Source organism: Plecotus auritus (assembly GCF_963455305.1).
Source record: "Plecotus auritus genome assembly, chromosome: 6".
NCBI lineage: Eukaryota > Metazoa > Chordata > Mammalia > Chiroptera > Vespertilionidae > Plecotus > Plecotus auritus.
In genome coordinates, this window is record NC_137773.1 from 105,300,195 (window position 1) to 105,558,845 (window position 258,651).

The window sequence follows — 258,651 nt, forward strand, 5'->3', positions numbered from 1 at the left end:
ACGCCTTACGTGCAGGCGCACCATTTCTCTCCACTAATACCAGCAACGAATATTTCAGCAGCCGACTGCCACGTCATTAGTCTTGTACTGACTTGTTTGGTGTGCACAACAGGAAATATTTCGCTTTCATAGAACAAGAGAAATAGGTTTATTTGTGTTACGCTTATCAATTTGTGCAGGTATTCAGTGTCTGGTAAGTTAATGTTCAAGAAAAAATATGAATTTTTATTAAAATGTTCTATTATTTTATGTTAACGATGACTCATTTATTTCAGCCCTTTGTATTCAGCATGTCTCTATCAAAATAAACCTACGTTTCTATGAAAATTGAAACTTTTGGTTGTTTGCGGCCCACATAAACTTAAACCATGTTTATTTGGCCCGTGTTAGCCTTTGAGTTTGACATGCTTGTTCTAGACAAGAGAGCAGTGATTCTAATTTCCTCTCCTATTGTGCAGCCTCTGGCATCACGTGGAATCAGTCAGGGCTCCTTTGGGTATAAATGACAGAAGCAGGAGGCCAGCTTTCCTGGCTCAGCCTACCCCAGCTGTGTGGACATGGGCAGATTGCTTTACCTCTCCGTTTCCTCATCTGTGCAATGAGGATAATAATAATACCTCAGACAGTTGTTGGGATAATTAAATAGGCAGGTGATAAGGGCTACATAGTCACAATAAATATGGGCTCACATTGCATGGTTTGATCCAGGTTCTCACATGATATCACCAAGGCTTGGGTGCCTTCCCTCTGCCCTCACAGGCTGCCAGCTCCATACAGCAGGTCGAGCCCCAATACCAATCCTGTGGTCCACAAAATGACCCCTGCCATTTCTCCCAGCCCCAAACCACAGAATCTAGGGCCAATTGGCGGGGGGGGGGGGGGGGGGGGGCGGGGGGAAGTCCTCTTCAGTTGCCCCAGAGGGGGAAAAACCTCTCATTGACTCTGAGTGGGTTACATGCTCACTCCTGAGCCAATCATTGTGGCCATAAAGGTAGTGGCTGGGAGCTGGGGCTGGAGTCAATCACAACCGAGGATGGGGGAGCACGGTCGGAAAAGAAATGCAGCACTGTTGGGTTCTGTGCAGGAGTCAGAGAGTCACCCACCTTGCCTCAGTTTCTCCACTCTTCCACAGCCCCTACACTCCACATCAAGTTGATCTCAAAGTGGAGAAACCAACCTCACCCTCCCAGTCGGGGCACTCTGGAGGCAATCAATGGATGTGTCTCTCCAACATCGATGTTTCTCTTTCTGTCTCTCCCCCTCCCTTCCACTCTGAAAACCAATGGGAAAATCCTCGGGTGAGGATTAACAAAAAATAAAGGTAGTGCAGAGAGAACCTGTGCCCCGGGCCAAAACACACACATGGGGGTCATCTTAGAGCGAAACGCTTGCACACTCACACCCCACAGTGAAACCAGCTGACATCTCCCACAACATAGCTCTGTTTGGAGCCATTGGTGCAAAGGTCAAGTCTAGGGTCAAGCCCTGGCCGGTTTGGCTCAGTGGATAGAGCGTTGGTCAGCGGACTGAAGGGTCCCAGGTTTGATTCCAGTCAAGAGCATGTACCTTGGTTGCGGGCACATCCCCAGGAGGGGGTGTGCAGGAGGCAGCTGATCAATGTTTCTCTCTCATCGATGTTTCTAGCTCTCATCCCTCTCCCTTCCCTCTCTGTAAAAAAATCAATAAAATATATTTTTTTTTAAGTCTAGGGTCAAGTGCAGATTTCCAATGGTGAGCAGAGGACAGCTGACCAACAGTCACTAAGGGATTACACTCAGAGCTACAGAAAGACTGGAGTACGGTGGACAATAGGAAATAAGCACTAGGGTGGTACATGAGTGAGCACCCTCGGAGGTGTAAATGCTTAGAGCAGGCTTGGGTCCTGCCCATGGACATTCATTCACTGGACAAATATTTACTGAGTGTCAGCCACGCACCAGGCACTCTTCTAAGGCAATAAGACAGATGTGAGCCCACCTTGCCAGCGGGCTTTTCTTAAGTCAAAGAACAGAGAGGCGTTCCCTAAACTGCTATAGCAGGGACAAGCAGGTGGCTGTACATCCATTCTTTTTTTCTTTTCTTTTTTCCATTATAGAGGATCTTTATTTATAAAGCAAAAACATTTATAAATCACTTTTGAACTGTTTTGATATCTGTAAAACACCTTGTAAAACATGTAGCCACCCCTTTGCAAGAAGCTCTTGTGTGTGTTGATCTCCTGGTTACCATGTGGATGGCCCAGGATCCTGCAAGTGTGTTTGTCCAAAAGAAAGCCTCTCCCTGGCACAGGTTCAGTCCACTCAGTGGGGCCAGGAAAACAGCATTCTGGAGGTGTGCGGGGCTGATTCCTTGCTCATCTTGCTACACTTCTGGTCGAACATTCTTTTTTTTTTTTTCTTTTTTTTTTAATATATTTTATTGATCTTTTACAGAGAGGAAGGGAGAAGGATAGAGAGTCAGAAACATCGATGAGAGAGAAACATCAGTCAGCTGCCTTGGTTGAACATTCTTGAACAGCAGGTTCCACTGAGAATAATACAGGGAAGGACTATAGAGTCCTCAGGCTAGCCCACAATAATCTGTTTAGCCCATAAGGCAGTGAAAAGTGGCAAGGTAGACAATGGGCAAGGAGTAATGGGAGCAGTGCAGATGGATGAGAAAGAGAACTCCACAACAAAGAAATGCAAATGTCCCATAGAGAGGAAGTGTTGGTGAGCTAACCTGGAGGTTACAGTCTCTCATTATAAATTCTCTTATTTTGAGAAGAGAAAGCACCCCTTGCAGGGGTGGGCAAACGTTTTGACTAGAGGGCCACAATGGGTTCTTAAACTGGACCGGAAGGCCGGAACAAAAGCATGGATGGAGTGTTTGTGTGAACTAATATAAATTCAAAGTAAACGAGCAGAGGGGAGAGCAAGAGAACCCTCCGCTCTTTCGGCTCCGTGGGCCGGATAGAACAGCCGAACGGGCCAGATCCAGCCCGCGGGCCGTAGTTTGCCCACGGCTGCCTTAGGGTCAAAACCCTTTAAGAGTTGAATGGGAAATACCCAACTACTCATCAGCAAACGTGTGTGGAAGAGTGAGAGGGAAAAGAATACACACAATATTTAGCAGATATGAATTCTATTTCTCTTCCTCCTGGATCTGGATTTGCCCATGTGCCTTGTTTTGGCCAATGAAACACTAGCAAAATGACACAAGTAGAAGCTTGCACATTGAGGCTTGCCCTCTCTGCTTTTCCTGGCAACCACTGAGGGAATGAGTTTGAGCTACCCTGCAGGAGAAGCCACGTGGAGGAGACCAAGGCACCCCAACCAACAGCCTGCAACTGACAAACATGTGTGTAAAGCTGTCCAAGTTCATCCAGCCCAGCCAACCCACCAGCTAACTGCAATCCCATGAGTGATCCCAAACAAGACCAATGGAAGAACCACCAAGCTGAACTCAGCCCAATGGCTAACCAACAGAATCAAGTGTTAACATATGACCATTGTTTTAAGCCACTAACATTTTAGGGTACTTTGTTACATGGCCAAGGCTAAGTGATAGAATTTTCAAATATACTCTCTTTGGAAGAAGAAACCCACGCTCATAAAAGAGCAGCCACGAATTCCCTGACAATAACACAAAGACATTGGTGTGAACACCATGTTTCAGTGCCATGAATTCGCCTTTATTCCCCAATGAGCCACTAGGTGGCAGGAATTCTTTGTCTGGTTCAGATTGCCACTTAAGTTAGAAGTTCAGGCTAAGGAATCAACTATTATTGTCTTGCTTTTGTAGATGAGGGAACTGAGGCACAGGGAGATTACATCTTTCTGTAAGAATCTGCATCCAGTTCTGAGTCTACAGTTCATTGCAGCAATGGGCTGACACCCAGTTCTGTCACTGATTATATGTGTGACCCTGAGCAAGGTGCTATGCTCTGATGACTCTGTTTTCTCTCATGTAAAATGAGAGAAATGAACTGAAGTCAGGGGCTTTTAACCTAGGTTGGACAACCACAAAAAATATTTTGGGATGGAAGGGGGAGGCAGTGGGTCAGAGGTGGTCTTTAGATTGGGTTAGAATTCCCAATGAGTTTGTGAAATGTTAGAAGTGCCAGACAATGTGCTTTCAAAGGTTCATGCTAAGGGTCAAGTTTCTAGTCAAGTTTACACCAAATGGTACAATTACAATTGTGCAGAAAACCAAGTGCGCCTTACAGAGAACAGTCCTGAGCACAATTCAGTCTATATGACAGCCACTCTGACCTGTGGTCAAGGCTAAGCATGACCTTGGTCTTCACTGTAGGCTTGAGTAGAATGCATCTTTCTAACACACCCTGCACTCTTGTCTTGGAACTAGGCAGTTCTGGACTGTCCCCCATGTCCTGCCCTGCCCATGGCACAAGGTTCTGTTGCTACAGCTTCGATCTCTAAGCCCCGACTATCCACACCCTGAGAAAGCAGTTAGTTAACTGCCTGAAAACACGCACTGCCAAGAGAATGGACAACAGATTTCTGTCTGAAGCAGCCCTTGCCTAATTTTCCGGGAGTCTGGCTCTTTGCAGCTGTAACTAGTCTCTTGATGTTTCCCCAGAATGGGTTGCTGTCCTGCTCACTGCCAGCCTCGCTCTCAGTTCTGTGCCAGCTCCCATCTCCTCAGGCCTTGACATCCCACAGCCAACTCTGCTCCTCCTACCTGCCTCCACATCAAAAGCATTGACAGCTGTTCACAGCCATTGGCCTTGAGCATCCTGAGTGACAGCCCAGTTAACTCTAAGCAGGTCATAAACTTTGTCAGGTTGTGCAAGAATGTGCAAACTTTGCTTTTGGGCGCTGGAATGTTTGTCAAGCAACATCTTACAGAAGCTCAACCCATGTTAAAACCATCAGAATGGCAGGGTGTTAGTAGAGTGCCCACATCTTGTGGGCAACCTGTGGGCAATCGGTAGTGTGCCAAGATCACATGTGGTGGTCGGGGGTGGAGGGGGAATGAAGGGTTGGCCCAGGAAGGTGGTGAGAGAGAGGGTTCAGTGGGCAGGAACTCAGGCCAAGAAACAACATGAGAACACGGGCCCTGGGAACGCAGGCTTCTCAGGGAGGACCCTGGGCTTCCTGTGTTTGTGGGAGAGAGGCAAGCGCCAAAATTCTGAGGCCCAAGTGACCCCAGCTGACATCTGGATAACATCTGTTACACAAAAGGGCCTGTCCCAGCAAGAAAGCAGTAACCTCAGCAGAGCTTTCAAACACCCAGCAGGGAGTTTTTTTAAATAGCTTTAGAGAGATTTTTTTTCACAACTACAAACTCAACAAGCCACCCAGCTCAGCTATGGCTTAGACAGACCCCAAGATACACATGGCCACCACACTTAATCATAACCTAATATTCAATGCCATGTTTAATATGTGCCAGTCACTACATTGTGATTTTACACAGTCATTCATCTAATTCTCATAACGACTCCTTGGGGCAAATACCATTATCATTCACACAGCAGCCAGAGGAAGTTGCTCCAATACCCTCCCAGGGTAAACCCCAACCTCCGCCCCCCAGGCCCACAAGGCCCCGCACACCTGCCCCCCTCCCGCCCCTCCTTGCCCTCATGTCCTCCCGCTCTCCCCCTTGCTTACTTTGTTGCAGTCACATGGGCCTCTGGCCTCCTCACTGGACCTTTGCATGTGCTCTTCCTCTGCCAGAGAGGCTCTTCCCCCTGAAACACTGCCCAGCTCACTCCTCACCTTCTTCCAGTCTTTATCCAAATGTCAACTTTTGAGGGAGGCTTCTCAGTCTAAAATGGTGACTCCCTCCCCACATGCACACACATTAAACTTACCACCCTCTGACATACTGTATGCGTTATTTCCTCATCTTTAATGTTGGCCTAGCTCACTAGAGCAGGGATTTGTGTCTGGTTGGTTCATTGCTGTGAGCCTCAGTGTCTAGAACAGTGCCTGGTACACAGTAGGTGCTCAGTAAATGTTTGCAGAATGAATGAATCCACAACAAAAGAAGAGGCAGGGGGAAGTTGGGCAAAAGGACAAGCCCACCGACCTTAACTGGCAGGAGCCAGATTCTAACCCAGGCAGCCCAACTTCCCAGGCTTCCTCAGTGCTGAGCTCCTTTTCCCTAGCACCTTCTGCACACTCACAAAGGCACACAACAGCTAACACACGAGCATGTCATAAACACATAGGAGCCTCCATTTGGACTGACACAGGCACACCCCACACACAGGCCCATCTTTGCACCTAGGCTCCAGGTCCCAAGCCATTACCTCCTCAAGGGCCCAGGCCCAACACCCCAGGCAGGAACCAGCCCTTGGTTTGCATTCTGTGGTAACTTGCATTCTGCTTCCTGGGGCAGTCAGGCTGCTGTGGCACCAGGACAGCTGCTAGGAGTCCACACAACTATTGGCCACCCACCTGGGGTCCAGGTTGGTGATGGCCAGGTCCAGCGCTTAGCACTGGGAAGGGAAGGCTCGGGACAGTTGCTGGTGGGACCAAGGGCACAGTCACACAAACCCTCTTGTCCCTCCTGGTCCCTCTCAATGGCCGGCATCTCCATAGCACCCCAAACCTGGCGCACCTGGGGAGCGTGGTGCAGGCTGTTGAGGACAGTCCCCACCGTCTCTGTGACCCTCCCAACGCAGCCGGGCCCGCACCCCAGCCTGCCCCCCCACCCCCCACCCCCCACCCACCCCCCCTCGCGCTCCTCCAGCTTCCAGATCTGATGCAGGTCGCTGCGCACCTTGGCACAGCACAGGCTGCAGAAGAACAGATTTCCCTCACCACCCTCCCCGCTCTTTACTTCACATCCTCTCCTTGGAGCCCCACTCCACTCAGGCTCTTTCCACAGCCCACCTTCCCCGTCCCTCCTGACCCCCGACTGCACCAAGGTGGGTGCACAATCAGGGCCAAGACAGCGCCCAGGAAGTGGGACCAGAGCCTCACTTTGGAGACCACGCCCCCTAGGCCTCCTCTCAGGCCTCTCCCTCCTCCAAAAAGGACAGGCCACACCCACTATGCCCAAGGTCCTCACCACCCCAGCCCGGGCCGCAGTGTTCTGGCCCCGCCCCTTCACCTCCAGTTTCCAAGTGCAAAGCACCTGAACGTGCACTGCAGCGTGGTGCGGGCTGGCGAAGACCCCCAAGTCCCCCAGCCATCATGGTCCCTTCAGGTCCCATGAGTCTCTTCTGTCCCTCAGCCACTTCCCGACTCTCCGAGGCCCCGCCCCACCAAGCTCCCGCGCTCTCCCCTGCTGCTTCCACCTATAGAGCACGCCTTGCACCCACCCACCTACCGTTTGCTGGACGCGCAGGCACCCAGCCTGTGGTGAAAGTAGAAGTCGGCGGCACCCAGCCTGTGGTGAAAGTAGAAGTCGGTGCTCAATGGGAAGAGTGGTAGCGCAGGTCGTGCCCTTGCGAGAGCACCTCCCGCCCCAGCACAGGGCCTGGCGCAGCGCGAAGGGTGCACAAGTCTTGCCCACCAGCTCAGGTGCTCCGGGACCTCTCGCATGAGATACTGGCCAGGAAGAAGCATGCGAGTCCCGCATACCCGCCGCCTTCAGAGCCTCAAAGGAACCTGCGGGGTAAGAGGAATAGGAAAGCCAATAGGATTTGGAGTTGAGCACCAGCCTGCTGGGCCCAGATATGGGACCCCCAAACCCACCTCTGGCCTTGCACGAAAGCACAGACACCTGCTTGGTCACCGGGCCTCAGCACCTAGGACCATGCGTTCCTTGCACAGACACATGTTGAATTCTTATTGTGTCTTAGCGCTGGTGTTGGGGATACAGGGTGAGGCCATCATAATCCCTGCCCTCTTGAAGCTGACACTCAGGAGGAAGGAGGGAGTGTGAACAAGGAGGAGCCAAAATTAATAACAGATTGAGGTAAGTGCTGCAAAGGAAACAAGCAGAGAATAGTGAAAGACAGGCATGTTTAGCTGGGATGGTCACCTTCTCTGAGGAGATGGCATTTGAGCTCAGATCTGAAAGACGGTGCAGATTGCCACTCGAAATTCCAGGGGAGATCACACTAGGCAAGGGCCACTGCGAGTGCACAGGCCCTGAGGCTGGAACAAGCTTTGCACACAGCCTTCCCTCCTTCCTCTCCACTGACTCTTCCCCTTCAGCCTTCGAAATTCTCCACCATCATCCTGAAAATCCCTGCCCTGCCTGGCCCCGACCATGGACAAGTTTCCAGAAAGCACCTGAAAGTCTATCAACAGAGGATGAGAAGGAGATGCATGATTGAGGATTGGAATGGAAACAAGTCCACATCTATTTGTAGGGGAAAAATAGGACATTTGTATGATCCTTTTTGAGGGTGGGTTATTAAAGGTACTTTGATCTCTAAATAGATATGTAGCAAGACAGATAACTTCAAACTATCTACACTTCACTTCCTGGGATAATGGTAATCTATACTAATAAAAGGGTAATATGTTCATTAGACTGGACATCTTCCAGACATCCTTCCGGACAAAGCCACGGTGGCGGGGGCCGAGACAGAGGCAGTTAGGGGCAATCAGGACAGCAGGGGAGCAGTTAGGGGCATCAGGACAGCAGGCATAGGTGGTTAGGGGCAATCAGGCAGGCAGGCAGGCAAGCAGTTAGGAGCCAGCAGTCCTGGATTGCGAGTGGGATGTCTGACTGCCAGTTGCGGGATTGGGCCTAAACCAGCAGTCAGACATCCCCCAAGGGGTCCCGGATTGGAGAGGGTGCAGGCCAGGCTGAGGGGACCCCCACCCGTGCACAAATATCGTGCACCGGGCCTCTAGTTCTATATAATAAGTAAAAGGGTAATACGCAAATCTACTGAATGGCAAAATGACCAGTCACTATGATGCACACTGACCACCAGGGGGCAGACGCTCAATGCAGGAGCTGCCCCCTGGTGGTCAGTGGGCTCCCACAAGGGGGCATGCCACTCAGCCAGAAGCTGGGCTCATGGCTGGTAAGCACAGTGGTGGTGGCAGGAGTCTCTCCCACCTCCGTGGCAGTGCTAAGGATGTCCAACTGATGGCTTAGGCCCGCTCCCCAGCCAGTTGTACATCCCCCGAGGGCTCCCGGACTGCGAGAGGACACAGGCCGGGCTGAGGGACTCCTAAGTGCACGAATGTCGTGTACCAGGCCTCTAGTGTCCTATATCTTGATCTAGGTTGTTACACACGTGTCTGCATTTCTCAAAATTCAGACAATATATACATAAGACATGTCCATTTCTTGCATATAAATTTTACCCCCTTCCCAATGAGCAAGAAACATAAAATATTGAACTCTAGATTATAATGTGCATGCTTAAGTGTTTAGGGGGGATGGGTTCTAGTGATGCACCCAAAAAATAACAAGGATTGATGGAGAGAGGGAGGGAGGAAAGGAGGAAGGGAAGGAGGGAGGGAGGGAGGGAGGGAGGGAGGGGCAGGAGGGGTGGAAGGGATGGACAGTTAGGTGATAAAGTGAATATAGCAACATATTAATTGTAGAATCTAAGTATGGGCAGGCCAATGTACAATTCTTTCAATTTTTCTGTATATTTGAAAGGTTTATAATGGAGAAAATTGGCCTCCCCACAGCAGCTACCAGTTGTTTTTCTATTAAAGTGAAACCAGCAAGACCTGTGTTGGGGAAGTTCAGCAAGTATTAGAAGAATGTGAGTATTTTCATATTGAGATGGGCTGCTGGTCCCCTGGATGATGGGAAACATTCAGGGATGGAGCTGGGGCCAAGGATAATTTACAGGAGTGGGAATTAGGTGAGATCGGGGTCAGGGTGACCAAAGGGGAAGCCAAAATCTTCATTCTAACCAGATACACCAATTTTAAAAATGGTCAAAAGATCTGAATAGACATTTCTCCAAAGAAGATGTACAAACAGCCAATTGAAATGATGTTCAACATCACTAGCCATTAGGGAAATGAAAATTGAAACCACAATAAGACATTATTTCATGCACAGTAGGATGGTCAGAATCAAAAAGTCAGATGATAGTAAGTGTTGGAGAGGATGTGGAGAAATTAGAACCCTCCCACACTGCTGATGGGAATGTAAAATGGTACAGTCACCATTGAAAACAGCTTGGCAGTTCTTCAAAATGTTAAACATAGAGTTTCCACATGAATTGGAAATTCTATTCATTGATATATACTAAAAAAAAATTTAAACATGTATTAAAACAAATACCCGGAAAAAGACAGAGAGGAGGAACCAAGATGGTGGTGTAGGTAAATGCAGGTACTCACCACCTCCCACAACAACATCAAAATTAAAACTAAAATACAGAACAACCATCATTCAGAAACACCTGAAATCTGGTTAACTTCTCTACAACTAGAAAAGTAAAGAATAAGGCAGATTAAGACTGGTAGAAGGGGCAGAGGTGAGGAATAGGCTGTGTAGGCCTCCTGTGAAAAGCAAGGGGTCTCAGCCCCACCCCAAACTACTCAGCACAGAATTCCAGTGCTGGGAAGAGAAGTCCCGGTAACTTCAGGCTGTAAAAACCAGTGGGGATTGTGGCTGAGTGACACAGGGATCTGCCAGAGTCCCAGCAGTTCCTCTTAAAGGGCCGGCACATGGGCTTACTCAGATGTGTTCCCTCTTAGATCCAGCTTGGGAAGATGCAGGGACATACCAGGAGGAACTGGATTGTCTGGCATCTGGGCAAGAACGCAGGGGCGGCTTTATCCCAGATAAAAGTTCTGGCAGAAGTCATTGTTCCTGTGCTGAAATCCTCCCCTGTTGCAGAGCTTACTGGCAGGTGCCATATCTGATTCTCTATCAACCTGGTTCACACTGTTCACTCCACCCTTGTGATTCCCTGAGACCTTACCCAATTTGCAGCCCCACCCAAGTTGTTTGCAGTGACTTTTCCATATGAATGGCCTGTTCTGGCTCAAGCTTCAGACTTTCCTAAAATCTCTCAAACAAGCAGCAGCAGTCATCAGTATGCCCCATTCCTCTCAATAAGAGGCACCAGGCCCAGCACTAGCCGCAGCCTGACTTGTTGCACAGCTTGGCCTCTCCTGAACACTTCTAAGCCCAAAACAAGTAACAGCCATCTGCAGCTTGCTCTGTAGCTCCTGATGGGTGATCCCAGACAGGGCACAGGCAGTGGCTGATTTTGCACATCCAAGGGGGCCCCAGAGCTATCACAGCCAGTGGACAGCTTCAGGCCATACCAGATACAGCCCTACACATCCAAGAGGAACACACTAAAGAGGCAGACTCAGTGAGCACCAAAGCCCCACTGAAGCAAGACCTACTCCACAGGGATGTCTCCTGCACAGCAGCTCTTCCACTGTAGTTGCAGCTGGTCCTCAACACCAATTGGCCTGGGATCAATTCCTCCCCGTGGTGCCAAAAGCAATCAAGGCTCAACTACATCAAGACTGTAAATACAAGAGGAGGATCCAAGATGGCGGCGTAGGTAAACACCTAAACTGCTGCCTCGCACAACAATTTCAAAACTACAACTAAAAGACAAAACGTCTATCACCCAGAACCACGGGAAAGCTGGCTGAGTGGAAGTTCTACAACTAGAAGGAAAGAGCAAACAGCATTGAGAGGTGCACAAGCGCTGAAAAGCTGAGGTACGGAGACTTGCGAATCGGGCTGGCGGCGGGTGACTGGGAGCGCTGCTGTTTTCAACCTGAAGGGAGATAAACTCCCGATTACTCCAAACTCCAGTTTCTGAGGAGACGTGGGGGACCCAAACTCCTATGGGGAGAAGCTGGACTGTCTGCCGTGGGGTCGGAAAGTGAGGGAGGCTTGCTTGCAGGGCTGCACGCAGGAATAATTGTATATTGTGCTGGGGCGCGGGATACGGGGACACGGTCGGAGACGCAGAGCTGGCTTACTGGCAGCCATCGCTGTTTGCTATACCCTAGCCTGGTCACGCCCTGAGACCCCGCCCAGCACAATCTACAACCCACCCAAGCTCCAAGCAGCGGCTTTAGCATATGAATGACCTGCCCTATCGCAGCTTAACCTAGCAAACTTGCAGCCCAGGTCAGACAGCTCCAAAACCTCCAAACCCCAAGCAAAGAGGAGAAAACTGTAGTTCTTGCTGTAGCTCCTGCTGGGTGGCCCCAGACAGTAGCTGACCTGCACCCCATTGGTGATCCAGAAGCCAGTGTACCTAGTGGTCAGTGTGAGACACCAGATTTCAACTCCTCACATCCATAAGTGACACATTCAAGAGGCAGACTCAGTGAGCACCAAAGCCCCACTGAAACAAGTTCTACACCATAAGCGTGTCTCCAGCGCAGCAGTTCTTCCATTATAGACACAGCAGGTCCTCACAGCCAATTGGCCTGGAGGTCAATTCCTCCCAGTGTACCAACAGCAATCAAGGCTTAACTACACCAAGACTTTGCACTCAGCCCACAAAGGGGTGTACCAAAGGCGTCCACCTCAAGTGATTGGGGAGGCTGAGCTACTGGCCCCTATAGGTCACCTACCACACAAAGCCACTCCATCAACACAAGGAAGCAGCAAAATGCAGAGACAAAGAAACATGTCACGAATGAAAGAAATGGAGGAAAGCAAACTACTGGACGACATAGAGTTCAGAACCACATTTATAAGGTTACTCAAGAATCTTCTAAAAACCGCTGAGGAACTTAGTGAGACCTTTAAGGATCTTAATGAGAATGCCAAAAAAATGGAAAAGGACCAGTCAGAAATTAAGCATACACTGTCTGAAATAAAGAATATACAGAAACTCAACTGTAGATCAAAGGACCCCAAGAATCAAACCAAAGATTTGAAACATGAGGAAACAAAAAGCACCCAACCAGAAAAACAAAAAGAAAAAAGAATCCAAAAATATGAAGATAGTGTAAGGAGCCTCTGGGACAACTTTAAGCGTACCAACATCCGAATTTTTGGGGTGCCAGAAGAAGAGAGAGAGCAAAATATTGAAAACCTATTAGAAGAAATAATGACAGAAAACTTTCCCTACCTGGTGAAAGAAATAGACTTACAAGTCCAGGAAGCACACAGAACCCCATACAAGAGGAATCCAAAGAGGACCACACCAAGACACATCATAATTAAAATGCCAAGGGCAAAAGACAAAGAGAGAATCTTGAAAGCAGCAAGAGAAAAACGGTTAGTTACCTACAATGGAGCACCCATACGTCTGTCAGCTGATTTCTCGGCAGAAACTATGCAGGCCAGAAGGGAGTGGCAAGAAATATTCAAAGTGATGAACAGCAAGAACCTACAACCAAGATTACTCTACCCAGCAAAGCTATCATTCAGAGTTGAAGGTCAGATAAAGAGCTTCACAGACAAGAAAAAGCTAAAGGAGTTCATCACCACCAAACCAGGATTACATGAAATGCTGAAGGGTGTTCTTTAAGAAGAGGAAGAAGAAGAAAAAAGTAAAGATAAAAATTATGAACAACAAAATGACATCAAATACATACCTACCAACAAGTGAATCTAAAAATCAAGTGAATAAAAAAAATCTGAAGAACAGAATGGACTGGTGAATATAATAGAATCAGGGACATAGAAAGGGAGTGGACTGACAATTCTCATGGGGGAGGGGGTGTGAGGGGTGCGGGAAGAGATTGGACAAAAAGCTTACACCTATGGATGAAGACAGTGGCGGGGGGTAAGGGCATGGGGTGGGGTGGGGAATCAGGTGGAAGGGAGCTATGGGGGGAAAAAAAGAGGAACACCTGTAATAATCTGAACAATAAAGATTTATTTTAAAAAAAAACTGTAAATACACCCCACACAGGGGCACATCTAGAGTGCCCAGCTCAGGTGACTGGGGAGGCTGAGCCACTGCACCCTACAAGACACCTACTACACAAGGCCACTCTACCAATTCCAAAAGACATAGCAGCTCTACCTAATACATAGAAACAAACACAGGGAAGCAGCCAATATGTGGCAATAAAGAAACATCTATACTAATAAAAGCCCAGGTGGTCCTTGCGCATGATGTCATCACAAGATGACTGCCACAAGATGGCCACCACAAATATGGCCACCACAAGATGGCTGCATGCACAGCAGAGCCGGGGCCCAGCAGCCGCTCCGCACAGTGAGGCCTGGGGGTCCCACAGCTCTGCGTGGCACCGAGGAGGCCAGGTGTCTCTGCTGCCTCACACGGAGGAGGCAGGTCCTGGTGGAAGAGGCGACTTGCAGCAGGGTAGGGCAGTTGTGGGCGATCAGGCCAGCACAGGAGGGCAGTTGGTGGCCATCGGGCCAGCAGGGGAGGACAGTTGGGGGTGATCAGGCTGGCAGGCAGAAGCAATTAGGGGCAATCAGGCAGGCAGGCAAGTGGTTAGGTAGGAGCCAGCGGTCCCGGACTGTGAGAGGGATGTCCCAGATTGGAGAGGGTGCAGGCCAGGCTGATGAACACCCCCCCCATGTGCACGAATTTCATGCACCAGGCCTCTAGTGTCATAAATAAAATAACAGAAGAAATCTCCAGAAAAAGAACCAAATATAATGGAAGCAAGCAAACTACTGGATACAGAATTGTAAACAATGGTTATAAAGATACACAAGGATTTTAATGAGAGCTTCAAGGGACTTAGTGAGAATTTTAAGGATCTTAGTGAGAATTTCAAGGAAATTAGTGAGAACATCAAAGACATGAAAAAAGACCAGTCAGAAATACAGGATACACTAGCTGAAATGAATTATAATTTACAGGGAATCAACAGTAGAGGAGAGGATGCTGAGAATCAAATCAGTGATTTGGAATATGAGGAAGCAAAAAACACCCAATCGGAACAAGCAAAAAGAAAAAAAAGAATCCAAAAATATGAAAATAGTGTAAGAAGCTTCTGGGACAATTTCAAGCATACCAGCATTCAAATCAAGGGGATGCCAGAAGGAGAAGAGAGAGAGCAAGATATTGAAAACCTATCCTATATAATAAAAGGCTAATGTGCAAATAGACCGAATGGCAGAACATCCGAAACAACCGAACAACTGAACAATTGGTCACCATAAAGTGCGCTGACCACGCGAGGGCGTGTACAGAACATGGTGGGCATTGGCTGCGGCAGGATGGTGGAGCAGGTGAGCAGGGGCATGAGACCAATGTGGGGCGCTGGTCACTGTCATCACCGCAAGCCTCTGGTGGTTACTAAAAATTCTTTGCTCCCGGTCTTGGGAGAAACCAAGATGGCGGCATAGGTAAACACCTGAAATTGCTGCCTCGCACAACCACTTCAAAACTACAACTAAAAGACAAAACTGACATTATCCAGAACCACAGAAAGGCTGGCTAAGTGAAAATTCAACAACTAGAAGGAAAGAGAAAAGCACACTGAGACTCAGAGGAGGTGCGGAAGTAAAGTGCAGAGGTACGGAGGCGCGCGCAGAAAGGGCTGGCAACTGAGGATGCAGTTGTTTTTTTCAATCCAGAGGGAGACACAAGCTCCCGACTGCTCTGAACTCCAGTTCTGGGCAAGACTCTGAGGACCCAGAATCATACAGGGAGAAACTGGACTGTCTGTCATCGGGCGGAACTCGAAGGAGGCTTTCTCTCAGAGGTGCTTGCAGCGATTACCGAGGGACACTGAGAACCTGGGGCCTCTTAAGGCAGGGCTGAGGGTCAGCCATTGCTGTTTGCTCCACCTGTTAATTCCCTGAGACCACCCCCCCAGCCAAGCTGTGTGCAGAGGCTTTTGCATATGAATGGCCTGGTCCTTTGCAATCTAAAATTACCTAATAAACTGCAGCTGAGTCAGTGAGACCCAGAACATCCAAAAGAAGGCCCAAGGCCCCACAGCAGCTTGCATTGTTTCACAGCTGGGCCTCATCTGGGGACCTCCAAACCCCAAAGAAGAGGAATCTGAAGATCTCTCCATAGCTCCTGCTGGGTGGCCTCAGGAAGAGGCTAAATTAGCACCTCCTTGGAGATCCAAGAGCCAGTATACCCAGTGGTCAGAGTGGGACCATCCAGATTACAACTCCTCAGATCCATAAGGAACACACTCAGGGGGCAGACTCAGTTAGCACCAAAGCCCCACTGAAGCAAGTCTTGCCCCATAAGGCTGTCTCCAGCACAGAAGTTCTCCCAGCATAGACACAGCTGATCCTCACAGCCAATTGGCCTGGAGGTCAATTCCTCCCAGTGATACCAACAATAATCAAGGCTTAACTACAACAAGACTGTGCACACAGCCCACAAAGGGGTGCACCAAGAGTGTCCACCTCAGGTAACTGGGGAGGCTGAGCCACTGGGCCCTATAGGACACCTAGCACACAAAGCCACTCTATCAACAAAGGGAAGCAACCAAAATGCGGAGACAAAGAAACAGGTCACAAATGACAGAAATGGAGGAAAGCAAACTACTGGATATAGAGTTCAAAACCACAGTTATAAGGTTACTCAAGAATCTACTAGAAACCACTGATAAATTTAGTGAGACCCTCGAGGATATGAAAAAGGACCAACTAGAAATTAAGCATACACTGACTGAAATAAAAAATAATATACAGAGACCCAACAGCAGACTAGAGGATCACAAGAATCAAGTCCAAGATCGGAAATACAAAAAAGCAAAAAACAAGCAACTGGAAAAGCAAAAAGAAAAAAGAATCCAAAAATATGAAGATAGTGTAAGGAGCCTCTGGAACAACTTCAAGTGTACCAACATCCAAATTATGGGGGTGCCAGAAGAAGACAGAGAGCAAGATACTGAAAACCTATTTGAAGAAATAATGACTGAAAACTTCCCCTACCTAGTAAAACAAATAGACTTACAAGTCCAGGAAGCACACAGAACCCCAAACAAAAGAAACCCAAAGAGGACCACACCAAGACACATCATAATTAAAATGCCAAGAGCAAAAGACAGAGAATATTAAAAGCAGCAAGAGAAAACCAGTTACCTACAAGGGAGTACCCATACGATTGTCAGCTGATTTCTCAACAGACACTATGCAGGCCAGAAGGGAGTGGCAAGAAATATTCAAAGTGATGAACAGCAAGAATCTACAACCAAGATTACTTTACCCAGCAAAGCTATCATTCAGAATTGAAGGGCAGATAAAGAGCTTCACAGATAAGAAAAAGCTAAAGGAGTTCATCACCGCCAAACCAGGATTATATGAAATGCTGAAAGGTATTCTTTAAGAAGAGGAAGAAGAAGAAAAGGGTAAAGATAAAAATTATGAACAACAAATACATATCTATCAACAAGTGAATCTAAAAATCAAGTGAATAAGAAATCTGATGAACAGAATAAACTGGTGAATATAATAGAATCAGGGGCATAGAAAGGGAGTGGACTGACAATTCTCGAGGGGAAAAGGGGTGTGGGGGTGCGGGAAGAGACTGGACAAAAATTGTACACCTATGGATGAGGACAGTGTGGGGGGTAAGGGCAGAGGGGTGGGGTGGGAATCAGGTGGAGGGGAGCTATGGGGGGAAAAAAGATGAACTGTAATAATCTGAACAATAAAGATTTATTTTTTAAAAAATTCTTTGCTCCCATGTGCCGCGGTCCCACCTGGCGCTCACACCTGCTGCCAGCGCCAGCCCCACTCGCACCTGCAGCTGGCACCAGAGCCACTGTTCATACCCGCTGCTGGTGCCTGACACCAGTCCCGATCACTCGGTGCCATTAGCAGGTGCGAGCAGCGGCTGCCAGCCTGATCGCCCCTGAGGGCTTTTCCACCTCCCCCTGCTCCTGAGGGGCAATTAGGGCAGCAGCTGCCACTCACACCCACTGCTGGCACTCTCAGTGAGTGTGATTGGGACCTGCATGGTCAGCATGTGGGAGTTGTGGGAGCAGGGCTGCTGGCAGACAGGGGACTGGGGACCATGGCTGGAGGGGCTGGGCGGGGGCACAGAGGATGAGCCGAAATCCACCCCTGTGCCCACTGCAGCCTCACAGCCCACAGTTCCTTTCTAGGTGCACAAATTTGTGCACTGGACCCCTAGTTTGAAGAAATAATGACAGAAAACTTCCCCTACCTGTTGAAATCCTATATAATAAAAGCCTAATATGCTAAGTGTCCGGTCATCTGATGACCTGTCGACTGTTCAACCAATCAAAGTGTAATATGCTAATAATATGATAAGGCTGCTCACTATGATATGAACTGACCATCAGGGGGCAGACAGTCAACCAGTCGCTATGACGTGCAGTGACCACAAGCGGGCAGATGCTCCGACCGGTAGGTTAGCTTGCTGCTGGGGTCCGGCCGATCAGGACTGGGCAAGATAGGACAGGACATGCCCTGGAGCCCTCCTGTGGTCCCTCCCCAGCCCGGCCGATCGTGCACCAGTGGGGTCCCTCGGGCTGGCCTGTGCCTTCTCACAATCTGGGACCCCTTGGTGGATGTTGAAGAACCAGTTTCAGCCTAATCCCACAGGCCACTTTCCTTAGGAGGGTTCCAGACGCAGGGCTCATGGCTGGCTAGTGCTGCTGCAGCAGCGTGAGCCTCTCCCGATCAGAACTGATTTGGTGCAAGCCCACGGCAGGCACAGTGGAGCCGAGATGAGTGGGAGCAGCAGGTAGGAGCTGTAGGCAGCATTGGACTGCGGGTTTCAGCCTGATCCCTGCAGGCCACCCAGAGGGACCCCACCCATGCACAAATTCATGCACTGGGCCTCTAGTAGACTTATAAGTCCAAGAAGCACAGAGAGTCCCAAATAAGAGGCCTAAACCAAGACACATCATAATTAAAATGCGAAAAGTTAAAGACAATGGGAGAATCTTTAAAGCAGCAAGAAAGAAGGGTCTGAATCCAAGAATACTGTACCCAGCAAGGCTATCAATCAAAATTGAAGGTGAAATCAGGAGCTTCACAGACAAAAAAGGACTAAGGGAATTTATTACCACCAAACCAGCAATGTAAGAAATCCTAAATGGTCTGCTGTAAGAAGAAGAAATAGGAAACGAAGAAGGAACACATAGGTAAAGAATAAAAATGGTGACAAATAAGCACCTATCAATAATAACTTTAAATGTAAATGGATTAAATGCCCCAATCAAAAGACATAGGGTAATGCATTGGATAAGAAAACACGACCCATATATCTTCTGTCTACAAGAAACCCACCTCAAAAAAAAAAAAGACACACACAGACTGAGGGTGAAGGGATGGAAAAAGGTTTTTCAGGCGAATGGAAATGGAAAAAAAAAAAAAGCTAGGGTAGCAATACTTATATCTGGGGAGAGAAAAAGATGGTGGCTGGCAGAATGGAGGTGAGGAAGAGGAAGTGAGAGAGTGGGGGTATGAAAGGAGAGTGTGTGGATGTGCGTGGTGTGTGTGTGAGTGAGTGAGGGAAAGTTAAATCTCGCAGGAGCAGCAGGGGCTGGCAGACAGGCTCTCCTTGACAAGAAGAGACTACCACTGCTGAGGGCACTCCCCGGACGGCGGGACTCCAGCACGGAGCCCACGCCATCTTGAAGGGGAGAATGGCCTTTTTTAGGAACTCATCAACACCACCAACCAGACAGGCCTTGGAACTGCCCTGCGACCCAGCAGCCACTCCAGACAAAATCCTGCTACCCCAGCAGCAGACCCACGGACCCTGGGACCTCCATCTCCAAAGGTGCACTGCTCGGCAGCAGTAAGTGCAACCTCCCCCTCGCCAGCGGCAGAACTCCGGATTTGCGAGTACCCAGCCTCTCAGGGCACTCCACTCCTTAGGCAGCGCTTAGGAGCCGCTGAGAGCCCCTGAGGGTGTGATTCTGCACAGACAAGGGCACACAGCCCTGCAGTAGAAATTCTGAATTCCCTCTTCCTGGATAACTGCCCACATTCACCCCAGCAGCTCAACAGCGGTGCCAGGACCCCTCAGAGTGCATCAGAACTCTGCGCCCGGCAAGCGCACCTCCACAGAGGCGAAGTTCCACCAGGCAGGCACCCTGAGCCCATCTACCCACAGGGCACTAGTGGGAGCCACTGTGAGCTCTCCCCGGGTGCAATCTTGAACAAGCGGGGGTGCACTTCCCCCCAGCAGTAGAAGTTTTGAATTCACTCATCCTGGATACCGGCCCACAGGCACCTCAATTGTGCGGCTACACTGCCAGGGCCCTTCAGAGTCCTTCAGTGTGCCTCACTGGCAAACGTACCACAAGTGCTCCTGTGAGTCGCCACTGGGAGTAAGGCCCTATCCACCACAGGTGCAACAGCAAAAGCTGGGTCTGCCCACCCCAATATTGCAGAACTCTGGGCACCACAGTCTCTGCTTTCCAGCAGGCCCCCTGAGCCCCATCACCCCAACAGACGGTTCCTGGGTGCCAATGTGAGTCCCTGCTGGGCACGCATGATTTCAATTAAGGGTGCAAGACAGCAAAAAATGGGACACTCCCCTCCACAGTGGCTGACGTCTAGACACTGCAGTTGTGCCTCTCAAGCTCACAGGCCTACATCAAGAGAACCCAAATAGCTCAAGTAGGGAGCTACACTAGATTACCAAGCCAAGGAGAACAGAGAGATTACACCAGTAGCACCATCCCCAAAAGAACCTGGGTAGCAAAGCAATTGGATCTACAATTAAAACATTACAGGAAAACATGGGAAGACAAAAAAGCAATCCCCAAAGGAAAGAAAAAGAGGAACCACCAGAAAGGGAGTTAAATGAATTCGAGGCTAGCAGCTTATCAGAGATAGAATTCAAAGTAATGGTTATAAGGATGTTTAAACGGATGGATGACAAATACACAACTCAATGACAAATACACACAACTCAATGAGAACTATAAGGAGCTGAATGAGAATGTCATCAACATGAAAAGAAACCAAGAGGAGATGAAGAACAACATAGCTGCAATAAAGAACACAATGGAAGGCCTAAACAGTAGACTAGAAGTGGCTGAGGACCGCATTAGCGAATTAGAAGACAAGGTAGGAAAAAACACACAAACACAGCAGCAACTGGAAAAAAGACTTAAAAAGCAAGAGGAGAGCCTAAGGGAGCTTTGGGACAACACAAAATGAAACAACATTCGCTTAATAAGGATACTAGAAGGAGAGGAAGAGAAGGAAGGAATAGAAAACCTGTTTGAGGAAATAATGACAGAAAACTTCCCTGATATTGGCAAGAAAAAAACTATGCAAGTCCGAGAAGTACTTAGAGTCCCAAACAAGTTGATCCCCAAAAGACCGACACCAAGACACATCATAATTAGATTGGCGAAGACCAACGACAAAGTAAGAATCTTAAAGGCTGCCAGAGAGAGACAGAAAGTTACTTACAAGGGATCTCTTATCAGAATATCAACTGATTTCTCAACAGAAACACACCAGGCCAGAAGGGAATGAAATGAAATATACAAAGTGATGCAAAGCAAGGGACTGAATCCAAGAATACTATACCCGGCAAGGCTATCATTCAAAATTGAAGGTGGAATAAGGAGCTTCACAGACAAAAAAGGGCTAAGAGAGTTTATCACTACCAAGCCAGCAATGCATGAAATGCTAAAGGGACTGCTGTAAAAATAAGAAAGAGAAAGGCAAGAAGAAACACAAACACTAAGGAAAAATATGACAACAAACATGTACTTGTCAATAATAACATTAAACGTAAATGGATTAAATTCACCAATCAAAACGCATAGGGTAGCTGAATGGATAAGAAAACATGACCCATATATTTGCTGTCTACAAGAGACCCACCTCAGAGCAAAGCATTCACACAGACTGAGAGCAAAGGGATGGAAAAACATTTTTCAGGCAAATGGAAATGAGAAAAAAGCTGGGGTTGCAATACTTATATCTGATAAAATAGACCTCAAAGTAAAGGCCATAATAAGAGATAAGGAAGGCCACTACATAATCCTAAAGGGAGCAATTCAACAAGAAGATATAAATCTGGTAAACATATATGCACCCAATGCAGGAGCACCCAAATACAAAAAAAAAAAAAATCTCCTGGAAGATATCAAGGGAGAGATCGACAACAATACCATCATAGTAGGAGACTTTACTACACCACTGACATCACTGGATAAATCCTCTAGACAAAAAATCAGCAGAGAAACAGCAATTCTAAATGACACACTAGATCAGATGGACCTAATTTACATCTTCTGAACATTTCACCCCAAAGCCACAGAATATACGTTCTTCTCAAGTGCACATGGGACATTTTCAAAAACAGACCACATATTGGGTCACAAGCAAAGTCTCCCCAAATTCAAAAAGATTGAAATCATATCAAGCATTTTCTCAGACCACAATGGTATAATATTAGAAATAAACTACAATAAAAACATTCCAAAAAAATTCAAAAACTTGGAAGCTGAATAGCATGCTACTAAACAATGATTGGGTTATCAATGAGATCAAAGAAGAAATTAAAAACATCCTGGAGACTAATGACAATAAAAAAACAACATTGCAAATCCTATGGGACACGATGAAAGCAGTCCTGAGAGGGAAGTTTATAGCTCTACAGGCCTACCTCAAAAAAACAAGAAAAAATGGTAATAAATCATCTAACTCAACAACTCAAAGAATTAGAAAGAGAGCAACAAGAAAAGCCCACAGTGAGCAGAAGGAAGGAAATAATAAAGATCAGAGCAGAAATGAATGACATAGAGACCAAAAAAAAACAATACAAAAGATCAATGAAACCAAGAGCTGGTTCTTTGAAAGGATAAACAAGATTGATGAACCTCTAGCCAGGCTCACCAAGAAGCAAAAAGAGAGGACCCAAATAAACAAAATCAGAAATGAAAGAGGTGAAATAACAACAGACCCCACCGAAATACAAAGGATTGTTAAAAAATACTATGAACAAGTCTATTCTAACAAACTAGACAACCTGGAGGAAATGGACATATTCCTAGAAAAATACAAGCTTCCAAAACTTACTCAGGAAGATTCTAAAAATCTCAATAGGCTGATAACTATGGAAGAAATTGAAGCAGTCATCAAAAAGCTTCCAGCAAACAAAATCCCGGGGCCAGACGGCTTCACAGGGGAATTTTACCAAACATTCAAGGAAGAACTAAGACCTATCCTCCTCAGACTATTCCAAAAAATTCAAGCGGAAGGAACACTTCCAAGCTCCTTCTATGAAGCCAGCATCACCCTAATACCAAAACCAGATAAAGATAACACAATGAAAGAGAATTACAGGCCAATATCCCTCATGAACGTAGATGCCAAAATCCTCAACAAAATTCTAGCAAATCGGATCCAGCAGTACATCAGAAAGATCATACACCATGACCAAGTAAGATTTATCCCAGGGATGCAAAGATGGTACAATATTCACAGATCAATAAACGTGATACATCACATAAACAAACTGAGATATAAAAATCACATAGTCATATCAATTGATGCAGAAAAGGCATTTGACAAAATCCAACACCCTTTCTTGATAAAAACTCTCAGCAAGGTGGGAATGGAAGGATCATACCTCAACATAATAAAAGCCATATATGACAAACCCACAGCTAACACCATACTCAATGGGCAAAAATGAAAACCATTTCCCCTAAGAACAGGAACAAGACAGGGATGCCCACTCTCACCACTCATGTTCAACATAGTGCTGAAAGTACTAGCCATTGCAATCAGACAAGAAGAAGAAATAAAAGGCATCCAAATTGGAAAAGAAGAAGTAAAACTGTCCTTATTTGCAGATGACATGATACTGTTCATAGAAAACCCTAAAGACTCCATCAAAAAATTATTAGACTTAATAAATGAATTCGGCAAGGTAGCGGGATACAAAATTAATGCCAAGAAATCTATGGCATTTCTATACACCAATAGTGAACTTACAAAAAGAGAGACTAAAAAAGCAATCCCATTTACCATCGCACCAAAAAAATTAAGATACCTAGGAATAAACTTAACTAAGGAGGTAAAAGACCTATATGCGGAAAACTACAAGACACTGAAAAAAGAGATAGAGGAAGACATAAACAGATGGAAGAACATACCGTGTTCATGGATTGGTAGAATCAACATCATCAAAATATCCATACTACCCAAAGCAATCTATAAATTCAATGCACTTCCCATGAAAATACCAACAGCATATTTCACAGACCTAGAACAAACCTTCAAAAAATTCATCTGGAATAAAAAAAGACCCCGAATAGCTGCAGCAATCCTGAGAAAGAAGAACAAAGTAGGGGGGATCTCAATACCAGATAACAAGCTGTATTACAATGCCACTGTTCTTAAAACAGCCTGGTACTGGCACAAGAACAGACATATAGATCAATGGAATAGAATAGAGAACCCAGAAATTGACCCAAACCACTATGCCCAATTAATATTTGCCAAAGGAGGCATGAACATACAATGGAGTCAAGACAGTCTCTTCAACAAATGGTGTTGGGAAAATTGGACAGATACATGCAAAAAAATGAAACTAGATCACCAACTTTCACCATACACAAAAATAAACTCAAAATGGATAAAGGACTTAAACATACGACGGGAAACCATAAAAATACTAGAGTAATCCATAGGCAGAAAAATCTCAGACATATGCCGAAGGAACTAATTCACCTATACCGCACCTAGGGCAATGGAAGCTCAAGAGAAAATAAACAAATAGGACTACATCAAAATAAAAAGCTTTTTTGCACAGCAAAAGAAACCATCAACAAAACAATAAGAAAGCCCACTGTATGGGAGAATATATTTGCAAATGTTATCACTGATAAAGGTTTAATCTCCAACATCTACAGGGAATTTATACAACTTAATAAAAGGAAGATAAGTGATCCAATAAAAAAAAATGGGCAACGGACCTAAATAGAAACTTTTTGAAAGAAGACAGAAGGAAGGCCAAGAGGCATATGAAAACATGCTCAAAGTCACTAATTATCCAAGATACAAATCAAAACGACAATGCGGGACCATCTCACACCTGTCAGAATGGCAACCATCAGCAAATCAACAAACAACAAGTGCTGGCGAGGATGTGGAGAAAAAGGAACCCTCGTGCACTGCTGGTGGGAAAGCAGACTGGTGCAGCCACTGAGGAGAACAGTATGGCGCTTCCTCAAAAAACTAAAAATGGAGCTCCCATTTGACCCATTAATCCCACTTCTAGGAATATATCCCAAGAAACTAGAAACACGAATCAGAAAGGATATATGCACCCCTATGTTCATAGCAGCACAATTCACCATAGCTAAGATTTGGAAACAGCCTAAATGCCCATCAGCAGATGAGTGGATTAGAAAACTATGGTACATCTACACAATGGAATACTATGCTGCTATAAAAAAGAAGGAATTCTTACCATTTGCAGCAGCATGGATGGACCTGGAGAGCATTATGTTAAGTGAAATAAGCCAGGCAATGAAAGAAAAATACCACATGATCTCACTCATTTATGGAAAATAAAGAACATTATAACCTGATGAATAAAAAGATAGATACAGAGGCAGTAAAGCACCGAACAGACTGTCAAATTACAGCGGGAAGGCTGGGGAGTGTTGGGGAGGGAGGGAAATAGATCAACCAAAGGACTTGTATGCATGCATATAAGCACACCGATGGACACAAGACACTGGGGGGGTTGGATGAGGGCATGCGACAGAGGGTAGGGGAGGCTGGGGGAAGGTCAATGGGGGGGGGAAGGAGATATATGTACTAATATATGTAATATTTTAAACAATAAAAAAATAAAATAAAATAAAATAATAATTTTTAAAAAGCAGCAAGAGAAAAGAAGTTAGTTACCTACAAGGGAGCACCCATACTAGTTTAAGCTGATTTCTCAACAGAAACTTTGCAGGCCAGAAGGGAGTGGGAAGAAATATTCAAAGTGATAGATAGCAGGGACCTACAACCAAGATTACTCTACCCAGCAAAGCTATCATTTAGATCAGCAGTGGCCAACCAGTGGTCCATGAACCACTGGTGGTCCGTGAGATCCAAAAGGTTGGTGACCGCTGATTTAGATTGATGGTCAAATAAAGAGCTTCACAGACAAGAAAAAGCTAAAGGAGTTCATCAGCACCAAACCAGTATTATATTAAATGTTGAAGGGTATCTATAATTACAAAAGTGTAATATGCTAATTAGACCAGACAGCCAAACGACCCTCCGGATGTCATTCCAGACATCTTTCTGGACAAAGCCACAGTGGTGGAGGCAGAGGCAGAGGCAGTTAGGGGTGATCAGGCAGGCAGGGGAGTGGTTAGGGGCAATCAGGCAGGCAGGTGAATGGTTAGGGGTAATGAGGCAGGCAGGCAGAGTGGTTAGGGGTGATCAGGCAGGCAGGTCAGCAGTTAGGAGCCAGTGGTCCCGGATTGCAAGGGGGATGTCCGACTGCCTATTTAGGCCCAATCCCACAGGGACATCACCCAAGGGGTCCCAGATTGTGAGAGGGTGCAGGCTGGACCTAGGGGACCCCCCCATGTGCGAATTTCATGCACCAGGCCTCTAGTTCTTTAATAATAATAAAAAAGAAGAAGATCAAAAGTACGAATAAAATGGCAATCAATATATAGAAAAGCTTAAGCAACCGAACGACCAGAACGACTCATTGACCAGTCACTATGACACGCACTGACCACCAGGGGGCAGATGCTCAATGCAGGAACTGCCCCCTAGTGGTCAGTGCACTCCCACAGTCAACCCCCTGCAGCCGGCCAACTTCCCATGGTCCCTCCCCACAGCCGGCCAACCTCCCATGGCCCCTCTCCCTGGCCAGCCAGCCCCGATGGCCCCAATTGGGGCGGCCAACCTCCCACGACCCCCACTGCTCCTCGCAGGCCAACCTCCCACTGCCCCAGATCAGCCCAATTGCCGGCCAGGTCAAAGGACCTCACCTTTGCACAAATTTGTGCACCGGGCCTCTAGTAAATACATATCTATCAACAATGTAATCTAAAAATCAAAATGAATGAACAAGGAATCTAATGAACAAAATAAACTGATGAATAAAATAGAACCAGATGCATGGAAACAATCTCAGAGGAAGTAGGGGTGGGAGGCGAGAAGGATTAACCAAAGAACATATGCATATATGCATTACCTATGGACACAAACAATAGGGTGGTGAAGGCCTGGGACAGGGTGGGGACATCTGTAATAGTCTCAACAGTAAATATTTTAAAAGTATATACCTGTACAGGAATTTTCATAGCAACACAATTCTACAATAGCCAAAGATAAACAACCCAGTGCCCATCAATAGATGGACAGGTAAACAAAATGTGGTCCATCCATACAATGAAATATTATTCAACCACAAAGAGAAATAAAATACTGATTTACACTACCACACGTGAATGAATATCTAAAACATGATGCTAAGTGAAACATACCGCTCACAAAAGACCACATATGATGTGACTCCATTTATGTGAAATACCCAGAATAGGCAGAACTATAGAGACAGAAAGCAAAGGTGTAGGGCAGTGATCGGCAAACTCATTAGTCAACAGAGCCAAATATCAACAGTACAACAATTGAAATTTATTTTGAGAGCCGAAAACCGACTTCTGCGCATGGGCCATGAAGTTTCAATTGCACTGTATGTGCGCACCTGCACGTGGTATTTTGTGGAAGAGCCACACTCAAGGGGCCAAAGAGCCGCATGTGGCTTGCGAGCCACAGTTTGCTAACCACTGGTGTAGGGGGTCAGGGAATAGGGCATGATTCTAATGGGTACAAAGTTTCCTTTCAGGCAGATGAAAATGTTCTAAAATTAGATCATGGTGATGCTTGTAAATTGTATACTTAAAATGAATGAATTGCATGGTATGTGAACTGTGTCCGAAACTGTTTTAAAAAGTGGAAGAGAGAGTCAAGACTCCTAAATATTCATCAAGAGAAATGAAAACGTACCTTCATACAAAAGCTTGCACATGCTTATAGCAGCTCTAGGCATAATTTCCAAAAACTGGAAAGAACTCCAATGTACCTCAATAGATGAATGGGTAAAAGGTGTCACATTCTTACTACAGAATACTCCTCAACAATAAAAAAGAATGAGGTACTGATGCACCAACAATATCATGGTTGAATCTCCAGTGCATTCTGCTGAGTGAAAGAAGCCACACTCAAAAGGCCGCAGAGTGTATACTAGTAATTCCAGTTGCCCCTGTTCTGGAAAAGACAGCGTATAGTAACAGAGCAGATCAGTGGTTGCCAGAGCCTGGGGACAGGGGACTATCTGTTATGTTGATTGAGATGGTGGTTCTATGGCTATAGTTGTCAAATTTTGTGCACTAAAATGGATAAACTTTACTGTATGTAAGTTATACCTTAATCTATAATAAATGTGTAATATGCAAATCGACCGAATGGCCGAATAGCGAAACAATCGTCCAGACAACCACTCACTGGTGCCAGGCCAGTCAAGGCAGGTGCAGTGTGATTGGTCAGGGGGCCCCACCATCGCCCCATGATCACCCCACAGAGGGAAGCCCAGGCTACCAGCAGGTGGGGTGATCAATCGGGGGGGCACCATGATCCCCCCAAAGAAGAAGGCCCAGACCACCCTCTGTGGGGTGATCAATCAGGGGACTCCATGGAACTGGGGAACCGGGGGGAGAGACCTTGTGGTGGCGGATGTGGGCAGTGCCAGGCCAAGGCGGGTGCAGGCAGGGGATGGGGCCAAGAGGTAGCCAGGGCCGTGAGGCAGTTGGGCTGGGAGGCAGCGGGGCTGTGAAGGCCTACCCTTGCAAGATTTTCATGCATCGGGCCTCTAGTCCTATCTAATAAAAGAGAAACATGCAAATTGACCGTACCTCTACTACGCCCACAAGCCACACCCACCAGCCAATCAGGAGCAAGTATGCAAATTAACCCAACAAATATGGTGTCAGCCACAGAACTGGAGAGAGCAGGAGGCTTGGGTTGCCCCCGGCGATGGTGGAAGCCAAGCTTTCTGCCAGCCCTGGCCTGCCCTGGCCTCTGCTCAAGGCTACAAAGTTTCAATTATAGAAGATAAATAAACCCCAGATACCAGGGCCTCCACTTGGGTCACCGGGGGGGGGGCGTGGCCAGCCTGCAAACCACCACAGGCCCCTCGCCCAGGCTGCCCCACATCCCAAGGGAACCCCAACCCTGATCCAAGACACCCTTCAGGGCAAACCAGCCAGCCCCCACCCATGCACCAGGCCTCTATCCTATCTAATAAAAGAGTAATATGCAAATTGACCGTCACTCCAACACACAAGATGGCTGCCCCCATGTGGTCAAAGATGGATGCCCCCATGTGGACACAAGATGGCTGCCACAAGATGGCCAGCAGGGGAGAGCAGTTGGGGGGGACCAGGCCTGCAAGGGAGGGCAGTTGGGGGCAATCAGGCTGGCAGGGGAGCAGTTAGGCATCAATCAGGCTAGCAGGGGAGTGGTTAGAGGGTGATCAGGCTGGCAGGCAGAAGCAATTAGGGGCAATCGGGAAGGCAGGCAGGCGAGCAGTTGGGAGCCAGCAGTCCTGGATTGTGAGAGGGATGTCCGACTACCCCTTTAGGCCCAATCCTACTAACGGGTAGTCGGACATCCCTTGAGGGGTTCCAGATTGGAGAGGGTGCAGGCTGGGCTGAGGGACACCCCCTCCCCCGTGCACGAATTTCATGCACTGGGCCTCTAGTTTTTTAAATAAAAGGATAAAATCCAGGAGGAAAAGGCACACTGTGCAGTAAAAATCATAGCTGAACTGGAAAGAAAGGGCTGTCTATCCTCTCCCATCCTCTAGTCCAGTGTCAAAGTCTGTTTTTACTGACCTTACTCCATTGACTGGATGAGTACCAGGCAGGTGGCTAGGACCCCCTCACCCCATTCATTCCCTTTGTGTTCCTTGTCTCTAAGTCCCATGAGCAGTGGACACTGGTGAGCCCTCTCTCCTCTCTCTCAGATCCATATGCCACACCCCCAGCTTGCCTCCTCTGTGTCTGATGACTCCTGCTCTGTCTCCTTCCCAAACTCCTCAACTCTCTACTTGGGCCAGCCTGTCAGTGACTTCATGGGCTGCCAACATCTCCACCCACCCACTCAGGTCTCTCTCTAGAGGCCAATTTGTGCTGCTATCACCTCCTTGGATCTCCAAAAGCTATTTCTATTAACAAGACCTGTAATCCAGATCTGGCTCACAATGTCCCTGTGGTTGGCTGAACCCCCATCTGTTTCCCACATGACTTGTGCTCTGGGGTCTCAAGATACCGCTTGGAAAGTCTTCCTTGATCTTTCCTTGCTCAAGAACCTACCATGGTATTAAAGACCTAAACTTAAGAGCTAAAATTATAAAGCTCTTAGAAGAAAGCATTGGGGGAAATCTTCATGACATTGAATTTGGCAGTGATTCCATGTATATGATATCAAAAGCACATGCAATAAAAGACAAAATAGAGAAATTGAACTTCATCTAAATTAAGAACTTTTGTGCATCAAAAGATATTTATTAAGAAAGCAAAAAGTCCTGGCCAATGTGGTTGGAGCTTCATCCAGTACACCAAAAGGCAGTGGGTTTTATTCCATCAGGGCACATACCCAGGTTGCATGTTTGATCCCAGTCAGGGCTCTTGTGGGAAGCAACTGATCTGATCCATGTTTCGCTCTCATTCTCCCTTCCTTCCTGTCTCTAAAAATCAATAATTTTTTTTAAATTTTTTAAAGGCATAGGAAAAGACACTAAAGGAACTGCATTTTCAGAGAGACACATCCAGCAGCTTGAAAATGGGCACTCCAGGGGGATTTGGGACTGACCTACCAATGCAGCCCTCTGGTGCCCAGATGAACAGAGGAGCCCCTGGAATTTCTCAACCCTCCTCTTTTGTCCACACAAGTGATTGCAGCATTAATATGCTACAAGACATAGTTGTACAATATCAGGTACCTCTGATGAACAGCATGGCCCCAGAGAATCCCCAGCCAGACCTTTTTAACCACATGGCTGATTCCAGCATGAACTTGATACCACAGAATCCAGCTGGTCCCATAACAAGGAAGAAGTACTGAAAACATGCCTCATCCATGTGTCTGCAGCATGAACAGTTGGAGGTTCAATTTAATGGCAACAGGTTTCCAAAAAAAAAAAAATCTCCAGAGGGAACTTGCCACTGGCATCAACAATAAAGACTTGAGTCAAATCAAGGAAGCAGAGGCAGCAACTGCAGCTATCAATAAAGCAACCAAATCAGATTCTTCCAGCCAAGAATGTGCCCACCCCACCCACAACATCAACCGGTCCTTATTATTTTCCCCCTGTAGCTCCCTCCCTCCTCAGCCTGTAGGCCCTTCCAATTTGACATGGGACTCTGTCATCACCGAGAGTCCCACAGGTGATGTCCAAGTGCAAGATCCTCAGTTGGAGAGGCTGGAGCCCTCAGCTCCTGCTTTGTTTCTTGATGCCTATACCATAGAACAAATCATGGAACTACACAGTTTTCCTGATGAGGAGGAAACGTCCGACTGTTCTTTCCACTCCCTATATCAGTATCTCACCCACAGGCCCCAGTGAGAAGAAAAGGGTTCTTAGCATCTTTGCTGATGCAGCTTTTGTTGTTTGGGCAAACCTCATCCAGGATGACAAGCTAAGGCCATTCAGCCTACAGTCTCAGAAACAGCCTGGGATTCCAGAATCCCTCCAGGATAGTGAACTTTGGATTTCTCTGACCAAAATATTAAAAAATGCCATATTGTATAGAAAAACGATCTATTTGTTTCTTGTACATACTTTTTTTCTTTCCTTTGTTTGCTTCTTAACCCAAATATCTGGGTCGGTATCACTGATTTAATGAAAATGTAAAAATGAGTTTTTTCTGATATTTTGCTGCCTATGGATTTTTCTTAGATTTTTATGATTTCCCATCTTACATTTAAGTCCTTTAGCCATTTTGAGTTTATTTTTGTGTATGGCATAAGATGGTGGTCTAGTTTCTTTTTTTTTTTTTTTTTTTTTTTTTTTTTTTGCATGTATCTGTCCAATTTTCCCAGCACCATTTATTGAAGAGACTGTCTTGACTCCATTGTATGCTCTTGCCTCCTTTGTCAAATATTAATTGAGCATAATGGCTTGGGTTGATTTCTGAGTTCTCTGTTCTGTTCCATTAGTCTATATGTCTGTTCTTGTGCCAGTACCAGGCCATTTTGAGAACATGACTTTGTAATATAGCTTGATATCTGGTGTTGAGATCCCTCCAACTTAGTTCTTCTTTCTCAGGATTGCTGTGGCTATTCAGGATCTATTTTTATTCCATATAAATTTTTGGAGTGTTTTTCCAAGTCTGTGAAATATGTTGTTGATATTTTAATGGGGATTGCATTGAATCTATAGGTTGCTTTGGGTAGTATGGACATTTTAATGATGTTGATTCTACCAATCCATGAATTCATAAACACAGTATATTCTTCCACTTATTTATATCTTCCTCTATCTATTTTTTCAATGTCCTATAGTTTTCCGAGTACAGGTCTTTTACCTCCTGAGTTAAATTTATTCCTAGATATTTTAATTTTTTGTTGCAATGGTAATGGGATTTTTTTTAGTTTCTCTTTCTGTGAGTTCATTATTGGTGTATAAAAATGCCATAGATTTCTGGGTGTTAATTTTGTATCCTGCTACGTTGCCAAATTCATTTATTAAATTAGTAATTTTGTGATGAATTCTTTAGGGTTTTTTATGTACAATATCATGTCATCTGTGAATAATGACAGTTTTACTTCTTCTTTTCCAATTTGGATGCCTTGTATTTCTTCTTCTTGTCTGATCGCTATGGCTAGCACTTCCAATACTATATATCTCATAGCAATATGTTTACCAACACATCTCCTAAGACAATGGAAACTAAGGCGAAAATAAACAAATGGGACTACATAAAAATAAAAAGCTTTGCACTGCAAAAGAAATCATCAACAAAATAACAAGAAAGCCCACTGCATGGGAGAACATATTTGCCAATGTTATATCTGACAAGGGCTTAATCTCTAAAATTTATAGGGAACTCATACAACTTAACAAAAGAAAGATAAACAATCCAATCAAAAAATGGGCAAAGGACCTAAATAGACACTTCTCAAAAGTGGACACCCAGAAGGCCAAGAGACATATGAAAACATGCTCAAAGTCACTATTCATCCAAGAGATGCAAATCAAAATGACAATGAGGTACCATCTCACACATGTCAGAATAGCTGTCATCAACAAATCAACAAACGACAAGTGCTGGTGAGGATGTGGAGAAAAAAGAACCCTTGTGCACTGCTGGTGGGAAGGCAGACTGGTGCAGCCACTGTGGAAAACAGTATGCAGTATGGACTTTTCTCAAAAAATTAAAAATGAAACTCCCTTTTGACCCAGTGATCACGCTTTTAGGAATATATCCCAAAAACTCAGAAACACCCATCAGAAAGAATATATGCACCCCTACATTCATAGCAGCACAATTTACAATAGCTAAGATTTAGAAACAGCCTAAGTGGTCATCAGCAGATGAGTGGATTAAAAAACTATGGTACATCTACACAATCTACATTTATACTGCTGTAAAAAAGAAAGAACTCGGAGAAACCAAGATGGCAGCATAGGTAAACACCTAAACTGCTGCCTCGCACAACATTTTCAAAACTACAACTAAAAGACAAAATGGACATCATCCAGAACCACAGGAAGGCTGGCTGAGTGGAAATTCTACAACTAGAAGGAAAGAGAAAAGCACACTGAGACTTACAGGAGCTGCAGAAGGCAGAGGTACGGAGGCACGCACGCAGAGAGGGCTGGCAACTGAGTACGCAGCTGGCTTTCTCAATTGGGAGGGAGACAAAAGCTCCCGACTGCTCTGAACTCCAGTTCCGGGAGAGACTCTGGGGACCCAGACTCATACGGGGAGAAACTGGACTGTCTAGCAGCGGGCAAAATCAAAGGCGGCTTTCCCTCAGAGGTGCTTGCAGTGATTACCACAGGACACTGAGAACCAGGGGTCTCTTAGGGCAGGGCTGACAGGAAGCCATCGCTGTTTGCTCCGCACTGAGATCCTGACACATGAAGCCATTGCTGATTGCTCCACCCTGAGACTCAGCCCTATCCAAGCTGAGTGCAGAGGCTTTTGCATATGAATGGCCTGGTCCTTTGAATTTTAACTTACCTAAAAAACTGCAGCTGAGTCAGTGAGATCCAGAATATCCAAAAGAAGGCCCAAGGCTCCACAACAGCTTGCATTGCTTCACAGCTGGGCCTCATCTGAGCACCTCCAAACCCCAAAGAAGAGGAATCTGCAGATCTCTCCGTAGCTCCTGCTGGGTGGCCTCAGGCAGAGGCTAAATTAGCACCTCCTTGGAGATCCAAGAGCCAGTATACCCAGGGGTCAGAGTGGGACCATCCAGATTACAACTCCTCAGATCCATAAGGGACACACTCAGGGGGAAGACTCAGTTAGCACCAAAGCCCCACTAAAGCAAGTCTTGTCTCATAAGGGTGTCTCCAGCACAGAAGTTCTCCTGGCGTAGACACAGCTGATCCTCACAGCCAATTGGCCTGGAGGTCAATTCCTCCCAGTGATACCAACAACAATCAAGGCTTAACTACAAGACTGTGCACACAGGGGGAGGATCCAAGATGGCAGCGTAGGTAAACACCTAAACTGCTGCCTCGCACAACAATTTCAAAACTACAACTAAAAGACAAAACGTCTATCACCCAGAACCACGGGAAAGCTGGCTGAGTGGAAGTTCTACAACTAGAAGGAAAGAGCAAACAGCATTGAGGGGTGCACAAGTGCAGAAAAGCTGAGGTACGGAGACGCGTGAATCGGGAGCACTGCTGTTTTCAACCCGAAGGGAGATAAGCTCCCGACTCCGAACTCCAGTTTCTGGGGAGACGCGGGGGACCCAAACTCCTATGGGGAGAAGCTGGACTGTCTGCCGTGGGGTCGGAAAGTGAGGGAGGCTTGCTTGCAGGGCTGCGCGCAGGAATAATTGTTTACTGTGCTGGGGCACGGGTCGCGAAAACAGGGCCGGAGACGCAGAGCCGGCTTTTGGCAGCCATCGCTGTTTGCCACGCCCTAACCTAGTGACGCCCTGAGACCCCGCCCCGCACAACCTACAAACCCACCCAAGCTCCAAGCAGCGGCTTTAGCATATGAATGGTCTGCCCTATTGCAGCTTAACCTAGCAAACCTGCAGCCCAGGTCAGACAGCTCCAAAACCTCCAAACCCCAAGCAAAGAGGAGAAAACTGCAGTTCTCGCTATAGCTCTTGCTGGGTGGCCTCAGACAGTAGCTGACCTGCACCCCATTGGAAATCCAGAAGCCAGTGTACCTAGTGGTCAGAGTGAGACACCAGATTTCAACTCCTCACATCCATAAGTGACACATTCAAGAGGCAGACTCAGTGAGCACCAAAGCCCCACTGAAACAAGTCCTGACCCATAAGTGTGTCTCCTGCACAGCAGTTCTTCCATTATAGACACAGCGGGTCCTCACAGCCAATTGGCCTGGAGGTCAATTCCTCCCAGTGTACCAACAGCAATCAAGGCTTAACTACACCAAGACTTTGCACTCAGCCCACAAAGGGGTGTACCAAAGGCGTCCACCTCAAGTGATTGGGGAGGCTAAGCTACTGGCCCCTATAGGTCACCTACCACACAAAGCCACTCCATCAACACAAGGAAGCAGCAAAATGCAGAGACAAAGAAACATGTCACGAATGAAAGAAATGGAGGAAAGCAAACTACTGGACGACATAGAGTTCAGAACCACATTTATAAGGTTACTCAAGAATCTTCTAAAAACCGCTGAGGAACTTAGTGAGACCTTTAAGGATCTTAATGAGAATGCCAAAAAAATGGAAAAGGACCAGTCAGAAATTAAGCATACACTGTCTGAAATAAAGAATATACAGACACTCAACTGTAGATCAACGTACCCCAAGAATCAAACCAAAGATCTGAAATATGAGGAAACAAAAAACACCCAACCAGAAAAACAAAAAGAAAAAAGAATCCAAAAAAATGAAGATAGTGTAAGGAGCCTCTGGGACAACTTTAAGCATACCAACATCCAAATTTTTGGGGTGCCAGAAGAAGAGAGAGAGCAAAATATTGAAAACCTATTAGAAGAAATAATGACAGAAAACTTTCCCTACCTGGTGAAAGAAATAGACTTACAAGTTCAGGAAGCACACAGAACCCCATACAAGAGGAATCCAAAGAGGACCACACCAAGACACATCATAATTAAAATGCCAAGGGCAAAAGACAAAGAGAGAATCTTGAAAGCAGCAAGAGAAAAATGGTTAGTTACCTACAAGGGAGCACCCATACGACTGTCAGCTGATTTCTCGGCAGAAACTATGCAGGCCAGAAGGGAGTGGCAAGAAATATTCAAAGTGATGAACAGCAAGAACCTACAACCAAGATTACTCTACCCAGCAAAGCTATCATTCAGAGTTGAAGGTCAGATAAAGAGCTTCATAGACAAGAAAAAGCTAAAGGAGTTCATCACCACCAAACCAGGATTACATGAAATGCTGAAGGGTGTTCTTTAAGAAGAGGAAGAAGAAGAAAAAAGTAAAGATAAAAATTATGAACAACAAAATGACATCAAATACATACCTACCAACAAGTGAATCTAAAAATCAAGTGAATAAAAAAAATCTGAAGAACAGAATGGACTGGTGAATATAATAGAATCAGGGACATAGAAAGGGAGTGGACTGACAATTCTGAGGGGGGAGGAGGTGTGAGGGGTGCGGGAAGAGATTGGACAAAAAGTTTACACCTATGGGAGAAACCAAGATGGCGGCATAGGTAAACACCTAAACTGCTGCCTCGCACAACAATTTCAAAACTACAACTAAAAGACAGAACGGACACCATCCAGAACCGCAGGAAAGCTGACTGAGTGAAAATTCTACAACTAGAAGGATAGAGAAAAGCTCACAGAGAATTGGAGGTACGGCAAAGGGTCTTTGTGCGCACAGAGAGGAAGGGCGGCTGAGAGCCTGGCTGACTTTCTCTGGCGGAAGGGGGAAGGGAGCCCCCGACCGCACTGAACCCCAGTTCTGACTGCACTGAACCCCTGTTCCGGGCGAGCCCCTGGGGACCCACGCTCTTGTGGGGGGAGTCTGGACTCTCAGGCGGAGACTAGGGAGCCGGGGAAGGCGGAGAACTGAAAGTCCGCTCCCGCCAGTGCGCACAAAGGCTGCGGAGGTTGCCACAGGCTTTCCCTAGCGGAAGGGAGTGAGAGGCTCCTGACGGCACTGAACCCCAGTTCTGACTGAAGTGAGCCCCAGTTCTGACTGCAGTGAACCCCAGGTCCAGGCGAGCCCATGGGGACCCACGCTTTTGTGGGGGGAGTCTGGACTCTCAGGCGGAGACTCGGGAGCCGGGGAAGGCGGAGGACTGAAAGTCCGCGCGCACCAGTGCGCACAAAGGCTGCGGAGGTTGCCACAGGCTTTCCCTAGCGGAAGGGAGTGAGAGGCTCCTGACGGCACTGAACCCCAGTTCTGACTGAAGTGAGCCCCAGTTCTGACTGCAGTGAACCCCAGGTCCAGGCGAGCCCCTGGGGACCCACGCTCTTGTGGGGGGAGTCTGGACTCTCAGGCGGAGACTCGGGAGCCGGGGAAGGCGGAGGACTGAAAGTCCGCGCGCACCAGTGCGCACAAAGGCTGCGGAGGTTGCCACAGGCTTTCCCTAGTGGAAGGGAGTCAGAGGCTCTTGACGGCACTGAGCCCCAGTTCTGACTGAAGTGAGCCCCAGTTCTGACTGCAGTGAACCCCAGTCCCAGGCGAGCCCCTGGGGACCCACGCTCTTGTGGGGGGAGTCTGGACTCTCGGGCGGAGACTCGGGAGCCGGGAAGGCAGAGGACTGAAGGCACACACGTGCGTGCAAGGGCAAGGCTGACGGGAAGCCAAGGCTGAGACTCCACCCCATCCAAGCTGAGCTCAGAGGCTATTGCAATTTGGCAAGTCTAATCCTATAAGGCTGTCTCCAGCACCGAACTTCTCCCAGCATAGACACAGCTGATCCTTACAGCCAACTGGCCTGGAGGTCAATTCTTCCCAGTGATACCAACAACAATCAAGACTTAATTACAACAAGGCTGAACACACAGTCCACAAAGGGGTGCACCAAGAGTGTCCACCTCAGGTTAACTGGGGAGGCAGACCCACTGGGCCAAATTGGAAACCTAGCACACAAATCTACCAACTCAGGGAATCAGTGAAAATGCGGCGTCTAAGAATCAGATCACAAACGAAAGAAATGGAGGAAAACAAACGACTGGATATAGAATTCAAAACCACGGTTATAAGGCTTTTTAAGAATATCCTAGAAAAGGCCGATAAATATAACGAGACCCTCGAAGAGATGAAAAAGGACCAACTAGAAATTAAACATACACTGACTGAAATAAAAAATATTATACAGAGACCCAAAAACAGACAAGAGGAACACAAAAATCAAGTCAAAGAATTGAAATACAAAGAAGCAAAAAACACTCAACCGAAAAAGCAAAAAGAAAAAAAAAAAATCCAAAAAGTTGAAGATAATGTAAGAAGACTCTGGGACAACTTCAAGCGTACCAACATCAGAATTATGGGGGTGCCAGAAGAAGAGAGAGAGCAAGATACTGAAAACCTATTTGAAGAAATAATGACCGAAAACTTCCCCCACCTGGTGAAAGAAATAGACTTACAAGTCCAGGAAGCGCACAGAACCCCAAACAAAAGGAATCCAAAGAGGACCACACCAAGACACATCATAATTAAAATGCCAAGAGCAAAAGACAAAGAGAGAATATTAAAAGCAGCAAGAGAAAAACAGTTAGTTACCTACAAGGGAGCACCCATACGACTGTCAGCTGACTTTTCAACAGAAACTATGCAGGCCAGACGGGAGTGGCAAGAAATTTTCAATGTGATGAATAGCAAGAACCTACAACCAAGATTACTCTACCCAGCAAAGCTATCATTCAGAATTGAAGGGCAGATAAAGAGTTTCACAGACAAGAAAAAGCTAAAGGAGTTCATCACCACCAAACCAGTACTATATGAAATGCTGAAAGGTATTCTTAAAGAAGAGGAAGAAGAAAAAAGGAAAGATAAAAATTATGAACAACAAATACATATCTATCAACAAGTGAACCAAAAAATCAAGTGAATTAAAAACCTGAGGAACAGAATAATCTGGTGAATATAATAGAATCAGGGGCATAGAAAGGGAGTGGACTGATAATTCTCAGGGGGAAAGGGGTATGGGGGGTTCATGAAGAGACTGGACAAAAATCATACACCTATGGATGAGGACAGTGGGGGGTAGGTAAGGGCAGAAGGTGGGGTGGGAAATGGGTGGAGGGGAGCTATGTGGGAAAAAGGGAGAAATAATTGTAATAATCTGAATAAAGATTTATTTAAAAAAAAGAAAGAAAATAAAAGACTAAAAACTATCAAAAAAAAAAAAGTTTACACCTATGGATGAAGACAGTGGCGGGGGTTAAGGGCATGGGGTGGGGTGGGAAATCAGGTGGAGGGAAGCTATGGGGGGGAAAAAAGAGGAACACCTGTAATAATCTGAACAATAAAGATTTATTTAAAAAAAAAAAAAAGACTGTGCACACAGCCCACAAAGGGGTGCACCAAGAGTGTCCATCTCAAGTAATTGGGGAGGCTGAGCCACTGGGCCCTATAGGATACCTAGCACACAAAGCCACTCTATCAACACAGGGAAGCAGCCAAAATGCGGAGACAAAGAAACAGGTCACAAATGAAAGAAATGGAGGAAAGCAAACTATAGAGTTCAAAACCACGATTATAAGGTTTTTCAAGAAAAGGCCGATAAATTTAATGAGACCCTTGAGGATATGAAAAAGGACCAACTAGAAATTAAACATACACTGACTGAAATAAAAAATAATATACAGAGATCCAACAGACTAGAGGATCGCAAGAATCAAGTCAAAGATTTGAAATACAAAGAAGCAAAAAACACCCAACTGGAAAAGCAAAAAGAAAAAAGAATCCAAAAATATGAAGATAGTGTAAGGAGCCTCTGGGACAACTTCAAGCGTACCAACATCAGAATTATGGGGGTGCCAGAAGAAGACAGAGAGCAAGATACTGAAAACCTATTTCAAGAAATAATGACAGAAAACTTCCCCCACCTGATGACAGAAATAGACTTACAAGTCTAGGAAGCGCAGAGAACCCCAAACAAAAGGAATCCAAAGAGGACCACACCAAGACACATCATAATTAAAATGCCAAGAGCAAAAGACAGAGAATATTAAAAGCAGCAAGAGAAAACCAGTTAGTTACCTACAAGGGAGCACCCATACGACTGTCAGTGGATTTCTCAACAGAAACTATGCAGGCCAGACTGGAGTGGCAAGAAATATTCAAAGTGATGAATAGCAAGAACCTACAACCAAGATTACTCTACCCAGCAAAACTATCATTCAGAAATGGATGATAAAATGGAAGGACAGATAAAGAGCTTCACAGATAAGAAAAAGCTAAAGGAGTTCATCACCGCCAAACCAGGATTATATGAAATGCTGAAAGGTATTCTTTAAGAAGAGGAAGAAGAAGAAAAAGGTAAAGATAAAAATTATGAACAACAAATACATATCTATCAACAAGTGAATCTAAAAATCAAGTGAATAAAAAATCTGATGAACAGAATAAACTGGTGAATATAATAGAATCAGGGGCATAGAAAGGGAGTGGACTGACAATTCTTGGGGGGAAAGGGGTGTAGGGGTATGGGAAGAAACTGGACAAAAATCGTACACCTATGGATGAGGACGCGGGGGGTGGGGGGGGCGGGCCGGGAACCGGGTGGAGGGGAGCTACGGGGGGAAAAAAGAGGAACAATTGTAATAATCTGAACAATAAAGATTTTTTTAATATATTTTATTGATTTTTTAATAGAGAGGAAGGGAGAGGGAGAGAGAGTTAGAAACATCGATGAGAGAGAAACATCAATCAGCTGCCTCCTGCACACCCCCTACTGGGGATGTGCCCGCAACCAAGGTACATGCCCTTGACCGGAATCGAACCTGGGACCCTTGAGTCCGCAGGCCGACGCTCTATCCACTGAGCCAAACCGGTTAGGGCTGAACAATAAAGATTTATTAAAAAAAAAAAAAAAAAAGAGCTCTTACCATTCGCAAAAGCATGGACGAACCTGGAGAGCATTATACCAAGCAAAATAAGCCAGTCAGAGAAGGATAAGTATCACATGATCTCACTTATTTGTGCAATAAAATGAACAACGTAAACTGATGAACAAAAATAGATCCAGAGACAGAGAAACATCGGACAGACCGTCAAACCTCAGAGGGAAGGCAAGGCAGGGTGGAAGGGGAGGGAGGGGTAATAGATCAACCAAAAGACTTTTATGCATGTACATAAGCATAACCAATGGACACAGATAGTAGGGGGGGTAGGGGCATGTGCGGAGGGGTGGGAGAGGCCGGAGAGGGTACAATGGAAGAAAAAAGGAGACATATATAATACTTTCAACAGTAAAGAATTTAAATTTTTTTTCACAAAAGCATGGGAAAAAATATTTGCAAATCACATATCTGATAAGGGGTTGATATCCAGTACATTCCATGAACTCCTACAACTCAACAACAACAACAAAAACAACACAATTCAAAACTGAGTAGACATTTCTCCAAAGACAGCATACAAATGGCCAATAAACACATGAAAAGGTGAGTATCATCATTAGTCATTAGGGATATGCAAGTCAAAACCACAATGAGATACTAATTCACAACTACTAGATGACTATAAAAAAAAAACCACAGAAAATAATGAGTGTTGGTGAGAATATGGAGAAATTGGAACCCTCGTGCAATGCTGGTGGGAATGGAAAATAGAGTGGTCACTGCGGAAAACAGTTTGGCGGTTCTTCAAAAAATTAAGCCAAGAGTTACCATATGACCCAGCAATTCTACTCCAAGGTGTATACTCAGAGGAATTGAAAGTGGGGACTTGAACAGATACTTGTACACTGTTTATAGCAGCGTGATTCACAATAGCTTAAATGTGCAAGCAACCCAGTGTCCATCAACAGATGAATGATTAAACACAATGTGGTCCATCCAGACAATGGAATATTATTCAGCCTTTGAAAGAATGAAGTTCTGCCAGCCGGTGTGGCTCAGTGGTTGAGCATCACCTCATGCATGAAGAGGTCACTGGTTGATTCCTGATCAGGGCACATGCCTGCGTGGCAGGCTCAATCCCCAGTAGGGTGCATGCAGGAGGTAGCCAATAAATGTTTCTCTCTCATCAATGTTTCTATCTCTCTCTCTCTCTCCTTCTCTAACATAAAATAATAAAAAAATAATGAAGTTATGATACATGCTACAACATGGATAAACCTTGAAAACATCCTATATAATAAAAGAGAAACATGTAAATTGACCATACCTCCATTACGCTCACCAGCCAATCAGGAGTGAGTATGCAGATTAACCCAACTAAGATGGAGGGTTAATTTGCATATGCAGGCGCCAAGTGGTCTGGGTTCCAGGAACATCCTCGGGACCCAGGCCGCTCCTAGCCTGTAGGCCTATGCATAGGCCCTGAGCGGCCGGGGTCCCAGAACGCCCCTGGCCACTCCGGGCCTACAGGCACCACACCAAGCAACGTGGGGCTGGCTGCCAGCCTCGGGGGCGTGCGGACCCGGCCGCTGCCACATGGCCTGGGGTCCGCATGTGCCCACAACACAGGGCTGGCTGCCAGCCTTGGGAGCGTACCCCCCTGGGCCGCGGGGACACGCCCCTAGCCCAGTGGACACAACGCAGGGGGTCTTCTGCACATGAGCTGCAGAGGAAACACCTTTTCTTTTCTTTTTTTTAAATATATTTTATTGATTTTTTACAGAGAAGAAGGGAGAGGGATAGACAGTCGGAAACATCAATGAGAGAGAAACATTGATCAGCTGCCTCCTGCACCCTCCCCACTGGGGATGTTCCCCCAACCAAGGTACATGCCCTTAACAGGAATCAAACCTGGGACCCTTCAGTCTGCAGGCCGACTCTCTATCCACTGAGCCAAACCAGTTTGAGCGTGAACACCTTTTCTGACCGCTCATTGGCTAAGCTTCCTGTACGCCGCCACTTGCAGTGTTCTTGGTAACTTGGGTTATAAGAATCCAAGAAGGTGATCTAGGGTTTTTCCACCACACCCTTGGAGGAAAAAACGAAGGTCCATTGCTGGAGGGGCTAAGAAATGTCATATCCTGCCCTAGCCAGTTTGGCTCAGTGGATAGAGCCTCAGCCTTCTGACCGCAGGGTCCGGGTTCGATTCTGATCAAGGCATGTACCTAGGTTGCAGGATCCTCCCTGGCCGGGGCCCAGGTCAGGGCTCATACAGGAGGCAACCAATCAAAGTGTCCCTCTCACAATGATGTTTCTCTCTGTCTCTTCCTCTCTCTTCCACACCCTCTAAAAATCAATGGAAACGTATCCTCAGGTGAGGATAAAAAGAAAAAGAAAGAAATGTCATATCCTATGAAAGACACATCTTGAAAATGCCTAAAGAAAGTTGTCATTTTTTCATGGTGAAGGGACTGGAGTCCATGTTGATGTAAACACCTTGGCGGCTGCAGTGGCTGGCAGTGGCTGCAGCAGTGGGGTGATGCGGCTGGCGCCTTCCCCTGATCAGCCCGGTCACCTCCCGCAGAGGGAGGCCAGACTGCGGCTTAGGCCCGCTCCCTAAGCTGTCAGTAGGACATCCCCTGAGGGCTCCCAGTCTGTGAGAGGGGGCAGGCTGGGCTGAGGGACACCACCCCCCCAGGGCACGAGTGCCCCGGGCCCCTAGTGTAAAGTATAATAAACCAGACACAAAGGGACAATTACTGTGTTATTCCATTCACAAGAGGTCCCTAGAGACAGAAAGTAGATGGTGGGTGCCAGGGGATGGAGGAGGGGGAGGGGGACTTGGTGATAATGGGGACAGAGTGTCAGTTTGAGAAGATGAGAAAGTTCTGGAGATGGATGGTGGGGAGGTTGCACAACATTGCAAATGTGCCTAATACCACTGAACTGGACACTTAAAATGGTTTAGAAGGTAAATTTTATGTTATGCAATTTACCACAACTAGAAAAAAAAAAAGCAAGAACCCGCTATTGGCTCCCTCTTGCCTGCCTCACTGGATGTAAACTCCTCAGCCCTCTGTTCCAGCTGACCCAGGCTCTCGCCTTCCTTCTAATACACCTCCAGACTTTTGTCCATGCCAGGGCCTCCACTGGGTGCACTGTCTCCTCCCCTCTCCGTCCTCCCAAGTCCACCTTGTGGACTCACAGAGCTGCTCCACACCTCCACACCCCCATCCCCCAACACCCACTCTCTATCCATTCCTCTACCCCCCAGCCTCACCCCACTCACCCCACCCCGCCCCCAGCAGAGAATCAGAGCCAGGCATTGAGGTGAGGGCTTGTCCCAGGACAAGAGAAGAGGTGGGAATAGCCAAGCTGTTTTTGGATGAGGAAGCTGAGGCAGGAACCCATCCTCAGTGCAGCCAGGCAGCTGCACACTGTGGTGGCGCAGGTGCAGCTCCAGCAGCCAGAGGTGGATGAGGCAGAGAGCAGCAGGGGGCTGACCCCCTCCACCCCACAGCCCTGTGAAAGGCTCAAGGTCAAGGTCAAGTTGTCCTAGAGACGTGCACTTCCTCTGCATTCTCAGCTCCATCCCAGCTTCCCTATCTCACTGACAGTAACAGTGACAACAGTCATCACAACAACCACCCGGCAGGGTGGCCGGCCCAAGGCTGCCCCACTTCCCTGTGCCTTTCTAGACCGTACCCCCCAGGGAACACAGGGACAAGGCCTGGAGTGACCAAGTCCCCAGGCCCCCACAGTCAGAGATGCTGGGAGAGGCCAGAGGGGTGAACAAAAGGAGATAGAGTATGAAGGGGGTGGGGGCTGACATGCTGGAGCCTCCATGGAAGGGGCTGGGCAAAGCCCTGGCCGCTGGACAGGGGAAGCCAGGCCAGCATTTCTTTCGTGTTTACTTTCCAAAGAGCAGGGCCAATCTGTGGCCTCCCTCTGTGACCCTGGACTGGACCCTGCCAGGGATTAGATGTTTCTCTTCTGAGCTAATCCCTGGGCTTTGTCCCAGGGGACTCCACAGCCTTCCCAGAAGACATGCCCCTCCCCCCTGGAAAACCCTCAGAGGTCAAGAGATACTACGGATTCAGGAATTGTGCCTCCCATCCCCCCTTAGCCCCTTCATCCCCACAAGCCCAGCCCCAGCTCCGCCTGGGCTGACCCCATCCAGCCTCGTTCTGAGCTCCTAATTTGGCTGCCCAGAGCTTGCAACCCCACTGGGCCACCCCAGAGAGAGCTGTGGGACACCCGCCTTGTTCTCAGTGCCCAGGTCCTGGGAAGAGGAGGCGGGAAGAAAGCTTTGATGCTTAGCCAGAAGTCTGTGCCTGAAATTCCACCACTCAAGTTTCCCCTTTGGGTTAATGCAGTGTTTCCTTTATCTGTTCCAGAAACCCCTAGTGCCCCACACATGCTTCAGGGAAAAACCATCAAGGGGGCAGATAAATTCTGGAAAGACACACTGTTAGAAATAAGGCAGGCCCCTAAATTCAGGGGTCCTGGTAGAACACAAAACATACTTGGGAGCCAGGCAGCAAGGCAAACATCTTTACTTCTACGTAGAAGGGTGCACACACATGGTCTGGAAGCACACACACACCAAGCAGGTGGTCTGCTCGGCTTTATAATCCTTGACGCACGTGACCTGTCCCTTGCTCTTGATTGGAGCGCAGGTGCACAGTTTTTTGTGATTGGCTAATTCAAAGGGAGGGGTTGGCCTTTGCCGTTTCAAGATGGCGGCCCCCAGGGGAGCTGCAAGCCATGCAGCCAACATGGCGGCTGCCAAGTTACGCAGTCCAAAATGGCAGCTGTCTAAACTGTTCTTTGACAGAAAAGATGACTTGTTTCTTCTCACAGCACAAAGCACGTGAGCATATGAAAGGCTCTAAGAAGACCTGCACTGAGCACTGCCATTCATCTTTGCTTAACCCCACACTTGGCCATGATTCCAGGGAACACACTGTAAGAATCCAAGGCCACAAGTAAATGCCCATCGCCAGAGCCCAGAGGCGCAGGGGCAGTCACCTCAATTTGACTGGCCCTGGGGGGAGGAGATGAGGGGGACACAAAGCCAGGCCTGGGGGCCCTGCATGCCACCCTTACTCGAAGACCAGAATGTCCCCAAGACACAGGAAAGGGGCCCAGCCCCACGACTACCGTCCTGGTCCTCAGTCCAGCTCTTGGCTCTTAGACCAAACCCCTTGTCCTCTGCTAAGCCCTCAAATTCCCACGGTGCCTGTCTCCTGTTCCTCAGCCCTGGCCATCTGGAAGGCCACAAGAGTTATCATAGATGCATCGTGAGCCCACAAAATACCATGTGGTTACTTTATAAAGACAATACCAGCAGTTAGCCTTTCATGTATGTTCTCACACCAGGAGGGCAGAAGGGTGTGAATGCGAATCAGGAATCACCACTCAGCAATGCTGTGATCTGGAAAACAGGGCGGACGGAGGCATCCATCGCTGGGTGACTGTGTGGATTATGTGAGATACAGAACTCAGGGCTTGGCTTGCTCTTGTTGCTCCTCTGCTCACAGCCCTCCAGGGCTCCCACCTTCCCTAGGGTAAAATCCCAAGTCCTCCCCTTGCCCACAAGGTCTGCATGCCCTGCCCTAGCCCCTTTCTGTCTGCACGACCCTTTCCCTCCCTTGCTCACTCCCTGCCAGCTACTTAGGCCTCTGTATGATGTTAGAACAAATCAGGCGCAGAGAACCTCAGGCTCTTGGCACTTGTTCCCTCTGCTTAGAATGCTCTTTGCCCAGATCCCCCTCACCTCAGTCAAGTCTATGCTCAAATGTTACTTCCTCCAAGAGCCTTTTCATAACCTTCCTCTTTGTTTTGTTTTTTATGTTTTTATTGATTTTAGAGAGAGAATCATTAGTGTGAGAGAGAAACATCAGTGTGAGAGAGAAACATCAATCAGCTGCTTCCCGTATGTACCCTGACTGGGGACTGAACCCGTAACCTGGGCATGTTCCCTGACCGGTAATAGAACCAGTGACCTTTTGGAGCACAGGACGATGGTCAACAAACTGAGCCACACCAGCCAGGGCAATGATCTTCCTCTTTAAAATAACCCCCTGGACGGGGTTCAATAAGGTCTTCCCAAAATTCATGTCCACCTGGCACTTTACATGAGACCTTATTTGGAAATCGGGTCTTTGCAGATGTAAGCATGTCAAGATGAAGTTATACTGGATTGAAGTGGGCCTGAAACCCAACATGACCAGTGTCTTCATAACAAGAGGGTACAGGGACACAGACACACAGGAAGAAGGCCAAGTGACAACAGAGGCAGAGAATGGAATGGTGCATCTATGAACCAAGGAACCAAATTGATTGCTGGCCACCACCAGAGGCGAGAAAGAGGCCAGGAAGAGTTCTTCCCTGGAGCCCGCGGCGGGAACACGGCCCTGTGCAACCTCAAATTTGGACTTCTTCCTCTGGAACTGAGAGAGAATGTGATTCTGTTGCTTTAAGTCACCCAGTTTGTGGTATTCCATATGATAGCCTTGAGAAACTAATGTACCCCATCTTGTCTCTATCCCCAGCCCAGCTTTCCCATTTCGTCTCAGCACTCGTTACCACCTGAAATGTATGCACATGATCCTCATTATTTATGGATCCCATAAATGTAAATTTCCTTACTCACTAAAATGTATCTGCAACCCCAAAATCAATACTGTTGGGACTGCCCTACCTGGTTTGGCTCAGTGGAGAGAGCATCGGCCTGTGGACTAAAGGATCTCTGGTTCAATTCCAGTCAAGGGCACATGCCTGGGTTTCGGGCTCGATCCCCAGTGAGGGGCATGCAGGAGGCAGCCAATCAATGATTCTCTCTCATCACTGATATTTTTATCTCTCTCTCTCCCTCTCTGAAATCAATAAAAATATATTTTAAAAAAAATAGTGGTGGGACTTGCACGGTCATTCACAGACATGCACAGAGCGCACTGAGGCAGGTTCCCAGCTAAGGTCAGCACTGTGAACCGTGTCCCTTTCACAGTCTGCACGGCCACAGTTTTCACCATTTTGTGCTTTTTGTTGGTGATTTCATTGTTGTAAATGGCCCTGAGCACAGTACTGAAGCTCTGTCTAGCACTCCTGATCACAGGAAGGCTGGGGGCATCTTGCAAAGAAAACACTTGTGTTAGACAAGCTTTGTTCAGGCCTCAGTTATCCTGCTGTTGGCCATCAGTTCAGTGTTAATGAATCAACAATATATATTAAATGAAGCATCTTTCAACCAAAAAACATGATCCTCATTATTTATGGATCCCAATACAAGGTGCTGTATTGACCAGTTGATAAAAGTGTTGTGACCAGAGGCTCATAGGAACCTAACCCTGGATTCCTCCTAGGAGCAGTGACTCAGTGTTCACTAATTCAGTGTTCACAGTGACTTTAAAGAAGGTGAGGACCTCAAATAACAAAAATCAACTGCAACCCTAGCCAGTTTGGCTGAGTGGATACAGCGTCAGCCTGCAAATTGAAAAGTCCTCGGTTTGATTCCGGTCAAGGGTATGTACAACAGTTGCAGGCTCAATCCCCAGCCCTGGTTGGGGTGCATGTGGGAGGAAACCAATCAATGTGTCTCTCTCACATCAATGTTTCTCTCTCTGTCTTTCCCCCTTCTTTCCACTTTCTAAATATCAATGGAAAATACCCTTGGGTGAGGATTAACAACAAAAAAGAATCAACTGCATTTGCATAAAAAAAACAGGGGAGCCCTGGCTGGTGTGGGTCAGTTGGTTGGAGTGTCATCCCATACACTGAAAGGTTGCAGGTTCCATTCCCGGTCAGGGCACGTGCCCAGGTGGTGGGTTCAATTCCCAGTCTGGGTGCATATGGGAGGCAACTGATGGATGTTTCTCTCTCACATAGATGATTTCTTCTCTCTCCCTCTCCCTTCCTTTCTCTCTAAAATCAATAAAAACATGTCCTCCAGTGAGAATCTATATATATAAAAGCCTAATATGCAAATTGTCCCCACAGGAGTTCAACCAGGAGTTTGATTGCTCGCTATGACATGTGCTGACCACCAGGGGGTGGCACGGAATGAAGGAAGGCCCCGGTCAGCAGCCAGAAGGCCCTGATAGGCCCTGGTCGCTGGCCAGGCCTAGGGACCCTACCCATGCATGAATTTCATGCACCAGGCTTCTAGTTAAAAAATAAAAATTAAGAAGACATATCTAGTCCAGAAGCCAAAGGCACCAGAGAGGCCACCACGTTCATGGCCTCAAATTCAGACATAAGGAGGCCAGACCACAAGGAGGTGGCAGGGTGGCCAGGCTGGCCGGATGGGGAGATACAAGCCAAGGGATGGTCAAGCATATGGTTCTAGGGCAGGGGTGGGCAAACTTTTTGACTCGAGGGCCACAATGGGTTCTTAAACTGGACCGGAGGGCCGGAACAAAAGCATGGATGGAGTGTTTGTGTGAACTAATATAAATTCAAAGTAAAGGAGCGGAGGGGAGAGCAAGAGAACCAGATAGAACAGCCGGATCCAGCCCGCGGGCCGTAGTTTGCCCACGGCTGTTCTAGGGGGTATGTCCAGCTTGAGGGGGAAGGCCCACACGATGTCACATGCTATTGTGACCTCGGACAGTGCACTCGCCTATCTGAGCTTCTGGGTCCCTGGCTGCTAATGGCTGTCACCAGGAGCACCAGGGGATAGGATTTAAAACATTCATTGACGCTGGTCTCACCCAGGGGTTTTCCAGTTATGGAGCCCCTTCCTTCATCTGAGCAAGAGCTGATGCATCGGCTTCCACTGTCTTAGAGAGGCTATCTCAGGCCCAGCCGATGTAGCTCAGTTGGTTGAGTGTTGACCCAGGAACCAAGAGGTTACTGGTTCGATTCCCGGTCAGGGCACATGCCAGGGTTGCAGGCTTGGTCCCCAGTATGGGGTGTGCAGGAGGCAGCTGACCAATGATGTTTCTCTCATCATTGATGTTTCTGTCTCTCTCTCTCTCTCTCTCTCTCTCTCTCTCTCTCTCTCTCTCTCCCTTCCTCTCGCTCTAAAAAATCAATAAAAGAATTAACTTTAAAAAAAAAAAAAAAAAAAAAAGAGGGGCTGTTTCAGGAAAAAAAAAAAAAAAAAGAAAATTGGGCCCTAACCAATTTGGCTCAGTGGATAGAGCCTCGGCCTGTGGACTGAAGGGTCCCAGGTTCTATTCCAGTCAAGGGCATGTACCTTGGTTGCGGGCACATCCCCAGTAGGGGGTGTGCAGGAAGCAGCTGATCGATGTTTCTCTCTCATCGATGTTTCTAACTCTATCCCTCTCCCTTCCTCTCTGTAAAAATCAATAAAATATATTTTTTTTAAAAATGGGATGCTGAAAAAATTAACACCACAGGCTGAAAGGAACACAACTCATTCCAGTAGATGCCAGTGTGGACTGAAGATGACCTGAGAGAGATCAGTGCTCTCACCCAGCCAGTTCTGCCTCCACCCCACGGGACACTGGGCAGTGTCAGCAGACAACTTTGATTGACAGAATTAGAATTAGGGGTTGCTGCTGGCATCTGGTGGGTAGCGGCTAGAGATGCTGCTCATTCTAATGCTCAGGACAATCCCCCACAACTGAGAACTATCCAACCCAAAATGTCAGTGGTGCTAAGGGTGAAAAACCCTGGACCAGCCACCCACCACACTGGTTTTGTGTGGTCAACCACAGGCACCACCACAGCCATCACCATCGTCACCGTCATCAATTACATTTGCTGTGCTTACTGGGTACCGGATCCTGTTCTAAGTGCTTGATGCACATTGACCATTTTTTCCTCATAGAGATGCCTTTGTAAAGAGGTTACTATTATTGTCCCCGTTTTCAGGGGTTAAGTCACTGTCCCAAAATCACACAGCTGATAAATGGCAAAGCCAGATTCCAGCCCAGGCTGCCTGGTTACTAATCCTTCTCTCTTCTTTTAACCCACCTCCGGGCGGGGGCACCTGAATTCATGGGGATTCAGGTTTCCCTCCCACCCCCTGCAGCTGACTGTGGGCTCTGAATAGAGGTTAAGATGGATTATAATATATCGAATTCTGTTTCTCGTGTGATCCACAAGTCTCCCTGAGGGAGTGTCCAGCCCCAGCCTAGGTGCTCACAGGACCTTCTCAAGCCGTGGATAAGCTGAGCACTGCCGGTTCTGGTGTCAGCAGTGGCCCATGATCCTACGTGGCTATGGGCTCTGGGGCCTGAGTGGAGGTCAAACATGGGCTGAGTTCTGAAATGAGGGGACAGTTCAGCAGGAGACACATACTGTCTCCACATCCTTGTCACTAATAATAATGACAACAGTCCACCCTAACTCAGATCCTGTCCTAAATCCCTTACATTCTCAACCGAAGGACTTGTATGCATGCACATAAGCATAACCAATGGACTCAAGACACTGGGGTGGGGGGGCGGTGAGGGCATGTGCTGGGGGGTAGGGGAGGCCAAGGGAAGGTCAATGGGGATAAAAAGGAGATATATGTACTACTATTTGTAATACTTTAAACAATAAAATAAAATTTTTTTAAATCCCTTACATTCTTTTTTTCTTTTTTTTTTTAAATATATTTTATTGATTTTTTTATAGAGAGAAAGGGACAGGGATAGAGAGTTAGAAACATCGATGAGAGAGAAACATCGACCAGCTGCCTCCTGCACACTCCCTACTGGGGATGTGCCCGCAACCAAGGTACATGCCCTTGACCGGAATCGAACCCGGGACCCTTCAGTCCGCAGGCCGACGCTCTATCCGCTGAGCCAAACCAGTCAGAGCCATTCTTTTTTTCTTGAAGAACTTATTTCATTTAATCATCAAATAATTGAGCATTCATTATGTGCCAGACTTTCTTCATGGTGCTAGGAAGATGGCAGTGAACAAAACAGATAAAAATGGCTGCCCTCACGCCTTTGAGGTATTAGTGGGGGAGGCAGTCAGTAAAGAAGATAAAATATATAGCATGTTGGGTCAAAGCTAAGGAGAAACTATAAAGCAAAATAGGGAGATATGAAGTGTTGACGTGAGTTGAAGTTTTGGAACGGGTGGAAAGGAAGATCTTATTGAGAAGTCGACTTAAGTAAAATGTGAAGGAAGTGGGGGAATGAGCCATGCAGCTATTTAGGAGAGGATCATTCCAGAAAAGGAAAACAGCACGTGCAAAGGTCCTGAGGGGGAGTACCTGATATGCCTGAGAAACAGTGAGGAGGCCAGTGTGGCAGGAGCAGAGTCGGGGGAGAGGGAGGCAGAGAGGAAATGCAGGGCTGGATCTTGGGGGACACTTGGCTTTTACTCTGAGTGAGATGGAGCCACCACAGGGTTTTGAATGACATAATGTAACACAGATTCAAACAGATCCCCCACCCTGCTCCCCTCAGCTGTTTGTGGAGGATACACTGTGGGGCAAAAATAGCAATAGTCCAGATGAGAGAACTGGGTGGTCTGGACCAGGCTGGAAGCTTGTGAATACATTCTTGTTAATATATCTTTATTGTTGAAAGTATTACAGATATCCCCCTTTTCCCCCCACTGGCCCCTCCTCCCCATTTCCATCCCCTCACCAGGCCTTCACTACACTATTGTCTGTGTCCATGGGTCATGCATATCCTATATAATAAAAGAGTAATATGCAAATTAACCATCACTCCGCTACACCCACCAGCCAATCAGGAGCGAATATGCAAATAACCCCAACCAAGATGGCTACGGCTACGGCCACAGAGAGCAGGAGAGAGGCTTGGGTTTCCCTGGCAATGGAGGAAGCCAAGCTTTCCACACACCCTGGCCAGCCCAGGCCTCCGCTTAAGGCTACAAAGTTTCAATTTTAGAAGATACATAAATCCCCAAAAAAATGGCTGCCGCCATGGAGCAAGCAGAAGTCTTGGCTCTGCTCCAGGCTACAAAGTTTCAATTGTAGAAGATAAATAAACCCCAGATACCAGGGCCTCCACTTGGGTCTCCAGGGGGAGTGGCTGGCCTGCAAACCACCACAGGCCCCTCGCCCAGGCCGCCCCACGCACCAAGGGAACCCCCACCCTGATCCAGGACACCCTTCAGGGCAAACCAGCTGGCCCCCACCCATGCACCAGGCCTCTATCCTATCTAATAAAAGAGTAATATGCAGATTGACCATCACTCCAACACACAAGATGGCTGCCCCCATGTGGTCAAAGATCCTGCCCCCATGTGGACACAAGATGGCCACCACAAGATGGCCAGCAAGGGAGGGCAGTTGGGAGGGACCAGGCCTGCAAGGGAGGGCAGTTGGGGGCGATCAGGCCAGCAGGGGAGGGCAGTTGGGAGGGACCAGGCCTGCAAGGGAGGGCAGTTGGGGGCCATTAAGCCTGCAGGGGAGGGCAGTTAGGGGTGACCAAGCCGGCAGAGGAGGGAAGTTGGGGGCGACCAGGCCTGCAGGGAAAGGCAGTTGGGAGGGACCCAGGCCTGAAGGGGAGAGCAGTTGGGGGGACCAGGCCTGCAGGGGAGGGCAGTTAGGGGTGACCACCCCTGCAGGGGAGGGAAGTTGGGGGGGACCCAGGCCTGCAGGGGAGAGCAGTTGGGGGGGACCAGGCCTGCAGGGGAGGGCAGTTAGGGGTGACCACCCCTGCAGGGGAGGGCAGTTAGGGGAAAACAGGCTGGCAGGGGAGCAGTTAGGCATCAATCAGGCTGGCAGGGGAGTGGTTAGGGGGTTATTAGGCTGGCAGGAAGAAGCAGTTAGGGGCAATCAGGAAGGCAGCAGAAGTGGTTAGGGGCAATCAGGAAGGCAGGCAGGCAAGCAGTTGGGAGCCAGCAGTCCTGGATTGTGAGAGGGATGTCCGACTGCCCGTTTAGGCCCGATCCCAATGGGCAGTCGGACATCCCTCAAGGGGTCCCAGATTGGAGAGGGTGCAGGCTGGGCTGAGGGACACCCCCCTCCCCTATGCATGAATTTCGTGCACCAGGCCTCTAGTATGCATATAAGTTTTTTGGTTAATCTCTTCCCACACCCCCTCTTTCATGCCTGTGTCTCTGCATCTCTTTTGTTTATCAGTTTATTTTGTTCATTAAATTCCACATACAAGTGAGATCATGTGATATTTGTCTTTCTCTGACTGGCTTATTTCACTTAGCATGATACTCTCCAGGTCCCTCCATGTTGTCTCAAAGGGTAAGAGATCCTTCTTTTTTACTGCTGCATAGTATTCCATGGTGTAAATGTACCACAGCTTTTTTATCCACTTGTCTACTGATGGTCACTTGGGCTGTTTCCAGATCTTGGCTATTGTAAATAATACTGCTATGAACATAGGGGTGCATATAATTTTTCTGATTGGTGTTTCAGGCTTCTTTGGGTATATTCCTAGAAGGGGGAGCACTGGGTCAAATGGCAGTTCCACTTTTAATTTTTTGAGGAAACTCCACACTGTTTTCCACAGTGGTTGTACCAGCCTGCATTCCCACCAGCAGTGCACTAAGTTCCTTTGTCTGAACATCCTCACCAACACTTGTCATTTGTTGATTTATGAATGGGAGCCATTCTGGCAGGTGTGAGGTGGTACCTCATTATCGTTTTAATTTGCATCTCTCTGATGATTAATGATGTTGAGCATTTTTTCATGTCTCTTGGCCATTTTTATGTCCTCTTAGGAGGAGTGTCTATTTAGGTCCTCTGCCCATTTTTTAATTAGATTATTTGTCTTTCTTTTGTTGAGTTATATGAGTTCTTTATATTTTTTGGAAATTAACCCTTATCTGATGTATCAAATATGTTGGCAAATATGTTCTCCCATTCAGTGGTCTCCCTTTTCATTTTGATGCTGCTTTATTTGGCTGTGCAGAAGCTTTTCATTTTGATGTAGTCACACTTGTTTATTTTTTCTTTTGTTTCTCTTGCCCTAGGTGGTGTAACAGTGAAAATTCTGCTACGTGAGATGTCTGATATTTTGCTGCCTACATTTTCTTCAGTGCTAAATCCCTTACATTCTGAACTCTCTTAATCCTCCCAAGAGCCCTTTGTCATTGATACTACCGGTTATCCCCATTTTGCAGATGAGGAAAGTGAGGCTCAGCGAGGCCAAGAGGTAGAGGGTGTGACTCTGGGCCCCTACTCTCACTTACCTCCGGGTTTGTCCACCTCCATATAGTCTGCATTTGGGGCCAGGACATTCTTTATAACGGGGGAGATCCTGTGCGTTGTAGGATATTGAGCAGCATCCACTAGGTGCCAGCAGCACCCTCCCCCAGTTGTAAGACCCCAAAATGTCTCCAGACATTGCCAGATGTCCCCCTGTGGGGGAGACCACTACCTTCATTCTACCTTTTGGGATGGAATCAGAAGTAATCAGCATGGAGAGGTCTGTCACCTGCAGCCCCCAAAAGAGTCTGGAGCTAAAACATGGGCCAGGAGTAGTAATCAGTGGTATGCAATATGGGTTCATAGCACCTACTACGTGCCAGGCACCCCAGATCTAATCCTTCATTTTATTCTCACAAGGACCCCATGATGAGAGAGTGTGATTAAACCCAGTTGCAAATGCAGACCTGGAAGCACAGAGAGGTGAAGTGACCTGCCCAAGGTCACGCAGCTAATAAGTGGCAGAGCCAGGATTCAAACCCAGGCTGCCTGACCCCAGAGTGTACACTTCGACATCATGTGTGCCTGCCTGACCAGTGGGACAGGTGAGACATGGAGAAAGAAGCTCAAGATTTAAAGAGGAGCCTTCAGCTCTAGTCGGTTTGGCTCAGTGGATAGAGCGTCGGCAATCAATAAAAATATTGAAGAAGGAGAAGGAGGAGAAGGAGGAGAAGAGCCTTCTCAGGTGGCACCTACTGTGTTCTGGATGTCCTGGGCCGACAAGAGAATAATGAAGCTGGTCTGGAGCTGTCTGGTTTCCTGCCATGACTGCCTGAGACACAACTTCCAGCCTCTCATCCAAAAGACAAGAGCTGAGCCCCCACTGAGAGTCAATATTGCCATTTGCATTTCACAGGTGCACAGAATGAGGCTCCAAGAGGTGGAGCAACTTTCCAGGGACACACAGCAGTTAAGCCAGAGTCACGGTTCCCCCTCCATCTCTCCAGGGCCCCCTTTAACCTCCGGAGCCCCACGCCTAGGGCCCCTCCTGGGGACCATCGCATTTTGTCTTCCAAGTTCACAGTCCCACTGAACCATCCCTGCATGCACAGAGCTAAGGACCACATCACACATTGGCTTCTCTGGAGGTTTTTCTGCCACCTGGGGCCAAGGTCACAGCCCTGATGGGGCCCAGCTGAAGGCCAGGGATTGGGTGTCCACTGGGGTCTTGGTTTGCCCTGGACAATGCCCCTCAGCTGATCCTCTGGAGTGGAAACTGAAACTCTCGTGGTATTCCCCACATGTGTTTCCTTCTCAAGCTGGACCTCCCATCCCAGGCCCCCTCGTCCCTCCTGGTCTTCGCCAGCTCCCACTTAGCACTCTGGCCCCCTCAGCGAGACCAGCACCCCCCTGGAGAAGGGAGCACACCTGCATGAGTGCTCCATTGGGTGCAACCTCCCTGGGGGCGGTGAGATGGCTGTCCAGACAAACAGGCCACTGGAGGAGGCGGGGGGCGCGTCTCGGGTCCCCAAAGCTGGTGGACAGCCGCTTAAGGATGAAGAATTGGAATCCAACAGGCCAACTCGGTCTCGCTGAAGCCAGACCCCCCGCCTGAGAGTCCCACTCACTGACCTCTGCCACACAGGCACACAGGCAAGATGCAAGGAGGTCACACCACCCTAGCTCCCATTCAGGCACGAGGGGGATTACTCACACTCTCCCAAGTGCCGGACGCCTCTGGGTGGAACAGGAGCAGAAAGCCCGAGGACCACCATGCCCCTGGGTATGCCAAGTGCAGTACAGAGGGCCCAGGGGAGGCAGGACAAGGAAGCAGCCAAGCTTGAGGTTTATATCAAGGTCACAGCTTGTTGAGCTCCAGAATAATCACCGGCCACATACACTGGGGATGGCACAGCGAGCCAGCTGAGCCATCTCTGCCCCCAGCAGCGGAGGGGCCAGCCCTCAGACCAGCACTCTGAGCTCAAGAGCGATTATCCCTCCCTGGCCAGTTTGGCTCAGGGGATAGAGCATCACCCTGAAGACTGAAGGTCCTGGGTTCCATTCTGGCCAAGGGCACGTACCTCAGTTGCAGGCTCGATACCAGGCTCTGGTCAGGGTGTGTGTGGGAGGTAACCAGTTGAAGTGTCTCTCTCACATCGATGTCTCTCTGTCTCTCTCTCTGCCTCTCCCCCTCCCTTCCACTCTCTCTAAAATTCAATGGAAAAAATATCCTTGGGTGAGAATTAACAAAACAAAAACAAAACAAAAAAAAGAGTGATGTTCCCAACAGCAGGTCCCAAAGCTGGGGAGGATGAAAGGGGGGACCTGTGGATGCCAGGATGGGGGTGAGGGTGGGAGGTAGGAGGGGAAATTTAGGACTCACTGGAAACTGGTGGAAGGTTTGTGGTACATTGGCCAAGCGGAGCTTGGCTTTTTGCTGTGTTTTCTTTTGCCCCAGCTTTACTGGGATATGATTGGCCTCTAACATTCTTTAAGTTTAAGGCCTATAACATAGTGATTTTATATACAGGGTGTCCCAAAAACATGTACACACACTTTCACAGCTGATAGCTCAGTTGATGTTTCTTTCTTTTCAGCCAGACTACACTTTCAACAAAGGAAATTCATCCTAAAATGCTCCTGGAAGTTTGAGAACGCAGTTTAAGTACAAACACTGCCTTTATAATTATTCAAAGTGTGTATACATTTTTTTGGGACACAGAGTATCCCAAAAAATGTATACACACTTTAACAGCTAATAACTCACTTAACTTTTAAAATGTGCTTTTATTGATTTCAGAGAGAGGAAGAGAGAGGGAGAGAGAGAAACATCAATGATGAGAGAGAATCATTGATTGGCTGCCTCCTGCACGTCTCCTACTGGGGATCAAGCCCGCAATCCAGGCTTGTGCCCTGACTGGGAATCTAATCGTGACCTCCTAAGTCATAGGTCGATGCTCAACCACTGAGCCACACCAACTGGGCTCACTTAATTTTCACTTCTTTTCAGGTTTAACTGATTTGAAATAATGCGTGAAACAAGACTAAGCTTTGAATAAAGAAAATGTATCCACTAGACTTTTTATGGAGATACATAAAAGATAAAGCTTATGGTACTAAACCGGCAACAGTTGACGAATTGAGGCGCACAAACAGTGAACAAAATGATTCTTGATGTTTGCGATTCCATTGCTCTGCGTTATCAGCAGTGCCTGGACCAGAACGGTCATCAGTTTGAAAACAGGTGTTGGCAAAATAAATTATTCATTTCTGGAGAGTCTTTTAAATTTTGAAATGAACTGTATCTTAATAAACAACTGACTTTATAATCATTCAAAGTGTGTATACATTTTGGGGACACCCTGTATGTATACACTGTATTGTGAGATGATTACCACTGTAGCATCAGCTAAAACCTCCATCATCTCATATAATTACCAGTTCTTTTTTGTGGTGAGAACATTTAAGATCTAGTCTCTTAGCAACTTTCAAGTACACAGTACAGTATTATTAACTACTAGAGGCCGGAGGCACAAAATTGGTGCAAGAGTAGGTCTTCCTTCCCCCGGCTGCACCCGGGCTTCCCTCGCAGCCCCGCTTCGTCTGGAAGGTTGTCCGGTCTAATTAGCATATTATGCTTTTTATTATTATAGATAATCGCTGTGTTGTACATTAGGTGCCAGGAATTATTCATCTCATAACTGGAAGTTTGGACCCTTTGAACAACATCTCCCTATTTCGCCCTCCCCCAGCCCCTGGCAACCATCAATCTACTTAGATTCCACATATAAGTGACATCATACAGTATTTGTCTTTCTCTGTCTGACTTGCTGGCGGGGTGGAGTCTGAATAAATACTCGCTCCAGACACAGGAGGAATCCCAAAGGGAACTGACCACATGCCCTTCACTCTCCCACCTCCCTGCCTATGCTATGCCCTTTGCCTGATTCGCCCTTCCTCACCTCTGGCCAACTCTTATTCACCCTTCAGAGCCCCTATTAAATGAGACTTCCTCTAGGAAGCATTCCCTGACTCCCAAACTGGGAGAGGTGGGGCTTTATGTCAGTTTCACTTAACCTTAAGTGGGTGTAATTCATTTCAACATTTAAAGAGGCACCAATTTGCCCAGCTGGTGTGGCTCCGTGGTTGAATGTCAACCTATGAACCAGGAGGTCACAGTTCAATTCCTAGTCAGGGCACATACCCGGGTCTCAGGCTTGATCCCAGAAGGGGGCATGCAGGAGGCAGCCAATCGATGATTCTTTCTCATCATTGATGTTTCTATGTCTCTCCCTCTCTCTTCCTCTCTGAAATCAATAAAAATATATATATTTTTTAAATTTAGAGGCACCTCCCTAGCTGATTTGGCTCAGTGGATAAGAGCATCGGCCTGTGGACTGAAGGGTCCTGGGTTCGATTCTGGACAAGGGCACATGCCTGGGTTGCAGACTCGATCCCCAGTAGGAGCGTGCAGGAGGCAGCCAATCAATGATTCCCTCATCATTGATGTTTCTATCTCTCGTTCTCCTTTCCTCTCTGAAATCAATAAAAATATTTTTTTTAAAAAATAATTAGAATCAAATGACCTTAAAAAAAATTTAGAGGCACCAATTCCACGGCTTAGAGATGGGGCTGCGGCTCTAAGGAAGCCCTACCCTCAGTGCAATGATCCCAGAGCCCCTAGAGTAGAGGTGGGGAACGCCAAGCCCACAGGCCGTATAAGGCCCGCTAAGGCATTTGGTCTGGCCTTCCCAAGGCATTAGAGGTGAGTTAATTAAATGTTTGACCAAATATAAAAACTAATTTTTGTTGTTGTTCAACCTCGTCCAGGATATTTTTCCATTGATTTTCAGAGAGAGTGGAAGGGTGGGGGAGAAACAGAGAGGAACATGGATGTGAGAGAGACACATGGCTTGGTTGCCTCCCGCAGGTGCCCAGACCAGGGTCGGGATCGAGCCTGCCACCAAGGTACATGCCATTGATCAGAATCGAACCTGGGCCTGACTGGTTTGGCTCAGTGGATAGAGCGTCAGGCCGTGGACTGAAAGGTCCCGGGTTCGATTCCGGTCAAGGGCATGTATCTTGGTTGCAGGCTTGATCCCCAGTAGGGCGCGTGCAGGAGGCAGCTGATAGATGTTTCTAACTCTCTATCCTTCTCCCTTCCTCTCTGTAAAAAGTCAATAAAAATATATTAAAAAAAAAAAAAAAAGAATCGAACCTGGGACCCTTTAGTACACGGGCCGACACTCTATCCACTGAGCCAAACCAGCTAGGGCAGCAGGCTAATTTTAAGTTGATAATTTTGTATGGCCAGCGAATGATGTTATAAATATCCAAATAGCCCTTGGCAGAAAAAAGGTTTCCACCCCTGCCCTCCCACTCTGGGGGATCTCCAGCACACTAGCTCACCTGTGCTTACCCTAGTAGTCCAATAACATGTGACTTTAATCTAGGTTGTTGTTCTTTTCTGATTCTGCCGCTCCTAGCTGAACAACCTTGAGCAAGTGACTCAGCCTATGCCTCAGTTTTCTCATTTGAGAAATGGGTAGGGTACCTACTTCATAGGGCTGATGTATATGTAAAACAGGACTCAAGCCCTGGCCAGTGTTTGCAGTGGTTAGAGCGTCGGCCTACGCACTGAAGGCTGGCAGGTTCGATTCCCTGGCCCCTGTCCGGGCACATGCAGGTGGCAACCAATTAATATGTCTCTCTCACATCTCTCTCTCTCTCTCTCTCCCACACCTCCCTCCCTTCTACTCTCTCTAAAAAAAAAAAATCAATGGGAAAATATCCTCAGGTGAGGATTAACAACAATAAAAAAGAATAAATAAAACAGGGCTCAAAGCAAGTACTCCATCACCTTCATCATCATGGTTATATCCTCTTATTTTCCCACTAGAGGCCCGGTGCATGAAAATCCGTGCACTGGGCGGGGAGGGTCCCTTGGCCCGGCCTGCACCCTCTCACAATCCGGGACCCCTCAGGTAGGGTCCCTAGGCCTGGCCTGAGATCAGGGCCTATCGGGGCTTTCCTTCCCTGGGCTGCAGGCAGCTGGCCCCACCCCCACCACTGCCACTGCTTGTCATCTGTGCAGCGCTGCCCCCCCTCCCCTGCCACTGGTGGCCTCCCTCTGCAGGCGATAGGCTGGAGTGCAATGGCTTGGCTGGCCTGGGCCTCCCTCTTTCTTTGCTGGGGGGCGGGGCCAGCCCTGCGAGGGGCCATCTACCTACCTAATCACCCCTAACTGCTCACCCACCTACCTAATCACCCCTAACCGCTGGTCTGCCTACCTGATCACCCCTAACCACTCTGCTTGCCTACCTGATCACCCCTAGCCGCTTGCTTGGGGGTGGGGACAGCACTGACTTCCGGTTGATCGGCCTCCGGTCGTTACTGGTTGTTATGACCCAGGGTTTCTATATATTAGGATATTCTACAGTCCAAGAGCAACAATGGGATTCCGTTGCGCCCTCCTGTGGCAGCGCCCAGTACTGCATCCCTCCAGACGCAACTCATTACATCACTCCAGGTTGAAAGGTTAAGTTACAAAAAAAAAAAAAAAAATTAAGTCAGTCCAAATTTATTTAAGTCAAAAGAGAACCTACTGGCCACAGTTGCCTTTGAACTTGCTGTGCCCTCACCCTTCCCCCTTCCTCTCTCCCCTCCCCCATCTCCTTCTTGACATTCAAACCCCAATGTCAATGCCACACAGGGAGCCTTTCCAGATTCTCTATTTATTCAATACTGAGCACCAACTGTGTGCCAGACCATGTCTTACGCACTAGAGATACTGAGGTAAAGACCTCTTCCCTCAAAGCTGGCATTCGGCGAGGGAGACAGAGAATTACAAACATAAATGTTCCACAGAGCATGTCAGGTGGTGGTTCATGCTAAGATTAAAGTAAACCAGGGAATAAAAGAGAAGGCTTGTGGGGTGTCATCTTAAAGTGTGAGATGGGTGGGAAGGCCTCATTGAGGGGGTGATGTTTGAGTTGAGACTTGGAAGAATGAGATGGAGTAGGCCATGGGGATATCAGAGGGAAGAGCATTCCAAACAGAGGGAACAGCAAGCACAAAGGCCCTGAGGCAGACCCTTGACCTTGGGGGGTGAGGGGTAAGGGAGGGAGGGTGTTATTGTTCTTGGCTGTGACCCCAGTACCTAAATCTGAGTGTTCAATAAAGATTGCATGAATGAAAGCCCAGCTATGGATGAAATGATGCCCTTGGGACTATTAACCTCCTCCACCTGATGGCTTCATTCCTTCAAGAGGTTGTCTAAGAGGAGGACAGCTTCAAATGCCACTCAAGATCCAAAAGTCTGTTTCCCAGGATTCCCTGCAAAAGTCCTACCTGCCCATCCCCCAATCAGTAGCGAGCCCAAGACTGGAAGGTAGACGTGGTTTAGCGCGCTAAGTCTCACACCCCACCCAGACCATATCCAGAGGGGAGAGGGAGAGCCCAAGGGACCCCTGGGACTGTGGCATGCGGGGAGGGCCAGCTTAGAAGAGGTTTCCAGTCGTGGCAGAGTGTGGAACTCCCCGCTCAAAGCATCTCTGAAATTCCTAGAGCTGAAGTGGCCACCCCATCACGGGAGCAGCCACTGGGCTGAAGGGCAGACAGAATGCAAAGGCAGCCACCTCTGGGTGGAGAAAGAGGTCCACGGAAGGCGGCTCAGGGCAGGCTCCCAGCAGTCCCTGGGTAATGGAGGGCCCTCTGGCCACAGCCAGAGCTGTTCCTCTTGGAGGCTCAAGAAGCCCCGGGAGCCGAAACCGGTTTGGCTCAGTGGATAGAGCGTCGGCCTGCGGACTGAAGGGTCCCGGGTTCGATTCCGGTCAAGGGCATGTACCTTGGTTGCGGGCACATCCCCAGTGGGAGGTGTGCAGGAGGCAGCTGATCGATGTTTCTCTCTCATCGATGTTTCTAGCTCTCTATCCCTCTCCCTTCCTCTCTGTAAAATATCAATAAAATATATTAAAAAAAAAAAAAAAAAAAAAAGAAGAAGCAGCCCCGGGAGCAGTGGGTAGAGAACATCCTGCCCCTCTAGGCTGGCCTGGGATGATGATGGGGTGCAGGGGGAACTCCAGGAGACTGGTATTTGTGTGGTACCTGCTGTATGCACGAGCCCTGGCCTGTCATTCCAAGTTGAGGACAAACAAAACAAACGTTTACTGATTGAACCCCACCCCAGCGGCCCTTTAAAGGCACCACTACCACCATGGATGAGGCAACAGACTCAGAGAAGGCCAAGGGCAAGGCCAGGCTCTGCCTAGCTCCCTAGGGGCCAGGCCTGGGAAATGCCCGGAACTGTGAACTTTGCGAGTCACCCCCTTCACCCCTCCTGGAGGACCAGCTCCTGGCAAGGCACCTGGAAGCCTGTGGAGCAAGTGGCCACGAAGGTTCCTTTCTCACCCCTTCCAACTGCCCAGGTCACCCCCATTCACGCATCAGCTCCACCTCTTTTTAGTACTGAGCCAGGGTTTCCCCCCACCTCTGCCCTCCCCCTCAGCTTTCACCCAACACCCCTCCCCCATCTTTTACTCTCTCCCTCTCTGTCCTCAGTTTCTTCTTCCGAAAAATGGGACTGGCCTGGTGGCCCAGAGCAGGTCCAACCCCAGAGGGGAACTCAGAGAGGGCAGGGAAAATTGAGGTGGATTCAGCCGCCCTGGGCACAGCGCCGGGCACACGGGAGGCGCCCAATAAGTGCTTGTTTGAAGGAGGACTAGCTCTCAATAAATAACAGCTGTTGTCGAGGCTGTTGATGCTGGCCAGGCAGCGGGCTCTACCCTCCCCCACCCGGCCACCCCTCCTCCCATTTCTTTCGCACCCCATTCCTTCCCCTAACCCCCGACCCGATCGGCCTCCACCTCCAAGCCCTCACCTCCTCCCCCATTTCCATGCAATCTCCCCCTCCCCCAACCATCCGGTTCCCCTTTCCCTCCAGGTGCCCCTTACCCCCACCCAATTACTCCTCCCTCCCACTCCCCCTCTAGTCTTCCTCCCCTCCCCCGCCCTCCCACCTTCTTCTCCCTTCCACCCCCCGCCCGCCCTTTTCACCCCTCCCGGCCCATCCTTTCCCTCCCCCACCCTCACCCTCCCCATACTCCCATCCCCACGGCGGGGCGCCAGGCCCAGCGGGGGCCCGAGCTCCCGGGTCCCTGGCTCGGGTCCAGCCCGCGGCCCAGGACGGGCGGCGGCGGCGGCGGCGGCGGCGGGCGGGGTTCTGGCGGCGCGCGGTTTGGGGTTTTTTTTATAACCCTGGCCGGCGGCTCAGGAAGTGCCGTCCTCGCGCCCCCTCCCCCGGCCACGCCGCCGCGCTCGCTCCCTCCCTCGCTCCCTCCTCCCTCGCTCCCTCCTCCCTTCTCCCTCTTGCCTCCTCCCTCCTCCCTCCTGCCTCCTCCCTCCTCCCTCCTCCCTCCTGCCTCCTCCCTCCTCCCTCCTCCCTCCTCCCTTCTCCCTCCTCCCTCCTCCCTGGCCCAGCCGGCGAGACTGCGGCGGAGACGCGACTGAGGCCCGGCGGGCGGGCGGCCGGCCGCGGGTAAAGGCGCTGGGGCTCGCGGGCCGGGCGGGGGTGCCTAACTTGGGGGACTTTGTGTGTCTGTGTCGGATGGGGACGGCCATGGCCATCGTCCCGCCGCGGGGTAGTGTTGGTGTGCTATGTCCCTAAGCGTGTGCGACGCTGAGTTCAAGCGGCGGGTTGTGGGGTGGGTGTGTGTGTGTGTGTGGACATCCACGTATGTGTAAATGAATGTGCTTCTGCATGTGTGCGTCTGCATGAAAACATGTGTGTGGTTATGTGGGGGTGTTGTTTGTCTGCCTAAGTGTGAGTGTAAGCCAGCGTGTGTGCATAAATTGTGTGCTGTGTGTGTCAATGTCTAGTTGAGTGTGTGTCTCCAAACATCTGTCTCAGATGTGTCTGAGTGTAACTGCAAATGCCTGAATGTAAGTGGGTCTGGGGTGTGTGTCAAGGTTTGTGGGACTTGGTTACTTTGTCCCTGGTCTGGTTGTGTGAATGAGCATACATGTCTATGTGTGCAAGCCCGGTGTGTGTTTGTGTGTCTGTGTTTGTCTCTAGGTTGTCTGTGTATTTCTGTGTGTGCACATAGGGCTGGGGAGTGTGTAGTTGTGTCTCAGGGGTGTATGTACTGAGTGTGTGTGGGGGGGTCCTTTGTGGGTCTCTGGTGTCCAATTGTTGGTCCGCAGCTGCGCAGGTGGGGTTGCCCCAAGTGTGTGTCGCTGCCAGTGTGCATTTGTGTGTCTGGGTGTGAGAGTGGCACCGCCCACTTCCCCCGAGTTGGTCAGCGAGGCCACTCTGTCTCAGGGTGTCTCCAGCCCATCCGGCTCCAGGCCTTTAATTAGCGGCTGGTTAGGGGGACCCACTGGGCTGTGGGTAGGGTGGGGTGGGCGGCCAGCCTTTGTCTGCTGGCCTCACGGGGTCTGCCTGGCCAAATGCACAGCGCCCGGAGGCAGCTGGCAGCCTGGGCTGGCGAGGCCTCTGCCTGGGCAGCTGAGGTCTTGGCCTCCACAGGGAGGCCCAGCAGCCCTGTCCTGCTAGCTGGCCCAGGAGGTCTGGGTGTGGAGCCACGGGTCCCTCCAGGATCCCGGGGAGGGGATGGAGCCTCTGTTTCCGGGCCTTTTCCGCGGCATTTCCTCCTCCAGCTGCTGGCAGCCTCCCCCAGACTGCCTGCCTCCCTCCTGCCTTCTGGGAGGAGGGGCTGGGGGTTTGGCCTGGCCTGGGTACACACACACACACACACACACACACACAGCCACACACACACACAGCCACACAGGCACACACAGCCTTACACAGGGTCACATGGGCACACACCCGCACACAGTCACATAACAGTTCCACCCATACACAGTCACGCCCTTGCAGCCACACACACACCACAGAAATCCCCTGCTGACATCTGTTGTCCCAGCCAAGCTCAAGCCCTGGAATCCCCTCTCCGGGTACAGCCTCCTATCCCCTCCCGACCCACTGACTCTAGTGGCCCCACCAATGCCCGGGGCAAGTCACACTTCCCAGCCATCCCACAGACTGGGCCACTGTCCCAGGTGTTCTCCCCTGCCTTGCCCTACAGACACCTGTGTGCCCTCCCCCTCCAGGCCCCTGTCTCCCCTTCCTCCACCCCTGATGCTGGATCCTTCAGCACTGTCCCCCACATCCCACCTGAACTGGAAGCACAAAGAGGGTGTGAAGTTGTTGGGAGGAGGGGGTCAGCCTCAGAGCAGGGATGAGGATTTGAGGCTGGAGCAGGAAGAGAGGCAAAAAGAGCAGCCAGGATGAGAGCCACCGAGCCACTTAGGGAAGAAGATTCTGCACCGCAGGGGGAGGAGGAGGGACAGGAGTGGGCGAGGGTTCCAGCCTCACTTGCAATGAAAATGCTGTCACCTTAGCATGGGGGAAGGGCCTTAAGCCAGCGGGGACCCAGGGGAGTCCACCAGGAAGGGCTTTGATCCCAGAGCTGGTCCTCTCAGGGTGGAATAGGGGAGAGGAGGCAATCGGAAATGAGGGAGGGGCTGGCAGAAGTGGAGAGGAGGGAGACTAGAGGGGTGGTGTGCTTCGGAAAAAGGAAGGATGAAATCCAAGAGGAGGTTCACCAGGGCCAGAGAGAAGGGCAGAGTTTTCTCAATGACCCCTGAACTCCACGCCCAGCCCAGCTCCTCTTCCCTGCCCTCTCCCTGTCCAGGCTCTGAAGAAGAAACAGGCCCAGAGAGGCTGGCGCACAGGGATCTGACACCGTGGCACTAACTGAAGCCCCCGGAGGTAAAAAAAAAAAAAAGCAAACCAAGCGGTAAACCTCAGCCCAGCTGAAGGGAGCAGCTGGGTCACAGAGTGCCAGAGAGTGAGCTCCCCATCACTGGAGGAGTCCAAGCAGAAGCGGGAAGTGTTGGCTTCTATGTTGGTATCTTAGAGAAAACTGGCTCTATCCCTCTGGAGCTGAACTGCCCTGTTTGGGGATCAGCTCCCAGACTTGGCCAGGCTGCAAAGAAAACAAGACAGTGTGTGATTAAGAGGGAGGAGGGTGGAGACAGAAGGGACAGGAGGGTTTGGCACAGAGTGGTGGCCCAAAGTGGTGTCTGTGTAGGCTGGCCTAAGGCAGATAGCAGCGGAATCCTGGAGCTCCCAGGAAGTATCTGAAGGGAGAGGAAGCAGGACGGGGGCTAGCTGGATATGCAAGATTGAAGAGACATCGCAGGGACCCAGATCATGCTGCAAGGGATTCCAGCTCTGCTGGCGTGGTAAATAGTGTCTATGGCAGAGCATCCAAAGGCAAAGCCTGGGAAATGGGATGGGGAGGGAGGAGCCAAGCCCTAGCCTCAGGTTTAATCTGGGCCGAAACTTGACATTGACCTGCCTTCAAGAGTATCTGTGCCAGTTTCCCGTGCTGGCCTCCTGCCCCCTGTATTCAAGCCTTGTGGTCCAAGATCCACATGCTCCTCCCTGCCTCCAGGCCTTTGATCCTGCTGTTCTCTGCCTGGTGCACCGTCTCCTGTCTCTTCACATGATTGGTTTCTTCTCATCCTTCGCACCTCTGCTTCTGAGCCTCCTCATTATTTCTTCTAGATAACGTGTCACATCTGAACTCTTTATTTACTTGTCTGTCATCTGTCACTCCCAGGAGACAGAGCCCAAAAAGGGAGAGCAGGCATTGTGTCCCTACCATGCTCAGTCATTACCCAGTGAATGGATCCTCCCAGGGTTATTGCAGAAATGAAGTGAAATGCTGTGAAATTGCTCAGGCCTGTAGCAGGCACATAGTAGGTGCTCATAGAGCCAAGAGTGTAGGGAGGATTTGGGGTGGGAACAGGGAGCTGCTTGGTAAGGAAATGCATTTGGAATCTTCCAACCAGGGGAAATGCCTTGGCCATCCTCCAGGCTGAGAGTAAGGAGCTGCAGGTCCCCCTGTCAGCCCAGTGAGGGGACTGACCCAGCTCCTCCCCCGCTCAGGAGCCCAGTGATGCTGCCCAGGCTGTGAACAGGGAAGGCGGCACTGTGGGGGCTGCCGGCAGCCGGGGCAGGGGAGAGACATGTGGACACGTGGTCTCTATGGCTCCCGCCTGCCAGATCCTCCGCTGGGCCCTCGCCCTGGGGCTGGGCCTCACATTCGAGGTCACACACGCCTTCCGGTCTCAAGGTAGGGGTGGTCCAGGGGCGTCGGTGGGGAGGGAGCAAGAAGCTAAGGAGGGATCAGTGAGACTGGGACTGCAGTTGTCGGGGGAGGAGAGTGGGAGGCCCCGGGGTCAGGAAGTCCAGAGTCTTGCAGCTGGTGGCCTAGATTCAGGAACCAGTGAGGCTAGCATCACTTGCCCTACAGACAAGCAGCCAGGACACAGGGGTCCTTCCCAGGGCCCACCCCAGGCCTCTGATCCTCGCCTACAGATGAGTTCCTGTCCAGCCTGGAGAACTATGAGATCGCCTTCCCCACCCGAGTGGATGACAATGGGGCACTGCTGGCCTTCTCGCCCCCTGCCCCCCGGAGGCAGCGTCGGGGCACAGGGCCTGCAGCAGAGTCCCGTCTCTTCTACAAGGTGGCTGCACCCAGCACCCACTTCCTGCTGAACCTGACCCACAGCTCGCGCCTTCTAGCAGGACATGTCTCTGTGGAGTACTGGACACGGGAGGGCCTGGCTTGGCAGAGGGCTGCCCGGCCCCACTGCCTCTATGCCGGCCACCTGCAGGGCCAGGCTGACAGCTCTCGTGTGGCCATCAGCACCTGTGGGGGCCTGGTGAGCAGAGGATTCTGGGAGGCAGGGAGGAAATGGCCATGAATTTGGGAGTTAAAAAAAATACTTCTAAATATAAGTCAGAGAGGAAATCATAGTGGAAATATTCAATGCATTTTGAGCTAATCAAAAGGATTAGCTAATTTAGGGTGCAGCCAAAGTAGTACTTAAAGGAAAATGAATAGCATTAGGTCAGGCTGAAATGTAATCAGCTAAATATCATTCTCAAGAGATTATAAAAGGAATAGCAACCTAAACCCAGGAAGATAAAAGGAACAAAATAAAGAGCTATGACCCCAGGGATCCTGGGGACCAGGAACTGATCCATGCCCTCTGTCCCACTTCCCCCACCCACAGCATGGCCTGATTGTGGCAGATGAGGAAGAATACTTGATTGAGCCTCTACAAAGTGGAGCCAAAAGGGGCCGGGGCCCAGAGGAGAGTGGCCCCCATGTGGTATACAAGCGTTCCTCCCTGCGTCACCCCCATCTGGACACAGCCTGTGGAGTGAGAGGTACATCTGTCTCTGGGGATGGGCAAAGGGGCCGCACAACATCTTTACCGTAAGGCAGAGGTAGGCAGCAGTGTCTCTTATCCAGAAGGTCGGCAGGCAGCTACGTGAGGGGAGGATTGGCATCAGTCAGACACCGGAACAGTGGGGAATAGCCCATCCATCACTGCCATAGTCCAGTGGTCCAGCAGAAGACAGGCAGCTGGATAGCCATACAGGTGCTTGGGTATAAAACCATCTCCAGGATTACTGTCTGGCTGGAAAACTATGGCTGTCTGGTGGATTGCAGAGCTCTGGGACATTCAGTGGTTGTGTAACTGGAGAGGCTGAGAGTAGGATACTATGGCAGACAGACAACCACAGTCAGTTGTACAAACAGAAAGCTGGATGGGGTCACAGGCTAAGGCATAGTCAGTCGGGCAGTAAGGCCATCAAAGCAGCAAACAGTTGTGCGGTGTGTTGATTAGGAAGCTCCATATTTGGAAGGCCAAGAAAACATAGACTCACACAGTTTCAGCAGTGAGTCCAGCCGCCAGTCATGGTAGTTGTTGTGGTGTACCCAGCAGCGGTTCAGCCAACCAGTTTGGCAGTAGGGTAGCCACATCGTGTAGAACCAGATATCCACTTAATGGAGCATTTCTAGAACCAGACATTGGACAACTGGGATAGCCACTAGCAAAAGAACAAGGTATTTGACGGCCCATTTGGGCAGGTGGATCAGCATACAGGGAATTGGACCAAAAGAGCAAGCAGCCTAATGACCAGAAATTATCCATCCAGACGAGAAACCATGGAAGGGACGGCCATGGTGGCTGCGCACCCTGAAGCCGCCACCTGCCAGGCCCCTGGGCAATGAAACAGAGCGCAGCCAGCTGGGTCTGAAGCGTTCCGTCAGCCGAGAGCGCTACGTGGAGACCCTGGTCGTGGCTGACAAGATGATGGTGGCCTACCACGGGCGCCGAGATGTGGAACAGTACGTGCTAGCCATTATGAACATTGTAAGTGCCTCCCCCTCCCAGGGAATGAAGCCCCGAGAACCTGGAGCCAGCCTCCAGAGGTCAGGAAAAGGGTGTCACCATCCCACCCCCACCTGCTACCTGAGGCCAGAGAAACAGAAGGGGAAGAGAAGGGAAGACTGCAGAGGCCAGTGCCTAGGAGCATGGACTCTGAAGCCAGCTAGCCTGAGCTGAAATCCCAGCTCTGCCACTTTTTAGTTGTATGCCCTTGGACCAACAACTGCAACTCTGCCTTGGTTCGCTCATATGTAAAATCTATATATATATATAAAAGCCTAATCAACCAATCAACCAAATGATGAATGACCGGTCGACCGGTTGCTATGACACGCACTGACCACCAGGGGGCAGATGCTCAATGCCAACATCCTGCAGCCCCTCCCCCGCACCAGCCAGACCCCTCAATTAGCCCCGATCGCTGGCCAGGCCGAGGGACCCACCCATGCATGAATTCGTGCTCAATGCCAACATCCTGCAGCCCCTCCCCCCTGCCGGCCAGCCCCCTCAATTAGCCCCGATCGCTGGCCAGGCCGAGAGACCCACCCATGCATGAATTCGTGCACTGGCCCTCTAGTGAGGATAATCATAGTATTCGCTTCATAAAACGAAGGTGGCTGCAATGACTAGATAAAGCACTGGGTACACAGTAAGGGTTGCATAATTGTTAACTATATAAAAATCAGCATGCAGCTCGCAGGTACGTGTTGAGGTTACCAGTACACACATGGGCACACATCTGTATGCATGTGGAGTTCTCAGTCATACACTTGCCTGTGGATTCATACAGCTGACCCACATTCAGTAGCCATATTAGATCTCAAGACTCTGGGCCCCTCTAAGTCTCAGTTTCCCCCTCTGTAAAATGGGGTTGTAACAGTATCTACAGCAGAGCATGAGAGTTGGCGGGAGGGAAGCCAGATAGAGCAGTTGGCACATAAGAAGGGCTTGATGAGTGGTGCTCTTTGTGTCACTGAAGCAAAAAGGGAAAGAAAAAGTTCATCAGACAGATGGCTCCATGTACACATGACAACATATCTGATTCCACCACTTTCTTCCTCAGTCCTGCCTCTCTCCCTTAGGTTTTCAAAGTTACCTAACACCTGCTAGGGTTTCTGTGGGTTTCCACTTTGGGGCATTGATATCCTAGGGCTCCGGGATCACTGCATGGTGTGACCTGCATCATTTGTGCCCTCTCAGCCCTGGGCTACATCCTCCTTCCTGCTGACCACTATCTCTAGAGCTTCCTGCCCCCACACTTCCACCTTTTTGTAGTGATGCTCAAATTGGTGTCTTTAGATGGCCATGGAATGAGGCACATCCCTCAGGCCATCGCTGGGCAGAGGTGCTCAAGGCAGCCAGGGGGTTGGCAGGGGAGGAATGAAGGGCAAAAAAAAACCAAAAACTGACTAGCTGAGCAAGGGTGAGTCAGAAAGAAATGTACTGGCAAGCAACCAGTACTTTGCAGGCAGGCTTACCAGACTTGAACCCCACTTATGACACCTACCAGCTGTGTTTTCTCATCTCTCTGTGCATCAGTTTGCTCATCAGCAAAATGGGAATAATAGTACCTACTCATGCAAAGACATATGGACAGATTTAGCCGGAGGCTGGGCATACAGTAGGAATTTGATTAAGTGAGCTTATTGTCACTGTTTTTTCATTGTTTGCTACTCTGGGCCCCTCTTAAGACTCCGTTTCTCTTGTTTCTTGGAGGTCAGGTTGCCAAACTTTTCCAAGACTCGAGTCTGGGAAACATCGTTAATATCCTGGTAACACGGCTCATCCTGCTCACAGAGGACCAGGTGCGGGGGGCCCCACCCCTTTCCCCGCACACCAGTGCCGCCTGCCCTCTCTGGGGTGGCTGGCGCCCATGCACCTCACTCTGTCCATCCTCAGCCCACTTTGGAGATCACCCACCATGCCGGGAAGTCACTGGACAGCTTCTGTAAGTGGCAGAAATCCATTGTGAACCATAGCGGCCATGGCAACGCCATTCCGGAGAACGGTGTGGCCAACCATGACACAGCGGTGCTCATCACGCGGTGAGGGTTGGGGAGGCCTCCAAGATGTGGGCCAGGGGAACGGGTAGTTCAGGGGACCATGCAGGTCCAAGCAGGGGATCACCTGCTGGATGGAGAGGCTGGGACTATTCAGCTGCCCCCTTGGGGAGCCAGAGATGGGAGGGGCAGCTGGGAGCCTAAGAATCTGGGAAGGTGGGTATTGGGCCATTTGAGTACTAATGCACTCCTTCACTCATTCTCTCAGTCAGTCGTCACTCATGTACCCCATTATCCCCAAGGCAAGCTGGAGCCAGAGCATGGGGCTTCGGGTGAGAGGCAGGTAGCACTCCCAAGCAGAACTTAACCCCCAGAGACAGGCATGGTGGCATCATCGGGGCTTAGGGAGGCAGCCCAGCTTCCTCATCGCCCCCCTCTCCTTCCACAGCTATGACATCTGCATCTACAAGAACAAACCCTGCGGCACACTAGGTACCCATGCCCCTAGGTCTCTGGCACCTAGGAAGGCAGTGGGCTGGGTGGCCCTGGCCCTGGTGAGGGTGGGGACCTGGCAGGGTGGATGGGGCCAGCCAACACAGCCCTGAGCCCCAGCCCCACCCCACATGCCCATTTCCCAGGTCTGGCCCCTGTGGGAGGGATGTGTGAGCGCGAGAGAAGCTGCAGCATCAATGAGGATATTGGCCTGGCCACAGCGTTCACCATTGCCCACGAGATCGGACACACGTGAGGCCAGGGAACACAGGAAGGGAGGACAGGAGGGTCCGAGCGGGTTCATCAGCACCCAGCAGAGCCAATACTCCTCTCCACAGGTTTGGCATGAACCACGACGGCGTAGGGAACAGCTGCGGAGCCCGGGGCCAGGACCCAGCGAAGCTCATGGCTGCCCACATTACCATGAAGACCAACCCATTCGTGTGGTCATCCTGCAGCCGCGACTACATCACCAGCTTCCTGGAGTGAGGATGGACCTGCCTTTCCTGCCTAGAGGCTCACACTCGTGTTGCGGGGCGGGGGTCCCCTGCATATCAGGGCTGCCTCTGAGAAGGGTTGTATCGCCTGCAGGGGCTGCTCCCCGGGACCCCACCCAGCCGGACCCCCTGAGCTCTTGGCCTGCAGCCCCCCAGCATGACAGCTGCTTTCCTCTTGCCACAGCTCAGGTCTGGGGCTCTGCCTGAACAACCGGCCCCCCAGACAGGACTTCGTGTACCCAACCGTGGCGCCCGGCCAGGCCTACGATGCCGATGAGCAGTGCCGCTTCCAGCATGGAGTCAAATCGCGTCAGTGTAAATACGGGGTAGAGAGAGCCTTCCTGCTTTCCTTCCTGGGAGGGGAGGGGGTTGCAGGGGTAGGTGACTCTACATGGGCACCCCCACCCCAGGCAGTGGGTTTGGGAGAGCCAGGAAGAGGAGTGAGCCCCATGGGGCCCGGGGGCACAGAGCAGTCTTGGGTTATACAAATGGCACAATCAGACAAGATTGGGGACATGAGTGGGATCTCCTGGCTCTCCAGACCCCTGATTTGGAAACTGGGCTGGGGAGACTGGGAGGCCACCCTCTGTGAAGCATATCAGGCTGCGGCAGGACTAGAGTCCCAAGAGCCCTAACCGGCCATTTTTAACCAAACATTTAGACATGGTGGAAATGGTTTCCCTGGGGAAGAACCATTTTCCCCACCTGACAAAGAACTGGACACCCTGTCTGCACTCCCCACATCCCCTACCGGCCGGTACACAGATCTGCTGGCCCCAGTCCTTTGCTGGATGAGCTCTGAACCTCATTACTATTCCCCAACTCTTTCCTGAGATTTAGACTCAGCTCCCAAAGCCCCAGCTATGCATAAAGAAGTCAGCTAGGGTCCTTCTCCCGGCTTCCCCCAGGGAGCTGGAGCCTGCTGGCCTCCTGCTTCGGCCACCAGGCCACCAGCTCAGCTGGAGCCTGCCCCTCTACTGCCCACCTCCCCTAATTCCCAAAACATGCTCCCCGTCTCCTCACAGCCTCGGCCCTAGTAGCCTGACCCAGTCCTAATACTTCACACCCTCCAAACTCAAAAAAGGTCAGAGTTTGCAAGGCCATGTCCAACCTAAGGCCATGTTAACTCAAAACAGGGAGTAGGCAGCTGTTAACATGCCCTCACTTCATTTCAGTGCAAGACAAGGAGATAAACCCTGGATCAATTTATATGTAATTGACATTCCTCTCTTGCCCCAACACCCTGACTTGACTGGTGACTATAGCACTCTCTAATGAATTCCAAAAGAATTCTGAAACTCCCTGGAGCATCTGCTGCGCCCCGGGTATCCTAACAATGATAACAGCGGTTGGCATTTACTGAGCATTCACTAGATGCTAAGTATGTGATATATATCATCTCATTTAAGCTCCTCATGGTCCTATTATCCCCACATTACAGATGGAGACACTGAGGAATGGGGAGAGTGCTTTCCCAGAGTTGGTATTTAAATCCAGGTCTCTCTAGGACCAAATCTTATAGAGGTGGGGGAGGGGAGGAAGTGCCAGATCGCAAACAGGGATTAGTGCTAGCTGTAAGTTAAGTTGATTCTCCCTTTTATTTTTCCAAAGAATGTGTTCCTAGCCCTCCTGGCAAAGGGGAGTTGTTGACTACATGTAAATTGGATAATATGTCTAAGGAGCTGGGCTTACCTAGTGTCTGGTCCAGAGTTAGCTATGGTCATGGTTACTCTGTAGCAGGGCATCTGTGCAAGCCCTTTCATATCTACTCTGTCACATGCCTCTCAACCTTTTACGTGGGCAAGGCCCATCTGGTACATCAGGAAACTGTAGCCCCGAGGGGGCAAATGTGTTGCAAGTGAGTGGTGGGATGGAAGCATCCATATAGTCCACCGTGTGTCCTTGTGAGGAGGAGGGAAACCCGGGCTGGGATAGGCACTCTCTCCAGGAGGCATCAGAGCACGTGATATTTTTACAAATGGCCAGGAAGACACAGCCATGTGAAGCCAGAAGACCAGGCTGGGTTTTTAGCTGAGAAGTATCCTCTGAAGTGGCAAAAGGCAGGGACCCTGGAGGGTGTTTGAGGGAGATCTCAGGACAACCCTCCAAATGTTTCATGTACGTACAGGTTTCTCACAGAAGCTGACCCAGAAAAGGTCCCTTCCTGTGGCCACTGAGTGGTCCAATGCCAAACCTTCGAGGTTGGAAGGATTACTTTCTCAGAGGGGATTACATGTGATTACAAACAGGAGACTGAAGGAACTCCACTTCACAGCGGGAAGACCCTGGGGCCTGGGGCAGGATGTGAGTGAGAGAAGCTACCTACGATTTGGCCACACCTAAACCCAATGGGGCTTGTCCAGTGATATTAACCTGGACCTAAAAAATTAGAGTGACTTCCTGGGACTGGTATAGGACTTGCTGCTAGGTCCTGGCCCAGCTCAAGCAGGATTCCGAGGAAAATTCCACACAGATCCAGCCTGGCCTTGTCCTCTCCCAACCCTCCATAGATTAAAACCTTTGAGAACGTCCCCAGTTTAAGTGAAGGGAACAAGGAGAACCACCCACTGGAGAGAAGTTAGAGATGGGGCCCCTGGCTTGAGCCATCTTCCAGGCCTGATCTTTCTGAACTACTGCTCCTCCGTGGGCTGCTTTGCCCATCCCAGAAAGGAATCCAAAATCCTTCCTCTACATTCCTCAGCAATCCCACGTTTCCTTCTAGAAACTCAGGAGATGTCAGGGACTGAACTGATAAGGGGTTACATCATAGATCCTTCAGTCAAAGGTCTGGGTTGATAACCAGGCTGCCCTTCAGTAGCTGTGTAACCTTTAGCAAGCGACCTGGCCTGGCCTCGATTTTCTCGCAGTAAAATTGGGAGAAGGATGTCTACGGGAATGTATGCCACACATAGGTGTTCAGTAAGTGCAGTGCATATATAGGCAGAGAGGAGGGCCCAGGCCATACCCTGCTACAGTGTCCAAGAAGACTCCTTGAGACCCAGGGCCCCACTGCCCACCCGGCAGTGAGCCTGGGTCCTGCTGAGGGAGAAGGGCGAGCTTGAGCGGGCATCTCGGCCGCAGGAGGTCTGCAGCGAGCTGTGGTGTCTGAGCAAGAGCAACCGCTGCATCACCAACAGCATCCCGGCCGCAGAGGGCACGCTGTGCCAGACACACACCATCGACAAGGGGGTGAGACGCAGGCCAAGGCCCGCCCCCTGTCCTCCGGCCGCTCCCATCCCAAGCCTTGCCTCTAGGGTCACGTGGTCTCTGGCCACGCCTGCTTCCTGCAGGTCCCGCCCCTAACCTGAGTTCACACCCCCACACCGTCTCCAGCCCCGCCCGCACCATTGTCCCAGTACTAGCTTCACGCCCCTTGAACGTTGTGTCTGGCTCCCTGGCCACACCCTTATGCCATCTGTTTGCACCCTGGTCCTCGAACCCCACCTCTGTCCCACTTCAGCCCCATTCCAGGGGAGCTGAGACCTCTGGCTGGGTGGGAGGGGAGCACCAATCCCCTGAGGGTTTCTGAGCTGGACTCACCCCTCCCCATCCCACCCACAGTGGTGCTACAAGCGGGTGTGCGTCCCCTTCGGGTCGCGACCTGAGGGCGTGGATGGGGCTTGGGGCCCGTGGACCCCGTGGGGAGACTGCAGCCGGACTTGCGGCGGTGGCGTGTCCTCCTCCAGCCGTCACTGCGACAGCCCCAGGTCAGTCCTCAGGGCCCCCTACGAGGAAATGGAGGGGGCCGCCCCTGCTTCCCCTGCCCCATCCCTCTCCTGTTCTCCCACCCTTTCCAGGCCAACCATCGGGGGCAAGTACTGCCTGGGCGAGAGACGGCGGCATCGCTCTTGCAACACTGATGTGAGTTCCCCCAAGCCGGTCCCTGGCGCGGGGGGGGGGGGGGGGGGGAGCGGAGGGGGGAGCCATAAATCAACTTCCAGGGAGCCGCCGCAGGCCTTCTCCCTTCCCTGCCCCTCTGCACCTGCCCCCACCCACCCAGTCCCAGTCTACCCCTGGCACCTCCGAGGGGGATCTGGCTCCTTCCCATTTTTTTTTTTTTGTATATTTTTATTGATTTCAGAGAGGAAGGGAGAGAGAAATAGAAATATCAATGATGAGAGAGAATCATTGATTGGCTGCCTCCTGCACGTCCCCTACTGGAGATCAAGCCCGCAACCCAGGCATGTGCCCTTGACAGGGATCAAACCAGGGACCATTCAGTCCACAGGCTGACGCTCTATCCACTGAGCCAAACCAACTAGGGCTCTTTTTTGCATATATATGTATATTTATATTGATTTTGGAGAAGGAGAGAAAGATAAAAACATCAATAATGAGAGAGAATCATTGATTGGCTGCCTCCTGCACACCCCTACTGGGCATCCAGCCAGCAACCCCAGCATGTGCCCTGCCCTGGAATCGAATCTCGACCTCCTGGTTATAGGTCGATGCTCAACCACTGAGCCACGCCGGCCGGGCTCCTTCCGATTCTTTCGTAGATGAGTCTTCCACAACCCCTCCCTGCGTGGCCCAGTTTCCCCAGAGCCCTGCCCCAAAGCTGTCTCTGAATTCCCTGGCACCAGCCCAGTAGCCCTCTTCTGACCAGGGCTGTGCCTCGTGTCTAAAACTCCCGCTTCGCCTGCATCACCCAGCCCTGCACTCACAGCCCCCCCCCCTAAGCTGCACCCCTTTTCTCGGCTTCTCTGCTGCCCCTGGGATCTCCCTGGCTCGTCCTGGTGTCAACGCATCTCGTGTGCACACACCCAATAAGCACAAGACTGGCTGCAGCATGGAGTGCTAGGAGGGTGGAGAGCCACTGATGAGGGGTAGGCTCGTGTCTCTGAGGGGTCCACATGCCCCTCACATTCTCAAAGAGTTGGGCACCTTCCCCACTTTGCCTCGCTCCTTTATAGGTCTGCTTTCTCAAGAAAGGCCCCAGGTCTGAAACTAGAAACCCAGGCATCATCCCCAGCTTGCATCTGCCGTCTAATGTGTCACCTAGTCCCTCTCAAAGGCACCTGTCCCTCCAGCACCACTGCCTGCACCTAGCCCAGGCCACCATCCAACCCTTCACAGCCTCCTCCCTGGCCTCCCGGCCTCCCTGCCTCCAGCCTCACTCCTCCAACTCATCTCTGCTCTGAGCATTAGTTCTTCGCCCTAGGCCTCTGCCCTGACTCCATCCCTGGACACCTGGCCTCCCTCCCTCTCCCATCTCGTGCCCCCAGGACTGTCCCCCTGGCTCTCAGGACTTTAGGGAAATGCAGTGCTCTGAATTTGACAGCGTCCCCTTCCGTGGAAAATTCTACACGTGGAAAACATACCGAGGAGGTGAGTCGGGGGCTGAGGAAGCCGTGCGAGCATCCAACAGCAGGTGGATACAGCATCTGGGGGTCTGCCCTGAGCCCTCCCCTCACTCAAGGAGCCAGAAAGCCAGGCTGAATGCTGGGAGCCCCCATTCCATCTACCTAGCCCGCCTAGTCTTCATGGACCTGGGGTCTGTCCCTCTTGGCCTCACCTCCCCCAGGGAACAAGCAGGGAGCCCCAGGGCCTCCTGGCCCTTGGTCTGATGGGACCATGCCCCCCAGGGGGCGTGAAGGCCTGCTCGCTCACCTGCCTAGCAGAAGGTTTCAACTTCTACACGGAGAGAGCAGCAGCCGTGGTGGACGGGACACCCTGCCGCCCAGACACGGTGGACATTTGTGTCAGCGGCGAGTGCAAGGTGGAAGGGACTTCCAGAGAGAGGGAAGGGATGGGGATGGAGGAATGGGCACCTCACTGACACCCCCACCACCGCTGCCCTCCCCAGCACGTGGGCTGTGACCGGGTCCTGGGCTCTGACCTGCGGGAGGACAAGTGCCGAGTGTGTGGGGGTGATGGCAGTGCCTGTGAAACCATTGAGGGGGTCTTCAGCCCGGCCTTGCCTGGAGCTGGTAAGATACCCCTACTTCCTTGTCACACTCCCTCCTGGGCTGAGGGGGGGCGCGGGGAGGCTGGCCCCACCTCAGTAGTCAAGATGAGCAAATTCTCAGACCCAGGGACCCAGTGGACTTGAGACCTCAAGAAGTCTTGAGGACTCAGCGATGCCCCAGATCAGGGTCAGGGACTGGCTTGGGCTCTGGAGCCAAAATCTTGGCAATTAATATATCCCAGGGGGTGGGGACCTAAATCTCTCCCCTGCCCCATCCAGGGGGCCTCCTGCCCACGTGTGGTTCAGGAGCTAGGTCAGAGGTCAGGCAGTTTGACCAGGACTTGGGACACATATGGGCAGGGACAAGGGCTTTTAGGGGCCCATAAGCCATGAAGCCCACTGCAAACCCAACTCAGTGCTAAGCCCACTACGTCACCTGTGTGGGTTGGGGCCTCCACAGTGGCCTCCTCTCTGCCCAGGCCTATACCTGCTGCCTACTGGGGTAGGGGGTGGAGGCGGGGCAGAGCAGGCCACATTGGTGGTTAGAGAGGCAGGTTCAAATCCCAGCCCAGCTACCTCCTATCTGTCAAAACTGGGCAAGTCGCGTTGCTTCTTCTTTTTTTCGCTTTGCTTCTTTGAGCCTCAGTTTTGTTAAGTGTGAAATGGGCATGATGACATCTACTTCATAGGACTGGAGCTGGGGGTGCAGAGTGATGCCCTTGGAAGCACTTAACCCAGTAATGGCTAGCGGCTCTCATCCAGGGCTGCAGGCAGGCAGGTGTGGGGGGTGGGCCAAGTGGGTGACACCTCGCTTCCCTGTCCAGGGTACGAGGAAGTCGTCTGGATCCCCAAAGGCTCCATCCACATTTTCATCCAGGACCTGAACCTCTCCCTCAGTCATCTGGGTGAGATGGAGGTGAGGGGATGAGGACTGGGGGTAAACTTAGCTGGAATTCTGACTCCTACACTCTCCCTCAGCCCTGAAGGGGGACCAGGAGTCCCTGCTGCTGGAGGGGATGCCCAGGACCCCTCAGCCCCACCGCCTGTCCCTGGCTGGGACCACCTTTCAGCTGCGACCTGGGCCAAATCAGACACAGAGTCTAGAAGCCCTGGGACCCATCAATGCATCTCTCATCATCATGGTAATGGTGGAGCAAGGTGCAGGAGGACGCTGGCACCCTTGTGGGGACTCCAAGCTTGACTTCCTTTTGATGCACCCTCCACCCCAGGTGCTGGCCAGGACAGAGCTGCCTGCCCTTCGCTACCGATTCAACGCACCCATCATCCGTGATGCACTGCCCCCCTACTCCTGGCACTACTCGCCTTGGACCAAGTGCTCTGCCCAATGTGCCGGTGGTGAGGGCAGGGGTGGGGCCAGGGGGGCACTAGGCACCTGACCTTCTGGAGAGGGCAGGGCTGAGTGGGCCTCTCACCTGCCCCCAGGCAGCCAGGTGCAGGCGGTGGAATGCCGCAATCAGCTGGACAGCTCAGCCGTGGCCCCCCACCATTGCAGTGCCCAGAGCAAGCTTCCCAAGAGGCAGCGGGCCTGCAACACGGAGCCCTGCCCACCCGAGTGAGTACCTGTCAGGGTGCAGGGGCAGGTGACAAGTGCTGCTGCGATCAGAGAAGCACGTGGTCCCAGGAATGGGGGGACTGCTCCCCAAGGCAGAGCCAGGGCTCTCCTGGAGTTGGAGTGGGTGCTCCCTAGCCAAGTGCAGACAGTCCTTTTCCCTTGGGCTGCTGGGCCTCCCTGCCCCAGGTCGGGGCTTGGGCTGCTCCGTTTCCATGACGATGCTGGTTGCTGGGGAGGAGGCTATGCTGGTGCGCAGGGTCAGGGTGCCCTGCCGGCACGCTGTTAGCCCCCGTGTCCCCACAGCTGGGTTGTGGGGAACTGGTCCCGCTGCAGCCGCAGCTGTGATGCGGGCGTGCGCAGCCGCTCTGTGGTGTGTCTGCGCCGCGTGTCAGCTGCGGAGGAGAAGATACTGGATGACAACTCCTGCCCGCAGCCGCGCCCACCCGTCCTGGAGGCCTGCCATGGCCCCACCTGTCCGCCGGAGTGGGCCGCCCTCGACTGGTCGGAGGTCAGCCGCCCCTTCCCACTTCGCCCACCCACTCCCTGTGCAGCAGGGGTAGGGCCTGAGTGCTGGGTGCCCCCTGAGGTACCCTCTGTAGTCACAAGTCCCTCCCGCTAGCCCTAGTGGACCACCCTCGACTGGTCCGAGATTAGCCGGCCCCTCCTCACCATCCACTGGACCAGCAGCACCCTCTCGGCTCCCTGTGCACATGGGGAAGGAGGGGGACCGCCTACTAAGCATGAAACGCCCCCTCCAACTGCAGTGCACCCCCAGCTGCGGGCCGGGCCTCCGCCACCGAGTAGTCCTTTGCAAGAGCGCAGACCACCGTGCCACGCTGCCCCCCGCGCACTGCCCACCCGCAGCCAAGCCGCCAGCCACCATGCGCTGCAACTTGCGCCGCTGTCCCCCTGCCCGCTGGGTGGCAGGGGAGTGGGGCGAGGTAGGTGGCCACCCTGGGGGCTGGAGGCCAGGACAGGGCGGCTGGGGAGTGGCTCATCCGAGGTGCCCCACAGTGCTCTGTGCAGTGCGGCCTCGGACAGCAACAGCGCGCCGTGCGCTGCTCCAGCCACACAGGCCAGCCGTCGCGCGAGTGTGCTGAGGCCCTGCGCCCACCAGCCACGCAGCAGTGCGAGGCCAAGTGCGACAGCACGCCCGCCGGGGACAGCCCGGAAGGTAGGTGGGGCCGGAGGCCAAGGGATGCCAGGAGGGCCCTGTCCAGAGGAAGCCGCTGGAGAGGGTGGGGTCCTGACCCTTAGCCGGAGACCTTCCCCAACCACTGAATGCCCTTTATCTCCTCCAGGCCAGCCTCACTATCCCCTCGCTACAGACATTTACTAAGTGCCACTGTGTGCCAAGGGTTTTAGGCACCGGATCCTTTGTGGGAGCCCAAACTGGGGTTACTCCCCCAGCCACCTCCATGACCTTCGACCTACTCATCTCCACCGATAACGCATTATTTGCCTAATATTCTTTCTTTAAATCAGAGTTTCTTAACCTCAGGTACTACTGATGTGTTGGGCCACATGATTCTTTGTCATGGGTCTGCACTGTGCATTGTAGGATATTTAGCAGCTTCCCTGACCTCTACCTGCCTGATGCCAATAGGACCCCTCCCCCCAGTGGTGATAACCAAAAATGTCTCCAGACATCGCCAAATGCACCCCTCCCCCGGAGGGGGGAGGGTGAAGTCACATCCCCTTGAGAACCACTTTAAATATACCCTTTTTTCCCCCTATCAAAGTAAAAATTTTTGTACTTATTCCTGATACAGGAACCAAACTACCCGAGTTCACCTTCCACCTCTTGCCTTCCTTTCTCAACTGTGAGGGGGTGAAAAATAGATCCACTTGAGAGGATGCCACATTAGAGGGGTGGCATGAAATAATGCACGAGACCTGATTCCCAACCCCCTCCCGCCCTCTGCAGAGTGCAAGGATGTGAACAAGGTCGCCTACTGCCCCCTAGTGCTCAAATTTCAGTTCTGCAGCCGAGCCTACTTCCGCCAGATGTGCTGCAAAACCTGCCATGGCCGCTAGGGGACAAGCAGCCCCTGAGCCACAGCTGAGCGCCAGCTTGGGGGTGGAGGGGACCGGCTGCAGCTGGCCAGTCTGAAGGAGCCCGCCAGGGCAGGAGCTGGGAGTGAAGGGTGAGATGGAGCGGAAATTATTTATTGGAAACCCATGCAGGGCCCTGGCTGGGAGATGGAGAGAGGCTGGCCATCCCCAGGGCCCCTCCTCTCAGCTCCTTTCCCAGTTCACAGTGAGACCCCCTCCAGGGTGGGTCGGAGAAGGGAACGACTGTTAGACTTAGCGCTCTTTTCACCCACCCCTAGGGAGCCCCCTAAGATCCCCCACCTTTGGTTGGAATACATACTGTGAAGAGTGGGGGTGGGGAAGGGGTCAGCCAGTGCCCTGATCCCCAACACTACCCTTTCCCTCCACTCTGGGCTGGAGGGGGTCTATGTCCACCATGGGGAAAGGGAATTAGCAGGACTTCCTAACAGCCTCCCCTTGACAACACCAGCTACAGGGGTGGGTAAGAGGTGGGAAGATCCACCCCAACCTCTGCCCGGTTGCTCACCCCCATCATGGTGCTACAGGCCCTGCCCTGGGGCCCACACACCCCTTGCCAAGGAAGTGCTACATCAATAAAGTTCTGTCTTGTGTAGATTTGTGCACCTGGTGTGTGTGTGTCCCTAACCCAGACTGGAAGCAGCCCAGCAGCCTGGAAGGGGGCTTTTGCCAACACAAACTAGAGCCCAGTGACCTTAGGGCAGTGGTCGGCAAACGCGGCTCGCGAGCCACATGCGGCTCTTTGGCCCCTTGAGTGTGGCTCTTCCACAAAATACCATGGCCTGGGCGAGTCTATTTTGAAGAAGTGGCGTTAGAAGAAGTTTAAGTTTAAAAAATTTGGCTCTCAAAAGAAATTTCAATCGTTGTACTGTTGATATTTGGCTCTGTTGACTAATGAGTTTGCCCACCACTACCCTAGGGCAAATGCATAGCTTCTTGCAGAATCTCTCACAGCCTCAGGGTCTGACACCTGCCATCCCAGCCACCAACACTTTTGGTCACTCTGAAAGCTCCAGGCGCACCTGCCTTTGCTTGAGCTGTTTCCTCAGCCAGGTGTGCCTTCCCCTTCCCTCTTCATCTGGTTAGTTCCAACTTACCTGCCCTCTGCACAAGGTTGCCTTCCCTCATGCCCAACAAAGTGGAGGTCCTCCTGCCGAAGTATTCACCCTTAATGCCTGGAGGCATTAGCTGAGGTCTGCAGGTGCCAAACCAATCCCGTGAGCAAAGGTGCACAAGCAACTCGGAGAGAAAAGGGTGCCTCCTCATATGTGGCCATGAGGGGAAGACCCCTCTTGGCAACCTCTAGGTAGGATGCTGTGCAACCCTGGGCCACAGGCATTTCCCCTCCCCCTCCCTGCTGGGCTTCCCAGCAGCTAGGCTTCCGCTTCCCCGCCTCCTGGCTGTGTGGCACGGGGAGGAGATGACCTCTCAGAACTGCCGTTTCCCCAGTTATCAAGAGGAGACCAGTACATGGCCTGCTGGTTTCCCAACGATCAGGACATGGGCCCACATTTTATGGATCCCATTTCTGCCAGATGCTGCTGGAGAGGCCTGCACCCCTGTTTTATGATGTGGAAATAGGGGAACCCCAGAAGTAGCAGAGCTAGGGTTTGTTAACTCCAGATCTGACCTCCAAAGTTGGACCTTCCAAGTGCACCTGGCTCCTGGCACCTGCCACTCCGTTGCCCTTCCCCTGACACATGGGCATGTGCAAAGACTCCTAAAGGACCATCTGAGGCCACTCTGGAAGCAGGTGTTCGTTCAGGGATGCCCAGAGAAGACCGGTGTCTGAAGCGGTTTTGTAGAGACCTGGGCAGCCCAAATGCTTCCTGGGGGCCACCTTGAACAGAGCAGTCAGTATTGCAGCCAACTGACCTGTGTGCTCCTTCCTGCAACCCCTGTCCCCAGGGAGTTGCAGAAGGGGCCTTCTGGGGTCTGGCAGCTGCTTCCACCAACCCTTGACTCTCCCTTCAGGCTCAGAGCCCCAAGCAGCCAGCTCTCAGCCCTGCCAGATGCTGGAGCTCTCTCCCCGCCCCCTGGGCCTAGCTTCCCTCCCCAGTAGCCACGGGCCCCTCCCGCCAAAGGAAGTGAAAGGGGGGGGGGGGCTGTTGTAAGAGGAACTAGGGCTGGGAGCCTGGTGAAGGAGAAGCAGGGCCATGCCTGAACCACCCCCTGGAACCCCCTGAGCCTGCACCCCTACCACAACCCATTCAAGCACCCCCTGGAACCCAGATACCACCCCCACCATGGTAAGTCCTTCAAGGAAGTGGGCCCTGAAGTGCAGGGGTTGGGGGGTCCCAATCAGGTGGAGGTGCCCTGGAGTCCACCATCAGAAAGTACAGCCATGTGAATGGGGCATGGCAGGCCCTTTAGGGGGTCCCTCCATGCAGCTCATGTGCTCCCAGCATCCCTCACCAGGACCAAACTCCCATCTAATGGTGGACAGGATGCCAGAATAATGGTGGGGGGAGGGGGGGTAAGAAATGGAGGATGGAAGGTGGCCCTGAGGGATCACACAGTGTCTGCAAGGACAGGGACATACCCATTTCTTGGGGCTTAGGAAACCCGGTTTCCAGCTCAGCTTGGTGCCTTATCTCCCCGTATGGTCCTGGGAAAGCCAAGTCCCCTCTCTGGGCCTTAGTTCCCATATAGGTCATATTTGGAAGTCGATCGAGAACCTCTCAGTTGGAACTTCAGAGGGTCTGTGGGTTTGACACAGGGGGAAGCTGTGTCAATGGGTGGTGGGGTACAGTGATGGTGTAGTGACAGCATGCCTGTGTGGGTAACGGGGGAGCTGGCTGTAGCAATCCCAGAAGCAGATGTGAGATGCAGCGTATCTGCACCACCACTGGTACCCTTCCATGTGAGGATGGCAAGGGAGGCACTGCAGCCAAAGGTGTCCTGCCTGTGAGGGTGAGGTCTAATAATGACTGTGGATTTTAGATGCAACGGCATCAAGCATACACATTAAGGGAGAGCCTGAGCTGGTGGTAAAAGTCACCCCCACAGCTCCAAGCATCTGCAACCACTTCAACTTTCATTGTTTGTCATTCTGTCAATGAGGGCGCGTGGTTGGAACAGTCACAAAGCCAGTGGTGACAACTGCAGGACTTCTGGCAGTTGCAGCAAGCAGCTGGCCAAGGTGGAGGCAGGGAGGTAGACCAAGAGGCAGCATCTGTGTTAGTCTGAGAGAGGACATCTTACTTCAGAAAGCTGATGACAAGTTGGGCATCTTTGGCCAAAGATCCACCTGGGTAATTTACAACTAAGCCATCAGCTAGAGCTCTGGGCTTGGGACAGAAATTCATCCAAGAAGGAGCCAAGCCAGGAAGACTCAGGAGCTTAGGTGGCAGGCTTTGATCAAAAGAACACAGGAAATTATCTGCTACTTGAGAGAAAAGCAACCCCTCCCAAGGAAGCTGTGTGAAAAATGCTTAGTCAATGTTTCCTTGGTAAAAGGGTCTGGGAAGGGCGAAACTCACCCCAGAGGACCACAGCCGAAAAAAAGAGTGGAACCCACCCATGAGGCCAGTACCTCTGACATCTGCCTGGAGGAGTAATATGTGCAGGGAGTGTTGAAAGGTTCAGTGAAACAATGTTCATAGCTTATTCATGGCTGGAGTTAGTGATCACAGTGTGTGGAGGTGACTCATTCTTAGTGATTGAAGAGGAGTGTCTGTTGAAAGATAACTGTTGAGCTGTTGGGTTGTTGGTGCCATTGGTTGTGATGATGTTGCCCTTGGTTGTTGCACATTGGTGGTCACAATGGTTCTCGTGGGTGGGTTGGCAGTGGTGATGGTTGCTTTGGGTGCCAGCTGGTGATGAACATTGACGGATGGTGGTTGGTTGCTTTGATCTGGAGGGTAGATCCGTGGAATCATGGCAGTTTGTGGTCACTGTTATTCAGAGTTGGGTGACTGAAGATGATGCTTGTTTGCTGTTGGTAGTTCATTTTTCTTTTTTGGTGACAACATCAGCAGTAGTGGTGCTATACTGGTGGTTTTTTGAAAGGGGTATTGTTGGTTGCTGCTTCAGTGGTAGTTGGCTGTGTGGTTGCGGATGGCTAGCACTGTGATCTTGATGGTGGTTAGTTATTATGGGTTGCTGGTGTTAGTGAGGACAGGTGGATGATGGTGGTGGTGGGTGATGGTAGGGACATTGGTAGCAGAATCAATCGTCACTTCATTTGATGTTGGTTGATGGTACTGCCATTGGGGTTATCAGCAGTTTGTTTGACTTTGGTCGGGGTGGGGTAGGGTAAAAGATGCAATTTGTTGTCCATGGGTGGTGATGGTGGAGACGTGAGGGTAATAATGGTTGTTTTTAAAGTACAGACATGAAATAGAGAGACCAGTGAAGCTGCTTGATCCAGGGGCAGTGGCCATGGAAAGGCTGGGAGCCGAGAGAGAATTAGGGGGAAGTACTCTGGAAGGACAAGGGTTCCCACGTGTTGGAGAATGGCCTCTGGCTAGGATAAAAAGAAACTGAAGGCTCTCCCCAAAAGGAGGGGGAGACCCTGGGAACCTTTGGAGGAGAGAATGTTATTTGCACAATTGTAGGAACACAGGGTGTGACCCCAGAACCCCACTGAGTTGGGGGAGGGCAGGACACCAAGGCACCAGGGGGCACAGTAGGGGCCAAGGCAGGGCCTGGGCTGGGGCTGTCTCAGCAGCCACAGCAGCTTCACACCTCCTCCTGGTTGGCAACCACAGCTTGCAGGACCCCAGCAAGGAAGGAAGTGGCTGTTTTGTTGCTCTCTCCAGTCTGGGGCTCTGCTCATCACCACCCAGGGAAGCCAGAGCAGTTGGGGCAATTGCAAAAGCTCCCTCATCCAGCCCTTCCTCCTGGCCCTGTGCCCTGTGCCTGTGGGACTGACCAACTTGAGGCAGCTGCTGCTGTTGTTGGCAATGGTGAGGAAAGCCATCAGCAACCACACATAGCCAACTCCCATTGAAGCAGCAGTCAACAATACTCCTTTCACAAACCATTTCCTCTTCACATACTTTGCCTCATTGGATCTGCACAACTGCCCTGGAAGGTCTATGGCCCTCAAAGATCCCATTTTCCAAGTGAGGAAACTGAGGCCGGGGGGTTAGGCAAGCTGTCGTATAACCCAAAAGTGCAGAGGATTTCAACTCAGTGACTCCCAAGGTCATATTTTTAACAACCACTTTGACCTACAACCTCCTCCTATAAACTGGGGTGGGGGGGGGGGGGTTGTGCAGACCCCACATGCCCCAGGCTGCCCATCCCTACCTCATTTGGACCTGGATTCTCTTCCAATGAAACTAGGATCCTGGTGTCCCACACATACCCAAGGCCTTCCTGGCCCCTGGCTCCTGTGCCACCACCTATTCTGCCTGGGAAGTTCATGTTGCAAGAACTGCCTCCTATAGGAAGCCCTTACTGATCGCCCCATCTCTCCTTATTATCAGCTGATGTGCACCCACAGTCTCCCTTGGGCAACTCACTTCACCCGCTCAGGATACACTGAGTTCCCCGAGGCCTGGTGCCACCTACCTATATGCACAGCAGGGGCTCAGGAAGGGTGTTTACTATAGGGCTCCTATGCCATCACCTTGGTCATAAACAGCCTACCCTCTTCTGGCACCAGGGAAGCCCCACCCCCATGCCCTCTGCCTTCGGTTGGGGGGACCTCTCTGAAGAGCTGAAGTAAGAAGCTACCTTCCCCTTCCCACCCCAGCCACCTCAGGCCCCTGACTGTCTTTCACAAGAACCCCAGCAGGTTGAGTCATATTTGGCCTGTGGTCAACTGCAACCACAATCTCTTCATTGCACCCCACAACCCAAGGAAGAGACTCAGGAACAAACAGTTTCAACTTGAACCATGGAGGCCACAGAGAGAGAGATACCCATGACACAGGGCGAGGGGCAGTCTCATTCTTATGGTACTTCATTCATCCATTCATTCATTCAACAAGTATATGTTGACCAGCTCCTATATTGGTTGTCAAAGACTGATCATTTCCACTCAATGCTCTCGAGGCTGCCAGCTGCCCTTCCTGAGGCACCCCAATGCATCTGTTCTCTGTGTTAGCTCATTTACTCCTCTTATAAACCCCATGCAGGAAGTATATTATTTTACCAATGAGGCTTGGAGAAGTAAAGTGGCTTCCTGGAGTCACATAGTCAGTCGACTATCAGGCCAGGCCTCACACCCAACAGGCCCCATGCCAAAAGTCTTGAGTGTCCTTCCACAAATTGTACCCACTTGAGCAAAACCTTCTCTTCATCTACTGCTAACAACCCATAGATTTGGAGATTACATGGAATGAGGAATGGATCTGGGGGTCCAGGTTTCTGGGGCAGGACAGAGGGAAAGATGGCAAGGGCTAAAAGAGGCAGAGGGCCACTCATCCAGGTGGGGAAGTGGGGAGGGACAGGAAGAGGAACCAAGTCGTCAGAGCCAGGAAAGCCAGCCAGACACAACCAGCCTTTTGGACTCTGACCTCAGAGAAAGGAAGTAGCTCTGAGTGTCATCTGTGCCTGAGGGGTCCAGGATCATGGAGACCGGGCTGACCCCAAAGGGGAAACCCTGGACAGGACCATTCTTGCCCCTGCCCCATCCTCATCTGACCCAAAGCACCAACCCAGCCACCTCTGACCCAGACTAGGCTCAGGGACAAACAGCCTTGCTCATCTCATCCAGGTCCTCTCTCTCTCTGCTATAGTTTTCTCCTCTGCAAAGAGGACCTAATCATAGTACTGACCTCAGCGTATGTTGAGAGAATTAAATGAGGTAATTCACAGAAAAGGCTTAGACCAGAGTCTAGCACAGAATAAGTGCTCCATAGGTTGTTAACTATTGTTGCTATTCTTTTTTTTAAAAATATAGTTTTATTAATTTCAGAGAGGAAGGGAGGGGGAGAGAGAGATAGAAACATCAATGATGAGAGAGAATCATTGATCAGCTGCTTCTTGCACGCATCGCAACTCGAGCATGTGCCCTGACTGAGATTCAAACCGTGACCTCCTGGTTCATAGGTCAATGCTCAACCGCTGAGCCACGCCAGCTGGGCTATTGCTATTCTTGTAGTCAGTTACCACCCAAGATCCCTCTGAGAGAGAATCCACTTCCTGTTTCCCCTGTAGTCCCCACCCACCCACATCCCTACCCGCTGCCACTCCTGCCCCACCAGGACCAACACACTCTGGTCTTCCCATCTTGCAAACAGGAAACATGCTCACCTGACCCCATCTCTCCCCACAACCTCTCTTCCTTTTCCCCTTCTCAGCCAGACTGTCCCAAAGCATCCTTGATCCCTTTCTACAGCTCCTGACCTCCCAATCTGAATTCTGACCCTGAGGTCACCAACATGCTCCATGGGGTCCCTCTCAGTCTCTAGTGAGCAAGAATGCTGCTCTTCAGTAGCTTGGGGTGGCATCAATGGCTCCCAGCTTCTCCCAACCCCCTAGTCCTGACAGGTCCCTTGAAGCCCTGAAATAAAATTCACAGTGAAACATACCAAGTACCATGTTTCAAAAATAATTAACCAGTTAACTGCCATGATATCTTGAATTTAATTAAAAAGGTCCGCCTGGCGTACAAATTGGAGGAGAAAGTAATTCATAATGAAACGTGTGCATGAATATGAAAGTGCATGCCCTAGCTGGCTTGGCTCAGTGGATAGAGCATCAGCCTGAGGACTGAAGGGTCCCAGGTTCGATTCCGGACAAGGGCACATGCCTGGGTTGTGGGCTCGATCTCCAGTAGGGGGCATGCAGCCAATCAATGATTCTCTCTCATCATTGATGTTTCTATCTCTCTCTCCCTCTCCCTTCCTCTCTGAAATCAATAAAGAAATATATCTTTTTTTAAAAAAGAAAGAAAGTGCTCAGGCCAGTGCACCAACAAAGCTCACTGGAGCCACCAGGTGCTCCACCTGACACAGGCGTGTCTCAATATGCTGACAGCCCACCACGTGCAGCATGAGCTTCCAAATGCTGGACAATTCTTAGTAAAGTCTGAACAAATTCTGAAAAAAATTCATCTGAACAAAATAAAATCTGGAAGGGAATCCTGAAAAATGAAAAAAAAAAATCCTGAAAAATGCAGTAGTTATCAAACCATGTAAAAATATATAGATTTTCTGTTTATAGATAAAATCAAATTTGGTCCTAGGTTTCAATGATTGATTATAAACAGGTTTGTCAGTTACATGAACACCTGCTGGGTGGGCGGGGGGGGGGGGGGGGCGCTGCAGGCAGGATGATTATTTGAATGTAAATCTGGCACCTGTGACCCCTTAAAATGCCTCCATCCCTGTGACAACTAAAAATGCTCCCAGGATTCATAAAGTGTCTCCAGAGGCAACATGGCCCTGCTGAGAACTCTCCAAGCCACAGACATTCAAGTTCAAATTCCTTTGCTTGGCATTAAAGGCTCTTCAGGACCTTGCTCCCCTCCGTTCATTCATGCACGCCCTCATTGCTTCCGCAGTCATTCAAATAAGCCCTGATGCCTTGTTGAGCCAGGCATGGCATGAGCCCCTCAGCTCAGGAGTTCACACACCAGAAGATTAGGTTCATGTGTGGGATGTCCAAAACGTGTATGGGGCTATGGTGAGGGAAGCCCAGTGGGCTGTGGGCTCCAGAGGGAGCACCTGACCTGACCTGGGTTCAGAGAGGTCTTCTCGGAGGAGGCATCCCCTGAGCCAAATCTTAAAGGATGATTGGCATTCACCAGACAGGAAGAGTGTCTGAGCAGAGGGCTCAGCATCTGCAAAGGCTTAGAGCAACTCAGTAAAGAACTGAAAGGGTTCTTCCTGAAGGCCTAAATTACTAGCACATAGTAGGTGCTCAAGAATGCTTTGTAGAATGGATGAATGGGGCAGTGATGGGAAGCCACAAACAGGAGAAAAACCAGAGAGGAGAGATCAGATTTGCCATATGAGAAACCCACTCTGACTACTCAGACTGGAAGCAGGTTGAGGAGCTCGAACCCTGATCCCCACACTCCCTCCTCTGTGGTCTGTCCCAGCCTCAGTCACACATCTGCACCTTTGCCTGGGTAGTTCACTCTGCCTGGTACACCCTCTTCCTGCTCATGATCAAAACCCTTCTCAATGCTCAAGTCCCAGCCCAAACACCCTGTAGGTCCGGGTATAGACGCCAAAGCCTGCTGGATCTAGACTCAAACCGCACAACCTTGGAAACAATTTAGCTGTGTCCTGAGTCAAGTGCCAAGCCCCACACTCCCCAAGCCTCCGTTCCCACCCCACCTACACCCCACTGAGTTGCTATAAAATTGCTGGTAATGCTGGTGACACCCCTGCCCAGAGTCAGGCACATCGTAGGTGCTTAGTGAATGCTAACTCTGTCGTGTGCCTCTCTGTCCCGGCCCATCCTCACAGCACTCAGGCTGGGGAAGAGCATCAGCCCCACTCTGCTCTCCAGAGCAGGTCATACTCACATCAACCCTTGGGAATGAGCCGTTTCTCCCATTTCATGGATGAGGCCACAGCGGCTCACAGCAGGGTTAGGCCACCCAGCCAGGACCGGAACCTAGATCTGCCCACACAAAAAGCTGGACATGTTTAATGTCTGTGGGCATTCCCTGACAAACTCCTCTCTGGCTGTTAGTGTGTCCAGATTCTGAACGTGCACCTTCCCCCTGCTCAGGAACTTTCTGTGGCTCCCTAGTGCCCCTGGGAGGGGCCGGCTTCTCATTCACCTCTGCCCTATCGTTGTCACCTCTGACCCTCCTGTGTGACCCCTGCCAGAGTCCCCTCTACCCACCACGCCTGTCTCCATTCCCTGGAATCTGTCCGACAAGTGCTGGTCATCTTTGAAGTCTTGACTTGGCTTCTCAGCATCCTTTGCTCTTGGGGTCTTCCTCTGAAATTGGGTTTCTTTCTTTGTCTCATCCCTTGTATATTCAATAGGGCCTCCTTGCTGGGGTTGAGAAAGGCCTCAGTCCCAGTTTCAGCCCTCCAGGAGCCCTGGTCTGGGAGAAGGGCTTCCGGAGGAGGGACATGTTACCAGAGCATGAGTGTACCAAACAGGGGACCACCATGCCAGCTTCGCTCCTCTGTCTCCCAGACTTTCCCATGGCAGGGGGTACTGAGCAGAGGCAGAGTGGGCCTGAGAGAGCCCGTGTGTCTAAGTGTCTAAGGCACTGATGAACTCAATAGGGCTAAAAGTAGAAAACATTCCCGGAAGGCTTCCTGGAGGAGGGTTTTTGAGGGAAGCCTGTATCTGAGTCTCCTCCTTGGGCCCTAAAGACGGTGTCAACTGTTGAAAACCTGAGGGAGGAAATGAGAAAGGAAAGTGGGGGCCTGGGAAGGTGGGAGACTTACTAAGGATGGAGAAGATGGTGGTGGGGCAGCAGGAAGGCTGTGGGAGCTGAGGGGCAGGGTCACAGCTTGGAACAGAGGGTAGAGGTCACAGCTGAGCACAATCTCAGAGGAACGGACTGGTATGCATGACCACGAGAGAGGAGGAGTGGAGTGGAAGGAAGAAGGCCATCTCAAGGTGGAAGGGGTGGGAGCGGGTCAAATGTCACAGAGAAAATAGGACGGGGCTTGAGGAAGGGGTGAGAGGGAGGCTGAGAGGGATGTGGGAAGGAGGAGTTGTCATTCTTCCTGGCCTCCTCCTGGGGCGGCAGGGAGCCTGGACTGGACCTTGCCCACCTCTCCTGGTGTGAGATGGGGAAGGAGGTGAGGCACGAGGTGAGCCAGGCGGGGGCACTGAGGCACCAGCCCTACCTTCCCACACGCCCCGCCTTGCCGTAGCTCATAGCCACCCCACTGCCTCCACCCCTAGGGCAGCAAGGAGCGCTTCCACTGGCAGAGCCACAATGTGAAACAGAGCGGCGTGGATGACATGGTGCTGCTGCCTCAGATCACCGAGGATGCCATCGTGGGCAACCTCCGAAAGCGCTTCATGGACGACTACATCTTTGTACCCTGGGCCATGGGCGGGGCAGGCAAATAAGGGACAGAGGAACGGGAGGATGACTGGGCAAAGGATGTGGGATGGTGGTAGCTGGATGCAGGGAAGGATGGCAGAGGGAATTCAGCACAGAAGGGACATATAGATGCCTGAGCAAATGAATGGAGGGAGGGGTGGGCAGCGAGAGCATTGGGTGATAAGACACGGGACAGATGGAGTGACAGCGGGGCTCTGCTTGGGCGGGGAGGGCTGTGTCCCCTACTTCTCCTCTGTCTTGGGGTAGCTCAGCTACAACATATCCCATTTCTCCCATCCTGGACCCAGCTCTGTTTTTTCCTAAGAAACCACGGACCCATCTGAGTATCTCCATCTCTTCCTCTGAGCAGTGGGGCCCTAGGCGGCCCTGGGGGGAGGGGGAGGTTGAGGGGACAGGGTCCATGAGAGACAAAGCATGCCAGGACACTGCATGGCCCTTAACCACCCCACAGACCTACATTGGCTCCGTGCTCATCTCTGTAAATCCCTTCAAGCAGATGCCCTACTTCACTGACCGTGAGATCGACCTCTACCAGGGCGCGGTGAGACCATGGCTGGGTGGGAGGCACAGTCCCCGGGACCCTGGCTCCTAGCCCCGGGCTGAGACCTGCCTCCCCTGGCAGGCCCAGTACGAGAATCCCCCGCATATCTATGCCCTCACCGACAACATGTATCGGAACATGCTCATCGACTGTGAAAACCAGTGTGTCATCATCAGGTAAGGAAAGGGGTCCCCAGACTCTCCTGCCCAGGCCCCACCCAAACAGCATCACCACCAGAGGGAGATTTACTGGGAACCCTGATCCAAACAGAACCTTGCTGTCCCTCTCTGTCCCCCGCCTGCTTTCCTTTCCTTGTCACCTCTGACCTATGATATATTTTATTTATCCATTCTGTCACTGCCCATCTTTCCTCTCTATATGTCAGCTCCAGCAGGGCAGGGATTTGTATCTGTCTTGCTCATTATTGTATCCCTAGTGCCTGGATTAGTCCCTTGAGCACAGTCGGGGATGGATGGATAGATGGGTGGATGGATGGATGGATGGATGGATGGATGGATGGATGGATGGATGGATAGATGGATGGATGGATGGATGGATGGATGGATGGATGGATGGATGGATGGATGAACCATCAGGCACTAAAAAGGGCACCTCCCCCACCTCTACCCCTACCCCTACCCCTGGCCACTGACCATTGCTTGCCTCACCCATTCCCAGTGGAGAAAGTGGAGCTGGGAAGACGGTGGCAGCCAAATACATCATGGGCTACATCTCCAAAGTGTCTGGCGGGGGTGAGAAGGTCCAGGTGAGGCAAAGACAGAAAGAAGGGACAGGCTCCCTCCCGCCCCACAGCATGTTATCCCTCCGCACCTGCCTCAGCCTGACCTCGCCCCCACCTGCCTCTGCCCTCAGCATGTGAAGGACATCATCCTGCAGTCCAACCCGCTGCTCGAGGCCTTCGGCAATGCCAAGACCATGCGCAACAACAATTCCAGTCGTTTTGTGAGTCCACAGCCCTGCTTTTGGAGCAGCCATGCCCTCCACACTGACACACACACACACACACACACACACACACACACACACACACACCTCTACCTGTATTCCCAAGATCACAGGAAATACCTCTACTCCTGGATGGGACACTCACCACCTGCTTATTGTCCATTGGAAAAGAGTCCCCCGTGGACAGAACATGACATGTCTGTGTTGCATTCTTAAATGCTCCCCTGGCTACAACCATGCCACGTCTGTTCCTAGTCCCATTTCAGGTCCAACTTATTCCTTCCTTCATCCTTCTTTCAAGAAATGGTCCTTAGGCTCCTTCTTTGCGTCAGGTGCTATGCTAGGCCTAATGGAAGACAGACTAGGTCAACAGCTCTGGCTTATGATCCTGGTTCTGTCACTGTTTAGAGATGTGGCTTGGACAAAAAAAGAACCAATGTAGCCTCCTGAGTCTCCTCTGTTTTCTCACCCACAATGTGGGAATGATATTGAAATCCATATCATAGACCTCAACAATTTCATTACAATGCCTGCTTACACGTGGGAATGACTTAATAAATTCCATACACTAATGAGATTATTATTTCCCAAAATATTATTAGTTATGTTTTTATTTTCTAATATATATATAATGTAGTTATAGTTTAAGTATTTTCCCAATGTTTTATTGTTAAAATTTCAAGTACACAGGAAAGTAGGAAGAATAATAAAGTGAACACCTGTATGCCCATCTCCTGTATCATTAACATTTCACTATATTTGCTTCATTGTATCTCCGTCCATCTTTTCTTTTTGATGCACTATAAAGCAAGCTGCTGACACCATGCCTCTCCCCCCAAACACTGCGGCATGCAGATCATTAAGTATAGTGCATTATAAATGTGCAGCTCTCTTTTATTTCTTTTAAAGTAAAATTTGCAGCAAAACACATAAATCTAAATTTGGAAAAATGCATACACTGTGCAACCCCAACCCCTACCAACATACAGAGCATCATGTGGCTCCAGAAGTTCCCTCTTGTCCCTTTCTAGTCAATTTCTACTCCACCCTGCTCCAGAAGCAGCCAATGCCTGGATTTTTTTCACCATAGATCAATCTTAGCTGTTCTAGAAATTCATTTAAATGGAATCACACAGTATTGTTTTCAAATTACTGATACACCACAAAACATGGACAAATCTCAAAATGTATAAATACATTTTATTTTATACTAGAGGCCTAGCGCAGGAATTTGTGCATGGGTGGGGTCCGGCCAGCCCACCCTGATGGGGGCCCATTGGGCCTGACCAGCGAGGGGAGGGGCCATAGGAGGTTGGCGGGGTGAGGGGGGGCGGCAGTGATCAGGGCCCAGATCAGGCTGGTTGGCTGCTGCAGTGCGTGTCATAACCACCAGTCGTCTGGTCATTCTGATCGTTCTGCCGTTCTGGTCGCTGGGTTTTATATATGTAGATACTTTTATTGTACAATAGAATAAGTACAAGTCATATACTACAGGTGTTTGAGCAGTATGATGCTGTAATTTGTATTGCTATCAGGTAGCAGAAAGGACAAGTAATGGAGCTTGTCTGCCCTCCAACCTCTGGCCAGAGAAGAACCCAGATGGTGTCAGAGACCAAAAAAGGGTCGTGTGGGGTCCTTGCTCTGGGTTCAGGGACAACATGTGGGAGACATTCGGGATCATTGGGACCTGTAGTGTCCCACAGAGACATTGAGGCCTCTGTGCTGTGGAATTGGGAACTGGTCAGTAAATGTGATACTTCTGTGTGCCAGGCACAGGGCAAATGCCCTGAGTGGTGGCTTGAATCATCAGAGAGGGAGTGAAGGGCGTTCCTGGCCCAGGAAGGGCTTCAGCAAAGGCTGGAGAGGAGCTGGTGGAAAAAACAAGCCGTGCATACGTGGGAGGTGGGGAGAGGAAAGCAAGTTGAAGCCACATGGGTAAGAGGAGGAAAGAGGCCAGGCTCAGTAAGACCCATGCCTCGTTCTCCCCGCACCTGTACCTCCAGGCCAGGGCGGGGGCCGGGGGGGGGGGGGGGGGCTGACATCGTTCTCTCACATTCAGGGCAAGTACTTTGAGATTCAGTTCAGCCGTGGTGGGGAGCCAGATGGGGGCAAGATTTCCAACTTCCTGCTGGAGAAATCCCGTGTGGTCACCCAGAATGAAAATGAGAGGAACTTCCACATCTACTACCAGGTGCAAGAAGAGGAAGCCCCACTTGGAGCCTGGGGGTGACAGAGGGAGGGCAGTGAGGCCTGGGGGACCACACGGCCTGTGCAGGTCCTGTGCGTGAGCATCACTCACCCTCCAGCTGCTGGAAGGAGCCTCCCAGGAGCAGCGGCAGAACCTGGGGCTCATGACCCCCGACTACTATTACTACCTCAGCCAATCAGACACCTACAAGGTGGACGGCACGGATGACAGGAGCGACTTCAGTGAGACTGTGGTGAGCACCAACGGCCACTCCAGCCCTGCCAACCTCTGATGTTACAAGTCAGGAAACTGAGACCCAGAGGTGGGTAGGGACTTGCTCAAGGGCACACAGCGAGCAGGTGAAAGAGGTAAAACAGGGATCCAGGTGTCCTGACTGAGTCCGGGGACAGGGACAGGGTGGAGGTTGGGATTGGTGGCACAGGCTCTGTGTTCGTGATGCCCACAGAGCGCCATGCAGGTCATTGGGATCCCACCCAACGTCCAGCAGCTGGTCCTGCAGCTCGTGGCAGGGATCTTGCACTTGGGAAACATCAGCTTCTGTGAAGATGGAAATTACGCCAGGGTAGAGAGTGTGGACCGTGAGTTTGGGTGCTGGGGAGGGTGGAGAGCCTGTGTGTGTGTGTGTGTGTGTTTGTGTGTGTGTGTGTGTGTGTGTGTGTGTGTGTGTGTGTGTGTGTGTGTGTGTGTGTGTATACTTACTTCCTCCTACGTAGGCCCCCAGGGGGGTGGGAACCCCTGAGGACAATTTCAGTGTCACTGGGCAAAACAGGGAGAGACAGAAGTATTGAAAGAGACAGAGCCTGACCAGCTGTCCCCTTCCCCCCGCCCGGCAGTCCTGGCCTTTCCTGCCTACCTGCTGGGCATCGACAGTGGGCGGCTACAAGAGAAGCTGACCAGCCGCAAGATGGACAGCCGCTGGGGTGGGCGCAGCGAGTCCATCGATGTGACCCTGAATGTGGAACAAGCAACTTACACCCGCGATGCTCTAGCCAAGGGGCTGTACTCCCGTCTCTTTGACTTCCTCGTGGAGGCAAGTGTCAGGGGGTCCAGGGGTGGGAGAAGCACTCTGGGACCAGCCAAGTGGGAGAGGCAGGCCTGACCATCACAACTCCACCCATTCCCTGCCGTGGGACACAGAAGCAGGGCCAGGTGGTGGCCATCTGGAAGACTGAGGGGCTCCCTCTGGCTGTGGCATGGAGCTTAGGCCTGGGCTGGGAGGGGCTGCGGTGATGAAGACAGGTAGGTGCATTCAAGAGCCAAGAGGAGGCCAAAACCAGTTTGGCTTGGTGAATAGAGCGTCGGCCTGCGGACTGAAGGGTCCCGAGTTCGATTCCGGTCAAGGGCATGTACATTGGTTGCGGGCACATCCCCAGTGGGAGGTGTGCAAGAGGCAGCTGATCGATGTTTCTCTCTCATCGATGTTTCTAGCTCTCTATCCCTCTTCCTTCCTCTCTGTAAAATATCAATAAAATATATTTAAAATAAAAAAAAAAAAAAAAAAAAAAAAGAGCCAAGAGGAGGACTGTCTGGAGGACCAAGTGGTGGACTGGTGGGGACAACGGGGACGGATGTGTCAAAGTAACGAACGATGACAGCAGTAACTAACATTACGTAACACCTAGTGTGTGCCCTTTACTTTTGTAACTGTTTTACATGTAGTTTATTTGTCTTAGGGAAAAAAACCCTATAAAATAGTTATTATTCACCCATTTTAAAGATGAGAAAATAGAGAGGCAGAGTTTTTAAGGGGCAGAGCCAGCTCCCAAGGCAGGAACCCGATGCACTAACACCTGGGTTCCTCATAGGGGTGACTGATGGGGGCATGCACAGAGCTGGGGGAGGCAGGAGAAAAATTGGTGACGTGACTAAGAGCATAACAAGAGAGCGGCAGGCTGGCACTTACCTCCTGTCCCTCTCCGCATCACAGGCCATCAACCGTGCTATGCAGAAGCCCCAGGAAGAGTACAGTATTGGTGTGCTTGACATCTACGGCTTCGAGATCTTCCAGGTATGGTCTCTGCTCCCAGTCGCATACCCTGGATGTCCAGCGCTGGCCCACTGAAGCAAGCGCTCTTTTCCTCCCTCACAGAAAAACGGCTTTGAGCAATTCTGCATCAACTTTGTCAATGAGAAGCTACAACAGATCTTTATCGAACTCACCCTGAAGGCTGAGCAGGTGAGCAGGAGCAGCCAACTGGCCAGGAATAAGGGACATTGGCTGGAGGCGGGACCATGAAAGTCACTGAACACCCAGGAGACACCCCAGCCCTCTGTTTCCATCTCTCTCTACTGACCCCTCTAGGCTCCACCTTGAGATTCCCTTCGGGAGAGGTTTTCCACCTCTAAAGCTTTGAGAAGTGCTGGGAAATAACCTCTTTGTTCATTCCTTCAACAATTATTTATTGCGCACCTACTGCATGCCGGGCTCTGTCTACAGTACCAGGGAGGCCACCATGAACAAGACAAACAAAAACCCCTGATGTTTTCATTCTACCCATCGCAGAAGCAGAGCCTCACACAAGCATTCAGGGCAAAGACCAGGAAAGGAGTGAGGCAGTGAGAGATTTTTTTTTTTAATTGATTTCAGAGGGGGAAGAAGGGAAAAAGAGAGAAACATCCATGTGAGAGAGATGCATCGATTGGTAGCCTCCCACATGCCCAGACCGGGGATCAAACCCACAACCTAGGTATGTGCCCTGACTGGGAATCAAACCCGCAACCTTCCAATGCCCAGGATGACGCTCCAACCAACTGAGCCACCCTGGCCAGGGCAAGAGAGTGTTTTTGTAAGCCCCAGTGAGGTGTGTTAATGAGCAGGTTACACTAGGGCAGTGGTTGGCAAACTGCAGCTCGCGAGCCGCGGTTTGCCGCTCTGTTGACTAATGAGTTTACCGACCACTGGCCTAGACTCTCGATTCCAATAATTACAGGCTGTTGTTGTTCCTTGTGATTAAGCCCCTATCCCAGTGGTCGGCAAACTCATTAGTCAACAGAGCGGCAAACCACAGTTTGCCAACCACTGTCCTAGGGCAACTGGGCTCAGTTCTCCTGGACCCCAGAGCAGACCTCAGGCTTGGCACTCTAAAGGGCCAGGGAGCTGGGTGTTTCTCCACCAGCTCCTGTCTCTGATTAAGGGCTGACACTTCCGGCCTGCCCCACGCAAGGGCAATGGGCTTGGTTATGGGAGACAGTCCTAACTGATGAGAGTGTAGGGGAAATTTGGAGGGAGTACCTGCCCCATTTTCTTTTCTTTCTTTTTTTCAACAAAAGGGAAACTTTATTGAGGCCCAATGGCCACAGAGTTCAGGGAAGAGGTTGCCCTGTGGGCAAGGAGATGGCGGAGGGGCCCTATTTGACCTCCTTCTTGGGGCCCCACTTCCTGCAGCAGTTGACAGCGAGGGATACAGGTGGGCGGAACGCTTTCACAGATCATCTTGTCACAGGGGGTCGTAGTTCTGGACGAGCCCGCAGAGGGAGGGCTCCGTGATGCAGCCCTGCAGAGGAAGCACCAATGGCAGGGTGGACTCTGCCTGGATACTGTAGTCCGAGAGAGTGTGGCCATCCTCTAGCCCTTTGGCCACAAAAATCAGATGCTGCTAGTCAGGCAGGATGCCCTTCTTATCTTGGATTTTTGCTTTGAGATTCTAAATGGTGTCACGGGGCGAGAAGTCAAGGGTAATGGTCTTGCTATCCAGGGTCTTCACAAAGACCTGCATTTCTGCATCTGTTGGGGAGGCTGCTCAGCCACCTTGTTGAAGAGAAAGAGGGTGGCAGAGCACCCATTTTCTTCACCCATCCTTGAGCATACATTCTAGAAATACACACAGCTTTGTCCAGGCACTCAACCCCATCCCTGCCCCCTTTGCCACCACCAGGAGGAATATGTCCAGGAGGGCATCCGCTGGACCCCCATCCAGTACTTCAACAACAAAATCGTCTGTGACCTCATTGAAAACAAGCTGGTGAGAGCCAGGCCAGCTTTAGGGGGTCTCAATGAGCCCCAGAGCTGAGCCTAGGAGACCTGGGAGAGCTGGGAGGGGGTAATGGTCCCCACAGGCCCCTCTTTATCCAGGAGCACAACTGACACATCCCACCAGCCACCTCACCCATTCATCCTGCCCACCTGCTTCCCTTTGACTTATTCACTCAACAAACATTCCCCCAGGCAGCCTGCCCAGGGATAGAGGGGTCAGTGTGCTCAGGGACAGGTCTCCCACCAGACACCCCCGTCTGGGAAAGGTGAAGAGGCATGGATCTCTTATGGGGTCCCTCACCCCCTCCTGCACCCCAGGGAGCTTCCACAGTAGCCCTCACACACAGATTTGTGCCCCACCATCACCTTTTGCTCTTATATTTGGAAGGCCTCCCCTATTCTCATCCCAGTGAAGGTCCCTGTAGTGGGATTTGGGCAGAGTAGGGCGAGGCTGAGCGACTGCCACTTCCCCATGACCGCAGAGCCCCCCGGGCATTATGAGTGTCCTGGACGACGTGTGTGCCACCATGCACGCCACAGGCGGTGGCGCCGACCAGACGCTGCTGCAGAAGCTGCAGGCGGCTGTGGGTACCCACGAGCACTTCAACAGCTGGAGTGCCGGCTTTGTCATCCACCACTACGCTGGCAAGGTGCGACCTGCCTCCCCCTGCCTCCCCCCACCCCACCGCCCCAGTGGCCCCCAGTGGCACCTCCTCAGACCCTGGGTGTCCAGGCTGCAGCCTCTCAACCTGCTAACAAGAGCTCCTGGGTTCCCCCATCCAGGGCTACCCACCCCCTTCTCCAGCCCTACCAACGAACCAGTAACACAGATGCCCATTCACTGACTCTCAGAAATTGGCCTGAGCCCCCACCATGCCTTCAGTCAGAACTGCAGAAACTCACTGGCCCCTGATCAAGGCCACAGCCCCCCTATAACAGGACAGCTCTCCCTTACAAGACAGAAACTCCCTCAAATGACCCTAAATTGGGCAGCAGACCCCCAAACCCCAATCTAAGCAATAAGACCCACTAACCCCCTGATCCAGGACACAGCCTACAATCTTCTGACCCCAACCTGGAGACCCCAGGCCCACGATGCAAGCCACCACCCTCCACAATGGGCTTGAGCCCCCTGCAGGCCCCTCCCCAAGGCCATAGAAATCCACTGGCCTCCCACCCTGGCCACGCTGTCCCTCCCCAATTGACAGGACTGCAGACTCTCCTGCTGACCTTAGCATGGGCAGAGACAGCCTCCATTCTGTGGTCAGCTTGCTACAGCCCACCAGTCCCTGAAATGGGCTGGAGTTCCTGTGTCCCCTGAGCCAGGGAATACCCACAACCAGCACGGAGAGCCCGCACCTTGGATGGCAGCCCACGAGCCTGGCTGAAATCCCCCAGGATTTCCAGCCATGCCTGTAACTTGCCCTTGACACAGCCGCCCATACCCTCAATTGGCCACGACACAGATGCTCTGACCTTTTAACTCTAAATTAAGGAGCAGCACCCCAGCCCAGGGACCTTCTGCCCAGGCTGCAGTCTACCCATCCCCAAATCTGGCCTACACCATCACCTCCCCTCACCTCTAACCCAGACTGCAGCTCCCACCCTCCCATTTCAACTTGAACATCAGATGCCCAGAGACCCCAGGCCCATGCTGCTGCCTCCACCCCCTCTTCTGAACCATAGCTACTACCCCCATTCTCTCATCCCATGACCACCTGTGCTGTAGCTCCCCTACTACCCTGGCTTCAGCCCCTCACTCGCTCCATGCCACCTCCCTCCAGGTCTCCTATGACGTCAGCGGCTTTTGTGAGAGGAACCGAGATGTTCTCTTCTCTGACCTCATAGAGCTGATGCAGACCAGTGAGCAGTAAGTGGGGACATCTGGGCAGAACTGACCCTGGGAATGGGGGAGGCCCGGGGATCACCCCATCTTCCCCAGAGCTTCCATCATGCCACAGACTTTGTCGGGGGCGTTGTGTGGCAGGATAGTATTTCTGGTGGCTGGTTCCAACTCAACAGTAACCCTTCCAGCGCTCCCTCTACAAACTCAAGCATTGGTACAGACAGCTTCCCTTCCCATGCAGTGAGAACATACCACACCCTGCGTTCTTCTGTACTAACTCATGGACCTGTCTCCCTGACCACAGTCGCATGCCGGGTACCATCTTTTGGCTTTTCATACCTCAAAATTGTGTTCAGCTCTGCTGTGGACCAGGCACCATTTGCACTTGCAAGGATGGATGACACAAGTCAGAGAACACAGCTGCTATCATTGAGCCAAGACTGAACTAGGAAAAAAGGCAAATGGAATCTAGCACAGACAGTGGTTCTGAAAGGGCTGAAAGTGGTTCCTGCCAGCCACCTGGGCCTCGTCGGAGCTGGCTACAAACGCAGAATCCCAGGCTCCACCCCAGGCAGACGGAGCCAAAATCTGGATTTTTATTATTAAGACTCTTACCCTAACCCGCCACCCCGGACCCATTTACAAGTCAGAGTTTGAGATTCATTGGTCTAGAGCAGTTGTCGGCAAACTGCAGCTCGCAAGCCACATGCGGCTCGCGAGCCGCGGTTTGCCGCTCTGTTGACTTATGAGTTTGCCAACCACTGGTCTAGAGCAGCCACTTTTCAACCTTTCCACCTCATAGCACACATAAACTGATTACTAAAATTCTGTGGCACACCAAAAAAATATTTTTTTTTGGCAATCTGACCAAAAAAAAAAAGTATAATTTTGATTCATTCACACTGGACAGCTATTGCTGTATTGATGGTTGTCATTTTTTTTAAAATATATTTTTATTGATTTCAGAGAGGGAGAGAGAGAGTTAGAAACATCACTGAGTGAGAGAGGATCATTGATCGGCTGCCTCCTGCAGGCTCCCTACTGGGGATAGAGCCCGCAACCCTGGCATGTGCCTTTGGGCGGAATCGAACACAGGACCCTTCAGTCCACAGGCCAATGCTTTATCCACTGAGCCAAACCGGCCAGGGCAAGTGGTTGTCATTTTTTAATTTGACAATCTAAGGGAAAAGAGATCAGTGCCCCTGACTAGTCAGGTAGTGCATGTTTTAACATTTCTTGCAGCACACCAGTTGAAAATTGCTGCTCTAGCCCTGGCCGGTTTTGCTCAGTGGATAGAGCATCAGTCTGCAGACTGAAGGGTCCTGGGTTTGATTCCGGTCAAGGGCACATACCCAGGTTGCAGGTTCGATCCCCAGTCCAGGGCATGCAGGAGGCAGCCGATCAATGATTCTCTCTCATTCATTGATGCTTCTAATTCTCTCTCTCCTTTTTCCTTCCTCTCTGAAATCAATAAAAATTAAATTAAATTAAAAAAAGAAAACCGCTGCTCTAGAGCAGTGCTGTTCAATACATTCCACATCTAATAGAATTCAAGCTACATATGCAATTTTTAAAATATATATATATTTTTATTGATTTCAGAGAGGAAGGGAGAGGTAGAGATACTCGGTATTTATTAAGCAGTCCACTTATTCTGTGGTCGGAGAAGATCTCGCTGAGAAGATGAGAGAGGGAGCCTGATGTTCCAAAATGTATTTAACTGACCCCTGCTGATGGACACTCAGATTGTGTCCATCTCTGACAATCACAAACAGGGCTACCTCCTACATGCAATCCTGTGTGTGTAAAACGATTCCTACGAGGGGTCCTCCCCCTGCTGCCCAAGATGCTGCATCACTGGATATCTTTTCCTACTTCATTTAACTTTTTCTACTTTACTTGCTACACCAAGTCATGCGTGGTCATGGAAGAAGTAACAGAGCAAATAATCAAGGAACAAAAAAAAAACAACAACAACCTGATTCTCAACATCTCACCCCCCACATTCAGAAAGAACTATACTTTTCAGCATGTCCTCTGGGTCTCAGGCACCTAAACAGCCCCACTTCTGGGAAATGGCAACCCAAGGTCCAGCTGCACCTCCAGCCCCTTCTCTCTCCTTGCCCAGAGACTTCCTCCGGATGCTCTTCCCCGAGAAGCTGGATGTAGACAAGAAGGGACGCCCCAGCACTGCTGGCTCCAAGATCAAGGTGAGCCTTAAGGCAGGCCAGGAGGAGCTGGGCATGCGGACGTCTGTGTCCGTCTCTCCTGCATCCAGGCCCTTTGCCCCTGTCTCTGGCACTCTCTGTCCAGCAGAGTCTTCTTCCAGCTCTGAGGTTAGGGGGCTTGGGCCATCGTCCTCAATGGCCCCTCCTTAACTCCCTAAATCCAGAAGTAAACCATCACTTAAACATTTTTTTTAATCTTTTGGTCATTTGCCACTTTTAAAAAAGTGTGATAAAACATACATAACATAAATATAACATCTTAACCATTAAGTGAACATACAGTTCAGTGGCATCAAGTACATTCACATTGTTGTGCAACCACCACCACCACCATCTCCAGAACTTCCTCATCTTCTCAAACTGAAACTCGGTCCCCATTAAACACTTACTCCTCTCCCCCCGTCCCAGTCCCTGGCACCCACCATCTACTTCTGTCTCTATAGGTCTGACTCCTCTAGGGACCTCCTATGAGTGGAATCACACAGTATTCATCCTCTTGTGATTGGCTTATTTCACTGAGCATAATGTCCTTAAGGTTCATCCATGTTGTAGGTGTCAGAATTTCCTGCCTTTTTAAAGCAGAATAATATTCCATTGTGTAGATATACTGCTTTTTCTTATCCATTCCTCTGTTGATGGACACTTGGATTGTTTCTACCTTTTAGCTATTGTGAACAGTGCTGCTATGGACATGGGTGTGTCAGCCTAGTAATATTTTTTAATATATTTTTATTGATTTCAGAGAGGAAGGGGAGGTAGAGAGAAATAGAAACATCAATGATGAGAGATAATCATTGATTGGCTGCCTCCTGCACACCCCCTACTGGGGATCAAGCCCGCAACCCAGGCATGTACCCTTGACTGGAATCAGTGGCTGACGCTCTATCCACTGAGCCAAACCAGCTAGGGCAGCCTAGTAATATTTAATAACCATGTATTGAGCACTTGTCAGTGCTGGTAGCAAATACAGGATACTTTACACATGTGGGACTAGTCCCACCTGGCAGATGGGGAGATCAAGGCTCAGAGAGGTACAATCACTGGCCCAGATCACACAGCAGAGCCATGATCAACACCAGGGTCTCCTGCTGCTCCCGCCAGTCCCCACACCTGCAATTTCCTTTGTAGTCTCCACGGAGGGACTAAAATGCACAACCCAAGGCTGATGTCTCAGGCACACACACACAGGATTCCCTACCTCCAAAGTACTGGTCTCCGAAGGATAGGCAGGGATGTTCTGCGGGACATATTTTCCCCGAGGACTTAGCACTCCATCAACAAATGCTTGCCAGTCCCTGTCCACACACAGTGTGTCTCTGTCTCTTGGGTCTATATCCAGGGTGGGAGGAGAAAGGGCCCATAGGGGCCTATCTGTGCACCACTCCCTGCCTTCTCCTCTGCCTCAGAAACAAGCCAATGACCTGGTGGCCACATTGAAGAAGTGCACACCCCACTATATCCGCTGCATCAAACCCAACGAGACCAAGAGGCCTCATGACTGGGAGGAGAGCAGGTGAGCCCCAGCCTGGTCTGGCTACCATCTTGATCAATCCACACTGCCTATCCCCAAGAATGACCCTTCCTCCAGAACCCTCCTGGGGTCACATGACATCGCAGGATTAACCCAGGCTGACCTCTGGGACCAGTGCCAAGTCTCTCAGAGCCTAGATCCCCACCGACCCCAGGGACAGCCCCAGACTGACTGGAGGATGACCCAGAGACTAGCACAGTCCCCAGACCCCAGACCCCACTCTAGAAGTGACTGGCCACAGAACCAACACAGATCCCTCATCCCAGAACCCAGGCTCCCACTCCACGGAACTGATTTGCTGGGACCAGCAGTGAACTCCCCACCCCATACCTCAGCCCCCATACTGCCTCCAGCAGAGACACACACCCCCTCCTAGGACTGATGAGGCCCCCACCATGGGACTTAGGCTGCCTTCCCTCCAGGGTCAAGCACCAGGTTGAGTACCTGGGCCTGAAGGAGAACATCAGGGTACGCAGGGCAGGCTTTGCCTATCGCCGCCAGTTCGCCAAGTTCCTGCAGAGGTGAGGTGCCCTGCCATTCCCAGCCCTAACCGCCATCTGCAGAATAACCACCAGCTGAGCCATCTGCTCAAACTCTCCCAAACCTTCTGCCACCAGGTACGCCATTCTGACCCCCCAGACATGGCCACGGTGGCGCGGGGACGAGCGTCAGGGAGTCCAACACCTGCTGCGTGCAGTTAACATGGAACAGGACCAGTACCAGATGGGGAGCACCAAGGTCTTTGTCAAGAACCCTGAGTCAGTAAGTGTGAGCGTGAGAGAGACAGACAGACAGACACCTGGATCACTTGCATAGGCTCAGGTCCTGCTCTACAGGCCACTGTATGATCTTGAACATGTTTCCTCACCCTTCCAAGCCTCAGTTTCTCCATCTGGAAAGTGGGGAGAGTAAAAGCTCTCCTGCAAGACAGGGGTGAGGATTAGACAGAACAGGAAATCCAATGCACAGTACCTGGTATGTAGTAGGTGATCAGAAAAACCTAAATTAGCTGGACAGTCCTTGGTGGCCAGGAAGCAGGTAGAGAAACACATGGGTGCCTGAAAAGAATAAGGATGCATGGCTTATCCAGAATGTCCTTTTGTCTCTTGTTTCCTTTCTTCTTTCTTTTTTTCCCCTTCCTCCATCTCCTTTTCTTCCTTCACTCCTTCATTCATGAACACATCGGGTCCCTGAGCCTGAGATTCATGTCAAAGTGGCAATTTTCTTATCCAAGACTAGCCTCGGGTCCTGATATATCAAAAACAAACCTCATTGCACATTCTCCAACATAGGAACAATCTCTCCAGTGAGCTATCATCAGCTCTTAGCCTTTTATCAAAAGGCTGGAAGCACCACCCACTTTATGCTGCCTCTGCTTTCAGGGAAAAGCAAACAAAGCAATGATGAGGAATAGTCCTGGGGAGTCATGTACAGCACAGGGGCAATAGTGAACCATGCTGTATTTTATAGTTGACAGGTGCTAAGAGAGATCTTCAATGTTCTCACCACACAAAAGAAATGGTAGCTATTGGAGGTGATGGATATGTTAGCTGACCTATATGGTCAACATTTTGCAATATAGAAGTGTATCAAATCAACTTGTGTACAGTCTTAAACTTTCAGAGTGTAATATGACAATTATATCTCAATAACGCTGGGGTAAGTTTTTGGGTGTTTTCTTTTTAATCCTCACCTGAGGATATTTTTTCCATTGATTTCTATGGGAGGGAGGAAGGAGGGGAGAGAGAAACATCAATGCGATGTCAGAGACAAGTGGATTGGTTGCCTCTGGCATGAACTCCTACTGGGGCCGGGAACCTGCAACTGAGGTGACTAGAAATCGAACCCGTGACCCTTCAATCCATGGGCTGGTGCTCTAACCACTGAGAAAGCCAGTCAGGGCAAGGGGGAAGTTTTTGTTTTGTTTTTTTAATCCTTACCTGAGGATATTTTCCCATTGATTTTTAAGGAGAGTAAAAGAGAGAGGGAAAGACAGAGAAACATCCATGTGTTTTGGTTGTCTCCTGCACACGACCCAACCATGGCCCAGGCTGGGGAGGAGCCTGCAACCAAAGGTACACGCCCTTGACCGGAATCAAACCTGGGACCCTTTGGACCACAGGCCAACACTCCATTCACTGAGCCAAACCGGTTAGGGCAGCAGGAAGTGTTTTTTAAAAAACAACCACATCAACAAAAACAGGGCAAGGAATCCCCAAAGGGCTTGTCTGGGCCCTGCTTCTATGTGAAGTTGGAAAGCAAACAGGGAGATGACCATCTCAATGAGCTTAACTAGTTCACCAGATTCTCAGGCAAATCCTAGGTTCCCCAGTCTGGGATGAGCTGGAACAGCAAGGAAAGGTTTGCTGGGTACAGGGCCAGCCAGGTGCCTCATTGCACCTGCTCTGCTGGCACCTGGAGACAACCAGGAGACTGTTGAAATAATTCCCTTGAAGTTACTATACTTAAAGGTAACTGTTCTCTCACCAATCCAAAAACAACACAGAGGGGTGGACACTCGGAGACTTCACAGCTCCAAAAATAGTCTGTCTTGGGAGGTTGGGAAACTTTGTCCCCAAATTTGTCCACATCTACCTCCTAGAGCTTTTCCCTATGGATGCACTATGCTCAAAAAAAAAAAAAAAAAAGTCTGGAATCTCATTCAAAGTCAGTATTGTTACTAATAGAAACTTACCACAAACCAAAATCGTTCATGGCTAAAACTATACCTGAAACAATTCAATTTGTAACCGATAAGAAAAAAATTGAGAGAGGGAGGGGAATGGGTGGGAGAGAAAGAGAATCTATCTTGCCTATTGCTGGCAGATTGTAAAACCTGACTCTGAAACATAATATAGAAACTGCAAAAGATAGACAAAATAAAGCTAGCACTAAGACTATAGAAGGTAAAATCAAATTTTGACAAAAATTGTGGCCTGCACATTTTGAGACTGCAAGTTGAATGATAAAATTTACAAAGGTAAAAGTTTGGTGGGAATTTTTTATAATGGAAAAAAAAGATTGGTAATTTGCACAGGAAATAAAAATGATCCTAATGAGAATAATTTTAGTGAAATGGAAATGGGGGGGGGGGGGCCGCAAGAAAACAATTTGACAAAAACTGATCAAGGGCCCAGCCGACATGGCTCAGTGGTTGAGCGTGAACCTATGAACCTGAAGGTCAGTTTGATTCTGGGTCAGGGCACCTGCCTGGGTTGCAGACTCAATCCCCAGTGTGTGGCCCTAGCTGGTTTGGCTCAGTGGATAGAGCGTTGGCCTGCGGACTAAAAGGTCCCAGGTTTGATTCTGGCCAAGGGCACATGCCCTGGCTTCGGGCTTGATTCTCCTCCAGTAGGGGGCCTGCAGGAGGCAGCCAATCAATGATTCTCTCCCATCATTGACATTTCTATCTCTCCCTCTCCCTCTCTGAAATCAATACCAGGTGTACCGGTTAATAATGCGGATTTTTTTCAATAGATGGAGTTACACATATGTTGATATATATGCGATTTGATATGTATGCTGTTTTGTTGTATTGACAGCAAGCTTCAAAACTTCTGAAGGTGTTAACATCATAGATATTTTTATGCTTAAAAATGTCAGATTTCGTGCCAAAAAAAAGAGCATTTGCGGGAAGTTTTAATTCTTATTTTGGAAAAATAGTTATCCCATACTTCGGGAAGCTTATGGTGAACATGCTCCATCTCAAAATACTTGCGAACGCTGGTTTAAATGCTTTAAAAGTGATGATTTCGATGTGAAAGACAAAGAATGTCAAGGTCAACCAAAAAAGTTTGAAGACCAACAATTACAAGTATTATTGGATGAAGATGCATGTCAAACTCAAAAACAACTTGCAGAAAGATTAAACGTTGCTCAACAAACAATTTCCGATTGTTTACAAGCAATGGGAAAGATTTTAAAGGAAGAAAAATGGGTGCCTCATCAACTGAACGAAAGACAAATGGGAAACCAAAAAGTCATCAGTAAAATGTTGCTTCAGTGGCACAAAAGAAAGTCTTTTTGGCCCTAGCCTGTTTGGCTCAGTGGATAGAGCGTTGGCCTGCAGACCGAAGGGTCCCAGGTTCGATTCCGGCCAAGGGCACATGTCCGGGTTGTGGGCTTGATCCCCAGTAGGGGGCATGCAGGAGGCAGCCAATCAATGATTCTCTCTCATCATTGATGTTTCTATCTCTCTCTCCCTCTCCCTTCTTCTCTGAAATCAATAAAGAAATATATTAAAGAAAACTTTTTTGGCATCGAATTGTGACTGGCGATGAAAAGTGGATTTATTTTGAGAATCCCAGACGCACAAAATCATGGGTTGATCCAGATCAACCATCAACATCGACTGCAAGGCCAACTCGCTTCGGAAAGAAGACAATGCTCTGCGTTTGGTGGGAACAGGAAGGTGTGGTATATGATGAGCTTCTAAAACCAGGTGAAACCGTTAATACTGATCGCTACTGACAACAAATAATTAATTTGAACCACTCTTTGATCGTAAAACAACCAGAATGGGCCAGAAGACACGGCAAAGTAATTTTGCTTCATGATGACGCACCATCACACACTTCAAAACCAGTTAAAGACACTTTAAAAGATGTTGCCTGGGAAGTATTAACCCACCCGCTGTATTCTCCAGACCTTGCTCCTTCAGATTACCACTTATTCTGCTCGATGGCACACGCACTTTCTGAGCAGCACTTCAAAACAACTTGCAGAAAGATTAAACGTTGCTCAACAAACAATTTCCGATAGTTCGGAAAATTGGGTCTCTGAATGGTTTGCCTCAAAACAAGAAAAGTTCTATTGGGACGGTATCCACAAATTACCTGAAAGATGGGGAAATGTGTAGCTAGCGATGGACATTACTTTGAGTAAAGCACTTTTGATGTTTCTCTTGAAATTATCGTGTTTTCTTTGATTACAAGATCCACCATTATTAACTGGTACACCTGGTAAAAATATATACTTTTTTAAAAAGCTGATCAAGGAATTAAGTGAACTAAATGGAGTTGGAGCTTCTCTCAACCACAAATGCACTCAAGTGAGATGATTCTGAATTGGATTGTTTCTTGTAAACATGGACACAAATTATCCTTGGACATGTTATACACCTGCTGGCCTTCGCTCTCCATCATCCCAGGTATATTAGTTTCCCGTGGCTGCTGTAACCAAGTACCACAAACTGGATGACTTAACGGTTAAGTCAACCCAACAGAAATTTATTTTCTCACATTTCTGGAGGCTAGAAATCCAAAATCAAGGTGCCACAGGGCCACGCTTCCTCTGAAGATTCCAGGGAAGAATCCTTCCTTGCCTCTCCCTAACTTTTGGTGACTGACAGAGATCCTTGGCATTCCTAGGTTTATAGATGCATCTGCCATCTCTGCCTGTCATCACATGGCCTTCCCTGTGTGTCTGGGTCCAAATTTCCTTCCTTATAAGGACACCAGTCATTTTGGATTTAGGGCCCACCCTAAATTTAGCATAATCTCATTTTAACATGATTACATCTGCAAAGACCCTCTTTCCAGATGAGATCACAGTCTCAGGTTCTGGGTGGACATGAATTTCGGGGAAGACCCTATTCAACCCAGCCCATCAGGATAAGCTTCGACTTGAGTCCTGTCTCAGCCCCCTTTGCACACCTATACTTGCCCTCCTCAGCATAAAGGAGATACATTTTGAACTCTGTAGAAAGGAAGGCTCATTTCCCAAATTGAAAAAAAGAAAACAAATTCTCTAACCTGGGCAGAAATCACTTGTCCCATCTTCCTAAACAGCTAAAGGGAAGAGGGTTCCTGTTTGACTGGCTCACTCCCAGTTCTACAGGCTGGTCTCCCATTATTCATACCTGTCCCCCTCAGCAAACCAGAGAAGGCACCTTCATGCTCTCCAGACAACCTATACGAGGCATTACTCAAACACACTTTGCACACAGACCCACCAACCATAGAATATTAGAGAAACAAAAGAATACACAAAACTGCAATGTTGGTTTTTCTTCCTCGTGAGAAGACTCCAAACCTTATATGAAGTTATAAACACCCACGGCTATAAAAATCCTCCAAGTTATATTTTTTAAGTGCATTTGAACCAGGTATCTGTAGAATCATCCTTTTAGTCCTTGCAGGAAATCCTGGAGTTTCTGGGAGACATCAACCACCTTGGTCAGCAAAGTGGGTAGCCAGGCTTTGAGCAGTGATGGATATTTGTGTATTTGAGAAATCTTTCTGCATGAAGCGTTATTTTTATAAGGCCCAATTTCATTTTCAGTATTTCCTATCTTCACTGATGTCAATGCTATCTCTTTTATCACTAAATGTATGTTTGAATTAGGATGTTTCCCAACCATCTGTCCTATTCCAATTGATTGTTCTAGTCCTTGACCAGCACCCCACTGTTCTTATTACTATAGATTCATAACTCTTCATATCCAGGGGGTTCCTCTCCTTGATATGCTTACCTGTTATTATTATTCAAAAAAAAGATATCTTTCATGGCATTTCCACTATGCTTTGGTCAAATATAGTTTATTTTCTAAGTACTCTCTGGACCAAGACCCTTAAAATTCAAAAGTCTGGCCCCGACCAGGTGGTTCAATTGGTTGAAGGCCAGGGTGCATACAGGAGGCAACCAATCGATGTTTCTCTCTCACATCGACGTTTCTCTTTCTCTGTCCCTTCTTCTCTCTCTAAAAATCAATAAACATAGCCTCAGATGAGGATGGAAAAAAAAAACCACCTCGAAAGTCTGCTTTCTGCAAAAGATTTCTATCCCAGACCACCATGTATGGCTGTGCAGGTTGTACACTACATAACCACATAGTCGCCTGTCATTAGATGTTCATGTTTACAGTATCTTGTTTTTCTAAAATGCACGTTGATTCACATTTCTAACATCTCTGAAGTTGGGGTGCACCTCACATGAAAGGCATAACAGAGCTTAATTAGCAGTGTGCGATAACATGATGTTATACCATTTCTGGCAAAACCACATAGCTATAGTAGGCAGAGCTGGGATTTGAACCCAACCAGGCAAGCCAGTTATAATTTAATGAAGGGGCTTGTGCCACATAATGGGAGGGAATGTTGGGTCACATCATTTGGAGGAAGAAAATTTTGACCATAATGTGAGAGCAGGTGCCCCTGAGCAAGAGCATGTGGGTGGGGTGGGCTCAAGAGAAACTGGAGATTGTGGCCCTGGGGAGACACTAGGACCCACCACCCCTCCATCCCGCCCAGCTCTTTCTTCTAGAAGAGATGCGAGAGCGCAAGTTTGATGGCTTTGCCCGCACCATCCAGAAGGCCTGGCGGCGCCATGTGGCAATCCGGAAGTATGAGGAGATGCGAGAGGAAGGTAAGAGGCTGCAGGTTGGAGGCAGAGGGTACAAACAGGTGGACCTGGAAGAGCCAAGCCACAACCTGTGCCCCCACACCCTGTGTCCCCACAGCTTCCAACATCCTGCTGAACAAGAAGGAGCGGAGACGAAATAGCATCAATCGGAACTTTGTTGGAGACTACTTGGGGCTGGAGGAGCGGCCAGAGCTGCGCCAGTTCCTGGGCAAGAGGGAGCGTGTGGACTTCGCTGACTCAGTCACCAAGTACGACCGCCGCTTCAAGGTGAGGCACTAGCAAGTGGGTATGTCCAGAACCCTGGCTCCAGCCTGGCACCCCCATCAGAGGTACAACCTCACCTGGCCGGGACACACCTGCCCACTGCTCAACTAACATAGATACATCTATCCATCAAATATGCCCTTATGTAGCCCAAACACACCTATCCATCAGATATGAAGGTGACACGTAGGGCCTTCACCTTCACCTGGCCAGATACATCTGTCCACAATTACACACTCACCTTACCCAGAACCCCTGACCACAGGACCATTCTCACCTATCCTGGAAACATCTATCCATTAGGTACACACACTCAGTCTAAATAGGCCTGTCAATTAGATACACCTTCACCTAGCCTAGACACCTGTGCACAGCTACTCTTACCTGACCTGGGTACACATGTCCAGCAAGTACACCTTTACCTATCCTGTACCTTTTCAGACACCCCCTTCTAGCCAATATAGCCTTACTTAACCTCTTATCTATACTAATAAAAGGGTAATATGCTAATTAGACTGGGAGACCTTCTGGATGTCCTTCCGGACAAAGCCATGGTGGCAGGGCCCAGGCAGAGGCGGTTGGGGTGATCAGGCCAGGAGGGGAGGGCAGTTGGGGGTGATCAGGCTGGCGGGGGGGAGGTAGTTGGGGGCAAGCAGGCCAGCAGTGGGGAGCAGTTGGGGGCGAGCAGACCAATGGGGGGGACAGTTGGGGGCGAGCAGGCCAACAGGGGGGGCAGTTGGGGGTGAGCAGGCAGGCAGGCAGGTGAGTGGTTAGGAGCCAGCGGTCCCAGATTGCGAGAGGGATGTCCAACTGCCAATTTAGGCCCTATCCCTGTGGGGTCCCAGATTGGAGAGGGTGTAGGCCAGGCTGAGGGACACCCCCTCCCACAAGAATTTCATGCACCGGGCCACCAGTTTATTAACCACTCATATACCATCACATGAAGGGACACCTTTACCTGACCTACCAGCACCACCCCTCTGCCTGGAATCGATCCCCATGCCCCAGGCTCCTGCCATCAGCCTCTTTGGTACTGCATCCTCACAGCCCATCAAGAGGGACTTGATCCTGACGCCCAGATGTGTGTATGTGATTGGGCGGGAGAAGGTGAAGAAGGGACCCGAGAAGGGTCAGGTGCGTGAGGTCCTGAAGAAGAAGCTGGAGATCCAGGCCCTGCGGGGAGTTTCCCTCAGGTGAGGCCAGGAGCCCACCTGCCCCACAGTCACTCTCTTGTCATCCTCAGCTGTCCTCATACTTGTTACCCCATCTGTAACCCTGGCCGTTTTACCTGCTGCTATACATATATATACATGTCACCTTCACCAGCCCCCACATTCATGATCCTTATTTGCCCATTGCACCTGTCCCCTCACCTGACTCCTTACCTGGCCCTTCTCTATTACCACCTTCTCCCGCTTCCTGCCACTTCTCCCGTTTTCCCCCACCTGTGAACTCCTCACTTGTCTCTTACCTACCCTCCCCGGTTGCATCTCACATGTCACTCCTCTACCATCCTCACCCATCACTATCACCTGCCTTTCCTCCTGCCCCTCCCCAGCACGCGTCAAGACGACTTCTTCATCCTCCAAGAAGAAGCGGCCGACAGCTTCCTGGAAAGCATCTTCAAGACGGAGTTTGTCAGCCTCCTGTGCAAGCGCTTCGAGGAGGCTGCACGGAGACCCCTGCCCCTCACCTTCAGCGACACGTATGGCCCTCCCCATCACCACCACCACCCTCACGCTAGTCTAGGCACAGCACCCCTCTCCCATCCACGGACCAACTGAACTGCTCCGCCACCCACCGGTGCCCGGCCGGGCAAGGATGGGGTGGGGAGGTCCTCCTACTTGGGAGGCGGTGCCCATACAGCTTCCTCCTCTCCCCACAGACTACAGTTCCGGGTGAAGAAGGAGGGCTGGGGCGGAGGTGGCACCCGCAGCGTCACTTTCTCGCGTGGCTCCAGCGACGTGGCGGTGCTCAAAGCTAGCAGCCGAACCCTCACAGTCACCGTGGGTGATGGGCTACCCAAAAGCTCCAGTGAGTCTGCGCAGAAGTGGGGGCGTGGCCAAAATGGCGAGGCCAGCAAGGGACCAATCAAAGCTGAAAGGGCGGAGCCAGTGAGGCTGCCAAGTATGAGGGAAGGCCATGGAGGAGAGGGTCTAAAGGAGACCAATGATTGGGCGAGAGATGAGGAGGGGGCGTGGCCAAAGAGGAAGCCTGTGAGCGCGCTAAAGGTTGGGGGCGAGCCCTGGGATGGGTGGATACTGGAGAAGAGAGGCCAATCACTGTGCGGAGCTCTGAAGTGGGCTCTGGGCAGAGCCAGAATAGACGGAACTTGTGGGCGGGGCCAGGAGCCTGGTCTAGTCTGGCCACCACTCAAATCCCTACACCCTTTCCCCTGTCCTTTTCAGAACCTACACGTAAAGGAATGGCCCAGGGAAAACCTCGAAGATCGGCCCAGGCCCATTCTCGGGCAGCCCCCGGCCCCCTCAGGGGTGAGGAGATGCCCCCCATTAAGTGTCTTCCCTTGCTTCTTGTGGGCTCCATAACCTTAACCATATTTCCTGTCAGCGATGATAACTCTCTAGTTCTCTATCCAGAACTCTCCATAGCTCCCCATCTCCCATATAATAAAGGCTAAGCTTAGTTTGGTATTCAAAGCCCTTCAGAATAGGACACCTGCTATAGCCACTGACCTCTTCTCTCCTCTCATCTTACACTCCTGTCATGCAAGCTACATCTTATTTTTACCAACTTACCAAATTTGCTCTTACCTCCAGGCCTTTGCTGGAGCTGTTTGCTCTACCTGTCTCTCAAATTCCCACTACACTTGAGTTCTTATTCATCTTCCAAGACCCACCCCAAAAAGCCCTATCTGGTTTGGCTCAGTGGACTGAAGGGTCCCAGGTTTGATTCCAGTCAAGGACGTGTACCTTGGTTGCAGGCACATCCCCGGGAGGGGGGGGGGGTGCAGGAGGCAGCTGATCGATCTTTCTCGCTCATCGATGTTTCTAACTCTATCCCTTTCCCTTTCTCTCTGTAAAAAATCAATAAAATATATATATTTTTAAAAAAGCCCTCCTACAAGAGGGGGGCGGGCAGAGTCTTACCCCTGCAGAACCTCTCTCTGGTCCCACCTGGCCCCTGGGTCCCTCCCTCTGGCCCAGGCACCTTACCGGATTGAGTGTGGCTGTCTCCTCCTCAGACTGGGAAGTTGGAGTCAAATCCTCCCCAAATACTCCTAGCAGCATCCTAATAAATGCCTTCATCCTTGTTCCCACCACAGGTCTGGACCGAAACGGGGTACCCCCCTCTGCCAGAGGAGGCCCTCTGCCCCTGGAGATCACATCTAGAGGGGGCTCTCAGCGGCCTCCCCGAGGCCCTCCACCCTCAGCCCAGAGGGCCAGCAGACGCCCCCGGGAACGGCCCCCCTCTGAGCACAACACAGAATTCCTCAATGTGCCTGATGAGGGTGTGGCCGGGTAGGTGGGGTGGGAGGGCAGCCCCAAGACATAAGTAAGCAGGGGAGTATCTAGGGCTGTGATGGACACCCCTTGTGCCCACAGCATGCAGAGGAAGCGCAGCGTGGGGCAGCGACCGGTGCCTGGTGTGGGCCGACCCAAGCCCCAGCCACGGACACATGGCCCGCGGTGCCGGGCACTGTATCAGTATGTGGGCCAAGACGTGGATGAGCTGAGCTTCAACGTGAATGAGGTCATCGAGATCCTCATGGAAGGTATGTGTGCTGGGACAGAGGTGGAGGGGGTCAGAACCCTGACACAGCCAGGCAACCCCCATTACTTCATATCCATCCAATGGGAGAACAGAGGGGGCCAGATAGCTCCCAGGCCAAGCTAGATTTACCCTCTTCTGAGCCAGTGGCTGCATAAGCTAGAGACCTTGGGTGGAGGTCACCTCCTAAGCCACCTGGGAGCCTGGTCTCACTGCATCACATGTAGTAGTATCCCAGCCTCATTTTGTTACCCATCAAACATAGGGCTAGCAGAACCTCAGAGACCCCTTGTGAGTAGGAAATGGGCCATGTCTGGATGGCCCAGGCCACCTCCTAACTCACTAGTAAGCCCCTGGGCTGCTCCCCAGAGGGGCCTGGGACTCAACAGTACCCTCTGTAAGTGGGTGGTGAAGCCCCATTGAGGTCATTCTTGGGTCCACCCATAGAGACTATGGGGAGGGGCCTGTGGGAAGAGTACAAGTGAATGTTCTAGAAAATGATGAAATGTGAGCCAGTGACAAGGGAAAATCATGTATGTGTCCCTCCCTCCCTTCCTTCCATCACTCTCTTTTCAGCCTCTGCCTTTTGCCAGGCCAGTGGAAATGAGTAAGACAGACTGAGCCAAAATGAAGGTTTCCTCTGGAGTGGGCTGGGTAGTACCTCATCTTTCTTCTATCCCACAGATTCCTCAGGCTGGTGGAAAGGCCGGCTGCATGGCCAGGAGGGCCTCTTCCCTGGAAACTATGTGGAGAAGATCTGAGTGGGGGGCCCAGGATTCTGTCCTTCTGCCTGCCAGGGAGTCAGGCCCTACTGGCAGGGGGTCTCATGTCTCTTAGCTGCATTAGCCAGAAGGTCCAGTCCTGTGGCCTCCAGCCCAGCCCAGGATCTGGGTGGGTCTGAGGGTCATCACTGCAGCCACCTCTGGGCCCTGGCCTCCCCTGTGTCACACCTGTTTCCTAGTATGTCACATAGGACTAACAGTAGAGCCTACCTCCCAGCTGCCTTATGAGTATGAAATGAGTCGTATCCTAGCAGCAAAGCATGGGGAAAAGTGGGGAGGCCTTCACAAGTGTGACCTCCCTCTTTCTCCACTGAGGCAATAAATGTTTGCCGGATAGAAGTATAAACAGACTGAGCACCAAACTTCTTAGAAACCTGTGACATAGGAGCAGCAAATGCACCATTTTACAGGTGTAAACATGAAGGCTCAGAGGTTAAGTCACTTGCCCAAGATTCCACAGAGCCAAGCCTTAAAAAGTTTGAACTTGTCCACTTGCCAGCTGCCAAAAGTTGTATCCCAGCTTTCCTTCAAAAAATGGTCTGGTTGGTTCTGTCAGATCTGAATCTGCAGTCCCCAAACCCATCTAGGACCTGACTGGATCCTGAGGAAGGAAAGAGGCCCCACACAGCCCTACACAGCCCTCCACAGTCCACCCTGGGCCACCCCTGGTCCCTACCCCCTACCCCATGTTTGTGCCTTCTTATTCCTCATTTGCCTGGGGTCTGGAAGGTTCTGACATTCCGGCCCTGACTTTCTGCACTTATGGTCACAGGTGAAGGGTTCATCTGGCAACTGGTCTCCCCAGCTGTCTGCAAACCCATGCTGAAATCTGAGCCTTTGAGATCCTTACAGGGGCAGCTGGAACCAGCTGGGAGTTCTGCTATGGTCTCAGCATCCTGGCTTTCTAGACAGATACCTCCTCTGTGCTCAGCCCCTCAATGAGCAGCCAGTCTGGGAGACTGGTGGGGTCAGGACTGAGCCAGAGAAGGGACAGGGGCTGACTGCCAGCTGAGCCTTTTGCAGGGTCTGCACCCTCTCTCTTCTGCACCTACCTGGGGAAGCTGAGTGTGGCTGGGGAAAAAAAAATTCCGAGGTTGCCCCCAACTGCCCTCCCCTGCTGGCCCAGTCACCCCTAACTTCCCTCCCTTGCCAGCCTGGTTGCCCCTAACTGCCCTCCCCTGCTGGCCCAATTGCCCCTAACTGCTCTCCCCTGCTGGCCTGGTCACTCCTAACTGACCTCCCTTGCCAGCCTGGTCACCCCTAACTGCCTTCCTTTGCAAGTCTAGTCACCCCTAACTGCCCTCCCCTGCAGGCCTGGTTGCCCCTAACTGCCCTCCCCTGTAGGCCTGGTTGCCCCTAACTGCCCTCCCCTGCAGGCCTGGTCACCCCTAACTGTCCTTCCCTGCAGGCTCAGTTGCCCCCAACTGCCCTCCCCTGCTGGCCTGGTCACCCCTAACTTCCCTCCCTTGCCAGCCTGGTCGCCCCTAACTGCCCTCCCCTGCAGGCCTGGTCCCTCCCAACTAACCTCCCCTGCTGGCCTGGTCCCCCCTAACTTCCCTCCCTTGCCAGCCTGGTTGCCCCTAACTGCCCTCCCCTGCAGGCCTGGTCCCTCCCAACTACCCTCCTCTGCAGGCCTGGTCCCCCCCAACTGCCCTCCCCTGCCAGCCTGGTCCCCAACTGCCCTCCCCTGCTGGCCTGGTCCCTCCCAACTGCCCTCCCCTGCAGGCCTGATCCCTCCCAACTGCCCTCCCCTGCTGGCCATCTTGTGGCAGCCATCTTGTGTCCACATGGGGGTGGCCATCTTGTGTGTTGGAGTGATGGTCAATTTGCATATTACTTCCTTATTATTGAGGATTGTTATACAAAAGCTTTCAGTCAGTCCCTTGAAAGTCCCTGGTTCCTTCCATCTCTGATGTTCTCACTCTGCCCAACCACTACGTGTGCGTCTCTTGCTGCAAGACTTACATATGAGAACAGAAAGAGGGGAGGACAACCCACATGAGCCACCAACTTGATCAGCTGGGCATTTCCTGGTGGAGGAAATCAGGGCTTCCTTTCCCTTCTCTGCCCTCAAATTCACCCTGTGGCCTGCCTCCCAACACTTTTGGAGTACAGCCCTGTGGCCCCACTACCATTGTGGCAGGCACCACATAGGTAGGAAGTAGGGTCTTCTGGATAGGATGGGTGAATGAGGTTTGGGTGTGGAGCTGAGTATGGAAAAGGGAGTGGATTTAATGTATTGTAATAGACAGCTTCTCACATCTAGGTTACAGTATCTGCAAACCTGTCAGTTTGACCCCACCCACACAGCCCACATCCTGTTGACTTTTTTTTTTTTTTTTAATAAAACTTCTTAAGTTCAGGCCCTCCCTTCCCTCCTTAGATCCCTGTCCTTTCTGAGGCCTCACCCCACCCTTCCCCATATTGCACCAATCTTCCCTGCTCACACACACCTCTCCACCCTGCATCAAAATGACCTGATTTTAAGTTTTTAACTGATTAAAGATAATCAAAAGATAATTTTTTAAATTCAAACTGCACAAAGGTGTGAAAAATCTGTCTCTCCCTCAAAAATCCCTGTTCCCCTCCCCAATTTTTAATGTCTCCTTCTAATGATATTCTCTGTATATAAGAGCACACAGGTGCCAGTGTGGGTCAGGTGGTTGGAGAGTCGTCCACTACACCGAAAGGTCTTGGGTTCAGTTCCCAGTCCAGGCACATATTAGGTTTTGGGTTCAGCCCTCAGCCCCATCGTTGGGGCATGTGTGGGAGACAACCAATCGATGTTTCTCTCTCTCTCCCTCCCCCTCTCTCTAAAAAAATCAGTGAACATGGCCTTGGGTGAGGATGAAAAAAAAGCACACAGGTACATCTTATGTACACAGATGGGATTACATTGCACACAGTCCTCACTTGCCTTGAACTCAGACACCTCATGAATGGTTAAATAATGTATTAAAGAGCTTTGATATCAAAAACACTTCACTGTCCCCCAATAGCCCATCTTCCAAAGGACAGGCAGGGATTATGGTGTACCTTTCCCTGCTGAAAATTCATCAATATCTAGAATAGAAACCAGTTCACAAAGCCCTGCATGACCCTCTCTGCACCAAGTTCATTTTCTGTCTTCCACATCCCACCTACACTCTGCTGGAGCGCACTGATGTCGCTGCTCCCTTATAAAGACAAGTCTGTCCCTCCCCATCTCAGGACATTTGTACCAGCTACCTACCCACTTTTCCCAGCGTGCTCTGGCCCCATGACCTTCCACTGGCTCACTCCTTCCTATCAGGCAACAGCTCAGAAGTCCCCTCACAGAAAGGCTTCCCTGACCCATCACTGTCACATCCTTCTGTTTGTTTGTTTGTTTGTTTTTGGTAGCACTTAATATAACCTAAGATAATTTTCTGCATTTGTTGTTGTCTGTTTTCCCATTTAAAAATGTGAGCGGGCCCTAACTGGTTTGGCTCAGCGGATAGAGCGTCAGCCTAGGACTGAGGATCTGGTCAAGGGCATGTACCTTGGTTTCGGGCACATCCCCAGTGGGAGGTGTGCAGGAGGCATCTGATCGATGTTTCTCTCTCATCGATGTTTCTAGCTCTCTATCCCTCTCCCTTCCTTTCTGTAAAAAATTAATAAAATATATATATATTTTAAAAAAAATGTGAGCGGCTTCTGAGGTCAGGGATGTTTGTCAGCACTGTTCATTTCTGAGTCCCCAGAACCTAGCACACAGTAGGTTGGACAGGTGACTCATTCTATGCTGGTACACTCAGTGCCATCCTCCTGGAAACACGCCTCTCCTGACAATTAGCTTGCTTCCCACCCTTAGCTATCACAACGGACCCACTCCAACTTCAGAACTAAGTGCATTGAAAATTTTTACTACTGCCCTGGCCAGGTAACTCAGTTGGTTGGGGTATGGAACCTATACTTCCAGGTTGAGGGTTCCATCCTAGGGGCACATTCAAGGGTCAACCAATGAATCATGGATTGGTGGAACAACGGATGGATGTCTCTCTCTCCTTTCCTCTAAAATCAATCAATAAAATTTTTTAAAATGTTTTTATTGATTTGCTAGAGAGGAAAGGAGAGGAGGAGAGAGAGATACCAATATGAGAGAAACTTTGATTGATTGCCTCCTGTAGGCACCCCCACAGGGGATCAAACCTACAACCTAGGCATGTGCCCTGACCCGGCATCAAACCAGTGTGACTTTCCGTGCATGGGACGACGCTCAACCGAGCACACCGGCCAGGGCAATAAATAAAAATTTAAAAAAATGTTGACGACTATTGCCAACTTCCTTCAAAGAGAGTGCCCAGTCAATACAACCTCTTCAAAAAGGAGAAGCGTTGTTTATCGCCTTTCCAGGGCTGGTGATGATACGGAATGGGATGAAGATACCCATTTTACAGACGAGTACACAGGCCAGGAAAGATTTTTTTAAAATATATTTTATTGATTTTTTACAGAGAGGAAGGGAAAGGGATAGTTAGAAACATCCATCAGCTGCCTCTTGCACACCCCCTACTGGGGATGTGACCGCAACCAAGGTACATGCCCTTGACTGGAATCGAACCTCGGACCCTTCAGTCTGCAGGCTGACGCTCTATCCACTGAGCCAAACCGGTCAGGGCCAGGAAAGATTTTAATCCTGGATTTCAGCGCACTGACTGTTAACATTGCCCTCAGTTTGCAAATCCGCTCCGGGGGCTGTGGTCCAAGAGGTCCCTGATCGCAGGCCCCGCCCCTTCACGGAGCGCCCTGCCCAGGTCCCGCCCATGCTCTCGCGAGAGCTGGGAGGCGGATAATGGCGCCGACGTTAGCGTGAGCTCGCGGCCGCCCAGGAGTCGCCGTAGCCTCAGCTGGAGCCGCAGGAGCTGCGGGAACAAAAGGCCTAGCCGGGCCAAGGATGGTGAGCGCGGCGCCGGGGACGCGGGTGCGGCCAGCAGCGGGGACTGAAGGGGAGTGGTCCTGTCGCGCACACACCCTCCGGCCAATCCCGCCCCCACATCCGGGTACTCACCCCGTCACTAGTTGTCATTTGGCTATCACCCTACCCCCTACTTCCGGGCCTGGTTTCGACTGGGCCACCCCCACTGAGCTCGGGCTCCACCCCCGGTTTTTATGCAACCGGCCCCCAACACCTCCAAGTTCACCTGCACAGCTCCAGTGCGGAGGGTTTATATATATCCTCAATCCACGTGGCCACTTCCGGCCTCACCAGCATCTTCCTAACTCCACTCTGTTCAGAGCCTCGCCTTCATAGCCTTTGTCCCGCCTACTCCCTCTAGGCCACGTAGGGGGCCTCCCATCTTCCTAAGTTGGGGAGGAGGGGATGCTGTTTTATATGAGCAATTCCTGACAGATGCCCACTTCTGCTTTTGGAACACTTCCCAGCTAGCTCCCTGCCCTCCCTTGTGGTAACTCCTTAGGATGGAGCTGACTGGCTCTTGTTTCGGGAGCATTCGCTGCTTCAGGAATGCACAACGGTCTTTGTGGGGAGGGAGGGTTCCCCTGGCTGACCCCAGCAGACCCTGGGCCCAGAGGGGTTCTCCCCACTTCTTTTTTCCACCAGGAGGAGGAACCCTCTGTGCCCAGCCCGGACATGCTGATCAATGCAGAGCCCAGCTCCAGTGAGACTGACAAGGAAGTGTCCCCAGGTGTGGCTGCTGCAGCCACCTCCTCCATGGGGGAGGAGTCAGGTCCTGACCAGACAGCCACACCCCCATTGTGGGATCGTGGAGGGTCTGAAGGGGCCCAGCAGGGTGCCTCCTCAGCCCCAGACACTGGCCAGCCTGGCCCTGGACCTAGCCTTGGCCTAACCAGCACAGTCTCTGGGACCAGTGAGGACCTGCGGCCTCCCAGGCGACGCCCACCACCAGGTGACCTGTGATAGGGCCTAATATGGGGTCACAGGCCCTGGAACAACAGGAATGAGGAAAACAGTATTTCCATACTTGGTGATATCACTGAGTGTGTGCCAGGCTGTGGCTGCTGTGATGAGCCAGGTCAACTCAGCCCCTGCCCTGTGGCAGCTCAGTCCAATGGAGGTGGTAGATGGTAAAGACCCCAGTAGGAAACCATAGGGTAACTCCTGCCTGGTATATGCCTCTCTGGGCAGAGCCCTGGACAGCATGGGGGAGGGGAGGGATGGGTGACCTTGCTGTGTACATCCTACAGGAAAGCAGATACCCTGCTCCAGCCTTGGCTGCTGCCTCAGTTTCCCAAGCGTTCGTGACTTGGCACAGCATCTGCGTACCCACTGCCCACCCACACAGTCCCTGGAAGGTAGGGTCAGAGTAGGTGGTGGGAGGCAGGCAGAGTTCCCAGGCTGACCCTTGGCCACTCCTCTCCACTCCTCTGTCCTCCACCCCTGCCTTGCCAGGCAAGCTCTTCCGCTGTTCCGCCCTGAACTGCACCGAGACCTTCCCCAGCATGCAGGAACTGGTGGCACACGGCAAGCTGCACTACAAACCCAATCGCTACTTCAAGTGAGACCCTGACCACCCCAACCTCCTTTGGTCCTTGGTGACCAGGCCCTAGGCAGCTCCTGCTCCTGGTGTGATAGCCAATACCTGGGATTCAAGCCTTTCTACTTCCCATTCAGGGGGTGAATGGGGGAGGGGCCTGGGTCTGAAAGTGGGTGTGGCTTCAGGCAAGACCTGTCCAAGAGAGACTGGTACCTGGAGCAAGTCCCGGAAGGGGTGGGGCTCATGTGGGTGTGGTTCCTCCCAGTCGCTCCTTACCTTCTAAGAGGAAAGCTGATCACCTAAGTCAAGATTGACACCTCTTCGTTTTCCCAGGGCTCGGACCTGGAGGGGTCCGGAAGGGTCGTGGTCAGAGTAGGGGGCACTAAGGACAAGCTCCTACCCCTCAGATGGGGAATTTGTGATTTGGTCTGGGCTCCCTTACCACGCTCTCGATAGGCCCCTTCTTGGTCCCCCAGGAGACCCAGCCCAGTCCTGTGTTCGTCCTCAGGTGTGAGAACTGCCTCTTGCGCTTCCGCACGCACCGCTCCCTCTTCAAGCATCTGCATGTTTGCGCTGAGCATGCGCAGAGCCCAGCCCCGCCGCCAGCTCCTGCCCTCGACAAGGAGCCATCCACGCTCGAGCGCCCCACGGAATCTGACTCTGCGCTGGGCTTACAGTACCCGCTACTCGAGCCCTACACGACCCCCGCCCCTGCCCCCACAGGGCCCTTTCTGCCCTACTTGAACCCCGCGTCCTTTGGCCTAAACCCCACGCGCCTGCGTCCCTTCCTGGCTGCCACTCCTGGGCTGCCGGCCTCCAGCGCTGCTGTCTGGAAAAAGAGCCAAGGTGAGTGTAGTGGCAGGGCCGCCAGAAGGGTGGGCTGGGTTTGCTCCGATTTATGACCTTGACCCGCCTATTTACCACAGGTGCCGGTGGCAGTCCTCGAAGACCCCAGGGCGGCTCCGACGCGCCCTCAGGTGCGTGCAGGTGACCAACAGGGCGGGATGGAGGGGTTTTCTGTCCTGCGTCCTGCCAGGCCCAGGAGATGCTAGGAGGCAGCAGTGCCAGCCCCGAAATACAGGATTTTGCCTTAAAAATTACTGGCCCACGCGCCTTCATCTGCACCGGCGTTACTGTGTAAAGCTCGCGCTCTGCGGGGATTCCGGGGATGAGAAAGGGGAACACAGAGAAGTCAAGTTCAATACCCCCAATTTCAGGGGGGCACACCACACACCCGGGGGAAATGGATCAGGCAGGACAGACCCTCGGTACCCGCGAGCCAATGGGGATGGATAAATGTCTGAAATGCCCTCGCCCATGACTACCGTCCTCGGTGATGGACCAGACCTCTGGGCTGGGGTCGGGACTGACAGGGTCCCGCCTGCCCGCAGGGCACGCGGCCTCAAGCCGCATTTTGTGGGAGCACACGCGTGGTCGCTACTCGTGCATGCAGTGCACCTTCTCCACAGCCTCGCGGCCCACCATGACCCTTCACCTGGAGGACCACCGCTCCATTGCCCCCGGGCAGCCACGCCCCGATTGCCCAGGGGGTAAGGTCGGGGAGCACCAGGGTGGGGAGGGTGGAGGCCCCAGAGGCGAGGGGCGGAGCTGAGGCTCAGCCACGTCCTCCTCTGCCCCACCCAGACCTGGCCCCGTTTGCACCCAAGGTGTCGTTCGCTGCTGTAAGAGGGGGAACGTACAGTTTTCTTGCTCGGAATGCTGAGTAAAGAGTGGATCATGAGATGTGGGTAGTTTTGTAATTTTAGTGGGGCCTGAAATGGATTGGGAGAGGAAATAAAAGAGGCGCAATGAACTGGCCTATGCTGTCTGGGTCCCTTGCCCTCTGATGCACAGCAGCCTGTCCAACAGTCTTGGGCACCCCCCCCCCCCCCATCTTGAGAAGGGCAGGCCTCCTCTCACGCACGACCCACTTATATCCCACCTTCCCTGTTACCTCAACCCTGGGACCAGCTTCCAGCTCAGCACTGCCACTGCCTGCTAACCCATCACTTCCAGAAACCGGGTGGGATGGAAATTTCCGGGTTTGTTTATTGTCTTGGGAGTCAGTGGAGAGGACAGGCAGGGAGGCTGGTCCTGAGAAAGTGCTGAGGTTGGCCTAGCTAGAGCCCTCCAGGTCCTTAGGCCAATGATAATTCACAGGGAGGTGACAGGATAGAGGGCAGTGCCAGAGCTTGCGGAGCTGGGCATTCTATTACAGGCTAGGACTCAGGTCTCATCCTTGTCCTGGGTTTTCCCCCTGCCCCAGCCCTAAGGAGAAGAGTGGGTCAAGGTCAGCCCTGGAGGCCTGGGTTCCCTTCCCTCCTTATCCCTCCCCAACCTGGTCCTGTTTCCCTTCCTTCATGGGAAGTCAGGCCTGGGCCAGGGTTGGAATTTTGGTGCCACACTATTGTTTCAACCCTGCTGTCACTGAAATCTGTGGGCCAAGCTTCCTGGTATGAAAGTCCCAGGTGTTATTGGCAGCCACCACTCAAGCTGGTTCTACTACCTTCCAGCCCCATGGTACTCCTAGCCCAGGCCTCTGCCCTCTGCCCTCTACCCTTCCTGGGCACCAGAAACAATTCCTCTGCCCTTCTCTCCTCCCCTCCCCGCCCCCCCAGTCTGAATACCCCTGAAAACGGGTCTCTTCTGGTTGTGCTTCTCCCCTTCCTATACCCTTCAGTAGCTCCCTATAGTTCTCTAGATGAAGATCCTGTTCTCCTAGTAGCTCACAAGGCCCCCATCTTGAACCTTCCCATTCCCTCCCAGGGCCACACAAACCATCTTCTCCCTTCTCCTCCTTGAATACAGACTGCCTGTGAGCAAGCACATGAGTGAACACCTGCAGTCCCCTGCTGAGATGGTTGTTACACAGCACCAGCTACTGAGTTAGATGGAGTCAGGGAAGCGGCTCCAGGGCCCTCTGAGCTCCCCCTTCTCAGCTAGAAGCCTTATAGCTATGACTGTGTGGCCCTCAGCTTCCCTACATCTCACTTGTTTAGTCTTATAATGAGTGCCTTGATGCTCATCCCTGGTTCCCTCGTGAGGATTCATAGAGGGACTGAGGAGAGGGGGTGGGGACTTGGGAAATGTTTGCAAGTGATTCACATCTCTCCAGCCACCAAGCCCATGGCTACCTCAACCTTTGCAAGAGCCTGGGGAGGAGGTGGGGCAGGGTTAAGAGTCCCATTTTACAGATAGCGAAGGTGAAGGTAGGTGGGTAAGCTCACTGACTCTCTACCCAGGCCCAGTTGAAAGTCACTCGCTGATTCTGCACCACCCTTGGAGCTGGGCACAGTTACTACCGGCAGCAGGGTCCACATTCCCAAAGCCCTAGTCCCAGGCTTTCCTGTATCTCCAGGGACAGGACTTAGTGATTCTGGTTCCCCAGGACCCCAGGGTACCAGCCCCCTAGCTTTCCTTCCCCATCAAGTCCCTCATTTAGCCATCCCCAATTCCAGTCTGTCAGGACTTTTCTGGAGAGATCAACAGCCAATATCTTGGTCCAGTTCCCCCAACACCCACCATACCCAGCCCATCACCCATATAGATGCAGCCACCCCTCCCATGAGAACTAAGGGCCCATAGCTCCTACTGCCCCTTTGGAGGCAGTGGGAACTCTGCCCTAAGGCTTAGAGAGCTGGGTCAGCACTGGGCCTGGGCACCCTGACCACTCCAAAACCGACTTCCTCCCTCATCCCCTTCCAACTCATATACTATCTTTTGTCTGCTCACTTGAAAAGTACCACTGCTCCCAGTGTCCCTTCTAGGCTGCTGCAGCCCCTGCCCTCCTGGGTAACCTATGACCCCAGAAAAGGTCCCCCTATCCCACCTCAACTCCAGGATGCCTGAAAGCTGTCCTCTTAGGCCCAGGCATGTCCAGCAGACGGCACCCAGGAGTATCAGTCTGAGGGAGAATGAGAGGAGGCCAGCACTCGCCTTGTACAGCTGCCCCCACATAGGCAGGTGGGCTAGAGACTGCAGGTTCATGTTGAACAGGCTGAGCCACTCCAAGTGTCCATCCACTGCCTGGCAGTTGTCCAGTACCAGTTCAGTTGCTGGTGTTGCTGGTGGATGCCCCCTCGGCTGGGAAAGGGGAGGTAAGATTCCTGACCTGGGCTGAGCACCCCCGTCCAGGGCTCCTGACTCCTTGTGACCTCAGGACACACCACCCACGTGCTCAGTCCTCTAGGTGGCTGCACCAGCTGCCAACCCTCAACCATCCACCACCCCCATTAGGGAAGGCAGGTCCACTGCTCCTGGCTCTTGCACAGGGACTGGGTGCACCAGCTTCGATTCCCCACGCACGCTCAGAACCCCAACTCACCTCCCTGGCCCTCAGAGTTCCACACACTTGACTGACGAACCCCCACCAACACCAGTTTCCCAAGGCAGACGCTGGATCAGGCTCACTTCTGGCTTTTGGTTCCCCAGCTCCAACTGTAGCTGCAGGTCCATGTTCAAGGCTTCGTGCCTCCAGAAAGTGCCAAACATACAAAGAGGACTGGGGGTCATGTGCCCTCTGGGGACTGTGCCAGGAGCCCGTGGGCTCTCCTCACAGGGACTCAGCCAGGGAGGGACCCTCTAGAATTCTTGCTGAAGGTGTCCACACACCCAGGAGTCTTCCCAGAGCCTGGGGAGTCACTGGCTGTCATTCATTAAATTCTTCAGCTTACCTTATATGCTCTCAGCCAGTCATCCCTGTTCTTTCTTTCATCCTTTCCCTCTCTCACCAAACCTGTGAGGTGGTGGCTGGTCCTGGAGACCCAGAGAGGACCCAAATCTGATCATCCCTGGCCTCCTGTGACCCCTGTTCAGAGGGGGACCCACATCTGGAAATGTGACTAAGAATGCATGTCCCTGTGCAGGGACAGGGTTTCACAGATCAAGTTCCAGAATCCTCAGGCTGTACTCTTAATACAGACATACAAACAGGCAGTCATTTCCAGATGTGCTGCCTGTGGCCTTCATGGCAGGGCAGGCAAAAGAAGGGCTCCTGCTGGGAATGCAAGTCAAGTCAGAAAGAGCCGCCTTCCCTGTCTCAACTAAATCTTTCTGGATCCTTTTGGAAATTTCTAGGATCACCTGCTAGGTGTGATCTGTAAACTAGCAGCATGGGCATTACCTGGGATGTTGCGGATACTTAGGCCTCACCACTGACTGGAAGCAGACCCTGCATTCTAATAATGGGGACAGATGGGCAGGTGACAGATGGGCACCGGTGTTTCTCAATTAGCTGCACATTAGAATCACTCAGCAAGTGTCTAGGTGTGGCCACACCCAAACCAAGTAAGTCAATTTCTGGGTGCTTCTATGTCTTTGTAAATTCCTCAAACAACCCCAATGCATGGCCAAACAGAACCAGGGCTCTGCACTCTCCCAATGAACTGACCTCCAGGGAACCTTATCTGGCTGGGCCCCCCATCCTAACTACACTGGTCTTGCCTACTACCTTTACCCCATCTTCCTTGGCCTCCAACCTGTCTTTATTTTCTTCCCATCCTCTGTCCACTGGGAACCTGGGGTGTCCTCAGACTCCCTCCCCAGGGCCAAAGCCTTGGATACTACCCACCTATTCACCTTCAAATCTGCCATCTCAGTGGGCCATCCATGGCCCCATGTAACATCTGCCCCTGCAACAGGGAAGTCTTGCTCAAAACTGGGAATTGGACCACAGAGAAGTGTTAACATGAGAAAGGCAAGTGAGATAATGAGCAAAAAGGCTTCAACTGCCCTAGCTGGTTTGGCTCAGTGGATAGAGTGTCGGCCTATGGACTGAAGGGTTCTGGGTTTGATTACTGTCAAGGGCACATGCCTGGGTTGTGGGCTTGATCCCCAGTAGGGGGCATGCAGGAGGCAACCGATTAATGATTCTCATTGATGTTTCTATCTCTCCCTCTCCCTTTCCGAAATCAATAAAAATATTTTTATTTTTATTTATTTACTTTTTAAAAATATATTTTATTGATTTTTTACAGAGAGGAAGGGAGAGGGAGAGAGAGTTAGAAACATCGATCAGCTGCCTCCTGCACACCTCCCACCGGGGATGTGCCTGCAACCAAGGTATATGCCCTTGACAGGAATCGAACCTGGGACCCTTGAGTCCGCAGGCCGACGCTCTATCCACTGAGCCAAACCTGTTAGGGCTAAAAATATTTTTTTTAAAAAAAGGCCTCACCCAACACACTCACTGGACTCCTTGGTCTCCCACCCAGAGCAGACTGTGCCCCGTCTCCACTGAGAACTCCCCTTCCCATGGAGGCTCTGGCTGAAATTGGCCTTCGCCCGTCTCTGCTGGCAGGAGGTCTGGCACCGATTAGCAGGGCATGTGGTGGGACTGAGGGGGAGAGACACTGCAGAGAGCCAAGAAATTGGTGACAGTGTTGTGAATGTGCTGACCTCCAATGCATGAAGTGCAGAGACAGTAGCAGGCAGGTCAGGAACTCAAGAAGTGCTGGACAGGAAGGATCTGGAGACAAGCCCGGCTGTCCCCGGCTCCTTTCCTTCCTCCTCTGCCCTCTCCACCCATGGGGCATGTGGAGCAGAAGCCACAGTCACTTCCTGAAAGCAACAGCCCCAGTTCAGTTCCCGTTCTCACCGTAACCCATCACCTGCCTGCCGCCATGGTAAGTGAGTCCCCACGCCCTGGGAGAGCCCCCAATGGTTGGAGGCAAGGGGTGCCACGGGTGAGGATTGGGGGGCATATTCCAAGAGTACAGTGGCAGAGAAAAGCCATCTGGGAAACGGTTTTGACCAACACCAAGGCCCAGAGATATGAAGCAGCCAGGACACACAGTCCAAGCTCCAAGGGCCCAGGCTGGGACTAGTGGGACTGCTCAGACAACTCCCTTCTCCTCGGGTCAGCATGAACAGCAACCTGGTAATGGAGAGGTAGGGTGAGCACACCCAGGGTGAGCACAGGGGTTTCTAGTGGGTGACAAAGTGGGTCAGGCACCCGCTGCTTGCCCCCACCCAGTCACCCAAAGTATGACCTGGCCCTGTGGGTCACCTGGGAGCCCTTGCTCCAACTCACCAGGTAGGGGCCTTTCACAGAGGCATTTCAAGCCGTAGTAGTGGCCTTTTCTCACATTCTCTAAATAGGAAAGTGAAGCATAACCAGGGGGAGAGGCCATGCTTTTCTGACCTTCCCTTCCTTCCCCCAATCTCCTTAACCCCAGGTGATTCCAGGTTTCGGGGAGCATGTGGCAAGGCCGCTTCTGTGGGACTTGTCATTAGAGCAGGCCTGGCCTAGTTTGTGCATCTGTCTGTGTATAACCAATGATATGGATGATCAGCACTATACCTAGGACAGACTGTGTGTGCCATAGATGACAGTGCCTGAACGTGCTTGTGCTTGGGGGTGGGGAGGGGGTCTGCCTACCATTTCTCATGGGCATTATTGACTGAATGTCCCCGACTATCACTTTGGGCATCTGGGACTGTGAGAAACCCTGCACCACATTTGTCTCCAGGTTCCCAAGTATCTCTGCATCCATCTATGTGAGTCTGTGACCATCAGATTGGATGTGGCTGAGTATATGCCACACTTTGTGGCCTCTATGTTCGTTATTTCAACAAATATTTACTGAATACCTACTGTGTGCTAGGCACTGGGAGGACAGCAACGAAATGAGCCAAGTCACTGCATTTAAAAAGCAACAGAAGTACAAAAAATGAAAGAAAAAGGAAAAAATAAATCTAAGTGACATAAATATGATACATGGTGGCAGGTACTAAAAGAAAAATCGTGCAGGTTGGAGACTCAGGGTTAACAGGCTCCCTCTGGCTGCTGTGGGGTTACTAATCAGAGATGGAGGGTGGGCAGGAGTCCAGGGAGGAGGCAATGGGAAGGTGCATCTAATGGGTGACAGTGCTGCAGACAGAAGTGGTTGGATTCCGGATGTAATTTGCAATTAAAACAGAAGGAACTGGAGACATGGGGGTAAAAGAACAAGGAAGGGGTGTGTGTGTGTCTGTGACCATGTCCATGTTTCTCCATGTTGGTTCTTTACACAACTCCTGTGTGTACCAGTCCCTGACTGACTGACTGTGTCCTCTAGGGGAGCCATCAGGACTTCCGGAGCCTTCAAGCAAAGTTCCAGGCCTCTCAGCCTGAGCCCAATGAACTCCCCCCCAAATCTCCAAAGCCTGAGTTCAAGAAACTCCTCAAAAAGTTTCCACAGCCTGAGCCCAGTGAGCAGTCTAAGAAGCCCCCACAGCCCGAGTTCACTAATTTGCCCAGGAAGCCCCCACAGCCCGAGTTCACTGATCTGCCCAGGAAACCCCCACAGCCCAGGTCCACTGATCTGCCCAGGAAGCCCTCCAAATCTGAGTTCAGTGAACTCTACAAGAAGTTCCCACCACTGGAGGCCACTGTGCTCCCCAGGAAGCCCCTGCACCCTGAGGTCAGTGAGGCCCCTCAGAAGGCCTTACAGCTGGAGCCCAGTGCACTTGCCCAGAAGCCCCAGCAGCCTGACCTCAGCAACCCCACCAGGCCTCCCATAGAACCCAAATTCAGTACATTCCCCAGAAAGTTCTGGCAGCCTGAGTCCAATGAGGCTATCCTGAAGGCCTCACAGCCCGAGTTCATTAACTTTCCGAAGAAGCCCCCACACCTTGAGTTCAGAAAGCCCCAGCAGCCTCAGATGCCCCCCTGGAAGCCTGAGACCAGTGAGCCCCACCCCAACTTTTCACAGCCTGACTTCAGTGCCTTTCCAAAAAAGACCCCACCACCTCAGCTGAGTAACCTCCCCAGGACGTCCTCAGAGCCTGAGGTCTGTGTGTTTCCCAAGAGGCCACAGCAGTCTGAATTCAAAGCACTTTCTAAGCCCCCAAAGCCCAAGCTGGGCAGCCTCCCCAGGACATCCTCAGAGCCTGAGATTGGCTTATACCCCAGGAAGTTTCCACAATCAGAGGGCCAGGGGACCCCCCGCAAGTTTTCACAGCCTGAAACCAATGCTCTGCCCAAGAAGCCCCGGCAGGCAGTGTTTTTTGGGGATCCCTCTAGAAAGCCCCCACTGCCTGGCTGTGTTTCAGAGAGCTCCCTGCCCAAAGCTGTTGCGGGCTCCAGCCCCAGATTCCCACTCAGCCCAGGGTTTGGAGCGAGGCAACAGAAGTCAGGAGTTCTCATTCATGGTGGAGGGTCCAGGCTGGGCCTCAAACCCGGCCACCCACCACGGCAGAGGCCTCTGCCTCCAGTCAGCAGCCTGGGACCTCCACCAGCCAAACCCCCGCTGCCCCCGGGCCTCAAGGATGTCCAGAGCTTTCAGAGACCCTCAGCAGCAGTCACAAGTGAGTCGGGACACCCCAGGCTGAAAGGAAGGGGGCAGAGGCTCCCTGGCCGTGCCTGCCTCCTTCCTGCTCTCCTCTTTCCACAGCTCTACAGAAGACCTGCTCTTCTGCTGGAATCCACTTCCAGGCCAGACAGCCTAAGGCTTTCCTGAAGTGAGTGTGGAGAATAAGGGGATACATACAGGTGCCAGTCATGGGCCTGAAAGAGGCCCTTATCTCAGGTACCCCTGCAGGGACTCAGAGGAAATCTACGAGCTGGAGCTGTACGATGACGTGGAGCTGACAGACTCCAGCCCCAGCCCCAAGGGCAAAGGTTTGTTGGCAGTGGGCTGGACACAGCCAGCCTGGGCACCGGGGACCTATCTGCTGCAAGGGCATTTTCTGCCATTCTGTTCCCTGACAGTGCATGGGGAGCAAGCGGAGAGGAGGAGGGGCCTTTCAGAAAGTTCACACCAGTTCCTGATGGGCAGCCCAGCACAGTGAAGCCAGCATAGAGGCCAAGAGCCAGTGAACATGTTGTAGCCAGGGCAGAGCGGTGGCCCAGGATGGTGAGAGTGGAAGAATTGGGTAAAAAGCGGCAAGAGGACTTGGCAGTGTATTACACAGGAGCAAGAGGGAGCGAGGGAGCTTGCCTTGGGCCTGGTTGTAGAGTGAAGCCATCCCTGAGTCGGGTAAAAGAAAGGTGTCAGGGTCCCTCATAGATCTGTTGTGTTGGAGGTGCCTGAGGACTTGGGCCTGGACACAGGGTATGTCCCTGACACTCTCTGAGTGCTCTGAGTCCAAAGGCCCCTTCTCTCTCCCTTCTTCCAAGTCTGCTCCTAGAGAGCAGGATGCTAGCCTAGCAGGCCCACACCTCCAGCCCATCACCAGGTTTAATGCCTTCACCAACACTGAATGAAAACAGAAAGTGCTTCCACATAAGCACTTCACATGCGTGTCACTGAACCTGCACAGACCCCTACCCAAGGCAATGTCATGCCCACTTTACAGATGGGGAAGCTTGAGGATCTGAGGAGTATCTTGTTGCACTTACACAGCCAGTACACACAAGTTCAGGCCCCCTGCTTCCAAATTGCTTCCCTGCCCTGGCTTTGGAAGGGCCCTCTGTGGGGGAACCTTCCATCAGGGGTGTCTTTAGGATGCTACCTCTCCCTCCCCATTAGTACCTCCCACCTGATCTGCTGCTTCTGTGGCTACTTCTCCTGAGCTTTCTCTAGGGGCTACTTACAAAAGCCCTACGTTAGCAGTTAACAGAGCTTCCTGACAGGGCCCCTCCTTCTGCTCTAAATGTGGCTCTGTGGGGTCACTGTTGGGGACATGGACATGGGAAGGGAATGCCTGTGGTCACTCCACTTCCAGCAGCCTTGCAGGCATGACCCACACCTCCCCCTTCCCCAACTCCAACCACCCAGAGCAATAGCTGCTCCACATCCTCACACAGCTGAAGGTTAGGCCCACCTTTTCCCCAGGATCCAAACAGGAGCCAGCCTTTCCCCATGGGGCCTGCTCAGGGTCACATTGCCAAGAAGCTTGGGTAACAGGTCCACCAGGTCCATCTCACACCCCAGTGTTCAGTGGTGTGCTCTGTGCTACAATGGGTTTGTAGACTGCACCCATTGGGTGACCATCCCTGGTCTGGGCAGCCTCTGGAAGAAATAGGAGCAGCTGGAGAGGGTATTCTGGGTGGGACCATGGATGGCACCATCAACTGAGCATCAGGTGGAGGCTGGAGGCAAGCTCAATGCCTGAAGGAGCAAGAGCACCAAGCAAATACCCTCTCAGTGTGCTGCTTGAGCCTTCACTCTCCCGTTCATGAGGCTCTCGCTGTAAGCCAATCCCATGACCAACAGCCTCCTACCGGGAAGGCTGGTCACTTGCCAGGAAGTCTGCCCCACCCTGGGAAACCCCTCATAGTCCAGTCTCATTATTAGCCAGGCCAATCCAAGAAATGCACTCCATTGGCCCCTTCTTAGAGGCTTAGTTTGCCTCCAGGAAATGCTTTTGCTTCATTTTTAACCAAAATTTCATAATTCCCACAACCCAATCTGCTCTAGGCACCAGACATGAAATGGCCTTAAAAGCCTACAAATCCTATCTACCACTTACCATCTGGGTGACCTTAGGCAGGTTACTTTACCTCCCAGAGCCTTTGTTTCCTTATCAGCAAGTTGGAAATGACATGAATAAGGGGGAATGTCTTGAAAGCTGACAGAGGGAAGGCTCACTCAAGATCGTGACCAGGGTTAAGAGAGGCCAAGCGGATGGTCTGTCCTAATATGGTGTTCTGACTGCCCCCAGGTGAAGTGCCATCTATTCAGCAACCTCCCAGGAAGCCACCACAAGACCCTGAGCTCAGGTACCACAGGGCAAAGCAGGGAGGGGCCGAGCTCTGGAATAGCTGTGGAAGGGGACCCCTGAGGTGCTCATAAGCACCTAATTCCTTGAGGAACTCAGGAAAGAAAAGGCACCTCAGCCACAGCAGTTGCTGCCTGTGGACCCTAAGGCCCTGAAGAAAATCCGAAAGGCGGAGAAAGCTGAGAGGGAATTCCGGAAGAAGTTCAAGGTGTGGCAAGAGCCCTGGGAGGGCTGGGGTCAGTCCAGTTGCCCAAGGCCCCTGGGGCTGGTGGGGGGATCAGCACAGCCAAAGCTCTAACATGCCCCTCCTCAGTTTGAGGGGGAGATTGTGATTCAGACAAAGATGATGATTGACCCCAATGCCAAGACACGGCGTGGGGGTGGGAAGCACCTGGGGATCCGGCGTGGGGAGATCCTGGAGGTGATCGAGTTCACCAACAAGGAGGAGATGCTGTGCCGGGATACCAAGGGCAAGTGTGAGTAAGCTGGGCTGGCAGCCCTGGGGAGACAGGCCCTACACTGCCAGACTAATAATTCACCCATCCCTGCTCTTTCTGCAGATGGCTACGTGCCCAGAACTGCATTGCTGCCCTTGTGAGTGCTGCTGTGATTGGGGGTGGGGTGGGTGTTGATGGGCCCAAGGGTGACCTCTGCCTCTGCTAACCCAACTGTACTCTCCACCAGGGAAACGGAGGTGTATGATGACGTTGGCTTCTGGGGTATGTACATGTTCTGGTCGGGTTGGCAGGGACCACAGCATCTTAGGAAAGGATAAGCCCCCACCCTACTTCCCCAGGAGATGCTTATGAGGAGGGGTCACTGGAAGTCACCCTTCCTTCTCTGTAGACCCTCTAGAAAGCCAACCATTCCCCCGAGGACAATAAAGCCTGCAGGTGTGGGGACCCAGAACAACCACCCACTAACCCAGGAATCCTGGATCCCAGCTTAGAGGCCACAGAACTGCCAAGGCTCATACCTGACCACGTACATGGACCACATAAAGCCTTTCTTTAAAGTGATCACTGCTTCTTGTTTTTTCTTTCCCACCTGACAGGCACACAGTGTAGAGACATGATCAAACACTCAGGGGTCTATGGGGTTGACCCCCTCCTTCACGTTCTCACCCCTCAGGGATAAAGGCTAGGAGAAAAGTGTGGCAGGGACAAGGCGGCAAGGAAACTGGTACCCTGATAGACTTCAAGATTTGAATTCCTGTGAAAGAGTCCGGTCAGCTGCCAATCATGACTGAGAGGGAGTTGGGCAGGACACATCCAACACTGCCCCTCCACATGCAGACAGGACAAGCAGCAACTGCTGCTCCTTATAGGATGCAAGCAGCTGTCTAGCCCAAGTGGACCCACGTACGAGGTCACATTTTGGTGGTGGTAGCCCAGTTCTTCTATTTTTACTGAATTCAGAGAGGAAGGGAGAGGGAGAGAGAAACATCAATGATGAGAGAGAATCATGCATCGGCTGCCTCCTGCAGGCCCCACACTGGGGATCAAGCCCACAACCCAGGCATATGCCCTTGGCTGGAATCAAACCTGGGACCCTTCAGTCCGCAGGCCGATGCTCTATCTACTGAGCCGAACCAGCTAGGGCGGGGGGCGACGCGACCCAGTTCTGATACAGCCCAGGAACTAAGTTCAGCCTGAACCTCTACAGGGCTAAACATGCTCAGAAACTCATACCCTGCTTAGTCTGTTTTAGTAAAGAAAAGCTATTAAGAACTGAATATTTGGTGTCTCCCCCGTCCCCCGCCCCCCATCCTAATGCCCAATTTGAGAGGCAATTAGGTCTATTATCCCCAAGAAAGCTCTTTTGTCCTTTCTACCATGTAAGGTAACAGAGGGCACTATGAACCAGGATCTGGCTCTCTCACCGGACACTGAGACTGCCAGCATTTTGATCTTGGACTTCTGAGCCTCCAGATTGTGAGAAATCAATTTGTTGTTTATAAACCACCCAGCTTATGGTATTTTTGTTATAGCAGCCAGAGCAGACTAAGACAAAAGCCGAAATGGAAATGAACCTGATGCAGTGTCTGTACCCCTTCAAGAAACTGCACAGAAGGGAGACAGGACAGCTAACAGCCAAGTCTCCATTACCAACACAAGGGATTTCAAGTCCACTCAGGATAAAGTTTCCATAGTTAGTTCCTAAAGGGGCAGGGTCCACAGAGAAGCAAGAATGGGGATGAGACTCCTGGTATTCACAGCTCCAAAGGTAGAAACGAGACTGAGTGGTTCCTGCTCCCCAAATGTGGGCCCACAACACACACACACACAAAAGCAAGCAGCTTTCAGGAACTGGTATTTATTATCAAAGTCATATTTGATGTCAACAAGATGCCACAACTACAAAAAAAATTGCGCACATTGCAATCTCAATGCAAACAGTCAAATGGAACCCCAGTCATTAAAAAAGTAATTCAAATTACCCCAAAAAGCAACTGAATTTTTTAAACATCTTTATACATCCAGCCAACAAATTAAAATGGTTAACAAGAAAAAATACAAATTCAGAGGTCTGGTATCGATGTTTAAAAAAGGCAACTGCTTAAGCATTTCTATCGATTCGAACATCAATCTCTCGGCCACTCAGCTTCATCCCATTCATCATCCGGCAGGCTCTCTCAGCCACCTCTGGAGATTCAAACTTAACCACACCGCACCCCTTGGACTTCCCATTCTCCATCTTGATGTCCGCATACAGCACGTGGCCTGCGCACAGGGAGGGAAAAAGAGACCACAACTCATCAGGCAAACCAGATCTCAGCCTCAGTCTGGGCTCCACTCAGTTCAAATCACCTGTGAATTTCGGTGGTCTGAGTCAAAGGGAGAGTAGAGTACTCCCCACCCCTGGTGCATGAATGCCCAGAACACAGTGGCTGGGACCCAACTACTATAGCCCTTGGCCCAATTCCCATTCTTCTGCCAACAGGAAAAATCTGCCCAGCCCTGTGATAAGCCTTCCTGACAGCTTCAAATGCAGGTCTTTACACTGAAGAGTTAGCCAAAATGGGGGGGGGGGGGGGGGGGGGGGGGCGTGAAGCCAAATTTATAAGCAAATTTTAGAGTCTTCATTTTTCACCACACCAAATCACCACGTTTACAAAGCCATCACCAATATGATGGATACTTTTGCACTATCCAAATATAAGCTGTGTAATAATTAGCAGTTTTCACATATTCATTCATTCAAGCACTGATTAAGCATCCAGGTATGTGTCAAGCACTACGGAAAAAAGTGCACAGGAGAAAAGCCATAGAAACACGGCTCTACTTCAGAGACTGCCAAGGACATGACAGTGTAGCCAGTGCTAGGAGACCACAATTCTAGAGCCATTAACTGGGAAAGGGTCAACATCCTGCAGGGCTTCTCCTGGGAAAGTTCTGAAACAGTTTAAGTTCACCAGAGGACTTGCTGATAACAGCTCTCAACAGAGCACTTCTGGAGAACAACACTTGCCAACTCAGGATTCAGAGACAGGAGGGAGATGAAAGAGGAAGGGACCAAGCTATACAGGGGCTTGTGAGTTTGAACTTTTCTCTTGTCAGCCCAGGGTCACCTCCAGATATGAGGCCAGGGGGAATTGCATGATCCAATCTGACTTTTCAGAATATCTACTACAATGTGGAAGCTAAAGAGTGGAGACAGAGGGCAAGAAGGAAGGCTATGGCTCAATAGCTAACCCAAGAGAAGAACCAGGAGAGCAGCATCATGGTGAAATGAGCCACTACTGAAACAGGAAATGAGAACACTGAGGAAGCTTTGACCTAGCAAGCCAAAGCCACCTAGACTCTGGCTTAGGGCGAGGCCTCCATTTTACATGGTTAAAAGAACAGAAGTTGCCCCAACCAAATGGCTCAGTTTGTTGAAGCATCATCCCATACACCAAAAAGGTGGTGGGTTTGATTCTTGGTCAGGGCACATATATGAGAGGCAACCGGTTTCTCTCTCAACATAACCTCAGGTGAGAATTAAAAAATAAAACACACACACACACACACACACAAAACAGAACAGAAGTGGTGGGGGTGAGGGACAGGTAGGGTGGGGGTCACCCAGAGACAATTTACTTTCAGCCAAAAAGTGAGCCTACCAGAATGGTTGCCTGGTGTGCCAGAAAACCACAATCACAGACCCTCAGCTTCACCCTTATATAAGCTACTGCATACCCAGAGCCTGGCAATGCCACACTCATAGGACCTGCTGGGCGAGTGCTCTTTGAAGCACAACTCAAGTAGGTTCTATGGTAGAAAGAGACCTTGTCTCAAATGTATTCATTTTATTTAGGTCTGTTACTTAGAAGCCTTATGACCTTGGGAATGTGACTTTGCCTGATCATCTGTAAAACAGGGACCATTCTATCTCCTTTCAAAAACCGTAAAAGTAGAAAAAAGATTAAGGGTAATATGAATGAAAACAGGTGAAAAGTGTCTGACACATACAAGGAAACTCAACCTGCTTGAATATTTGCAAAGGCAGAAAAATGGCAAGTCCCATCAGCCCTCTAGAGTAAATAGAAAGTGGCTTTTAAAACTAGGATGGAAGGTTCATTGCATGACTCAAATGCAACATCAACAAGCTAAGATTTCTGAAGCCACAACATATGGAAGCATCTAGAAAGCATTTCTCAAACACTTACCACATTCGTTGAATTTGTCCTTTAGCATCTTCCATGTAAAATCAAATGGGAGCTGGGGGGGAAAAGAACAGACTGATGAGTGATTCAACCATATCATAATGTATAAACATTCCCATTGTCTCTGAGGGTGACTTAAAGGATTTCCTATTACACAGAAAAACTGGCTGACCTCCCAACTGAGACAATCAACAGAAAACAAACTGGTCTGGAATGAGTTTTTAAACTAGCACACCAGGTTTACTCCATTGTAGCTTTTTCTGTCCGTGGGAGCATCATTCAGAGAGCAGAATGCACAGCTGCCTATGGTTCAGGCCACAGAACCACTGAATAGTAGCTAAAGGCAGTCAATTTGGTACAGATAATTCACATACAACCATTTTTTCCTCTGTATTGTCAGGCCAAGCTTTAGTGGCTCTTCAAGCCAAGAGATCAGAAAACTAGAGTTCTTCATCTCACTGTTCCATCTAGTACTTGGAGAAGCCCAGTGTGTTCACAGAACCCACTATTATTGCTGGAGAGTATTGTAAGCTGTCACATTTCCTCCTCATCCTACCAGCACCAAACTTGGGGACAGTGACAAGGTGGCCTTGAAGCTACTCAGCTCCCTTTCTGAAGAGAACATAACCTCTGACTCCGACTGGCCACCATTCGGTCCTGCTGACTTCCTGTCTCCCCCTTTCCTTTGTGCCTACCATTGAGAGGTTCCAGGTGATCCACTTACATTTCTCACAAATATCTGGCAGGCCTTTCTGGCCACCCCAGGAGCATGGCCTCCAGCTCCACCAAAGGAACCTGCGAAGCTTCCTCCAAAGTTGCCACGCTCCATCTCGATGGCACGGTCAAAGCTGGCACTGCCACCGCCACCCATGGCCAGGCCCATGCGCTCAATGCCAGCGCCCAGGGCAGGGCCCATGGCGGGACCCATGCGCTCCAGGCTGTTGGCACCCATGCGCTCCAGGCCCATGCGCTCCAGACTGTTGGCGCCCATTCGCTCCAGGCCCATGCGCTCCAGGTTGTTGGCGCCCATGCGCTCCAGGCCGGTGGCCATGCGATCCATCACAGGGCCCATACGCTCCAGGCCAGCCCCCATGCCTGCGGGCACCATGCGATCCATGCTCAGGCCCATGCGCTCAATGGCAGGGCCCATACGCTCCACACCAGAGCCCATGCGCTCAATGGTCTGGCCCACACGATCGATGGGTGCGGCCATGCGCTCCAGGCCAAAGCCCATGCCGGCACCCATGCGCTCCACGCCAGACCCAATGCGCTCCATGGTCTGGCCCATGCGCTCGATGCTGGAGGCCATGTGGTCGAGGCCCAGTGGGCCCATGCGCTCAATGCCGGAGCCCATGCGCTCGACGGAGCCCATGCGGTCCATGACCAGGCCCATGCGCTCAATTTCAGAGCCCACACGATCCATGCCATGGCCCAGGCCTGCGCCCATGCGCTCCATGCCAGCACCCCCAATGCGGTCAATGCCGGGGCCCATCCTCTCGATCCCAGGGACACTGCCTCCACCTCCACCTGAAAGAGCGACACAAAATACAGGCAGATGTCAAGGACTTGTGCCAGCAGGGTGACCTGGGTACAGAGGGCTAGGTACTTCACAAGCTCACCCACAATTCAAAACTAAGCCCCACAATAATTTATCATTTAGAGATCCCTCAAATGTTGACAACTATTAAAGCTGGGTAGTAAATAAATACTTCATTCTTCCTACTTCTGTGCCATGGTTGAAATTTACATAACAAAATTTTTAAAGGGATAAACCCACTCAGGAGGATTTGTATTGACAATGTTGCCCATGTTACTTTGGAGGTGCTAGTAGTTGTGACAACCTTTTTGAGACATGGCTGTCGATTCCTGAGAGCTCTGCAGGTTTCCCACCACCAGAGACAGAGAAATGCTCTCAAGGCAGAGGCTCAGAAATCCCACACTCAGATGGTCACCTGTTGTAATGGATTACATGGTGACAATTCAAAATCACTGACCACCTTTATCCTCTCCCAACTTGTCCCTTTAAGATGCCCTGATGGTGGCTAATCTGGCTGCATTTCCTTAGCATCTCCAGAGCATAGAAAAGCTATAATATAGCCATACAAGCAAGAAGAGGCAAAGAAAACAAATACCAACACCAACATAGGTCCTTCTGTGTACAAATGAACACAGACAACCACTTCCAGGGAACCTTACTCTGTCAGAGAAATCGCCAACCAACTTGTGTGTAACTGGCTTTGGAGGAAAAGAAGTCTATAACACCACAGAGTGGATTCTGAAAGAGGCCTAGGATCCATCCCTCACAGTTCAGCTGGACACATGCCAGCAGTCAGCAGTGCACAGTGACCCTGTGACACTTGCAACTCTGGACAAGGAGGATCTGATTCCCACCACCAAGGCCACTGCCCTCTACTTTTCCACAAGCAGAGCTCGTGGGGCCCTCTCACTCAAGCTTCACCACCACCACCAATGTCACCATCTGCCTCCGAAAACGGGCAATTGAGCCTGCAGCCCAGTACAAGATGCAAGTTAAGAACAGAAAAGTTAGCACTTTCTATAACTGATTCCCTAACTGAAGAATATCGTGAACTGGCATGAGTCATGCTCCTTCTCCATACCTGTTTCCTTGGGTGAATAACAAAACACCAAGTGGCAAAATATATGCATGATTTTAAGAATATTAGACTTTCAGAGTAGAAATTTCTTAGAAACTATAAAAAAAAAAAAAGGCAAGAAACTTCTAGAGGGGAGGTTGCGTCCCAAGAGCATCAAAAATGAGGCCAATCTCCCTCCCTCCACCACCACCACCACCACCAACAGCGGCAGAGAACTGGGAAGAAATGAGTTCTAGAATCAACCCACCACAGAAAGTGCTTGCAAGTGGAGCCACCAAGGAAATGCCAAGACACTCAGAGCCATGAGGACAAATCGGGTTGAAAATAGTACATTTAGTTTTATGTACGCATTTTTAAAAAATGTATTACTGGGAGGACATATTCTAAAATGTTTACAGCATTCATCACTAGGCAGTGTAATTTCAGATATTTACTTTCTCCATAATTTTCAGAGTTGTTATGAGTACATGCATATATTTTATTAAGCAATTTTATGTATTAGGTGGCATATTTTTACAATCAGATAAAATGCTTTCAGGAATTTACAATTTCATAGTATTGAAATCAAGAAAGCCCCCAAAGTATATAAGCACATTATAATAACAATGACAAACACAGCTCACATAGCACTTAAATACTCTTTTACATGTATTAACTCATTTATTCTTCAAAACAATTCTATGAGGTGGTAGGTTCTATTATATCCACATTTTACAGTACAAAAATTAGAGAGGTTCGGTAACTTGCCAAATGTCACACAGCTAGGCAGAAGCTGGTTCCCACCCCAGGCAGTCTATTTTAGAGCCCATGCTTTTCACCATCACACTTTACTATCCCTGGTAATAACAGCCTATTCTAAAAATCAAAACAGCAAAACTAAGCGTTTCCTACCTCCTCCCTGCTTTGCAATGATCTCTCCTCTCTTCAGTGCATTACTTAGGATTTCTAAGGAAATCAGGAAGAAAAAAAAATTAGCCAAATTTCTCTATGGTTAATAAAAATTTGTTTATTACAGATTTCAGAGGAATGCTACTAATTACAAAATTTAAAAAGGAAAGTGAGGGCGGGGGGGGGGGGTGAGAAATACACATAGACAAGATCATTTTACTAGAAAATTGCAAAATCCTTGACAACGGGTCATGATGGGAGGAGCCCACATAACTCCAAAGTGAGGCCCAGTTGGGAGAGCCATCTAGGAATGTGCCCAGCAAAGCCCATGTATACCCATGAACTGAACTTGGAAAGTCAGATGAGCAAGAACGGAGCCAGTGGTCCAGACCCTCAGTACTCATAGATTAAAGTCTGCACTCACCCACACAGATCCAATCAACACATTAATGTTATCCCGTAGCAAAACTAAAGCTACATTTACAGCCCCAAACCCTGCAAACCAGCAGCAAGTGCATGCAGTGCTAGAAATGTGACCTCGTTAATAAGCTGTGAACGGAAGGATTTCAGCAAGCTAAGCCCACCAGCCCCACCTGGAAGGAGCTGGGTGCGAGGGTGACTAAGTGATAGACAAAGCCTCAGGAAAATAAAAACCCCAACACATTCAGCTAAGAAAACACTGCTGCTTGCTTGACAATGGTTCAAAGTTTGTGGAGTGCTATTATTAGTGGTAAATTTTAGAAGTTTATTCTCAGTCTTTCATTATGTAGAGGAAACTTGGACTGTGCCACCCACAACCTGGTCTTGAAGTGAGCTCAGTAACATGGATAATAGCCACTGGTCACATCAAGTATTATGGCCATGACCACAAAGAGATTAAACCCCTACCCCACAACTGTTTCTAGTACTGCAACTACCTGCTAAAGGAAAGAAGTGCACCAAGAATAATAGACCTCCAGCCTGCCTGCAAGCCCAGTATAGGACTTATTCTTCCATAAAGTCTATGATCCTGCTCAGCAGGCCCAAGCCTAATCTCACGTTCCTAAAACAGTGCTTAGATCAAACCATTCCTGCCAAAAGCCTTCACAATGGCTCCACCACTGATTTAAAGGACAAATTCTTTTCATTGGGCATTCATTCACAGGCCTCCCTGCTCTGACTCCCAACTTGAATCTGTTCTTCCTGTCTCAGACAGATCATCACCTCCAAGCCTCTACACCTGACATTAGCCTCCTCTGTCTTCCAGCACACCTTCTACCGATGCTGAACCCCCTTGGACACCAGTCCCTCCAGTTCAAACCACATTTCCTGCTCAGATCCAGGGCTCTTTCAGCAGCATGCCATCTAGGGCAGAGCTTTTTAAAATCCGAACACTGAGAAAATAATCTTTATGTGGTGCTTACATGGCTGCCTAGGGCTCAGGAATCAATAACCCTAACAGCTCCCTTGCTAAGCCACTTTTATATATTGACCTCCAGTGCTAACTGGAGCCACTCTTAGCATTGTCTCCTCAGCTGCACCATCTCCTCCCCTTCAAGTTCAAGAACCACATATCTATCTATATCCCTGTAGCATCAAGTACAGTTGTTTGCACAAAGAACTGCCTTGACAGGAGAAAAGGGACACTGAGTAGGCGAGGCACTATAGAAGTAGCACCAAAATAATTGAACTGTCAAATAAACATCACAGAAAATTAAATCAAGAACGGAATCTGGAAAACCAATCCAGGCAACTACTCTAAAAACTTGACAAATATTTTATTTGGTACAAAGACCTTTTATCTAACTTAGTCTGATGACAAGTAGCAATAAGGTAATCCAGAGAAAGCCCCTTGTTCTTGTCACTTTGGGAGGCTTCAGTACAGATGACAAACTCAATCAGAGAGATGGTGCCAAAGTAGCAGGAGAGAACAAGGCCCACAGATGATATTTTTATCCAGGTGAGGACAGGACGAGTTTCCTATTGCCACATGAAGTAATCTCTCCAGATCTATTGTGTCACTGTGTCATCACAGAAGCACCACAGAGAAGCAAAGGATTAAGGGCTCAGAGCAGAAAAAAGTGTTCTTAAGAACAGTTACATACCACCTGTTCTTCTTACCCCAGGTAGACACAAATTGGTATTTGCAGCCAAATGACAATAAATTTTTAAAAATATATTTTTATTGATTTGAGAGGAAGGGAGAGGGAGAGAGAGATGAGAGAGAATCATTGATTGGCTGCCTCCTGCACACCCCCCCCTACTGGGGATCCAGCCCGCAACCCAGGCATGTGCCCTTGACCTGGAATCAAACCCAGGACCCTTCAGTCTGCAGGCCGATGCTCTATCCACTGAGCCAAACCGGCAAGGGCCAAATGACAATAAATTTTAAAACATTTTAAAAAACACTTTACCATTTCAAACACAAAATCAAAGCCAGTCATGGAAATAAAAAAGTTTTAACTGACCTAGTCACATGCAAATTATAAAATCACTCCCAAATTCTAAAGCTCTGGAATAATCTAGAATCATATCAAGCAAGTACAGGGGGGAAAAAAGTCTTCACTACCAGCCTAGTAAAATATGAGGAAGTCATTCTAGTTACTTAATCATAGACAGTGAAACAAGTCTCCATCAATAACAGTATCTACTCCGAGTGAGTTTCTACTAGTTCCCGATCTTCATGAAGAACACAAAGACGAGGTCCTAAAAATAATGTACAGAATTAAGAATTATGCCTTGCCTGGCCAGTGTGGCTCGGTGGTTGAGCGTCAACCTATGAACCAGAAGGTCACAGTTCGATTCCCAGACAGGGCACATGCCTGGGTTACAAGCTCAGTCCCCAGTGAGGGTCATGCAGGAGGCAGCTAATTGATGTTTCTCTCTCATCAATGTTTCTACCTTTCTATCCCTCCCCCCTCTCTAAAAATTAATATATTTTTTTTAAAAAAGGACCCTGTCTCACTAATGTGCTGATTGATGACTCTTTCTAGGGCCTCCATAAAGTCTAATATAGTTCAGCTCATACAAACTAGACCCGAAAAGCCCACAGTGTCCCATAAAGACAAAGGCTGAGCACTTTGAGGTTATAACCTAGCTCTCTCTTATCTGCAGGTGAAGATGAGTTAGAGCAGGGGCAAATCCATGCTCTAAAATACCTTTGAGAGAAACAAACTTCTGAGTGCAGGAATAGATAATCTCCTTGCAACACACTAAAAAGGAGAATTAAGCTGACAGTAATAGAAAAACCTAAACTCAAAACAGGGCGAGATGTCCATGTAAAAGTAAAGAAGAAATTGCTTTGTAATTTAACTAAAACTAAAATGAGTTTCTCTGCATTTAGGCAGGCCCAATACTTAAGGTCTTCCAACGTTAGAAAACTTCTCTAGTTCATCAAGCTCTATCGAAAGGCATCAGAAAGCACACCATGCCATTCTTGCTGACTGGAACAGCATCCTGGCCTAAGCAGACCTACACCTCACTTGGCAGGGCCTTGACAATATCTATCAGAATAGAGCACCAGTTATGTAAGTACAGCAGTTTCAACTCCCACAGACAGCAAATATCTCATACCAATGTTGACAAAGAAGCCACCAGAAAAGACTAAAAGTAGTGCTATACACAGCAATAAAAAATTCTAGGACCAGAAGTTTTTATCTAGGTCTAGAAAACACACCATTTTTTTTTAAGACTAAGGAAGGAAACCAGCAGACTCTGCCTAAGAACGAACCTCCAACACCAGAGTGCTCCTGCACCTCCAGGGGGCGGACCCCCGCCACCACGGGGGCCCACAAGGCCTTTCTTACCCATTCCTCTGCCAAGGGGCTCTCCAAAGCTTCGAGACATTCCCATCTCGTTTCTGGCAAAGTCTCTTTCAAATCCTCCACCCATGCCACGCTCCATCTCTGTGAAAAAAAATATTACCCTAGGCCTTTCCAGGAATATCATTATATTTTAGACATGAACAAAACAAAAAACTCTTATAGACACTACAGCAGCCACCACCAAGTCAGTATGTTTCGTTTTTCTATACAAAACCAACATTCATCCTTTATTCCTAAAATAAAAAATCACCTCAAGTGAATCCCTGAAAGCAACCTACCTTACTCCATGAAGGACTAATTTACAACGTCCATTACAGCCACACAATGGGCACACCAAGCACCTGCTACTAGTAACTGACCTGGGGGACTGCAGAGCATGTTAAGTCAAAGGTAGACTGCAAGACAGCCTGTTTATGTACCAGCAGCAGCAGGTACCATTTCTGGTGCACTTGCCACATCACATGCCCTGCCCTGCCCTGCCCTGCCAAGGGCTTTATGTATGCTACCATTTCATGGAATCCTCACAACCAGCCCTCCTCAACCCCCGCCCATATTACATTCCACCACATCTGCCCCTTTACAAAGAAACTGAGGCTCAAATGACTTCGTAATTTGACCAGGGTCACATTCCTGGTAAGGGGTGAGGCGAAGGTTGAAACCTAAACGTAATGTAAAAGCCCTGCTGTACTACACAAGCACGGCCATTGAAACACACACACACACACACACACACACACACACACACACACACACTCTCTCTCTCTCTCTCTCTCTCTCTCTCTCTCTCTCTCTCTCTCTCTCTGCGAGCCCTCTTCAATCTGGGAGCCCTGACGGCTTAGGCCCACTCCCCGTGGTTCTCTGCAGGGCCTGGCTGCTCCGCACCCGTGGCGGCGGCGGGCAGACCCCCCAGGACTTGGGGACTGCGGCGGGGCTGAGGGGACTGGGAGCCGCCATCTTTGTGGCAGAGTGACAGTTAATTTGCCTATTACCCTTTTATTAGATAGGGTATATAGAGAGGCTAGAGGCCCAGTGTACTGACCTGCGGGATTGAGCTGAAACCGGCTGACGTCCCCCGAGGGGTCCTGGATTGCAAGAGGGCAGAGGCCAGGCAGAGGGACCCCACCAGAGCACAACTGGGGCCGGGGAGGGATGCGAGAGGTTGGCCAGCGGGAGGGCTCCAGGGTGTATCCGGCCTGTCTCGCTCAGTCCCGATTGGTCAGACCCCAGCAGCAAGCTAACCTACCAGTCAGAGCGTCTGCCCCCTGGTGGTCAGTGCACATCATAGCAAGCGGTTGAGTGGCCTTAGTGTATCATTAGCATATTACGCTTTCATTGGTTGAACGGACAACCGGACACTTAGCATTTTAGCCTTTTATTATATAGGATATGCCCAAGTGTAACAGGACATCTCTACCGACAACTGGAGTGGTTCCATCTATACAATGGAATTTAGGTAACTTCATTCATTTTTTTCTATGCTGACAGCAGGAGTATTTATTTTTTACAATGTCTTTTAAAAACAAAGGTCTTCCTGTCTCAAACTCCACCCTATGGAAATGGAAACCAATGTCCCTGGTAACTGCTGTCAGTGTGGACACTGAACTAGTTGTATATTCTAAAGCAGTGGCCGTCAACCTTTTGGACTTCACGGACCACCAGTTGGCGACTGCTGCTCCAAAGGTTTCCTTAAACCAGCAGTCTCCAACCTTTCGGACCTCCATGGACCACTGGTTGGCGACCGCTGTTCTAGACGGTTTTCACTGTATGATTTAAAACAACAGAAAACGCTTTTGACTTGTAACTTGCAGGCAAAAAATAATAATAAAAAATAAAAAATGCAAATCACTTTTTCTCCTTCCCATATTGAGAGGTCATTGAAAAATCTAGTTTATTATCTTGTTCCCTAGAAATATCAGGCAGGCAAGTGCTATTTAAAGGACATCTTTTATTGCACAACTACAAAATAATGGCTATATCCTTATGATTTCCATTGGAAGGAAGCTAGAATTAGTACGGAAATCCAACATTTTGGCAATGGTGGACTTTATATTCCTAGCTTGAATCAACCCAAATGAATCCCATAGATTGGTGGCATGCTATCTGCTGGAAATCTAGGTAACTTGTCCAAGCCTGTGTCTGGTGGGCAGAAAAGAAATCCCAGAGTGGCCTATAACAGATGGAGCTCTCCAACACTATTTTAATCCCTATCATAAGCCTATGAAGAAGGCAGCACCCACGCCTTTTCAGATAAGAAAATCATATGCAGGCATTAATGCATTGGCAAAGGCCTCAGAACTAATCTTCCCAACTGTCAACAGGCCACAGAATCCAGGAAACCCTGTGTGAAGTCCAATGTACTCAGAGAGAGAGAGAGAGAGAGAGAGTGAGGGAGGGAGAGAGAGAGAGAGATTGATTTTTCACTGCCAAATACTGCATCAAATCAGTCATTATTTGATATGTGATTATCTTTCAATTAAAATTTTTTACATCCATTCTATCAAGATTTAACAATCTACTGGTTGACTGGACCAAAAAATCTGATTAATTTCTAATCTGTCTAATGTTATCAGCACCTGTGACCGTAATACTAGTATATGCATTATAGTCATCAACTAAACATTAAATCAGAAACATCTTCAATTTTTTCCTAGTGATTAAAACTTTCCTTGGATCCAGCACTCCAAGGGATCAAGAGTTGATCCCACCAAATTAGAACACAGTTCAAATAAAAGAAAAGTCTGCTCTCTACTGTAGAGAATGGAGGTGGACTCAAGTATCTATACCTCAGAACATCCAAGAACACAACCTAAGAACACATCCTCCACTGTGACTCTCCATGAGAATCAGCACTTTAAACCTTTAATCACCAGACTCAAAACTAACTGCGGCATTCCAGCTGCCAGGTCATCAAGGACTTTGTCCATCTGGCTCAGCACAGCGTCCACTGTTCCCAACTACTTCTACATCATTTCAGTCTACTCAGAGAAACAACCCAAATCCCCTAATGACTCAACTACTCTAAATAAATACTTTATCAAGCCAAATTTCTCCAACTTTTTTCTTAAAAATCCCATGCACACATAAGCCACAGGCAAGCCTGAGAACACACTGGCAACACAGACCTTTGTCCCTTCGTTCCTAACTCATGGTGAGGGCCTTTCTACATCTTTTTTCCCCACCATGTAGAACAAGGTACCTCATGAAGAACACTTTATTCATCAGGAACATCGTTTTCCAGTTGACATCTGATGTCTATCCTAGTAAGATATGATTGCTCTATATATATCCCCATTATCCATTACTACAGACCAGCAAAGAAAGGTTTAACCTCAGATCCTTAATGGCTTTCTATTCCAAGGAATTTTATGTGTATAAAGGAAGCAGTGTTCCTAAAGGCGAGGTCAGAGTCTATCAACACCCAGAGGATTTAAAAAAGACAGATTGCAGGTTTCTCACGGCACACTCAACAGCCCTGCCTAGTGAGGGGGGCTGCTTGAAGCTAGTGCTAGGGGCAATTCTAAAAAGGCAGGATTGCAGCATATTAAAGAGCCAGACTCTGGAGCCAGAAAGCCCGGGTCCATATTCCACCATTACTAGCCATGTGACCCTAGGCAAGTCACTCTCTGGGCCTCAGTTTCTGCTCAAATGGGGATAAGAGTACCTACACATCATGTGGTTCTTGAAAAAACTAAATGACACAACACACTGTCATTATAATTAATATTATCATTATAGTTCTATTAAGAGGTCAGAAGGGCTGTAAGATTTGAATGATAGTACACAAAAATTTGTTATGTAAAAACTAAATTAATGCTTCTGCTTACAACTCAAGAATCATCAGGGCAAATGATCAAGAACTCATCAGTTCAGCACTCTAGGGGAGACATGAACTTCATCAAAAATGCTGAAGAAACCAATCCCTTACACTTGGAGACCATTTTAAAGGGTGCAAAACATAAGCACAGCTATCTACATGATGCTTGCTAGTGTTGCAGGCAATAAGATAGCTTTAAATTTTTATTGAACTATTACTGGAGAAGATTCAGAACACAGAACGTCTCAAGAATTTAGTGACTAAGTGAGTAAATACTTACCTACCATTATGTCTAGCTTCTAAAATACAAACTTATGGTTTTACTGATATTTAAGGCAATACAAAGACATTTGATTTGGTACAAAAGTGGAAGGGGAGAATAGTGTATTAAAAATGGGTCTACTGCCTAAAGGTCACACAAGACCCAATTGCCAGCAAAAAGCAAGAGGCAAGCAGGAAGGAGGCAAGCAGGAAGGCAACACTTGTCTTACCGTTTATTCTGCCCATGTTCATCCCAGATCCAAATCGACCCATGTTTTCCATACCACCACCAAAGGGACCCTCCATGCCTGAAAGAGAATTCACATTTCAGCACCATCCCTATGAGACTGCTTAGACTGATTAGGAAAAAAAATGGTTTTCAAAAGTTTCATTTGGGCATATTCTATTTTCTGCCAGGAACTTGCTTACCAAATTTATGGACTTTTAGAAAAAACAAATGTTAGTGCTTCTTGCTTAAAAATCAGCACCCTCAAAAAAGCTGATCTGATCCACCCCTTCCATGAATCACTAAGACAGGCCCAGAGACATGAAGTGATTTGCCCAAAGACATAGAGCCAGTAAGTAAGAAACCCAGAACCAAAAGCCAAGTTCATTTCAAGACTTAAACTTTTTTTAAGTCAAAGTAAGAATTTCATGCAGGGCTTCAGAGAAACAAATAGGAAAAAAGAGAGAAAACCATAACTAAAAGCATTCATACATCTGTACTTCATTTTAAATTTCTTACCTCCCATTTTATTTATTCCAAATCCTATGCCTTCCATTCCCATTCCTTAAAAAGAAAAGTCAATGCAAATTAAAATGTCAAAGCAGTAACATTTGAACTTAAAAAAAACACAACACACACAAGAAATTCTAAACCAACGAATGTAGAAATAGCACTGATTATGAATATATTTTAATTGTCAAGAAAAGGGGAGACGGTGGAGGTACCATTTCAACTGTCAAACCATCACATTCCCAAAAAAGTGTTTAAGCCTTTAACAAAATAATCACCATGTGACTAAAAACTTATGTAGGGTTCACATAGTTTAATTAAATGCTCAAGACAGTTTTGAACATGAAATCTAATTATAAGATACAGACTAGGTAACATTCATTAAAAGCTTATTTTAGGGAGCAGAAGTATATTTAAAAATCTCTTTGAAAGGTAAAATTCTGTAAGTCAGGGGTGGGGAACTTTTTTCTGCCAAGGGCCATTTGTATATTATAACATCATTCACGGGCCATACAAAAGTATCAACTGAAAAATTAGCTTGCTATGTTTGGTCAAGCGTTTAATTAACTCACCCCGAAAGCCTTAGCAGGGCCAGACCAAATGATTTCGAGGGCCTTATACGGTCCTGGACGGACATTCCCCACTCTTGCTCTAAGTATAAAGCAGTTCCTAATAACACTGAGGCTTCCCTCCCCCAACCCAAGCTGCCTTTCCTCTTAGGTGTCAGGCAGGAAGGTGTGGTGGTCAGACTAGTAGAGCCACTTTGAGGGGTTGGCCCAGGCCTTAGTTAAGCCCCAGAGTTTAAGCTGAAAGGTAAGGGATATACAGAACTGATAATAGCAAGGTAGAGGTGCACCCATCTTGAAATTCAAAAGATTTCAAGAAAGACAGACTTAAGTCTGAAGTCATAAAAATATTTAATAGTATATAAATGCCTCACTGCACAGAAATGAAAATGCTAAGTTTAAAGTTTGTTCTACATGCCAAAACCTTTATTCATTAGCTATTTCTTATCTTCTTGGAACAAAAACAAAACTGTGCATCACATGTCCTATGGCTTACAACAACTACGCTGTCATGTACTGAGGCCCCCAGGCCTTTTGGCATCCATCAATGCCTCTACCTCTAGAAACCGTATCAACACCAACGCCTGAGCCCAAGGGGTCTGAGTAGTAGATTGTGGCAGCGCTGTGGTCCCATGATCAAGAGACCTACAGTCTCTGTCACTAACTGATAGTGTGACCTTGAGCAAGACCAACCCTCTGGCTTGCCTCCTTTTATTGAATAGCTTAACTATGTCAGCTCAGAAGGTTATACAAGGATAAAATGCTAAGGTATGATGGCTTTAGGAGGCAAAGGAATCAATTCAGGAAAAATACAAAAAAGCAGGGGCACTGGCTGTTTTGCTCAGTGGTTAGAGAGCCAGTCTGTGGGCCAAACGGTTGCAGGCTTGATTCCTGGCCCTAATCAGGGCATGTGCAGGAGGCACCAGCCAGTGTCTCTCACATCTATGTTCTTCTCTCCCCGCCCCTCCCTCCCTTCCACTCTCTCTCTAAATATCAGAAAAAAATATCCTAGGGTAAGGCTTTTTTTTAAAAAAAGAGGGAACTTTGTCCCAATTAAATCTTCATTCCTTTTAAACTACTCAATGTCCAATTATCTCAATAATTACTTTAATTATATATTATAATTACAGTGTACTGTAATTCTCACCTGCAGGTCCTATGTTTCCCATGCCAATGCCTTTATTTAGGTGATTGGCATCGATAGGCTGCCCTCCTGGTCCTAACCCCATGCCAATACCACCAAGTCCATCTGAAAGGAAAAGAGAAAATCAGAAGTGTAAATTCAACTAACTTAGAATAAACCATGACTCTCAACAGCAAAAAAAAGTCATAACTGTCAAGCTCCATTTCCACCCACCTCTACAACAAACACAGGTTCTAATTCGTAACTCAACAGTGGTACACGTGAGAGCTCTCCTTTTTAAGGCTTAACCTTTTACAGATTAGAGTTTGTGATATGTAAAAAGGTGCAACTAAAAATCAGTTCACTTGAAAGTTACAGAGAACTATGAACAGCTCACACAATAAAAATTGTGAGAACCTATTTGTTTCCCTAAATAAATAGGCAACTCAAGCCCTGGCCGTTGTGGCTCAAAGGTTAAAGTGTCACCTTGAGCACCTAAGGATCACAGGTTCGATCCCAGCCCTAACCAGGGCACATATGGGAGGCAACCAGTCGATGTTTCTCTCTCGCCCCCCTTCTACTCTCTCTTAAAAAAAAAAAAAAAAAAAAAGCAACGGAAAAGGGTGAGGATTAACAAAAAAAAAAAAAAATGGGGGCAACTCAAGACATTGGGTGGCAAGTGTGACAAATATGCCCACTTCCACCTCCCAATCTCTACCCACAAAGCTTCCAAACCCATGGATTGATACCCAGCCTACCCTCAACTTCACATGCTACACAAACAGGGACCCAAAAATACAGACTGGTCTCAAAAGAGTAAACAAGGTTTGCCCTGACTGGGTGGCTTAGCTGGTTGGAGAGTCATTCCATACACCAAGAGACTGCAAATTTGATTCTAGGTCAGGACACATACCTAGGTTACAGGCTCAATCCCCAATCGGGGCACATATAGGAGGGAAGCAATCGATGTTTCTCTCTCTAAAATCAATAAAAATAGCCTGGCTGGTGTTGCTCAAATTGGTTCAGCATCGTCCCAGACCCCAAGAAGGCCAACGGTTTGATTCCTGGTCAGTACGGGCGTGTAGGAGGCAGCCAATAGATGCTTCGCTCTATCAATGTTTGTTTCTCTCTCTCTCTCTCTCTCTCTCTCTCTCCCCCTTCCTCTCTTAAAAAAATAAAATAAAAAAATACCTTAGCTGGTTTGCCTTAATGGATAGAGCACCGGCCTCCAGACTGAAGGGTCCTGGGTTCAATTCTGGCCAAGTGCACATGCCCAGGTTGCAGGCTCAATCCCCAGTAGAGGGGTTCAAGAGGCAGCCAATCAATGATTCCCTCTCATCATTGATGTTTCTATCTCTCCTCTCCCTCTCTGAAATCAATAAAAATATTTTTAAATAAATAATAAAGCCCTAACTGGTTTGGTTCAGTGGATAAAGGGTCAGCCTGCGGACTCAAGGGTCCCAGGTTTGATTCCGGTCAAGGGTATGTACCTTGGTTTTGTGGGCACATACCAAGTGGGGGGTGTGCAGGAGGCAGCAGATCAATGTTTCTCTCTCATCAATGTTTCTAACTCTCTATTCCTCTCCCTTCCTCTCTGTAAAAACTCAATAAAATATACCTGAGATAGTGTAAGACACTTGCAGTGCTCTAGTTGACCATGGTCTGAGGCTTAAACCAAGAACAGGCAACTGTTTTTTATTTTTTTTTATTTTTTTAAAATATATTTTATTAATTTTTTACAGAGAGGAAGAGAGAGGAGAGGGATAGAGAGCCAGAAACATCGATGAGAGAGAAACATCGATCAGCTGCCTCCTGCACACCTCCTACTGGGGATGTGCCCGCAACCAAGGTACGTGCCCTTGACCGGAATCGAACCCGGGACCTTTCAGTCCGCAGGCCGACGCTCTATCCACTGAGCCAAACCGGTTTCGGCCAGGCAACTGTTTTTTAAATGGAAAAAGGTTCATTAGAAAGGGGGAGGGAGGAGATAAAAGAGGGCATGAGGGGATAAATGGCAATGGAAAGAGACTTGCCGGGGGTTTTGAACATACAATACAATATATACAGATGATGATTATAGAACTGTACACCTGAAACCTATATAATTTTATTAACCAATGTCACCTCCCCAACCCGCCCCCCACAAAAAAAACCTGACAGAGCTCCTAAGTATTTATTCTGATTAACATCCCTCTGTTTTTAAATTACTAGAAACAGTAGCAGGAAATCACCAAGGTTACTTACTCCCTAATCACTGAAGACTTTCAAGTCAACCCTCTGAAATGTGCTCAGAGACCAAAAAGCCATGGATAATGGGCTCCCTGGGGCCCAGTGCCTGCCTGCCAAAGTTGCCATTCAGTACCACCCCCCTCACCCTGCAGAAAGTCAACAAGAGCCACCCCCCTTGACCCTGGATGACCACTGCAAATGATCACATTGATTATGACAAAAGAAATGTGGTCCTTCAATAAATATTAACATTCAACAGATAAGCCAATTCCTATTCTTGAAGCCATTGACCTCCCCTCAATATGTCTCTAATATGCTTCTGTAACCCTGAACTGCAAAAGCACTCAAGAGTTAGCATTCTAGTCTCTGAGGGCTGGACCTGAAACTTAAGTCACTGCTCCAGACTGTAGGCACTGACTGGTACTCCAACAGCCCCACCCCAACTGCCTTATCTGGTAGGAAGTCCTTCCTAGCAAAGCATAAGCAGTTCCCACCCTCAACCATACCATCCTTCCCAGTCTTCCACCAACACACTAGCCTGGGTCTGCATTGCTGATTCACCAACCCCCATGCTACAACAGGCCCTCACTCCCACTGCTGTCTGTGCCAAGGATCAGCTTACCCCTGTGGGCTTGCCAGATGAAGTGCCGGACTTCACTAATGTGTGCCATTTCCACCTATGCAGTGACCTATCAACTAGCCTTCCCAGTTGCAGCACAAATTTTAACCTGGATATTGCAAATAACCCTATATAAAAATTTTGATTGATGCACTTCACATACCATAACATTCATCAATTTAGGGTGTAAAGCTCAGTTCTTTTTAGTACATACAAAGTTATGCAATTACCACTATATAAATCAGTACATTTTCATCACCCCAAAAAGAAATCCTATCCCCATTAGCAGTCACTCTCCCAGTCCCTGGCAACCACTAATCTACTTTCTGCCTACAGATTCACCTGTTCTGGATGTTCCCTATAGATGGAATCATCCGGCACTTCCTATGGCAAGCCCAAAGGGGAAAGCTGAGTCTTGGCACAGACAGCAGTGGGAGTGAGGGCCTGTTGTAGCATGGAGGTTAGGGAATCAGCAGTGCAGACCCAGGCTAGTGTGTTGGTAGAAGTCTCAGCCATGCTATAACATGTATTAGTATTTTGTTCCCTTTTATGGCTGAGTAATGTTCCATTGTATGGATTTACCATTGTACTTACCCACTCACCAGCTAAAATTAAGCTGCTATGTATGAACATCCATATGAACTTTTGTAAGGATTTAAGTTTTTTTACTTCTCTGAGAATTGGTGGTAACCAATTCTCTGAGAATGTACCTAGGGTTGGAACTGCAAGGTCATATGGTGATAACCAATCTCTTCTGGACCCAAGTGCAGTATAGCTTTAAAAATTCCCTTTGCGTCAGGCCTGAGTGGCTCAGTGGTTGAGTGTCGACCTATGAACCAGGAGGTCACAATTTGATTCCTGGTCAGGGCACATGCCTGGGTTGTATGCTCGATCCCCAATAGGGGGCGTGCAGGAGGCAGCCGATGTTTCTATCTCCCTCTCCCCTCCTCTCTGAAATCAATTAAAAAAAAAAAAAAAAAAGAAAGAAAGAAAGAAAAATTCCCTTTGTGATTTTGGCTTCTTCCTCCCTCTCTACCTAGGACACTCTTCAAAATGCCCAAAATACATTCTCTATATCCTGGACAGCTAGCAGGTCTCGCCACAAAACAATCCTAAAAATCTTAACTAAGATGTGAATCTCTGCTCATTTTTCACCCTGAAAAATTCTATAGGAAACAAAAACACCTTTTTGAACATTTTCTTCAAGAATGATCAAGGTACTGCAGGATAACATGGCACAAGTTCAAGAGTAATTGTAGTTTTCTGGTTAATATAAATCAAATTCAAAATCTCAACCATAATAAATGAGACACTTACGGGGAAGTTGTTGTGGACGCTCAGGAGGGAAAAAATCTCCCTTTGGTAAGGCCCTCTCATCCTGAAAGAGAAAGTAAATAAATCTCAGTATTCCTAGAAGACTGTTGGCAACAGCAAAAGACAGAAACAACACCCATCAACAGATGACTAGTTTAATAAATAATGAGACACCCTCACTATAGAATACCATGCAAGTATCAAAAAAAGCATGGAGCCCTGGCTGGGTAGCTCAGTTGATTAGAGCATCGTCCAAATACGTCAAGGTTGGGGGTTTGATCCCCAATCAGGGCACATACAAGAATCAACCAATTGCCCGGACGGCGTGGCTCAGTGCTTAAGCGTCATGGTTCGGTTCCCAGTCAAGGCACATGCCTGGGGTGCTGGCTGTGCAGGAGACAGCCAATCAATGATTCTTTCTCATCATTGATGTTTCTATCTCTTTCCCTCTCACTTCCTTTCTGAAATCATTAAAAAAATATTTTTTAAAAAATCAACCAATAAATGTATAAAAAGTGAAATAAACCTTTCTCCCACTCTCGCCCTCTAAAAAAAAAAAAAAAAATCAATACAAAAATTAAATTCCAAAATAATCTTTAAAAAAAAAAAGGAGTATTTCTTGCGAAGAGGAAAGGATTAAAATATACACTCAGGTGTATATTGTGGGGATGGACAGGACCTAGATATGAAGCAAAAGCAAGACTTACATTACCCTTTTCACGCTTTTGAAAACACATGAACCAATTTTTTTTTTTTGCTTGTATAGAAATTTTAAAAATCTTTATTGTTGAGTCTTACAGATGTCCCCCCCTTAGCAATTATCTATTTTTTAAAAACTGAATTAAAAAAAAAACAAACTCCTATAGTTCCTTTTATTTTCTTCCTGAATGTGAGTGCTAACTACCTTGCCCTCACCACGTTCTAATCATGCTTGTATTAAACCATTGTCTTTGGCACAGCCATAGCAAGGCTATATTGAAGCACTTCAACAGAACTTTAAAGGCTGCCTGAACCCAAGACTTAATTAGGTTCACAACAGATATAATACTAACACATACTGAAAACTGGAAACCCAGGGTATGTAATCATTCCTTAAAATTGATCACTTGCTCAAGCAGGATACTCAACTGATCTCCTGACCCTGTCAATCAGCCAACTATGCAAAGAATAATATATCTGAAACTAGAGGCTTGGTGCACTGCATGCGTGCACTGGTGGTGGCGTGGCCTGCAGGGATGGCCCACTGTGGGAGCACTGCTCATCCCGGTTAGCCCAGCGGCGCTCCCACTGTGGGAGCGCACTGACCACCAGGGGGCAGCTCCTGCGTTGAGCGTCTGCCCCCTGGTGATTAGTGCACATCAAAACGACTGGTCGTTCAGTTGCTGGGCTTTTATTATACAGGATAGGATAGGATGAGAGCTGCGTGAACAAAGGTTATTTCTGTCATAAATGTGCTCACTATTTTAACCTAGACCAGTGATTTTCAACCTTTTTCATTTCATGGCACACAAAATAATTACTAAAATTCTGCAGCATGCCAAAAAATGTATTTTTCACCAATCTGACAAAAAAAAAAAAAAAAAAAGGCACACTTTTGATTCATTCACACCAAACAGCTACTGTTGTGTTGGCTGTTGTCATTTTTTTATTTGACAATCTAAAGGAAGAGGTTTGTTGAAAGGGGGTGGGGGAGGGCAGGAAGAGATTAACCAAAGAACTTACATGCATATATGCATAACCCATGGACACAGACAAAATAGTGTGGTAGGGGGTTAATGAGGGAACAAAATCTGTAATACTTTCAACAATAAAGGTAAATTAAAAAATAAATAAGGGAAGAGTTCAGTGCCCCTTACTATATAATCAGGTTTTAGATGTATTCTAGAATTGTACACCTGAAACTTACATAATTTTATTAAACTAGAGGCCCAGTGCACATTCTTGCACTGGGGGTGGGGTGAGGGGGTCCCCTTAGCCCGGCCTGCGCCCTCTTGCAAGCCGGTACCCTTAAGGGGGATGTCTGCCTGCAGCGGAGGCAGGAGAGGCTCCTGCCACCACGGCTGCGCTCGCTAGCTGTGGGAGTGCACTGTGGGAGCACACTGACCACCAGGGGGCAGCTCCTGTGTTGAGCATCTGCCCCCTGGTGGTCAGTGTGCATCATAGTGATGAGTCATTCTGCCGTTTGGTCAATTTGCATATTTGGCTTTTATTATATAGGGTAGCAACCCAATAAATTCAGTAAAAATAAATAGGTATTGCATGTTTTAAAAATTCTTGTGGCACACTGTGTGTGCACTATTAATAATCCTATGTTTTTGCTACACTTGAGTGTATTTTGGAAGATCCTATTAACTTACCATTTTCACGTGCATTGGTCTATCAAATAGCAGTTGTCCATTAAACATAGCTGATATTAAAATTAAGGCAATTTCTTACAATTCTAAAAACATGCACGGAAAGAAATAGATGAGAAAAACAATCCAAATGCTACCAGTCCCTCTAGTAATGAAGAGTGATTTTGATTCTTCATACACTTTCAAGTAACTGTATTTGGTTCTCAAGTCAGCATAAAAGGAACAATAAATAAAGCTCATTCAAGGGGGAAATAAGTAAACCTCAGCTTGCAACTTAGGTGCAGAGCTTCATTCATACAACTTTACACTTCTCATCAAACCATCCTCTTAAGCACTCGCATCAGTTTTCCGTACGCTTCCAATGAGCCAGTTATCCTAACATTTTTTAAGTGCCATGTTTTCTGGGCAAAATACTCATTGACAGTCTTGCCTATATTTAGTGACTGTTCCTATAGTCTCCATCGTGGCTACAAAAATGTAACTCTAGGGTAAGCAGTCTACGGTGAGAGAGAAATGCCTCTAACAGAATGATGTCAATCCACTGGAAATAGGGCCCTGCAAAGGCTTATATGTGAAATAACCGAATTTTCCTCCATTGGCACATTCACTGGGCTTCCCATTTCAAATCAGACTCCTCTAAAAAGAAATCATTGGAAAAGACCACTTATGGGAATGTGCCTACTTTCTAACCAGCCCTTTTATCTACACAGGATTAGATCACTTCCATTACAGAGAACTTTTCCAATTCCACAGAAATACATTCCCTCTAGTCACTCAGGAAACAGAAATATGCAAAGTTAACCACTTTCCCCACACAAGCCTATATTACTAACATAACATTTAGACAAACTGTTCCCCAAGAGTTGAAATCCAATAAAAGGATACATATAGCTTGCACAGCTTCAATGGACTGTTCAAAAGTAACAGTGCCTATTCCACGACTTTTTCCATCTTTATCCTCAAGAATGTCTGCTCGGACCACCACACCAGCCATACTAAAAACTTCCTTCAGTTTCTTCCAGCCAACTTTATAATCCAGCTAATCAAGGAAGGAGGAAGAAAATCTCAATGTAGACATCTTATGAAAATCATCCTTTGTATTACATGCATGCAACATGCTTTGGTTGGAGACAGCATTAGAAAAATGTCACAAAAACTTATGGACTGCAGTAAAATTTCCCAAATAGGATTATAACACCTGGCCTTAATTGCCATTTACTGTTTCTTCTCTGAGGAACAGCTTAAATCACCATACATTTCAAAGTAATGCTTTTATTTAAACTTTAAATAAAAAAAAAAACCCTGAATGTCATCACCCCCCCCCCCACACTTTCTTTTATAAAATATATTTCCCCTTGCAAATGACAAAGGCATTACCATTTATCCCAGACACAAAAGGGAGTGTGTCAGTACATAATCTCTGCTCAGAAACTTTTTCACCTTGCACCTAAATAAACCCACCATGAATGCAGACTCAGCCACCGCTTTTTTAATAAACACCAGTAACCACCACCCCCATGGGACCACAGTCAAACCTGTAACTTATGACTGCAGTGGTCATTAGGGAACAAAGCCTAATCCCAAGGCTGGTTTTTAAAAATAGATGAAGAATATAACATAATCCTCTCATCAGTTTTTCTTCCCAAACATCAAACCTACTTTTATAACACATTGATAAGACTGTTTCATAAAATTCTGATTTTTTTTTCTACTTCAGACACTGTTTCATTTACTTACATTTGCTACAAATACTGTGCTTCCAAGTCTTCCAGCCTGTAATGCATGGATAATCTCATTTGGGATGTTAGGATTATTTAGGATACTGGGTGGGATATTAATCATTCCTGGGCCACCTGGTCCCATACCCATCCCACCAGTCGTAGCCATCACCTTTTGCATTGCTCTCCTGGCATGTTCACCATCAGGATCCTAAAACGAGCACAGAAGTGTTACATTTAACTGACCCAGTGGCAACTAAACGCACGCTTGCACTGTAAGCGATATCCCCAAAATTTCAGAAATTGAGAGGTAGTTTGGAAAGCATTTCTCAAAAATTTTAACAAGAAATTCAAATCAACTAAATCACCAGGCCAGGAAGAATCCCAGCCAAAGGAACAAGGAAGAAAGAAAGATGTAAAATTTAGCTCTCAAATGAACTAAGTAAACAATAAAATAAAATAAAGGGGGAGGGAGGTGACCCAATTAGTTGACATAATCTAGAACTCCCAGATCTTCACAATGCTTGGTATAGCTGACTCTTACTAATTCAATGGGATTTTGTAATTCCTGCTAACCCCATAAGTGAATTTTCCAAAAGTTTGAAAACACCCATCTAGATCACTATCCTTCACATTATTCAGGCATCTGACTCCTGTGTAAAGTCTGGACAGGTCTTTGAAGCTCTGGTATTCTTGAAATCTGCCTTTTTCTGTCTCACCTTCAACACACAAGAGAACTTAAACCTTACCACACTTTCCTCCCTGAGCTCTGAATATACTGATCTTCCTCCAAGAAGAACAGATTAAAAAAAGTCAAGGAGGGCCCTGGCCAGTGTGGTTGGCGCATCATCCTGTACACCAAAAGGTGGAGGGTTATTTTCCAGTTGGAGAGCATGTAAGGCAACCAATCAATGTTTCTCTCTCACATCGATGTTTCTTATCTCTCTCTCTCTCTTACTCTCTCTCCAAGTAAAAATCAATAAAACATATCCTCAAGTGAAGATTGAAAAAAAGTCAAGGAGAGATTAATAAAAATAAAATAAAATAAAATAAAATAAACACAACAAACCCTATTCCTCAAGGGAGAGAAGGTATTTGATTTGGATTATATATGAAGGAGGATTTGAGTCATGACAAACTCAATTTAAAAAAGAAAAAAGGAGGGCCAAGAATAGGGGTAAAACTACAGGTATAGAATCCTTTAAAAACAACAGAAAATCACAGGTTTGGTTTGAATGCCTCTGAGAACACAAGGCAGACTGGTCTAAGATCACAGATGTTAGAAGACAGGCAGCAGTCACTCAGGATATACTCTGCCACTAATTGAAAGTTCTTACAGAAGTGACTACTGAAGCCTGTGATTGACCCTTTTCATTAAAAACATAGGTTGGCCCTAGCCGGTTTGACTCAGTGGATAGAGCATCGGCCTGCGTACTCAAGGATCCCGGGTTTGATTCCAGTCAGGGGCACATGCCCAGGTTGCGGGCTCAATCCCCAGTAGGAGGTGTACAGGAGGCAACCAATCAACTATTCTCTCTCATCATTGATGTTTCTCTCTCTCTCTCTCCCTCTCCTTTCCTCTCTGAAATAAAAACCAAAACAGGCTGGCCCTTGCTGGTTTGGTTCAGTGGATAGAGCTTCGGCCTATCCACTAATGGGTCCCAGGTTCCATTCCAGCCAAGGACACATGCCCCAGTTGCAGGCTTGATCCCCAGTGGGGGGCTTGCAGGAGGCAGTTGATGAATGATTCTCATCATTTATGTTTTTATCTCTCTTTCCCTTTCCCTTCCTCTCTGAAATCAACAAACATATATTAAAGAAAAACAACAACAACAGGTTGGCCTGCTCCATAAAACATAGCCCAGGACTATTTTTGTCTTTTTCTAATTCCTAATGGTGTGACAACTTGACAATTACAAACGATACCCAGTGTTTTAAGCGCTTACTTCTTTGACTTTCAGTGGTCTTCCACTCAGACTATGCTTGTTTAGAACTTCGGCAGCTTTTTTCATGCTCTCTTCCATCTTGAATTCAACAACGCTAAGAAGAGTCAAAAGGAAATGAGTGAAACCAGTCCTGCAACTTAGAAGGCTCAATTGCCAATAAGTAAGTAGACAATACTTACGCACATCCCTTTGGAAGAAGCCACAGACCAATCAGAAGAGCAAGGAAAGGGGGAGAGAAAAGAAAAAAATAGTAAATATCAATGACAGTTATAAAAATGATTTATGTAACAAAGTTAGGTTGTTGTTTTTAATTAACCCTTCTAAGAGGAAGCTGACAGAAGTGTCTTGCCTAGCATTCCTTATTAAAAGCTGGGCTCCTTATTACCTCCTTTTCCTGCACATTACCAGCATTGCACTAGAGTTGCTGAAGTTATAATAAGCAGACCTAAATTCAGGTTCTCCAAGAAATCACACAAACTTTAGATCTGCTTCCCTCTGTACTCAATCAATTCCTTACCATACTCCTCCTAAATCCATCCCTTCCATAAACTGAGCTCATCCTTTTGATTATTCTAAGCCATTCTATTGCACAACAGAAAAGTTTATTTTCTCTTTAAACGAGGCCAATTTTAAACGTTCAGATTTTAAATATTTGTTTTACAATTTACTGGCAAAAAGGCAATCTTTTCGGAATCTTTGGTTCACACAACTTTCAAATTCAGCAAACAACCAAGAGTAACATTTTCTAGACAAGAACACACGTTTTACATTAATATACCACCGCTAAAATTCCATGCATAATTCACACACAGCCAATTCCTCTGTTAACAAAGAGACAATGCTACGATTGGTCCCCAGTTATCAAAATTGGGCATCCAAACAGAATACCAAAAAGCTCTTTGGCCAGCCATTTGGAAAAGCAGGACTCCCGTTTGCAAATCCCTTCCCACCCCACTCAAATGTTTGGCAAAATCAAACATGGCTACTATAACATGAGCACTCACTGCCTTCCTGATTTCATTCGATTCCACGCCACCATACAGTTACATTTTTCATGTAGTAAATCCACAGAAGAAATTCTCTCAGACACTTACCCTTGACTTTCCTTCAGCGTCCATTAAGAGCTCCACGTATGTTACCTCACCAACTACAAATCAGTTTCCAGACGACACATAAACCAAGGGAGAAAAGCCAAGAAAACAATGGGAATTTAGAACAATCATCAGCAACCTTGTATGGAGCCTCTGCCTTATAAGAAAGCCCAGAAACACTCCATATTCTCTAAACCACAGAACTAGGCATTACAGGTGTGCAGTAAAGGTAGGTGAAACTCATTAACAATGTCCTTGATGTTCCTCCCACCACAAACAGATTTCCATATCAATTTCCCTGTCTGGACCTCTCATTCATGACTAGAGGCAATCCAAATCTATAGGAAAGAAGTCTGTGTGATTCACTTTCTGGGTAAGGGAGAAGTTTTGCACATACACTCTTACTGGTGAAAGCAAGTAAACAGCACACAAATTGCAAAGCCACTAGACTGAGCTCAAAGGCTATATCAAGGATGTGTATATGCTCAAAGGCTTACACACGGTGTTGCGTGCTACATGGGTGAGCAACCTGCATAATCAGAAGAGCCACGTGCTTGGTTTAATATTGTTGTTGTGGTCTTGAAATTCCTAATTTTTAAACAAGGGGGGACCTGCATTTTCCTTTTGCTCTACACCCCACCAATTCTATAGCTGGTCCTGCACAAAGCAGTGGGCCAAACAACTATCAGAAGTAGGATGTTTGAATATTCAATCACAAAACCAGAGTAGCACCTGGATTCTCACCAGTGAATTAAGCCAGGCTTTATTCTTGCTTTCTCAACTTCCTCAATAAAGAATACATATTAAATGCAAATTTAGATCTCAGTTTGGTCTGGCTTGCATAGCTACGTGGTTGAGCGTGCCCTACGGAACCAGGAGGTCACAATTCAATTTCTGGTCAGGGCATATTTCCAGGCTGCAGGCTCAATCCCCAGTGTGGGGTGTGCAGGAGGCAGCTGATCAATGATTCTCTCTCATCATTGATGTTTCTCTCTCTCTCTCTCTTCCTCTTTGAAATAAAAACAACAACAAAAACCCAGGAACTCAGTTTGTAACTAAACAATTAAACAGACTCACTTACTTCTAATCTACACAAAAGGGGAAAAACAAAGCATTTCAAAAGGTTCTGCAGATTTTCCTAAAGGTTTGGATTGCCAATTCATGACCACCAAGACCAGATGTTAAAACCCATCAAGTCAACCATTAAAATGGCTGCTGAACTTGAAGATGGCACACAGAAATTTAAAGGGTTAATTTGGAGAAAATCTCTAAACAGGCTATTTTTTAAAGTATTATTTTTATAATGGTAAAGCCTTCTCCAACTGTTTTCAAGTTTGGTTTAGCACTACAAGAGTAAAAATAACCCTCCTAATGGCCACAACAAGTCCTGCCTATCCTACCTCCTTTGCTCAAAAAACATTAAAATAATTATTAGATTTTAAAATATTGCAAGGAGATATTTAAATGTAAAATAAAATTATTTTTTTAAATTAACAATTTGAAAGGCATATTTATTAGTAATATATTTGGATGGCATTGACACCAAGAAAGCCAAGTGTTCAAAGGTTAAGTCTACAGCCTTGCCTTCCTTGTCCTTTCCTGAAATGTTTACCAAACCAGGACTTTACACAAAACAGGAAGGAAAATCAGTGCAGAGACGAAGAAAGGAAACAGGAGCAACCAGTAAATTTAACATTGTGGCGTATATACTCCTGAGGGGCAAACTGAAAAATGACCACAGACAAGGGACAGTAATACAAATTGTCTTTATTTCACCCATACAAAAGTAAAGCAATTCCAAAAAAGTTGTGGCCATTCCTGAAACCATGTTAAGAGCCATTTTTTTTTCAATAGCAGCAGCCATTTGAGGACCAACAGCCCTTGTCTCCACTTAAATGAAAATGCCAAGTAGTGTCAAGCCAATGAATAGAGAACCCAAGTTTATTTGCTATGAGCTATGACTGTGACTACTGCCTAATAACCTTAAAAATAAATAAAAGAATCACAATATCTAACTCAAGGACAACTGTAACTGTTGTCAAAAGTCAAATACTGTTGCGTTTGGACAGTTTCTAGTCTGTGCCCATAAAGGCACTTTATCAAAAAGATGTCATTGCAACCTAGAAACCAAGTAAGTCCCAACCAAACTTTTCTCCATGGTCATAACCATTTTAACAAAAGCCAGGTTTAGAAATTAGGACTTTTCACACTTAACATTCTAGTGATGAAACACACCCAACCTTCAATCCTTTGCTTAAAAAATTTGCTTAAAAAGCCACCCCGCCCCCCGCCGCAATTACATTAAACTAACCCTCCCTCCTCTCAGTTTAGTCATAAGTGAGGCAGTCACTGTGGCTCTAGCATGAGCAGTGCTGTTCCCAAGGATCATCAATTAGCAACTGCTGCAGAGCTTCTCACAGGCTCTGAAACAGATGCTAATTTATACTTCCCTATAGGAAGATAATAATAAAGCCTGTAAAAGACTACTGATCTTTTAGCTCTAAATACTAAATAAAGCAAGACCTGTCAATTCTACTATCAACAAAACTTTGAAGGCAAAATTTGTTAACTATCTATCTAGCAATATTCAACGAAATAAATGAAAGAACCAATCAACCAGTGCAGATCACAGAACTGAAGGCAGAGTTCATAAATTAGCCGTAGCAACAGTGTCACAAAAATGGAATTCACGGGTATTAATGAAAATTACTGTTGCTCCTCGCCCCCACTGTTGAACATGGATGTAATCCCAAGAGGAGACTGCTAAGACAAATTCTATTGCAGCTTAAATATCAAAATATCTGCAGGAAAAAACTATAACTTTGAAAAGCTTAATAATGCCAAATGTTATCACCTACCTTTACTTTAAAATGCTCCAAGAAATCATTTTTTTACCAACATTTATGTGAATTATTAAAAATACTGTCTCAAGAAAGAAGAAAAAAAAATGACAAAAAAAATATATTGCCTCAAGAATAAAAGGTACCAGGAGGTTAAAGGGATGAACAAACCAAAATTTAGGCAGTCCTTGGAGCTACTCTGATTTAACACTTCTGAATGCATTTTTACAACAAAGAGTATTTGTTTCTGTGTTTTCATTTACTGCTCAATCTGAAATGGACCAAAAAAAAAAAAAAAATAGAGGAGTACAGAGGTCCAAGTCACTGAAGAGAATTCATATGTAAAAAGGCCTATAATTTAAAGGGGGGAAGGAGACCAGGGCATGTTATCAAACATATTCACCTCATAAGGTAGACACTCTAATGGAAGGGTGCATAGAATACATATTTGAATTTGAAAGGCTTGTTTAATGTATATAGGCACATATATAGGTTGTTTATATTTATAGCTTGTTTCTCTTATATATGGCAAAATAATTATTCTACACAGTGATTACTTAATTTATAGACAAGTTAGAAAGTGATTGAGCCCATTCTTCTTTCTGACTCTGTGGTATCAGCAGAAGAGTATTGAAAATAAGTTCTGCTCCATAGAGCCTCCATGAAGATCATCTCAAAGAGGCACTGGAGAACTTCTACTGGACTACACATGCCCTCTGGGCCTTAGTTTTGTGTTAGCTGGAATTTAAAATTTACTTGAAGTGATGCATTAAATAAAAATAGAAGGATTAAGTGCTTAACAAAATCTTAGCTTACAAGTTAAACTGACTGCTGCTAACCTTGGGATTGACTGAGAGTAAACTAAATCACTGACCTTCCTTTTCTTCCTCACACTGTGCTCTGTGCTTAACTGCTGCTGCAGCTCAGTCCTGCTCGCTCCCAGGTTAGGCCAGGAGAACAAGCAGCCCCATGACAAGCTTTCTTCATCTACACAGGACTTCCCAGTAATGTAGCACAACACTGCTTAAGTTTAAAATACCCAAGATAATCTTTTGCTCACAGAAATCTTACCTATTTGCCCAGTCCTTATGGACACTTTAAGATGTGTATCCTAATTAGACAGCTGTTGAGACCGTTAAGTCACTCTCAAACTTGGTTTGGCTATCTCCAAATTTCATATTACACTGGCTCTCAAAAAAATTTTTTTAATCCAGTAATAATTTGATCTTCAGAGCTGCCATTTTTTTCCCCATGCGGCATCTCCATAAAAAATAAGCATGGTCAGCCGAAACCGGTTTGGCTCAGTGGATAGAGCGTCGGCCTGCGGACTGAAGGGTCCCGGGTTCGATTCCGGTCAAGGGCATGTACCTTGGTTGCGGGCACATCCCCAGTGGGGGGTGTGCAGGAGGCAGCTGATCGATGTTCCTCTCTCATTGATGTTTCTAGCTCTCTATCCCTTTCCCTTCCTCTCTGTAAAATATCAATAAAATATATTAAAAAAATAAATAAATAAGCATGGTCAAAAGGAAGGACAATAGAAACCTTTCCTGTGTCCCATAGAACAGGGAGGGGAAAGCTCAGGGAAAGAGGGCATTCAATTTTAAGGACTGTGAAAGGCTTTAATTCATGTCTCTAACTGATATTGTGGGGGTGAGCAAAAATTCAGCAATGTTGATTTCATGACAGTACCACCAAAAAAAACTGGGCACCAAACAAGCTTTGTGATCCCACAAAGGGTTTTGAAAGAGCCAGGGGAAAAGTGGCCCGTTCACATAATACATGAATTATTAGTACGATCTTCCAGAATGTTGTTAAATGCTAAAATTCAAGACGAGTACTATAAAATACACTGATGTCAAAGAAGGGGAAAAACAGGGAATTAGGGAGTGGTGCGTGAGGCAGTCTCAGGCATGATTAATGATTAGGCTTAGAAAGCTCCTGTCCTGCCATCTCAGAGCTGCTACCTTAATTCTGAGAGGTGGCAATTAGACGGTGCTGCAATGATATGACATTATTCAGATCTTGAGGACAAATTATTCCACTAGTTTAATGAAACAGGACAATTTCATCAGGGAGAGACTCTTAAAATGCAGACTGATAGAGCGAGTGGGTTATGACAGCCCAAATCTCTGCTGTGCTCATAGTAGAGATCATTTTGCGACTAATGCTTTTAGGATGTGTCTCTCAGACACTTACCCTTGACTTTCCTTCCCTGTGCAATAACAAGTCTTCAAAAACCTTAAAACATATTTGCAACAGATTTCACATAAATATTTCAGACTTCAAATAACTATTTACTAGGTGTACAAGTTAATAATGTGGATTTTTTTCAATAGATGGAGTTACACATATGTTGATATAAATGCATTTGATATGTATGCTATTTTGTTGTATTGACAGCAAGTTTCAAAAAATTTTATGTCAAATTTTCTGAAGGTGTTAACACATTTTTACCCTTAAAAATGTCAAATTTCATACCAAAAAAAAGAGCATTTGCAGTAAGTTTTAATTCATTACTTTATTTTGAAGAAAAAGTTATTGTATACTTCGGGAAGCTTATGGTGAACATGCTCCATCTCAAGATACTTGTGAACGCTGGTTTAAACGCTTTAAAAGTGATGATTTCGATGTGAAAGACAAATAACGTCCAGGTCAACCGAAAAAGTTTGAAGACCAACAATGACAAGCATTATTGGATGAAGATGCGTGTCAAACTCAAAAACAACTTGCAGAAAGATTAAACGTTGCTCAGCAAACAATTTCCGGTCGTTTACAAGCAATGGGAAAGATTTTAAAAGGAAGGAAAATGGATGCCACATCAACTGGACAAAAGACAAATGCAAAATTGTAAAGTCATCAGTAAAATGTTGCTTTAATGGCACAAAAGTCTTTTTTGCACCCAATTGTGACTGGTGATGAAAAGTGGATTTATTTTGAGAATCCCAAATGCACAAAATCATGGGTTGATCCAGGTCAACCATCAACATCGACTGCAAAGCCGAATTGCTTCGGAAAGAAGACAATGGTCTGCGTTTGGTGGGATCAGAAAGGTGTGGTGTATTATGAGCTTCTAAAACCAGGTGAAACCATTAATACTGATCGCTACTGACAACAAATAATCAAATTGAACCATGCTTTGATTGTGAAATGACCAGAATGGGCCAGAAGACACGGCAGAGTAATTTTGCTTCCTAACACACCATCACACACTTCAAAACCATTAAAGACACGTTAAAAGATCTTGCCTGGGAAGTATTAACCCACCCACAGTATTCACCAGACCTTGCTCCTTCAGATTACCACTTGTTCTGATCAATGGCACACACACTTTCTGAGCAGCACTTCAAAACATACGAAGAAGTGGAAAATTGGGTTTCTGAATGGTCTGCCTCAAAACAAGAAAAGTTCTATTGGGACGGTATCCACAAATTACCTGAAAGATGGGGGAAATGTGTAGCCAGCGATGGACATTACGTTGAATAAAGCAACTTTGATGTTTCTCTGGAAATTATAGTGTTTTCTTTGATTACAAAATCCACCATTATTAACCGATATACCTGGTAAACTTATTTTTGATATACCAAGACATGAATAAAATATTATGAGCCCAGATGGTGTGGTTCAGTGGTTGAGCATCAACCTATGAACCAGAAGGTCATAGTCAGGGCACATGCCCCAGTTGCAGGCTTGACCCCTAGTGGGTAGGTAGATTGATGATTCTCTCTCACCACTGATGTTTCTGTCTCTCCCTCTCCCTTCCTCTCTGAATCAATAAAAATATTATTTTAAAAAAATATAGATGTTTTTTGAAAACAATAAAAAGAGTAAGAACATTTCTTAAGGAGCCATATGTATGCAAACAGTAAATTTTTTTAGAGTTCACATACTGTATGTAAGCATTACCATAAAAAGTATTACCTTACTCTTATGAATCCTTTATTCACAATATAACATAGCTAATAATTTAATTAAATGGAAAAGTAATTTAACCTGTACAGGGGAGATCTAAACAAGAACATTTTAAGGTTTGTTAAAAATAACTAATTTACTGCACACCTGTAATTCTAAATTACACCACCAAAAATACACTGAAAGGGCTGAGCCAGGGCATTCATAGCAGTATGCCAGAGGAATATGAGAACCAGTTTGGAAGTATCCAAATAAACCACCAGGCTGGCTCCACACTTAATACAGTTCAATAGGAAATTGAGGTGAACTGCTTCTACATCCAGAAACGTCATGGCTGCTGCTGCTACCAGCTTTAAGGCTTCCAAAACTGAATTACTGAATGGTAAAGCAGTAAAAATGTCACCTACTTTAACCATCATGTCCCAAAACTGGTTCACACACTCCTTAAAGTGAAAAAATAATTTGGCCTGCAATCTCTTACAAAATTCTGCATTTTCAAAGCCACATTCCTGGTTCTTGGAACTACTATACCTTATTATCAATGGAAGTATCCATTCAGTGGTTCAACCAAATCACAAGAACACAAATTTGGGGATATTCCAAAAACTAATTCGAATGAGACCCAACTTTGCCGTACAGAAATTCTCAACTTATATTGAAGCAGCAGTCCCAAAAACCAAGAACACTGCATCTGGGATGCCACATGACACGCCCTTCAGACAAAAAGAAGAAACTTCACTCTTGCCCTAGGAGCATTGGCAGGAATGATTTGGCTGATCAAGGCAGGAAAACAAATCTCACACCAAAACATTTTCCATCTATGTTATCTGGAGTAATACTACATGGGAACAGCATACATAACTGTACAAAGAAGTTCCAATGCCTAGTGCATGTCATGGTCAAATTGAAAGATGGGATAATGATGGCAGTGGGCCATTTATATTTTCAAAACCCAATGCTGGGAGCACCATACGCATACCAAAATAACCTATCCAAGTGGCATATCTGTCACTGAAATGTTAATCATTTGACAAATCAAGCTCAAATCTCTTTTCATTATGAATGCTTAAAAAAAAAAAAAAAAAAAAAAAACACCCAATGCCTTTCAGTCCTTCAAAAAAAAAACACAAACCTGCATTTAAGAGTTAATTTGAGTCTCAGTTTCCCTTGGGGGTGTGGGGTGAGGAGAGACCTCAAGGCATTAGACAAATTGTTCTCTATCAACAGTTTTGTCTAAACCAGGGCTGAGCAATCTCTTTAGCCCTGAGTGCCACCAGCAGGGCCAAGAATCAGGAAAGAAAGGAAGACAGAAGAAACAGAATAAGAGTGTGGGAAAGAGAAGACACTCTGGTGTGCGCAGGGGATAAGGCAGAGGACCATGGAGGCAACCGACCTCCTCGGACCTCCTGGTGGCAGCAGAGCTTCTGTTGTTTTCCCTGCCCTAAGCCCAAATTTGGACACCTGGGCTGTTACTGATGTGCACCTGAACGCTCTGCATTACACAGGACAGGCCTTATTACGAGCTCTCCAATTGCCAACCTAAGAATTTTCCCCTGGGGGGGGGAAAGTCTAACAAATTTTAGCGCAAGCTAATGTTTTATAATTTAGAACTGAACAGCACAAGTTCCAGCTACCAAATTTTGATCTCAGAAAGACATCCACAAAATTTAAACAACTACCTTCCCACAAGAATTTAAAAGCTTAAAAAGAAAAATAAAGAGACAGAGATCAAGAAAATGTAACACCTCTCCCACCTATTATGAAAAATTCAAAAAATGTCCTCACCACAAAGAGGCTCCCCTCAAGCTTAACGGAAGCCCTATATTATATTAAGCCAATAAAATCATTTATAGGCCAAGGGACCATCAAACCACCCTATTTGACACACAGGTGCACGACCACAAATAAAAGTAGGGTGGATAGGAGGGCTTAACTCTCAAGCCTGGACAGAACACATGCTCTACCCAGACAGCTTCCACTGACAAAAAGTAACCAAGGAATTAGCCACAGAAAAGATGACACACCAACCTTCTTACCCTACTCAACCACCAGTACCATTACCTTTTTCTTTAACCAGGTCTTTAAGTGACTGCCATTTCACATCAAAAGGTATGTTTGTAATGAAGGCTCTGTATCGTTTGGTTGGATTGGCATATGGCTCAAAGCGATTGCCCCCTCTTTTTATGTTTTTCTCCTTTCTCTTCTCATTCTGAGTAGGTCGTTCTCCTTCACTGAATTGAAAAGAAAAAGATAAGAGGGTCCATATGTTAGCACAATATAAAAGATAGTATTTCATTTGTCAGGTTACAATTCACACAAAGTTACATACAACACAAGACTAATATTAATTTTGATGAGACATTTAAACTAAAGTGTTCCATAGAGCAGAAATCTGCAGTAGTGCACTCCTTACACCGACCTATCAAGAAACTGGTCCCAGCACAGCTGGCGTGGCTCAGTGGTTGAGCATTGACCTATGAACCAGGAGGTAACAGTTCAATTCCCAGTTGTGGGCTCAATCCCTGGTGTGGGGCATGCGGGAGGCAGCTGATCAGTGGTTCTCTCTCATCATTGATGTTCTCTCTCCCCCTCTCCCTTCCTCTCTGAAATCAATAAAACCTATTTAAAAAGGAAAAAAAAAAAAAAAAAACTGGTCCCAAGAAAAGTGTGCTCTCCTAGCCATTCACACACTCCTATGGGGCATAACAGAAATGGGAGTAAGAGGCCAACAACTCCCTGCCTGAGGTGCTTTAGTTCCAAGACAGAAATAGAAAAGAGAAGGAAAGATTGGGCATGGTTGGGCACTGTCCCATGCACCAAAAGGTTGCTGGTTCCATCCCAGGTCAGAGTACACACCCAGGTTGTGGGCTCAATCCCCTGTAGGAGATAGCCAATCAATGTTCTGCTCTCACATCGATGTTTCTCTCCCTTCTCCCTTCCTCTCCCTCTTAAAAAAAAGATTAAGATCTCATGGAACAGAAATGATGTGGTCCACACAGACCCAATCAATTTTAGCTTCACAAATCAAAGTGCCTTTTGTTGTGTGTGTATGTGTTTTTAATTGTTTAAGTGGGAATGTAAGCCCTAAGTCGGTTTGGCTCAGTGGATAGAGTGTCAGCCCGCAGACCACAGAGTCCTGGGTTCGATTCCAGTGAAGAGCATGCACCTTGGTTGCAGGCTTGATCCTGGGCCCTGGTTGGGACATGTGCAGGAGGCAACCAAACAATGTGTCTCTCTCACACAGATGTTTCTCTGTGTTTCTCCTCCTCCCTTTCCACTCTCTTAAAAAAAACACACACACACACGAAAAAAACACAATGGAAAAAATACCCTCAGGTGAGGATTAACAACAAAAAAGGTGCAGCTGCTATATAAAAGTGTGGCAGTTACTCAAAAAGTTAAAAAGCACATAATCACACTCTGGCCCGTGTGGTTCAGTGGGATAGAGCATCAGCACTCTCACAGAAGGGTCTCAAGTTCTATTCCTGGTCAAGGGCACCTCCCTGGGTTTCCAGTTCACTCCCTGTCACCACTCCAAGTGTGTGTGGGAGGCAACCAGTCCATGTGTCTCTCTCACATGGATGGACCTCCCTCCCTCCCTCCCTCCCCCTTCCTTTCTCTCTCTCTCTTTCTCTTTCTCTCCCCCACCCACTCTCTCTGAAAAGCAATGGAAAAAATATCCCCAGGTGAGGGTTAACAAAACAAAAATCTTTTTAAAATATATATAATCATTACATATCCCAGCAATTCCACTCCCAAAGAACTGAAAGCAAAGACTCAAATACTTATATGCCACTAGCAGTATTATCCATAATAGCCTAAAGGTGGAAACAACCTAAGTGTCCACCAACAGATGAACAGAATGAACAAAATGTAGTATATGAATCCAATAGAATATTATTCAACCATAAAAGGGTATGAAGTACTGAGACATGTTGTAACACAGGTGAACTTTGAAAACATACTAAGTTAAACAAGCCAGAGCTTCTGTTTGGGATGATAAAAGCTCTGGAAGTGGAAAGTAGATTGTGGTATAATGTACAACATTGTACTTGATGCCACGGAATTATACACTTAAAATGGTTAAAATGGCAACTCTTACATATATTGTACCACAAAAAAAAATTTAAGGGAAAGAAAACATTCTCTACACAACCCAACTTTGACGCTAGAAAAACCAGTCTGAGCAACCCTGGTACATTAAAGACAGCACACAAACAATCCCAACTTTTGCAAAGAAGGGTAGATGCTTTTTTTGGGCATGGCCTTTCCTGTAATACTTTTCACCTTGGTGTGTTAGGTGCCTCTATGTTGTAGCATTTCATTTCTAAGCTCCATACATACAAATTCAGCTTAGATTAGGAAATAAAAAAAGCTTCACAAGAAATACAAACTTCCAAAGCACGAAACCAGACATCAGGCAGGACAGGCCATAGCCTAGGGAAAACAGGCCAATGTGTGTGCAGCCAAAGTGAGGCTGTTCCCTGAACTTCCTGTTCAGTTCAGCCCCCTTTGACCATAGGCAGACACCTGTAATACCTGTAAGCACTGATCAGGAACAACTGGGGAGCTGGCTGGTAGCCATAGAAGTTCTTCTCAAGGCAGTGAGTATACTTTCTACTTCATTAACCCTGATCTTTCCACTAGTGAGAATCCTAAGATTCCCAAACCACAAATTCCAGCAGAGGATTTGTGATTCATGGCACAAATGGAAAAAAAACAAAAAGCCAAAAACTATGGCATAGATGATTTACAAAACTACACCTTCACCGAATAAAAGGGCTAATCTTTATTTCAGGATTCTTACTTGTATGTGGGAGGAATGGTGTTCAAACACTGGATGATATATGGAGGACTTTCTTTTAACATAGTTATCTGGAAAAATTAGAAAGTGTTGTGTTTTTTTTTAAACTAGATCCCTCACATCCAAATAAAAGGGTGCCAAGTGGGAACCCAATAAAGGTATCATCCTAAGCAAAACTAAGGAAAGCAGCTTCTACAAGATCTGAACTATACCAACACAAAATAGACTTCCAGCTGGTAGATGTGGGAGGTATGGCCACTCGAGTTCTCGGGATCCCTAGAACTCTTTACTCTGTCCACTCAGGTTCACAACAGACCTTTCTCAAGCTGGCTGCACATCACAAACAGATCTTAGAAGGAACCTGTCTACTTCACATGAAAGTCATGCACCAAAATCTGCCAAACAGCATATCTAACAATTGCTTCCCTTTTTTTAATATATATTTTTATTGATTTCAGAGAGGAAAGGAAAGGGAGAGAAAGAAACATCAATGATGAGAGAGAATCACTGATCGGCTGCCTCCTGCACGTCCCCCCCACTGGGGATCGAGCCCGCAGCCCAGACATGTGCTCCCGACTGGAATAGAACTCAGGACCACAGGCCGAAACTCTATCCCTGAGCCAAATCAGCCAGGGCCAATTGCTTACTCTTGGCAGGTGAGGAGGAAAACCCATATATATAAAAGGCTAATATGCAAAGTGACCCCTGGGGAGTTCAACCAGGAGACTAGGAGTTCGATCTCTCACTGTGATGTGTGCTGACCACCAGGGGGTGTTGTGGAATGAAGGAAGGCCCTGTCGGCCAGGCCTAGGGACCCTACCCATGCATGAATTTTGTGCATCGGGCCTCTAGTTTCCAATATGTGTTTATCGTGACTATTATACAGCACTATTTTTTAAAGTTTCTTCTCATAGTTATTAAATTTCAAACTTAACCCCCCAATAACTTGACTTGTAACTCATACATAAAGTAACCAATTTGCAATCTTTTTTTTAAACATATAGTTTTAAATATATTTTATTGATTTTTTACAGAGAGGAAGAGAGAGGGATAGAGAGAAACATCAATGAGAGAGAAACATCGATCAGCTGCTTCCTGCACACCACCTACTAGGGAGGTGCCTGCAACCAAGATACATGCCCTTGACCAGAGTCGAATCTGGGACCTTTCCGTCTGCAGGCCGACGCTCTATCCACTGAGCCAAACCGGTTAGGGCAAATTTGTAATCTTTCAAAGAAACTTACTATGAAGCCATAGTAAATGGTCTACCTAGGTAGCTAAAAGGCCTTACCAATCAATATTCTCCTTGCTATCTGGCTCTCAATTCCCAATTGCCAATGATTTTGATTTCATCTGATTCTGGCACTCACTCACCCACCTAAGTTTTAAATTAGAACCAATATAACCAAAACTTCCTGAAATTCTATAAACCTATTTCATAATACATCGATAAAGACAAGCCTAAGATATCTGAAAGCACCTTCCATATTAGACATAATTAATCTTAATTAAAATAAGATTATGTCTAATATGCTTTGGAATTGTTTCACTAACTGCATTCTTTGAAAATTGATAATTTATCATGTCACTGCTCCACAACACTAGAATTATCCTATCTAATAAAAGAGTAATATGCAAATTAACCGTCACTCTGCTACACCCACAAGCCACGCCCACCAGCCAATCAGGAGCGAATATGCAAATAAACACAACCAAGATGGCTACGGCCACAGAGAGCAGGAGGGAGGCTTGGGTTTCCCTGGCAATGGAGGAAGCCATGCTTTCCGCCTGCCCTTGCCGGCCTAGGCCTCCACTCAAGGTTACAAAGTTTCAATGATAAAAGATACATAAAACCAAACAGAAATGGCGGCAGCCACGGAACTGGAAAGAGCAGGAGGCTAGGGTTGCCCCTGGCGATGGAGGAAGCCAAGCTTTCCGCACACCCTGGCCGGCCCAGGCCTCTGCTTAAGGCTACAAAGTTTCAATTATAGAAGATACATAAATCCCAACAGAAATGGCTGCCGCCACAGAGCAAGCGGAAGGCTTGGCTCCACTCCAGGCTACAGAGTTTCAATAGTAGAAGATAAATAAACCCCAGATACCAGGGCCTCCGCTTGGGTCGCCAGGGGGTGTGGCCGGCCTGCAAACCACCACAGGCCCCTCGCCCAGGCCGCCCCACGCCCCAAGGGAACCCCCACCCTGATCTGAGACACCCTTCAGGGCAAACCACCTGGCCCCCACCCGTGCACCAGGCCTCTATCCTATCTAATAAAAGAGTAATATGCAGATTGACCATCACTCCAACACACAAGATGGCTGCCCCCATGTGGTCAAAGATCCGGCCCCCATGTGGACACAAGATGGCCACCACAAGATGGCCAGCAAGGGAGGGCAGTTGGGAGGGACCAGGCCTGCAAGGGAGGGGCGGTCAAGCCTGCAGGGGAGGGCAGTTAGGGGTGACCAAGCCGGCAGGGGAGGGAAGTTGGGGCCGACCAGGCCTGCAGGGAAAGGCAGTTGGGAGGGACCCAGGCCTGCAGGAGAGGGCAGTTGGGGGGGACCAGGCCTGCAGGGGAGGGCAGTTAGGGGTGACCAGGCCTGCAGGGGACGGCAGTCGGACATCCCTCGAGGGGTCCCAGATTGGAGAGGGTGCAGGCTGGGCTGAGGGACACCGTCCCATGCACGAATTTCGTGCACCAGGCCTCTAGTACTATACATAAAGATCACAACTGGTCCTAGCAGTGTGGCTCAGTGACTGAGCATCGACCTATGAACCAGGAGGTCTTAGGTTTGATTCTGGTCAGGGCACATGCCCAGGGTTGCAGGCTCGATCCCCAATGGGGTGCTTGCAGGAAGCAGCCAACCAATGATTCTCTCTCATCATTGATATTTCTAGCTCTCTCCCCCTCTCCCTTCGTCTCTGAAATCAATAAAAATATACATATTTAAAAAAAAAAGACCACAACTAAAACAATTTTAAAAGTTCCTACTCCACAAAGAACTGCTACATTCTCTATTTTTTGTTTGTTTATTTTTTGTTAATCCTCACCCAAGGATATTTTTTCATTGAGTTTTAGGGAGAGTAGAAGAGAGAAGGAAAGACAGAGAGAGAAACATCAATGTGAGAGAAACACATCGATTGGTTGCCTCCTGCACAAGCCCTAACCAGGGCTGGGGCCGGGGTGGAGCTCGAAACCAAGATACGTGCCCTTGATAGGAATCAAACCCAGGACCCTTTGGTACACAGGCCAAACCTCCATCCGCTGAGCCAAACTGACGAGGGCTCTGTTTAAAACAGTGAATCCCTAACCTATCATGCCTCCAGGGCATGCTCATGAATAATACCATTACTTGTAGAGTTCTTCAATCACGAGTGTAGTCTGCAATGGCAACCCTAATAACCTAAAACACATCTCCCAAGAGAAAAAGAATCCCCATCCCCCCTATCCCCTTTAAAACTATTCCTTATATAAAATGATTCTTCACAGAGACCCTTTCAAGCCTGAGCTCCTCTAATGCATTTAACCAGTTAAATGCCATGATTTTAATTTTAAAAGGTCCGCTACTTGAGTCTATAGACACTTATGGCGTACAAATGGTTAAGATGTGGAGAGCACAGTTCATAACACTATTCTAGCTCCAGGCCCACTTAACCACCCACATTAACTCAAGCTCTTTTCCTCTCTGGTTGTTTACCAGCATAACCTGTATCCACCTAGCTCAAAGGGATGCTGTGAGAATCAACAAACAGCCTAACAAAAAATAACTTGGTAAACATTAAGCGCCACATTTAAGGGAGCAGTAATACAGGTGACTTAAGAGGTAGGGTCCTACTATTGAGACCTAAACCCCAATGACACCTTGCTAAGCAATTCCTTCATCTGTAAAAGTTTTAAAAAGTGATACTTGGCACACAGTGACTTTGGCAGTGATATATTTTCCTACCAATCATTTTCTTGAGGGCAGGGAAAGGGACTAATTCACTCCTAGCTTTCTACTGTTGCATATACCTACTAGGCTTTCAAACAAGCTCACCAAGGCAATGGCTGAGGAAACACAGGCATTGTGCTTACAGACTACTGAAGGAATAATTCGCGTTCAACTCTGTAATGAGAGAACCCACCTGAGAACCAGAAAACAAGCAACCTAATGTTTGCAGTCTGTTATCGCTTGCATAACCATGAATAAAATCACAGACCAAAGTAAAAGCAAAAAAAATGGCTGCAGGCATTCAAACAACCCAGAGCCCCTATTCTAATCTGGAGCTCAGAATATAATGTACCTCAAAATTCTTTTATCAAGTATAAAAACACTTTTTAAAGTACAGTGCCCAAAACAACAACAAAACCCCACTCAAATCATTATTTTGCCTGGCCGGCATGGCTCAGTGGGTGAGCATCGACCTCTGAACCAGATCACGGTTCGATTCCTGGTCAGGGCATATGCCCGGGTTGCGGGCTCGATCCCCAGTGTGGGGCATGCAGGAGGCAGCCGATCAATAATTCTATCTCATCACTGATGTTTCTCTCTCTCCCTTCTTCTCTGAATTCAATAAAAATATATATTTTCTAAAATCATTATTTAAATAATAAACTTCAGCCCTAGCCAGTTTTTCTCAGTGGTTAGAGCGCAGGCCCCAATACCAAAGGGTCTCGGGTTCAATCCCCAGTCAAGGATATGTACTGTACCTAGGTTGCTGGGATGCATGAGGGAGGCAACCAGGGGTGTATGTGTGAAGGAGGCAACCAATCCATTTGTCTCTTATCACTTTGACATTTGTTTCTCTCTCCCTCTCCCCACCTCCCTCCCCTGCACTCTCTCTAAAAATCAGTGGGAAAAATATCCTCCTGCCGAAACCGGTTTGGCTCAGTGGATAGAGCGTCGGCCTGTGGACTGAAGGGTCCCGGGTTCGATTCCAGTCAAGGGCATGTACCTTGGTTGCGGGCACATCCCCAGTGGGAGGTGTGCAGGAGGCAGCTGATCGATGTTTCTCTCTCATCGATGTTTCTAGCTTTCTATCCCTCTCCTTTCCTCTCTGTAAAATACCAATAAAATATATTTTTAAAAAAAAGAAAGAAAAATATCCTCCTGTGAGGATTAAAAGTAAATAAATAATAAATTTCGAGCGGCTGCATTTAGTGAGAGGTTACCAGGGTAGTGTCATGTAAGTGGAAAGGGTGTTTAAGTCAAGATGGCCTCCCCTAGACTCTTTGGTCAATTACCTTAACCTGAGTTTTCTAAATGGTTAAAAAAAATTTTTTTCTTGCTTGCAAAACAGAGTTAACACAAACATTACCTTCCCGGTAATCTAAACTAAATATACATTTTTTATTTATTTTTTTAACAGGGAGCTTTGTTTTTGTCCACCTCTGTTCTGAAATGGTACATGGGTCAGAGGCCAGCTGAAAAGGATTCAACACAAATTTTTATTTTTAATAGTTCATGTTATGTTTGTCAAATGAATCAGCCACAAAATTATTTGAAAATGAACAGTGAAAAATGGGAAATTCAATAAAGTACCCCGGACGCTATATAATCTATAACTAATTCAACTTCTCCCCTAGTTCAACTTCTCATCTGGCCCGATTCTAGCAGCGCTCCATCCTGTGATTAAGTGCTTCGGAAGGAAAGATTCAGGATATAAATGTACCTTAAAGGCCTCCAAACATGGCCCTCAGAAATCCAACTAGGATACCCTAGCCTAGACAGATGATGAAAAAAGTCTAAAATGAACAAATCCCTTTCCAGAGTTTTCAATAATAAAGTGTTGAGAATATTTCCAAAATGCCTTCCTCTTGATTTCTGAGGACCAGTAACCATCTTATTTTTTTCCTCACCTAAGTTTACCATAGCTAGTATTTAGTAAATGCTAGTTAACATAAAACGCTTTTCACTACATTCATTTTAAACCCCACAGGTTGTAGTTATGCACATTAAAAATTTGGGCAGAAGGAAAATTCATAACAAGGAGTTGGGGAGAATCGGAAGTTATTGGTTAGTGGCTACAGTTTGGGATGTTGAAAAAGTTCTGGACATGGATGGTAATAACGGTTACATAACATTGAATGCACTTAATGACAATGAATCTCACACTTCAAATAGTTAAAATTGTAAAATCTATACTATGTATATATATGTTACAATTTATAAAAACGTGTGTGGAGGAGAAACCAAGATGGTGGCATAGGTAAACACCTAAACTGCTGCCTCCCACAACAATTTCAAAACTACAACCAAAAGACAAAAGGGACATTATCCAGAACCACAGGAAGGCTGGCTGAGTGGAAATTCTACAACTAGAAGGAAAGAGAAAAGCACACTGAGACTCAAGAGGAACTGTGGAAGGCAGAGGTACTGAGACGCACACGCGCAGAGAGGACTGGCAACTGAGTGCGCGGCTGGCTTTCTCAAGCAGGAGGGAGACAAAAGCTCCTGACTGTGCTGAACTCCAGGTCTGGGCGAGACTCTGGGGACCCAAACTCATACGGGGTGAAACTGGACTGTCTCGCAGCGGGCGAAACTCAAGGGCAGCTTTCTCTCAGAGGTGCTTGCAGCGATTACCATGGGACACTGAGACCCAGGGGCCTATTAGGGCAGAGCTGATGGGAAACCAATGCTGTCTGCTCCGCCCTGAGACTCTGCCCCATCCAAGCTGAGCACAGAGGCTTTTGCAAGTCCTGCCCCATAAGGGTGTCTCCAGCACAGAAGTTCTCCCAGTGTAGACACAGCTGATCCTCACAGCCAATTGGCCTGGAGGACAATTCCTCCCAGTGATACCAACAACAATCAAGACTTAACTACAACAAGGCTGTGCACACAGTCCACAAAGGGGTGCACCAAGAGTGTCCACCTCAGGTAACTGGAGAGGCTGAGCCACTGGGCCCTATAGGACACCTAGCACACAAAGCCGCTCTATCAACTCAGGGAAGCAGCCAAAATGCGGAGACAAAGAAACAGATCACAGCCCTAACCGGTTTGGCTCAGTGGATAGAGCGTCAGACTGCGGACTGAGGGGTCCCAGGTTCGATTCCCGTCAAGGGCATGTACCTTGGTTGCGGGCACATCCCCAGTGGGGGGTGTGCAGGAGGCAGCTGATCGATGTTTCTCTCTCATCGATGTTTCTAATTCTCTATCCCTCCCCCTTCCTCTCTGTAAAAAAATCAATAAAATATATTTAAAAAAAAAAAAGAAACATCACAAATGAATGGAGGAAAGCAAACGACTGGATACAGAGTTCAAAACCACGGTTATAAGGTTTTTCAAGAATTTTCTAGAAAAGGCTGATAAATTTAGCGAGACCCTCGAGGATATGAAAAAGGACCAACTAGAAATTAAGCATACACTGACTGAAATAAAAAATATTATACAGAGATCTAACAGCAGACTAGAGGATTGCAAGAATCAAGTCAAAGATCTGAAATACAAAGAAGCAAAAAACACCCAACCAGAAAAGAAAAAAGAATCCAAAAATATGAAGATAGTGTAAGGAGCCTCTGGGACAACTTCAAGAGTACCAACATCCGAATTATGGGGGTGCCAGAAGAAGAGAGAGAGCAAGATACTGTAAACCTATTTGAAGAAATAATGACCAAAAACTTCCCCCACCTGGTGAAAGAAACAGACTTACAAGTCCAGGAAGCACATAGAACCCCAAACAAAAGGAATCCAAAGAGGACCACACCAAGACAAATCATAATTAAAATGCCAAGGGCAAAAGACAAAGAGAGAATATTAAAAGCAGCAAGAGAAAAACAGTTACCTACAAGGGAGCACCCATACGACGGTCAGCGGATTTCTCAACAGAAACTATGCAGGCCAGACGGGAGTGACAAGAAATATTAAGAGTGATGAATAGCAAGAACCTACAACCAAGATTACTCTACCCAGCAAAGCTATCATTCAGAATTGAAGGTCAGATAAAGAGCTTCACAGATAAGAAAAAGCTAAAGGAGTTCATCAACACCAAAGCAGTATTATATGAAATGCTGAAAGGTATTATTTAAGAAGAGGAGAAGAAAAAGGTAAAGATAAAAATTATGAACAAATACATACCTATCAACAAGTGAATCTAAAAATCAAGTGAATAAAAAAATCTGATGAACAGAATAAACTGGTGAATATAATAGAATCAGGGGCATAGAAAGGGAGTGGACTGACAATTCTGGGGTTGGGGAAGGGGTGTGGGGGGTGTGGGAAGAGACTGGATAAAAATCGTACACCTATGGATGAGGACAGTAGTGGGGAGGTAAGGGCAGAGGGTGGGGTGGGAACCGGGTGGAGGGAAGCTATGGGGGAAAAAAGAGGAACAATTGTAATAATCTGAACAATAAAGATTTATTAAATTTAAAAAAAAAAATCGTGTGGGAAGTCAAATGTGTGCCCAGCTTTTTCCTCTCCTCCCCCAAGTGCTGGTCAGAGCCAAAACGCTTTTCTTTCAGGTGACTGTAATCAGAATGAGTGGGTTTCACAGAGGAAGATCAAGCTTGAAGGAAATTTAAAAAAACGAGGATCCGAGACAGAGCCCCAAGCAGGACTCAAAAAAGATGACGGAGTTTGGAAGAGGGTAGCCAGCCAAATGATGGAAAATCTCCCCCTAGAACACGGAAAAGGATGTTTTCTCTTTTTTTCCTGTTTGTGTCTAAGGGTGAACACGAAGCAGCAGGCCCGATTGCTCTATGAATACCTCCTGCACACCTGGGGAGGAGTGAGAGACGCGGCGAGGGATGGAGCCTGAGCATGGGGCGAGGGGCGGTCCCGACCCAGACACTCGGCGCGGAGGGAGGGGGTCGGCGGTGCTCGCGGAGCAAGGAGGGGAAGAGGAGGCGGCCGGAACTGTCCGCGCGGTCCCAGCCTACCTACCCGCCTCCGCTACCGTTTACCGGGGCCAACCGCGTGCCAAGTCCTGCAAGCTACTTCCCCTCCCCCTCGCTTGACCGATCGGGAAACTGAGACCCCCAGGTAAGGGGTGGGGTTTTGGAGGGAAATAAGAAACCCCGCGCCCAAGGTCACCCGACAGGTGAGCGGGCCGCGGCCTCGGGGACTCGTCGGCTCTGGGGCCCGCGCCATCATTCCCGCGCCCAGAGGCCTGACTTGAGGCCTCGGGGACGGACCCGGCCTGGAGGAACCGGAAGAGCGGAGCCCCGAGGTCTAGGACGAAAGAGCAATCTTGGAGGCGCTCCCGGGGCCGCCCGGCTGCACTCCTGACGGCCGTGGCCTCCCCCATCCTCGGCAGACCCGCGGGGAAGGCCTAGAACGAGGCCGCGCCAGAGGAAGGCAGCCAACAGACTTAACGGAGCTGGCGCCGCGAAATGCCTGACCCGGGCCAAGAAACCGTGTAATACTCACCCTTTCGGACCCGGAACCCCGTTGCCGCTTGGCGCGCCGGGCGCGCCGCTCTCCCCCTCCATTTTGGGCTCCGTCGCTGCCACCTCGGCCGCCGCCTCGACCCCTGCCGCCATTTTCTCTGCGTCTGGGCTTTGTGTGAGGAACAGGCTGCACAATGCTGCGCCTGCGCGCTCACGTGACCCGGCGTGACCGGTAACGCCTGGGCGCGTTGCTGCTGGCTGCCACGCCCCTGCTCCCGGCCACGCCCCCGATGCCCCAGGCTGGGACCAGCAGCTGCTATTTATTTCTTCTTTTACTAGAGGCCCGATGCCGAAATTTGTTCAATAGTAGGCCTTCCTTCCGCAGGCTGCCGGCACCGGCTTCCCTCTGGCACCCAGGACCCAGGCTTCCCTCGCAGCCCTGGCTTCGTCCGGAAGGTCGTGGGGAAGGATGTCTGGTCTAATTACCATGTTATGTTTTTATTATTATAGATTACTAGAGGCCTGTTGCACGAAGAGATTCGTGCAATAGGCCTTCCTTCCCTTGGCTTCCAGCACCGGTTTTCCTCTGGCACCTGGGACCCAGGCTTTAGCTCTGCCAGAGTCTGCCTTCTTTGTCTTTGCTGCAGACTCCAGAGTCTGCAGTCTTGTCTTCGCTCTGGCACTCTGCTCCTGTAGATCCCTTAGCGCCCCCCTCCCCCCCGCCCCAGCACCCCCCTTATAGCAGGCGTCCTGTCCTGCCTGGCCACTCTGTGCCTGGAGCAGCTGGGCAGCCGCTGACTTTGGCCTTCTAATTTTAATACTCACTCTGATTGGCTGTGGGCATAGCGGAAGTATGGTCAATTTACATGTTTGTCTGTTATTAGGTAAGATTATAGAAGATTCCTGCAGCAAACTGGAATGAGACACATCTACTGGGTCATCCACCCGCCCTTGGGGTCTATTAGGAAGAGGCATCTCCCCATCCCCACCCTGACCTGAGAGGCAGCGAAAGTTTTGTTTACCAGAATATAAAGGAGTTAGCCAAGGGCAGAACACAGACGGGCCAGGCTGTAGGACTGGTGAGCAAAATACTATGTCTCTAAGCAAGTATCATCCTGCACCAAGATGATCTCAGCACTGTCCGGTTGTCTCCCCACCACACTGGGAGCTCCTGGGTACAGAGCTCATAGCCTGTGTTTTTCAGTGGACCCGTCAACCCATCACTAAACGCATAGCTGAGGACTTACGTGCTCATAGATGTTTGTTGAGTGAATGAACAAGCTAGAAGCCAAACGTGATGGAAGAAATGAGCTGCAGGCCATTTCTGGGGCTCTTCTGCCTGACCCTGAGTCCCTTTGTCCTGTGGGCTTGTCCCTACTCCCATCTGGATTATTAAGGCTTTTACAGGCTGTCGGGGAGAGCACAGGGAAGAGGCCAGGTTCTAGGGGAGCGTTCAGAGGTTCAGGCCTCTTTCCCCAGCAGCTCCCCATCTCTCTGGTGTCTCTGAAACTTTGAAATGCTTCACTGAATCTTGCAGTTCTCATCTAACTACCAAACTCTAGGCTCACAAAGGGAAAGTGGTTGGGGGTGTTTTTTTTTCCCCACCTCTCTCACAGAATGATTGCATTCTATTAGGCTCTGGGAGAATATATCACTTGCCACACCCTCACAGGTGCTTAATTCTGCCTGGTGATTCTGATCCAGGTTCAGAACTCCAGGCCCAGAGAATAAATGCATCTGCTAGCCTAGCCCTGTGGTCAGCAAACTGCGGCTCGCGAGCCACATGTGGCTCTTTGGCCCCTTGAGTGTGGCTCTTCTACAAAATACCACAGCCTGGGCGAGTCTATTTTGAAGAAGTGGCATTAGAAGAACTTTAAGTTTAAAAAATTTGGCTCTCAAAAGAAATTTCAGCCCTAACCGGTTTGGCTCAGTGGATAGAGCATCAGCCTGCGGACTCAAAGGTCCCAGGTTCGATTCTGGTCAAGGGCATGTACCTTGGTTGTGGGCACATCCCCAGTAGGAGGTGTGTAGGAGGTGGCTGATTGATGTTTCTCTCTCATCAATGTTTCTAACTTTCTCTCCCTATCCCTTCCTCTCTGTAAAAAATCAATAAAATATATTTAAAAAATAAAAAAAAAGAAATTTCAATCGTTGTACTGTTGATATTTGGCTCTGTTGACTAATGAGTTTGCCGACCACTGGCCTAGCCTGACAGGAGGCTATGCCTCATCCCTTTCCAGTTCCATTCCTACGTCCCAAACTCACCTCTCTCACAGAATTCCCTTCTCCCATCCATCAAGTCCCTCTCCTACACCCGCTCCTGAAATCTCTACCAAAATCCACTGTGCACACCAACCCTTCTCCCATGACCCTACTGGAATCTATCTCAGTTTACCTTCCTCTCCCTTAGACTTCTCCTACACTAGAGGGAGGCCTGGAACAGAAGAAGGCTCACAAACCTCTGAATTTCCTTGCCAAGCAGGGCTCAGACATGGAGAAGAGACCACAGCAGCCTGTCAGAATCAGGGAGAAAAATCCAAATGCAAAGCATCAGGGACAAGAAGCCACTTCTCTGATCTTTCTCCTGCAGTGGGTGTGACTGAAGATTAGTGAGAAACCAGGCCCAGGCTGAGGAGACAAACTCTGTTCCATACTGAGGGCTCCTACAGGCTGGTGACTTGACCCAACACTGCCCAAATTCCTGGGTTTTGCCATCTTCTGAACTAGTATTTCCTTCACACTTTCCTTTAATTAATACACTTTACTTTCCTTTAAAAGCATATGTTTTAAATTGTGCTTTATGGGGTTTAGGGATCTGGGTAAAAAAGTAAAAAGATTAAGCCAACACAAACAAACAAAGAGCCGAAACCGGTTTGGCTCAGTGGATAGAGCGTCGGCCTGCGGACTCAAGGGTCCCGGGTTCGATTCTGGTCAAGGGCATGTGCCTTGGTTGCAGGCACATCCCCAGTAGGGGGTGTGCAGGAGGCAGCTGATCGATGTTTCTCTCTCATCGATGTTTCTAACTCTCTATCCCTCTCCCTTCCTCTCTATAAAATATCAATAAAATATATTTAAAATAAAAATTAAAAAAAAACAAACAAAGAAACTCAGGCACACTCCCCATCTGGGAAACTCACCCGTGCCTGTGCCCACCCATCCCTACCCCGACCCCCTTACCTTTGCCTTTCTCCTAAGTGCCAAAGGCGCTTCTGCCTCTGTAACTTGTTTACTGAGCCATAAGCCCAGCTGGCTCCCTCCTACTACCTCTGTAACTTTCTAAATAAACTTTCTCTTATAATTTGAATTAAAAAAACAAAACATAAACAACAGTATGGTGATTACTGGAGGGAAAGGGGGATGGGGGAAGTAGAAGAGGGTATAGGGGAGATAAATGGTGATTGAAGGAGACTTGACTGGGTAGTGAACACACAATACAATATACAGATGATGTATTATAGAATTGTACACTTGAAACGTATAATTTTATAAACTAATGTCACCCCAATAAATTCAATAAAAAAATTGCCCTGGCCAGGTAGCTTAGTTGGTTATAGCATCGTCCTGATTGTTTCAATCCCAGTCAGGGCACATATAAGATTAAACCAATGAGTGCATAAATAAGTGGAACAACAAATCTCTCTCATAAATCATTTTAATTCAATTTTTAAAAATTTGCTTTTACATCATAGCCCATATTGTAAACTTGCTATAAAGAGCTTATTGTAAAAAAAAGCTTATTCCTCCCCATTTCTTTCTCAGGCATGTTTTTTTTTCCTTCCTAAGTTTTAAGGGTCCCAACCAAGGGAGCAATGGCAGCAGCAGCTCCTCCTGGGCTTACCACCTGAACCTGTTTCCAAGACCCCCCTTTTCTCTGACTTTTCAGTGAGCCAACAGCAGCCCTGCTTTGGTTTACTCCTGTCACTGTGACTTTACTTCCCAGGGAGCCAAAGCAGCCTCACTTAAGCCCTTCCTTGTTTCACTGTTCCCAGCTTTAATAAATGTACTCTCAAATACATATATTTGAGGATATATAAATAAGAGATTGATGCTATATAAATCTTATATAAAAGGATGACACTATTAAAGTACAAATTCAATACGCATGCTGCCAAAGGCTCTGAGCCAATGACTTGCTCTCTTTGCCAAGGTTAGGGGTCATTAAAGACAGCCTAGCACCAAGCAATAGCTTTCTCTTATACCTAATTGAAAGTATCAGAAGAGATTTGTAAAGGAAACAGCTTTCTCATTTCATGATGATATATACTGGGGCTCCTTTGCATTATCTCCAGTTGTACCACACTCCAAGTGCTAGGCCGGGGCAGAGAGTGAGCCTCTGCAGAGGCAAGAAAGGTACAGCTCGGCCCGCGTAGCTCAGTGATTGGGCGTCAACCTATGAACCAGGAGGTCATGGTTCGATTCCAGGTTTGGCACATGCCTGGGTTTCAGGCTCGATCCCCAATGTGGGGCGTGCAGGAGGCAGCCGATCAATGATTCTCTCTCATCATTGATGTTTCTATATCTCCCTCTCCTTTCCTCTCTGAAATCAATAAAAAATATATTTTTAAAAAAGGTATAATCCTGTTTCTGCAGACCACCAGATGCCTACAAAGCCCTACTTGTCTTTCTAACTACCTCTCTCATACCCCTCTGCCCCTCCATCACATTGTCCTAGCACCATCATCGACCATGCTGCTGCTTACACAGGCCACACAGGCTCCAGTCCCCAGGCCTTTGTTCTTTGCTGTTCCTTCCACTCCACAGCCAGTCTGGTCTCAAGGAGCCACAGACCAGACAGAGATTCATGCAGAAAACAATAGAACTGCCCTAACCGGTTTGGCTCAGTGGATAGAGCGTTGGCCTGCGGACTGAAGGGTCCCAGGTTCGATTCCAGTCAAGGGCATGTGCCTTGGTTGCGGGCACATCCCCACTGGGGAGTGTGCAGGAGGCAGCTGAATTGATGTTTCTCTCTCATTGATGTTTCTCTCTATCCCTCTCCTTTCCTTTCTGTAAAAAAAAAAAAAAATCAATAAAATTTTTTTTTTAAAAAAAGAAAGAAAACAATAGAACTGTGCTAGGACCATCATGAATGAATGATGTTGGGCAAGTGTCCCATTGCTCTGAGCCCCACTTTGCTCACCTGTCAATGAGATTAATAAGAGAATACAGAACCTACCTTTCAGGGCCGGTCTGAGTATTAAATGTGACCTGATGCAGAAAGCCCTCAAACATAAAAGGCTCAGAAAGTGCTCATGAAGTGAGTGGGTGCTATTGCCCAGCCAGAATGGCTGTTACTTGAGCGGCAACCTGTGCACCAAAAGCTTGCCAGTTTGATTTCTGGTCAGTACACATGCCTGGGTTGTGGGTTTGATCCCTGGTCGGGACACATTTCAATGTTTCTCTCCCCCCGCCCTTCCTCTATCTAAAGCATGTCCTCAAGTGAGGATTAAAAAAAAAATAAGTGGGTACTATTATTGACATGTCATCTTCTGCTTCTTTCCTGAGTTCTCCTGGAAGGGAAAGCATGAAGCTCAACACTGGGGCCATGCAGACCCATGGTCAATCCCAACTCTGCATCCTAGAACTGTGGGATCTTAGATAGAAGTTTCCCTGCTCTGGGCTTCAGTCTTCTCATCTGTAAAGTGGAGATAACAGCCATTCTTCCTGCTGAGAATGCTAGTGAGAGTTGGAGGAAGCCTGTGAAGATTCTGAACTGAGCCTCATCTTGGGTGACCCTCGATAAGTGTGTACATTATATCTGGCCCACAAATAAGTGGATGCAAAATAAGTGGAAACTGTTATGTATATTTATTTTAAATCATTTACTATATAACCATACTACCTGCTCTTCACTTGAAAACTCAGATTTATCTGCTTCTGCCGTGTTTTACAACAGATCCTTCAAACCAGACTAGCGTATTTTTTTTAAACCTCTGTGTGGTCCCTGACTCCCCTTGGTCCCAGTCCCTCACTTTGAGGCCTTAATTCTAAATACAATTGCAAGTCCATTTTATCCAGCAAGGGCTCCTTTTATTCATTCAGGGTGGGTTTTTGAAACTCAGTGCAACTTTATAAAGTCAAGGTGCCAGGAAAGTGAGCCTGCCAGGTGCAGAAAAGCATAAGAAGCTTGCGGAACCTCCAGCCCCATGGACACCCTCAACTAGCCTATGGCCATGGCTGCTGGCCCGCAAGGAGCTGAGTGGACCTCAGAATGAGATCAGGGTGCCTGCTCCATGTGAAGCTCAGGACCACTTCCATCTGTCCTCCTCATATACAACAGTGTGCAAAACAATCTGAAAATATCTTCACACAGGATCACAGAATCAGCTCCACTTGCCATCTCTTGGCCTAAGAAGCATTCTGCAGGAAGCATTCCTTGGCCATGCAGGAAGGGTCGGGCAGTTTCCCTTCTTCATCAGCTGCCTCTGGCCTGCCAGCTCAGCCTTCACACAGGAGTCTCCTCTGCCACCTTCTTCAGGAATCCTGCTGCCAGCAGGGAGGGCTGGGTAGCCTCGGAGCCATCTGTGTCCCGGATCTTCAGGTGTACTTTCTGGTTGGTCCTTCTCCATTCAGTGTATAGCTGGTAATGATAGCGGAAGGAGACCTACGGGGTAGTGCAGAGATGGGTGGGAAGGCCAGCTAGCAGGCCTCCACCCCCAAGGGAAGAAAACTGGACTCCTGAGACACTGGCCTTGGCCCACACCAGGGCCGGGCTCAAACTTTCAGAAAAAGAGACAGCTGACAGGTATTTTTCATACTGACTGTGCACACAAACTCATTCACTATTGTGGGGAAAGTCTCCACCAGCGTTCAAGACCCTGCAAATGTGAGGGTGGAAGTGAAGTGGGATAGCCTCTTGGAAGGGATTATATAATTGCCAAAACTTGGAAACCACCAAGATGTCCTTCAGTAAGTGAATAGATAAATAAACTGTGGGACATCAGACAATGAAATATTCAGCACTAAAAAGAAATGAGCTATCCAGCTATGAAAGGACATGGAGGAACCTTAAATGTATGTTACTAAGTGAAAGAAGCCAGTCTAAAAAGGCTACAAACTGCATAATTTCAACACTCTGACATTCTGGAAAAGGCAAAACTATGGAGTTGTCAGGAGTTGAGGATAGGCGAGGAGGGATGAATAGCAGGGGCACAGAGGATTTTTAGGGCAGTAAAACTGCTCTGTATGATACTGTCATGGTGGGTACATGTCATGATACATTTATCCAAACCCACAGAATCTACAACCCAGGATGAACCCTAATGTAATCTGTGGACTTGGGGTGATAATGATGTATCAATGGAGATTCATTAATTGTAAGAAATGTACCCGCTGGTGCCATGTGGATAGTGGGGGGAAGCTGTATGTATGGAGGAGAATATATGAGAACTCTCTATACTTTCTGATCAGTTTTGCTTTATTTATTAGAATCTTAAAATGTTCTAATAAATAAAGTCTATAAAAATTATTTTTAAATAAATGTCAATGGTTCATACTCTTTGACCAAGCAAGTTCCAAGAAACATTTACATGGATTGTGCCCAAAGCACTGTTCATAACAGCATGGAAAAAAGGAAGAAAAATCAACATCAGAATACATCCCAGACCCTATCAAAAGGGATTATTAGTTAAGTCAATATTATACACCCATTCAATGAATGACTGCTGGATAGCTGCCCTTTTTATTTAAAGGACATTAGCAAAGTTAAAACAAGCAGACTGCAAATCAGTACCTGTGTCATCCTATTTATATATTTTTTAAATATAATGGTGAATGCGATGAAAAATAATTATTGAGGAGGGAATGCCCCTAGGCAGGCAACAGTGGTTATATCTGAGGGTGTAAGACTTTGGAGGCCCTTTTCTCTCTGAGCAAGGGTTCTAATGCCTGCCAGAGGCCTGAACAACTCCTCCACCCCAGTCCCCGTCTCTCTCTTTCAGTAGCTTTTTTTCTCAGTCTCTTGCTTTACCCCTCTCTGGGTCTCCCATTCTCCTGCTCTTTCTGTCTTTTGGTCTCTCTCTCTCTCACTCTCTCTCACTCTCCTCCCATTCTCCCTCCCCCCTCTCTCTTTCCCTCCCTCTCTCTCCCCCTTTCCTGCCAGCCCAGTCCAGTGTTGGTGGGCTCGTGGATGGCAGGGCCTACACTCAGCACTGGTGATCAGGTGCCCTGGTCTCCTTGGAACAGAAGACTCACACCCAGCTCAGGGAACTAAACCTTGGTTGGGTTTGGAATCTGAAGTTTTACCCAGGGCTACATGGAGAGACAGGAAGGATCTCCCCACCCCAAGCCACTGACCAAACCCTGGTCTGGCTGCTCTAAGCCAGAGACCCTTAGACAACTGCCTTCTGGCTGATAGCCACTCACCAGCGTCCAAAGGACATAGATGGTGAAGAGGGCAATGGTGAGGGCAATGAGCCCCATAGCCTCGAGCCGGCCGTGGAGCTGGAGATGATCCTGGGCCCCGCGCAGGCACAGCCAGCCCGAGATAGCGGCTAGAGGAGTGATGAATAGGAAACACACCATGTCACAGCACAGCGTCCGCTTCTCTGTCCGAGGCCCTGGGTCCTTCAGCCACTGCCAGGGGTAAGGAAAGGAGGGAGCTGCTGAGAGAAGCGACACACCACCCTTCAGCTATTCCAACCTAGGGATGGGGTGCAAGACCTCCAGACCCTGTGCCTCCCTCTGCCGACACCGCTTGTGACCACGGGGCCCTGCAGGACCAGCCTCCTGCCTGGCACCTCCCTCCCTCCTTTTCTTCTTACAAATACTTAATGAGCCATAATAACCCAGGCACTGCTGGGCATCTTTGCCTCATTTTACAGATGGGGAAACTGAGAGGCACAGAGGGGCTGACTCATTTGTGCAAACTTACACAGCTAATTGCTCACAAAGCCAGGACTGGAAGCCAGGAAATCTTGCTCCAGGGCCTGTGTGCCCTTGAACGCTGTGCTACACTGCCTGTCACAGATGAGTGGGCAAGAAAAATGGGCTTCACTCATGAAATTCTGATGAACAGGACAGAAAGGGTCCCTGCCCTCCAATGCTAATGGGGTGAGGTACAAAACCGAGTGGGTGCTCAAAGAGGGGAAGGCCTTGCTGAGGAGGTGACATTGAGGACCAGATGAGCAGGAGCCATGTGAAGAATGGGGAGCCCTAACCGGTTTGGCTCAGTGGATAGAGCGTCAGCCTGCGGACTGAAGGGTCCCAGGTTCGATTCTGGTCAAGGGCATGTACGTTGGTTGCGGGCACATCCCCAGTAGGGGGTATGCAGGAGGCAGCTGATCGATATTTCTAACTCTCTCTATCCCTCTCCCTTCCTCTCTGTAAAAAAATCAATAAAAATTAAAAAAAAAAAAAAAGAATGGGGAGATAAAACTCTAGCAGGCAGGAACAGCAAATGCAAAGGCCCTGAAATGGGAGTGTGTGACCAAGACAAAGTACAGTGGTAAGGAGGCCCAGGTGGCTGGAGCATGAGGGAGAAGGGGGCTACAGGCAGGGCAACCTCTCCTTCCACTGCTCTAAGAGCCCAGTTCCCACGTGTGCCAGAAACCTTTCCAGAGCCCATACCTCAGCCCACTGTCACCAGGTAGCTCTCAGCAGCCCTCTGCCAAGCTGGGCAGAGAGGAGCATCAAGAGCATCCAGGTGGTCCACAGAGCTCTAGGGAGCAGGGAAACAGCCACGCCCGGGAATGCCCTATCTCAGCCCAGACACATCCCACTCAGTAAATTCTAACCCCCAAGCAAGGACCACAAAACTCAGTGTGGCTGCTACCACCTCCTTCTGGGTTACTCTCCTCCTGCTTTATTTTATTTCTATTTTTATTGATTTCAGAGAGGAAGAGATAGGGAGAGAAACACCAATGATGAGAAAGAATCACTGATTGGCTGCCTCCTGCATGCCCCTCACTGGAGATCGAGCCCGCAACCTGGGCATGTTCCCTGACCAGTTATTGAACAGTGACCTCCTGGTTCATAGGTCAATGCTCAACCACTGAGCCATTCTGGCCAGGCTCCCCTCCTGCTTTAGCTTGTTCCACTCTAGCCGCTTGGGCTTTGTCAAACATACTTACATACTTAGCTCTTCCTGTCTTGGGGGCCTTTGCACTTGCTGTGCCCTCTGCCAGGACTGCCCTTCCTTGGGTTCTTGGCATTGTTGGCTCCTTTTCATTCCTCAAATCTCAGGTTCAGAGGTCACTTAAAGTGACCAATTCGGGGAGGGGGCACAGGGTTTGTCAGATCTGGAACCTTAGGCCTAGTTCCCTCCCCCCATCAGTGGACTCTACCCTAGAGTGAAGAAAGGAAAGAGGTTCATCCTATAAAGAAGCTGCTTCCTCAGCCCACCAGGATCCCCCAGGCAGTTCCCTCCTCTGGACCCATGCCTGCCTTCCTCCCTTGCCCCCTCCAACCTCATGCTCCTAAGCATACCTCCGTGAGGGGCCGAGGCCGCTTCTCCACTGCAAACTCTGTGTGGCACAGCTCACAGTAGCTGGTGTTGGATGAGGAAAGCCACCTCTCCAGACAGCTCTTGTGCACAGCGCCCAGTGTGCCAGTGCAGCCACATGGAGACAGCAAGCTCTCCCCATTCGCTCCCTCATGGCAGATCCGGCAGAAGGGGCCATCGCTGGACACAGAGATGGGACATGTGAGCAATGATCAGGCTTTCTGCCTAGATGCCTGCTTCACTACCCATTGGATCACAAGCTACTTGGCAAACTCCTATTTATCCTTCAACACCCAGCTCCAAATGTCCTTTCCTTTGGGAAGCCTTCCCAAATCCCCTACGTGGAGTGATGTGCTCTCCCCACAGGGTTCCTGCAGCACTTTTTTAGGCTCAGGGTGAGCATCTTTCTTTTTTTATATGTATCTTTATTATTGAAAGTATTACAGATAGCCCCCTTTTTTTCCCCCATTGACCCCTTCCACCCTGCACTCATCACCCCTCCCAGGCCTTCACCACACTGGGTGAGTATCTCTTATACCTGTCTACCCAGAGTCCACTCCTTTTCCTGCAATAACATTCTCATTGTGCAATACCACCCTGATTGCCCTGGGCAACCACCCCACTCTTTTTTTGTTGTTGTTAATCTTCATCTGAATATGTTTTTCTATTGATTTTTTGAGAGAATGGAAGGGGGAGAGGGAAAGAAAGAAACATCGATGTGAGAGAGACACACTGATTGATTGCCTCCTGCATGCGACCTGACCCGGATCAGGGAGCAAACCCACAACCCAGGTATGTGCCCTGACTGGGACTCAAACTGTGACCTCCTGATTCATAGGTTGATGCTCAATCATTGAGTCACACCAGCCAGGCTTCACTCTTAATTCTTTGTCTTTAAGGATTAGGACAGAGCTGATGATACCCCTGATGACCTCAGTCCTGACCAATCAAAACACCACACATCACGGGGCACAGGATAAACAGACCATGTATGATACAATCAAAGCCACAGGGAATTAATTTTTGAAATTCTGTCCGTCCCCCGCCCCGTTCAGAGGTCTGATACCCCCACCAGCTCCCTTTCTTCCCTGCCTCCATTACTGGGCCACTTGGTGGGGCAGTGGGTTCCAGCTCAGCTCACAATGAGAATGTAAGAACTACAAATAAAATTTCTATTAAGTTTTGTGTCTTAAAAAGAAAAAAAGAAACAGAGGGGAGGCCCTAGCCGGTTTAGCTCAGTGGATAGAGTGCTGGCCTGCGAACTGAAGGGTCCCAGGTTTGATTCTGGCCAAAGGCACATGCCCAGGTTGTGGGCTCGATCCCCAGTGTGGGGCATGCAGGAGGCAGCCGATCAATGATTCTCTCTCATCATTGATGTTTCTAGCTCTCCCTCCCTCTCCCTTCCTCTCTGAGATCAATAAAAATATATTTAAAAAAAGAAACAGAGGGGAAGCTGTTTTGGCTCAGTGGATAGAGCGTCAGCCTGTGGACTGAAGGGTCCGAGGTTCAATTCCAGCCCAGGGGGGTAAAAATACACACACACACACACACACACACACACACACACACACACTATTAAAAGGGTAATATGCTAATTAGACCAGATGTCTTCCGGACATCCTTCCTGACAAAGCCGTGGTGGCGGGCCAAGGCAGAGGAGGTTAGGGGCCATTAGGCAAGTAGTGGAGCAGTTAGGGGCCATCAAGCCGTCGGGGGAGCAAGGGGTTAGGGGCGATCAGGCCAGCAGGCAGAGGTGTTTAGGGGCGATCAGGCAGGCAGGCAGGCGAGCATTTAGGAGCCAGCAGTCCTGGATTGCAAGAGGGATGTCCGACTGACGTTTTAGGCGTGACCCTGAGGGGTCCCAGATTGGAGAGGGTGCAGGCCGGGCTGAGGGACTCCGCCCCGTGCACGAATTTCGTGCACTGGGGCTCTAGTATATCCTATCTAATAAAAGAGTAATATGAAAATTGACTGTCACTCCAACACACAAGATGGCTGCCCCCATGTGGTCAAAAATGGCTGCCACAAGATGGCCAGCAGGGGAGGGCAGTTGGGAGTGACCAGGCCTGCAAGGGAGGGCAGTTGTGGGCCATCAGGCCAGCAGGGGAGGGCAGTTGGGGGGGACCCAGGCCTGCAGGGGAGAGCAGTTGTGGGGTACCAGGCCTGCAGGAAAGGGCAGTTGGGGGCGACCAGGCCAGCAGGGGAGGGCAGTTAGGGGTGACCAGGCTGGCAGGGGAGGGCAGTTAGGGGTAACCAGGCTGGCAGGGGAGGGCAGTTAGGGAAATTGGGCTGGCAGGGGAGTAGTTAAGGGGTGATCAGGCTGGCAGGCAGAAGTGGTTAGGGGCAATCAGGAAGGCAGGCAGGCAAGCAGTTGGGAGCCAGCAGTCCGGGATTGTGAGAGGGATGTCCGACTGCCCGTTTAGACCCGATCCTACTGGGATCAGGCCTAAACGGGCAGTTGGACATCCCTCAAGGGGTCCCAGATTGGAGAGGGTGCAAGCTGGGCTAAGGGACACACACTCCTTCCCCTCCCACCACCCCCCCACCCCGTGCACGAATTTCGTGCACCGGGCCTCTAGTGTGTGTGTGTGTGTGTGTGTGTGTGTGTGTGTGTGTATTTTTAAAGAAGCAGAGGGAGCCCTAGCTGGTTTGACTCTAAATAGAGCATCAGCCTTCAGACTGAAGGGTCCTGGGTTCAATTCCGGTCAAGGGCACATACCTTGGTTGCAGGCTCCTCCCTGGCCCAGGCCCTGGTTGGGCGCATGCAGGAGGCAAACAATCAATGTGTTTCTCTCACATCAATATGTCTCTCTGTCTTTCCCTTTCTCTTCCATTCTCTCTAAAAAAATCAATGGAAAAATATCCTTGGGTGAGGGTTTAAAAAAAAAAAAGAAGAGGAGAGAAGCTGTTAGCAAAGAGGCGGAGGGGCAGATCAGGAGGGCCTAGTGGTCTCAGAGGACATGACTGTCCAGGCCACCAGTCTGAAAGCAGAGGGACTTGCCTGGGTCTCTGAGGACTGTAGGAGAGCTGGTGGGACCCATGAGCATCTCCCCTGCTTCTCCCTCACCCTAGCAGGAGCCCTGGAGTCAAACCTCCGTTCTGCTGTGTCTGCCTCCCTCTGGCCTGTTTCTTCATGTATCAAGAGGGAGGGTGGGGCAAGGTGGGGTCAACTCACTCAGTGCCCCTCATGAACCCATGTAGAGAGACCCCAGCTTCAGTCGGCTCCTTTCCATGTCCCTGCCCAGGTAGCCCTGGCTTGTCAAGTGTCCCCTTCACGCCAAGCCTGGCTTGACCAGAACACAGTCTTGCCTTCAATGATCTGATGGAGATACAGACTTAAAAACCAACACCCTATAATTGCTTCTTGTATAAATACAGTGTTAATTCCATTGGGGGGAAAAAAATCAACATACTGTAAAATGGTGTAGCCATTATGGAAAACAATATGGAAATTTCTCAAAAAATTAAAAATAGAGCTGCCCATATAACCCAGCAATTCTATTTCTGGGCATTTATCTGATGGAAACAAAAACATTAATTCAAAAAGACATATGCACCTGTACGTTCATTGTAGCATTATTTACAACTAGAGGCCCGATGCACGAAAATTCGTGCACTGGGGGAGGGGGGGTCCCTCAGCCCAGCCTGCCTCCTCTCACAGTCCAGGAGTCCTCAGGAGATGTCCTTCTGATGGCTTAGGCCAGTGGTTGGCAAACCGTGGCTCGCGAGCCACATGCAGCTCTTTGGTCCCTTGAGTGTTCTAACAGCACTTCTTCAAAATAGACTCGCCCAGGCCAAAAACCGACTTCTGCACATGGGCCACGAAGTTTCAATCTCACTGTACGTGCACGCCCACACGTGGTATTTTGTGGAAGAGTCACACTCAAGGGGCCAAAGAGCCGCATGTGGCTCATGAGCCGCGGTTTGCCGACCACTGGCTTAGTCGACTGGGCTGATCAGGGGAAGATGCCGCCCCCATCACCCTGCTGCTGCTGCCACTGCTGGCCATGGTGGCTGCGAGGCCTGAGCCTCAGGCCTCGAATCCACCAGGGCTCAAGGCTGCCTGAGCCCACAGCTTCCTGAGCCCCGGGCCTCGCAGCTGCTGTGGCTTTGTCCAGATGGACGTCCAGAAGACATCGGACCTAATTAGCATATTACCCTTTTATTAGTATACACTAGTAGCCCTGTGCATGAATCCATGCACAAGTAGCTTGCTGCCACTTGACTCAGCTGGCTCCATGCCCACCACTGCTGGTAGCTCTCTGCTGCTCTCCGCCCACTGCCCCACCCTCCTGGAGCTCTCCACCTGTTGCCCCACCCTCCCGAAGCTCCCCCGTCCCTCCCCCTCCCCCCCCCCTTATAGCTTGCTGCCCTGCCCCCTCCTGCAGCTTTTCGCCGCCCGCTTGTAGTTTGCTGCCCCACCCTCCTGCAGATCTGTGATCTGGTTGTTATGTGGTTGGTTGTTACTCCTCAAGGCATAATGGATAATTAGCATATTCCTCTCTTATTATATAGGATAGCCAAGACATGGAAGCAATCTAGGTGTCCATCAACAGACAGATGGACAAAGAAGAGGTGTCGCATATATACAACGGAATATTACTCAACCATAAAAATGAAATCTTACCATTTGCAACAATGTGGAGGGTATTATGCTAAGTGAAGTAAGTCAGACAGACAAAGACAAATACCATATGATTTTACTTACATGTGGAATCTAAAGAACAAAATAAATGAACAAATAAAACAACACAAAAAGACCCTCATAAATACAGAGAACAAACTAATGGTTGCCAGAGGGGACTGAGGTGAGGGAATGGGTAGAAAAGGGGGAATTAAGAAGTACAAACTCCCAGTTATAAAATAAGTCATGGGCATGTCGTGTACAGCATAGGGAATACAGTCAATAATATTGTAATAACTATGTTACTAGACTTGTTGTGATGATCACTTTGTGTAAAGCACATAAATATTGAACCATGATGTTATACACCTGAAACTAATATAATACTCTATGTCAACTATAATTAAAAATAAAATGTTAAAAACACAATAGCGTGCTCTCCCTCCTGAGAGCACACCCGTGCCTTTCTTCCCTCTCAGTTATGCATCTCCTAAAGGGTCCCCATGAGACTTGCAAACAGGGGAGCAATGAATAGTGGCATCTCCTCCCAGGCTAACCCCCTGAACCTCTCCCCCAGGCCCCCTTTGACTTTCCAGTGAGCCAAAGCAGTCCTCCTAGGCTAATTTCTTTCCTATAACATTTCTAGGGAGCCAAAGCAGCCCCAGCTAGGCCCTCTCCTGTTGCTTCTTCTATCCTAAGCCCTTCCCTGTTCCATTGTCCTCAGCTTTAATAAATGGACTCTCAAAATAAATAAATAAATAAATAAAATTTCAATTTAAAAAGGGAACACAATAAGTAAAATAAATAAATAAAATCATGGGAACAAAAACTGCTTTGGAGAAGGTCAGAAGGAAAAGTAATAATCTCATCTGGGCTCAGGCAAGGCTTCCTGGAGGAAGTGAGTGGCAAACTTAGTGAGTGGCAGTGAGCTCCCTCCAAAGCCTGGCAAAGCTTCCATCTGCTTCATTTTATGTTTGAATGAAAGACTTATGAATTAATTCTGATACTTACTACAACACAGATGAACCTTGGGGACATTAAGCCAGACAGAAAAGACAAATACTGTGAGAATCCACTTATATGAGGTGGTAGAGGAATCAGATCCATAGAGACAGAAAGTAGATTGTGGGTGCCAGGGACTGAGGGAGGGGGAGGGAGAATTGTTGTTTAATGGGGATAGAGACTTAGATTTACAAGATGAAAAGAGCAAATGGATGATGGCAATTGCACAACAAAGAGTAGGAATGGATGACGCACAACAATGTGAATGTACTTAGTACTACTGAACTATGCACTTAAAATGGTTATGATGGTAAATGTTATATTATGGTATATATATATATATATATACACACACACACACACACACATATACATATATATATATACATATATATATACATATACATATATATATATATATATTAAATGATTTCAGAGAAGAAGGGAGAGGGAGAAAGAGATAGAAACACCAAAGATGAGAGAGTATCACTGACCAGCTGCCTCCTGCACACACACCCCTAGGAATCAAGCCCGCAACCAGGACATGTGCCTGACCGGGAATCAAACTGTGACCTCCTGCCCTAACCGGTTTGGCTCAGTGAATAGAGCGTCGGCCTGCAGACTGAAAGGTCCCAGGTTCGATTCCAGTCAAGGGCATGTACCTTGGTTGTGGGCACATCCCCAGTAGGAGGTGTGCAGGAGGCAGCTGATCGATGTTTCTCTCTCATCGATGTTTCTAACTCTCTATCCCTCTCTCTTCCTCTCTGTAAAAAATCAATAAAATACATTTAAAACAAAACAAAACAAAACAAAAAACTGTGACCTCCTGGTTCATAGGTTGATGCTCAACCTCTGAGTAGGCTATGTTATGTACATTTTAACACAATAAAAAAATTGGGGGGAAAAACTTATGCATTAGATCATAACAAATAAACAATACATTAAACTTGAAAAACTGGTGGCTATTTTAAATTTGAATGAATTCAGATAGATTGAAATTTGTATGGGTTTTTTTAAAAAAATTCTTTCCTTGGAACTGATGACAAATTGGCGAATCAGGCAGATTTAGCTCACAGATGGGTCTGGAAGGCCAGCACCAAGATTTAAACACATTTATCAAATGCGGGTGAGGTGGTAAACCTACCTGTGTGCACTCTGTGTGGACCACAGCAACATACTCTCAGCACAACCCAATTGTGTCTCCAGTTTAGAGATATGGGAGTAAAGCAACTTGCCCCAGGTCTCACAGGGAGGGAAGGCTCCCCTCAGCATTTCAGCCCAGGTGCTGTAAGTCACCCTCTGCACTTCGAACCATTTCCTCACACCGCCTCTCCAAAATATGAGCTACTTGACACATTTCATCTTCTGATTTCACATAATAAACGGGACTTCTGGCCTTTCCTGAAGAATCAGACCTTCGCAGCCTGGGCTCCTTTCTCTGACCCACCCAGATGGTCGATTTCTGACCACAGTCTGGGAGGAAATCACTGGGCCCAGGAGTGAAGTGAGTGGAGATAAATACACCTGCTTGGTCACCACTCACCTCGGAGTGTCCAAGACCCGGATGACAGTTGAGATGAGGCGGCCATCCCTTGAAGTCACCTGTGCCACATACTGGGGTGGCCCTAGGCCTGTGGCCTCCACGACCTTGGAGAAGGCAGGGCTGCTGGAGCAGTCACATAGGGAGCCAGGGAGGTGGCAGCAATCACCCGTCGTCATGGCCACAAGGAGCACCACGTCCTCAGGGCCTGAGGCCCATTGTCCCAGGAGCCTGGGGAGAAGCCAGCAGGGAGGTGAAGGGCAAAGTTAGTGAGTAGGACACAGACCAGGGTTTGAATCCAGCTCTTTCAGCCTCAGTTGCCCAATCTGTAAGATAGGGCTTTTGTAGGGGCTGTGAAGATTAAAAAAGATCACACATGCAACTCAGCCCAGGCCTAGCACACACCAAGGACTTGGTTATATTACCTCTAACTCTCCTAAAAAAAGCCAGCCTGGTCCAGCCTTCAGAGCTTCCAGGCTACCCAAAAATTCACCTTAACAGCATCTAATAATTACTGAGCACCTACTGTGTGGCATGCCCTTTACTTGGGGCTTTCCAGTGCCAGAACCATGCCCACCAACCATGTGGAGAATGGTTCTCTGTGGACTGAATTCCTAGGACTGGTCTCAGAACAGATAAACCGACCTCTGAGTGGGGCAGAACAGAGCTAGTAATTTGGCCCCACAGACAAGGATGGTGAGTCACCTTGACCCATCTGGTTCATGGCCTCTTCTTGCACAGCTCTGAACTCCTTGGCACTTCAGGCCATCAAGGAAGTGGCCCAGGCTGGGGAGGACCTTGACAGCCTCTGTCCCCACCAGAGCAGCGCTCTAAGCCACGCCTCTGTTCCGGAGGTGAAGCCATGGGAGATAGCTGGAGCTTCAGACAGCAATCCCAACTCAGCTCTGGGTAGGTGACTTTAGCAGGATTTGGCCCCCCAGTCCTGGGTCTAACCTAAGGTCAAGGTCACAAAGCTAAGAAGGAACCCTTGGCAACCCCCTTGACCCTTCCAGAACCAGCCAGAAGATGTACGTGTTTCCCTCTGGGAATTTCGTGAAAGTACTAGATGCCCCTCTCGATGCCTGTGGAGGTCAGTACAGGTGCCCTGAAGCTAAGGGTCTGTCCCCAAGTTGTCTAACCCTTTATCTCAGGAGCTTTGAGCCAGAGACCCCAGAAATACCCACTGATGTACCCCACAGTCAGCTTTAACCAATTCCTGCCAGTTAAAATCTGAAACCCAAAGAGACAGAGTCAGAGGAAAGCAGCATAAGTTATTGACTAACTTTTTGCACTAGGATAGCCTGTCAGTGGATCACTGCCCTCTGAACAGCTTGACCAGCAGTATCCTAGCCCAACATACGCTTCTGAGCCTCCACATCAAGGCCAACCAGTATGAGCCAGAGGCAGAAGGAGCCAAGAGGAAGGGTGTGTGACAGAGATAATACCTGAAGGGGAGCGAGCGGCCTGCCATGTTGTGTATGCTGCTGTCCCTTCCATGTGCCTACAACCAGAACTTCTGGCCCAGAGGTCAGCAGGAAAGTCAATGGCCTATCCAAGAGAAATGTTCCTGCCCCTCCAAGGATTGACCTTAACATTCCTGCAAGGAATTGGGCATTACAAGAATAATCACAGCTCGTATATTAATTCTACCATTTCTTTTACTATCAGGGGGGAAAAACTCACTGTTATATCTGCTAATGTAAGGCCTGCAAATGGCCAAAATAATAACAGTAGTTACTCTTTATTAAGGACTTACTACATACTAGTACTGTGCTAAGCTCACTGAACTCTAAAAAATTAAGTGTCCCCTTCAAAGGTCACCTCCCCAGAGAGGCCTTCCCTGACCATCCTGGCTAAAGTGCCATTGATGTCCACATTATTGCCCTCACAGAATGTGCCCTACTCTGAGGTGCTCTTACTTCTTCATCTACTTGTGTAACCACTTCTGTCTTCCACGCTTTAGGGAGCTCTATAAAGGAGGGACTGAATTGGACTTGCTCTCTGCTGTCCCAGCACCTGACCCTGTGTCTGGCATAGAGTGGCTGCATTAATTTCTCAGTCCCTACTCTGTGTAAGAGCAGACCTGTGTTATTAATAACAAGGTCCCGCCCTGCCACCATGGCTCAGTTGGTTGAGCGTCATCCTGTGCACCGAAAGGTTGCTGGTTCGATTCCCGGTCAAGGCATATACTTGGTATGCGGGTTCAGTCCCGGGTCAGGGCACCTAAAGAAGGCAAAGTTTCTCTCTCTCTCTAAAATCAATAAAAACATTTCAGAAAGAGAAAGGAAAAAAGAACAAGGTCTCTTGATTTGTCAGTGCCCATGTAGGGAATCAGATGTCTAAAGGCTAGAGGTCCTTGCAAACCACAGAGGTCTGGGCTCAGAAGAAACCAAACTCAAGGTTGGACACAAGGATAGAATGGCTGCAGGCTAGGCTCAGCTATGGGGCTGCTGGGATGGGAAAGGAAGCCAGTGTCTATGGCAAACTTGGTTCAGTGCTCTAGAGATAAATTTCACTGAATCTTCACAATAGACCTACGAAGTAAGTCCAATAATTACCCCCATTTGTGACTAAGGCTCAGAGAGGGGCAGTTACTTGCTCAAGGTCACAAAGCTAAGAAGGCACAGTGCCAGAATTAAGTTAGTCCAGCCCTAGCTGGGTGCTCAATGGTTAGAGCATCCGCCCATGGACTGAAGGGTCATAGGTTCTACTCAGGTCAAGGGCACTCCGTTGCAGGCTTGATCACCTACCTCTGTTGGGGCATGTGTGGGAGGCAACCAATCAACAGATATTTCTCTCTCTCTGTCTCTCCCCTTCCCTTCCACTCTCTCCAAAAGACCTGGGTTTTTTCAAGTCCTGACTCTGTCATTGATGATGTGTGTCCTGGGACAAGTCACTTTGCTTTTTTGGGCCTCATCCTTCTCTGTCAAATAAGTTGGAGTTGGTGGACTGTGTCTGCCGAGGCTCCGTTCCTCCAGTGAAGCTCGCCCTTGGCTAGGCCTGTCTCGGTGGCACTATGGCACCACAACCTTTCCACATCTGCCCCCGTCTCCTTTACTGAAGGAAGGAAACTAAAGGAAAAGAAGTCAGAGGGCCCTAACTCCCTACAGTGTGATTTCAGGCCAGCTATGGTCTCTGGCCTTGGTTTACTCATTTGTAAAATAGTAGTCAACATGATACTCAGCTCAAAATTCCATAAATATTAAGAAGTCAATAAAAAGGCCCTGGGCTGGACAGCCCAGTTAGTTAGAGCATCATACCATTAAACAAAGATTGTGGGTTGGATCCCTGATCAGGGTACAAACAAGAATCAACCAATGAATGCATAAATAAGTGGAAGAAGAAATCAATGTCTCTCTCAAATCAATACGTTTTTAAAGTTAAAAAAGTCAATAAATATTACCTCTTATAATTGCCATTTTACATACAGAGTTGTTGAGAGGGTTTGATGAGACAAGGCACAGTGTGGCACACAGTAAGTGCTCGATAAATGCTCACCTTTAAAAAAACATAAATGTAGAGCCTGTGAAATGCATTCATTCCTCTTCATTCACCATAGAGAGGCTCCTGCTCTTATGTGCCCTTCAGTAATTCCCAGGCCCTGCACTGGAGGTCAGGTTCGAAGCCCAGTTTTGCTGTGTAACACTGAGCAAAACCTTGACCTCTCTGATCCTCGATTTCCTCTTCTGAATAACAGGGAACATTTCTAATACTTGCATCTATTATGGTCCCTAGAAGAGTAAATGAGCCAATCATATAAAATCTGTTTGGGACGCCCACTAACAACCAGGCACTCTGCTAAGTATGTCCTTTCTACAGGGTGCCTGGTTTACCATTATTTACTATTTTTCAGGCAGAACCCCTTTGAGAAGGAGGTTGAAGAAGGACATTGGTCACTTACTGACCACCTACTGTGTGCCTGAAACTCTCAGCAGCCACCGCCAGAATCAGCCCTATAGATTGTCGCTGGGATGATCAATTTCACAGATAGGGAAACAGAGGCTCAGAGACCTCCCGCTGCCCTCAAGACAAAAACTGAAATCCCCTAGTCCTGGGAAAGGTTGAGGCCGAGGGTCGGAACCTGTACGCTCCGCCAGGGGCGAGGCTCCAGGCTCCGGCCTCGAACCTGGGGCCGGCCCGCGGACCGGCGTCCTCTGGACCCACCCGGCCACCCGTGCGCACCTGATCCGCGGCCGGGCCGGGAGGCCGCGCAGACCCCTCCTCTCGCCCCGGCCCCGGCCCCGGCCCGGCCCGGCCGGTCCCGTCAGCACCTCTAGCTCCGCTCCTCCGGCCCGCACCTGCGTCCCGACACCGCCCGCCAAGCAGACGGAGCCGGGGGCCAATGGTGACCGCTTCTCGACCGCTCCGGCCAATGTCTGTGCACGTCCAACCCTGGGAGGCGGGGCCGAAGGCGACAGGGCATCCTGGCCGCACAGGGCGCCCTGCTTTGCTGCAGCGGCTGGCTCCGCCCCTGCCGCGCCCTAGTTCCGCCCCCTGTCCCAGCCCCACCACCACCAGCCTTGGCCCCGCCCTAATCCGGCAAGGAGCACGAGCGGGGCTGCTAGCGCCACCTGCCGGCGACTAGTGCTTGTTAATAAAACCGTTAACAGAATTTGAGTGTCATCTGCCTTAAGCTTCCCATCAATCCTGGGGGAGGGAGACACCATATGGTCTCCAGAGGAAAAACAGAAGCCTAGAGAGGTTAGGAGACCGTGGAAGAGACAAAGCCAACATCATTCATTCATTCATGCAATAGAAGTTCATTCACTAGATGTAATATGAACATCAATAAGAGAGCCTATTAGGCCCTAGTCAGTGTGACCCAGTTGGTTGAGCGTCGTACTCTGGTCACTGGTTGGATCCTGATGTTTCTCTCTAAAATCAATTAAAAATGTTTTCTAAAAAGGAGAGCCCATTATGAGCAGACACTGTGCTAGGCGCCGGGGACACAATGTTGAGTAAGAGAAATATTGCTCTTATGGACCTCAATCTAGGGAGTGAGAAAGACATAAAACAACCAATTATGTTATTATTAATTTATAGGGTGATAAATTTTAGCAAGTGAGAGGGCATATCATGAAATAATTTGAACAATCCAAACTTCTATCCTTGAAGAAGCAATTGAACTGACAAGGTGTGAGTGAAAGTTAACTAGAAGAAAAGAGGGGGGAATCCTAGGCACATGCAAAAAGCCTCAGTACTCCTTTGCTCCTTCCACCCCTCCTTTATTAATTTTTATTATTTTTATATATATTTTATTGATTTTTTACAGAGAGGAAAGGAGAGAGATAGACAGAAACATCAATCAGCTGCCTCTTGCACACCCTCCACCGGGGATGTGCCCGCAACCAAGGTACATGCCCTTGACTGGAATCGAACCTGGAACCCTTCAGTCCACAGGCCGACGCTCTATCCACTGAGCCAAACCAGTTAGGGCTCCACCCCTCCTTTATTTAATATATAGATCAGCTCAATTGTCTCCATTAAATTCTATTGTGTTATATTAGCTTATATATATTTTTAATGAAAAAAGAAATAACATTTACTTTTATTTTAAAAAATATTTATTGATTTCAGAGAGGAAGGGAGAGGGAGAGACAGAAACATCAATGATGAGAATCATTGATTAGCTGCCTCCTGCATGCCCCCTACTGGGGATTGAGCCTGCAACCCGGGCATATGCTCTTGACGGGAATTGAACCTGGGACCCTTCTGTCCGCAGGCCAACACTCTATCCACTGAGCCAAACCAGCTAGGGCCATGCAAATATTTTATATAATTATATAAAACAAAATTTAAAGATACCCCTAAACACAAAAATAAAACAAACGAACCAGTGTATCCAGTTGGTGACAAAATAACACAAAGATGAACTCCTAGTGACTTTTAAAACACAACAATTTGTACATGCCATTACTATATTGGTGATGGTGGTATCAAAATTGTTCTAAGCGTATACGTGTGTAATATGAGATAATACAAAGGAGTAATTATGTTGGTGTCAAAAACTGGGATTTTCAGAGAAAGTGAAGGAGATACAGATGTAAGATTGATTTCAATAAATTAAACCCTTGTAGTCTTGAATTTGAATTGGGAATATCATGATATATATATTTTAAATATTGTTATTGTTCTTTAGAGAGAGAGGAAGGGAGAGGGAGAGAGAAACATTGATGTGATAGTGAAACAATGGATTGGCTGCTTCCTGCATGACACCTACCAGGGATTGAGCCCGTAACTCAGGCATGTGCCCTGACTAGAAATCAAACCAGCAACCTTTCGGTTCACAGAAAGACACCCAACCAACTAAGCCACAGTGGCCAGGGCATCATGATATATTTTATCTTTATAAAAAGAAAACACTGCCCAGCTGGCATGGCTCAGTGGTTGAGCATTGACCTATGAACCAGGAGGTCAAGTTGCAGGCTCAAACCCCAGTAGGGGCTACAGGAGGCAGCTGATCAATGATTTTCATCATTGATGTTTCTCTCTCTTCCTCTCCCTTCCTTTCTGAAATCAATACAAATATATTAAAAAATAAATAAAAAGCAAACATTCTTTAGTTTTGTCCACTAAAAAGGTCAGAAACAAAGACCAACCTCATTGCAGTGAGTGTTCCTCAAGCTTGTGGACTTTAAGTATCATTTCCAATGGAAAGAACCAGGGAACCTTGGGAAAATGACTGATTCTTGGTCTGGTACAGGAAATGTACAAAATAAACTTGGCACATCGTGATATACCAGAAAGCACAATAGTTGTTAAAGACATTACCTACTATTGTAGTGTCAGTGTGGCCCAACTAAAAGAAGATCCCACTGGCAGCAAGGTGGACAATTTGGCCTCCTTTAAGGATAATGATTGCAAATCAAAACACATCAAATGTTTAAATCTATGCACTTGGGTTAAAATTTTTTAAACTTTCTATTTATTAATTGATTTGAGAAGGGACAGAGAAAAAGAGAAACATTAATTTTGCCCCAGCCGGTGTGGTTCAGTGGTTGAGCATTGACCTATGAGCCAGGAGGTCATGGTTCAATTACTGGTCAGGGCACATGGCCCGGGTTGTGGGCTCCATCCCCATGTGGGATGTGCAGGAGGCAGCTGATCAATGATTCTCATTATTGATGTTTCTCTCTCTCTCTCTCCCTTCCTCTCTGTAATCAATAAACATTTAAAAAAGATAACATCAATTTTGGTGTTCATTGGTTGCTTCTTCTATGTGCCCTGACCAGGCATTATACCTGCAACCTTGGTGTATCAGGACAACTGCCAGAGCTCAGGTTAAATTTTTTTTATGTTAAAATAATGTCAAATAAACATAAAAGTTGCAGAAATAATGCACAAGAGCTCCCATAAACCTTTTGCCCAGTTGTTAACATTTCAGAGTCCTTTGAGTATCAGGTACACACATGGTATCTCATTAATCCTTAATACTTCAGTGTATTTTCCTTAAGGGATTCAAACAGGTATTTGCACACCATTCATAGCAGCGTGATTCACCGTAACAAGAGGTGGAAGCAACCCAAGTGCCCATCGACAGATGAAGGATAAACACTATGTGGTACATCTATACAATGGAATACTTTTCATCCTAAAAAGGAAGGCCATCTGGATACCTGCTACAACATGGGTAAATCCTGAGGACAAATACTGCAGGATTCCACTTTTATGAGGTGCCTAGAGGAGTAAAAATTTGTGGGCAAAAAAAGTGGGGGGCAGGATTCTATCAAGTGACCTCGCTGGGTGGTCTGATCATAAGTTGCTAACTGGGTCTTGGCTGATGTTGCTAAGTGGTTAGTGTTGGCCCGCTAACCAAAGGGTCCAGAGTTTGATTTTGTCAAGGGCACTTACCTGGGTTGCAGTTTCAATCCCCACCCAGGTCAGGGCACTTGCTGCGGGAGGCAAGCAATCAATGTGTCTTTCTTTTTTATTTATTTTTATATTTTATTGATTTTTTTACAGAGAGGAAGGGAGAGGGAGAGTTAGAAACATCGATGAGAGAGAAACATCAATCAGCTGCCTCCTGCACACCTCCTACTGGGGATGTGCCCGCAATCAAGGTATATGCCCTTGACCCGAATCAAACCTGGGACCCTTGAGTCCGTAGGCCGACATTCTATCCACTGAGCCAAACCTGTTAGGACTCGATGTGTCTTTCTTACATCAATGTTTTGTTTTTTTTTCTCTATCTCTCACCTCCTCCCTCCTTCCCTTCCACTCTCTTAAAAAAAAGTCAATGAAGCCCTAGCTGTAAAAAAAAGTCAATGAAGCCCTGGCTGGTTTGGCTCAATGGATAGTGTCGGCCTGAGGACTGGAGGGTCCTGGGTTTGATTCCAGTCAAGGGCACATGCTCGGGTTAGGGTCTCGATCCCCAGTAGGGGGCACGCAGGAGGCAGCCGATGAATGATTCTCTCTGATCATTGATGTTTCTATCTCTATCTCCCTCTCCTTTCCTCTCTGAAATAAAAATATATTTTTAAAAAATCAATGGAGCCCAGCCAGGTGTGGCTCAGCAGTTAAGCGTTGACCCAGGAATCAAGAAGTTGCCAGCTCGAACTCCAGTAGGGGGCGTGTAGGAGGCTGCTGATCAATGATTCTCTCTCATCATTGATGTTTCTCTCTCTCCCTCTCCCTTCCTTTCTGAAATCAATAAAAATATATATTTTTAAAAATCAATGGAAAAATATTCTTGGGTATTAACAAAATCTAAATTGCTAACTGGGCAGTTCATAGGTAGTCACACCTGACATAACTTTACTAAATAGCTTATCTATGCCTTCAGCAAGCCCTGTTCATTGATCCTATTAACACATCTTTGAAATGCTTTCAGATCCCTCCTTCTAAAGCATAGGAGAGCACATGATCTTAACTATCCTGTAATTTGATCACCATCTTGCCTTCTCACACGTTCATATAATCTTCCTCCTTAATCTTAAATGCATAAAAGAAATTGCAAATGTTATTCTCCAAAGCATTTTTCTCAGTCTGTTGAAATTTTGCTTCCAGGTGTATTCTCTGATAATTTATCCTCAAATAAATGTTTTAAAATTTATTTCGAGAGAGGAAGGAGAGAGGGGGAGAGGGAGAGAGTGATATCAATGTGATAGAAACACAGACCAGTTGCCTCCCAAAAGCACCCTGACCAGGATAGAACCTGGGTATGTAACCTTGATCGAGAATCGAACCCACCACCTTTTGGTGTACAGAACGATGCTCCAATGAACAGAACCACACCTGTCAGGGTTATCCCCAAATACATTCTAATAAAAATTCTCTACGTTTGGACATTCTTAGGTTAACAAATTCATAGAGACTGAAAATAGAATGGTGAGTGCCAGGGGATGGGGGAACGAGGGGAGATTAGTGTTTAATGGGGACAGTTTCATTTTGGGAAGATGAGAAAGATCTGGAGATTGATGGTGGTGATGGTCGTACAACAAATGTTAGTGTACCACATTAATGCCACTAAATGCCACTAAAATGTACTGTTAAAAATGGTTGAGATGGCCCTGGCTGGTTTGGCTCAGTGGATAGAGTGTTGGCCTGCGGACTCAAGGGTCCCGGGTTCGATTCCGGTCAAGGGCATGTACCTTGGTTGTGGGTGCATCCCCAGTGGGGGGTGTGCAGGAGGCAGCTGATTGATGTTTCTCTATCATCGATGTTTCTGACTCTCTCTCCCTCTCCCTTCCTCTCTGCGAAAGGTCAATAAAATATATTTTAAAAAAAAAATGGTTGAGATGGCCTTGGCCAGGTAGCTCAGTTGGTTAGAGCATTGTCCCGATAAGCCAAGGTTGTGGGTTTGATCCCCAGTAAGGGCACATACAAAAATCAACCAATGAATGCATAAATAAGTGGAAAACAAATCAATCTCTCTCCTTCTCTCCCTTCCTCTAAAAATCAATTTAAAATTTTTTTTTGTAATGTTTATTTTACCATAAAAACAAAACAAAAAACTCTGAAGAACAGTGCCTAGCACAAAGCCAGCATGCTGTGCTTATTAAATTACTGAAATTAGAGTAACTGAAATAGTATCACTGGACTATCACCCTCCAAGGGGACAGAGTCACATCAGTCTAAATACTGGCATGTGCCCAGGGCCTGGTCAATTTGCGGCTCCACGAAGATTTGATCTTTGACTGCTTGAAACCCTTTCGCGTGCCTGAGTGCTTCACTGGTACTCCTAAAGCTCCCATTCACACTCTGCCTCTCCATAGCGCACACCCTACCCAACCCAGGGGACCTGGGATCCATGTAAATGGGCCCTGGATTGTGCACCCCACCAGATCCCCAGCCCAGGGTGCTCCTCAGCCTGGAGCATGGGCTCTGGCTCACCCAACTCCTGTGAGAACAGCCCCTATGACTCAAGAGCTCTTTTGGAGGGATGTCTGGCAGGGCAGCAGAGCCTGGAATCCCCCTCTGGTGGCTCTCCTAAGGGTCAAGGGCACAAGGGGTTCAGCCAGAGACTGGAGCTTCTAGAATAGCTACCAGCACTCAGGTGAGAGGGAACACCCATTGGGTCATGTGATCAGTGCAGGGTCAGGGCTGGGCACACCTCCTCCCCCTCCACTTTGGGAACCTGCCCTCAGGCCAGTCCTGCCCCTGTGGACAAGCATCCCATTCAGCCCTCCTCAGAGGTCAGTCTGGGATTGGACTGGTACTGCCAACATGTGGGCCAGCCCCTCTTACTAGTCCTTGCTGGGACTCCAAGTGGTGGCCAGGTGGGGAATAGATGGAAGCAATGAGCAATCCAACTTCCAGAGCTGGGAGATGAAAGCAGTCGACACAGCCCACCTCCTCCTGGAGGGCCAAACTCAAGTCCTAGAGCTGGTGGTCCTTGTAGCAATGAGTTTAAAGTCAACTCCCCACCCAGCCTTCCCTCCCACCCTTAACCCCCCAGGGCCTCCGTGGTCAGCTCAGGAGGCCTCTGCATGGTCCTGAGCAGGGGTTCAGGCCTGGTGTTCTAGCTCCCTGTGAGGCTGAGCCCAATGATGCAGCCCAGTGAAGGATGTGTGCAGAAAGGGGCCTGGCTCAGGGGTGGCCACCTGGAGGAGAAAAAGAAGACAAAAGTGCAGCAGCAGGTTTCTGTCCAGGAAGTCGGGTTACACATTTTAGTAACGGGACAGAGAAATGAGGCATCGGGACAACAGGGGCCACAGGGAGAATAAGAGATCTGAGAGTTGGGGTTTGGCGTCAATCTTACAAAGTGTATAAAGAATCTGTTTCTCTACAATAACAAAAAACAAAGGCTACAAGAGCGGTTGTATATACAAAACACTGAGATATTGCTTCACTTGCAAACAGTTCCTGACCAGACAGGGAGACAAGACAGAGAGAAGGGCACAGGGAGGGGTGGGGAGTGCGCTGCGTGCAGAAAGGGGGGGGAGGTCTTCTCCCAGCATATATCTACAGGCAGGAGCTGGATTCACGCACGCACAGGAGAGGCCAAGGTCAAAGGCGTGTGCCGGTGCTGGCTGTATGTGGGTGGTAGGGTGCCAGAAGCCTGTCTGCCTGACCCAGTCCCCTGGTCACTTGTTCTTCAGGCTTCAGCCCAGAGGGGGGTTCTGGGTGGGGACCAGGGCCAGCTGGGACAACTGGCCAGAGAGGAAGGGAGGTAATTGCTCCCTGGAGTCTGCTGTGGAAAACTGAAGCCTGCTTGGTGTGCCCATCCTCTTGCCTCTGGCTGGCCTGGTCCATCCTGCCACCCTCCTCACCCCACCCCACCCAGAGGGCCCACTGGGACCTAAGAAGAATAGGTGCAGCAGCCAGGTTTCAAGCTTTCCTGGGGCGGGGGAGAAGGACAGATGGTGCAGCTGGACTCCTGTTCTTCCTAAGCCCCAGCTGACTGTGCAGAGCTCAGTAGAGGGGTAGGAGCCAGTCGCAGAGGGACAGAGAGGGTCGGGTCAGAGAAGACATCATGGTGAGGGGCAGGCGAAGGATGAGGATGTGCACGCACGCATACTTGGACGAGGCACGGGGCAGTCACAGGTTCTGGCAGCACTGAAGCTTGTTCGGTTTCTGTCCATCAGTAGTGGGTGGCACACTGATGTCCACCACGTTGTTACCAGGGGACTCGTCATGGGCTGCGCGGTCTGCAATTTGCTTCTGTGACACGATGCGGTAGATCTCTGCAATGGGGGGATGTGAGGTGAGTGCCGTGCATACTCTTGCCTGTGGTGACTGGCCCCCTGCAGGACTCATCTGCATGTCACCTCCTCCAAGGTGCGCCCCTCCCAAAGGCCCCCACTGTGGCCTACCTGCACCTCTGACATAGGATTTTCCCCTGTGCACTCAGCAAGGGTAGAACCCAAATCTGGTCACAGAGATACCCTCCCCAGCCCAGGCTTCTTCTTCGTAAAGATCAGAGACCCCCTTCTCCTCAGAATAAACTTCCAGAAAAACAGGAGCTCTGGGCCTGAGACCATCTGCAGTCCCCTCTGGCTGTTCCCTGGTGGAGCCATGGGCTTACCCATGGAGCTGGGTGTCAAGTGCCAGTAGGGGTGGGATCTAGCCTGACTTCACAGAGCTTGCCATGTCTGTCCTCCTGTCCAGACTGACCAGCAGGTTTAAGGAATGAAGGGTTAGGGGCTGCATTCTGAAGCATGCAACCAGTGTAGCTGGTGTCCTTCCCACACCACCGTTGGTGGGCCTGCTGGGGGTTCCTGTGGCCCCCACCAGACCCTGGGATAACCTGTGAGAATGTTCTTGAAAGCTTCCTCTACGTTGGTGGAGTCCAAGGCTGAGGTCTCAATGAAGGACAAGTTGTTCTTCTCTGGAACAGAGAGAATATTGCCCAGGTGAGCAGAGGGCTCTCCTGCATCCTCTAGGGGCCCCTGTGTGCCTAACCACTCACCTGGCCCAGGAAATGAAGGGCTGGGGCCAAGAGAGTAGGACTGAGATGCCCATTCCTTGAAGAGGGGAGGATGGCACTGTGGCCATGCTCACAGCCAGGGAAAATGGGAAGGACCTGGAGGGGGCTGCTGGCTTTCCAGAAACTTCACGGATGCCTTAATCAAAGTCCCGCTCTCAGGAGCTGGCCCCTGCAGGAGGGCCCTGACCCTAAGTAAAACCCTTCGCCAACTGGTAGGTGCTCACCTGCGAAGGCTCGGGCCTCATCAGTGGGCACAGCCCGCAGGTGGCGCAGGTCGCTCTTGTTGCCCACCAGCATGATGACGATGTTACTGTCAGCATGGTCCCTCAGCTCCTTCAGCCAGCGTTCCACATTCTCGTATGTCAGGTGCTTGGCGATGTCATACACCAGCAGTGCACCCACTGCACCTCGGTAGTACCTGTGGGTACAGGGGGCAGGGCCTAGGAATGAGCTGCCTGCCAGCGTCCCATGGCAGCCCTCAAGACTCTGTGGTTAGCAGCTCCTGGACCCACACAGAGCCCAGCCGAGGGCGACCTTCATGGCCTTGCAAGAGGACTCTGTGCCCCAGATTCAACTCAAGACTGTGGGGGCCTATCCTAGCCGGTTTGGCTCAGTGGATAGAGCGTTGATCCGTGGACTGAAGGGTCCCAGATTCGATTCCGGTCAAGGACACATGCCCAGGTTGTGGGCTCGGTCCCCAGTAGGGGGCGTGCAGGAGGCAGCCGATCAATGGTTTTCGCTCATTATTGATATTTCTCTCTCTCTCTCCCTTCCTCTCTGAAATAAAAAATATACATTAAGAAGATAAATAAATAAAAAGGCTGTGTAGGCCTGAGGAGGGAGTTAAGTGCCTGAGGTCAGAAGACACCCACAAAAAGGGAGAAGGAAACAGTGCCTATGCAGGAAAAGGGCTGCTGCTAGGCCAAAGCTCCAAATCCTGCTGTGGCCTGGAGCACCAAGAAGAATAATGGACACATATCCACCCTGAGGGATTAAAGAGATGAAGAGGTAACCAGGCTTCAGTGGAAGGCATTGAGAGGAAAGCGTGTGACCAATGGGGAAATGGCTAAGGTAGCTGGAAGGAGGCAGCTCCAGTAGGTCCTGATGGCTGGGTGGCCATAGGGAGCCAAGGAAAGAGGAAGACTTGGAACATAGCCAGGCAGGGCAGGCCAAGCAGGCAGGACTGAGGGGTGGGCAGAGTGGAATGTCCCACTCCAGGGGTCAGAGGAGCATTGGACATGCCCACATGAGGTCACGGAGTGGTCAAGAGTGGGCACTGGTCTTTCCGAGGGTCCCACAGCTCCTGGGGGGGTGGGTGGTCTCATCCCTCCACCCTGGGCCAACTGCTCTCAGGGTTGTGCTCTCCCCTCTCCTCCTGCCCAACTCCTATCCCTCCTTCAGAGCCCACTAGCCCTATGTCCAAGACCTACATTTCCCCATCCCTGCCACTCACGCGGAGGTGATGGCACGGTAGCGTTCCTGGCCAGCGGTGTCCCAGATCTGCGCCTTGATGGTCTTGCCGTCCACCTGGATGCTGCGGGTGGCAAACTCCACACCAATGGTGCTCTTACTCTCCAGGTTGAATTCGTTGCGGGTGAAGCGGGACAGCAGGTTGCTCTTCCCCACACCCGAGTCCCCGATGAGCACCACTGTAAGGGTGGGGAGGGATACAGGTGCGGCTCCACGGGGCAGAGCAGGGCAGCCCACCAAGCAAAGACCCACACGCCACCCACGTCCACCTGCAGAGCCTTCACAGCAGTGCCCCAGGTTCTTTGGAAATGTGACAGCTAACAACAGGGTGGAGTCAGAGCTATCTAGAGCCCCTTGCCCAAGGCACCACATTTCTTGGTGCAGAAGCAAACAGTGGCTCCAGGTTTCCAGAAACACAGCCACTGCAGACAGCACAATACCCTTGCCTATGTCTGGTCCTTCAGAGCAGGGCTGCCCCAGCTAAGGCATAGGGACCCATGCATCCTGGCAGGCAGGTGACTTGGGGATCCATCAACCCCCAAACTTTCACTGCAGCCTGGAGGCCCAAGTAAACTCTGGGGTGGGTGACCTTGGGCAAGTCACTTAACCTCTCTGGACTGCCTTTTCCACAGGTGTGAAAAGAAAGACAGGAACAAGAGCCAGTTCAGGGAAGGGGACAACAGGAGCTTGTAGGATCAGAACTCAGCCAGAATCCAGCTGGCTAAGACAAGTGGGAAAGCAATTATTATTATTGTTCTACCACGTTACTACCAACAAAAATCTGGCTCCAGAGTTTTAAGTTACAGGAAATGGGAAGCCTCATGTCCCATGCCCACCCTGTTGCTTCTTCATGGAAAGTGGCTGCAAGCAAACCAACATTCAGTCCAACACAGCCAACTTACCCATTCAAAAGAGAAATGTGCCCTCTGCATGGAATTAAGAGGGAATAGAGCCTGCTAACCCTCCCATCAGCCAACCCCCAGTGTTGGACCGCCCTGCAGGGACATCCAGGACAAAAGCCCTCCAGAGTAGGGCAAAGCACTCCTAGTGGGTCTTTCCCATTAGGAGTGGGGCCACTCGAGATGATCCAGGAAGGTCCTAGGCCTGGGAAGGCTGGCCTCAGCCCCAGGGCATACTGGAGGAGCATTGTGTCGGTGTGTATGTACACATGCCTGGGGGTATATGCAGCACAGAAGAAACAACACACAGCAGAGATCAGACGCCCCAGCTGGAAACCACATGGACCCCCAAGTATGGGCCTTGGGCTCTGGCATCTGAGCGTGGATCTGCCCAGTGGAGAGCTGTCAGCACTGCAGGCTTGGTCACCCTCAGCCTGATGAAAAATGTTATGTGTGCATGCCCAGATTCCCCCAACTTCTTACCACCGTCTCTGCCCCAACCCTAGGTAATCCAGGCAGCCTCCTTCTTTCCTTGGGTGGCAGTGCCAGCCTCCCCTCTAGTGTCCCTGAGTTCACTCTCATTTCCAACCAACAGGCTGTTCTCCTGAGGCAACCACCAGGGGGTACTTGTGAGCACCTGAGTCAGGTCCTGCTCGTCTTCTGCCCACAGACCTCCAGGGCTTGCACCTCCCTTGGGATAAAAGCCTAAGTCCTCCCTAGGACCCACAAGGCCCTGCATGACCTGTCCCTGTCCCCTCCCTGCCCTCACCTCCTCTCTCTCCCCTGCTTGCTGACTCTGCCCCTGCCACACGGGCCTCCTCGCTAGGACTCAGATGTGCAAGTGCACACTGCCTTTTGCCTGGAATGTTCTTCCCCAGGTACCCGCCTGATTCCCACCCTCATCTCCTCCATGTGGTGCCTCAGATGGCACTCAATCAAGGCGGCCTTCCCTGCAGTCCTCTTAAAACCCCTTTCCTCCAAAACTCCCCACTCCCACCCCCTGCCTTTCCTCCATAGCTCTTACCACCCTCCCACACTTGCCAGGTTTCACTTATTTGTTTTTCGTCAGTCTTCTTCAAGGGTATGATATCAGATGGTCTCATTCCCTGCTGTATCCCCAGGCCCTGGCACAGAACCCCGCACATAGGACGGAGTGAACAAACAAATGATAAAGTGGCTGCAAGAATAGGACGAGGGCCACCAGTCATTGCCCATATAAATGTTGGAAAGGCCAGGATGCCTGGGCACTCCCTGGCACAGGTGCCCGCTGCAGAGAGATGGCCAGCAGGGCAGTGGCTGGGTTGGCTCTGGGTCCATTGTGGGAATGAGAACGGCACTGTCAAAGGCACAAGCAATCTATTGTCTTGGGGAAATAAAGGGCCCTTGTGGACACGACCCCTAGCATTTCCACAGAAGGTGGTGGCAATGCTGGCCAGGAAATGGCCTCCCCAGACATGCCACTTGGCTGGCAGGGCAGGCAAGCCTAGTTGGCAAAAACAAAGAACTGGCACCTCTTGAAGGCCTGGGTCCTCTGGCCTGCCCCACAACAGTGTAGCACCACCAGAGCCCACACTCAGATGCTCAGGCAAATTGAGTGGCCATTTGGGTGGGGAGCACACTCCCCTACTTCAGGCAGAGCAGAGTCCCATCTCTCCTCCAGGAAGCAGACCCTGATTATCCCAGGCTCCAGGGACCAGCACTTGGGGGCAATCTTACCACAGCTAGTCCCCTGGAAATTAGAGAACAAAGAAGAGGTGTTTGAAGCTGGGGCAGAGGCAGGGCCACCATATGCAATGGGAGAAGATGGTGTGCTTGGTTCTGGGACCAGTGGGCCTGGTGGAGTCATGTACAGGTGGCAGAACCAGGAGGCTGCCTTGGGAGCACTTGGCAGAGAGAGGTGAACACTGGGGCTGACAGTCACTCTCTCCTTGCCCCCTTTCCCAAAAGTACTTATAGATGGGGCAACCCAAAGGACAGGGCTCTGGGCCACCGTGGAAGCTTCCCACATTAACCACATCCTTATGGGCCAGGTGAGTGGCTCTAGAAAGGCCTCGGTGGCCCTTGGGAACACCACTGCTCCCACTATAGACACCACAGCCTGGTTGGTCGATCAGAGGAGAAACCAGGGGAGCCTTAAGGGACTGATGGGGCTGGGAAAAGGACCCACAGTTGACAGGATAAATGTGAGAATCTATAATTAGGTACAAATAAACAACCTCACTCCTGGGGAAAGGGGAATGTGCAGCAAAGAAAAGAAACACCACGTGGGGAAAACACCCAGGAGGATCTGCTGGCCTTGGGGTGGAGGTCAGGAGAGCCAACATGTGATATGGCTGCCAAAACAAACAAGACTGGTGGGAGGGCTGGACAGGCGGCAACCAGCGTCCCAAAGTGAGAGGTTGGCCCCTTTGTGCCCAGGATAGGGCCAGGGGAAGGTGACAGAAGCCTGAGGAAGGTTGGGAACTGAGTGGAGGGGGGGGCGAGGGAGGATGACTGTCCCCTTTTCTGCTAAAGGGTGGCCTTTACCAGGTGGCAGGGTCAGGGAGAAAGCTGGCCCTGGTCAACCCTTCTGATGCAGTCATGTCTTAGATGCCTCTCTAATGCCCAGGCCTGACCCTTTGCAGGCCATGGGGTTTCAGGAGGGGCTGGGACGGGAGGGTGTGCAGCATATTTATGTATCTGTCTACCTGCCATATTTATGTTATGTGGGGGTTGTGGCATGCCTGCTGGCTTCCCTCCTCCCTTCTTTATTTGCCAGAGCCAAATAGACTTCCCTTTTCCCATTTAAAAGAATGAAAACCTGGGTAAATTTAAAGACAAACATTAAAGGATAAAGGTGTGTGTGTGTGGGGTGGGGGGTTCTCCAACAAAATTTAAGTGTGAAGGGGAGGTCTCAAATGACCCCAGTTTGGAGAGCCCTGACTTTGTGGACTCAGAAAAGGAGGTCAGTGGGGGAGGGAAGCAGAGCAGGCGGGCACCATCCCCCCATGCCAGGTGCCACAGAAGTGGAATTAGTTTCCAGGAAGTGGACTAGACACAGCTGCTCCATTGCCCCTGACCCAGTAACTGAACTTCTGGGAACACACTTCAAGGAAATAACCCAAAGGGCAAAAGATGATTTGTGCAAACACTTGGAACTGGATTACTTGTATCAGCAAACAATTGAAAATAATAAGCTAGTGACCACAGAAACATGGAGGGGGTAACAAGGGGAATGCCCCCTGCCCTGGCAATGCCAAGGCCAGGTGTGTGCCCCACCTTGATCCAGGAGCAGCCACCTAAGGACAGACTGGGTAGCAGTATTGGAGTCTAGACCATCTGTCATCAGTCCCCCAAACCCTGCCAGAACTTCCCCTGCCTCTAAGGTGAGACCAACCACAAGGCTTAGTCTGCACCAGGGCCTTGGCCTGATGCCTGCTGACCACACAGCCTCAACTGCCAGTGACATATCAGCCTGCAGACACCTCCCAGAGCCCATAGTGCTGTGTGAAGACTCTGGGGCTCTGCAATGGGCACTCTCTCACCCAGGTAGGGAGTGCTCCACCCACTCTCCCCACCTCCAAAGTTCTCAGGTCACGTGCCCCAAGATGCTGGATGGTCACCCAATAAGGAAAGATTCCAACAGCTAGTGTGGCAGGCAGACCCTCACACAGCAGGCAGCCGAGCAAATGTACCCCATGTGGACCTGGCCAGTTTAGCTCAGTGGTTATAGTATTGGCCTGTGGACTGAAGTGCTGTGGGTTCAATTCCTGTCAAGGGCACATACCTCAGTTGCAGGTTTTATCCCTGGCCCTGGCAACCAATCAATGTGTCTCTCTCACTTCGATGTTTCTCTCTGTGTCTCTCTCTATCTCTCTCTCTCTTTCTCCCCCCACCCTTCCTCCCTACCTTCCACTCTCCCTCTAAAATAAATAAATAAATAAATAAATAAATAAATAAATAAATAAAAGCAATGGGAAAAATATCCTCAGGTGAGGATTTTTTTTTAAAAGTACCCTGTGAGGGCCCAGGAGTTAGCTCTCAAGGGCAGCCACTATCAGCCAGCACGAACAGCAGAAGGCCTGGCCAAAGTCCAGGTTGGCGCAGAAGGCACTATAAAGCCAGTGACCCCTAAACCAGCTGAGCTGAGAAATGAAGGACTCTAGCAACATGTAGCAAGTCTCTTCAGCTTGGGGCAGGGTGAAGGAGTTCCCCAACTGGCTGCAGGCCAGCTATGGCTGCCTGACCTACATAGGCCATACTTGAGGCTCACAAAGCCCTCTGTCCCTCCGGCTGGGAAAATCCTCCAGCAGGTTGGCCTGGACCCAAGCCATCATCGTTCTGTGCTGAAGGAGGCTGTCTGATACCTTAGTCCCAGATCCTGGCCATAAGCTCCCCCAAATACACTCCCTAAGTGGTAAAGCCAACAAATGGCCTGGTTTCATATTCTGCTCTAACACTTATTCTCTATGTCCTTGTCTCCCTGGGTTTCAAATTCTGCTCTAACACTTACTCATTATGTCCTTGTCTCCCTGGGCCTGTTTCCAGGTCCATAAAAAAAGAGGCTGGATAATACTGACCTCACAGGGTTGTGGTGAGGATTTCAATGAATTACTGTGTGTAAAGAGCTTAGAAAAGTGCAGGTACTTGGGTGATGCTATTAAGAGTTCTAAGTGTGTGCTTGCTTCCGCAGCACATATACTAAAATTGGAATGATAGAGATTAGCAAGGCCCCTGCGAAAGGATGACACCCAAATTCATGAAGCCTTATGTACCAGATAAAATTATAGATGGGAATTTTTTGTGCATCATCCACTATTATGTGTAATCATTAAACGATTTATATATCCTCTTGAAAAAAAAAGAGTTCTAAGAGTTAAGAGAGATAACTATTGCTGTTAACCTCCAGGCCTGGGTCCAACACACACAGTTCCCCCCACCCCCATGCCAGGCACCCCTCCACGCAATCTGTGTCCCCCAACACACATCTCAACCCGCAGAGTCCACGCCTCCCTTCTCGGCCACGCCTCTAAAGGTGCTCACACCAAGTCTAACCACGCCCACCCTGTGAAGAGCACCGCCCCCGCCCGTCCGCCCTAGCCTTGGGCACGCCCACCACATCCTAGCCCCGCCTCCAATGGTCCCACCCCCACCCCCACCCCAACTGGAGCTTTCCACCCAGCCCGGCCCTCTAAAGATGGGGCGGTCCCGTCCCCTCCCGAGGCCTCGCCCCCAACGGCCTCTCCCACCGCTAGGGGCCCCACCTCCTCTGGGCGCATCCAAGGAACCTCGGGCCCTCAGGTCTGCCGAGTCTGCAGGGTCGCATACGCCGGCCCAAAGCTGTCGAGACCAGCCTGCTCCGGTCTTCTCGACTGCCTGTCCCGCCGGACACCAAATCCTGGGCTCCGACCTGGGCCCAGCGGCCTGGACGGAACTTCGGCCCGCCTGTCGGCCGCCGGCACCTCGTCCATTAGTGCCCCACCAGCCATACCTTTGAATAGGTAGTCGTACTCGTCGTCCCGGGTCCCCATTGTCCTGGCGCTTCCGGCGGGATCCACGGCTCCGCAGCCCCACCACAAACACCCGACGGGGGCGGGGCCGGCGCCGCGCAGAGCGGCGGCAGGATAGTCAATCAGCGCCGGGTGGCGTAGCGACGGGCACCCAGAGCAGCCAATCAGATGCGGAAGCAGAGCCCCCGGGGTGGGCACCGCCTGGGATCCACCTTGCTCGCCTCCGGTCGGCTGTAGAAAGGCGGAAGGAATGCGGACCTTTCTGAAGTGACAGCCGCATCAACCTCTCAGAGACTGGATCGGGAAGGCGGGGCGGAAGGCTGGTATAATTAAACTGATTGACGGGCGAGTAGCCAATGAGAGGCTTGATACAGACCGTGCCTGACCAACAGCGGAACTCTCCGGGAAAGAAAATGGGGCTACGCCCAGGTAATGTTACGCTATCTAACGTCCGGATGACATCATAGGTCACTGTGTGGGCCCACCGGCTCCGCCCCCATTAATGAAGGTTTTCCGAGGTCTCTGCGCGAGGTCTTTTCCACCTTGAGGTCCCTTCTCCTCTCTCGGTTGCAGTTTTCATCCTTACATTGGCGACTCATAACATTAACCCTCTGCCTCAGTTTCCCTCCTCTGTATAACAGGAAAGAAACCCACCTCATGGAAACTTGAAGATATCTAGATCTTTTCCCTAAACATGCACTAAATCAGCCACCCACTTTTTGTCATTAAGGTGTTTTTAAAAATATATATTTTATTGATTTTTTACAGAGAGGAAGGGAAAGGGATAGAGAGTTTGAAACATCGTTGAAAAAGAAACATCAATCAGCTGCCTCCTGCACACCCCCTATTAGGGATGTGCCCACAACCAAGATACATGCTCTTGACCAGAATCGAACCTGGGACCCTTCAGTCTGCAGGCCAACGCTCTATCCACTGAGCCAAACTGGTTAGGGCTAAGGTGATTTTATAAATTGTTGACATTATAGATGTCCCCTATTCTCCCCATATGTCCCCCTCCACCCGGACCTCGACCTCCTCTCCCTCTGGCTGTAACCACATTGTGTCTGTGTCCATGGGGTATTCATATATGTTCTTTGTCTATTCTCTTCTTTCCCCCAATGCCCCCCCCCACTCCCCTCTGATATCTGTTAGTCTGTACCATCCTATATAATTTATCATTATCCTATATAATAAAAGGCTAATATGCAAATAGACCAAACACTGGAACAACCAAACAACTGAACAACTGGTTGCTATGATGTGCGCTGACCACCGGGGTGTGTGTACGGAACATGGCGGGTGTTGGCTGCGGCAAGATGGTGGAGCAGGTGAGCAGGGGCGCCAGACCAAGGCAGGGCGCGGGTCGCTGTCATCGGGGAGAGCCTCTGGTGGTTACTGAAAATTCTTTGCTCCCACGTGCCATGGTCCCAATCCCTCGGCACCATGGAAGGAAGGACATAAATTGCCTTTTTGTGTCCCATCTTAATTGCCTTTTTATGTCCCTCCTTCCAGTGTGCTGGCCCTGATGGCCCCTGAGGGCTTCTCCACCTCCCCCTGCTCCTGAGGGGCGATTGGGGCAGCAGCAGCACCAGCCCCACTTGCACCCGCTGCTGGCACCAGCCCCAATCACTCCGGTGCAAGTGGGGCCGGCGCCGTCAGTGTGTGGGAGCAATGGTGGTGGGAGCGGGGCTGCCAGCAGACAGGAGACTGGGAGTGCAGTGGGAGGGGCAGGGTGGGGGCACGGAGGATGGGCTGAGACCCACCCCTGTGCTTACTGAAGCCTTGCAGCCCACAGTTCCTTTCAAGGTGCATGAATTCATGCACTGGGCCCCTAGTATATAATCCTAATATATAAAAACCCTGGGTCGTAATGACCAGTAACGACCGAGGCTCGACCAACCCGAAGTCAGTCCTGCAGTCGCTGGGTTGCTGTGGCAACCCAGTGCTGACTGCTTCTGCTGCAGTCATGGTGCCCCAGCATTGACTGCTGAGGGGGCTGCAAATCAGGGCCAGAGAGAGGCCTGAAGAGAGAAGCAGGGACTGATCCGTTGCCTCTGTGGCAGCTTTTGATCAGTACTTGCCTCTCTCTTTCTCTCCCAGTCTGGCCAGCAGCCATGCCTCCATTTCTCTCCAGGCCTCCACCTGGGCTGCTGATCAGCCCCGCCTTTCTGATCAGGCCCCGTTGATAGGCCCAGAGATGCTGACTGGCATAGAAACCGACCAATCAGAACCAAATCTGGGTGAAGTGTGAGGAACCAATGGCTGCCTAGGAGGCAGAACTTTTGACGCTGACTGGCATAGAAACTGACCAATAAGAACCAAATCTGGGTCAACTGTGAGGAGCCAATGGCTACCCAGGAGGCGGAGCTTTCTATGCTGACTGGCATAGACACCGACCAATCAGAACCAAATCTGGGTGCTTTGGGGAGCCAATGGCTGCCTAGGAGGCGAAGCTTTTGACGCTGACTGGCATAGAAACCGACCAATCCAGAACCAAATTGGCCAGCAGAGGAGGGCAGTTGGGGGCAAGATCAGGCCGGCAGGAGAGGGCAGTTAGGGGCAAGCAGGCAAGCAGGCAGAGGCAGTTAGGGGCAACCAGGCCGACAGGGGAGGGCAGTTAGGGGTGATCAGGCTGGCAGGCAGAGGCAGTTAGGGGCAATCAGGCAGGCAGGCAGGTGAGCAGTTAGGAGCCAGCAGTCCCAGATTGCGAGAGGGATGTCCGACTGCCGGTTTAGGCCCGATCCCTGTGGGGTCCTCCAAGGGGTCCCCAATTGGAGAGGGTGCAGGCTGGGCTGAGGGACCCCCCCCATACACGAATTTCGTGCACCGGGCCACTAGTAAAAGCATAATATGCAATTCGTTGGATGGGGAATGACTGGTTGCTATGATGCACACTGACCACCAGGGGGCAGACACTCACGCAGGAGCTGCCCCCTGGTGGTCAGTGTGCTCCCATAGCGGGAGCACCACTCAACCAGAAGCCCAGCTCAGGGCTGGCTAGCACAATGGCGGTGTAGGCAGGCAGTAAGGAGTGAGGGGTCCCAGACTGCAAGAGGGCGCAGGCTGGGCTGAGGGACCCTCCCACCCCCCATGCATGAATCTCGTGCATGGGGCCTCTAGTGTATCCATAACTCTGGTTCTATTTTGTTCATCAGTTTATACTATTCATTGGACTCCACATATAAGTGAGATCATACCGTATTTGTCTTTCTCTGATTGGCTTATTTTGCTTAGCATTATAATGTCCAGGTCCATCCATGCTGTCAAACAGTGCGAGTTCCTTCTTATTTACAGCCACATAGTATTCCATTGTGTAAATGTACCACAGCATTTTTATCCACTCATCTACTGATGGGCACTTGGGCTGTTTCCAGATCTTAGCTATTGTAAATAACACTGCTATGAACATAGGGGTACATGTATTCTTTCTGATTGGTGTTTGGGGATTCTTTTCTTTTTTAAAAAATATATTTTTATTGATTTCAAAGGGGGAGAGAGAAACATCAATAGCGAGAGAGACTTATTGCTCGGCTGCCTCTTGCACGCCCCCTACTGGGGATCAAGCTTGCTACCCGGGAATGTGCCCTTGAGCGGAATCTAACCCAGGACCCTTCAGTCCGCAGGTCCACGCTCTATCCACTGAGCCAAACTGGCTAGGGCCAAATATTTATAATCTTTACTGGACATCAGACTCTGTCCAACATAATCTCTCCTCTCTGTCCCTTACCCTATTTTATTACACACACACACACACACACACACACACACACACGCACGCACCACCCTAAGATTTCTCACTACCTAACCTTAAAGTATGTATTTCTTTCTTGGTCCATTAATCTGTTTAGTTTCTGTCTCAAGTCAATAAAATTATCAGCCTCATGAGGGCAGAGACGTGTCTGTTGCAATCACAGCTGTTCTCAATAAATATTTGGGATATGTGATGGATAATGTAAGCATAGATCTCATATACTAGTTATAACTATAACTATAATTACTTTTTATATAACTATAATTATTATTATTGCCTCGTGGACGTCATCCCTGCTATGTCCATCAGGCATCCTAGATATTAATTTGGCCTTTTTGCTCCTCCTCCTGTGTCTTAATTCTTCCTACCCCCACTCCATGATCAAAACCAGAGGTCATGTACTTTTCTCTCCTTTTCATCCTTACTCCCCTGGCCCTGCCTCCTTATCCCTCTCTTAATTGCCTTTTTATGTCCCTCCTTCCTCATATATTCTGACTACTTCTCCACTGCCATCACCCTGATTCTTGCCCCATCATCACTCCCTGGACCTCCCAGATCTCCCTGCTCTGCCCACACATGCACATGCTGTTCTTCCCACAGCAGTCAAAGGGAGTCTTTTAAAACATGAGTCATATTTTCTTGCTCCCCTGTTTAAAAATCGTTTTAGTCCTTTCCTTAATAAGTATTTACCTAGCACCTACTAAGTGCCAGGCAGCGTTCTAGGTGCTGGGGACACACTATTGAATAAGATAGTCCCAATCCTCATGGAGCTGACAGTTCAGTGGGGACAGGGAGACAAGAAGCAAGTAAACAACTCACGCCGTATTTGTCTTTCTCTGACTGGCTTATTTTGCTCAGTATTATAATCTCTAGGTCCCTCCATGGGAGGCATGCGATGAGGAAAATAGCCTGGGTTATTGTCAGGAGCAGCAAGAGCTCTGCACAGCACTGCTGCTCTGAGTCCATATATCCTTCTGAATTCTCAACTACGCCAAGTACCAGGGCAGGTTCCTTCTCAAACCCTGCCCATTGTACTAACTCTTGGGGCTGAGCCCCTTTGCCAGGGTCTGGACCTTGTTGGCTGCCGGGTGGTAGACAGAGAAGCCATGAGAAGTTGTGGGTCTATAAGAATGAGTCTTTATTGCAGAAGCCGTGGCCATATAAGCCATCAGACAAAGCAGTCCTTCACAGCAGCCCCATATAGGCAGCCACACACTGGCTGGTAAACACGTATTTTCCCCACACAGTAGTAGCAGTCTCTGTACCCACAGTTATTATCTGAGCAGCTGCATGCTGCCCCCTAGACTCACCACCTCACATAGTAATGGCACCTGAGCTCTCTGCCTCAGCAGCTTCTCCAACCTCTCCAGCCTCACATAGTAGCTATAATCCTCTGTGCCCACCTCAGCTTCTCCAGCACACGCCTCTGTCCATTACGCTGGCTGGCCTCTGTAGCCTCACACAGTAACTACCTCTGAGCGTCTCTTCCAGCACACTGGCTGGTTAATTACACGTATTATACTCCTTAGACAAAGAAGGCCAGTTGCCAACAATGACATTGATCAATTTGGCTACAGAAGGGCATAGTGACCATGAGATTGCTGTACTTGCTGTGCACCTGCACATAGTCCGTGTACCTGTGTATGGTATCTTAGCCTTGAACATTCTGATTATGAGTCCCAGGCTCAGTGTGGCCTTGACAATCCGGTGCACTCTAAACAGGGTCCCCACAGTTATGTGATAGTGGAGCTCCTTAATTAGGGAGTCAGGGAAGGTATCCTGAGGCAGGTGGCATTTGCACTGAGTCCTCAGGTAAGGGAGGAGATGGTGGATGCAACAGCAAGTGAAAGAGAGAACCTGATGATTCTGAACAGCCAGGACATGGTAGATGGAGAGTGAGTTCCAGGGGCCAGAGGTGAGATTAGGTGAAAAGGCCGGAAGAAAGCCTTAGTCAGCAAGCTCCTGGGCAGCTGGCTTGAAACCCAGCACATTCAGGCCAAATCCCCTCCCGACCTTACCCAGTTCACCATCCAGCTTCCTGCTCCATGCTGCAGCCAGATGGGGCTGTGCACTTCCCTCCCAGACCACTAGGCTTTTGCTCTCACAGTGACCTCTTTCTAGAATGCCATCCCACCCCCACCCCCCACCGTCTCTGTAGAATTTTTATCCTAATTTGAAAACTGACTCATAGGCCATGTTCACCAAATGAAGCCTTTTCTCCTGTTTTGGTCATGCTCCCTTCTCTGCCCTACACCCAGCATGACCAAAACATGGATGATGGGCCAGGTACAGAAGGTCACTGGGGTGGAAAGCCCCAAGTTCCTAGCAATGGACAAACAATTGCAGGGTAGAACCTCACCCCAGGGTGACTTTTGGATGTGGTTTGGACCCCCTGACCTTTCCTCCCTAGAGATAATATCTAGGCCTCAGTTGGATTTCTGCTCCAGGCTCAGATAAGCAACAAAATCAGCCTCAGGACCAGCTGCATTGAATAATGACCCCTTGCCCTGGTGCTGGTCAATCCATCAGTGGAGACCACAACCCTGAACTGACACACCTGGAAAACTGCTGCGATCTATTGAGATCTTCCCCTGGGACCTCCCCTAAAATCTCCACCCTCTGGAGAGTACCTGGTGCTTTTCCCTTCCCCCTCCATCTTCCCCTCCTGCCCAGGCACATTACCATTAGCTTCCCCTATAACTTTACCTCTATAACTTCTTTCCTAAGCCCATTTCTTCTAGGAATTACCACTGTGATTTTTCTCTCTTTTTTTCCTTTTTTAAAAATAATTCTTTATTGTTAAAAGTATTACATATGTTCCCCTTTTTTCTCCATTGACCCCCATCAGGCCACCCCTAACCCCCCTACCTCTGTGATTTTATAAATAAACTAGAGGCCTGGTGCATGAAATTCATGCACTCGGGGGGCGGGGGGTCCCTCAGCCCTGCCTTATCCCTCTCGCAGTCCAGGAGCCCTCAGGAGATGTCCAACTCCTGCGAAGGTGGGAGAGGCTCTGTGGCTGAGTGGCACTCCCCCTGGTGGTCAGTGCGCACATAGCAACTGGTCGTTCTGCCATTTGGTTTATTTGCATATTAGCCTTTTATTATATATGACTAGAAGCCCGATGCATGAAGATTCGTGCTAGAACGGGCTTTCCTTTCCCTGGCTGCCGGCACCGCCTTTCCACTCCGGCCCAGCCCCTTTCCGCTCAGGCCCTGGAGCCGCCTCTTTCTGCTCCAGCCCCGCCTTCCCACGCTGCCCAGAGGCCCTGAGAGACCGGGCATGGGGCAGAACACCTGCCACAAACGTCCCACCCCGTCACTCAGTGCCTGTGTATGCAAATTAACCGCCATCTTTGTTGGGTTCATTTGAATATCACTCCTGATTGGCTGGTGGTGTAGCGGAGATACAGTTAATTTACATGTTTGTCTATTATTAGGTAAGATATTCTATTACAGTTTGGGCCTTAGCTCTGAATTCTTTCCCAGCCAAAACCCAAGTACTGAGGTTGCTGAACCCAGGTTTGGCCTGACTCCACAGGTCAGACACCTGATGCTGTTGCCACCTACAACGGTAATAATAGTATTAGTAAGGATGGCTAATGTTTATATTGGGTGCTGTGAGCCAGATACTCACTGTTCTTTTTTTATGTAATGCTACATGAAATCCTCACACCAACAGGAGAACAGGAAGGGTGGTATGGGGTGGAAGGGTGGGGTACCAGAACCATCCCCATTTTCCAGATGCAGGAACTGAGGCCACAGTCACTTAGGAGATGGATATGCTTAAGCGCTCCAGCTCGAGTTAGACAGGTCTGGATTCACATCCTGATTCTTGTTTGGTTCTCAACTATGGTGGTTATTTTTTATGTTGTTCCTGGGGGTGAAGGGGCAGAAAATGTTGTGTTGGGAGGAGGTGGTGATAGTAGGAGAAGGGACAGGTTGGGAAGGTGAGCCCTCTTGGAAGAGCTTGAGAATTAAGAGGGAAGAGCTGGGGGGACCACCCCTCCACCAACACAGTTGGGATTTCCTACCAGTTCCAGCCACACAGAGTCTCAAGGGAGACTCTCCAAGTCTGCCTGGTACAGGACACCCCCAAACAAGGAGCCTGGAGAGGGCCTGGCCCACAGTGCTGAGGACTTCATGGCCCATACTCAACCAGGGCCCCAGGGAAGTTACTGTGTTCCTAGAATGTTCTAGGAAGAGGCAGCTGGGACTCAGGGCATAGGCAAAAGGTGTTTTCCTCTAACATGTGTTCTGGAGATAAGAGATCACATTATTCCAGGCCATATTGAAAGGAGTTTAGAAATAGAACAGGCAGTTAGGAAATAAGGGGGGTCCCTGGGAGAGGAAGACATACATTCACAGAGGATAGAGGAATGTTACAAGATAAGGGGAAGAGGAAGACCAGGGCACCAGGTGGGCTTTGGACTTTGAAACTCATACACTGCAAAAGAGTGACTAGGAAAGTACTGTGTCATAAAATGGGAAAGGGGTCCAATTAGAAGGGAGCGTAGATAGACAAAGAACTTCCAGCCTTTAAAAAACTTAGACAAAGGGGCTTAGTTGGTTACCCCCTTGGGTGCCCTTCCCTACGTGGGAGTTTGTGTTTGCTTCCAATAAATTTCCACACTTCTACTAACAAGTCCTTTTAGTCCACGAATTTTATTCTTCAAACTTCGTAAGACAAGAACCCACAAGGAGAGTCTGCTCGCCAAACTCCACGTTACAATATGATCTCGGTGATAATTTCAGGTGGTGCATTAAATAACATTGAACCACACACTGAGAAAGTCCTACCTTTTTTTTTTCCTTTTTTCAATCCTTTATTTCCTAACAAGGAGAGAGGCTTACTCTCTGTGGCTAATATCTCTTGAACAATTTTCTAACCCTCATCTTTCTCATTTTAAGAGCTGGGGGGACCACCCCTCCACCAACACAGTGGGACTTAGACTGAGAGTCTGCAGAAGGCAACAGGATCTGGCAAGGATTTTCTTCCTTACATTTTATTGTGAAAATTTTAAACATTTAGAAAAATGGAAAGAATTGTACAGAGAATATCTCTGTACTCATATTCCTACTACCTGGATCCCACTGTTAGTACAGCATTTTGCTTTATCACATATCTATCTCTCTATCCATCCATCATCTTACTTTTTTTAAAATATATTTTTTATTGATTTTAGAGAGGAAGGGAGAGGGAGAAACATCAATGAGGAGAGAATCATTGATTGGTTGTCTCCTGCAGGTCCCCCACTGGGGATCGAGCCTGAAACGGCATGTGCCCTTGACCAGAATTGAACCTGGGACCCTTCAGTCTGTAGGCCGACCCTCTGTCCCTGAGCCAAACCAGCTAGGGCTCTAGCTGGAATTTTAAAGCATTGGCATTGTTTTATTTTCATTGACTTTAGTTTTAGTGATCTATTTATGGCAGGTGATATTGGCTTTCCATATGTAGTAGAGATATGTGTTTACATTTTTTTCTTATCTTTATTTATTTGTTTTGTGTTTACATTTTTTTAAAACGGAGTCAAGGCCTAAGCCAGGTAGTTCAGTTGGTTAGAGCATCATCCTGATACACCAAGGTTGTGGGTTCCCTGGTCAGGGCACATACAAGAATCACTCAATAGCCCTGGCCAGTGTGGCTGGGCATCATCCAGTGCACTGAAAGGTGGCTGATTGAGTCCCAATCAAAGCACATGCCTGGGTTGCAGGCTCAAGCTCCAGTAGGAGGCATGCAGGAGGCAGCCGATCAATGTTGCATTCTCACAGTGATGTTTCTCTCTCTCTCCCTTCCTCTCTAAAAATCAAATTTAAAAATCTTTTAAAAATTTGTTTCAAAAATCAACCAGTAAGTGCATAAATAAGTGGAATAAAAATCAATGTTTCTCTCTTCCTTTCTTTCTAAAAATGAATCAATAATTTTAAAAAATAAACATTTATTTTAAAAAACATATTTTATTGATTTCAGAGAGGAAGGGAAAGGGGGAGAGAGAAACATCAATGAGAAATCATCCTGCACATCCCCCATTGGGGATCGAGCCCGCAACCCCGGCATGTGCCCTTAACTGGAATCAAACTGTGACCTCCTGGTTCATAGGTTGTCGCTCAACTACTGAGCCACGCCAGCCAGGCTAAACAATTGTTTAAACATAAATAAAAATGGAGTCAATATATCCTGATATGCCTGGGAGTGAGCTGCTTTGTTTGTCATTTGGCTTAATCATTAACAGCATACCCCCTTTCACTTTCAAAAAGCATCTCAGTTTGGACCATCAGTTATAGGTCTGTAATGGGACGGGCTTGGTACTAGCAGGGACTCTTCTTTCATGACAGTATCCCAAGCACTTAGTACAGGGTTTTAGCATGTAGCAGGTGCTTGGTCAATACTAGTTGAATTTGTATATGCATTTTTTAAAGCCAATTTAAAGGAAAACATACAGATGTGACCAAAAAAAATGTGAATTTACCCCAAACACTGCATTAATGTACACATTAGAGCTGTGCTGTCCAAACATGATGGCCATTGCCTGTGACTGTTGAGTCCTTAGAATATGGTTGGTCCAAATTCAGATGTGCCATAAATGTAAAATACATACCAGATTCCAAATATCTATAATAATAAAAGCATACTATGCTAATTAGACCAGACAGCCGACCAACCTTCCGTACGTCCTCCCAGATGACCTTCCGGAAGAAGCCAGGGCTGTGAGGGCCGAGGCAAGCCACCACAGTGCAAGGGCCCTTGAATTTCATGCATCAGGCCTCTAGTCTATAATAATAAAAGTGTAATATGCTAATTAGACTGGACAGCTGAACAACCTTCCGGACCACCTTCCAGATGAAGCCGGGGCTGCCAGGGCCAAGGCAAGCTGCCGCGGCTGAGAGGGCTGAGCCCCTTGCACGAATTCCGTGCATCGGGCCTCTAGTTTAGTACATAAAAGCAATGTCAAGTATTTCATTAATAACTTTTATGTTGATCACATATTGAAATAGTAATACTTTTGATATATTGGATTCAATAAATATATTTGTAAAATTTATTTCACCTGTTTCTTTTTACTTTTTTTAAAAAAATTTTATCAGTTGGTGGGACACTAAGAGGTTAATGGTGATTCACATGCATAAATATGATCAGGAGGGTGTTCTAACTTTCTCTATTACCTGCTTCCAGAAGGAATGAATGGGGGCTTTGCTTTCTAATTTTGAAAATAAAAATAACATATACATCATAAAAAAATAAATGAAGGAAATTAAAATCAGTTGTCAGAGGTGGCAGGAATAACCAGTTTTGTCCTTAACAAACAAAGGGAGTGTTCACCTCCACCTTAAGAACATGTTTAGCCCTAACCAGTTTGGCTCAGTGGAGAGAGCGTTGGCCTGCGGACTGAAGGGTCCCAGGTTCGATTCCAGTCAAGGGCATGTATCTTGGTTGCGTGCACATCCCCCGTAGGGGGTGTGCAGGAGGCAGCTGAATCAATGTTTCTCTCTCATCGATGTTTCTAACTCTCTATCCCTCTTCCTTTCTCTCTGTAAAAAATCAATAAAATATATATTTTTTTAAAAAAAATGTTTACCTGGATTTTGAAACTGTCCACTTTTAACATACTTAAGGACAAACAAGAATGAAATATTCTGAAGCTGCTTTTATTTCAAGAATTCTGTGAGCTCTGCCCAGACACCAATGGCATGGGCTTGTCTCACAGCACCCATATACAACAGCACCGTGAGGGTGCCCTCGTGCCTTGGCCAGTCAACATGACTGAATCTACCATTGAGGGCTTCCTGGTTGCCCCTGAGTGGTCCCTTTGCATCTCCCATTCCTTGGGTAGGCAAGGAGCAGGCCTCAATGCCTGTTGGTCCCACACGTCTGTGGTCTGTGCCCTGTAGTTCTGTCCTCAGAGGGTATGTCACCTATAGCCACCCTACTGAGAAAGGGGGCCTCTTCCGTCATAGGCTTCTTCTCTGTCCACATTGCTCCAAATGGCCCCTGCCCAGGCAGAGTGTGGCCACATGTTGGGCCAGAGTCATAGTCACTGTCCTCTAGGAGCCTGGGACCAGGCCCCAGCAAGGAGGCTAAGAGGCTGCTTCATCCATTCTGGGCTGGATCAGCATGGTGGTGGCCTGCAGCGGGTAGTAGCGGCCCCGCCAGGTCTTCCAGAAGATGCCCTTCTTACGCTGCTGCCGCTGCCGAGGAATGGAGTGGAAGTACTGGCCATTAAGGTTCGAGTGGCTGCAAGTACCAAACCACCAGCCTCCTGTCAGAACAAAAGGGGACATGGTTAGGCGGGGCCTAACTACTGGGGCTGGGATAGCGATGAGGCTAGGCACTGGACTTACACACTTTATTTATTTTTTAAAATATATTGTATTGATTTTTTACAGAGAGGAAGGTAGAGGGATAGAGAGTTAGAAACATCGATGAGAGAGAAACATCGACCAGCTGCCTCCTGCACACTCCCCACTGGGGATGTGCCCGCAACCAAGGTACATGCCCTTGACTGGAATCGAACTTGGGACCCTTCAGTCTGCAGGCCGATGCTCTATCCACTGAGCCTGGACTTACACACTTTAGATGGGAGGGCTTTGGCAGTGGTTGTCAAACTGTGTCCTGAAGAACCTCAGGTTGTAACAGAGGAGTCTCAGGGACTCTGGGACCCCCAACCCAATAACCGTAGCTTTCACATCTGTGACCATGGCAAGTTACTTCCCTGCCTCTGACATTCATTAAAGACTTTCTATGATTGACATCTGTCTCATCAATTCATATTATATTGAACCATAAAAAATTACCAGTATTCCATCACTTTTTGATGTATTTTTAATTTATTTTTAAAGTCACCTTTTTAAATGTTTTTTAATAGATTTTTTTAGAGAGAGAGGAAAGAAGAGGGAGAGAGAGATAGAAACATTGATGAGAGAGACATTGATTGACTGACTCTTGCACACTCTCAAGATCGAGCCCACAACCTGGGCATGTGCATTGACTGGGAATTGAACTGGTAACCTCTTGGTCCATGGGTCAATGCTCAACCACTGAGCAACACTTGCCAGGCTTTTATTATTTTTTTAATCTTCACCTGAGGATATGTTTTTATTGATTTGAGAGAGAGAGAGAGAGAGAGAGAAACATGGATGGGTTGCCTCCCTTATGCAACCCAACCAGGGGATTGAACCCACAACCTGGTTAGGTGCCTGACCAGGAATCAAACCCACAACCTTTCAGTGCATAGGATGATACTCCAACCAACTGAGCCACACCTAGCTGCTCCATCATTTTCTGACCCACCAAAAGGGAGTTTGGTATGTTTCACTTCACAAAGCCTGGACTCTGCCTTAGATTTCATTAGAACAAGATGGAGTTTGTCTTGGTGGCTTTGCTACAATGTCATCACATTGAATATTCATAATAATTCTATGGAGTAGGCACTGTGATTATGCCCATTTTAAAAGTGGGGCAACTGAAGATGGGAGAGGTTAAGTCAGTCGCCCAACAGCACACAGCAAGTAAGGAAAAAAGGGTAATCGATGGAATTGTGTTGAAGGCAGGGCAGGGAAGCAGAAAGGCAGGGAAGGGAGGCCCCGCAGGCAAGACCAGGAGGGACAGAGCTTACTCACCGGAGAGGCTCCTTGCACAGTTCTTGTCTCCATGGAGGTCGTGGTCCTGGTCCCAAGTGGAGAAGGGAAGGGAGAGGCTGCTGGGTGTCATAGTGGTGGCACCCAGCTCGCTGGCCATGGGTGCTGTTAGCTGCAGGCTGTAGGCTGTGTCCTCACCACCCAGGCGGATGGGGAACTGCAATGACTTGGCATTGCCTTCCCAGTCCTGAAGCTGCACAGCCAGGTGGCTGCCATGGTCCCCCAAGATCAAGTGCATCTTCTCTAGGCCCAGCCAGAACTCTCCTACAGTGGGAACGGTCATCAGTGAGACAGGGACCCACCACCACAGCCCCCTCCTCTCCCTGTGCCTCTGGCTTCTGGAAACACCCACCTTGGGGATCTCCAAAGCCAGTCTTATAGGCTTCCCAGGGCTGATTGAAATCCACAGAGCCATCCTGGCGCCTCTGAATTATGGTCCAGCCTCCATCTGCCCAGACAGGTACAAGATCACTAGGAGCACCCTTCTCACAGGGGGCTCCAACTCCTCCATTTGGCTCCTAAACCCCAAGCCACCTCCAAACCCAGGGACAGCAATGCTCCCCTCATTCATCCCAGCAGGACTGGAGGAAGGTGGTCAAAGGAAGGAATACTGTGGACTGGCAGCAGGCGGGAGGCTCAACCTAGGTCTTTGTCCCCAGGACTCAGTAGGGAAAGAGGGAGTGGGAGTGAGGGAGGTGGACTGCACTTGACAGAATGACAACAGTTCCCTAGTGGGCTTACTCATCCTACCTGAGGTCATCTTGCAGTTAACCAGGAAAGGCAGGGACCCCTGAGGCTGGATCTGGAATAGTCCACTTTGCCGTTCTCCCTCTTCAAACAGCTCTTGGCAGTCCCTGGGCAGCCCTAAAGGGCAAAGAGAGGGACAGGGAGATTGAATCAGAGAGCAGTCCTGTGGGTCTCAGGAAACAGGTATATGTAGAATCTGGGCAGTGGGCAACAGGGATATTAGAGGGCAATCCTGAGTTCAGACACCCTCCCCTTCACTTGCCTAAAGTCTTCCATGGCTCCTTCTGACCTTCCTTAATACTGACTACAAGATGCTCCAGGATTGGCCTCTGCCCCCACCCTCCCTCTTCCCACACTGCATGCCCACCTTCTGGCCACATAGCCTTCCTTATCCCACACATCTTCCTGCCACAGGTCCTTTGTACATGCTGGTCCCTCTGCCTAGCATGCTCTTCACTCATGCCTTTTTATGCTTCAATGTAAGGGTTCCAGGTTCTGGAAGAAATCTCTGACCCCCCAGACCAGACCAGACTCCCAAAAAGGAGCATCAAGGACTTCCCACTCGAAATACTAGGGTCATCTTGTGTCCTCTCCCCGACTCCCTTCCCTGAATGAGGCCTCTATGAGGCCAGGGATAGGGAATGTTCTTGGCCCAGTCTGGCACCAGTGCCCAGGCTGATCCTAGTCCACAGCAGGTGTTTAATAAAGACACAATGACTGAATGATTGATAAATGAATATTTGCAGGAGCTGAATGGGGGGCTGGGCAGGGGAGGCAAGAGCTGAGCTGAACTAGACAGGCTTTGCTTTGTCTAGTGAGGGATTCGGATCAGGTCCGGATGGGACTTGCTGGGACAGAGACCCAGCCGGGGGTCCCAGAGGGGGAGTTGAATGACTGAGGAGTAAGAGAGGGAGGGAGGGAGGGAGGGTGGGAGGCAGGGAGGCAGGGAGGCAGGGAGGGAGAAGGGGAGGGAGGGAGGAAGTGAGGAAGGAGGGATGGCTACTGCTGGTGGGAAGTCCCGCCCCCAGACCAGCAAAGAAAGTAGGGGAAAGGTCGCTGGAGGGAAAGGGGGAGTGAAGGCTCAGGACAAGGGGTGAATGTATCCTATTGTTGCCAGGGTGGGGGCCAGCCCAGAGTGACTGCAGACACTTTCTGGCCCCTGGGGCAGCTCTCCTTTCTCCTACTTTTCCTTTCTTCCAATCAGGACAGGCACCTGGCCAAACCACCAATGTGGCTTCCATTAGCACCAGCTGTTTCTCTCTCCAGCTCTGAACTTTCCCCTACTTGGCAGGACTGAGCCAGAGTCTGGGAGTTCCCAAATCCATGAGTGCCCCCCTCCAATCCCCTCCACATCCCTCAGTCTGGACCTATACCTACTAGTCCATCCCAGAAGCCCCTCATCACAGGACAGAAGTTTGGGAGGGTGTACTGGACCCTTTCTGATAGGAGTGGGGGCGGGGGAGCCGTGTGTGTGCGCGAGGTAGGTGGTGGGCAGTAGGTGGTGGGCGGTGGGCGGCGGGAGGTGGCGGGCAGGAGGTGGTGGGGGAAGCCCTCAAAAGAGAGGGCTGGAAGCCAGCAATCAGTCTGAGGGTGTGAAGGGGTAGAATCTGAACTTTTACCCAGTTGGCTATAGACAGCCACAGATGCCAGGCCGGGTGATGGGGTAGGAGGACTAGAGGGAAGTTGGCTGGCTCTGGGGCCATGAACTTAAGGTGGGGCAGAGACAGGAAGCTGGGAGCCTGTGTTGACATACACAGACATGTGGTTGGAAATTTGGGCAATTTCAGGCATACATTCAAACAGGACCCAGAACTGCAGATGGTGGCAATGGCTAGCTCTATGTGGAAGTAGGGGAATGGGAAATGGGGGTAATCAGGTACTTTGGGGCCAAGAATGGGGGGAGGGACCAGGTGCTTAAATCCGCAGCCCTGGATTTGTCAGAGATGCAAGAGTGAATATGTCTGGCCAAGGAGATAGGCTCCCTGCCCTTGCTCTACCTCCTAGATCCGTGGTCGGCAAACTGCGGCTCGCGAGCCACATGCGGCTCTTTGGCCCCTTGAGTGTGGCTCTTCCACGAAATACCATGGCCTGGGCGAGTCTATTTTGAAGAAGTGGCATTAGAAGAAGTTTAAGTTTAAAAAATTTGGCTCTCAAAAGAAATTTAAATCGTTGTACTGTTGATATTTGGCTCTGCTGACTAATGAGTTTGCCGACCACTGTGACCTAGATCGACATTCCAAGTCTTAGAACCCTTCTCAAAGGCAGGGATTTGCTGTTCATCCAATAAGGACTCCAGACTCCCCAGCTGACACCCTCTTGTCCACCATGGTGCCATCCTAGAAAGTTCCAGCCTACATGGAGGTGTCCCTGCACTGCACCACCCCCTTCCCCACACTCCTGCATCTCAAGTCCCTTTTGGACTTGGACCCTCTTTCCCAATCCTTGCTCTATTAGTAGCCAGCAAGGCTTTGGGGAAAACCCACTGGCCCATGGGAAGAAGGGTGGGGCAGTCAGGGACAGAGCTGAAGAAGGTGCCCCTTTAGGCCTTCACCAGAGCCCAGAGGGACCCAGGGCCAAGACCTCTCTCCTCAAGTAAGGTGGGCATGACAAGGAGGGGTACAGGAATGGCAAGTGTATGTGTCTGTGTGTGGAGGTGGGAGCTGCCAGAGGACAGCAAAGGGCTGGACACTCACTGTGTAGGTGGGTTATGTTGTGAGTGGAGCCAACAGACTGGGACATCTTGGGCAGCCTCTTCCTCCTGGCAGGCTTGGCCACCCCACGGCCCAGGTGCGTGGGGGCCAGGAGGCCCACCTGGGGAAGGACGGGAAGAGAATGTCAGATATGACTGGCTCACACCCAGACTCACAGGTTCAGCTTGGACCTCCCTGCCCTCCTGGTGCAAGCATCTGGTACCTGGCTCTGCAGCTTCTGGATTCTCAGGTGCTGCTTCTCCAGGTGGCGCTGCTGTTGGGCCACCTTTTGGAAGAGTAGCTCGATCCTGCTGTTCTGAGCCTTGAGCTGAGTCTGGAGAGAGTGTGAAAAACCTGGTGAGGACCTGGCCTTCTGCTGCCAGCCTCTCCATTCACCCATTCCTCTGTCCTTCCAACTCTCCATCATTCGACTCCTGGGCAGGACAGCTGAAGGAGTCCTGGAAGCGCACCACTTCCGTCCACACCCTTCCAGACCCGCAAGAGAGTAGTACGAGTACGAACAGTCACCTGGGTAGCACGTACCTGCAGGCTGCGGAAGGTCTCAGGGACGGCCTCGCCCCGGGAGACCGGACTTACGGGGACGTGCGGGGGCGCGGCGACGGTTCCCGGCTCCTTGCAGGCGTCTCCGCACGCGCTCAGGCGCCGCTCCAGCGCGCCCAACTGGCCCCGGGTGCGCTCCGCGTGTTCGCGCAGCCCGTGCCCGAGCTGTAGGAGCCCGTGAGCCAGGACGTTCACCTCGTCCCAGGATGCGTAGCGGGGCGGCGGCTCCGCCGGCGCGGGGCGGCCCTGCGCGCTCAGCAGCCCGGCGGTGGCAGCGCACAGCACCAGGGCTGCTCCGGCCGTCGGCGCACAACGCATCCTTCCCTGTGGCCTGGGCGCGGGGACGTAGGGACTCAGACAGAGGGGCGCGCGGGCTCTCGGTGGATGCGGGTTCTAAATACGCGCCGACCCTGGCGGAGGCTCGCGTGGGTGCAGAAGCCCCAAAGGACAAGGATCAAGTCCAAGCCTCCCGCCCTTCGTTTGGCGTGTTCCTGCGACACCCTTTTTATAAGGCGGGTGCGAGATGGGGCGGAGCAGCTTCGAAGGCGGAGCGCACGTGCCGGGGGCGGGGTGTACAATCCGGGGTGGGGTTTTGTGCATTCTCAGCAGTGTAGTTAGTGTGAGGGGTGCAGGGCGCCCTAAGATTGCAAAACTCAGACTCCTCCCCACCTGGCTCTGACGCGGCTTCTCTGCCGACCGTGGGAGACGTGACTGTCCCCCTTACCGTAATCCTATTTCCTGCACCGAAATTCCGAGTGGGGAAAGGGCGCTGCCATACCCTAAGTCTGGGCAGCTGGCATTCCTTGTGTCCTCCTCAAGTCAACAATTGGGGAGAGGGCGGGAAAGAGACGTGTGAAAGGCCCTGGTGCACTGAGTCCCGCAGGACCCGCAGGACCGGGAGGGGAGCCCAAGATGTTTCCGGGAGAGCTTCCCAAGACCAGGCTGCTCCCTCCCTCCCCGCCCCCCTCCACCACTACCACCCAGATGTCTCCAAGCTCCCACGCTCCTTCCCGCTCAAGGATTCGTCATAGCAGAGGTGTCTGTGGATTCTTTAAAGTCCCTCATCATCACCCTTGCCCACAACCTAGTGCCCTGTTGGGAGGGCCCGTGTCTGTCCAGCTCAGGGTCTCACTTCCCACATTCTCTACCCCCAGGGTCTGCAGTGTCTGAGTCTTGCCTGCATCAAAGCAGAAACCTCGGAACAGAAAGAGGGGATACTTGGAAGGAAGGCCAACCCATTCATTCATTCATTCATTGGGCAGTCATCTACTCTCCTATATGGAGCTCCCAGGTTGGTGGTGGAGAGACCCCAATACTCTGAGACTGGGGAATGAGCAAGGCTGGGACAAAGGAAGAGCTGAGTGCAGCTGTGAGGCTGCACCATGTCCATTCCACAAGGGCAAACATTTATTCAGCAAACTTTCACTAACGTCCTCCCCCTCCATCCCCTACCAACTCCCCTATACCCTGTCAGGAAAGAGGCTGGCACAGAAAAATCCATCTGCCAGGAAGAACCCGGGGGCAGGTTAGTTCCAAGTTCTGGCAAGAACAGAGTTGACTCAGCAGGGCTTGGAGCCAGTTCAGCCTCTGTAATCTGAAACTGCATGCCTTAGGCCTGATGTGCAGGTCACCACTCACATTGGGCCCGCCCAGATGTCAGGATCACAGATCTTGGCAGCTGTGCCAGGCAGATGGGAAGGGCAGGGAGGAAAATCTCCACAAGGAGTAGACCTGGACGGTCATCATCTGCCCTGGCAGCCAGCCTGTCCACGCCGAAGCCCATGGCCTCCGTCTGAGTGGGTGACATTGCTATCCCAGAGCGTGTTCTTTCATCCCTGGCTCCCTGCGCTGAGATAAATGATCAGTTACTTTCCCAACCTGATGGCCTTTTCATTATCCATTTTTAAAATATATTTTATTGATTTTTTACAGAGAGGCAGGGAGAGGGATAGAGAGTTAGAAACATCGATGAGAGAGAAACATTGATCAGCTGCCTCCTGCACACCCCTCACTGGGGATGTGCCGGCAACCAAGGTACATGCCCTTGACCAGAATCAAACCTGGGACCTTTCAGTCTGCAGGCTGACGCTCTATCCACTGAGCCTAACCGGTTAGGGCTCATGATCCATTTTTTAGTGGCTTCTTTCTCAATGCCATGTTTCGGAGGGTTCAAAACACCAAAGGCTCTCTCTGAGAAGCAAGTGCCCTGAACAAGGTACAAAAGTATTTCTCCAGGGGCTTGGCTCTTGATTGCATCCTAAAAAGTGCTCTGTGGAATGTGCCCTATGCCTCAGCAATGACATGGTTACCCTAATCAATTGTTTCTTTTTATTTTTCGTACTTTTTATTTTTTAATCCTCACCTGAGAATATTTTTCCTTTTTTTTTTTTTTTTTTTTGGGAGAGAGGGAAAGATGGAGAGAAATATTGATGTGAGAAAAACATATCTATTGGTTGCTTCCTGCACGTGCCCTGACCAGGGCATGGGCTAGGGAGGAAAGAGCCTGCAACTGAGGTATGAGTCCTTGACCAGAATCGAACCCAGGACCCTTTGGTTTACCGGCGGACGCTTCATCCACTGAGCCAAACCGGCTAGGTCTCAATAGCTTCTTTTTTTTTTTTAAAGTATTTTTATTGATTTCAGAGAGGAAGGGAGGGGGAGAGAGAGATAGAAACATTAGTGATGAGAGAGAATCATCTTGCACAGTCCATTCCAGGGATCGAACCCACAACTTCAGCCCCAACCCGAAATCGAACCTGCGACCTCTTGGTTCCTGTGTCAACTGCTGAGCCACATCTGGGCAATCAATTGTTTCTTGAGTGCTCCAGTTACTGTGCTGGGGCCATAATGGTGGGCAAGACACCGCAGGCCCCACATAGACTACTCTGGTTAAGGTAAATGGCATAGAAAGATGAAATGTTGGCTGGAATCTCCCATCAGAAAGAGAAGCAGTGAAATGGACTTTTTTTGTTTGTCTGTGGGTAGCTGAATGAAGTCCCTGCCTTTGGTAGTTTTCAATCTGAGGCAGGACTCCCATCTCATGAACAGTGCTTTCCATCTGTATCTCCAAGACTTCGGTTACTGGGGGCCCTCAGTCCCTCTTTACTAATTTCCAATCCTTGGGACTTCTCCTGGGTGGAACAAGAAAAGCTGATCTGTCAGTGGCGGGGACTGCTTATAATAAAAATAGTGGCAGCCCTGGCTGGTGGTTCAATGGTTAGAGCACCAGCCTCCCCACTCACACACACACAAGGATCTTGGGTTTGATTCCCAGTCCAGGGCAGGTACCTGGGTTTTGGATTCGCTCCCCAGCCCTGGTCAGGGAGCATGCAGGAGGCAACCAGTTGATGTCTCTCTCTATCCCTGTGGGCTTTGTGAACAGTCTTGTTGTAGTTGAGCCTTGATTGCTGTTGGTGTCACTGGGAGGAATTGACCTCCAGGTCAAATGGCTATGAAGACCAGCTATGTCTACAATGAAAGAGTTGCTGTGCGGGAGACACTCCTATAGAGCAGGACTTGATTTAATGGGGCTTTGGTGCTCATTGAGTCTGTCCCTTGAGTGTGTTGCTTGTGGATGTGTAGAGTTGTAAGCTGTCCACTGGGTGTGCTGGCTCTGGAGCCTCTCAGGAAGTGCAAATTCAGCCACTACCTGGGGCCACCTGGCAGGAGCTACAGAGAGTTCTGCAGATGGCTGCTACTGCATTGGACTAGAAAGTGCCCAGGTGAAGCCCAACTGTGAAGCAAGACAGGCTGGTGCTAGTGCCAGGTCTTGGACCCTTTATTGATAGGTTTGGGGCACACTGACTCCGGCTGCTGCTTGTTTAAGAGATTTTAGCAAAGTCTGAAGTCTGAGCCAGACAGGCCATTCATATGGAAAAGCAGCTGCAAACAGCTTGGGTGGGGCTGCCAATTGGATGGGGCAGGGTCTAACAGTGTGGGCCACACTAATGGAAACTCAGATGTGGGTGTCAGTCAGCTCTGGATTGAGGGAGGTCTCAGGACAGGAACAATGACTCCTTTGAGCACCCCTGTCTGGGAGAAAGCTGCCCTCGAGTTCCTGCCCTGATGCCAGACAGTCCAGTTTCTCCCAGTATGTTTCTGAATTCCCCCAAAGTCACTGCTGACAGACGCCAGAGCTCAGAGGAAGCTGAGGAGGTGCAGGCCTCTTAAGAGGAACATACAGGGCCCAGCTGGCGTGGCTCAGTGGTTGAGCATCAACCTATGAGCCAGGAGGTCACAGTTCGATTCCCGGTCAGGGCACATGCCTGGGTTGTGGGCTTGATCCTCAGTGTGGGGTGTGGAAGCAGCTGATCACTGATTCTCTCTCATCATTGATGTTTCTATCTCTCTCTCTCCCTCTCCCTTCCTCTCTGAAATCAATAAAAATATATATTTTTAAAAAGAGGAACACCTTGGATTCCCATAGCCTGTGTCATTCAGCCACAATCCCCGCTGGTTTTTACAGCCTGAAGTTACAGGGACTTCTCTTCCAGGTTTGAAACCCTGGTCTGGGGGTCTGGTGTGTGGCTGGAATCCCTTTCTCCTCATGGGCAGCCTCCACAGAGACGATCTCCCTCCCAGTTAAAAAAACACTGCATGTGAATGTTGGACAATCCTGTTCTGTGCCTCCACCCCTCCTACCAGTCTCCGTGTGCTTTCTTCTTTACTTCTCTAGTTGTAGGACTTCTATTCAGCCAGATTTCAGGCAGTTCTAAATGATGGTTGTTCTGTATTTTAGTTGTAATTTTGATGTGGTTGTGGGAGGCAGTGAGTATAGGCATTTACCTATGCTGCCATCTGGGTTCTCCTCCATTGATTTTTAGAGAAAGTGGAAGGGAAGGAGGGGGAACAGAGAGATATATAGAGAGAGAATGAGAAAACATTGGTTGCCTCCCACACACACACGCTGACCAGGACTGAGGATCGAACCTGAAATCCAGGTATATGTCCTTGACCTGGAATCAAAACTGAGACCCTTTGGTGCACAGACCAATGCTCTAACCACTGAGAAACACCTGCCAGGGCTGGCCTTGCATATTGTTTTGAAGATATATTGAATAAAGTCAGAGGATAGAACACATTTTATTGCTTAACAGGGGTTAGTGCATCAGTTTTCTATTGCTTTGTAACAAACATTCCCAGAACTTAGTGGCTAATAACCACAGCCATGGACTCAGTTGGGTTGTTTCTTTCCCTTGGGTTACTCATGCAACTACAGTCACCTGGAACTCGACTTGGAATAGATATTCCAAGGTGGACACTTAATGTCTGGTGACTAGCCTCTCCAGCAGGATCATCTGAGTTTCTCCCATGGTGATGGTAGTGTTCCAAGAGGATGAAACCCAAGAACCAAGATGTATTCAGCCTCTGCTTGCCTCACATTAGCTAACATCCCAATGGCCAAATCTACAGAAGAATGTGGATACCAATTAGCATGAAGCATGAAGGTCATTAGTGAGCAGCTTATCACAGTTAGTGTAATGTAGAACTCTAAATATTTAGACATAGTACGTGGACCTTCATTTGCACTCTTGACACACACCCTGCAAACATTGGAGTGAATTTCTCTATTTCACCAGGGACTCAATGCAGATCAGGATATCCTCCTGTCATTTTCCTCAAGGAGATCCCAGCCTTGGGGGTCAGCCCAGCACACTCACTTAGTTCATTCTGAAAATGTTACCTATACATCTACTGTGTACCACACTAGGGGTACAGCCATTGGCAGGTAGACACAGTCCTGTCCTCAAGAACTGGGGAGTCCAGGGCCCTGGGGTGAATTATCTACATGGAGTTCAGTGAGATTGATGTCAAGTGACTTTTTTTTTTTCAATCCTCACCTGAGGATATTTTTTCCATTGCTTCTTCAGAGAGTGGAAGGGAGGGAGGGAGGGAGGGAGGGGGAAAGAGAGAGAGAGAGAGGAAAGCATTGATGGGAGAGAGCTACATCAACTGGTTCCTCCCTGATCGGGGTGGGGAGCGAACCTGCAACCCAGGTAAGTGCCCCTAACCAGGAATGGAACCCTCGACCCTTTGGTACATGGGCCGTCATTCTAACAACTGAGCAACACAGGCCAGGTCTCAAGTGACATTTTGTAGACATTTAATTAAACATTTATTAACTTTAATAATGCAGACTATTTGTTATTTCCTAATTTGTGAGAAGATACGCATTATTTTCAAGTCTCAAACATTTTGTAGGGGCTTGAAAAGTCCTTACACTTTCTTTGTGGAAAAGTTTGCCCTGGGAAGGAAGACAGACCATATAACCCTGTGATTTCTTTCCTTTTGTGGGAGTAATGTTAAATTTTGCAATAATTTCAACTTACAAAAATTTTGCAACAAGAGTATAAAGACCACCTGTATACTCTTCGTGGAAATTCACCAATTGTTAACTTGTTCTATTTGCTTTATTATTCTCTCAATCTCTCTCTCTTGAAAATGAAACATATATCGGCATATACTAGTATGCATCTGTAACATACACACAAATATATTGATATATAAAACATTTGTTGAGGAGACATGTATAATATATACATTTATACACAGAAACAGAATACATGTATGTATAGAAATATATAATTCATATACTTGTAGAGATGTATTACTACACACAGAGACATATATACACTAGAGGCCCCGAAAGGGACTGGGTGAGACTGCCCTGATTGCCCTGATCACCGGCCAGGCCTAGGAACCCCACCCGTGCACGAATTCATGCACCAGCCTCTAGTTTATTTTATAACTGGAAGTTTGTAACTTTTAACCTAATGTGATTCTTTTAACCATTTAACTTGAATACTTGGTGATCAGTGCTATCCTGGGAGAAGCACAGGAGCTATAAGAGCTCAGAGAAGGAGCCAATCCCCTCAGGCAAGGTTTCCTGGGACAGGGCCCAGAAGCTGAGGGGTACCAAGATTATCCAGACAAAGAGAGTAAGGAATGGGTGACCCAGATTGGGGAAGAACCTGAAAATGCACTATAGCCTGGGGTGTGCCTGATTCTTCCTAGATGAGCCCAGTGACATTGGGGCTAAGTATGTGGACACCCCAAGAGAGGCTGCTGTGCCTCTGTCCAAGGAATGGCCCCACCATACCGACAGCTGACCATGACCTTTTCTGCCAGGCTTTGGTCACATTCAGGTCACCAGGAAAGGTTAGCCCCAGGACTGCCCTCAGAGGCTTGGGCAGAGATGACTCAGATTCTGGGTTGAGGCTTCAGAAGGGAACAAAGCGGCTGCTACTGAGATGCTCTCCCTATCTGCACCGTGAAGTTTTTCCAGCCTGGGAGCGTATGTGTGCGTGAACCTGGCAGCCTTTGCTCCCAGGGCAAACAGCCCGGAACTCACTAAGGAAAGAAAAATAAGTCTAAGTGCACCTTTATAGCACTCACCTTTATAGCATCCAGCATGAGCATGCTCCATCTCACGTCCTCCTCAAATCCACCTTGGATAGGAGAACACGCCTTTCCCTTTTGAACTAGGGAATCTGAGATATTCAGACACTTTGCTAAAGTTGCCCAGCTTTCAAGGGCCAAGATTTGAACCTAGTTCTCTCTCCAGGTCCAAATCGCTGAATTTTTTGTTTTGAATGGATAATGTATTTCCATTGCCCCAAACCCAAAAAGTTTAAACAGCATAGCTGGAGAAGTCACCCTTCCCTAGTCACGTGTCCACACAAACTTTGCTCAATGATGTTTATCCAGCCCGGCTGGCGTGGCTCAGTGGTTGAGCATCGACCTATGAACCAGGAGGTCACAGTTCAATTCCCGGTCAGGGCACATGCCCGGATTGAGGGCTCGATCTCCAATGTGGGGCATGTAGGAGGCAGCCAATCAATAATTCTCTCTCATCATTGATGTTTCTATCTCTCCCTCTTCCTTCTTCTCTGAACTCAATTAAAAAATATTTTTTATCTCTGATATGGGTTTAATCTCCAACATTTACAGAGAACTCATACAACTTACAAAAGGAAGATAACCCAATCAAAAAATGGGCAATAGACCTAAATAGATACTTTTTGAAAGAGGACATAGGGAAGGCCAAGAGGCATATGAAAACATGCTCAAAGTCACTAATCATCCGAGAGATGCAAATCAAAACAACGAGGTACCATCTCACACCTGTCAGAATGGCTATTATCAACAAGTCAACAAATGACAAGTGCTGGCGAGGATGTGGAGAAAAAGGAACCCTCATGTACTGCTGGTGGGAATGCAGACTGATGCAGCCACTGTGGAAAACAGTATGGAGTTTCCTCAAAAAGTTAAAAATGGAACTCCCATTTGACCCAGTGATCCCACTTCTAGGACTGTATCTCAAGAAACTAGAAACACCAATCAGAAAGTATATATGCACTCCTATGTTCATAGCAGCACAATTTACAATAGCTAAGATTTGGAAACAGCCTAAGTGCCCATCAGCAAATGAGTGGGTTAAAACTGTGGTACATCTACACAATGGAATACTACGCTGCGGTAAAAAAGGAGTTCTTACCATTTGCAACAGCATGGATGGACCTGGAGAGCATTATGCTAAGTGTAATAAGTCAGTCAGAGAAAGATAAATATCACATGATCTCACTCATTTGTGGAATATAATGAACAACATAAACTGATGAACAAAAACAGATCCAGAGACAGAGAAGCATTGATAAGATAGTCAAACCTCAGAGGAAAGGTAGGGAAGGGTGGGGGTAAAGGGGAGAGGTCAACCAAAGGACTTGTATGCATGCATATAAGCCTAACCTATGGACACAGACACCAGGAGGGTGAGGGCATGAGCCGGGGGGTGGGGGGACAATAGGGGGATAAGGACACATATGTAATACCTTAATCAATAAAGAAAATTTAAAAATATATATTTTAAAAAAGGAATGTTTATCCAGGTTTATTCATAATCACTTTTGAGGGTTTTTTGTATTTTAAACATTTTCATTTTAGAAATTGTTATGGCCCGGCATGCGTGGCTCAGTGGTTGAGCATCGACCTATGAACCAAGAGATCACTGTTAGGTTCCCAGGTTATGGGTTCAATCCACAGTAGAGGGTGTGCAGGAGGCTGCCCATCAATGATTCTCTTCAATGATGTTTCTATCACTCCCTCTCTCTTCCACTCTGAAATCAATAAAAATATTTTTTTTTTTTAAAAAGAAAAAAATGGTAGCCCTGGCCGGTGTCACTCAGTTGGTTGGGTATCATCCCATTCACTTTAAGGTTTCTGATTGATTCCCTCTCAGGGCACATGCTCGGATTTCTGGCTCAAGCCCTGTGGGACACACACAAGAGGCAGCTGATCGATAATGCACTCTAACATCGATGTTTCTTTCTTTCTCTCTCCCTCTCCCTTCCTCCCTCTCTAAAAGTCAATTTTAAAAATCTTAGCTCCCTTTTTCTCTCCCTCTTCTCTCTCTCTCTCTCTCTCTCTCTCTCTCTCTCTCTCTCTCTCTCTCTCTCTCTCTCTCTCTCTCTCTCTCTCTCGGATTCTGGGGGATTTGCTCCATTGTGCCCAGGACTGGCTTCTCTCAATAAACTTTGCATCCACCAAAAAAACCCAAACAATACAAAAACTTAGCTCTACCTAGTTTTGCTCAGTGCATAGAGCATTGGCCTGAAGGGTCCTGGGTTCGGTTCCAGTCAAAGGCACATGCCTGGGTTGCCAGCTTGATCCCCAGTAGGGGGCATGCAGGAAATGGCCGATCAATGATTCTCTCTCATCATTGATGTTTCTGTCTCTTTCTCCCTCTCCCTTACTCTCTGAAATTAATAAAAATTTAAAAAAGAGAGACAACCCCCCCAGCAAATCTGAATTTTTTTAAAAAAAATCTAAAATAAATAAATAGTTACGGACTGAATGTTTGTGTCCCCATAAAATTCCTATGTTGAAGCCCTAACCCTCCACTGTGATGGTGTTTGGAGGTGGGGCCTTTTGGAGGATGGGCCCCCTTGATGGGACTGTTTTTCCCTTATAAAAAGAGAAATGCTCTCTTTCTCTCTCTGCCACGTGAGGGCACAGAGAGAAGTTTGCTGTTTGCAAGCCAGGAAGAAAGCTCTCACCAGAAACTGCCTGCACCTTGACCTTGGACCTTCCAGCCTCAGGATGGTGAGAAATACATGTCTGTTGTTTAAGACCCCAGCCTGTGTTATTTTGTGATAGCGGCCCCAGCTGACTAACATAAAAATGGTGGGGAAAACATTTCAGCAGCAAGTGGAAGTCTAATTGACATACCATAATCTGCACATATCTCAAGTTAATGATGTAACAACCTTTGACATATGTATATGCCTGTGAAAATATAGCCACAAAGAAGGCAATGTACCCCACCCAAGAGCTTCTTCGTGCCTCTCAGGAACCCATTCCACTGTCCTCTCTGCCTTCCTCATGTAATTAATCATCACTTGCTTTCCATCACTACAGATGAGGTTGTGTTTTCCAGAACTTAATGTAAATGGAACCACATAGATTATACTTTTTTTTCTAGCTTCTTTCACTCAGCACAATTACTTTGAGATTATCCCTGTTGGATTATCTACAGCATATTTATTTTTATGATGATAGGGATAAATCACAGTTTCTTTATTCACCTGTTGAAGTACATTTGGGTTGTTTCCAGTTTTTGGTTATTACAAATAAAGCTATGGACATTCATGTGCAAATTTTGAAAAATGTATTTTTATTGATTCAGAGAGGAAGGGAGAAAGAGAGATAGAAACATCAATGATGAGAGAAACATCATCAACGAGAGAATTGTTCATCAGCTGCCTCCTGCACGCCCCCTACCATGGATCCAGCCCAAAACCCAGGCATGTGCCCTTGACCCGGAATGGAACCTGCAACTCTTTCATGTGAGGGTCGATGCTCTAGCCATTGGAAAACACTGGCCAGGGACATATATGGCTTCATTTTCATGCTTCATTATTTGATTCAAATCACAATATCTTAACGAACCAGCTACGCCATCTCCCTAACCAATGACTTGTAATAGTGACGCTCTAGAAACAACCTGAGTGGTTCAACTATAATGAACAGCCATAGAGTGTAACACACTTTCAAATTGCAAATTATTTTAGGAAGTATTTAGTGACCTGGGAAAGTATATAGGGTGTGTTGAATTAGAAATACAGAAATTCAACTATGTATCCAGTGGCATTCCAATTTTCTTGCTAAATGTGTTTATGAGAAAAGAGGCTGGTGAGAAACACACAAATAGGTGAGTAATCTCAGGCTTAGTTTCCTTGGGCACATCCATTCATTCATTAAGATATTTGTTGATGCTGAGAAACCAAGATGGCGGCATAGGTAGCACCTAAACTGCTGCCTCGCACAACAATTTCAAAACTACAACTAAAAGACAGAACGGACATCATTCAGAACCACTGGAAGGCTGGCTGAGTGGAAATTCTACAACTAGAAGGAAAGAGGAAAGCTCACGGAGAATTAGAGGAATGGCAAAGGGCTGAGGTACGGAGACGCACGCAGAGAGGAAAGGCAACTGAGTGCCTGGCTGACTTTCTCTGGCAGGAGAGGGAAGGAAGCCCCCGACCGCACTGAACACCAGTTCCGACTGCACTGAAACCCAGTTCTGGGCAAAACCCCATAGACCCAGGCTCATACAGGGGGAGTCTGGACTGTCAGGTAGAGAGAAAGGCACATGGAGACTCAGAGACCCAGGGGAGTCACGGCGGGTCTGGAGGTGCGCGCGCAAGGGCAGGGCTGATGGGAAGTCAAGACTGTCTGCTCCACCCTGAGACTCCACCCCATCCAAGCTGAGCACAGAGGCTTTTGCAATTTTGCAAGTCTGATCCTATAAGGCTGTCTCCAGCACCGAACTTCTCCCAGCATAGACACAGCTGATCCTTACAGCCAACTGGCCTGGAGGTCTATTCCTCCCAGAGATACCAACAACAATCAAGACTTAACTACAAGGCTGTACACACAGTCCACAAAGGGGTGCACCAAGAGTGTCCACCTCAGGTCAACTGGGGAGGCCGACTCACTGGGCCATATAGGAAACCTAGCACACAAAGCTACCCTACCAACTCAGGGAAGCAACGAAAATGCAGAGACAAAGAAACAGATCACAAACGAAAGAAATGGAGGAAAACAAACGACTGTATATAGAATTCAAAACCACGGTTATAAGGCTTTTCAAGAATATCCTAGAAAAGGCCGATAAATTTAGCAAGACCCTCGAGGATATGAAAAAGGACCAACTAGAAATTAAACATACACTGACTGAAATAAAAAATATTATACAGAGACCCAACAGCAGACTAGAGGAACGCAAGAATCAAGTCAAAGATTTGAAAAACAAAGAAGCAAAAAACACTCAACCAGAAAAGCAAAAAGAAAAAAGAATCCAAAAAGTTGAAGATAGTGTAAGAAGCCTCTGGGACAACTTCAAGTGTACCAACATCAGAATTATGGGGATGCCACACTCCTAGGAATATATCCTAAGAAACCAGAAACACCAATCAGAAAGGATATATGCACCCCTATGTTCATAGCAGCACAATTTACAATAGCTAAGATTTGGAAACAGCCTAAGTGCCCGTCAGCAGATGACTGGATCAGAAAACTATGGTACATCTACACAATGGAATACTATGCTGCCATAAAAAAGAAGGAATTACTACCATTTGTAGACACCTGGATGGAATTAGAGAACATTATGCTAAGTGAAATAAGCCAGTCAATGAAAGAAAAATACCACATGATCTCACTCATTTAGGGATAATGAAAAACATTATAAACTGATGAACCAAAAGATAGTTACAGAGGCAGTAAAGCATCAAACAGAGTGTCTAATTACAGCGGTGAGGTTAGGGAGAGGTGGGGGAAATAAGAGATCAACTGAAGGACTTGTATGCATGCATATAAGAGTAACCAACGGATGCAAAACATTGGGGGGTGAGGGCAGGTATGGGAGTGGGGTGGGGGGGGGCAATGGTAAGATATGTACACATATAATACCTTAATAAAAATTTGAAGAAAAAAAAAAAGCCGAAACCGGTTTGGCTCAGTGGATAGAGCGTCGGCCTGCGGACTGAAAGGTCCCAGGTTCGATTCCGGTCAAGGGCACGTACCTTGGTTGCGGGCACATCCCCAGTAGGGGGTGTGCAGGAGGCAGCTGATTGATGTTTCTCTCTCATTGATGTTTCTAGCTCTCTATCCTCTCCTCTCTCTTCCTCTCTGTAAAAATATAATAAAATATATTTAAAAAAATTTTTTTGAAAAAAAAATAAAAATAAAAATAAATAAAAAAGAATTATGGGGATGCCAGAAGAAGACAGAGAGCAAGATACTGAAAACCTATTTGAAGAAATAATGACTGAAAACTTCCCCTATCTGGTGAAAGAAATAGACTTACAAGTCCAGGAAGCGCACAGAACCCCAAACAAGAGGAATCCAAAGAGGATCACCCCAAAACACATCATAATTAAAATGCCAAGAGCAAAAGACAAAGAGAGAATATTAAAAGCAGCAAGAGAAAAACAGTTAATTACCTACAAGGGAGCACCCATACGATTGTCAGCTGATTTCTCAACAGAAACTATGCAGGCCAGACGGGAGTGGCAAGAAATATTCAAAGTGATGAAAAGCAAGAACCTACAACCAAGATTACTCTACCCAGCAAAGTTATCATTCAGAATGGAAGGTCAGATAAAGAGCTTCACAGATAAGAAAAAGCTAAAGGAGTTCATCACCACCAAACCAGTATTATATGAAATGCTGAAAGGTATTCTTTAAGAAGAGGAAGAAGAAAAAAGTAAAGATAAAAATTATGAACAACAAATACATATCTATCAACAAGTGAACCTAAAAATCAAGTGAATTAAAAATCTGAGGAACAAAATAAACTGGTGAATATAATAGAATCAGGGGCATAGAAAGGGAGTGGATGGATAATTCTCAGGGGGAAAGGGTATGGGGGGTGCAGGAAGAGACTGGACAAAAATCGTACACCTATGGATGAGGACAGTGGGGGGAGGTAAGGGCAGAGGGTGAGATGGGAACTGGGTGGAGGGGAGCTATGGGGGGGGGGGGAAAGGAGAAACAATTGTAATAATCTGAACAATAAAGATTTAGTAAATTAAAAAAAAAAGGTATTTGTTGATGCTTCTATCACAAAAGAGTGGCAGCTACGCATCTCTTAAGGGAAGTGCACATCACCATGGATGAAGTTGCCTTGCTGAAAACAAAACAAAACCTGAATCAGATAAAATGTCTAGAAGGTTCAATCTCCAAAAAAATGTACAAAACAGTAGCTATGAGTCACGTGTGACTGTCAGACACTTGACATGTGGCCAGTCCATATTGAGATGTTCTCTAAATGTAAACTATACACCAGATTTGCAAGACTTGGAAAAAAAGAGTGCAAACTACTTGACTAATTCTATAAACTATTGATTGCATGTTGAAATAATCAAATGTTGGACATGTTGGTTAAAAATTAAATGATTAAAATAAATTTCATCTTTTTTTTCCTTTTTGAAGTGCCTACTAGAAAATTTAAATGTACACATGCGACTCGCATTTGCAGCTCACAGTATGTTTTTCTTTTCAACACTGGCCTAGAGTTATGTCCTAATATTTAGCAAATACAAAGAACAGGAGAACATCACTAATGACACTACAGGGTGCAAGGAAATCCCAACTGTGGAAGATGCAACAGGACAAATCTGTTTTCTTTGACAAATAAATTGGGGAAAAAATGGTGAGAAAGTTTTTAGATCAAAGGATATTTGAAAAACATTTCAATCAAATGCAATGTATGGACATTTTGGGATCCTGATTTACAAAAGTAATAAAACAAAACAAATTATAACATTTATGAAACAATTAAAAGTTTGATCACTTACTGGACATTTGATGATTTTAAGTTTTAAAGTATAATAATGCCATTATGGGTATTTTAAAAGCAAATAGTCCTTATCTGCAAGAATGCATACATATTGAAAATATTTACAGATGCCAGCCGGTGTGGCTCAGCCATTGAGCAACGACCTATAAACCAAGAGGTTGTGGTTCCATTCCCC

General features: G+C 48.7%; 8 protein-coding genes across 26 annotated transcripts; 4 read left to right on the forward strand and 4 right to left on the reverse strand.

Annotated features, from left to right (window-relative positions):
* The first annotated feature begins 64,453 nt into the window (after positions 1–64,453).
* Positions 64,454–83,414, forward strand: ADAMTS10 (ADAM metallopeptidase with thrombospondin type 1 motif 10). 4 transcript variants are annotated; one of them, XR_013960982.1, is made up of 26 exons: positions 64,454–64,552; positions 66,714–66,790; positions 67,976–68,162; positions 68,408–68,754; positions 69,109–69,265; positions 70,043–70,260; positions 71,997–72,080; positions 72,175–72,320; positions 72,724–72,767; positions 72,914–73,019; positions 73,106–73,252; positions 73,449–73,590; positions 76,346–76,453; positions 76,826–76,971; positions 77,062–77,125; positions 78,490–78,592; positions 78,850–78,983; positions 79,071–79,194; positions 79,997–80,077; positions 80,151–80,314; positions 80,402–80,528; positions 80,620–80,745; positions 81,049–81,253; positions 81,510–81,686; positions 81,760–81,919; positions 82,673–83,414. XR_013960982.1 is itself a non-coding variant. In XM_080676082.1 (26 exons), the coding sequence occupies exons 3-26, from the start codon at positions 68,075–68,077 to the stop codon at positions 82,780–82,782; spliced, it is 3,312 nt and encodes a 1,103-aa protein (XP_080532208.1). In that variant the 5' UTR covers positions 64,463–64,552; positions 66,714–66,790; positions 67,976–68,074; the 3' UTR covers positions 82,783–83,414. The 4 variants fall into 4 exon arrangements, 3 of the variants coding, with proteins under 3 accessions (XP_080532208.1, XP_080532209.1, XP_080532210.1); XM_080676082.1 differs by having other exon boundaries at positions 64,463–64,552; positions 80,616–80,745; XM_080676083.1 differs by lacking the exons at positions 64,454–64,552; positions 66,714–66,790; positions 67,976–68,162; ... (4 more) ...; positions 72,175–72,320; positions 72,724–72,767 and having other exon boundaries at positions 72,777–73,019; positions 73,449–73,579; positions 80,616–80,745.
* A 1,516-nt stretch (positions 83,415–84,930) lies between these two features.
* MYO1F (myosin IF) lies at positions 84,931–119,543 on the forward strand. The gene is made up of 28 exons (XM_080673841.1): positions 84,931–85,067; positions 93,604–93,741; positions 94,221–94,310; positions 94,392–94,486; positions 94,989–95,076; positions 95,184–95,273; positions 97,336–97,467; positions 97,583–97,717; positions 97,931–98,063; positions 98,319–98,515; positions 99,413–99,493; positions 99,575–99,661; positions 101,361–101,447; positions 101,941–102,108; positions 103,243–103,328; positions 105,433–105,514; positions 106,939–107,045; positions 107,486–107,584; positions 107,681–107,825; positions 114,314–114,428; positions 114,523–114,692; positions 115,737–115,882; positions 116,248–116,394; positions 116,575–116,723; positions 117,098–117,181; positions 117,973–118,168; positions 118,253–118,422; positions 119,103–119,543. The coding sequence occupies exons 1-28, from the start codon at positions 85,065–85,067 to the stop codon at positions 119,177–119,179; spliced, it is 3,297 nt and encodes a 1,098-aa protein (XP_080529967.1). The 5' UTR covers positions 84,931–85,064; the 3' UTR covers positions 119,180–119,543.
* Positions 119,544–123,990: 4,447 nt separating this feature from the next.
* On the forward strand, positions 123,991–127,495 carry ZNF414 (zinc finger protein 414). Of its 5 annotated transcripts, none has more exons than XM_080671984.1 (7): positions 123,993–124,118; positions 124,782–125,088; positions 125,387–125,494; positions 125,592–125,697; positions 126,185–126,522; positions 126,603–126,653; positions 127,146–127,495. In XM_080671984.1, exons 1-7 carry the CDS (start codon positions 124,116–124,118, stop codon positions 127,286–127,288), a joined length of 1,056 nt encoding a protein of 351 aa, XP_080528110.1. In that variant the 5' UTR covers positions 123,993–124,115; the 3' UTR covers positions 127,289–127,495. The 5 variants fall into 5 exon arrangements, with proteins under 5 accessions (XP_080528112.1, XP_080528110.1, XP_080528109.1 ...); XM_080671983.1 differs by having other exon boundaries at positions 127,068–127,494; XM_080671987.1 differs by having other exon boundaries at positions 123,995–124,118; positions 124,782–124,866; positions 127,068–127,495.
* A 4,560-nt stretch (positions 127,496–132,055) lies between these two features.
* PRAM1 (PML-RARA regulated adaptor molecule 1) lies at positions 132,056–138,337 on the forward strand. Of its 2 annotated transcripts, XM_080671977.1 has the most exons (11): positions 132,056–132,299; positions 133,734–133,866; positions 134,710–134,964; positions 135,051–135,117; positions 135,198–135,277; positions 137,263–137,320; positions 137,419–137,527; positions 137,633–137,795; positions 137,880–137,913; positions 138,004–138,038; positions 138,166–138,337. In XM_080671977.1, exons 1-11 carry the CDS (start codon positions 132,201–132,203, stop codon positions 138,201–138,203), a joined length of 1,071 nt encoding a protein of 356 aa, XP_080528103.1. In that variant the 5' UTR covers positions 132,056–132,200; the 3' UTR covers positions 138,204–138,337. The 2 variants fall into 2 exon arrangements, with proteins under 2 accessions (XP_080528103.1, XP_080528102.1); XM_080671976.1 differs by having other exon boundaries at positions 133,734–134,964.
* A 1,278-nt stretch (positions 138,338–139,615) lies between these two features.
* On the reverse strand, positions 139,616–188,120 carry HNRNPM (heterogeneous nuclear ribonucleoprotein M). Of its 9 annotated transcripts, XM_080671996.1 has the most exons (17): positions 187,940–188,102; positions 175,855–176,024; positions 167,048–167,100; positions 166,133–166,140; positions 165,954–166,047; positions 164,180–164,218; positions 164,027–164,062; positions 163,175–163,328; positions 162,293–162,342; positions 159,939–159,999; positions 155,798–155,899; positions 154,094–154,138; positions 153,579–153,656; positions 145,474–145,527; positions 142,692–143,494; positions 141,971–142,022; positions 139,616–140,042 (listed from the first exon to the last, which is right to left on the reverse strand). In XM_080671996.1, the coding sequence occupies exons 1-17, from the start codon at positions 188,050–188,052 to the stop codon at positions 139,879–139,881; spliced, it is 2,076 nt and encodes a 691-aa protein (XP_080528122.1). In that variant the 5' UTR covers positions 188,053–188,102; the 3' UTR covers positions 139,616–139,878. The 9 variants fall into 9 exon arrangements, with proteins under 9 accessions (XP_080528122.1, XP_080528121.1, XP_080528117.1 ...); XM_080671995.1 differs by having other exon boundaries at positions 164,027–164,218; positions 187,940–188,101; XM_080671991.1 differs by lacking the exons at positions 166,133–166,140; positions 167,048–167,100 and adding an exon at positions 149,256–149,354 and having other exon boundaries at positions 175,849–176,024; positions 187,940–188,090.
* A 3,414-nt stretch (positions 188,121–191,534) lies between these two features.
* On the reverse strand, positions 191,535–209,836 carry MARCHF2 (membrane associated ring-CH-type finger 2). Of its 2 annotated transcripts, none has more exons than XM_080671998.1 (5): positions 209,686–209,825; positions 205,507–205,734; positions 198,322–198,517; positions 196,261–196,470; positions 191,535–194,476 (listed from the first exon to the last, which is right to left on the reverse strand). In XM_080671998.1, exons 2-5 carry the CDS (start codon positions 205,680–205,682, stop codon positions 194,342–194,344), a joined length of 717 nt encoding a protein of 238 aa, XP_080528124.1. In that variant the 5' UTR covers positions 205,683–205,734; positions 209,686–209,825; the 3' UTR covers positions 191,535–194,341. The 2 variants fall into 2 exon arrangements, with proteins under 2 accessions (XP_080528124.1, XP_080528125.1); XM_080671999.1 differs by having other exon boundaries at positions 191,541–194,500; positions 209,686–209,836.
* Positions 209,837–215,420: 5,584 nt separating this feature from the next.
* Positions 215,421–226,531, reverse strand: RAB11B (RAB11B, member RAS oncogene family). Its single transcript, XM_080672000.1, has 5 exons — positions 226,211–226,531; positions 219,825–220,020; positions 218,596–218,789; positions 218,192–218,272; positions 215,421–217,628 (listed from the first exon to the last, which is right to left on the reverse strand). Exons 1-5 carry the CDS (start codon positions 226,248–226,250, stop codon positions 217,483–217,485), a joined length of 657 nt encoding a protein of 218 aa, XP_080528126.1. The 5' UTR covers positions 226,251–226,531; the 3' UTR covers positions 215,421–217,482.
* A 10,407-nt stretch (positions 226,532–236,938) lies between these two features.
* Positions 236,939–244,095, reverse strand: ANGPTL4 (angiopoietin like 4). Of its 2 annotated transcripts, none has more exons than XM_080673373.1 (7): positions 243,596–244,095; positions 243,276–243,386; positions 243,056–243,173; positions 240,366–240,479; positions 239,968–240,063; positions 239,598–239,879; positions 236,939–238,237 (listed from the first exon to the last, which is right to left on the reverse strand). In XM_080673373.1, exons 1-7 carry the CDS (start codon positions 243,929–243,931, stop codon positions 238,056–238,058), a joined length of 1,239 nt encoding a protein of 412 aa, XP_080529499.1. In that variant the 5' UTR covers positions 243,932–244,095; the 3' UTR covers positions 236,939–238,055. The 2 variants fall into 2 exon arrangements, with proteins under 2 accessions (XP_080529499.1, XP_080529498.1); XM_080673372.1 differs by having other exon boundaries at positions 237,607–238,237; positions 243,581–244,095.
* Between the last annotated feature and the right edge of the window lie 14,556 nt (positions 244,096–258,651).

Coding starts and splice junctions, on each gene's coding strand:
- ADAMTS10 (XM_080676082.1), top strand. CDS start 68,075: ATGGCTCCCGCCTGCCAGATCCTCCGCTGGGCCCTCGCCCTGGGGCTG. Junction 76,454..76,825: donor CACACACCATCGACAAGGGG/GTGAGACGCAGG, acceptor TCCCACCCACAG/TGGTGCTACAAGCGGGTGTG. Junction 80,078..80,150: donor CCTCTCCCTCAGTCATCTGG/GTGAGATGGAGG, acceptor ACTCTCCCTCAG/CCCTGAAGGGGGACCAGGAG.
- MYO1F (XM_080673841.1), top strand. Junction 97,718..97,930: donor GCGACTTCAGTGAGACTGTG/GTGAGCACCAAC, acceptor TGATGCCCACAG/AGCGCCATGCAGGTCATTGG. Junction 118,423..119,102: donor CATCGAGATCCTCATGGAAG/GTATGTGTGCTG, acceptor TCTATCCCACAG/ATTCCTCAGGCTGGTGGAAA.
- ZNF414 (XM_080671983.1), top strand. Junction 125,698..126,184: donor AAACCCAATCGCTACTTCAA/GTGAGACCCTGA, acceptor GTTCGTCCTCAG/GTGTGAGAACTGCCTCTTGC. Junction 126,654..127,067: donor CGGCTCCGACGCGCCCTCAG/GTGCGTGCAGGT, acceptor GCCTGCCCGCAG/GGCACGCGGCCTCAAGCCGC.
- PRAM1 (XM_080671976.1), top strand. CDS start 132,201: ATGGGGCATGTGGAGCAGAAGCCACAGTCACTTCCTGAAAGCAACAGC. Junction 132,300..133,733: donor ATCACCTGCCTGCCGCCATG/GTAAGTGAGTCC, acceptor TGTGTCCTCTAG/GGGAGCCATCAGGACTTCCG. Junction 137,321..137,418: donor CCACAAGACCCTGAGCTCAG/GTACCACAGGGC, acceptor TGAGGAACTCAG/GAAAGAAAAGGCACCTCAGC.
- HNRNPM (XM_080671995.1), bottom strand. CDS start 188,052: ATGGCGGCAGGGGTCGAGGCGGCGGCCGAGGTGGCAGCGACGGAGCCC. Junction 164,219..165,953: donor GACCACTGAAAGTCAAAGAA/GTAAGCGCTTAA, acceptor TGCTCGTTTTAG/GATCCTGATGGTGAACATGC. Junction 145,528..153,578: donor GAACATGGGCAGAATAAACG/GTAAGACAAGTG, acceptor TGATTTCCTTAG/AAATCCTAAGTAATGCACTG.
- MARCHF2 (XM_080671999.1), bottom strand. CDS start 205,682: ATGACGACGGGTGATTGCTGCCACCTCCCTGGCTCCCTATGTGACTGC. Junction 198,518..205,506: donor CGGGTCTTGGACACTCCGAG/GTGAGTGGTGAC, acceptor CTCTGTGTCCAG/CGATGGCCCCTTCTGCCGGA. Junction 194,501..196,260: donor TCTATGTCCTTTGGACGCTG/GTGAGTGGCTAT, acceptor ACTACCCCGTAG/GTCTCCTTCCGCTATCATTA.
- RAB11B (XM_080672000.1), bottom strand. CDS start 226,250: ATGGGGACCCGGGACGACGAGTACGACTACCTATTCAAAG. Junction 218,790..219,824: donor TACCGTGCCATCACCTCCGC/GTGAGTGGCAGG, acceptor CTGTACCCACAG/GTACTACCGAGGTGCAGTGG. Junction 218,273..218,595: donor TGAGGCCCGAGCCTTCGCAG/GTGAGCACCTAC, acceptor TCTCTGTTCCAG/AGAAGAACAACTTGTCCTTC.
- ANGPTL4 (XM_080673372.1), bottom strand. CDS start 243,931: ATGCGTTGTGCGCCGACGGCCGGAGCAGCCCTGGTGCTGTGCGCTGCC. Junction 243,174..243,275: donor TCCAGAAGCTGCAGAGCCAG/GTACCAGATGCT, acceptor GTCCTTCCCCAG/GTGGGCCTCCTGGCCCCCAC. Junction 240,480..243,055: donor CAACATAACCCACCTACACA/GTGAGTGTCCAG, acceptor TTTGCCCTTTAG/GGCTGCCCAGGGACTGCCAA.